The 250,039-nt window shown below is 42.0% G+C and overlaps 2 protein-coding genes and 1 long non-coding RNA gene across 6 annotated transcripts in view; 2 read left to right on the top strand and 1 right to left on the bottom strand.

Annotated features, from left to right (window-relative positions):
- Positions 1 to 53,458: 53,458 nt before the first annotated feature.
- Positions 53,459 to 176,565, top strand: LOC133274774 (uncharacterized). The gene is made up of 3 exons (XR_009745253.1): positions 53,459 to 54,345; positions 171,389 to 171,458; positions 176,489 to 176,565. It is a non-coding gene; the product is annotated as an uncharacterized LOC133274774 (long non-coding RNA).
- A 16,895-nt stretch (positions 176,566 to 193,460) lies between these two features.
- EGLN3 (egl-9 family hypoxia inducible factor 3) lies at positions 193,461 to 224,250 on the top strand. Its single transcript, XM_061463497.1, has 5 exons — positions 193,461 to 194,162; positions 215,696 to 215,815; positions 218,143 to 218,279; positions 218,991 to 219,064; positions 220,451 to 224,250. Exons 1-5 carry the CDS (start codon positions 193,806 to 193,808, stop codon positions 220,486 to 220,488), a joined length of 726 nt encoding a protein of 241 aa, XP_061319481.1. The 5' UTR covers positions 193,461 to 193,805; the 3' UTR covers positions 220,489 to 224,250.
- A 22,990-nt stretch (positions 224,251 to 247,240) lies between these two features.
- NPAS3 (neuronal PAS domain protein 3) overlaps positions 247,241 to 250,039 on the bottom strand; it is a 606,010-nt gene continuing 603,211 nt past the window's right edge. For all 4 annotated transcript variants that reach the window (XM_061463492.1, XM_061463493.1, XM_061463496.1 and 1 more), the window contains one exon: positions 247,241 to 250,039. This exon is cut by the window's right edge and continues 1,495 nt beyond it. The gene's annotated coding sequence lies outside the window, so the exon portion shown is untranslated.

Here is a 250,039-nt window from a genome sequence, read left to right as displayed (position 1 = left end):
TGAGCAAGTGACAGGGTGAGCTGAGGGATGAAAACTCTTTTACAAAGCCTCTGGTTTCTGTGAAACTTAAATATTTATAAAATTGGTTTTTCTAATGTTTTGAATAATGTAGGAGTTATTTTTTTAAACAGAAAGTGTAGCTTTGTTTTCAAATCTGAAGCTGATCCCTGTGCTAAGCCCCAAAACTTACTAGACAAAAGAAAGTATATCATATAAACATAATGGCTGCCAAGCTAAAAGAGTTGGTTTAAGAGTGGATAATACTACCCTGGTAATACAGCTGCATATTTAGGCTGTGTGGTTGGAATGTGTGTACCCATGGGTTTTTATCTAGGTTGGAGAACCTTTATGCCAAAAAGGCACCTGCTAGCTCTGGTAGGATGTGACAGTGATTTATATATTTATTTAGAGGTTTGGAGTGATGGTGTTTGGGATTAGGGACTAAGTAATCATCCTAAAGGCTTTACTGTTATATCTTGTGTTGCGTAAATGGATGTTTTGATGAAATAAACTGATGGAAAACCCTGCAGCCTTGACACCTGTCTTAAGCTAGACAGAGAATTGTGGAGCAGTAATCACTAAATTGGATATAGGACATGCCAGTTGCAGACAGATAATCATGGAGCAGAAATCACTAAATTGGATATAGGATTTGCCAGTTGCAGCTACACACTAAATGTAAGAATCTTAGAAAAGGCTGTGTGTCTCTGCAGGGAGCAGCCATCCTTCGTGTTGGTGATTTTCTGTTGCAGCCTATTACTGGCTGAAACGTACTTTTATAGGTTAAAGGAAAATCCTTTTTTTGTTTTTTTGTTCCTCTTTCTTTAAGGGTGTGTGCTGTGGACAGTATCAGTTTTGTCACAGCAGTTTCAGTAGGCTGTATTATGTTGAGGGTGTTTTAACAGTAGAAAGGTGACTGATTTCATAGATGGCTCCTCTAGTCTTTATTGCTTGAAATAAATAGCAATAAAGACTTCTAGTCTTTAATGCTTAGAAATGAAGCATATGATTAATAAGCAGCTTACTACTATCTTCCCACAAAAAAGAAAACAACCAAAAAACATAGTATTTTATTTAATCCTGCTAAACATTATCTGGATAACCTCTTTATTAAAGAAGCACAAGATTCACTTTATAGTTGTAGCTGGTTGCTTTTTCATTAAAACTGACAGTACATGGATGTAAATCTTCATAAGCCTACATGTTCCTGCTTGCTCTAAGAAATCTCATGGTTGGAACTAATAGATGATCACATTTCACTAATGTTCATACAATTGTTTTTTATTCATGCGCACATCTGCAGGTGGAATTGTCTTGTCATAGCTTGCATTTTATGCTTCCTGTAATCTGAGATGGACAGTGTATCTCAGGCCCATATTTCACAATGACAAGATGTACTATCCCAAAAGAATTCTTTGGGGAAAAAATCATCTTAGCAATGATTGATCTGTATTTGCCTTTTCTATGAAGTTTGTTTGCTACCTTGGGAGACAAAGTAAGTATGACCAGATAAGAATTTAAAGCAAAAATCCTCTGGTCTAAGTTTGTGTTCCTCTCCTGCTTAGCTGTTGTCTGCTCTTTGTTTTTCCTTCAAGCTGTTCTTGCTTCGTGTATTTCAAATAGCAGGAAATTGATGCCTCAGAATACATTTTACAGTGTTGCCATTTAATACATACCGGTAAGGTTACGAAATGCTGGAAGATGTCTTTGCATAATATTCTTGCTGGCATAACAGGATTGTGCTGTCAGATCATCTGCGGAGTTACCAAAGGCACGCTAGGTCTGATTTTGAGTACTGCCCTGGGTTCAGCTCCTCGAGAGATGGGGAGGAAGAAGGGAGGGAAGTGGGCGAGCGGCTGCATGGTTCTGAGTTACTGGCTAAGCTTAAACCACACAAGTACCTAGTTACAGGTGTCAGACTCGCATCAGCTTATTCTTTTGCTTATGTTACTGGCTCAAAACTAACATTTGGAGAGAAAGCCCCGAGTATAAGCAAAAGGCTTACTTATGTAAACAAGGTGCTTGTTAGTGAACTAGAAGGCTGAAGAAGAGCACACAAGAAGCGTGAAGAACTAAGGACAGGCTGTAGAGATGTGTAAAAGGATTGCTTAGACAACCAGGTGGCCTTATATGATTAAATGACAACTTATGTGGATGAGGGCAGTGGTGGATGTTCATGTACCTTGACTTTAGAATGGCTTTTGACACAATCTCCCAGAGTGTTTTCATTTGGACCAGAGGAGGTATGAGTAAAGTGAATGGACTGTTTGGTGGCTTGAACTGGCTGGACCACTGGGCTCAAATCAGTTGCTCATTGTTCATTTGTAAGGTAGCTAAAAGTGGAATACTCTGTAAGGTGATACTGGGTTTGAGGTTTAGTATCTTTACTAAACATCATCTCTACTAGTATCATGACCCTGATTATTACAGCATTCCTCTGTGAGGAAGAGAATGAATATGTTGAAAGATAGAGCTGGGATTCAAGATTCAGCTGATAGAAACCTCATGCAGTTTGATGAAGAGAAGTGCAGAACTCTCCACTTTGTTGAGAGAGATGCTGAGAGTTACAGTGGCATGTGCTGAATGTGAGTCAACAGTGAGTTTACAACACAAATACATCAGTCTGTTTGCGTAGGAAAACATGGCCACCAGATCGAGGGAGATTATTATCCTTTTTGTGCTTTTGAGGCTGTAGCTGCAGTACTCTGTCTGGTTTGGGGCTATTTTTTTCCAGAAGCATGGTGAGAAACTATCCAGAAGAGGCTACAAAGATGGTTAGGAGTCAGGAGCAAGTTTCTTAGAGCAGTTGTGAAACCTCTGTCCTTGAAGGTTTTCAAGACTTGGCTGGATAAAGCCATGACTAACCTGACTGGAACTACTGCTGGCAGCAGTCCTGCTTTCAGTGGGAGGTTGGACTAGGTGATCTCTAGAAATCAGTTTGAACCAGCTTTTCTATTGTTCCTTAAGGACTAATGAAGAAGTCAGGTGAAGGAGTGATACCAAAACATTTACATGGATCATAATTACAGACCAGTCAGTCTCACCTCTGTGCCTGGCAAAATCCTGGAGCAGATTCTCCTGGAAGGCATGCTAAGGCACATGAAAATCAACAAGGTACTTGGTGACAGCCAGCATGGCTTCACTAAGGGGAAATCCTGCCTGACCAATTTGGTGGCCTTCTATAATGGGGCTATGGAACTGATGGACGGGGTAGAGCAGCTGATGTCATCTACCTGGACTTGTGCAAAGCATTCGACACTGTCCCACACGACATCCTTGTCTCTAAATTGGAGAGACATCAATTTGATGGATGGACCACTCGGTGGATAAAGAACTGGCTGGATGGCCACACGCAAACAGTTGTGGTCAATGCCTCAATGTCCAGCTGGAGACCAGTAACGAATGGTGTCCCTCAGGGATCGGTGTTGGGACCGGTCTTGTTCAACATCTTTGTCGCTGACAAGGACAGTGGGATTGAGTGTGCCCTCAGCAAGTTTGCCGATGACACCAAGCTGTGTGGTTCGGTTGATACGCTGGAGGGAAGGAATGCCATCCAGAGGGACCTTGACATGCTTGTGAGGTGGGCTGATGCCAACCTCATGAAGTTTAACCATGCCAAGTGCAAGGTCCTACACTTGGGTCAAAGCAATCCCAGGCACAACTACAGGTTGGGCAGAGAAGAGATTCAGAGCAGCCCTGCGGAGAAGGACTTGGGGGTGTTGGTTGATGAGAAAATGAACATGAGCCAGCTTAAGTGTGCGCTTGCAGCCCAGAAAGCCAACCGTATCCTGGGCTGCATCAAAAGGAGGGTGACCAGCAGGTCAAAGGAGGTGATCCTGCTCCTCTACTCTGCTCTCGTGAGACCTCACCTGGAGTATTGTGTGCAGTTTTGGTGTCCTCAACATAAAAAGGACATGGAACTGTTGGAACAAGTCCAGAGGAGGGCCACAAGGATGATCAGGGGACTGGAGCACCTCCTGTATGAAGACAGGAAGTTGGGGCTGTTCAGCCTGGAGAAGAGAAGGCTGCGTGGAGACCTCATAGCAGCCTTCCAGTATCTGAAGGGGGCCTATAGGGATGCTGGAGAGGGACTCTTCATTAGAGACTGTAGTGACAGGACAAGGGGTAACGGGTTCAAACTTAAACAGGGGAAGTTTAGGTTGGATATAAGGAGGAAATTCTTTCCTGTTAGGGTGGTGAGGCACTGGAATGGGTTGCCCAGGGAGGTTGTGAATGCTCCATCCCTGGCAGTGTTTGAGGCCAGGTTGGACGAGGCCTTGGGTGATATGATTTAGCGTGAGGTGTCCCTGCCCATGGCAGGGGGGTTGGAACTAGATGATCTTAAGGTCTTTTCCAACCCTAACGATTCTATGATTCTATGATTCTATAATGACAACTGAAGCAGTAGGCATTAGGAGAATTATATAGAACTTGAAGTATTAGGATCTCTCAGGATGACGAAGTACAGGGAATGTGTGAGATGATGATGGTGACGTGGTCCCAAGATGGCCTTTATAGCAAGGTCAGCAAGACTGTATTTCCCTCAGTTCTACTATTAGCCAATAAGAAAGTTATAGTTAATGAGACTGAAAAAACTAAAGAGCACAGAGTGCTGTTTTCTGAGCTTGAAATGAGAAAAAAAGAATCAGGAGGAGCATGTGCTGCAATGTTTTGAAATCAGTTTCCTGTAAAACTGAACAGCTTATGAACTGAGCAGAATTATGTACCTTCTGATGAGCTGTATTTTCAGAATAGGTGTCTCATGGACTTGCCCCATGCCTTGTTGTTAGTACATTGTTAAAGTGATCCCGCCCACTGCCCCCCCCCCCCAGTGCATGTTCCAAGTTCTCTCTTGGGCTTAAACATTGATTTGTCCATATCCAGAGCTGGAGACTTATACTTGAAACTTAGCATGTCATAGTCATGAATGGCTGCTGTTAAGAAATCCAAAAGTCTCATCTCCATTTTCAGTAAAGTATTGGTTTTGGAAGAGAGCAAAGAGTAGAATCTAATTCCCACTAATTTAGTTTGAGGCTGTTCCCTGTAAATTTGAAGATAGCTTACTTATGGGAGGTGGTTGCTCTTATGAAAGGCCTGAAACTGTGAACCAGGGAAAACAAGCCTGGTTTTGCAGTTAGTTTTTGTGGAGTAATTTGTTTTCCTTCCTTTTGGTTATTACAGAATTGCTGTTGATGTTGTTTTGTGAATTCCCAAACAATGTGTGGTTAAGAAGAACTGTTAAAAAGGAATGCTTTGTTGTCTTCCAGTCCTGGATCTTCCTCAAGAAAACCCCCCACTTTGTAAAGAACTTTTTTCTTTGTAGGTGTCAGAACCCTAAAAAAGTGCCACTTATGTGCCTTCAGTCAGAGACTAGACCTTTATTTGGTGTCCTTTTGCAGTAGTTGAAAAGGGTGGGGAGGAGCTTTTGCTCTTGTCTAAAGTAATTTTTAGCTTCTTTGGACTATAAGGGCTGTGAGATACTGACAAAATGAGGATCTTAATTTCTCTTGTCAGTATGTCTGTCTTAACTGGTACAGGATATGGGTACCCTTGGTAGCTGAGGTTAACACCAACTTTACTTGGGTAGCTAAAATGCAGTAGTATGGTGACACGCCTGGGGGAACCTGGCTTCCAGTCCTTGCTTTCACATCCAAATGAATTTAGGAGAGCATCAGGAAGACTGTTACATCCTTATTAGAACATGTCCAGGCTAGGTATCCCTTGATCCACTGTATGTGTTTGGCCCCAAATGCTTCCAACTTTGCTTTACAACTGAAAGACCGATTATTTCACTCTGGGAATGAGACAGATTTCCCACTGGCAACTGATGTATCAGGGTAACTACCTGATCCCTGCAACCCCCCTGGCAATAACTCGAAACACAGTGACTTGTTTTGAGTGACAGCACACAAGGAATTAGAGCTTATCTCTATGGTATGGGTGAAGCTTGTGAAAATAGTCCCTGCTCTCCATTTAATTAGCCTGTTTGTCATACCAGCTTGATGTACTGGTATAACAAGCCAGAATGTCAAGTGGATTACAAACATCAAACAACTGCTATGCTTTTAAACAAGCTGTAAGTTTAAGGTTTGTAGTCAAATCAACCTTCCTGCAAAGCCATCAAGCAACAACCATCCCCCAAGAATCACCCTTTGCTGAGAGTGCTGTTAGTGAGCAGGGAGTTTGCACTAGTGAAAATTAAATGTCATCCATCTGTCTGGAAGTGGCTGATTCCCCAGCTGCTCCCAGCTCTGTGCTTTTGCAAAGCTCTGTTTGAATTACAGATTCATTTTGGTAACTGCTAGCCCAGCAAAAAGCAGTGCCTGGCCTTGAAAAGAAGGCAGTCTTTGTGATCAGTGGATCATCTCCAGTTTTGGGAGCCAAGAGATCTGGTTGTTCTTGTCCTTACATGTCTTTTCAAGATGCTTTTTGCATGCATCATATGCTTGTACAAATAAAGGAACAAACTAGGCAATCTGTTTGTGGGGTGGGGCTGTTACCCTTCCAATTATGAAGATTTTCCTCATTTCTAACCACAGTTCTGCTCCCATCTAAGCCTGTTGCTACCTGTCCTGTCCACTGTGTGCAAAGGTGACTGATTGTTCCTTTTCTCTTTGCAGCAGGCTTTTAGATATTTCAAGGCTGGAGGGATGAGGCAGGGAATTAACTATCTCCTATAAGCTAAGGTGCCTCAAATCTTTTCTGAAACTGGATGTTATCTCATCTGAGGCTTTATCAGTGCCAACTAAAATGGAAAAATTCTGAAAGACACATGAAATAGTCCTGTTCATACATCCCTGTCTGATGTTTGCCTGTTCACAGTGGAGTTATATTGACTTGCCTTCCACTTGATATCTATTGCTTTCCCATCCTCTTAGGCCTGTTACCTCACAATGTCCCAAAGTCATTCTGTTGGATGTTGCTATGAAAATGTAATGCTTGATGTAAGCTCCTGCTCCATTTGTCTCCTTTTCCCAAGTGCTTCTCCAGTTTTATTTTGAATTCTGTTTGCCGTCCAGTATACTTGCAGTTCTCCCTATTTTCTCATGTGCAGATTTAATAAGGTTTATTCCATTGTCCAAATTCTGAGTGAAAACACTAGATGTAGCTGGAAATGGTGCAGTTATCCAGTTCAATGCATCTTTCCTTTTTGACAGGGAGCTGTGGATAATTACCCTTAGGAACAGTGTCTGATGACTTTTGCAGCCATCCTATGGTGGTTTGATCTAATTTTTGTTTCTGCACCTTGCTTACAAAATTGTCATGTTAGGTGACATCAAAGGCCTTTACTGAAATTGAGTTTTGGCATTGATTGCTTCTTCCCTGTCCACAGGCCTGTTGCTCTGTTGTGAAAGGAAACCAGATTGGCTTGGTGTGATTCATTCCCTAGCATTCATCTGCTTTAGTACCTTTGGTGGGTTTGCAGATGGTGTGCTTGATTCTTGTAAATATTCTGGTAATTCGACATAGCAGGTTTTAAATTTCCAACTCCTCTTTTTCCTCCACTTGTTAGAGGTGCAGTAGATTTTCTGTCTGCCAGAAACTGTCTGTGAGTTCTCCAGGATGACCATCAACACTTCTGGGATTAATTCCTCTGGTTGTTGTTGGTTGATTGGTTGTTTTTTTTTTTAATTTTTCTAGAACAAAGAACATTATATGAACAAATATGCAAAAGATGGCCAAGTTATCACAACCTATTCTTCTTATTGGGGCTTTTGGGTTAAAAATTGTCTTGGACTTGTGCCATTTTGGGATATTTTTCTTTTCCGAATTCCTATTCTGGATTTCCTGTTCTTCCAGTTGCTGAAGAATTTGTGTTAATGTCCCTTTCTAGTTAACATCTCACTTTATCTTCCCATTCCTGATTTTGTCCCTAGGCACTCCTGCTATCCTCTGTCTTATACTCATCTTTAGTAATGTGACCTAGATTGTTTTCTGTACACATCCCTGTTTTTATCTGAGGTCGTTGAAGAGCTTTCTGTGATTAACTCCTGATGCGGTCCAGACCTCACAGCATTCTCAGAGTAAAAGGCAGAATCTTTTTATCTTACCTGTCCTTCCAGAAGAAATACTGCCTGTTCACATGTATGTGATAGGGCAAAGCCGATGGCCTGTGGATGAATACCTCCTTGCTCCTCTCCTGTATGCAGCATTGACCTGTACCAAGGGATGTGAGGAGGAGATGTAGAAGGGAAGAGGTGCAGATCAGTTGTTAAGGAAGTGAGGACATGTGTCATAAGGCCACTGAATATGTAGCAAAGAAGGTCATGTGGCCTAATCAATTACAAGTCTTGATCATTTCTGGCTGTCAGCACTGCAGCCCCTGGTTGGCTGATAGGCACCCTTCTTCCCATCCCAGGAATGCTTCTTAGGCATCTTAGCAAACAGCTTGTATGCAATGTCTGAAGAGGAATAAAGAGTGACTGTGAAGTATGTTTGGGAAGAGATAGTAATACCCACTCCACTTCCAGAAAATACTGTTCTTTCCCAAAATGTTGTCCTTCCTGGCAGCTGTAAAAAGCGTGCAGCATTTGTGGTTGGTGAAGCTGCGAGAGGGCAGAGCTGAGGTTGAAGGCTCCAGAGGCTGGATATGTTCTTTGTGGAGCAGGGGAGAGAGAACTGGAGATGGAAAGTGGTGGTGAAAGATAAGGAGGGCTGGCTGCAGGGAGGGCAGCAGGGCGTGCTGTTCGAAACCCTGAGCTAAACACATTCTCTGTAGGGCTCATCTCAGCCTGAATAAATGAGGCAGTTCAGTGTTATTTAATGCAAGCGTATCTATCCAAGGCTACCTGATACAGGTAATGAAGCTGAAGGGAGATGAGGGTCAAAGCATGTCAATAGGGCTGGTCTTTGAAGTGGAGAGCAGAGCTTTGGACACTGAGGCTGGGAAAATTGAATTTGAAAAAGCCAACAACTTGTACAGAAACCCTGGGTGGTTTTCTGATGCTCACTGGTGAAAGCCCCCTTCTTGGTGACTCAAGGGAAACAGTAATGAGAAAGGAACAGGAGTGTAGGATGTAAATATTCTAGCAGCAGATAATAATTTTGTGATGTTTCTTTGTCTTTAGAAGATTTTATTTGGATTCTCACTGGGGAAAATATAGCTTGTTTTGAAACTGTGCTGAAGCTGGCAGTGGTACAGCCTATCACTTCAGCTACTCCTAAGAAATGGTGAAGCCCATTGCCTTCACTTGGCTCCTTCCTTTTTCCACTTAGTGTGTGCTTGCAGCAGGTCCAGTGCCTTGGCTGCAGGCTCCGTGGTGCTGCGGTGAGGAGCACCCTGGTTTGGACCTCATGAGCCCCACGCCGTAATGGTGATAGCATAGCAACAAGTGGAGTGGAGGACAGGCCTCTGCTTGTCTTGAGCCAGTGCTCTTCCTTTCCTCCTCAGTTTCCCAGTTGTCTTCAGATAGATAGTGCAGGGATTAGGAATTAGCCTGGTCAAAATGTTGGGCAATCCCAGCCACATTCAAATCAGTGGGATTGGTGTCACTGATGTGCCAAGTGTTGTGATTTCAACTCAGTGTGTCTGAACTGTTAGGAGAGATCATGCTACCTTGCTGTATTGTGTGCTGAGTGTAGTGTATTTACCACTTATTTGTTCTCCCTCTGTTAAGTGGGTACTTAAAATTCAAACCTTAAACCAACTAAATCCAATGGAGTTGAATAGTTGCGAAAAACTTGTATTTCCTTTCGCTCAGAGTAAATGCTTCTGTAAAGTGAGCTTGGTGCTGGTGAAGTGTGGTGTCTGTTTGAAGGCTCTGAAGTGAGAGATCTCTATCCTCAAGGCAAATCAACAGGGAACTGCTGATGCAAAATCCTTGGCTGAACAGCTCCGTTCTGCACGGGATTGAGAACTGCAGATAGCCTGAGCTGACTACAGTATGGGGTATAGTTCAGTCTGTGGCAGCACAGAGCGGATCCATGTGAGATTTTTTTACTTCTTATTTAGGGCAGTTAGGTACATTGAACTACATTGAACTTCAGTGAAGAATAAAATCAAAATACATTTTCTGATGAAAGTCCATTTGCTGCACTTTGTAATGAGTGTATCTCTGGCAAACTGCCTAAAAACCCTCTCACGGTTTAGACTGCACTTTAGGCTGTGCTTAAGACATTTGGGTGGACAGGGCTCTTTGCCTTCCCTTGAGAGATGTTCAAATAGGACCTACTTGCATTAACTTTATGATACTGTTTCAGACCTCTCAAAGCCTTATGAAACCCTACCTCATCCTCGGGTTGCACGCTTATTGCACTACCAGCTCTATGCTACACCACTGGTGATGGTGTTATCATCACTCATCAGCACCAGAATGTGATGGATGAGACTGGAGAGTGCCCTGAACAATTAGGGAGAAAAGTTTCCATTGCTTACCGTCTTCTGCAGATCCATTCCCGCTAACTTTAATGGCGAGCCTGGCAACAGCTGAGGAAGCGGAAGGTAACAAGGGATAACAGAAGGAAAAACATCAGAGATTTTCAATTCCTGCAGACATATACCGGTGCTAAATGCAGTCTCTTGGCATAATGAAGGGTTGAAAAGGGGGTAATCCAGTAATAAAATCACAGAATGGTTTGGGTTGGAAAAGACCTTAAGATCACATGATTCCAACTCCCCTGCCATGGCAGGGATGCCTCCCGCTAGCTCATGTCACGCAAGGCCCTGTCCAGCCTGGCTTTTAGCACTGCCAGGGATGAATTTCATGCCTCCTTTCTGTCTGCTGATACTAACTGTGTTCTAGGTTGGGTTAAAGCTGGAACCTCAAGCTGAAGAGTATTCAAAACTTTACTCCAAGGAACAGGCATTTCTAAAGGATGGAATAAATGTGGATACTTCGTGTGAACTTATCTGTCGTATGTACTTCTTGGCTCTTATTGGCCCATGGAAATCCAAGCATTTCTTAAAAAAAGAGGAGAAAAAATAAAAGGCATTTTCCTAATGCATTATATTTTGGTGATAGAAACAAAATTTTAAAAATCATCAAAATAAAATTAAAAGGTTAATTTCAGAATTAACCTTTTTTATCATAATTGGTGAGTGATTGGCAGTGGTAAACATCCATACATCTTAATTTAACCTGCTTTTGGTAGGATGATAGGATGATTCAGTCCTGACTTGAAGCAAGGACCATTTTATATGATAGTGTCTTGAAAAACTGGTAATAACCCGAGAGATGGGATTGCCTGGTATTGGGTGTTCATGTGTTGCTCAGTGGAAGCTCATAATTACACCAGTAATGTTGATTATTAATTATTATTTTTATTAGAAGCCACTAGATAGATAATTGCAATGGCCATCTGTGGCTGAAGACAACAAGAAACTGGATTAAACCAAATTCTGGCTCACAAAGTGTTTCTGAAGGGAGATGGAGCCGTGCATGAGGCATTACTGACTCCTTCTTCCCAGAATCTGCTTCTGAAGGCTGTGGCCTGGCTGGAAAATGGGCAGCTGAGGAGGTGGGTTAACTGGATGTACTGGGTAAGAGCCAGGCCTTTTCCTATCAGTCTGTGTGCTAGAGGGTGTGTAGGTGTCCACAGCATCATGCTTTGCTTTGGGAACTGGGGCACTGACTTTTTGATTTGCACTGGCTTATCACACACACAGAGTGTGTGTGTATTTTGTTGTTGTTTGTGCTGTTGATAAGTAATTTTTGCACTCTGTGAGCATACTACTATGATATATCCTACCAGACGCCTGTGGAAGAAAGCAACTTTGCTGTGTTCTTGGTATCTGAAGTCTCTTCTTATACTCAAGAAGCTGAAATAATTCTTTGTCTTTAGGGCATTACTTCTTATCTGAGTCATTGCCATCACCACCTTGCTTGCTGTCCCTCATCAGCCTCATCTCCCATTTATTTTCCAGAACTGGCTCCAACTAATCTTTGGAGACTGGGAAGCATGGTTCAGTGTCTGTACTAGCCTCTGCAGCTCCCAAACCTTGGCCTCAGAGCCAGACCTGTAGTGATGTTTTCCTGATGTTTGTGAAGGGTGAGAGGTATGCTGCATACCAGGGTGGCGGGTTAGACATCTTTTTATTATGGATGTAAGTACTTGTGGTCAAACTTGGGTTAAGTAAGCACTAATGGGAGCCTAGGTAACAAAACAACAGCATAGAAGTACATAGCATTGCTTGGTAAGGAGTAGTACTGAGATGAAGAGTAAAAATCCTCACTTCTGGACTGTGAATTCAGGCACAGAGGTTTTATATGCTGTCCTTAATTGTGCTTTTATCTCTGCCTCTGAAAACCTCAGCAGGCAAATATGGAGTCAAATAAAGCTCTGTGCTCTGAGGGCGGTGGAGCTGAGTGGGGATAGCTTGTGCCCACAAATGTACTCTGCTTCCCCACAATGGAGGAATGTGGTCCCTGTGCGCTTTCTTCTTGTGATGCACAGAGACTGGAAAGGTTATGATTGTTTTCCAGCTTGTGGGTTTAATGAAAGCTTTGAAAACATAGTGTTGTTTATCTTTACTTAAAGCTGACTTCCAGACACTTACTTTTTGTTTTGAAAAGCTTATATGCATGGAAAAAACTTACTATGTTACAGTGGCACAAACCCATACTTTAGGTGGCTTATATTTCAAGTCAAATCTGGACATAGCTGCAATGCTTAAAGGGTAGGCCTGAAGGTAAGTTAAACACAGTATTCCTTTACGTCTCTCCCCTCTTCTTGATCTACCATAGCTCTTGCAGTTAAAAAGGAGGCACAAGGATGACTGCCTGGGCACAATGCAGAAGGAAATACTCTGATCTCATCACCACTTCCATTTTGCAAATATATCCAGAGCACAGCAGTGACAAACTCTTATTTATCCAGTTCCTAATTCCCCTCAGAAATGTGTTACATGCCAAAGTTTATCTGGAGCCTCCCATGCCTCATTTTAGGACCAGGCATTAGAGACATTAAGCTCCCCACTGCTCCTAGACCTTCCGTGCATCACAGCTGGAGTTTGTTTATATTGCAATTCATTGCCAAACAAGGCACACCCAAGCCCATGCTCTGCATACAGTCAAAATCTTTAATAAACAAAATGAGTTTAGGAAGATAACAAGACTGTTCTTTTTCTGTTGTCCTCCTGCTTTTCTTCTGCTGTTGTCCCTCTTTGCTCTGTCTTTTCCCTTTCAGTTCATGTGCTGTTTCAAATTTATGTCCTTTCTGGTTGTACTACAAGTCTGTTTCCAGGTTCATCCCATTTTCTTAGCTTTTGTCTGGTTATCTTTTCCTTAAGGCTTTTTAGGCAAGGACATCTGCATTTTAGATTATGGATAACATAGTTTCTGTATTTATTACCCTACTGTTCTGGTTTTATTTGGTTTGATTTTTAACATAACCTGTGCAATAACAACTCTTCCTGTTTGCTTACCCAGCTCTCTTTGAGCTTTCTCTACACCTAGATTTACACTTGTGTTGTACTTACTTGCTGAGGTTGTTTTCATGCAGCAGCTGTAGATAGATTGGTTTGAAAAGAAATGTGGAGTGCTAGTTATAGATTACCTAGGAGCTCTGCCGGTGAGCCACAGTCCAGTACATTGCTCTGACTTTGTCTGCCATAAAATTACTCCTGATTATGACCTACTGCTTACTCCAGCCCGCAGGTTTTATATGCTAATGGAAGTTTCCCCTCATTGTCAGGGAAGGCTTGTTACTTCTTGTTACCAGAAGCATTTGGTATGGGGAAGGAACAAATACCTGCTTTTGTAGATTTCAAAAGCACGTGTAAATCATGGCTCTCTGGTGAAACCTGGTAGAAGTATGTGTTTTTGCTTTTTTGTTTGCCACCAACAGTGGTTGCCTTTGAAATACAAGGACCAAATGACTTGTACAGCTGAGATGCATCCCATTCCATATGGGAAGGCTCTTGTAGGTTCAGCTTTTGCTGTCATACCTGGTATGCAGAGCACAATGACAGCAGTGCCCAGGCGATGCCGTGCTAGTGTCTGTTTTCTTTGGTCTTAACAGCCCAACTGTGCAGTGATCTTGGCTTCTCTGGGCCCATCTTTAAAGCAAAGTTTTACCAGCTGTGGCTTCCTGATCCTTTGAGATTACTGTAGTCAGACTGGTGCTTGGTGTTTCACAGGGCTCCCACCTGGGGGCTTCCTGGCAGTGTATGTGGAGGGACCTGGCTGTGGACAGGCTGTCCAGGACCAGTGGCCCCCAGCACCTCTGCTCCTGTCCCCGTAGGTGAGGAAGCCTCAGGCTCGGGTATGCTCCTACCACACCTCTAATTGCACTGCAGCTTTATGTCTAATCTAGTAGGTATTTTACCTGTCTTCTTGATCTTAACTGTTCCAGGTACTCTTGGGCAATCCATCCACATATTTGGACAGAGCAGACTGGTATGTGATACTGTTCCATGCTGTGGTGAGTGCTTTTGGTGGTGAGGTGATTTTTGAGCACACTGGCCAGTGCAGTGCCCCTTTTCTGTTTCCCTCTGCTCACAAGTGTGGCAATTTACTTATGTTTTCTGAAACAGTCTAATGATCAGTGTACTAATGGTCAAAACCAGTTAGACCGCTGTGAAGGGGATGCAGCACTCAATTCTTTGCACATTTGTGAGTTTTTAAGTAAACAAGATGTTTGTTTTCATGAATAGGGAAGGGGGAAAGTCAAGTCAATGCTAGGATAGCAAAATCTGAGATCCATAGAGACAATGAGGCTGGACATTGCCTTACTCATCTTCCACTCAAGTGCCGGACCAGCTGTGTAGATCAGCAAGCATCATCTGCTGAACTGAAGTCTGTCTAACCTGAAAGGTCCCCAGTGATGGTGATTTCATAACATCCCTGTGCACCTCCTGGATTTTGTGATGGTCATGGAGAAGGGAAGCAGATGTGGGTGAACTGTGCTGGAGAGTGCCCACCTTTTGTAGGTCTGTTCTGCGATCCTTGGGGATGGGTGCTGATGCTGCACATGGGTGGCCTGGATGCAGTGCTTGTGTCATGCACCATACAGTTAGCTCTCAGCACTGCGAGGAGAAGGTTGACTCTGCACTGGCCAAATTCTGTGGTTTTAGGTGTTTGCTGTTTTCTGAACTTAATATTGAGGGACAGCTCAGTAATGGTGAACCTTACAGCCTATCATAAAGCTGATGTTCCGGAGGCCAACAGAAAACACATGCAAACTTGTTCCTTGTCAGCATAATAACAATAATGAAAATACAATGTCAGCAGTGTTAATTGAAATTGCAACAAAGCCAGGTATATAAAATACAATGCAGTAATTTACAGCCAATTAAGACACATTGAAAAGTGACAATGAACTGAGCTACAAATGATTACAAAGCTGCAAACTGTGTGACAGCAAGATTAGTTAATTTGTGTTAGTACATCACTGTGTTTATCAGGCTGGCATGAATGGACCATATTTGTCTGAAAAAAACAGGCAAGGCTTTCCTCAATTTGGCTTTGGTTATTGATTTGTATCTCCTGAATAAGACCCACTCTTTTCTCAGGTGATGGAAAAATATCTATAATATTTCTTGCAGTTTCTCCCATGTTTATTTTGCTAAGATTGTTTGTATTCAGAGTAATCCCCATCCCTAGGTCGTACAGGACGTACAAGAAAACACAAAAGGAGACAGTAACCCACAACCTTTAAATTAGATTTATCTCATATAATTCTTGAGATGCAAAATATATTGCTTAGGTGAGGTTCTAAATTTCTGATAGTTCTTGTTCTTTCCCATATATATATATATAAATTGTCTCCTTTCTGGTCCAGGAGATAATTCAGTCATCTGAATCAGTGCTACAGGACAGAGCCATCTAAATGATTGTGGAAATGGTTAATTCCAGTGTTTCAAGGTTAGCAGCATCATGCTTCTGTCTCGATCCCACTAACAGTTCATAAGGATACAAATCTTTTAAAATGGAGCATGACGGCTGTGACTTGTAGCTGGTATATCTTGGCATTTACCCCGATGAGGAGATTTTTGTGACTCATTTGGGAGCAGGCTGAGTTGCCCAATGTTCAGTTGCTGTACCTCTGAGACTAATCCTGATTGGTCAGCTTCTTTGTGAAATCGGTTCCTATACGAATTGTTCCTGTGCAAAGTCACTCGGCACTTGGGTGACTTAATGAAAATAGCAATGAGGTACTAAGCCCTCTCAGTGGTAGGTGCCATAAAGACTGAGCTCCTCTCTGTTGATGTTCTGCCTCATGTGTTATTGCTAGGAAAGAGTTCCCTTGATAAAACTCCAGGAGACACCAAAACTATTACTTGTCAAAAATATATGAGTCAGTTGCTCATCAATAAATTCATCTAGACTGCAATACCTGTCATTTCTCCAGAGGATTGACACACCACAGTGAGCAAAATGAGAACAAATTCATCTTTCCCAAGATAAGCCAGGAACAGAAGAGCTCACCATTAAATGGGCACCTTGGATGGTAGGTTAGCCTCATTGCTTAGTCATTCAAGAGGTGAAAAAGAGCTCTTCCTTGTATTGACATGGGCCATTTTTTGTCATTGCAACAAAACTGAATCCGTTATGGAGAAGCAGTGTTGATGCTAGGCAGTTGTTCAGGCTGTGTGTGGTCATTAGAACCATCTAATGCCGGTTTTTCTTCATTTGAATCCTGCAGCTCTTTATTTTCCACCTCTTTCCCCAAAAGTAAAAGTATGTGACTTGACCTCAGGCTTCTGCTTATTGCAGCCTTCTAGGCTTTTGTCTCTTTGCTTATGAATCAAACTCCATCACAAATACCTGCAGTTTTAATGCTATGGCAGTAGCACTCTTGGCATGTTGTTATAGCAACGGTGCCTACTGTATATCTTAGAATATCCCATGTTAAATCACTGAAATAAAATATTTTGTGCCTTATCAGGTACACAGTATCTGTGTTTTTTTAAAGGGTATATTGAAGCACCCATCTTCTTTCTTAGATAACAGCCTGTTTCATTGTGCTGCCTCTATACTTTTCCTGGGTTTCTAATGATCCATAACATTTGTCCCAGAAACACTCCCTTTGCTGATGCATCCCTTTTGTGATGGAGCAAGCAGAACTGCAATATATTTCTCCGGCAAAGAATGAACAATTGATTTATACATAGCAGCAAAGCAACCACTCTTTCCTGGAATAAATGTGTGTAGCAAAATAAATTAATGTTTAAAATTAAATCTGATCAAGACCAAAGGAGAGAGAAGCTTGTTTGGGGGAAGATGGGTTGTGTGGCCAGAAGATCCCATTATACTGCGAGTCACTGAGATGGAGCAGAAATGACGGCAGCACCTCTGGCACGATGAGGAGATCATACTGGTCCTTCCTGACTCTTCTCAATCCTACAGTGACCACGGGATTTGTTTCTGCTCGGGCTTGGGTTTTGTTTTTTGCAGTAAGTCTCCTGACTGTCAGTCCTGGCTCTGTTCAGCACAACGCAGCCCTCTGCTGTGTGTGAGTGGAAAGTCTCAGAGCCTGGCCTCACCCCCTCTGTACCAGCCCGTTTTTCAGATGCAGCTTACACTGATGTGCCCACCTCTCTCCTTTTTTACTGCAGACTGATACGGTGTTTGCATGTCAGTTTAATGTGGTTTTGCTTGGCTGGAAAAGAAAAATATCCACCGGTTGTCTCCAAAACTTCACAGATGAGCGCTCTCCTTTCTTCACCCTACCAAATACCCCCACAGCAGAGAGCCTCAGCTCACACTTGTGCGAGCAGATGTAAAGGACATCTCTTAGGTGAGGACTGGTTTTACAGGCTGTATCAAAGCACCCTAAAGGAAGGAGGGGGAGCTGCAAATGGCGTGTTTCCATTTACAGAAAAAGTTACTTAAAACGTGGCAGTTTTGGGAATGACACCTAGTGGAAATACAGCCTTTTCGACGGTTTTACCATTGACAATAGACTGTGCTAATAGATATTTGAATTTACTAACACTTCATTTGCATCCGCCTTTGCAAGAAGTGCAATCCCTACCTGGTGGTTTTGGGAATTTTCCGCAATGGCACCTTCCCTGTTTCTCATAGTACCCCACAAGGATGCTGCTTTTTTTTTTTTGTCTGGTGGGAAAAATAAAAAGGACAATCTAGGGAAAAATTAATGGGATAGAAAGGCTTTTGAGTCCTTTGAGAGTGCATGGGTGAATGTCTCATGCCCATGTTCTGCTTTTGCATGCTTGTAACATAGAGATTAGAAGCCTGCAGAAGAGCAGGGGGTGGGCTACATCACCTGCAAAGGGTCCCTGTCAACCTCAGCATCTCTTTGTTTAAGAGGCATCATGCTAAGAGGCGTAATGCTAAAATTGGTTTAGGCAATAGAAGGAAGAAATCTCACATGTACGCAGAAGGCTGTGGGGGGAAAAGGGCAAAACCAAAGAAAAAGTGAAAGTTCCCTTTTTTTGTTTGCTGCTTACACTGAAGTTATCAAACAAACCAATGTATACTCCTTGCAGAAATGTGCACAGAATAGGAGACCCTGTTGTTAGAGAGAAATGAAGGGCTGGTTTCCAGCAAGGCACATATATAACAGCGCTTTACTCTCTCCTGAACAACACACACGGCTGGGCTTTCTTCCTAGTGCCTGTCTGAGGCATACTGAACTATTCTGTAATTCACTTCAACTCTCAGATCTTTGAAAGGTCACATCAACAGCAGGCAGTTGTATAAAACTGGAAGTTTTTGCATAGGATCAGCAGGGGTATTTCAGGCTGGAGTGAAGGAGTATTTGTAGGAATCTGCTTACAGGTTATGTGGAGTTTGTTTGTGTCGCTGATGCTGGTGCTTTTACTTTCACAAGCATTGCAATTTAAAAAAGAATAGAATATGTTGGGGGAAAAGAAAAGAGACTAACACAATGTGAAGATGTCCTCAGAAGAGGAGAATATCAAACCCACAAGTTATTTACTACCTGCGTAGTAAGTATGAGTAACTGTTTGCTTGTACTTTCCACATCACGGGCTTTGTTGCAGAAAAGGCTTTAATAACATGCGGTGTCTTCTCTCTGAATTATGCATGACAGTGTGGTCTGAGCAGCAATCTACAGACTGCATGGGGTCCACACATGCTTCTGCCTATTCTGTTGCTCAAACATTGCCCAGAAAGCCAGACTCTTCCTCTGGCACGCACCCACACAAGAGCTTGATCTGACGTCTGTCCCAGTAATTGGTGGACAGGAGGTAGGTCCTTCGAGATCATCTGCAAGCCTACTGTTGCTGCTTTTCCTGATGGTGGGGTGAATGCTGGAGCATCTCAGCAGGTGCTATGCAGGCTGTGTCTGAGGGAGGGAGAAGATGAAGTATTTAGGTGGTGCTTGTGACTGTAGGTGTGCATGAGTCACAAAGACGTGTGCATGCCTGAGGAAGGAGTTGTGGTTACAAGACCTGTGCAGGGAGAGTCTGGAGCCATGTCTGCAGCAAGAAAAACCCAGCAGAGATGGGCTCCTGAGTACTCCAGCAGCGCAGCAGAGCTCTCTGACTAGAATAGACCTGGGTAGTCACAGGGCTGCAAAGACAGTGAAAGGTAAGCCGTCAAGCTTAGGTTGCCTGAGATCAGTTCATTAGCACTAACATGTCACTGATGACACCTCTGAATTTACCTTGCAGGCAGATGCTGGATTTAAGTCCTGCTGTGCACTTAAGTCCCTTTTTCTTTCCAGCCTGACCTCTGTTTATGCCTTCTATTGTCTGCAATGGTTGGATTAGTTCCTTGAGGTCTTCAGGCCTGCTCACTGATCTCAGTGGCAATGTATACACATTGTTTAGGTACTATTAGAATGATTCATAAACAGACCCTTAAGCTCATGAGCTAAAGATTAATTCCAGTTAAAGATGGGTCTAAATTAGAACTTGAGCTCTCATTCCCTCCAAATTTGGAGGAAGTCTGAATTTGCGTCTGAACTGTGGTGAATTGGTCTCCTGTCCAATCCTGTGATTTAGTGGGCTGGAAGTCCCAGTTCTGTATTTCTCAAAACATTAATTTCCTTCTGTGCACCAGGCACCAGCAGACTATCACTGAATTCATTTTTTTCACAGTCATTTGAGATGGCCATTAATAGATGCTTTGGGTGAGATGGAAGAAGCTCTGCAATGGAATTACTGGCTGAGGCTCTTTTTTATCTTTGTTTTCAAATTTTGGATGTGGAGACCACATAGTTTCTCTGCATTATTTTTACTGCACAGCCCTTGCTGCTTGGCATTTTCTTCATTGGATTCAGTGGGATCCTGAAGGGACTGTGGCTCTGCTTGCTGAACGGTCCATCCCCAGGAAGTGCTTTGTTTATTCTGCGCCTAAATTACTTCTGCAGCCTGCTGTTAAACATCTAGCGTCAGTTTGCATCAGAACGATACAGAAAAAATGTCTGAAAGGGAGTTTAGAGAGAATGAATCTCAGGCATTGTTATGTGGTGTAAGTCTCTATGTGCAGAACCCCCAGGGCTCTTGCCCAAATAATTGGACAGAGTTGTCTTCTGCATAACAAGAAGACTAAAGACAGTAATGATTTATTAGTTGCCCTACCACAAATTCATTTTATTATAATGATAATAGGAAATGTCTTGGTTCTCTAAAATTAAATGAAAACTGAGAGCAGGTTTAGAACACATCAGACATGCAGCTGAAGCATGTAACTGTTACTGCTTTCCCCCCAAAAAAGTGCAGTTCAGCCTCATGCACATTGCAACGGGACAACAGCTTACATTAATAGAGTAGACTAATAGCTGAACAATTTCTGGAAAGATTTAGCAAGTAAGATAAACACAAACCAGTGGTTTTAATTATCTGAATAGCCTTAACCTAAGATCTGAATGATTTATATTGCTGTTGTATTATTTTATTTAGCTGAGACCCACTTTTAATGCATTGGTTAGAGAGTATCTTGTCATAAATTCTACTTACTCTTAATAAATACATGAAAAAAAATAGTTTTCAACAAAAAGCAGATTAAGCCCAATTTCATGGGAAATGCTATTAAGTCTTGTCAACAACTGCTGGCTGTTCATGCGAGATAATAGGTACCCTCCCTGGATTATTTTTGCTTTGCTTTGAATGTACGTTTTGTGAATTAGATGGAATTTCAGCTTGTGGCTGTAGGACATTATCTTGGTCTTTTTCAGCTCCTGTTTGTATCAGTTATAATAATTTCTGTTGCGTTTATTAGGAGAAGGATCAGACCCCTGGTTAAAACTAGACACGTGTTCCTGATTACCTGCTTACAGCTTGAGGGGAAACTAACAGTGGTTTTGACAAGAAAAACCATGATTCATCATGCCTCATTTAGCAGGCATCAAATTTTACATTTTCCCTCTGCCAGCTATTCACTCTCCCGCCCCTTCTCATCAGTCAAATACAATTAATATCACCTTAGCTGACTGTTGACTTTGATTATCCAGTCTAGTACTATTACTAGTTTGCTTTCTTGACATTAGCAAACCATGAATAATGATTTATAACCCAGGTAAAATAATATTGCTGGCATGTCCATATACCTGAGTTTCTATTCTCTTTTTTTACCCTAAATACTTTCCAGACTAATTAAATGTTACTATGTTGTTTCCTTATGCTTTGACTCCCTACCAGCCTTAGTATTCCTGACCATCTTTCACTAAGAATTTCTTTCTGCCATCAGCTCTTCTGCACAAACTTTTACTGAGCACTCTTTAGAGAAAATTCTGTTTTTTTTTGCAGTTTCTGTGTCCTTGTTGCTGGTGTACCTTCATTGGAAGTTTCTGAAGTAGTCTTTGACCTCTAAAATAGCATCTTCTTTGACATTTAGTCAGCAGGTTGCACTATCTCAGTTCAACAGAGTCCTGCAGCTGGTGTTCCCCACTGCTCAAGAACCAAGGAAGGAGACCTGTCAGTCTGGAGTAGATGGTTGCTGAGATGAAGTTGTCCAATTTGCTGGACCACCTGCTCGTAGCTGTTGCTTTGTTTCTTCAAATACACATTTTTGCTATGCGTAGCCTGAATGCTGCAAAAGCTGCTGAGGTATTTGAATAGCTGTTCAGCACAGATCAGCTCTGAAACATCATCCAAGGAATCAAAGAAACCAGACATGGGAAAGGCCTGAAGGAGTCTGGGTGCCTTTATGTTTCTCATCCTGCAGCTGGAGAAGGGTTGGTCACGGCAGTGTGCGCTGCCTGGTTCTCTGTCCCGCCAGTCTTTCAGTGAACTACAACACCCTCCTTTCTGTGAGTTATCTGTGTTTTAGAAGCAATGATTCTTGCTGTAAAATGTAAACAGTCAACACATGTATCCAAACCTCTTATTGCAAATCTAGGAAGAGCATTTCAGTATCTCTGTTGGAATCAGGATGTTAGTGCAAAAGCCTCTCCCGAGTAATTAATCATCCTGCCCTCCTGGAAGGAGTTTGTGTAGTTGTCATGGAGGACTGTCAGGCAGTCAGGGGCGCTAGAATCGTGTATTGTTTTCTTTGGCTGATACCTTCTTAATCTGGAGTCTGCTTTTGCCAGTTTGCTTGCTTGCTTGCTTTCTGCTGGCCTGTAGGGTTTCATTTTCCACTGTAGCCCTGATGGGAGCACAACACGTAAGAGTACTCTGTGGTCAATGTCTACTGGCTCTCATCTTTCTGCCTCCCAGAGTTTTTGTGGCAGACTGAGTGGCATAATAATAAAATTATTATGATTATTTGATATTTTTATTATTACTTTTAATTCTGTTAATTCGTTCTATCGGGTGTCTTCTTGTAACCTCATACTAATGTGTGAAAAAGGCAAATTTAAATTCCTGTGTGAGAGTGGTGTGTTTGATAGCTGAATGAGCTGGTGTGCTCATAAAACAGGAGCGGCAATATCTTGCCCTTAGAGAAAGGCAACATGTTCTAGAGAGTTAAATAGCAAACTGTGCTCCTGTGTCTGGTTTAAAAACAGCTTAAACTCTGAATGTACAATGCATGTTGAAAACAGCTTGCACCATATGACTGTTCATTCATTCTCTAATCAGTTTCTTAAACTTTCCTAGAATGTAAACTGAAAAGACAGATTATTTTGTCATGGCCTTATATCTGTATATTCTCAGCTTGTCTATCCTTTTGAAGGCTACCAAAGTTCTTATCACAGTAGGTTATGCTTATATGGGAAATTAATATTTAGGAAGGCTTTAATGATCTTGTAGTTGGCTTTAAACACAATGATTAATATTCATGAATCTTTACAGTTAAAATCTAAGTATTTATTGGAAGAGGAATTTGTTTCTCTCTTTCAAGTTGAGGTTTTAAGTGTGTAGATGGAAATTTTCCCTTTTCTAGTCCAAGGAATAGCTAAGTGTTCCTTAAAAACCTGGTGGTATTGACAACATCCTGACCCTAAATGCTACACACCTGTGATGGGAGGCATGCATGTCTGAACTCTTGAGGGGTGTGGAGGAAGCTGTACCCAAATCTCTCGGCTGCAGGTGAGGATGGTGGCCACAGAGGTACATCAGAAAGGGCTTGGTTAGCTACTTAACTGGGGAGAGAGCGGTCAGACAATATGCTTCTCTGAAGATTCTGCTTCACTTAGGTGAAGTACAGCAGTCAGCTGGCAATACTTAAGCCATGTATGAAAGGGAGTCAATTTTCTTCCTATGTTCTGCTCTCTAAGGCTGCCTATAGCTCCAATAGGTTTAATTAGTTGGTACACCTGTGAATTTAGTGAAGTGCAATATGTAGGATGGGAGGCTTTGGATAAGTTCAGCATCTGGCACTTGCCATAATGGGATGTAGGAAGAACGAAAAAATCATAGTCCCATTGAAATCAGTGATAACGTTCACTGCGCTCCAGTGAGGAGGACAGGATTTCAGGCCACGTGTACTGGTAAGGGCATGTCCCTGGCTTCTCTTAAACAGTTCCACCTACAGAAATTTTCTCTTATGTCCTATGTGGAAAGGATCTTAAACATAATTTTGGTTTATCATTGCTTAGTGGTCTGCCTGGGAGCAAGTCTAACAAATGATTTATATAGCAGTGAGGTGCCAAACTCCAAAGAGCACCACCTTTGAAAAATCTAAGTTTTCCTTCAAAAACAGAGTGTCCTGAAGATTCAGTGATACGAGTCTTTCTCCTGAGATAAGTTTCATACAGCCTCATCACAACTTTTGCCCTTTACTTTTTAAAAGAGCTGTAAATAGCCCCATGTTTTCTTCTGTTCCTCTTGTCACAGCCCCATCCTCCAGTTCCTCGGCCAGGACTTTCCTTGGCCCGTCTGTTTGTCATGAAGTCGCGTGTTTAAAATGGTCTGAAGGCAGGGTCTGGCTTACAGGAGCACAGCTCTCTCAGGAAATGCCTGTTTCTCCTCTCTGCTTTCCGCAGCTGGCACTAGATGGTGCTACGTTACTGAGCTTTGCTTCAGAAAGCATCATCGGTTTTAGCCGGCTGTTCTCTCCAACGCATGGGAAAGAGTAGAGTTTCTGTATACATATTGGAAACATGGTTGCAGTAAAAAGACCTTTTTCTAACCCTGACCCTGAGCTTTTGTCAGGGGAAGGCCGGTTCCAAATCTGAACATCGTTCCAGCCCAGTCTGCTTTTCCCCTTTGTTTTACAAATGGTGCTGCCATTCCTCTATTTCCTTGGCCTGTGTGGAGTACTTGACATTGATCGGAGACCTGAGGTTACTGGTAATCACAATATCCCATCTATCTCTTTAATCTGTTCCTGTAATTCCCTGTTTCTCCCCCTCCTCCTTACATGCTCCTGTTTCTTCTCCAATTATTGATTAAGGATATGACAAAAAAATCCCAACAGATCTGTTTAAAGCAATTTGCAGGTTTTTTTAACAATAAAATATAAATTAATAAATAGAGTTGTTAGGTTCAAAAGAAAAACATAAATATCGTCTACCCCAAAAGGCAGTACAGGCATGCGTCTCAATATAATGCACACAGGGCTGTACAAGGGCTGTGCAGACAAGTTTTTCAAGCTTCTCCCATTTTGTTGCCTAAGTAATTGAGCTTTGTCTTGAAAAGCTTCTGCATTTCCCTTCCTGAGCTTGCCTGGAGCCAGTTCTGCTGATTGCATCAATGAGGGTGGAGGGCTTTAACTGGACTTGGCCTATCTCCTGCTTCCCCTGTACGATTCCTGGTGGTTTGAAATTCCAGGTTTTGCTCCTGTAGTGAGATGATGTTGGAGGAGAGATGCTGATTTGGGTTTGGCTCAGACCAATGTGAGCACAGAGGCTTTCCTTGAGCAGGCAGATGTGTCCCTGCACCCAACTGATGAAGGAGGAGGGGGAGATGAATGGCTTAACTGATGTTGTCTTGAGCCTTCCAATGGGAGCATGGCCAAAACTCTCCCCAGTGATGTCTGGTTCCTGGACCACCTGTGGGGAGGGGGCAAGGAGTAGCCTGGGAAGTCCATCCTCCTCCAGGAGGAAATAGTGGGAACCTGTGGGTTGAGCACAGAGGTAAATGCAGAGGAGAGCTTACCAGCTGGGTGGAAAGGCCTGTCTAAGGTTTGTCAGGATCTTTCCAAGTCTATTGAGATGTCTTCTGTATCTCAATAGACTTACTGCAGTTATGGGAGAAGTAAAGGGCAATGTTGCAGAACAGAGATAGAGAAGACCATTCACTGATCCCATTCAATCTGGGAATGAGATTAAGCCTTGAAGAAGGGACTGAAAAAAACAGTATGCATAAGAATCTAAAACTCTGGGTGAACAAGCTTGATCTCCAACTGTCCACTTGGGTTTCTTCAAGGTTTTGCTTTTGTGTGTAATCCAAACTGGCTATATCTCCAGCAAGCAAGCACATAGAATGAGATACAGGTCCCAGTAGAGTCTGGAGGGCTTGAAACTGTCTCTACTTCAGAGACAGAGGATATATGAAAGCTCAGCTCATTAGAGGATACGGGACAGGCCTCTGGGACAGATTCATATTTGCTTCCTTGGTCTTTCTTCAAATTCGTACCTCCATTTCAGGTGAATCTTTGCAAAACATGGTGTAAGTGACTGTTCCTCGAGTTACACCGAAGATCTAAAATATCAATCAAAATGAGAGTATGTTATCATTACTGCTGACTGAGGTTTCACACAATCTTAGTTAAAATGGGTGGAAAAAAGCCACTGAAATGGTCTCAGTGCAGAAGTTTGGTTAAATGTATTGCAATATGACCATTATATTGAGGAGGAAGAAAAAGATGGGAAATTTTATGTGACAGAGGCTTTGTGTGATCTTGAGGTGCCCTCAGAATTACCCAGGCAAAATTCAGCTGAACTGTGTATTTCAAAACCTGAGACAGGAGAAAGAACAGCACATATTAGTCTCTCATCTGCAGGAAAATAGTTAAAATGACAACAAAGACAAGGAAACCTACATTTCAATTTCAATACATCTGTTTGAATTATGGCTATTTGGTACTTTTGAGAATAAATTGCATTTGAAATGGAATCTTTCTAATGACTTATCTTTCAGGCAGGTATTGTGCACACCTTTTTAATGCATTTTACATGTTTGGAGGGGGGAAGAAAAAAGATGAATTATGAAGAAGTTAAGAGGAAAATAATTTCAGAAGGTAATGGATGAGCTCTGTCTGGAAGATTAATCAAGGCAGTTGCAAGAGAGTGCCAAAAGCATAACTGAAGTAGAACTAAATATCTGATTGTAATTAAAACTTTAGCCTTCTAATGGCTCCATGAAAGATATTTTAATAAACGTGAAATGCACTTTCTAAATGGCACGCTAACTTTTAATGACTTGGGTGTTTTGTTTGATTAGTAACCTGGACTGTTAAATTAAAGCCAACTGCAAATGCATGATAAAATATTGATGGTTTCAGGCAAATGAATTGGGGGAGTTATGCTTGACAGATTTTTGGTATCATTAAGGATTTTAACTGGTGGAAAATATGTATTGCTGGTGCTTAAAGATAGTTAAAGAGGATCTCGTCATTTATATGCCCTAGTTTTAATTTTGCAGTAATAATGGGGAAAAAAAAATCTGAATTATTCACAGATGGTTGGTCAAGAGAGGTCACTTAATTTAAAAAGTGTTATTTTAATTACACCTGTTTCTCATTTCCAGCATAGAAAATTAAATATTTGGTGGTATTTGGTTATTTCTATTCTTAGAATGCCTGGAGCTTTCTTGAGGCTTGTGTGTGTTTTGTATGTGTGTTAAAGAAAGAAGAGTGACATGGTAGAAAGAGTTTTATTGTTTCCAGTATAAGCAGCTTTATTGGAAGTTAATTAAATTAAAAAAAAACATAATGGTGTCTGCGGGTTCAGAAATAACACATGGGATTTCCAAAGGAAATGGGGATGGTCCCAGAACTCAGCCTCTTTTTAAGACAGATTTATTGTATTATCAAAATTCAGCAGCCTTTCTAATGTCTTCTCATGACTGAAATAGAGAGAGTCAAAGGACTGTGAGGAAACCAGTAAAAGTTTAGCTGGCTCCTGTTAGTTCCCATCAGCTCAGAACCAGTTCTTACACCTGAGGTGGGCTCTGGTTTTATTATAATGCCTTAGACTTGACACACACTTCTCTTCTTCATGCAAAGAACAGAGATCAAAATAAGGCACAGCACCTGGAGCAGGGTTAATAGAGCAGTGCTTCAGAGTAGTTATGATAGATGAGATTTCATTAGAGAGGAAGGGAACACAGCATTTTTTTGCATGCATGTGCTGGTGTGACAATCGGCGTGAACTCATGCTTGCACTGAACTCAAAGGGTGCCTTGTCATGGGTTTACATAGGAGGAGGTGTTTCCTAAAGCTGCTGCACCACCTTTGCATCTTTCTGTCTCCTTTCAGCATTTTGGTTTCTGCTCCCTGTGCCCAGGCAGCTGCTGACTGCCATTAGAGAAACCTCCAGACTGTGTAACTGCGATGGTAGTTCTTGTGTATTTCGCATTATGTTCCACTTGCTTTGTTTCTCCATGGACATAAGATACCACCCCCTCCACCAGACACCCCCACTTTGTGCAAGTGGATATTTCAACCAGAGCATTTGCAAAATCCGGTGCATTGGATCACAAACTCTTCAGGGCCGTCTTCTCATTGAGTCTTGTGCAATACTGAACATGTTGCTGGTGCACAACTGATAAATTATAACTCCCTGGAGACGCCCATTTGTCAGAGAAAAATGCATCCATGTTCAATAAAAGATTCTGTCACTCTACGGCTGTCTGCAGCTCTCTCAGATTTATATATTCAGCTGATGATGAGCCATTTAGTATGGTGTGTGTGATGTGTCTTTCCAGTTGGACAGGATGACCAAAAATGTTATTAAATTCCACTAGTCTGCTGATGGAAGACAAAATCTGTTCCCACACAATATCAGTAGTACCAGTTTAGGAGATAATGCAATATTATTTATGTACAGGAGGCTGTAGATGAATTTCCCATATTGTGAGCCTTGTGGAATGCTGAATGCTCATAAATGATGTACCAACTTTATCCTGGCAGGACTGGCAGATATAAACACGATGATATTCCTGACTGGCTCAGTTTTACTGTCATCCAAATGGCTTAGTATATAGTGTAAAAGCACGTCTGAGTCAGTGAATGCCCATTTTTGAGTGTAGCCAGATGGATTTCTACTGTGCAGGCCCTTGTTTGATGTCTAAATTTGCCTCCCACGTGCTCTCAGTATCAGCATGCTTGGAAGAAAACCTTGATTTAAGCTGTTTATGGAGGTTCCATGCTTGCATTCACAAATCTTCTGACGTTCAGCCAAAGACTGGCTTTATTCCTCACCAGGCAAAGAGAAACACGCTTCTAAAATGAATTCACTAAAAAACACAGACTAAGTGAGGAGTGGAGTTCCCAGTTGTTAGTTTCAGCTGGGGTGCTGAGGCAGCATGGCCTTCTCTTATTTCTTCACAGGGGAGGTGGGTTTCTCCAGCTTTTCCCTTTGAAAATGGCTCATATGGACTTGTATAGAAGTCCTGCTTTTCCTTTTAACCCCATTCTATTTTTGTTATCTTTTCCTATGTTGTGCTCAGTCCATTTGTTCCAAATAAGAACAAGACAGTTATAAGTCTTGCAAGTCCTGGCTTATTCTTTTCTGCCTGGTCAGGGGTATCTGTGCAAGCCATCATGTACTGTTCGCAGTTTCTGGGAAAAAAAGTAAAAGGAAAGAGGCCCTCACCTAGTTATGACATAAACGCAGCCTAAAATGGTTGTAGCAAATGGTGCCAGTCTTGTTAATATTTTGCTTGTTGAGCTCTTAATTCAGTCTCTCACTTTGCAGCATAATTTGTATCAAATTCTAATTGTGACCTGTTATGCTATTTTCATATTTCCCCCACCTGTTCCTAGCATATGTTTATTTCCAGCTTGATTCCTCATAATTTTCAAACTGCAGAATATTTTCCCTTTTCACTCTAAATGTATTTTTCCTCTTCTCATTCTTAGGTTTCTCTCTTTCTCTTCCTTGTGTCCCGACCGCTGTTTGCCAATGTATTTCATCAGCTTGCCCTTGCTTGTTATCACATGGACGCTGCAGTGTACTCTTCCTGTTCTTCAAAGTCCTTCGATATTTAGCTTGCTGCTAAATACCGCCATTTGATTAGGCTGTCCCTCTGCATTCTTAACATAAAAGGATTTGATCAGGTCCTGCAGCCTTCATCTCAAAGATTAAAAAAAGGCAGGGGTGGGGAGGAAGGAGGGTGGTGCATCCAAGGTCCCATCTGAACCTGGAAGAGGTTTGGGGAGTGCCAGTCTCTGGGAAGAGACCCATAAGGAGTGATGCCAGGCTTTACTGCACAGGTATGATCTGGAGAGCTGCATTCGCTGTCTTTCTTTAGCTCTTGCTGTTTAGGGATGCCCAAGTGTGAAAAAATGGGGCATGGGCTCTGTGGTTGAATGTAATGTGAGTAGTGGTAATGTGACAAACGCCATGTCTCGTCATTTTGTGCTACCTAACCTAGAAATCCTGCCAAGACTTAGAGCCAGAGACCAAAGCTGCATGATCGCATGGTCTTTGCTGTTTGTGCTTTTTAAACAGTGTAGTTTGAGTGTGGTAGCACAAATGGTCATTGTCTGTCCCTGGTTGTATTGATGTATCAATCCACCCCATATTAACTGCCAGGCTTCTCAGCACCCAAGGTAATATAAATATGGTAGGCACTGGAAAGGAGGCATACTGTATCTTACAAACCATGTTTTGAAGTCTGAGGCTACTCTTTTGCTTTCATTTGGTGGGAGTATGAAACACCAAATGGCAGCAGTTGTTCCCGTGTTTCTTCCAGAATCCTTTCCCATTACCCTAGTTGAAGGCAAATTCATGAAACACATGAACAAAAGGTGTTATATAGCAGTTATTCTCATGGTTAAGAGTATTCTTAGGAGACAAAATCAAGCAAGTGGATATGTTTCCAAAATAGCCACCAAATTTTTACATATTCTACTGAGTGCATGAAGATCTGAATTAGAGTGTGCTCTCTGGGGAGACCTCAGTTACCCACCTTGCACACTGGCAACCGCTTACCTATAGAAATTGAAGGTTGTTTTTGCCAGAGCAAACATCTGGAGACAGAGCGAGAGGGCAATATCTGAGGCCAGGGAAGAGCCTATAATGACAACTAATGAAGCCAGAAAGAGACTTTTGCAATGAGACACAGCTATAACCTCCTGTCACCCCGGTCCATGCTACATGACTGAAACCAGGAAATACACTTTGGTATCTTGTCAGAACTCCTCTGTAACACTCTGACTAAAGGTGCTTTGAAAGTTTCATCCTTAGTGGGGTTTATTTATTTTTTTTTTAAGTAGAATGAAAAATGGTCTGTAACGTTCCAGGTTACAAACTGTAGCTGGAGTAATAAAAGGTCACTTTGCCATTCAGCATCCATTTCCTATTCCTTTGAAGCCCAGCGTTTACTAGCAAGTAAACCAAGATACTTCAAAAGTTTTACAGCAGTGTGGTGAGGCAGAGACATAAGTACATGAGTAAAATAACTGATTATTTGGTACTGTCTTTGCTGCTAAACAAAATGGGGACCACCCTTGTTCTGTCTGTATCTGTGCTCTGCATGCTCTTCAGAGTTGTCTCTGTCTGGCCTTCTGCGCTGCATCTTTTATACAAGGGTACATCTCTTTGAAGTGTGGGGACAGGGAAGAAAAGCCTTTTCTTGACATCTCCTTTACTATGCTGCTTTCCTTTGCTTAGAAGGATTAGAAAATATTTCATCACTGATTCTCTGTCCCCTTTCTCTCTCCCCCTCTCCTCAGTTTGTCATATCGTGGAGAGAGAGGAAATACCTAGAAACAGATTGCCATCCACAAGCAGAAGGAAAGAATGCAGGAGGCTGCAGTGTTTCTTAACAGGTAATTTCTTTTGCCAACCTCCCCTTGCAATCAGATGGAACCACCTGGAAGCAAACAAGCAAACCAGCTTTCTCTGGCTGGGAAGGCAAATGTTACTAAAATCATAGCAGTCTTTTCTCGGGGATCGGAGCTTGCAAGTGCTCTGATGCTATGCGCCGCGGCCAGACCTGCGCTGGGGACAATGCGACCTTTCGGCTGCAGGGGGCAATCCAGCACAACTCAAGCTGGTTTGCCAGCGCTCGACATCATCAAACTGTTTCTGACAACAAAGGCCAAAATTGTGCTCCCGGTTTGGAGACAGCAAGGCTGTGTTCTAGCGCAAGGATAAGTGTCCTTTGTGCTGTGATTATGTATTGTGTAAAAACCCTTCATCAGCCGCTGCCGTGTGTCCACTGGATGTGATGGAGCTGGAGTTTCCCATTTTCTTGCCAACGAGTTGGTTTATTCGGGTGGAGAACTTGTGCTGATGCTGAAGTGCTGCTCTAAGGACAGCTGCCCTGCCGGGCTCCCTGAGGGTGTTCCCATGCGGTGCCATCAATAGTAGGTGCTAGCAAAAAAGGAAGGCTCGGGAATCTGGTGTTTTGTTTGTCTCCTTCAAGCGTCAGTCCTGTCACAGCCAGAATGAAAGATATCGGCAAACAAGCTAATAGTAAGCAAGATTGCTGGAAACAGGCACGTTAGGTCACAAAAAGCTGTCAAAGTCTATGGGTACAGTGGGACACTGATGCAGGGGCAGCGGTATGAGAGCTGGTGAGGGGGAGAAGGGAGAAAGTGGAGAACATGGCTCGGACAGCATTTGCTTTCTCCACTTAGCCCCTGACATGCTTGATCCAACACAGGTATCTTTACCTGCTCCAGGTTTGTGGTGGGATGATTAGTGGTGCTCAGGGACAAAGTGGCTCTGTCGGAGGCAGGGCGGCCATCCCAGAATTCTCTGGAGCTGGACAAGGGAATTGCAGCAGGAGGCTTGTTAAGAGTCTTCTCAGGCATTTAATTTTTCACATCTGTATAAGAGGTACAGGCAGCACTTTCCTGGGCCACTGCCTGCCTGCTGCCTCCTGCTCTGGGCCACCCTGCCTCTGATATCCAATGGTCCCATCCTTGCTGTCAGAGCAGGTTTTTTGTTGCAGGCCCTGGTTTACCCACTGGTGGCTGGTTAACACACCGTGCTGTGGCTTTGTCTCTCCTGCCTGAAGCAGAGTGCAGCCAGTTAGCAGGTTCAGTGCTCAGCAGGACACATAGGAAGGTCATAAGTGGCTCTGGGAGGGAGGGGAAGCTAATGGTGGGACTTTGGACATGGGGGGGTTGGGAGCATAGCACTGCTGTGAGCTGATGGATTAGCCACAGGTTCACATCCATAGAGTAAAGGCTCTCAGAGAGGCTTCCATCAGCTAGCCACTTCTGGCTCCTTGACCCAGGGTGGCTCACGCTGCGGAGAGCCTGGCTCAGCTCTGGCCCTGAGCCACTGTCTGCCTCCTGTGGAGGGACCACCACAGTCAGCCACGCTGACCTGCTAGGAGCCTGTGTGATTTCCCCCAGCAGCATGGTGCTTGGGTAATTCTTCTGGCTTGCCTTTGTTCCTGAGTGCTCCAGATGTTTCTTACACATGCCATGAGAGCGAGTGCTGGGCACCTAGCTCACCACTGCTCCTGCTTGGTGAGCAAGACATGAGCTGAAGTGGTCAAATTTTAGTGTCCATATAAATCCCTGTCCAGTCTTCATCTTTCATAACGGTGATGTTTGCAAAGTCCTGCCTGAGACTGAAGATCCTTTCTGATGGCAGTGGGGAGATTGTTGATAAGAAAGGTCTCATGCACCTGGGCATTTGGATAGTATAAATGAGGAGGACTTGGTGCCTCCTGGGCACTTCCCCTCTTCACAGGGAGAGTGGGACTCTCCATAGCAGCTCTTGTGCTGTTTGTTGAGTGAGGAGTGGAGTTTATTGAACTTAATTTGCTATAGATTTGCATCTTGTGGTGAAGTTCTCTCTTGTTAAACAAAATGCAAAGATTGATCAAAGCTTGTCCTGTGATTACAACACATATGAGGTAGATTTTCTGGCATCTAATGATATGGTTTTCCCAGTTCCCACTAGAAACTCATTTTAGCAGAAGCAGTGTACTTATGTCAGATTTGGTTAAAACTGGGCAAGTGGTTCGATACTACTGTCAGGAAGCAGAACTGGTAGATACAGGCAGCACTGTCATATCAACTGCATCACCTCAGAAAGCTGGATTAAAAAATAATAACTGATGTTCTTATTAAGATTCTTAACATGCAAACCAACCCAAATATTAACAAAGATTAAATCCAATGTTCGAGGAGGTAGGAGACCAGCAGGGTTTTTTCTGGGTATTTGCAATAATTGAGTGATGTAGAAAAGTTAAGATTCGGGGAGCTTTTTATGATGCAGAGCTTGTCTAATGCATAACAAAGAGCCAATGTTTTATTTTTAAATATGAGGAAATGAGTTTATTTGTTTCTTGTGTATGTGGAAGGGAAAAGAAAAAAAACAAAAGAGATTGACTCTGGGTTTCCCATTGGGTTGTTTTGAACATCCATAGGTAAGCCAAGTTACACTGATAACATTTGTGAGGAATCCACTATTCTCACCTGAAGTACTCTCAAGTTTTTGGAAGTGTCTTTAAAGGAGAAAAGATTAAATTTCTGAAGTTAGATCCAGCAAAAGGCATTGATGTTACTGTAACCCTTCCAACTGCAACAGAAAAAAAAAAAAAAAAAAAAAAAAAGACTTTTGGAAAGGTTCTATAGTTTCAAGCTCCTTGTGTTGGGAAGCGTTTGGGACATCTTGCCCAACTAAGTCCTCTCCTCACCCACCACCACTCCTCTCCTCTCCCAGGACAGAGCCCCATGTGTGGCATGATGCTGGTGGTGCCTCCGCCTCCCCTTGCCACTGCACACCCCTGCTCCATCCTGGGAGGTGCAGCTTGCCCTGCCAGCGCGATTCCACCACCACGCTCCTCTTGGGAAGCAGTCACTTTGCCTCTGGTGGTATTTCTGCTTCAGGTTTTATAAATTACTACCGTCCCTGTGCAGGGCTGGCAAAGTGGAGCTTTTTGTTTGTATAGCTGCTCTAGATACAATTTTATTATTAATCACATCAAGGGAGGCTCAGAGGTTTTTAGGGCTGGAAGAGACCATTACTGTAATCTAGTTTGGAAATTTTCTTCTATGGTGTTTTTGGGGTTTGTCAAAAAGAAAAATGATATTTGTTTTCCTTTGCCCGTAGGCCTTAAGGTGTAATTTAACTTTTTCATAAACCAAAGAGAATCATAGAAGAGACATTACAGTAGAATTTAAAAAAAGTTTTTACATTTACTGGATAAATTTCTGAAAATTATTTTTTTATATTGAAACAAAAATTTACCCTGGTTTTAAATGAGGAAAACCCCCACCCTTTCTAGTAAAAATGCAGACAAACTCTTTAACCGTGATGCCACGGAAAGTCGAAGGACAGGGGCATGGATGTAGCATAGCAGGATCTGCCCAGAGAAGTTCAGAAGAGTTTTATCTGTATCTGAATAACAAGCTGAAATGGGTCATAGAGGAATTCTGCTCACATTTCTGACTGAAGCAAAACTTTCAGCTATTCTTGATGTTCAGCTCTCAGGACTTGCTTAATATTCAGCACTGGTTTCATCATCAAAGAAATTGAGGCAAAATTAAAAATTCTTTTCCTGGGTCTGTTATTTTCACAGCTTCTACTTCCTTTCAATTTTGATACTGCCATCCATTTTGATAAAAGAAAATGATATGTGAGGAACAAGGCAGGCAGGAAGGAGACAGAACGAGAAGTGCTTTTCAGCGCTGACTTCACCTCTGCAGAAGTTTATAATAAGGTGTCTGCAGATCACTCCCCGCTGAAAGCTCTCACAAATAATGCCCCTGCTCACAGAGAGTGAATTAAACCAGTCCTGCCGTGCACGGCTACTGGCGAGCACTGTGGTGTCCTCTGATCTCCGAACAGTTGGGCTCTCTTGTCTAGTGCTGCGCAATTTCTTTCTACTCTTTTCTACTGAGTATGTGTGACTTCTCTGTTGGTTTTGTGTGTGTCTGGTCTCTCCCCGCACTGAGAGCTTGTTGTTGAAAGGAAAGGCTTCCAAAAGCTTGTTAGACTTACTGATCTGGATAGACTCCTGGGGCTGGCTCTTGAAATCCAGAAGAAAGGTCTTTTCAAAGACCCTGGTTTGCAAAAGCATTCTCTCTGCCATTTGTTTCCCAAACAAATGGATGAAGGAGGAGCCCAGCCCATGTGGGCAGCTTGAAGGTGCTCTAGAGCTCTGGAGGGACTTGCTGAAGCTCTGAATTAGTCTATGTCACTGATTCCTATTGTGACCTTGGGCAAGTCACTTGGTCTGTTCCCATGTGCATTGGTTGGAAGCTGCACAAAAGATGTAATGCAACTCTAATTTATGCTCTGGACTGTATTTACACTGCTGTCACAGAGGGAACACCTGCATTGCACTAACCAGCAAACCCTGGTAGCAACCCAGCTGCAGCATGAGTAGATTTCCATTGTGGGACAAGCAGTGTAGAGGTGATGGCTGCAGGGGTGTAGCCGTTGGAAGGAGATGAAAATGGGAAATTTCCTGTGGTGAAAGGAAAATGGAATGAATTCATGCCAGTGCTCTAGACTTCAATAGGCTGCTAAGCACAGAAATCAATGTTAATGTAACATTACAGCTGAGCTTTTAAACCTGCTAGTTAACCTGTGGAACTCAGCCTGTAATCTCACAATCCCTTTTTGAACTGCATATAGGCCAGTATCTAAAACACTACTTACACAGAAAAACAGTGAGCTATTTTGCTTGTCCATAACTCTGCAAGAGTTTTGCAAAGCACAAAGTAAAATTTTCTTCAGAACAAATTAAATATATGGGAGATCTCACTTTAGAGGCTGGAATTTTGCCAACTCTCCTCTGTAAGTACTCATTTGTGCACTAGTATTTTTCAAACCCCTCCAGCAGAAAGAAGGTAGATCTCTGAATGTATGTTTGGACAAGATGCTGTTCAGATTAAGGGTGTCATTCTGTGGTCACACAGTAATTGGTAGGATGGGATGCCCATCCCTGCCAGACCTCAAGGCATCACTGTGTTTGCTGGTGTTGCTGTTGGAGTCACTCTTGCTGCTGGCAGTTAAAAGTTGGTCTCATAATTGTAATGCGTATTCATACTCCATATGACTATCAGCAGTTTTGCAAATACTGTTCTTTACGTGGTGCTGCTCTTTGCATAAGAAAAAAATGCTTTAATTTACATAGTGTCCCGGGGGGATGGCAAACAAAACCTGTATCCTGATTGTTTTTCCTGTCATTATCTGTTTTTCTGAGAACTTCTTGCATGTCACTTTGCTGGTATAACCTGATAACTTATTGCAATTAATAGACATGAATTTACTAGCAGCAGAACATAGGGGGCATTTGCTGTTGTAGTGACCCTTGTCTTCTCTTCCCTTAATAGCTCATGCTGAAGCTTTGGATCCTTCAAGGCTGCAGAGGAGATAAAAGTCTGTGCAGCAGCCTAGAAGGGTGTATTATATCCCCTTTCATGTGGCCCATTGTGGGGATGGGCCCAGACGCACTTGCCTGTGGTTAAAAAAAGGAAATATTTTTAAAGCTGCATTTTTAAGCATTATCATAGCTCATATGTATGGAAGGGTCAAGCTAAGGTTGTCATGGGAATTGCATCTGAAATCCTGGTGGCACTGAAGTCTGCCAGAGCTTTGACAGCCCCATTAATTGAGTTTCTGCGATTGGTAAACCTTCTCTCCTAATGTTACTTTTAATGCTGCACAGAGAAATCAGAATGCAATGGAATTCCTGGAAAGGGGCTAAAATGTCAGTGTCCCATGTCATTCAAACAGGCTGCAGTGGGGTGGGCGGAGAGGGTGAGGGCAGACCATTTGTCCCAGCTCTTTGCTAGTGTGGACTGGAAGGCTGCTGACATTGCTCTGGCCTGCATAGTGCTGTTTGGAATGCTGCTATGCAGGAGCTGGAGGCCTAGGCTGGAGGTCGTGGTCCCTTTCCTTCCCTCTCTGGGATGTGTGGGAAAGCTGAGCCATGGGGTTGGACCTGGTTCTCCCTCCCCCAGTGGCTATGTTTCAGGTCCTGTGGTTTGGACTTTGGCTTGTGGATGGGCTGTGCAGCCCTCACGGTTAAGAACCAGGTTAGCTGGCCAGGTACCCAGGGGGAGGCTCCAGCTCTGAAGGAGATGCTGTACAGTGGCTCTCTGTTTCTTTCTTCCTCAAATTTAAACTCCTTATAAACAAATCCCTTCGCTCCCCAAGTAAGCTCTTTACTTTTGCCTTTCAACCCTAAATAGCTTAGCATATAAGTAGCTTCTTTTGGAAAAAAAGTCAACACTGTCTGCGTTTCTGTGATCAGACGCTCAAAGTGAATTTCAGTCTAATCCTAGTTTTGAAATTGATTCAGCTCAATGACCTTGGGCAAGTTACTTAACCTCTTGGTGCCCTAGTTTTTCCATTTGTAAAATAGAGAACTGAATACCCTTGTGAGCTGGGTAAATATGTCCTGAAGCTTAATTCAGATACGCGTGTTTTACAGGGCTTTGAGCTCTGTGGTTGGAAGCATGATGGAAGAGCAAACGTGCTTCTTGTTAGGGAGCTTCATCTCCCAGCCCACTCCGTGGGTCTGGCGCACAGCCCAGCCCAGCCCAGCCTAGCCAGAGGTTTCCTGTAGCCATTGAACACACCAGCAGGTTCATACTTGCTTGGAATAGTGCTAGAGCATCTTGATCCCACCTCTGCTGAGAGATACAGTGGAGCAGGCTCATGTTGCCCCAGCTAGGGATTCCACTAAGGAGGAACAATGGAAGAGGAGATGTTAGCTGTACTTGATCCTCCTGATTTCCAGCCCTATTTGGTTTGAAACGTGACATGTGCAGGCTAGAGGAATTCTGGAAGCAAAGTGGAAGTGTTGGCATGCCCGTTTGCATACTAATACACCCCGAATGCCATTATTTTTCCAGCTTCCACAGCTGTGTTATGACTGTACTAGAGCTGAATTCTAACAACCAGCCAAAAGGTTTGTTTGCATGTATATGTGCACCAGGGTTTTGCAAGTAAAACTGGGAAGCTTTCTAGTTGTTGCAGTTGTTGTGTTGTGCTGTTTTTCTTTTAAAGCCAGCGTACTTTTGTGCTTATGTTAAAAATTATGGATCAGTTCTATTTTAAAAAATGTCTGTTCCCTGAATTTATGCAGTTGATGGCCTTGGAGCTCAGTTTGAAAGGTTTCCCCCTCTGTATTGCGACTGGGATTTCTTCTATGGATTTTTTTTTTTTCCTAATAGAAACAGTGTTTTATCTTTGTATCTTTGTCTTGTATAAAAGATAAAAATCTATAGTAATTCTTTCCTATGTAGACTGCTCTATTTTTCCCGTAAAACACTCTTGCAAATAAGTCTGCAGATCTTTCAACACAATGCCTGAAGCATCACACATGATAAATCCTTCCCTAGTCTCAGCTTTCTGTAACCTTCCCCATTCCTCACAATGACACACACTTTCTCTCATTCATCTTTTATTACAATTCAATATTGTGCTTGAATATAATTAGTTTGTATGCAGCGTTCTCCTCCCCCCCATCCTTGTTTTTTTGTTTTTTGGTTTTGTTTTGTTAGTTTTTCAGGGGGGTGTGTGTGTGTTGGTTTTTTGTGTGTTTTTTTTTTTTTTTTCTTGAAAAAGGACAAACTACTTGTTCCCATGCACATTTCATCTGGAAATTGACTTCAGTGCTATAGGTTCCAATATATTTACACAACAGTTAGGGGAAGGTATTGGGAAAAGAAGAAATATTTTTAACATCATAAACCTCTAGCAAAAATATGTATGTAATAGAATCTGGTACTGTGGTATTACACACATTACAACTGTCACTGTGACTTACAGCCTTAGTTTAGCTGAAAGAAAATCTATAACCCTAGAAATGCAACAATGTCCGAGTCACAGTTCAGAGTAATAAATGTTTTTCACAGAATACTGTAATCCATATTTCCAAAGCTGATACAACAAAGGCATTTCTACTAGAAATCTTTCAATTTCATGGGCGGAGGCTCAGAGAGGGAGAGAGAATGCTTGGGAGAAATGATACGCAATAAAATGCCTCTGTTCAGAAATATTAGCCCTTTGGCTTGTGCCTTTGGTTAAGTGTTCTTGTCCCCAAATTACATCTTAATAAAGTATCATCTGTTTTTTGATACCAGTGAGAAAAATCAACTTTTAAAGTCAGCGCTCTCATTGAGGATGGTGAGTGTATTGGGTTGCAGGCAGCTGTCCACAAGCACCTTGGCATTCCCCACATCATGGACATCCTATGTGGTGGACACCAGTCCCTCTGAGGCAGATGAGGTGAGGTGCTTTAGGGCTGATATGGGCTGTTTTGTCCTGTCAGGGCCCTTGAACATACTCTTCTGTGTCTTGGTGCTGGAAGATGCCAGCTACTGTGCCTTTTTGGGGTCTCAGGTATGCAGTCTCCTCATGTATCTGCTGCTGAGACCTTCACCATTGTGGTGGAATGAGCCCATGGCTTGATGGATGCATGCAAATTCTTGGCTTGAGAACCTGAGCCATGAAGGCTTCTCCAAAATATTCACTTTTGATTCACCTCAGCTACATTTTCACTAGAAAAGTGTCCTTAGACCAAAGGCAGTCAGAGCCCTGGGGTGTCCTTGTGTCCCTGGCTTTGGTTTGACTTTGTGTATAGGGAGAGGACTTGACCGCGTGCCAAAGCAGTGAGGCTATCCTGGCAGGCCTTCCTGGTGGTGACAGCAAACAAATATATCACACTACATATTTCCTTTCTCAGAAGGGTATAGTTTCAGTAGCTAAGTAGCTTGTGTTTGGGCTCCCAAGACCTTCATTTGTCTCTGCCTTCAAACTTCCTGGCAAGCTTGCTCATGTCTATTAATTTTCTAAAATCCATGAAAGCAAAAAAAAGAGCAAATTGCATTAAAGTAATCTGTAATCATTTGAGTTACAGTATGAGTGAAATACTCTCATAGCTGAGCAGTTAAAATGGAAATGCAGTGTTGAGAAGCTATATGTGCCATAGTTTATTGCCCACTATGAACATTGCAGAGTATCAGGTTTGTTCCAGTCAAGGTTAGTCAGATGTTTGGGTTTGGTTTTACATTTTTTAAAAAAAAGAAGAAAAAATAAGAGGAGGAAAACAAAAAAAGTAAGGAAAATGGAGACACTAAGCAATAGGGAAAACATTTGCCTTATTGGTCCCTTCAGTTGTTTCTTTTCTTTCCTGGTGGGGCAAGCAGCTGTGCTGCACCCAGAGCTACTGAGCAGGGTGCATTCCCCAGCAATTGTGCAGGTGGCATGGGAAGGCCAGTAGGTTGGTCTGTGCTGAAGAATAAAGCTTTTAATCAGAAATGCAGGAGGTCAGCATATCTAGTTGTATTATCATCTTGAAGCATTGCAAGTGCTTGGTATATATAGCACTAACATTGCCCCTACTATGCTGAGACATCATGCTTGCTTTAATGCACAGTACTAAAAATTTTAACTTCACATAAATTAACTTTATTAGCTACTTTACTTAGTCATCATTCCTATTACTGCTTCATTAGATATCTGATTCATAATCATTGACTTATGAAGAACAGATTGCAAAGAGTTTTCCTCCTCCCGTCTGCTCCTCACCTTCCTATGCTTTAGTGTGCATTTAGACTAATGCAATGGTACGGCGGATAACACAGATCCCTTTTGAATCTTGATGTGGGACAGCCTGAAATGCCCTGTCCTTGTAAGGCTGTGTTTCCCTCTCAGACCTACTGTAAGAGCCTCTATCATCTTGATTGGAGTGTCTGACTCACAAGGATGAGCTAATTTTGTTGGCGAGATCCTGCTTTCCTGAGCCAGGACAATCGTATTTTCCTGGTACTCGGGGGACTGTGATAGGACTCTGAAATATTGCATGTGTGTAAAATAGTCAAGGCATAAAAATATACTCACAAAGTGGTGAGGCTATGAGCAGTTTACTTGCCCTTGCTGCACAGGAGACCAGGCACTGGGAGGGCATTTTTCCATCTCACCAATGGGAAGCAGCAGTTCATCCTCCGACATTTGTGTCAGGAGACTACATGGCTCTAAGATCAATTTTTGCATCCGTTGAGGCGTGACTTTAAAGTTGGGTGCAGGATGTGGTCCTTCTGCTGAGACACAGTTATCAAATGATTGGGGTCTCAGAAAAGCCCAAGTGATGCCTGGGGTTATGATGATTGTTCCTTTGGGTGTTACCCTTGTTGTAGGCTTTGGGAGCACTCAAAGCATCTGTTGGATGGTTTAGAGGGAGAAAGTAGAAATGTCTTCTTGAAAGAAAACTGGCCTTTCTTTATATTATTTTTATTTGCTGCTATCCTTTGGCTTTTGGTTCACCTGGAAGCACTGTCTTCAAGCACTACAGAATTTCTCTAGTGACTCCTAACTCTGTGGCAGCGTAAATGTCACATCGGCAGTCCATGAGTTTCTTGCTTGGGAAGAGGTGGCTCTTACCAGTGCTTACACAAAAAACTGTGCTTTTCCTTCAGATTTTCCAAAAGGAAATCCGCCATCATCAGGCTATTCTTTCACAGGACAACAGGAAAGTTTTGCTAAAAGACTCTCTTATGTGGCAGAAAGAGATTCTGCTGCAGGGATGTGTGTATCACACTGCTAGTGCTTGCAACTCATCATGCTTCAGATGAGAGGCTCTGGCCTTCTGGAAGGGTTCATGCTGGTTTTCCTTGCTGCAATGAAGAGAAAATTCAAAAATCCCAAATGCCTTGTAGAATTCCTATGACCTTTTGGTAACTTTTTAGACACATGCACTTGCTAAGCTCTGATACGCATGTGGTCACTGAAATGGCACTCTTCAAAATTAAATAGACCTAATGCAAATTACTAATAATCTGAGAAAGCTTTGCAGTAAAGAGGCTGTAGTAAAATTTCACAGGAGAATCTTCTTCTGCAGGCTATGTTAAATGGCCTTGTTAGACATTTGAGTATTGAGTGTCATTATGTAGTGATTTGAGAAGGACAGAAAAAAATCGTAAAACTGCTAGTAAGATTCTCACAGCAGATCTATTATGGCTAGTCTCTCTAGTAATAATTTAGAGTTTTAATTTTCTCAAGTGTCCCACAGGTTTACTATATCCAGCCAAACGGTTCATGGACAAGTTAGCGGAATGGAAGATTTTTATGACTTATCCCCACTGGTGGCTTTTTATGCCTTCCCCTCAGTCCTCCCCCCCAGTGTGTGTGTGCTACACGCATGCATACATATGTGCACATCCATGCAGACACACCAGCAGTCTCAGGGAGCCATAGAAGTTTGTCAAGTTTTGCACAGCTCAGCTTAATTTATATCCTTCAGAACCCAACACCATCTTGATGCAGGGTCTTGGTTTTTTTTCCTTGTTTTAAATATATATGAAAAACCAAAACCAAAGGCAGATTGATTGATACAGAAGCTCAAAGAGTGATAGCAGGTTCCCGATTTGAATAGCCTTCCCGAAAAGACATACCTCTGTCTCTGGGTTTTTCACATCAATCAATATCCATCTGTTTGAAAAGCGAAGCGCCTGCTGAGAAGCTGGTAAGACCTCTGGCACAGGGTGTAAATACCAAGAACCTTGGGACTCATATCAGCAGGCATGGGGAAAAATATATTTTCTACCTAATCGGCACAATGCAGACAAAGTTATCTACGCTGGGTGCTGGTCTCATGATTGAGAGCCATCCGGTCCTGACAAACAGGGGCAGGAAGGTAGGTGCCTTGGTGTCTCTGCTGCAGGGACATGGTCAGCTGGCACTATCAGGGTGCAGAGTGGTGACAGGGCTTTCCTGACTCTGTGGGCAGAGCCGGCTGCAGGTGCAGTGTGGTAGGACACCTGAGCTGGGGATTTTAAACCAGAAGCACTGAAATTAGCTTTAACATCTGCAGAAACTCTTTGACAGGGCCTCTCGCAGCAAAGTCCCCAGAACATGCATTTTCACAAGGAAAGAACCCATTATTATCAGTGATGTTTCAACCATTATTTTATGAATATATTCAATGACAAGAACTAGCTTGTTTCCAAGACAACAAAATTCAAACCCCATCCATGATTGCTCTAAAGGAGGCCTCCTGTCATTTCATTCCTTTGAAGAAACTCACAATTTGATGGGCAAAATGCCAGAAATAATTAAACAGAATAGCACCATAAACCCCAATGGAAGCAAAATATCCACGATAAGAATTTCCCACCAGAAACCCTGAAAATCAAATCAAAGCCTGGATAAAATCTTTTCTGTTGAGTATATAAACCAAGGGGAAAAAAAAAAAGACTAAAAAGCAAGAAAAGAAAAGTGGGTGGGAGAAGACTATCCAGTTTTCTACCTCATCAAAGAGAATACTAAAAGCTGTCTTTGTGACTTGCTTGTGTCTCCTCGTGAAATAGTAAGTGGGCAGGGCAATCAAATTTAAAGCAGTATTCCCCAAAGCAAGGTCAAAACTGCTAGAAATGTTCATTTCATTTTTATTTGCTTTTCCTGCGAGGTACCCACTGTGGCTATAATTTCCCATTCTTTATGGGGAGATCAAAAGATTTGTGCTGTGCAGTGTAGGAATCAATTCAGTCATCCTGGCAGCATGCCAATCTTTATTACGTTATTTGTTAACCCGAGTTATTGCAGAATAGAATAACTGTTCCATGGGATAAATGAGGGAGTTTTTCTTGCCTCCTTGACCTTGATTTCCACGCTCGTGCCTTGTCCTCTCAGTACCCACATGCAGATAATGATTGTCTGTGTTAGAGTGAATGAAATATCACTGCAGATCCCATGCCGAAGCAAATCATTGATTTGGTGGTGTGTGAGCTAACCAGTAGCCTGCATTGTTTGCTTTTGCTTTTGCAGCATACAGAGTCTCAGGTATTTCTTACAGCGCGTGGGAGTCTCCTCGCTTTACTAGCAGTAAAATCAGCCCTGGTGACAAGAGCTGTATTTGCTCTTTTCTTCCTACTAGTCCATTTCTGTAATGCTTTAAAGCTAAACACGTCAGTCAAGTGAACCTCCTTGGAGTATTTCTGTGGGGTTTTTTTTAAGGAATCTTTCTCACTGAGTTTGTGAGCAGTGATATATTTTGGTAGTTTGGGGGATGTGCATTAGGGGTAAGTTAAAACCAGCTTGAAGTTTTGACTAAGTAAGGATCACAGTTTCAAGTTTACCGGCTCTGCACTGGGAATTTTTCACTTACATTTTCTCAACAGAAAAAAAAAGCAGGCTTTGCACAGTCATTGTTTTCCATAGAGAAAATGGAGGGTACGTGTTTCACATTGAACTGATCTAATTCAAAATATGCTTGATGCTGATCGAATCAGGTAACTTTTGGATTGAATCAGCATTCGTCTGCGCCCCAGTGAGCAGCTGCAGTGACCTCTGCTAGTGGAAATATGTGAGCACTGTGCCCCACCAAACCTAGACTCCATGTCCGGTTGCATTTCCCATACTGCACAGAGCTCCAGGATGGAAAGAGCTGTGCTGAAAATCATCATGGGGGACGGAGTGTGGGAGGGGAGAAGGGGCAGCCTGAGTGAGGTGCTTGGAAGCCTAAGACAGACCTGAGGTTTAATTTCAGTGAGACAGGGTAGCAGTATGTCGATATGTACCCTGCACTATGATATGTCAAACTGGGTTGAAGCCCTCCTCAGCTGATTTAATTCAGTATAACAAAATCAGAGATTTCAGAAAGGAAGTATTAGGAAGAGAGAGAAAAGAACAACAAAACTTGCAGATTCTTTCAAAATTTTCTCCACTGCTGAAAAAGCAGATTTAAAAAAAAAAACCCAAACCCAACCCATTTTGAAATAGAAACAATTGCTGAAATTTGAGGATTTTTCATGGGACAAGTAGCCTTCCTGACAACAAATCCTAGTCACTAAGCTGCAGACCAAGGTTAGTGGCATTAGTTGATGTAAAAAAAAGAAAGTGCAAAACACCAAAAAAATAAAAACAATGGAGAGCATGGAGAGAACCAGGCTCTGAAATGGGAGATGGTGCATGCTCGGAAACAAAGAAGAGGGAATATCTGCCTTTTGTTGTCCCTCCAGTAAGAGCCCCGTTGTGACAAGAGAAGTCCAGGGGATAGTTGCAGGGACAGACAGTGAAGGCTGGGCTGCAGCTGCCCAAGTGTGGCAAATCTGAGCTGGGAAGGGTGAATGCTATGGCAGCATATAGGAGAAGAGCAGGGGAAGGGCTCTAGGGACCTTCCAGGTTTTCTTCTTTTGAGACTTCTCTCTGAAGCTCTGTGCTGTGGCTGCATACTGAAGTCAAAAGAGTGTTTTCTGCCTGCCATGTCAAGTGGATGTTTTAAGTCACCAGAGAGTTGCTTAGCAGTGCTACCAGCTTGTCCTCTTGGCCAGATCCTGCAAGCCTGCAACAGGAGTTGGACCAGAACTTGGATGTGGTTTTCCATCATGACAGTCTCAGATCCTTCCTGAGAAAGTCTGAGTTGTGCTGGTCACACTGTGTGGAGCAGGGAAATCCACGAAACAGTCGTTAGCCAGGCTTTGCACCGTGCAGTGAAGGGCTGGGCAGAAAACCGTTCTCTGCCTTCCGAAAGGCCCAATGAACACATTTCAGAGTGCTTTTTCCAATTCTGCTCTTCCATATTCTGATGATATAATCTCAAAATACCTCTGCCCCACAGTAGATTGAGACAAAGTTGTTTACAAAAGCAGTAAGCCTGAGAACCCAGCCACCCAGCATCAAAATGGGAAACTTAAATTCATAAGCTTCCTTCTCTAAACTGATGGAAATGGATCCAAACAAAACAAGCAAAACAAAAGCAGTAAGTAAACATGTTGGAATGTACAATGGATAATGGATATTGAGGGATGATCTGGTCATGCATGCTAAACAGATACATTTATGAGTATAAATTTAATTAGCATCTGGAAATTAACTAGGCTAGAAAGAAGGGCAATGTGTTTTTAAGTGAAGGCGATGAATAGGTACTGTTTGGTGCATATAGATAAATGAGGATATAATTTGTAAGATGTAATGAGCCAGGTGCCTATGAAATAATTTGTAGGTCTTTTTTCTGCTAGATATCACAGAAGATAATGGTGTAACACTTCAAGGTCAATCTGGCTCTACTTGCTCATCTCTTTTTTTGGGAAAATATTTAAAAAAATAACTAACTAACTAAAACTAATTCCCTTTGTAGGGAACTGCTGTGCTGGGTTTTTTTTACTGGTTTTGCTATTAATTTTTTATTTATTTTATTAAAGAAATTGTATATCTTTTCTGATTTTACATTCAAAAACCAGCCAGTCTTTGTCAAAGAGCGATTTAGTTGCTGCCCTGATTTTCAGTCTTCTGTATGTTGTCTGCGGCAAGGTCCTGTGGAGAAATACTAGTCCAACACTACGGCCCCTATGTGTACCCATGTGGGAGTAGGGACGCATTTCATAATGCTTGAATCTGCAAACATTGCTTTAAAACCAGAGCATTGGTTTAAAGTCAGAACACTGGTTTAAAAACAGAACTTTCTGGAGAACTTTTAGGAGAAAGATGGGTTTCTCTTTAGAAAAAGTTAAACTACGTTTTGTATGATGCTATGAATTGCCTTTCCCCTGTTACTCTATAGGACTTTCATCCATCTCCTTAAGCATTTCAGCAGAGACTGCTACCACTTGGACTGAAAAATTAATGGTAGTAAGAGATCCTGTTATCCCAGTGATGGATAGGACTGTGAAGGTCACATGTTGAGTCTTGGTGATGTTCAGCAGAGCGAGGAAGGATTAGAGCAGTCTTTTTTTTTTTCTGTTTTCCCGTATTTCTGGGAATGCTTCTGCTGGTGTTGCTGTAGTCAGCACAGGTCTTGTAGCTGGGTAGCAGAGTGAGCTTCTGCCTCCATACTGCTTTTCCAAGTGCTGCAGCACTTGAATTCTCAGCAAAAATTGGGGTGATTGCTTGTCTGTTTATTACAGAAAGTGGAAGCCTGATGAGACAGAAGGTTTCTCTTAGCTGCTAGCCAAGCAAACCACAAGCAAAATTTTATGAGAGAAAGTAAAGGCATTTTTCTTCAAGCCAAATGTCACAGGGCTACTGTGAGTAATAGCTGCATGCAAATTTATACAGCAAGAAAGATTTTTCTCTCTTTCTTTCTCTCTCTTTTATGAGAAAAGGTGTTAAGTACGCTACATAGGCATTGCTCCCAGTGCCTCATGCAATCAGCAACTAACTTTACCTTGTACCGGAATGAAAGGGATTCCACTGGAAGTGCAAAGAACTTGAGGAAGATGAGTATGTTGATCAATTTTGAACATATAATTTTGGATTAATGCACCAGTGATGAACATATCTGCTTTAAATGGCCTTGTGGTGATGGGGGGAAGACTGAATACCCTCTTACTGACAGTTCTTTGCATTGTGATAAATTTAACGTGATAGTAAAGGAGGGTTTATGTTTGTACAAACGTCTTTTACGAACAACAGTTTCCATCCACTTAATAATGACCCCCGCTTTCCTCATGAGAATAGCACCATTACCAATCTGTTGGTATGGCTTCTGCAGCGCGAGACAGCACTTCCTGCAGTACTTAATCGTCTCGCCCATCTGCAGGGCGTGAGGCTCGCCGGAAGACACCTGCTTTCTCAAATGTTGTTTTTAAGGATCAGATCCATTGTGGTTGATTACACGAGGCCTGTTACATTGGTTGTGTTTTAGGAGAAAGATGGGTAAAAGCCAGGCTTGCTATTAGCCCTGCGATTTAGCAGAAACAGCTTCTAATTAAAAAACTGAGAGGCACGCACACAGAAACCTCACTTGCAAACAGCTCTCTCTTTGCTGAAAGTATTAAAGATCAATAAAGGATTTGTCTTAAATTAAAGCTAATGGTTAATTTAATATTGCTTCATACTCTTCAGATATAGAGAGCATCACCTAGATTTGCTAGGGTTAACGTAAGCAGGGAGGGATTGAGACATTGTGGTTTAGCCCATGAAGGCTTTGCTTTATTTCAGATTTTCTTTTTTTCTTTCCCCCTTTTGTCTGGGAAAGCCCCAGAAGTTCAAAGTGGACTCAGGACTGGCAGGCAAGTCTTTGGGTTTGGAAACGTTCCATGATTCAGGGCTTAAACTCTGCAGAGTTATTGTTGTTCGTCCAGACCCTGTGTGTTGGGGAAGCCCATACCTGCCTCTTCCTGAGCACATCTTGGCACTGCTGGTTTATCCAAAGGCACCACAGAGCTGCCAGGAACCCTGGAGGTGCTCTGACATATCTGTCCTCAAATCTCCTGGCAAGTGACTTTTACAAGGCCACTTAACTCCTCCTCACAGCTAATGAGCTACTTGCTGCTTTAGGATAAGATTGGCTCCAAAGAAATGCCTAGGGAAGAGATTGCCAGAAGGCCTTCATAGATGGGCCAGCCTATTAAAAAAATGGATTCTAGGAAAAGTGAAAAAGACCCTGAGAGCATCAGTGTGCAGCAGGCCCCAGGGTTCTTTGTGTTTGCTAAGCAAGGCAGCGACAGCCAATCTGTTCAAGGACTTGACCCAGGAAAAGGGTTTGTGGCCAAGAACTGGGAGTGGCTGTGGTGTTCTTGTGCTGGTGAGCAGCATCTGCCATACCACCAGCATCTGCCATACCACCAGCATTGACAGCAGCTGCACTGTCAATGGCAGGCTGCAGACCCTGGTGGGAGAGGAGAGGCTAAGGACCAAGTTGTGGGAGCACGGCACCCAGAGAAAGCATTTTGTTAAGGTCTGCATCAGCCATGTTGCTTTCCTGCAAGTGTGCCCTATTGCTTTATAGACCAGGAGAGGACAGGTATGGTACTGGCATCTAATTTGCATTTTCTTTACCCACCTGAGAAATGTGTTTTAAAGCCAGAACTTTGCAAATTATCTCTTCTGGTTTCCCCTCTTGCTGGGCTTTACCTTTGAACATCTGTCTGCCACCCGAAAAGGCTGTAAGAACATAAATGAGCCGCACATGCAACTGTCTGGTTAGCTACACTGAAGAAAGGTTTAGGGTTGACTTGCTCACAGTTAGCAAGATAAACCTGAAGGCAGCCAAATTAAAACCAAGGTTGTAGTGGATTTCCCATCAGAGGAAATTCTTAAAACACAGAGTGTATATTTCTAAAAAACTGTTATTTAGTTCAAATGGAATCCCAATAAAACCTATGAGAGATTTGTGTTATTTTGGGAAATCACAGAAAGAGGCCGTGTCTATAATTTTTAGCATCTGTGATCTCAGATGAGTTTGTTGCTAGCTTGTCTTTGGCAAGTGGGAGGGATAAGAACGTGCTGGGTTTTGTCACTGCAGGAGAATACTGAATGAATTACAATATTTAATAGCTCTGTAGGGAGGCAGAAAGGCGTAAATGGACATGAAGGAAACTAACGTTATCTTAGTCTATGAAAGAAGCGCTATAGTAACAGGAAATAATAGGCTAGTAAATTTTACTTTAGTTGCAGGCAAGTTCCTGGAGATTTTAAGAGCAGAGACCACAAAATATATGGGGAAGTGTGTTCTGATAAAAGTTACCAATGTGTCTTCAGAGGGAATATGCTTTATATAAGGCTAGGAAAGCTTTGTGAAGCTCATTGAGAGGTAAACATGTGAAGGAAAGGAGAACGAAACAAGTGAAACCACTTGGATTTTTGCATTAGGTCAAATAATAGTGGGTAGAATTGAGAAAAGGAAGCCATTTCTAAAGGTATGAGACCCGTGTTATGACCATAGAGAAGCAGAAGAGTAAAAGTGCATGAAGAAGGTATCAAAGAAAATAGAAGGATGATACTTAAAGAAGTTCTTTTCTATGTAGTTTGCTAAGGGTGGGTTCAAAAGTGCTTGGTACCCTATCCACACTGGTTACAAGTGAAAGTTAATTTTTAAAGGAAATGCTGCCAGATCAACTTTGAGCACCTTTGGGAATTCCATAAAAGGTATCTGAATCCATTGAACCGAAAATACAGCTCATGGCAAGAAACATGACTGTAACCTAGGAAAATGACAAGTGAAGAGGGTTTAGATTAGCTTCCCTCTCTGTGGTCATACTGAATTTGCAGCATGTGTAATTTACCTTAAAAAAGAAAAAATCCATTCAACCCCCCCCCCAAAAAAAAAAAAAAAGAAAAAGAAAGAACCTTTCAACCAGAACTGTAGGGAAGAAGGAAATGGGTAGGCCAAAAAGGAGGGAAATTATGGATTCATAAGACACTTGTCAGATGCCTGATGAAACAGACCCTTTTTTTCTGCTCAAGACTCAAGACTCTTGTTTTCTGCTCAAGGTTTACAAATAAACTGTAAAAAGTATGACCGCATAATATTATACTAATGACAAATCAGGGTTTTTATGCCTTTCATTAGAGCTGATCCATAGAAAGCAAAAGAATTCACATGAATCCCTCTCCAAAATTATGTGTCCTAGTACTATGTCCATCAAGTCGATTCCAATAATTATGATAGTCTAGTTTTCCAGACCAGAAACTGTTTAAAACCAGGCATATTACTGCAGCCATTAGTGACCACAATTGCAAGCTGAATCAAATTACTGATGGACTTCAGATCTTATTTCTACCCGTTCTATTTCTTTGTTTGTATCTCCATCCGCAGATTGTATTCACAGTTTTTATTCAACAAATTAAAATTCAGACAGGCATGACAAGTAATTCTATCATGTGTTTTTCTTTAATCTGGTGCTTTTTCCATGTGAAAGAAACACCAAGAGGAACACGAAATGGATTATTGTAAGTGAGGTTAGTTCTTGGTGCCATTTTCTCCTCCTAGTGAGGCTTACCATGAAGCTGAACCACTAAGACCTGTTAGAAAACATTGCAGAAGAAAGAGGCAACTGGAGATGAGATTGACTTGTAAATTAAGTGCAGTTCTCGACTATGCATGACAGATTAAATGTGTGGTGCCTGCAAAAAACCTTCTTATCACCCTTCGCATTCTTGTTCCTACCAGACCATTTCTGTGGAGAGGGAAACCTCCCACCCCAATGGTCGCCAGCAAATACTTCCCTCTCCCTGGCTTTATGAGGTTATTGATAGACATTTTATCTTGGGTCTGGCAGCATGATCAATGCAGGAGTGGTGGTAGGGAGACATTAATTTAAACCAAATCACCACTCTGATTTAGTGCACTGAAATGGTTGTATAGTACACACAATCCCTGGAGCAATTATTCAGGATCCTCGTCATCTGCTGTGGGTATGTTAAACCTTTTGGAGTTTTTTTTTGGCCATGTTTTACCGGTGGAAGTTCTCCATCACAGCTTTGATTGCCTGTGCCTTACAGTGGCCATGAATCGCACGTCAGTCCTCTGTGCTCTCTGAAACTGTGGCGGTGTTTTCAAAGCACACCTGTACTGTGCTTGCATCTGTGTGAACAGGAGACTGGTGTGAAGTATTACCTATCTACATTCTCAAGTCACTAAAACAAAATAAGTACAGTCTTAGCCATAACATAAAAAACCTGACCAGAAAAGAGAGGATTAGTGGTGACATAGCACTTATTATTGCTCTGCAACCAAATGAATGGTATAGGAGCACAATGTATATGACTTACACTGTTGTGGCTATATATCTTGTATCTGTGGAGCAACGTCCAACAAAATCATAGCTGAGACCCAGCAGAATATAATGTTTGGTAAAGCTACCCAGCTGGGGAAAAGCAATGAGTAATACAGACTCTGTATTGGCATGAATGCCTCTGCCTGTTCCAAACTTAAGCAGTATTTTGACCTTCTCATTGCAGGAGCTTCAGTTTCTGATTTCCTTTTCAGCTTTTTCTCTTATGTTTTTTTTTTTTTTTTTTCCACTTGAGTTGGGTCTGTTGCAGGAAGATCAGAGCAGAACTCATGATAATGATGTGAACTGGAAATTAAAGGTTTTGACTGATAAACATTTAAGTTGAATATGGAAATTGATTTTGCAACCTGGGACATTCATACCCCTGTAATTTTTTAGATCAGAAAACCAGTGTAATTTCATAGTTATATTTATTGCTATGTAGGGGGTTACACACTTTCTTAATATGTCTAAAACATCATTATACTAGTGAATATTTCTGTAGAGCTGAGAAACGTGAATGAGAATCAATGCTGCAAATGGTGTAAAGTTAGGTTCTGCTGCTTCACCCAATGTTACTGATAATTCCATCAAAGAAAACTGTTGCTCAGTTCTCTTGTACTTGGTAATTGGTTCATACAAATGCTTTTCAAAACCAACTTTATATTAAATTGCTATGGATATGTGTTGGAAATTTACCTGAGAGTTTTGTTGGGGGGGCAAGGAGAGAAGGAAAGAGAAGTGCTGGACAAAGCCATAGAGAATAGTTTGTGGCATAGAATATCTAATAAAATGGAAGATACTTTCTGGAGTTTGTTGTCTGAGAAGAGTTGAAAATTGAGTAAGCACCCAATGCATTTACATTCAGCCAGAGTAGCTTCGATAATATGCTACTCTGTAGCAAAGTACATGCAGCCACTTCATACAGTGTTCAGTTCATTTTGAATGCTGTCCAGCAAAACGCACACTCTGCCCACCAGACACTTGCTCCACAGTACAGAAAAGTGGGGTTTCAGTGGCACCCGAGATGGTTTTAAGCTGCCAGTTAGTTTACAGGCACACAGGGTTAGAGTAACCCAGCCGCCCTGATTTTAAAAAGCTGTGGAACTTCAACAGGACGTGCAGGACCAGGGCAGTCCTACCCCAAAGGAGTCAAGTTTAGAGCGGTACAGTTGTGTCTCAGCCATCTCATGCTTGCACATGGCAGCCTGTTAGTGCATGTTCCTGTCCTCTGAAAGATGCAGTCTGCTCATGGGTGCACAGCTTCCATGGCGCAATTTTCTCCAAGTTTCTGCCTCAAGCTTTACTTCCTCGGTTCATATGTCCATGGGCTTTGGAAACCAAACCTGTTGCTTCAGAAGCCAGCTGACCCTTTTCTTGTAGCAGCAGGCTCTGTTCCCTCTCCTGGGAACTCTTCTGGCTGCAAACTCAGCCAATTTGAGTCTGCCTTACAGCAGGGATGTTTTCTAACTCTATGGGGGCTTGTTTGTCTTTAGCTTTTTGCTTTCTCCAGCACTCAAAAATAATTAAGAAGTAATGAACAGAAAATAAAAAGCCCTTGAACAGCACAACAGACAGGGTAGGATACAACATTTTTGTTACTGGTTCTTTCTTTATTGTGTGATCTTGGCGAGTTCCGCTGTCTCTTTCCCTCCCTGCCGTTATCTGCCTTATTTGTTCAGAAGTTGAATATTCTGGGTAAGAACCTGTCTCTAATGTATCTGTGCAGTGCCTAGATCAAATGAGCTCCAATTTTTGTTGTAGCTTCCAGGCTCTGCTGATGAATATACTGGATTCACAAACTGCACCTGCGCTATCCTGAAAGAGTGATCTTGATGGAAGATGATCCTGGCAGAAGCTGGCCGAGCTGATGGCCATGTTTCTGGCATGCTAGTTCATGCAGAGGAGATATCTGGCTTTCTGGTTTGCTTAATAGCTGACCAACTATCCCCTGCACCACCTCTGAAAATCAGTTGGTGACCAAGAGCCAAACACTCGTATCTTTCTATGGATCTTCTTGTTCAGGAGAGGGTAACTACTGTAGGATACTGTTAAAGGTGGATGATCAACTGGTTGATTATAACATGGGTGCATCTATCTGAAAGCTACTGATATTGCTGAGAACATCCTGAAAGGCTGTTTCAAATACAACATTTAACTATTTTTGTAGCAGAGTGAGCTGCTGAGCATCACAATGGGCATTAGATCTGCAAGAAGTGAAGCTGGTTTTAGTCACACTTAGCTTTAACTCAGGGGACAAGCCAAAAGCAAGTATTTTAACTGCATTTACCAACACAAGTGGAAGCACCTGTGCATGCAAGTCACTCTGCCCTCTGTTACTTGAACTCCTCTCTTGAGGGCTTAATCCTGCAACCCTTCCTAACACAAATAACTTTCTCTTCTGTGGGTTTATCACATGCAGAGGATTTGCAGATGAAGGGTTTCTGTTTGCACTTGCAGCACTTTTGATTCCACTGGTAACAAGAAGATTCTACCAGATTTTTGATTCCACTGGTAACAAGAAGATTGCTTTGATTCACCTATCTTCAGGTATGAGGTAGGCTAAACTACCTTGTTCCACAGGGGGTAGTACTTCCATGAGCTTTCTGCTTACCATGCCTAATTTTTTCACATTACCTCTTTTTTAATCTGGTTGCTTCATTCTCTTACCATTGGCTGGAAAGATTTTTCCTTTACAGTTTATTGAGCTGCATGCAGTATATTTTTAATAAGAGAAACATGTACTGAAAGCACTTATAAATGTTCTCTGTGTATTTTGTGAAATACTGCTATCCCTTGCACCCTTTTTGCTTGCAGAGTTACAGTGTGCTGTGTAGTAGCAATAAATGTTAAATAACCTGCCTGCCACCCAACTTCACTTTGTGGTACTTGTATAATTGCAGAGGCATTCAGAAATCTCACTGTGAGGCTCTGATTTGATGGCAACATGTGAGCGTTTCACTGTAAACACTCTTTGATTACACGAGATTTCATTACTAGAGGTTTCTGCTCTAATATCCTCTTTCCTTTGAGGATCAGGACCAACATTACAGTAACCACATTGTTAGCAGGAGCAACATGAGATTAAGAATGTGGACTCCATTGATCTGAGAGCTTCAGAGTGAGGGTGCTAAATATTCCTTAATAAGTGGGGCCTCAACTTGGCTCTGCATACTGACTGCACAGGAGCATTTGAATTATGTTGCCTTGAGCATGGTTTGAAAAAAAAAAAGGAAAAAAGAGCAGAGTAAGATTGATATCAGATTATTCGCTGTTTATTTATCCCTTTATATGTGGGTAAGATACTAATCTCACATGGGAGTATTCCTTACAGAGGCACTGTATGCTTGCTGCTGCTTTTCCCGTGCAACTCCCCAGCATGTTAGTGGGCCGATTTTTACACTTAGAGCAAGTACTTGGACTGGAAAACAAACACTCGTTATGGCTTGAAACAGGCAAATCGGTGTCAAAGACCAGGTGCGTGACCACTGAGTGTATGAAACACTGCGGACCCCTGCAGCTCCCGTGCGCTGCACAGGCAGTTTTACCAGCTGTGCCGTGTGGAAAGTGCTGAGTGCTGACATTGGAGCCCAGTAGGCTTTGGCAAAACGCTGTTTGCACCAGCACACTGCTGGGCCCACTGGGCTCTGGCTCTGTTACAAAGATATTGAAAACAGTTCTCTTGTCTCCTAATAAAACTCTATTAACATCCTTGTCACTCCAACATGTGCACCTTTGTAATTAACAGCTCACAGATGTTGTATTTTCTTCCTTCATGTTTCCCTCCCCTCTATTTTTGCCTTGTTTCTTTTTGTGAGTTGCCGAGGCAGTGCTGAGCTTGGTACTAGCTTCCCTTGATGCTAAGCATTAAGCTGTTGCAAGTGTCTCCCTTAGACTGCTAATTATCTTGGAAGAATTCATTAGTGAATGTGTTTGCTTTATGCCAGCTCTATTTCACTGGTGAAATCAAGGCTGAACTTGTGTGGTCCCTTCCAGCCCTGGTCCCTGCCCATGGCACCAACCATTCTATTTGGTGGAAGAGACTGTTTCAGAGTTCATGCTCTGTAGAAAGGCTCAGTGCTATTAGTGCAGGGTAGAGAGTGCTGCTGCGACACTGAGTGGTTTGGTGCTGGCTGGAGTGATGTTTTGTAGGTAGGCTAGGAAATGTTGGGTTTCTCTGTGGTCGTACTTCCGAGGCATGCTATACTGTGAGTCACATAGCCACTGCCATCTGTGTTTCTGTGCTTCAGCTGCTTTAATAAGTTTACATATTTGGCTTGTCAACTTTTAATGCAACACAAATTTTTGGGTAGGGTTGAGTGAAACTACTGCTGACTCTGGGTCAAGACAGACTGGAGTGCAGATTCTCCTGAGACTGCATCCCACTCTTCAGGGCTGACCTCCTGGGTTTTGATCAAAAGTATCATCTATAGCCTTTACACCCATTTAATAGTTTCCCACCTCTTTTTTAGCTTGAGGTCCTGATTTTACTTCTCTAGAAGCCACTACACAGGCAGGGCCTTGAGTTAATTTCAGATCTGTCACATGGGAGCCACTCTGGGGACTTGCTTGAGTCACTTAGAGCAGTAAAAGCCATGGCAGGTGGCCTTGTATAAAGAAATTGGGATAAAAAGTCAAGAGAGTTCCAAGATTGCAACTCAGCCCCCGCAGACAGCCTCTTTGTGTGAGGCTGTGGGGTGCAGCATTCCTGTCTCCTCCTCTTTGTCTTTCCAGGACACTGCCACTAACACCCTGATTCCTTCAGCAGAGCCACTTCCCTGGATGTCAGAGGTGGGCACACAATCTGTTTCACTGATGCTGTGTTGGCTTTTAAGGGAACCTTTCTTTTCATCAGACTCCTCGTGACCAGATGTAGTAGATTCAAAAGCCCTTTGTGATGCCTTGGGACCTCTCCCTTTCCTTCACCTTGGAGCCATCCAATCTTTCTGCAGCCTTGTATCAAACTGTGACATTACAAAGCAGAGGGTGGGATGTATTGTGCTTACAACAATTGCAGCTCAGCTTTTATCTCAAATATGCTTATATTGTTTTCAAGTCCGTGCGAAGGAGGAAGTCCAAATGAAACCTAAAAATACAGGGACTGTTGACCTTCAGGAGATGTTTCCTATACCCACAACTCAACTCAGTCTGCAGTTGTGTCTGCTTTTCCTGGCTGCAGACACAGAGAGGCTGAAATAAGCAATCAGCTTGTTTATGGCAGGTTTTAGTGCTTCACTAGTATAATAAAACAGGCTTTTGCAGAAGGGATTTGGTTCTCATGTACTTCAGTGTTTTTTACTCCATTTTGCTCCATAAAACCCAGGATCTTGTTTACAAGAATTAGCAGCTTCCCAAGGTCTCTGCTGATTTTGAGGAATCAACCCCTTGCAGCTATGTGACACCACCATGCAGCTCCCGCTCCAGCCGGTGCTTGCAGAATGACTGTTCCCTACGTGCGGTCGAGCACTTGGATTAAACACCTGCACAAAACAATTGGCACAACCCAAAGGGCTGTTAGAGGCTCCATATCCTGTTTGGGAATCACTTCAAGTGAAATTAATGATTCTTCCCTGCACGCAGACTTTTTAAAAAGAAATCTGTTTTTATATGTGCAATTAATCCAAAGCGGTTGGTGTGCACTCTGTCCTGTTACACATTGGAAAGACAGCAACTTTATGGCTTTTAATTCCATAGCACATGTGGCATTTGAGACAGCAGCATTTAAGACAAAAAAATCCTCACATAGGTGGTAAATGTGACACATGCATATTCCCCCTGTCCACTTACCCTTTCTCTGTTTTGAAGTGAAGGCGAGAATGTCTTATTTGAAAGGCATTTATGTATGTGGTCCTTGTATTACATAGATATTGTACAGAGCTATATTATGTTCATGGCAGAGATTCAAATAAAGAAAAGTTACAGTTGACTTTGTGTGCTGATTCACACAGTGCTGCTAGCACTTGTGATGTTATCACAAGTCTTGTGATATTTAATATTCTGTCTTAAAGCTCCAGGCTTTCTCATCACATGCTTGTTTGAATCTCAACTCTCCTTTAAAATATGAAAGGACCTGTCTCTCTCCTAGCTGCAGAGAACAGCTTGAAATAACATTTTATCCCCTAAGAGCCAAAACATCAGGAGGCAGGTAAAGTTTTCCCAAAGACTTCCCCTGCTCTCCCCCAAATCTCTCTAGAGTCCCATTTAACCCTTATTTGTTTGGAGTTTGATGCTGGATTTTGAGTGACTGTGTTTAATGTCAGCAGTGGTCAGCCTGTGTTCTGTTTGTGGCTTGATGCTTCAGATGAAGGCAGAATCGCCTTATTGCAGCAGGTAAATATGGCATGCAGGGATGCTATTTTAATACAATTAATTCTATCCTGTAGGTTGCTTCACCACAGCCCTCTTTACCCTGAATCAGTGCTTATGTTAGGATCTGCTAAATGTGTAGGAGCAATTGAATTTCTTTTGGTCTGTCAAGTAATTTAGCAAATAGTAGTTTCCAGGCAGAGATGACCCTGGTTTTGTGTTGTAGAGTTCACATATCTGAGTCAAACAGGATTAGTATAATGAATCCTGGTAGACCAACAGTTCTTAATGCTTCTGCATATGTGGTCCAATGTGGACAGTAGTGTTTTAAGCCTATACTACCACAATAAAAATCTACTGTTCCATTTTTAGCTGAAATCTAATTTCTGCATTTTTATTTTTCTCTCTTGTAGTTCTGGTTCAACTGTGCTAAACAGATCTGTATAACAGACATGCAATTTTAGTTGAATATTTAAAATAAAACTGAATTGAAGGACCCCCTAACACTGTGTTTTAGAGTCAAGCTATTAAAATCTCAGGGCATTCACAAATTTGCCACTTCTTGTGAAGAAGCAAACCTGTCTGTAATGTGTACCAAAGTATTTTCTAAGCCCAGTGTAAAGGCATTTTTCCCTGTTTACACTAAGCTGGACTGTTCAGTCTGTGACTGCGCTAGACATGCCACTGAAGCCATAAAATATATATACAGGTAGTGGAACAACTTGCCTGATGCGAGTTTTAAATCAGGAAAGGCCTGTAGATGGTGCTGTAATCTAACTGAAAAAAAAAAGGTTTACTGTGAGGCTGGGTGGAATTTTCTTGGACCTTCTCAGAAGTTGAACTCGGATCTGTTTTGCCTAATTTCACACCTGCATGATTTTGAGTTTTAAGTAAGCATGGCAAACTCGGTTCGCTGAGATGAATAGTTACAGACACCTGCAGATGGACTCCAGTACCCTGTCACCATACCTTCACCATCTTCCCCATACTCTGTACAGCTTAAGCCCCACCTCACCAGGCTGGCACCATGCAATATTTCAGAGAAAACTGTGTCATTGACTCGTCTGCATACTTCAGTCTCAGAAAGCTCTGAATGTCCTAAAAGGTCAGGGGGCTTGCATAAGGATAAACTTTCTCCGGGAGAAGGGAACGGGCAAAAGGAAACAGATAAAATGATTTGGGTTTTCCACCAGCCTCATTTTTCACTGCCTTGGCCCTCTCAAGAAGCCCTCTAGCAATAACCTACAGCTTACATCACAGCGGGCTCAGCTGTGGGTGTCCTGCCTGCAGGAGCTGTGGAGTGCCAACTTTACCAGTTAAGCAGATTTTAGGAGAAATAATTTTGCCAAAGAGTTGACTGTCTAATTACGAGCCTCCCTCAGTAACTGCAGGCTTGGTGTCTCCCTCCCCGACTGTGAGTTATTATTGGATTCTTTACTCTCTTTCATAAACTGCTGATTGGTGGCAGATTGTTTAGCAGCTGCCACCTGCTATAGTGCTTGTTGAATAAATTTCCCTTTTTAGTTCTAGAATAGCCTTGGTCTGCTAACAGCTCTGGAGGTATTTAAGGGGGAAAGGGACAGAGAGAATGTGGGGTTTTTTTTTGGTAGGGTTCAGTACTGGTCCAGTGCAATTCTTCTGTGAGTCTTGGGCCCCAAAACAGTACAGTATGTAAATATGCATTTTAAGTGTGAATAATCTCCTCTCTATTCAGGAAGGATTTAGACATAACCTAAGTTCTACCCATTTTTCAGGATGTAAGTACTCTCCTGACCTGTTTTGGTCGTCTGGAGCCAGGCTTGAGTGCTCCACTGAAACAGGGCTTTTGTGAATCCTAAATGGCCATTAAAGGTTGTTCTGTGATTGAGATGATACTTCAATCCCAGAGAGACTATGTAATGCCTAGTAATTTAGGGAGAAACTGCAGGGAGAACACTTGTCTTTTGAGGGTATTTGTTTTGGGATAGCAAAGTGGTGGAAGATGCTGATGCAGGAGAAGAACAGTTGCTCTGCAGTCACATCTCGTCAGAGTGAGCGCTCCTGTGAGCTCTAGTCTTCATGCTAATCTCAGTGGGTGCAGGGCTATTTACCATCTGTATCTGCAAAATCCCTTCCTTGGGAAAGATTCTGGTGACTCTGAGTGCAAAGGGAAATGATGGAGATATAGCAGAACACGTCTTAAAAATGCTTTGCATACAGGAGGGTGGCAGGGTGTAAGGGATGATTGAGGATGCAACTGTTTTTCCCCCTGCATCTCTCAGTGTGTCTTGGCCAACAGGGTAAATCCTCCCAGCAGCTTCACCCCACTCAAAACCACTCTGAGTCCACTTCTTCCAGGAAAAATTAAAACATCTGTTTGAGTAGGAAATTTGATTTTTTTTTCCAGCAGGAAATCCAAGAAGAGGAAAATTAGCATGCAGCCTTCTGTGTGTAGGTGACTGACCAGTCTCTTCTTTTTTTGCCGCCTGTCTGTGGTAGGAGTCAAGGCTGTTTAAATCAAGTAGGTGGGTGTTGTGAGCAACTGATGGATTCCTCTCTTGTAACAGCTGCCATCGCTTTTGTCAGGGAACTTCTTTAAAAAGAAGAATAGGGGGGGTAGTGCCCGTTGTTCTGGCCAGAATCCAATTTGGATAATTGCATTCTGTCTACCTAAAATTGCAATGGCATGTTTATGTAGTGATAGGACAAGGGGTAACGGGTTAAAACTTAAACAGGGGAAGTTTAGATTGGATATAAGAAGGAAATTCTTTTCTGTTAGGGTGATGAGGCACTGGAATGGGTTGCCCAGGGAGGTTGTGAATGCTCCATCCCTGGCAGTGTTCAAGACCAGGTTGGACGAGGCCTTGGGTGATTTGATTTAGCGTGAGGTGTCCCTGCCCATGGCAGGGGGGTTGGAACTAGATGATCTTAAGGTCCTTTCCAACCCTATTTATTCTAGGATTCTATGATTCTACGCTTCCTGTCTCTGTAATGCCTGAGGATCCTTTGCTTTGAAACTCACTATTTAAATATGAAGTTATTAGTTAAGTCATCAACATCAATGTTATTCTGCAATTCAATCAATAAATAATGGTTCTTATTCAGATAGTACAGACCCTTTATAAAATATTATTTTAGTGAATCCATATTACTAATATATATTAATATATTAATAATATATTATTAATATTATTTCAATGAAAATGTCTCTTATGGCCTGGGTTTCAAATCAGTAAACACCCACTGATTTAACTTGCAGCTATTACTGCACAGTAATCTGAAAATCAGGCCATTCACATCTAGTAGGTAAAAAATATCATGGACTATCGGGTTAGTATGTTACAACTGTCCCGCATTTTCAGTTAAGCTGCTTTTTAAGACATATATTTCAGTTTAATGCAAAAGCAGCACTTTAACAAAGATCTAAATTGAATTTAATCAATTATTTAGAGTCTTGATGAAGACTGCTGATTTTAAATCTCTCTGGACTTTCAGGAAGGTATATGGAACTGAGATCTGACTCAACAGGTGATTGTTAGTTTGTATCTGATTAAAAAAAAGAGGTTGCACTGAGCGTATCTTAATTTTCTTGCAGGTATATAGTGGGAAGTGTAAATGCAGATTTAGAGTTTGCAGGTAGATTTTATACTGGTTTAAAACTTAGATCCAAACAACCCCAAGTTGCAGACCAATACATGGATCTTAGTTTTAACGTGTCTCTCCAGTGCATCCCACTGGGGAACTTGTTGGATGAACCAAGCCTGGACTTGTCCTCAAGTAGATTCAGGTTGAGAGCCTCAATGAAACATGATCTTCCAAACAGTTTCTGCTGGAAGACCATTCTCGCACCCACTGAAGTCTCCACCAATCTGGAAGTCCCTGCTGGTCCCTGGTAGACTTTATGCCATTTCCTGCTCCTGGAGGTGAAGCTTGGCTAGCACATGGCTTGGAGTATGGCTCTGAGCCCTCCCTCTCTTGGCAGCCAAAGAGCCTCTCTTTGCATATCCTGCCACGTGGTGTCAATGCTAGGCAGAGTTCACACCCCCCTCAGAGGGTGGGTAAGTTGTAGGGTATGCACTGCTCTTCCTGCTCCCTTTCCAGACTTTCAGCCTCCTCATGTTGGCTGAGTTTCAGGCAGTCAGAAAAGCAATCTGCATAAAAGAGTGAGGAAGCCTTTTTAAACCTGTCACCCTCATTCATCGATCAAAGATTATGATCCTACTTTCTCATTGTTTTATGGAGAGCATTTGTTTGTTTACTACTTTGGCAGCTATCTGTACATAAGCAATGCATATACTATAAATATACCCATTATCCAAAGGCCCAGCTCTGCAAGCACTGCCAGGCACCGTGCTTGCTTCCATCAAGTCGATAGAAGTACTCCAAGCAATAAGCACTGAGCTTGACAGGGTATTCATATTTCCATCTTTCCTCAGCGTGAAGGACAAAAAGATGAAATCTGGTCTATGCAGACACTAAAAGAGAGGCCGCTCATCCACGCTGAAACATGCTGGTGAAGGGCAAGTACATAGAAGGCAGCATCAAGTAAGGGCATAGAGATGCTGCTCAGGTGTGCACGTTGGTACAGTGAGGTGGCAGCAATGGCGGGTAGCATAGGAAGGGGCCATGGCAAATGTCAGTGTCCTGCATCAGAAAACAGGTTATGAGAAACATGCAAACAGCTGAAACAAAGCTCAGAAAGAAGGCAAGGAAGAGAGAAAAGAGATTGGCAGGGAGATGCCTGCAGACTTGGGTGAGAAAGAGTATTAGGGCTGGGTGAAGGAGGGGGGCATTGTGGTGAGCAAGAGAGGAGGTGATGGGAGAGTGAAATGAATGTCCAGGTCTTTCACCTTTGAAGTGTTGTGCTCCATCCTGAGAAGCGTGGAGTTAGGAGCCATCACTAATCAGTGGGCACAGTAGTGATATCCCTTTCGTGATCCCCTCCATTGCCAAGCCCAATGCTGAATTCTTTGAAACAATTAAAAACTCAGAATAACTTAGTTCTTTTTCATGCTTTGTGTACTTTGTCAGAGGGGTTTTTCAGATGGAGATTTTGTTGTTGCATGAAGGAATAAAGCCATGCATTGTGGCCACAAAGATTAGTAGTTAGACCTGTTTATGCACACTGCCATCCAACTGCTGTTATTTGCATCCATATAAACAGCTATGCTAAGGTCTGGCTGGAAATCAAACCCATTGTGAACTGCCTAGAAGGCTTCAGCAGATGGGAGCCGTATAAATAAAATGTGGTGTCATTATTAACTGGCCTAGCAGTTCAGTGCTTTTCTAACAATGATTATTTGGAATGCCATGGTGACTGTCCTACCTTGAAGGATGAGTTTCTCTTATCTACTGGACTAAGGCACATGAAAGCAAAATGCACAGTTCTTCCTCTTCAGGGGCAATGATTCTTTGAACCCCATTGTTTCCAGCAATGTATGAAAAAGGGAACTACTGCAGAGGTCAGATTAACTTTGGTGCCAATTATGTTAACAAATTCATGTTACAGCTATGTAGAGTTGCTTTAATTTAGCTCCATCCTACTTCAGCACCTACTGTCTCACTCCTAGCCCCAAAAATGATAGATTATGCTTTGCTATTTTGAGATAAAGATGTAGCTAATTGCAAACAAAGGGAACTTTAGTTGATCTGTCTGACTCTTACAGCAACTCAGTGTCCTACACCAGAGCAAAATCAGGACTTTTACACAGAGTGCACCAACACTTTGGTTGTGGAAGAACCAGGCTGCTCATATATATGTGAACCCAGTGAGCAGAGATAAATAATTCAGTTTCCTCAGCATGATCTGTGTTTTCTGGCTAGCTCTAAAATCCCCAGTTAGGAAATACCTCAGAGCCTTCTTCCTGGAGTGGTGACCATCCCTCTAACCTGGGGAAAGAAGCATCCATGCCTCCCAAATGGCTGTTTTCAGTTCTGTCATGTATCACAACTCCCTTTTCTTCAGTTCAGCCCTAACATGTTTTCCCCAGGCTTTCTTTTTCTTATTCATAAGGTGGTTGTTCTTCACATTCCCTTTCCTGTGCCACTAGAAGGAATGCAAGTGGTTGTCTAGATTTTTAACCCATTTTATTGCACAGGCACAGTTGCTCTCTGTGCTATTTCCATTTTTTACCACAGGCAATGCTTCCCAGTGCTGATGAGATCCTGTTCGTACCAGGTGGCTGACACCCAGCTCTACCATTTCAGCAGCTGAAATGCCTTTCTGGAAGATTTCACAGTTCACTTTTGTGGAGAGAATCGCCTTGTCAATATACGGATTGGGAAAGTGAGATGTAAAGTCTAACAGCAGCAGCAGGCTGCAGAAGGGTGCCAGGGTTGGACCAGAGTTACTCTTACCTTGGTGCTGTTGGTTTTCCAGGTGGCTGTTGCTATGGTTAGAAGTATGGCACCTCCACATTTACAAAGACCTCATTTTGATGGGTGAAGTTTGGAAACAGCTGAGTTAACATAGATGTGTTCCCCTATGATGACTATGAAGAAAAGGATGACAGCGCCTGAGCTCAGGGAGAAGACACTGCTGGATGTGGGCAAAGAAGGCCTTTGGGAGAGCCACCTTGGGCTCTCTGCTCTCGCGTCTTCTGGAGTGAGTATCAGCTGGATGGAAAAAACCTACCAGCTCTTGAACCACTGCCCTGTCAGTCAAATACTGAACTCCTTGTCTTTACACATCCTTTTCTCATGAAGCATAATGTATGAAGATCAAACGCTGGGGCATGTGGTGTGAAGGGAGTGCAGAGCAGGACCCAACCTTGGCCAAAGCTATGTATTGCTTAAATTGTCACATCCTTTAGCCTGCAGCTTGATTGAGTTTTATCTTTTTTCCAACAGTGCCTCAGAAATATAATCAAAAAGACTAGTGCTTCACTGCTAATAAGAAAGCGGAGATGACTCACTACTACTAAAGGTGAGTTATATAGAGTAATTAGATTTTAGTGGATCTGTTTATGAGTTACTTTCCCAGACACAGAGATGTTAAAGCTTATTCTCATAGCCCTGCCTGCCTGCCATCTCCTCCAAGGCTGCAGAAGTCCAGCCTGCCACACTGTTAGCACTGCCACTGGCTTTGGCACACTCATAGCATCCTGTGCATGGGTACACATAAGCATGCATGCACACACACACACACGGATTACAAAGGTGAAAAATATTTTTATGACATTATTTTTATGATAATCTATTTCAATGGTTAATTTAGGTTAGAGCACTGATTTATAACAAGTTTATAGATCTTTTTTACTATTCTTTGTTGAATTATAGAGGTGGCATGTGTGAAATGGAAGTACTTGGCCTATTGTTCTGCTTCTCACGCAACCAGTATAGTCGAGACAATAAAAAGATCTATAAAATTAATATATACAGAGAGAAAGGGACAGAGACAGAGAGAATATGTAATGCTCTAGAGTCTGATATCACATTTATCTCTCCCAGAGAAGTTAAGACTCAGAATTTACATGAGGAAATACCAAAAAGATCTTACCCTTTTGTGCTGAGAGAAATGACTTCAAAGCATCCAGGCTATCATCAACTTTATTTCTAAAACCAATTTTCATGGTGCCATTTTTTTTGTATGTTTGTTTTAGGCTAAAACCATATTGCTTTGCAAGCACTTTGGAGCCAAGCCATCTATTGCTGAGGGCTTGTAGGCCTGGGGTTTCTAGGCAGGCTTTTATGGAGACATAACTGCACAGAGATTTCAACTCCAACTTTTTTTTATACCTGCATGTGAACACACATGCATTGTGATAGGCAGATATTTATACACCTCTCAACAAACCCATTATACACTTATACATATTGAATGTGATAATAGCATTTTTATCTCACCTGTACTAAACTGTGTTCAGTGTATAGTACTAACTACAAGGATGCATTCACCTTCCTATTCTGTCTGCACTGACACTTCTTCTGCTATTTCAGACTGTTGAGAAGTGATGTATTTAAGGTCTGGTATCTCAGGCTACTTTAAGACTTACTGGTTTTCCCTTCATATTTATAATAAAGCAGTATTTGCTAGTATCCTTTCTTCTACCTGTAACCAGAATAGGAAAATTTTAACCAAATTCTTCTTTAGATTTTTTTTTAGCTATTAGCTTGTATGAGATGCTAATAAGATGGAAGCAGGTATAAAGCCAACACAAACCAGTACACAAACCCCATGTTTTGTGTCATTAATGCAGTTTCTTTGAATGACTGTTGGTTTGCTGTTGTACCAACAGCAAGAGCAGTGCTTTTTCTCCCTTGGTCAGAAGTATACTAAGAAAATTTTTAATCAAAGGTTTAACAGAACCTTTCAATGAAATATGAGCAAGGCAACCAATCCATATTAAAATGGTGGAGTCACTTCAGAGCCATGGTATATTGTCCAAGATGTACAAATCTCTCAGCTCTCCAGTGATGCATTTGCAAACCACTGCTACTTTAAACTCTGCTCTTTTCCCAGTCTCTCCTCTTTGATTAGTTCTCTGTATGTTAAACTGGGTAAACAAATAGGTAGTGGGTAGATAATTGTGAAGCTGGATGATGCCTTACCCTCTCATGTGCATAAAGGACAGCAACCTTCTTTAATATACCTATTCATGTACCATCATTTCTTCTGCAGAGTATAAATACATGGTAATACGAGGTCTGTCCTCTTGTCACAACGCGTCACCACTTCTATTTGTACAAAACAGAATAAAACCACCAAGTATAATATTGCAGTCAAATGGAAAGCAAATTCCTGGCTTCTACTGTCAGACAGAAAAGCAGAAGAATTACTTGAATTGCAGTTTATCTCACTAAATGTTAAAGAAATGAAATTTATTTCATTAACTGCAAATCATTTAAAGGTTTCAACAGTTTTAATGAAGTTTAACAATCCTGTGTAGGATGGATATTGTCTACTTCATTTGGCATATTCTTCATCTTGTGCTACAGAAACCAGGGTTGTCCACACAAAAGAGTAGTCTAGGTTGAAGATTGCAGACACTGACAAATTATTAAAGTGCTGATTTTCTTTTTCTTTTTAATAAACAGTCTTCTGGAGTTTTTTCTCTCCAGAAACATAAATTATAAACCTGCAAGGCCTGGCAAAGCCAAATAGCTGCAGAGAAAGACCAAATAACAGAATCTGACTTAGTGCCCAGCAAATTATTGAAGATTATTTGATAATGAAAAAGGGAATACACTTGGGCTCTACATCATTCAAAGATACAGATGAGAACAGCCAAGTGTAGCTTTTGGTGCGGGAGGGTGGTTTTGTGAAAAGAACTATCAGTTCTGCAAAGATATTCACCATAGTGAGTACTGATGCAGAAAAGTGGAGCTAATGGTGGTACATCAGTACTTCCTAATACTTGTTTAGTCAAAGTCATCTTTTTATTTGCATCAGACATTGAATTTCAAATATTTGTAGCAGTAATGCCATAGACTACAGACATAAGTAAGGCAATATGCAGGTATGCAAAGCTTTGTCCGAGGGTAAATGCCTGCAATGGGACAAAAAGGCTTAGATTGGCTTTGCCAGGGTAATTTAATTTGATCTGCCAACAGAACGGCTGTGGGTTGTTTTCTGAACGTGTTGTGTCCCACCTGCTCAAGAAAAAGGTTTGGTTTGTTTTTTTTTTTTAGAAGTGTTTTTTTTTTTTTATTATTTTATTTTTTTGAAAGGAAAAACCAAGAAAAATAGCTGCACTCACATCACCTAAGGATATAGTTGTAGTCCTGCAATTGCTTTATAGCCAACTCCTATCAAATGACAACATTTTGTAAGGTTTGTAATGCTTGCCAGCTGATACTTAGAAATTAAAGGTACAGAACTAATTAGTTAAGTGTCCCATCCAGTGATTAGGTTTGCTGACCTTGCATCAGGGCACTATAGTGGTTCAGATGGCAGAAAGCTTGGCAGGATCACTCCACTATCAGGAGGCTGGAGAGTCTCTCTGCCCAAGGGCCTGTAGTAAGTAACACAAGGGCCTTCTGATCAAAAAAAAGCTAGACTCTGAGCTTTCTGCATCCTGGATGAAGTTGAAATGGGCTCCTACAAATTTGTGAAGTATTGGCATAACCTTAACAGGTGTGCCTTCAGTGCAATGAGTTTGTATAAGGGATATGTACCTTGGCAGCTGGGTTGTTTGTGTGTCAAATGAACCCACTCACCACAGGAATGAAACTCTAAACTGTAACTTGAATCAGCTGTTGGAAGGAGTCCTCACGGAAGATGGATAGGCTTGCTGTCAGCTGAGATCTTCAAGCCAAGGTCAATCTTTCCAAATGATATATATTTGTCTTTCCTCTCTTGCCTGTGTATCTTTTTGCTTCTGAAAGTGATAGAAGCTGTTATTGTTATCCCTGTAGCAAAAGCTTTTCTATCTGCAATAGAAAGATAGTTAAAAAAAAAAAAAAAAGCCCCCAAAAGAATCTATTTCCCTTTGTTAAGGAAAATTGATTTAAAATACCTGTTAAATGTAAGATGAGCACTTATCTGAGCCCCTTTTTAACCAGGTCATCTTGCAAAGAGCTTGATCTGCAGGGAAGCAGAAAAATTTATTCAACTGTCTTCTACAAACCTATTACAGAGGAACATGCAAAGGTTGTAGTTATTTTCATTTTGCTTCTAGCATCTGACCTGTACTGCCTTTGGTGTGGTGTCCAAGGTAGATGCTTATCTCACCTGGGCCCTACCCAGCCATGATAAAATCTGCCGAAAGTCTTCCCTCTGGCTAGGTCAGGAGCTTATTTAGAGTCTGTTAACTACATGATGCCTAATTGTGTAGTATGATAATGACCACTGAGCAAATCACTGTCCACTTAGGTAGAAAACCACATATTGTTCATACCTATCTGGATTACATTGGAGGTTTCATGTTTTCACCAATTGCGACTTTTCTTTCTGGTAACACATACAAAATGTATCTCAGGTTGGATAAATGGTGTCTACAGCACGTTTCTTCTGCACAGACAGTCTTTGCAAATGAAATTCATGCCTGTCGTTTGAAATTTCTGCACACTTTTCTTTGTAGAATTCTTTGCAGGAGTCTTTTGACAACAACTTGGGGTCCGTAAGGGGCAAATAACGTGAAACGTGTTTCTAATGAGCAATAATTACAGGTTTAAATAGTTGGCACAATCAGTGTTCAGTGATTTCATTATTAGATGGCACTGTAATTTATGCTAATCCTGATAACGGTTCCGGATGAGAGAGGTCCAGACATAGGCGATTGCACTGCAATTATTTACACCCTGTATTTCTGAAACAATAGATATGGTAATTTGGAAATCAGATGACTGTGATTTCATTTATTCTGGTAGGAAACACATGTAACAAGTTGTGTCAACAACTATAAAATTAAATAGGATTATTTGATTTCCAATTCTAGGTTTATTCCTTGTTAGCTTTCTCTGCCCTAAAAGACCCATGAATCGAAGGAAGTTCCAAGAGGGAGAAAGGGAGATATTTTTTTAGTGGAAAGCTGAAATATTTCCTTCTTTTTTTACCCTTTTGTGGGTAAAAAGCTTGTGTTTGGTTGCAGGTTCTCAGTGCAAGCAAAAGTGTGTGTGGCGTTGAACTTCATGAGTCTGCTTTCATTTGGCTACCAGCTTTGCAATTACTGCAAGCAAAGCCAAACCTCTCAACCTTCTCCGCCATTCCTAAGTGGCTGGGGTTCTCACTTGTGCCTTTCAGCTCCACTGGGCTCGTGTGCAAGTAAACAGTGGTAAACTGTGAATTTTCAAATTAAAACATGCCAGTCTGGCGGGTGTCAGGGCGTCCCACCAGCTCTGTTCTAGGAGGTGGTTGTGGCAGACTGCAGTGCCTGGGAGGGGAAACATTCAAAGATGGCCCTCTCAGCAATGGTTGGTCTTTCCTGGGGACTTTCAGGTGGGGCCTTGTGTTCCGTGAGCTGCATTATTCCCATCTGGAGGTGACACTTGTGATGAGGCATAAGCCTGAGTGCAAAGTCACATCCCTCCATCCAGACTGTAGACCTGAAAAGATAAGTCAGTGCTGGACAGCCAAGATATCAATAATCTTAGATTGTGAAATGTATTAACAAATCCCAGGCAGTCTCCCAGAACTAAAGTGCTGGGGCTCATCTCCATAACCTGCTCTTTCCTCTTACAAGCTGCTGCCAACGGGAGCTGCCTCCCTCTTCTTCAGGTTAACTGTGATACTAATCATTTCCACAATCCCATAGTTCTGATAAACCCACAGTAGCAAGTGCAACATAGAGGTTTAGCGGGGGAGAAATGGTGCCCGGAGTGTTTTCAGTATGCAGAACACTGGGAAAACCTTTAGCAGAAGAACCTGCACTTGAGTCTCAGATTCATTCCTCAGCACTTCAGTAATGCCAAACAAGTCAATTAGGCTGTTCATGTGTTATAAATTAAGCCCATCCTACGTGCTTCATCGGACTGGAAGATCAGGTCTCTGGTGTGACTAAGTGAGGTAATAGTCTGTTGATTGTTAGAAGTTCCTGGAAAAATCAGCACTGTAGTCACTCTGCCAAAATATTATTCACTGTAATTAGGACAATGAACATTGCTAAAATCCCATTCACTCCACCTCTCATCTGTTCCTCCTCTGGTGAACTTGTGCAGTCGTTCATTATTAAACATTTAGATTTTGGAAATAGCTATTAGTGGAATAGATGTGCATGTTCTAGGAAGGAATTTTTTTCCAAAACATGGTCAGGACATTGAAGACCACTGTGTATACATTGTATTATCTTTCTTTGATTGCTGGGATTTTCCTGCAGCATCCACACTAGAGAAGGTGAAAGAAGTTATGCAAATACTGTAGTTATTCATGAAAGGGAAGCAATGAGTGCTCAAGAGCTCATCAATTTGCAATGTTTGTATCCTGGTGCATCCTAAACAGTCTCTACCATCAAGTCTGTTTTATGATGTGACAGGAGAAGGTCTGGGTAGCCCTTGTCATGGGTTTTTGACAGTGCTGCAAGCATAGGGGAGTTTCAGGGCAGCTTTGCCAACACCTCAGCAGTGGGTGGGCTCTCGGGACTCTTGCACATTACTGTCAATCTGTTTGGTGTGCTCCCTGGTGCTCTTGCTTGGTTTCTTTTGCCCAGACCCAGGGTTCTTCAGGCCTCCTGCCACTGCCCTCCCAAAACTCCTTAGGCAAGGAGCAATGTGGGGCTGGCTTGGGTCCCAGATTTAGGAGCCATCGTTACTCCTGGAAAGCTGAGAGTTGGCTTTAGACTAGAATGTCTATGTAACTGCCAACTCCAGCAGAAAGGATGGGAAATGACTCTGAACAAGCCAGTCTAATGCATGTATTTGATGGTGGACAGCCATAGAGGCTTGAAAAAATCATATCCAGAGGCTTTGATAAACCTTATCTGAACTGCTTAAGGTGTTTAAGCTGAGACAGCTCACAAGAGAGGTGCTGTGGTTTTGGTACTTGCTACTTTCAGGATAACTGGGATTTCTGAGAATAGCCATTCTTTGTGGTATTTCATTTTCTATTTCTGACCATAGCCTGATCTGGAAGGGTACAAGCAGAGAAACTGCAAAGCAAACGAACGAACAAACAGGTGAAGCTATAGAACCCTCTAACCCTAGCTTTAGAGATCTATATTATTTCAAAAGTTTTGGACAGGTGAATTTCCTCTTTATACAAAGAAATTTGCCAATGTGTTTAGTAGAAATATAAATTACTGGAGGAGGAAGCATGACTGCAATGTACAGTATGTTGTCAGTATTAGGATGTGAAAAGCAGACTTCAATGTAATCAGCTTTTCTTTAGCTTCGTATACAACCTGTTAATATACCAGCTTTGACTTGCACAGTATCTCACTATGTTTAGAGAAGGAACACTCCAGTGTCAATCTCTTCCAGGAAAATTGCTTCATTTACAAGCTTAATTTATAAATACAGCAGTTAATTCCACAGAGCTGCATCTTCATAGGAAAATATTTAGTGTTTATCTCCTGAAACCAGCGGACATAGAACATTCCATGTTGGAAACTTACAGCATGCAACTTTTGAATAAAGGGGTCTGCTTTCTTCATGGTTAAGATAAACAAAGATCTAACTGGAGGAAATATCTCCATTCTGGAGTTGTTTTCTGTGGAAGTTACAAATGGCTTTGTTATTGTGTAATATAAACAGTTTTTCAAAATGCTGGTGTTGAGCTATTGATATTTAAGATCACCTCATTAATCATCTTGGGGAGTAACAAAGTTATCTAAGTTCATGGGCTGGCTTCCTAAAGTGGGTAATAATAAATAGCAGAGAAGAAATAACATTTAAAAATACAATGTTGGTGAAACTTTGAACGGGAGTAAAGATTGGTTTGAAAGGACTAGGTACATCACAAAAAGGCTTCATAAAGTTGGGGAAATGATCTGGTCAAGGGTCAGGTGTACAGTGTGGGGAACAGAAAGGAAACTGAATGCAAGTGGTGGCGAGTGTCTTGCAGAAATATACTTTGGGCTAAAATAATTGTTGGGGGTTTTCATGCACTTGGAAAACCACAATGAAAAGCAGGATTAGGTTGGCTTCTTGCAGTTGTGAGTAAAAAAAAATAAAAATATGTGAAAAGCAAACCCTTTTCTTAAAAGAAAAGGAACAAATCTGACCTTTGCTACCCCTGTGATTTAGGAGAACTCTGGCAGGAAAGAGCTGCAAAAGAAAAGCAGCTCAAGGAGATCTAAGCTTGCTCAAGCTGAAGGAAGCAATGCAGTTGCCAGGACTAGAAAAAGGAGTGGATCTTGCCCCCAGGAAAGCACAGGAGATAGTCAAGGGGCTGTGGAAGCAAACAGAGATGTGGTAGGGAGGAGCAGTTATTTTCAATATTTGCCTTTGTTCTTTTTGTCACATAAAGATGCCAAAGTGATCATATTCTCCAATCACCATGGTCGAATTTTCTACCTGCATCACTTCTACTTGGTGTAAGTGTAAACAGCTATGAAATGCCAACTGAGGAACTGGGAGAAATGTAGACATTTAAGGATGTTCAAGAGCTTATGGGAAAGAGAAAAATTAGGACTACACTGAGAACAGACTAAGTTGTTTGTTTGCTTTTGACCCTGGATACCTGTGCAATCCAGGAAGTTGGTAATATTGCATGATAATCTCATTTATGAGGTTTCCTCAAAGATAAAATAATGTAGGTTCCCAAGAGTAATGCCTTCAGAACGAATGGCATTCACCTGAATGTAAAATGCTTTCTTAAACCACCAAGGCAGTGCTGTGTAGTGCATTTCTGGCTCTTCTGAGTGATTGGAAGAATCCCTCTTTGATCTCACAGTGTTTGGAGATGACTCGGTACAATGCATAATATGAACATTTAAATGAGTGCTCATGCTTACCTTTTTTTTACAGTGAACTTTCCCTGTTAAGAAGAAAGGCAAAGACCTGTTTGCTTAGGTGCCATCTAAAATGACTGTGATGGAAGTAAAAAAGTGAAAATAAATGTGTTGTCTCCCTTTTCTCTGATTATTTTCCAAGACAAGAACTGATATTTATGAAAGGGTGTCTTACTCTCACATCTAAGATGCACATTGGGATCTACCCTACTCTGGCTATGGGCAACCTGGGGACTACTTCAATTTATCTCTGTTGGGTCTCTAGTACTCAGATGCCAGGTCTGGTACTGAAATCCATTGCACAGGATGATTTCAGGAAGGTCTGGCAAAAAAGCTCTCCAATAAAATACATGAGTCTGCTTTTGGTATCATTTAACTTGGCACTGCTTCAGTGTACTTCCACTGGTATCAGCTGCCTGTGATTCTCCTCATACATGACTTTGCAAGAACACATTTGAGCTTTATGTTCAAATTTGCTTTGTTGAAATGGAGATTGAACTATTGGAAGGGGGTTGGGAAAAACCCGCTCTGCTGCTTTGACCTTCCTGTGGACAGCATTTTCAGGACAAGAAACTGAAATAAAAGTACTGCTATAAATTCAGAGCAGGACTCTTTCATTCTCTTTTGCAGTGGACTTTAAAAAATTTATAAGTGGCAGAAATTGTTTGTTGAGTAGATCTGTTTCCTCTGACTTTTTCAACTCTTTACAGTATTGCATGTTGTACTTTTTTCTTTGAAGGCAACTCTGTTGTGGATTCTGGCTTCTTTAAACCTAACTCTTACGCCCATCACAATCTTTGCTTGGACTGCAGGCTTTTTAAGTAAGGAACATCTTTTCGTCATGTGTCCTCAATGTGCCACGATAGCATGCTTCCACCTGACTGAGGTATCTGGAAACTACCGCAATGCAAATGTGGAGCAGGAGCAGCAATACCCATTTACCCACCATTGCTACCTGAAGGAACACTTAAAAAACATGGGAGGATGTACCAAATCCTAGCCTTGGGCAACCCCAAGATACCATCATTGGTGCCAGAAGTGTTGCGCAGTGCATAGGAAAGCTTAATACAAAGGGCGTCTGTCAGAGGGGAAGAAATGGAAAATCTGTTGCCAGAGAATAAGATGAAATGTTTATGAATGTTCTGCAAATACAAAGGAAAAAAAAAAAAAGCTGTGATATAGGATTAGAATAAGAAAATATAATCCTTATCTGTAATTTAATAAAAAAATAAAAAAAGTTAGCAATTGATTCTATTTGGAGAGTTTATGTCATTTTAAAGAGAGAATTATCACATCTTTCTTGTTGTTTTAATAATTGATTTAGTCCAATTCAACAGGCACTCCTTAAGTGCATTTTTCTTTTTTTTTTTTTATTTTGAAGAATGTATTTCTCTCACAATTTTTTCCTCTCATGATTTTTTCCAGCCTGTCTGTAAGAATTCTGCCAGAAGCTCTAAGGCGTAGGTTGGCTCAGAAGCATGAGATCACTGCTGCTTTAAAAACAATTTAATTTTAATACAACTTATTTTAGTTGCAAGGTGTTCTGAATGGCTCAGAGAATTAGTGAAAAAAAAATCTTGAGTCTTTAATTTCTTTATTTCAGCATTTAATAGGGCCCAGTTTTATACAGAAGGAGGCTTGTGTACTTCATCTAAGAAAATCAAACCCTGTAATTAACATTAATTTTCCTTTCTGGAGAGGTCTTTGGAAAAAAGCTGAGGAATAACTGAAAAGAGGGACTGAGGTGCCTTCTCCTCAGGGTTTGCCTGAGGTCAAAAGGGAATGATTCTGCTGTGTGTTGTGGGACCATTACACTGGGCAGCCCCTGGTGTAGCTGCTTCACTGGAAGTTCTAACTCCATGTTAACATCTGGGCTTTTGGTTTGCTGTTTTTTTCCCTTACAATCAGCTGGCCTGGAGGCTCTTCTGTTGGAGAATAGGCCTTACTAACTTGCTCCTGTCAAGTCTTTCTTCTTCTCCATTGAGATGGCTATCTATGAAATTCCCTGTATGAGCCTTGAAGTATTTACTTACAATTATCTTTCATGTATATACTGCTGTCACAAGTCACACAAGGTGACTGATGTAATTTTAAGGAAATAAATATTTAGAATGGTCTGCCTCTTGGAAATGTGTTTAACTAGATTTGTTTCCCCTTAAAATACTTTAAAATTCACTTTTTAAAGTGTTATTTAAACTTACACTGCACGCTTTTTATATAGTTGTGGAGGTACTGTACATTGGATATACATGAGAAAACAAATCATCTGGGGCTGTGAAGAAAAGGGCCCAAAGCAGAGCTTAGGCAAAAGCACTGAAACAGTCTCCTTAAGGAATTCTCCATAAAAAGTGATTTTGGGATAATTTATGGGATTCTTAAATTTCAAAAGAAGGAAATGTATTGTATGAACTCCTTTTAATGAAGAAAGGATTCCTTCTTGCTCTGTAATAGTAGCTCCGTTCTAGAAACCTGGTGGCATTCTCTCTGCAGGGCAGCATGTGCTCAGGAGAGTTTTAAGGCATGAAAAGTAAAACTTCTAAATGCCTGTGTGTGTGTATCACCTGTGCTTAAGGACTTGCACTCTTGCACCTCCTGTGTTTCTTAGCAAATAAATCACTTTGAGTGATTGCACACAGCCAAAGTACTTGTTTACATGGCGTCTGTACCATGTCCCCTCCAAGCTCTGTTCTCACTGGGGAAGGGGGGGGACTGCCCTATCCCCTCACGCTGTCCATGGCCAAGAATGAATTCCTTTTACTGCTTTTGCTCACATCTCTTAATCAACCTTTGTAGCATAAGCAATTATCTAGATAATAAGTGCTCATTACCTTTTTTCCTTATCCCTGAAGAGGTATTTTGTTTTTGTTGTTATTTGGGGTCTCTAAAAGCTCTATATCAGCTTTTACAGTGCAGAAATGTTGAAACAGGGCTTCAAGCATTGTCATTCATGAAAATTGTCATGGCCATTAGTAAACCTACCCACACTGTCTGTGTTGCCTCAATAAAATGCCTTAATTTCTTAAGTAATGCTTATTTAGTAGCAAAGAAAATGAAGGAAACCTAATTGTTTAAATGGTGTCTGTGCCTGTGAATTTGCCAAAGGGGGAGAGATAAAAGAAGCATAAGGGTGTGAAAACTAGTACATGCCTTCAGGCAAATTTTGAGTCTAACTGCATAGGTTTCAGACTTAGTTGGTTTTCATCTTACTGTTTTCAGTCCTTCCAGTATATGAAAATTGTTCTGTTTTGCTTCTAGAGAAGTGAAGGTACTAGTTGTGCTAGATGCCTTTCACTTCCCTGTGCTGAGTACAGCTGGAAATAGGAATTATTCATGCTGTTAGTCCCAGCTTTACTTGATAAAGCTGGCTCTGAAACTGGTACGATGCCGTAAATGATTCTGTGTGTTCTGCCACTCAAAGCTGTCAGGAATGTTGTTCTGCCATACTAAGTCTGCTTCTTAAATTCATCCTTTGGTTTTTGAAGGTGCCTCATCCACATCTTCTGAGCGGAGAGTTGTGTGGTGAAAGGCGATGTGGTTGACACTAAGCCGAAGTCAGTCAGAGTGGATGGTCTTCTGGAACAGAATCGCAGAATCGTTAAGGTTGGAAGGGACCTCTGGAGGTCATCTAGTCCAACCCCCCTGCCAAGGCAGGGCCACCTAGTGTCAGGTGAACTCAGCGTCAGGTGAAGCTGGATGTAGCTACACTGTGGATGTGAATGTGGATGTGATGGATGACAGAGTACTGCCAAGATGAATACAGTCTCTCTTTGTGTAATATGCTAGTTGTTATACCCTCTTCACCTCACTCAATCTGCCTTTGAAATTCCTCCAGCTGAATGCCTGGATGGGTCTTCTGCTTAGGTCTTTCATACCGGTCTGTCTCTTAAGAGTGCCTGTGAGTCCTCACCGAGACTCAGTTCTTTTGTTCCTGCCTGCACCAAAATGCAAAACTTTCCTGCAGTGGTTTAATAAATAGGTATTTACCTAAGGATTACTGCAAGGTCCTGCAGTGGCACTGCTGGAAACTGGTGCATTTGTCTATAGTGTGAATGGTGTCAGTACCAACTTCACTTGCTTTCTCTGCAGGAATGCCCTTGTTTTAGAGGTCCTAACAAATTCAGCTCTCTAGATGGATCAGTCATCAGTCTGTGGGCGAAGTTTCTGTTTATATATGGAGATTGCTAACTGGAATTGTCACATCTGTGTTTTTATCAGGGCCTTCATAACAAGTGACTGTGTTGGACATGAATCATTCACTTTCCTACTTTATGCCCCACAGAATAGCTTAGGCATGTTTTCCTTCAAATAGGTGTTTATCTTACTTGCATAGAAGAAGGAAGTTTCTTAAAGATTGGTCTTGTGTCATGGCATGAAAGTTGAGTTTGTACATATTTCAAGAGACACTTATCTCCTTTGATGCTGTGTTGGTAGCTGTTGCAAAGTTGGTCTGTGGTTGCCATTTGTGAAGCCTTAAGGAAGAAACCTTGTTTCTCAGGAAGGGTGAGAAATCAGATAAGGTGTGACTTTAGGTGAATGGAATAGCTTTTAGTAAGGGGAACGCTAGTATAAAATGCTCATCTAGGTTAAGTCCAGGCACATAGGAAAAGCAATGACATCATTAAGGTGGTTTATTGAGGAGTTCTGTATAAGCGCACATGAACCAAATTATATACAGAGTATCACCTTGTCAGTTGCTTGCTGGCTATCCTGGATGCAATTTATATACGTAAATATGCCAAAGTACTAAATCCTGTGGTAGCAGGAAGGATGATATAGTTCAGTTTCTGAAGCAACTACAAAGGGCACTATTTGGTCTAAAAGCCAATTTGTGATATCTGTCAGGATCCAGAATGCATTTTGGTTTCTTTTGATTTCTAGCCATTATATTTGAAAAATCATAGTCAGGTGAAGTCCCCAATGACTGGAAAAAGGGAAATATAACCCCCATTTTCAAGGAGGGGAAAATGGATGACCCAGGGAATTACAGACCAGTCAGTCTCACCTCTGTGCCTGGCAAAATCCTGGAGCAGATTCTCCTGGAAGGCATGCTAAGGCACATGAAAATCAACAAGGTGCTTGGTGACAGCCAGCATGGCTTCACTAAAGGGAAATCCTGCCTGACCAATTTGGTGGCCTTCTATGATGGGGCTACAGAACCGATGGACAGGGGTAAAGCAGTTGATGTCATGTACTTGGACTTGTTTGACATGTACTTGGACAGCGTTCGACACTGTCCCACACAACATCCTTATCTCTAAATTGGAGAGACATCAATTTGATGGATGGACCACTCGGTGGATAAAGAACTGGCTGGATGGCTGCATGCAAACAGCTGTGGTCAATGCCTCAATGTCCAGCTGGAGACCAGTAATGAGTGGTGTCCCTCAGGGATCGGTGCTGGGACCAGTCTTGTTCAACATCTTTGTCGCTGACATGGACAGTGGGATTGAGTGCGCCTTCAGCAAGTTTGCCAATGACACCAAGCTGTGTGGTTCGGTTGATACGCTGGAGGGAAGGAATGCCATCCAGAGGGACCTTGACATGCCTGTGAGGTGGGCTGATGCCAACCTCATGAAGTTTAACCATGCCAAGTGCAAGGTCCTACACCTGGGTCAGAGCAATCCCAGGCACAACTACAGGTTGGGCAAAGAACAGAGTCAGAGCAGTCCTGCGGAGGACTTGGGGGTGTTGGTCGATGAGAAAATGAACATGAGGCGGCTTCAGTGTTCACTTGCAGCCCAGAAAGCCAACCGTACCCTGGGCTGCATCAAAAGAAGGGTGACCAGCAGGTCGAAGGAGGTGATCCTGCCCCTCTACTCTGCTCTCGTGAGACCTCACCTGGAGTATTGTGTGCAGTTCTGGTGTCCTCAACATAAAAAGGACATGGAACTGTTGGAACAAGTCCAGAGGAGGGCCACGAGGATGATCAGGGGACTGGAGCACCTCTCGTATGGAGGTAGGCTGAGAAAGTTGAGGCTGTTCAGCCTGGAGAAGAGAAGGCTGCATGGAGACCTCATAGCAGCCTTCCAGTATCTGAAGGGGGCCTATAGGGATGCGGGGGAAGGACTCTTCATTAGGGACTGTAGTGACAGGACAAGGGGTAACGGGTTCAAACTTAAACAGGGGAAGTTTAGATTGGATATAAGGAGGAAGTTCTTTCCTGTTAGGGTGGTGAGGCACTGGAATGGGTTGCCCAGGGAGGCTGTGAATGCTCCATCCCTGGTGGTGTTCAAGGCCAGGTTGGACGAAGCCTTGGGTGAGATGGTTCGGTGTAAGGTGTCCCTGTCCATGGCAGGGGGGTTGGAACTGGATGATCTTAAGGTCCTTTCCAACCCTAACGATTCTATGATTCTATGATTCTTTGATTCTATGATTCTTTTTCCCTCCATTGTTGCTCCTGAAGGTCCTGCCAGTCCATATTTTGCCAGTCCCATGTGTAGACCAGAATGCCAAAGTGTAAATCTCTAAGTGGAGATATTGCCCATCTCAAGGGACAGAACAGCCTTTCACAGTTGTTGAAATAACTGGCTTTCAGAGCTATGCATCCTAGGTAACTCTCTGGCCAAGCCATGAAATAATATTATCAAAATACTGAGTTCTACTTCTATGGCTTCTTTGGAGTATAAACTGGGAAGTTTAAGAGGGGCCTTTTAGGCCTGGAATTGCATACAAGCACTGTAATGAAATGGTTGTCTGTAGTGGATGCTATCTGCATGCCTAAAAGGCAGCAAATTATGGCCTGAAGGTGGTGCTTGTTTTTGTTTTTAAAGCTCCTGTTTTGGTCGTCCTCCCATATCCTGTGAGACTCTATTCTCAAGATGCTTCAGAAGTCAAGAACTCGCCAATAGAACAGGTTCTACTTTTCCTCCTTTGTGACACAGCATCAAAAATTTCTGATTATTTCATTTCAATATTTGTGTCTTGGCCTCTGAATAAATAAGCAGTGGTGCAAGAGTCCAGTTGCTGAAATTAGTTCATTAATTTTCATCTAAAGATTAAGTGGAAGTGAATGTCTGTGTTTCCCAAGAGTATAAGATTATCTGGTTGATGGCTAGAGGGTTTGGTTAATAACTGAGCTTGTGGTAAACAGAAATAAACTACCGCAGGATGCCTTAGAGCTATGGAAGCTATTAAATCAAAATTTCTGATAGATATTCCTGCTGGATCATCAAATCCCTCTGAAATAAAACCTCTGTCTTTTGAGGCCTGCAAGGAGAAATGTGTTTACTGCATGGCTCTAATGTTGTATCTTGGGAAATGGAAAGTAATAGTATTTATGTATTGCTACAACAGAAAAATGGTGAAAACGTTCAGATGAAGTAACACATGGAAAAAAAACACAGGAGAAACTTGGTCTTGGGCATGGGGTTTCATGAGTTAGTCATGGATGGTAATAAATTCTTCAGCATATCAAACTGAATACTTGACAGTTGTTGGTCTTGTGCAATTCTGAATTTTCCAATAGTGCTGAAGATACATCTGAGACCAGCACTTCCTTTGAAGAGTCTCGCCTTCCTACAGCTGTTGGAAAAAACAAATATTTGGTTTCAGTAGCTTTAGTACTTTTTCTTTGGTGTGGGCCAAAGTCCTGAGTCCCTGAGCTGTAATTTGCTGGCAGTAAAACCTTGATGTTTCTTCAGAAGAGGTAGGAAAAGTCTGCCTGAAACTCAGTTTTGTTCCTGGCAGACATCAATGCAAGTCTCTTTGGGTATTTTATTTTCTGTTAAAAAGTGTGGACTGAATTGTCATCCCCTTGGAATAAATTAGGTCTGTATATGGTCTCATAAAAAGAGCTGCAGGATTTTTTCTTTTTTCTTGGCATAAAGCCATGCAAAATGTGCTTAGGTCTTTCTTTTAGTTTAACTATGCTCATTCCAGAGCACTTTCCTAAGATAAACTCCCCATTTTTTTGCTATTGGCCAAAAGAGTACAATTTGGTTTTCAAACATGTTTTGTTGCAAAGCTCCTCTATCTTTCAGTCTTATTTTCCTCAGCTATACAGTAAACACTCATTACAACTGGCACTGAAAGTTTGGATCTTCGCTTTTGTCCTGAGTATCTGAGGAAAAATCTTAGACAAATATTTCATGTAGTGTCTAACACCTGATGCATTATCCCGTGTTGTGTGCTGGGATTTACTCATCCCAAACTGCCTACCTCTTCATCTGACTGAAACTCAAGTTTTCTAATACACATTTTCATTTCAGTGTACAAATCCTTCGTTTCCCAAGTATGCAGTTTCTTTGGCTTATCTTCTCAGATTGTCTGTTGTCAGAACCTGGCTGTTACCTAGACTACTTATTTTCTTGGTTGTAAATGTAATTCTCCCAATTTCATTGGATATCTCTAGTATGTTTTAGATTGTATCAGTGTGGACCCCAATATATTAACTATAATGAAGTCCAAATCTAATGTACTGTAGAAAAATATTTCAATTATATTTATCTAAGTTTTCATCCATCAGTTCCACACTTACCTCCTGGGGTTTTCAGATAACTAACTTGCTTTTCTTTCCCTCCCTTTCCTCCAATGTATCTTGATTCAGAGATAAATATTTTTTGGCTTTGTTTTGTAAAATTTTCCCTATCCATTATCTAAATATGCCTTTTCCCCCCTTTTAAGATAATGTTCTAAAACATAACTACTTTTAAAAAAGAATTAACTTATGTCTTGAGTTTTATACCTGTCACCACTGATTACATCAACTCTAGCTTCACTCTGTACATGCACCTGTATGTGCATCTGTCCCCATCTGCACAAGTTTGCTGCAATGTATTTTGCACGATTTGTGCTGTAAATCAGCACACCTACATTTTTGCGTCTGGGAGACAGGAGTGTCATTATGTTAGAAAATCCATTCCTACAGCCTATATGATGTAATCATTTCCAGAAATCTGTTGAAAATAATACTACAACTGTTTCCTCTATAATTTATTCTCTTCTCCCAAGATATTGACCTTAATATTGCAAAATGAACATTGTTCTGACAAAGGAAGTACTGTCAGCAGTGTAGATAAATAAGCCATTTGATGGTTGGATGTGGGCTACTGGTCAGTTGACTTTGCAAGTTGCAATATTTTGTTTACATTTATTGGAATAACCTAGACCTAGGATACTGTATAATTTTCCTATCAAAGCTTGATGTTATGAAGCTTCAGGGTATTTCTGTGTGATATATATTTCCATAGGCACAGAGCAGGAATTTTTTTATGTTGTGTCCCTTTATTTTCAGGAGGTGAGACAATAGAAATAGTAATAATGTGTGGAAGAAGGCCAGGCGAAAATAATAAAAGCCAGGGTCATGACAGAGTCCACCAGTTCAAAATGGGAGCTAAACATGACATTTGGGAGTAAACTACCCTCCTAATGCTCCAGTAAGGAACAATGAACCCAATGAGAAAAGGAGGTACTTTCTGAGCCCCTCACTCCCAGCTGGCTCTTACCTGAGTTACACAGATCATCTGCTTCAGAAAACGCATATTAGCCTGATGTCAGTGCCTGTTTTTCAGGCTCCAAACTGAACTGGAGAGAGATTACATGTGGGACCCTGAGGAGGCAGCCAGGCACAGAAAAACTTGTGCTCCTGTGAGGATGTTTCCAAAGGCTGTTTAAAAAACAACAAAACCCTAACAATAACAAAAACCCAGATGACAAAAAACATCAAAACACCAAAAAAACAACCAACCAACAAAAAACCAATGACACCATCACCCCCTTCCAGAACCAAATAACCCTCAGTCATTGACTGCATCCACACTTAGACTTTCCTTAACTGTGTTTTGAGAAAGTAAAGCAGTGGTGGGTGTTGTGCTCAAAACTATGGTGCTGGTGTGATCTGTTCATAACTTCCAATCATTTAAAGTTCTCCCATTGAATGTGTTTGCCTATGGTTTAAAGTTATTGAGCTGGTAATTTTCCTATACATGTATCCTTCTGAGCTTTTGCCCCTGCATTCATTCTGATAGTGGTTTTGGCTAATTAAATCAGACCTATTCAAACTCTGAAATAGAAGAGCAAAGGTCAAAAAATGTCAGACACCCTTAATAACCTCTATTAAGTCTTGTTAAACTGAAAGTGCTCTTGCTTCCAGTCCACAAATGGCGTACTAGACTACAATAATTGATTTGACCTCCAAATAGCTGCATACTACCAAGAACTCCTCTGAGCAAAAGGAGAACAGTATAAACGAGCTTAGCTGATGTTCAGCCCAAGCCCCTGTACAGCACTGGGAAAAGGATTGGTTATTTTATCATACTGTGGAGACTGGAATGTAGAGTGGTGTCCCTCAGGGATCGGTGTTGGGACCGGTCTTGTTCAACATCTTTGTCGCTGACATGGACAGTGGGATTGAGTGCGCCCTCAGCAAGTTTGACAATGACACCAAGCTGTGTGGTTCGGTTGATACGCTGGAGGGAAGGAATGCCATCCAGAGGGACCTTGACATGCCTGTGAGGTGGGCTGATGCCAACCTCATGAGGTTTAACCAAGCCAAGTGCAAGGTCCTACACCTGGGTCGGAGCAATCCCAGGCACAGCTACAGGTTGGGCAGAGAAGAGATTCAGAGCAGTCCTGCGGAGAAGGACTTGGGGGTGTTGGTCGATGAGAAAATGAACATGAGGCGGCTTCAGTGTGTGCTCACAGCCCAGAAAGCCAACCGTATCCTGAGCTGCATCAAAAGGAGCGTGACCAGCAGGTCGAAGGAGGTGATCCTGCTCCTCTACTCTGCTCTCGTGAGACCTCACCTGGAGTATTGTGTGCAGTTCTGGTGTCCTCAACATAAAAAGGACATGGAACTGTTGGAACAAGTCCAGAGGAGGGCCACGAGGATGATCAGGGGACTGGAGCACCTCTCGTATGGAGGTAGGCTGAGAAAGTTGAGGCTGTTCAGCCTGGAGAAGAGAAGGCTGCATGGAGACCTCATAGCAGCCTTCCAGTATCTGAAGGGGTGGTTATAAGGATGATGGGGAGGGACTTTTGGTGGAGAGGGACTCTTCATTAGGGACTGTAGTGACAGGACAAGGGGTAATGGGTTCAAACTTAAACAGGGGAAGTTTAGGTTGGATATAAGGAGGAAGTTCTTTCCTGTTAGGGTGGTGAGGCACTGGAATGGGTTGCCCAGGGAAGTTGTGAATGCTCCATCCCTGGCAGTGTTCAAGGCCAGGTTGGACAGACCCTTGGGTGACATGGTTTAGTGTGAGGTGTCCCTGCCCATGGTGGGGGGGTGGAACTAGATGGTCTTAAGGTCTTTTCCAACCCTAACCATTCTATGATTCTATGATTCTGTAAATTAAGCTGACCAAACTCACTGCGTCTTATATATATCTTATTTTTAAGCTGGGGAGAGAAAGCAAACAGCACTGTGCTGTGTTCAGTCAACATACCAAAATTGTCCTCTTTATGTATGGAGTGTATGATACTGTGTCAGAGGAGCCAGGCTGTTTGAACCTGAAAAACAGCTAATTGTATATTCTGTATGACCTCATTTATTTTTAATTGGCACAGGCTGTGTGTGGAAAATAGCAAGTTAAGCAAATTGAAGGCTCCTGCACCACCATTTGATATGGATGCTTTCCTGAAAAGTCAGGGTTCAAGTTTCATTAGACTCTTGTAGTGAGAGGAGAAATTCTGTATCTGGAAATGAAGCTTATGCCCATGAACGACACAGGAGAAAAGTGGATAGAGATCTTCTGATAGCTGGAACTTGAGGATGGGTTTCAGTCAGTAGTGGAGTAGATAACCTGATTCTCTTCCTATCCGCCCTCATTTTCCCAAGGTATTTAGTTAGTTGGGGTAGAATAGCCTTTACTAATGGTGCTCTGTAACTGGGAGCATTCCCAGCTTCCCTGGCAAAACTCCCATTGCCGGATGTCACTAGAAGTGGGGTCAGAACAGGTCTCCAAAACCAAGTAAGGTGATTGGTATGTATGCATGAGCAGAGGCTCCAAGGCCTGGCCAGCAGCTGAATGAAATGAGAGCCAGAGAACTCCTTCCTTTGAGAGAATAAGGGCTTATTTTTCTGTTTCCATAACACAGCAGTAACAAACCCATTTTTCGTCTTTGTTTAAAACCTTAATGAATATGATGAGAACATGCGAATAGCATGAGCAACACTGTTTGGCAAACTTAAGTCTGCAGAATGAAAATCAAACACAAGTTATGGGTTGAAGTTGATAGGAGGTTTAGAAGTAGAGAAGCCTGGGACTTCTTAGTCCTGTTGGGGCAGGGAAGAACAAGGTGTGTACCTGTATGACACAAAAGGTAGCTTGAGTTGCGTGGCAAATTTTCATCCTAAAAGAGTCAGACTTGCTCCTACACCTTAGAAAATGCTGCAACACCATTCTGATTACTTAAGAATTTTTGTGAGTTTTGTTTAAGTTAGATATAAACCAATAGAGGTCAAAATGTTTAGTTAAAAAATCGTACTGAATAAGATGTGGGGTTAGAAGTAGATCTGGACCTTCAAAACTGGTTTGATTTTTTTTTTCCCTTGAATTTGATTACTAGACACTTTTGTGGCATTAGAATTACATTCAGTGACATGAATAATGAAAAGCCTGAACTTAGATCATTTAAACTTCAGAAAACGGGAACACATTTTTCTGAAACACGAAGTTGCTTTTCAGATGCTTGTAGCTGCAACACAGCATTGAGGCAATAAATTCTCTGTGGTTCTCAAGACCAGTAGGAATGGGAAAAACATTGCTAGTGAATCAAGAGGAGGGATGATAAATTCTGAAGATCTGTGGTGCTTGTATTACCACCCTCCTTGGTGTTTTTACTAGGTGGCGGTGGGCCGGAGAATGTGCTAAATTAACCAGACACTGGAATCTTTTTCCACTTGGGATAGTGGCAGCAGAGAAAGCAAAGACTGAATACATCTAAGAAAATCATTTTTAGCCAAAGCAGCCAGTGAGGTGTGAGAATGACTGGAGTAAAATAGAAATGTTTTCTGACAAGAAGGAAACGTATTGGTTATGTGCAGAAGTAAATCAACTGCATAGAAGTTGAGTATATGGTGAGAATCATCTACGTGGAAAGCAGTGCCCCCTAAATGACCTTTAGCTATGAGAATCTAAAGGTTTATCAGTTTAAAATTACTATTTTGGATGTGAAAATGGCAAACCTAGCATGCACTTCTGAAAATATAAGAGAGTATTTAAAAGTAGCTTTCTGAGCACTCGGATGGAGGGGTGTTTGCAAAGAGGAAACCATCTTGATAAATGAGAAATGAAGCTGCCTCATCCAAGCATGTATAATAGCTATTGCCATTCAATACGGCTGAAAGGTTTTTCCTGCAGCTAATGGAAAATGCAGCTTCTAGGATGTCACTAATTTTGACAGAGACTTCAATGTCTTCAGTTAAGTCTCAAATGGGATGTGCAAATATCCTTTCATAGTCTCTTTTGTTTTCTTGGGTGTTAAATCCAAAATTACTGGCCCTTGGTGCTAAGACCATACTACTGATAGTTGCTTGAAAGGTTGCCTGTGATTAACCTAGTTTCTGTCTTGCCTTTAAACAATCCCTTCATCTAATCTAATGTCTTTTCTTCCTATCCACATCCTTGGCAAAAATAATCTTCATTGTGAGAACCTAGACTTTTTTATTTATTTAAAAACAAACAAACAAACAAAAAGCCCAAACAAACACCACAGAACTTATTTCCTTTTCTATTCTTCTCATCCTGCATCATATACAACACTTCCTTATTTGACCATAAATGAAATTGTAGGTGCCATAGTAGTGACTGTCTAAGGCTCTAGTTTATGTGTGATTTCCACCTTTGTGTCTAAGGGTCCACTGGAATGAGTGAAATTTCAGTAGTTAGGAGACTTAATACTTTTAATCTGGCCCTAAGTGTCCATGTGTTATGAAGGACAATAAAGTCCAAAAATTTATTACAAGGGATCAGAACACGAATCCTGTGGGATGCTTTGGATCAGTGTAAGCTCTTTGAAGCCACTGGGGTGATGCTAACTTTCATGGGGTGTATTTGGGTTATCACCTGATACTTTTGCAAAGAGAGGGTCATGACAACCAAATTCAGACCTCCTTAAATCCCGATAGTCAAACTCTGGAGAAATATGTTTATTTTTGACTCTATTATCTATTGTTTGTGCAGTTCAGATATACTGTCATGAATACAACATTATAATGAAATGTTTGTTACTTCATGCATGCTGAGCACACAATGTTAAATTATTGCATGCATTGTAAAGTGACAAGTTCAGTATTATTGAGAGGCTCTGCTCTACTTTTTTTACTTTAATCAAAAAGCAGAGTTATCTCAATCAAACCATGTTTCTTAAATTTAAAAATACAATGTACAAGATTCATTTGCCTTTCTGTGAAGCCTAGGGTGGGATTCTTGGAAGTGTTAGACCAGTCATTTCTAAGTGACTTAAGAAAAGGAGCCACATGCAGCAGGGTTTAGCTGTTAGTCTTTTCCATTCAGAAGTTTTATGCAGGGCCTCAGCTAAGAGAGTGAGCGTAGAGAACCAGCACAGCTTAGGTATGTTCTGGAGCACAATGATTAAAGCTTTAGTTAAGCATGTAGTCACTAAGAGTAGGAACAAGGTAGATGTTTTGCTTGCTGCTAAGTAGAAGGGCTTTGCACAGCGCAGCTAAGGGGGAACCACAGAAGCTCAGAAAAATCAGAAGTGTCCCATGCATCAGAATATCTTACCATGACCCTTCCTGCAAAGCAAATCTCTCTATGATTCTGTCAGTCCCTGCTACAGAGTGGTTTGAGAAGTTTCAGAGTGTGACTTCATTGCCCCTGTTGTTAATGTTTATTGCTTGCTTTCAAAAAAGGTCTAGCTACTTTTCTGGATTTTCCTCTGCCTCTGGTTTTCTTTACCTGCCTTTCTAGAGCAAGATACAAACTGGTTTTCTGTTTTACACACTGTAGGGGACAGTGTTGCCACTACCAGTCATTGGTGTGTTGTCCGTAATTCTTTTGCTGACAGTTTTCTTTGTTAGGGGTCTGAATGGGAGGTAAACATTTAGAAGATGAATGTAAACTCTCCTTGTGATGTAGCAAGGATGTGATATCCCTCTCACCTGCAAGGATTATAAATTCACCAAGGAATGCTGTTTTCCCTGCTTCAACCTTGTGGTTGAAGGGACCTTGTGTTAAAGCAAAGTAGGTACTGCTGTGTGCATGAGTTGCATTCACGCACGAGTTATTAAATATGCACTTAATCTGCACATTAAATATTAAAGTGCCTCATAACAACTGTGTTACTGGGTTTTAAAATGCACATGTCTCAACAGCACAAACTGGTTCTTTCAGTGACTGCACTTTTATTGGCTTGTTATGCAAAGAAAAAGATAGCAAGCTTTGTTACAGCCCCTGACTATCTAGGAAATAGGTGAGCTGGTAGGTTTGATATCCCGGGTTTGTTCAGACAGTGCTCTTGCAATTCAAATAATTGCATTGCCCAATAAAACCAGAGAGAAAAACAATTTTCAGAAACAACAATCTGAGTTGGCCAGAGGGTAACTACTTTTATTATACACACAGGAAACATGAAACCTGCTTGTATTCCAGGAAAAGAAAGGGATCAGAGTATTCTGTCATATAGATGTAAGACTAAGAAAACAAACTTGGCCTCAGTTTTCTCAGAAGTCAGCATAGATTCTTTTTTTTCCTCCATAAACGTAATGGATGAAGCTCTACACAGTCACAAAACAAGGATTTAGTATTTGTCAGTATGTTCTAGAAGCAAACAGGGAAAAATTCTTAGAATTGAGACTAGTAAAATATTGTTTCAGGGTTAAGCCTGTTCATCCTGTGTTGTAACGGGATGAGTGCAATACAGTCATGGCAAGGGAATTTGAGAACTTACAGCTTTGGCAATAGAGTAAGACCTCTGTCTTCTGTAGTCTAGAGCCAAAGTCACCTGCGTCTAGTTTGTTCAGAGTCTTAACCCACTCTACCTCTTAAAATGGGCTTCTCAAAAGTTTTAATTTATTGTATTGAAAGGATGGCCTTTTTGTGCAAAGGAACAGCTGAAAAGAATGCCAAACTTCTTCACAGGAGTTCTAAAAGCTGTGTATTCTTAAACAGGTTATTTGTCAATGGTAAACTTAAGAAATTGGGAGCAATTGTCATTTGTTATCAAAGTGATCATCATTGTGTCAGTGATCATTCCTGCAAATATCCAGCAGGGCTCAACCCTGGCTACTGTACATAGTGGTGGCTCAACTCTTGCTTCAAAGAGGTTACAGGTCTGATTAATGACATTGAAGCACATGTTTGGGGAGGGAGAAAGTTGTGTGATTATATGAGCATGTTTTCCTCTGTGATAACTGTAAGCATAAAGTAGCTACCATCTTCCTGGCTGCTTTGAGTAGAAATATGTTGTGCCCTGACAGAAATAAATAGGGCCAGGGACATCAAGGGCGTCAAGAAAAGCTTCTATAAGTATGTCAGTGGTAAAAGGAGGATGAAGGAAAATTGGGACTCCCTGACAGTAAACCGGAGACATGATTACTGAGGATATGAAGAATGACTCTTTTTGCCTCAGTCTTCATTGCCAAGTGCTTCAGCCACACTGCCCAAGTTGCAGAAGGCAAAGGCAGGGACTGGGAGAATGAAGAGCTGCCCACTAAAGGAAATCAGGTTCAAGAGCATCTGAGGAACCTGAAGGTGCACAAGTCCATGGGACCTGATAAGATGCATCCATGGGTCCTGAGGGAACTGGAGGATGAAGTTTGCAAGCCATTATCCTTAACAAGACAAGGGGCAATGGCTTTAAACTGAAAGAGGGTAGATTTTTATTACATATACGAAAGAAACTGCTGTGAGGGCAGTGAGGCATTGGAGCAGATTGCCCACAGAAACTGTGGCTGCCCCATCCCTGAGATTGTTCAAGGCCAAATTGGATGAAGCTTTAACCAGCCTGGTCTAGTGGAAAGTGTCTTTGCCCATGACAAGGGGGTTGGAACCAGATGATCTTTAAGGTGCCTTCCAACCCAAACCATTCTACATTTCTATGTTCACAGCTGAAGATTCAATAAGGAAGAGAACCAACAGAATGACTTAAAGAAATGAGGTTGGGGATGACATAATTGATAGCGTGATGAAGGTAAATGATTTTGGTAGCTGGTGTTTCCAGCAGTGACAATGACGATGTGGTTTAACATCTTGGCACCTGCTCTGGTAGCTGAAAAAGGACATACAGAAAAGAGTTACTCAAAGTGCAAAAAATATTTGCTGTTTGACTAGAAGAATCCTTCCAATTTAAGCTGTCCCTGGACATCCATGTAGATATGTTGGAAAGGACTGATGAAGAAGTGGAAACATAAGGAGAGAGATAAATAGCTCTGTAGAAGTGAGGTAAATTTGCAATTCATTGGTATGCAGGGCAGAACAGCAGCAGACGAACTTGGAAATAGACTTAGGGGGAGGTATTTTGAAGAGGGGAAGAAGCTGAAAGCTGATGGCATACCCAGAGGAAGCAGTCTGGACAACCTAGATTTCGATTATCTGAACCACAAAAAGAGCCAAATATTCCAGTGTTGCAGGTTCTCTCCTTAATTTATTTATTTATTTAATGAAATTTCAGGCGTTGAGTCCAGCAGCTGAAAAGCTGCTGAATGAATTTCTCTGTAGATAGAAGGGGAAATCTGTAGTCTGAGAAAAGCGTATGTGACACCTTTGACAAAAAGCTCATGAAATCACACAGAACATGGACAGAATATAGCACATGGGTTATCCTGTCTGCTCATTCTTAGCTGTCAGTACTCAGAATCACAAGAAAACCTCCCTAAAAAACTCTATAAATATTTTCTGCTAGGTGAACTTTGTATAGAAAAGCCCAGAAATATCACACCTGATTACTTGATTAGCTTATGTTGCAGGTATCTTAAGAGAGAGGCTGTCATCTTGCAGAGTGTGGTTGAGGGTAGGATTAGATCTGCTGTGGATAAGCAGCTGGGAAGCTGACCATAGTTTTGTAGTATGCGGGTGTTATAACGGCGTGCTGCCACATGCTTGGCGCTGCTGGATGGTGATAATAGATCCACCTGGAATACAGCCCTGTTGTGGTTAGATTGGTTTCCTCAGAAGGAAACCAAATAGAGGGTGAGAGTAACAGAAAGCTGCCTTTAAAATAACATCTGACAGTCTGCAGGTTTCTGTGACATCTTAATGTTAACATTGTACAATAAAGGGAGTAGATTATAGCTGTTAATGTGGGCGGATCTATTGTTAAAGGTTTTGACTCTTGCTCCTTGATGCAGCAGATGCTTAAGCTGCAGGTACCTGTTTGTTCCTGCTTCTCTGTCGTGGGGAAGTGCTGCTAATGTGCTCCTGCGGAGAACTGGGCCCAGGGGACATGAACAGTGGAGGAACAGGAACTCTCAAGTATGGCAGAAGCCCAACTGGAATCCCTCACTTGGAGAATGTCCAGCACATGTGCAAGGCACAGCTTCCAGGTGGTGATTCTGACTGGTGTATTCACAGGACTCTCCTCTGAAGAATTTTGCCTGTATCAGGGATCTTTAGTATTTCTGCAAGGTGTCTTAGGTGGCAGAGGAATGCTTCTTGCTTCAGGCTTTTCTGCCCAGATGAGGTGATGAAAGAATGACATGCACAAGACACTGCCATCCTTCTTTTAAATGTAAATCAAGGTGGTTAATGTATTTACATAAAAGATGTCCACCTAGCAAATCAGGCATCAAGGTGTTGTTTAAGCAAAGCATTTTCTAACAGTCTGACTTTGAGATGAAATGGATAGTTGTAGCTAGACCTGTGTGCAGAAGAAAAAAAGGCAATATTCTTCAGGTCAGTGGCAGGAATTGGTCTCCTTTTACGGATCAAGAAGGAAGCTCGAGTTATTACAAAGATGATGGACCTGACTAACAATTGTTCAATGCATTCCTTCAATTAGTAATCTGAAAGACTTTGAGGAAGCATTGGCAATTTGCTACTATTTGCTATGACTTCTACTTTGTGCAACCTAATAGTAATCTCACCAGTTCTCCTTTGGCTCCCCACTAGATATGTATGTAGGAGTCATAGGCTGTCCGCTCTCGGATAGATAGCTTATAATGGTGGTATACCAGATCAGATGTAGTGATGGTAATGCCCATTACTGAATTTCTTCCACTAATTCATGCATATGCTTTTGCATGGGAAATCCCAGCAGAAGAAAGCCATTGGTGCAGAAAAATGATTTGCACAGAGTCACTCTCAGGTTTTATTTGAATTCAGAAATTGAACTTCCCATGAAATTCTGGTGCCAGCAACTGGTTGGAAATACATCAGTGATGCTTCTGAAGCATACGGTAGCTTTGAACCTGCTAAGGGAACAGAGTCAAGTCATAAGAGATAACGCTAATTTCAAGTCAATACTGGATTCAGTGTTTCCTTACTAGGCTCACTCATTTAGGAGAATAAGCATTGAATTCAGACGCTATTGACATGAAGCACCTCTAGCATTTTAATAACAGCAGTTGTAGACAATATAAGAAAGCCTAGTTTAATGTTTTTTTAAATATTAGTCTCTACTTAGAAGCATATCTCATATCTAAAATATTTTCTTAACCAAGTAATATGCATAATTTTGACTGGAAGAAAAATCCAGTACAGTAAATCCCTGTATGTGAGACTTAGTGAATGATCTCACAGAGGAGAAAACCCACTTGTTTTTACCTCTGCCCTGCATGCATTTTCAAAAGATATTTACGTTCAAGTCAGCCAAATTCAACTGAATATATCTGTCAGTATTTGGTCTTCTCTTATTTCATTACCTCCTAGGCTCAATAAACCACAATCTCTAAAGAAAAAGCTAGCGAAAAGGGCAGTTAGAGATGTCTGGTAAGTTATGAAGAGCAAGAGGCTATTAGATGATCTGCCAAATATAATACCTGGTTAATTCTTTTTTTTTCCCTCTGAAACAGGGGGACAGCTACATTGGAGCTTACACGTCTCACTTAATAAGTCATCCAATGAAAACAAAGCTTTCCTCATGAGGCTAGAAATAGTTGTACCTAGTGGTCCAGATACTCCAGATATAGAAAGATTCCCAGCACCCACTGTGTCGTTATGTGTAGGTGTGCTAAAAGGATGACTATACTATAAAAAGTCCACTTTTGTGGAACCATGCAAAATATTCTTCTTTAAGTCAAAATTCAGAGAAATCTGACAGGCTGTAAAGTACAATTAAAACTAAGCACATCAGTAATAAGAATCCACAAAGCATGCATAATCATGAGATAAATGACCTCAATGGACAGATAATGATGAGCCAAGGAGAAGCCAAGGTCAATTATCAGAACTTCTAATTTTAATGCTATGATTAATAATGAATATTTCAAGAAAGAATGTTTAAAGAATAATTGTATTCTGGTATTAAGACCTGTTAAACGTTAAACTTATGCAATTTATGCAAATTAATCTGATAAGAAGAGACAATTAAGGTTTATAATTAACAGATAAATACAAATGATCCAGTGATGAAGGTCTTGGTTTCTCCTCTGTCTTATGAGACAATATAATTGATTTTTATAAATGCTAATTTATATGCACTGCTAACCATTTATACATTGAAGAGATCATTTATTAAATTAAAGATGAATAATGGTGTATGCAAAGATAGTACCTGAGTTTTCAACATCTTAAATATGAAAAGGAAGCAGGAAGAAACCAAAGCTTTGAATACAATTTTGCTTTGTTTTGTTAGGTTTTTTTTTTCCCCAACAACCTTTGACATGCTGAGTACAACGTATAGGAAAAATGTTCAGTGGAGACAAAGTCTTTGTTCAATACGTGACAGTAAGAGGGATTTTTGGCACAATCCCTTCCTTTTAACATTTGTTCTCATGGACTAGGAGTAATGTGCATTCTTATTTTGCTTTGCTGTGCTGGCTTTTTCTTTGTGTTCTTGTACGAGAAGATGGCACGTTCACCCTGGAATGAAGCTGGTTGCAACAGGGAAGGGGGAGTTTTTCAGGATGAGTGTGCTAACTTGGCATTCTCATACAAATAGTCACCTCCTTTACTTTCTGAGGTATTATGTTGACTCTGTGCTTTTTCAAGAGTTACTGACTTCTTTCTGAAATGTATGATGGCATTTTGCCAGCTCCTGTACTTGGGAGTAAATATAGTAAGACTCTCCCCTTTCTTGTGTTTAAAGCTCAGTATTAGCTTGAGTTTTGAACCAGCTATAAAAAAGGATGCATTCCACATTACTTTTTGTACCCAGAACTGTAATACTATCTAGCTTTGCAAATGCAGCTGCAAACAGTAGTTACGATTAATTATGTGGAGCTATTTCTTTTTCATCTCCTTCCCTCTCTTCCTTTATATTCCAAGGGTGAGCTTGTTGGCTGAACTGCAGCAAAGCAGGCGCTTGCAAGGCAGCTCCAAGAAAGTGGTTCCCAATGGCCCAAAGAAAGCCCTAATGGTCAAGGAAGGGGCAGTGAAGCAACAATGCTATATCAGATTTGATTACTTCTAAGATTCAAGCTTTTCTTTGAAATTTAGAGATCTTTGCAACATCTAAATATAATTGCAGTCAATTTTCAAAGGATACTTGGTCATATGTTTTCCTCCCATTTTTCTGTGGGCTTCTGTCCTTGGTGTCTGTGCTGCTGCACTGAGTTGTACTCTGTGGATCTAACTTGGGAGGTCAGCACTACAGGAGCTTCAAAAAGTACAGAGACTTGCAGGCATAGGAAAAATTTGCAGCTATTGGTGTAATCAGTGGAAAATCCATGGTCTTCTACCAAAGAGTGATGTGGTCTGCTGACTTCAGTGAGGCTTCTTGATCTAAATCCATGAAGAATTTGACTGAAGAAGACACACATTCATTTTTTTTTGCCCCAGCAGTTATGATACAACCCAGTGTATTCTTTTGAACGCATTTCCTGTGCTTCCACAGCCACACCTATCTTCTGTGAACAGCACACCTATCTTCTTGCCTTCTCATACAGATAATCTTCTAACACAGATTAGCTGGAGATATTCACCATAAATCAAAATTATGGCCCTCTGCTTCTAGATGTCAGTATGATATGTTTTTCCCAGTTCCCAATTTCTTTGAATGGAAAGCACTGTTGCTAATTTGTGATAATTCCACAGTATCTAGTAAACTACTGATGTAGGCATTATAAAATAAGTGCATTCACATTCAGGGGTACATTGAAGAAGTGCCTGTTCCCTCATTTTTGGACAACAAGCCCAAGTGGTAAAGTAGGGTTTGTTCAGTCAGGTGCAGATTTGCCCTTTCCTGGGAGTTTCACATTTTAGTCAGGTATCTTCTGCAAAGTGGAGCGATGGAAAAAGCAGTCTCACATGCCTGTTGCCTGCTTATCAAGTACATCAATGCTCAGAATAAGAGAACAGTAAGCTACTTCTAATGTGTTTTTTTTCAGAGGCTTTTTGCATTGCCTTTTAATCCTAAGTAGCCAAATGTGTGGGTAGAAAGCATGATTAGAAGGAGGAGATGTTAGAGTTGGAGTCACTTGAGGCTCACATGTCTTCCTAACCCCCCAGCGTAGCCAGAACCAGGTGGAGCAAGAGTGTGAAAAGGTGGAGGTCTCTGTGCTCAGAGTGGGGTTGGGCACTGGAGCAGGCTGGCTGACGATTTGCTGCAGCCTTTCAGGTTCGGTCAGGGTTTCAGCATGACTTTTATTGCTGTTGCAGTGATCATCGTTTTGCAGTGTTTTCCCCCTTTCTAGTGATAAGTCTCTGTAAACAATTCTCTTGGGAATTTTGAGTGTAAAGCCTTTTTTGTTTCAAGTCTTTAATAAGCCTTAACTTAATTAACAGATTTTCAGTAAAAAAAAAAAACAAAACATTACTTTTGATTACAGAGATGAAAGTCCAGATATTACCAAAATGTTAGCCTCTAGAGCATGTAACCTCTTCTGGAGACTCAGTACTTACTGCAAACAATCAATCAAAGACCAAGCTGTGGCCCCATCCTGTCCTAACAAGACAGATCGCAGCCACCCTGAAGACGTCTTTTCCATTTCTACTCTTATGGAAATCACACAGTAAGGATTACTTTTAAAAACTATTCTTCCTGGAAAAAAAACCTGCTGCAATATAAAGTCCCTGACAAAAATACAGCCTGTTGAGTTCAGAGTGGTTCTTGGCTACTCCAGAAGCCTGGAAAGGTTTGTCCTTTGCTGCCTGGAATTGGCTGAGTGAAATGATAATGCAGGATGCAGTTCAGTGTAAGCATGAATGTAGGGGTCTGCTAGAAAGGAATAAAACCTCTGGAGACATCCTTGCTTATACTCAAACCTCTTCTTTATAAAGTGTGAGAGGTCCTATACAGTGTAATGGTGTTTTGTGTTTTCTGTTTGTTTATTTTTTTTTTTGTTGTTGTTTCATTTTTTTTTTCCTGTAGCAACTTTTTGCATTGATATCTCCTAACAGAGATTACTTGGTAGAGTCTGTAGATGAGAGAGGCTACGCCAAAACCTCCCAGTCTTTTGTGTGTGCCAGAAAGGATTTTAGGGCAGTTGATTGTATGGAATATTGACTTAAGGGGAGAACTGTAAGACATTTTTATGGAAATAAGACCAAAACCAAGTCACAGTGATGAGTTATAAACAGGAGGGAATGGTTTTGGTGACAAAAAAGGCTGTTTAACTTTGTGACAATAGCACAACTTAATGAGGTGTGGTGGGACAGTCTGTTGTCATATGTGGGAGAATTCAGAGGTTTGAAGCTGGGTTGCCCCAGCTGAGCCTGTCTCTGAAGGACAACCTGCAAGTTGGGAAGAGGCAGTGAGTTAGTCTGAGCATGGGCAAAACACAGCAAATTCGAATTGGGTATCTCCTAGGAGTGAGGAAGAGTATGTCTGCAAGCTACTTAAAGTAATTTTTGATATGTAATACCTGAAGTATAGTTAGACAATAAATAGATAAGGATTTTTTTCACTGATTAAGTGCTAATGTTCTTCATTTCTCTGAATTATTATGCAACTATATATGATTATATGACAGGAGTCATAATGAAAATATTGTAATAATTAGAAAGTTGTTTTCTGAACCTGTTATTTCTTCTGTATATTGCACCTCATCAGTCCTTTACATGCTTTGTCATAGTTTTTAGTTGCATGATGGGGATTAAAATTATGTTGAAATTTGGAAAGCATTTATGTTTTAGGATTTATTGTTATGTTATGTAAAACCAGTATTTCAGAAGCTTCCTATTAAATTTTAAATCTATTTAAATGTTACCAGAGAACTTTTGTTTGAAATTTAATGAAGACACAGGTGATTTTTCATGTCATTTCAGTTTTATAGTTTACATAATCCAGTTTTAGAAAACATCAGCCTTTTTCATTTCAGCCACCAGGAGACACTTGCTGTACAGAAGTGATAAGGTGCTTTAGCTAATATAAAGCTGCCCAGAATGGTTTTGAAGAATAAAGTACAACTGACAGCATTTAAATTGTTCTAACGGGCCATATTTTAGCCACAGAGTAAGCTGGAGGTAACTAGTGCAGGTCATTTAAGCCTGACAAGCTGTCCAAAGCAGGGCTAACACCATGAGCTCAGGTTGCTCAGACTGCCCCAAGCAAGCATGAACACCTCTGCAAAATGAGATCACATAGCCTATCCAGACAGCCTTTTACAGTGTGTTACTACTCCTATTGATGTTTTTTCTGCCCTTGTAGCCAACTGGCATTTCTCCTGTTGCAGCTTGTGACCTTTGCCTGAGGTCTGTAGCTGTGCACCTCTGTGGAGTGCCCAGCTCTGGCTTCTTGAGCTGCTGTATACAGGTGATGGAAGCAGCTGGAGCACTGCTTTAACAAGACAGGAAGAAATGTCAACTGGTACACTTTAAGTGCAACAAAGAGGAGGGCTTCCATAGGGTAACATTTTTGAATGAGATTTTCACCTTCCAAAACAACTTCTAATTTAAAATTCTATTTTGAAATAATTTTAAAATTAATTTTAATTAAAATTGGATTAAAACCAAGAATATCAATATTTTTTGAAACTTCTCATTTATACGTCCAAAAAAGAAAGTATTTTTTCAGTTTAGGTGCACCCTGTTTTTCTGCCAAGTGTCATAGACAAGTGCAGAGCATCTTATTTGTTGTTGTTTGTCCTTACCAAGGACATCTGTAGCTAAGCCAGAGCTAGACCAGCAGTAGCCCTGGGACCAGAGCAGGATGGCTGTGCCCAAACAGAACAGTGCTTGGCCAAAGTACTCCTCCTTTGAGGCAAGGCTAATGATTCCAGTTATCAGTCAGGACTAATTAGCTGGATCCAACCCCATGTCAACGTAAGTGTAGTATTTCTGGCAGCAGGGACAGTATTGGGAGTGCGTGTGGCCTGCTCATAGGAAGCAGAGGTGTTTGTGAAATGGGGATGAGCGAAGCTCTGTTAAAAGCTATGAGTACCTGCACCAGGGATTCAGCTTACTGGGGGAAGAGTCTGCTGCTCCTGCAAAGCACAGCAGGGCTGAGGCTGGCTGGCAGTGCTGTAGGAGAAGTTGATTTCCCTCTCAAATCCCTGTTCCAGAGTCAGGAATTGCCTTTTCTTCCCATCTGTTGGCTGGGCCTCATTCCTCTTCTCATTTCTCCACCAGCAGGAGACATGCTGCTCCTCTGCTTCTCATACCGGAGACTTGCATGAGGAAACATGCTGAGATGACAGCACTGGGGTGCTGCAAGAGGGCCATCAGGGCTGTGCAAGCAGCTGGCACCGAAGTAAAGAGGTTGGGGAGGGTGTCCAAGCTCTGACCAGAAGCTGTATGGGAAAAACAGAGAGGGAGGGAAATGTAAAATCTTTACCCAATAGATCACTCTTGCTCAGACAGACATTGCTGCAAGTTTTAGTGGTGTTTTCAGTGAGCTTCGGAAAGGTCTTTTGGCTTTGTGGATAAACAGCTGACCGTTCATTGTAAACTACTGATTTGAAAGTTATATTGAGGTACATTCTCTATGTGAGAAAGAAAAGTGGAAATATGTCCACTTTCAACACAGCAACTCTTATTTCTGCACTGAACGCTTAGCTCTGGTTAGGGGAGGATCTTCAGAGAGCTTTCACATTTGTGTTTCTGTCTAAGCATTGTGGTTTTGCCTGCAATGAGATTTTGTTCTCTTCTTGGCATCAATGTGCCAGTTTATTCAGCTTCAAGCAATTCCTTTGAGCTGCAGTGCAGGTTCGACTGACTCTTTGCTCCTACAGCATGGCTGTAAATCACCACGAGATGCTACTAAAGGCATGTCAGCCATGTGGAGAGCAAGTTCTGTGCAGAGAGGGGGAGAGGAGTTCCCTTTGATCAGCCTGGCCCCGAAATCTGAAGACAGCTTCAGCTGGGAGACCACAGCCATGTGAGGGTGGAAGTTCAATTCCCTCCTTCCAGGGGATTGCTCATGTAGTTGCTTCACAAATGTTTGATGTTCACTTGTCAAAGATTTTACCTGCTGCTGTGCTACATAATTTGGTATTCCACCAGAGATCCTAAATGTCCTGTTAATTTATGTAAGAGTGAGCTTGGTGCTGTTACGTTAACTTTGGAATGAAAACATGAATGGAAACATGAAGCCTTGAGACCAGCCTGAGTTAGATGGGCAGTAAAAAAAGTATTTAACTTGTTCCAAGAGATTGTGAATTGGACTACATCTGGCACTGATGATGTGATCCAAGACCTTATTAGTTTTGCCAGTGAATTAAATAGCCAGTTTTAAAGAAGTGAGTGTCTAAAGAGGAAAAATTGCTGGATAAGCGATTGATACCTGAGTGAGCTAATTAGTAACTTTTAGTAGTGGTTTGACATGTTATCTTCTTGCATTTAGCAGGGGAAAGAATTAAGGCCGAATTCTCATATTGTCTTCAACTCAGTTACAACACTTTCTCGCTTAAGATTACAGGCAGTACTTTCATGTGCTGGTTGTTTACTTTTTTTTTTTCAGCTAGTCAAAACTCAGGTGTTTTTATTGTATTTTAGCAGGCAAGAAAGATCACAGTTATGAGGCAGAACTCTTGACAAATATTTGAAAGAGATACCTTTTAAGTTTCTAAATGTAACACATTGAAAAAGCTAGTTTTCCTTCTCCGCAATTAGACAACCAGCAGAGCTGCAGAAATATCCACCAGGAAGATTGTAGCTTCAGTCACATCCCACTGTTACCTTGCCTGTTGTCTTTCAAACAACCGGACTTTGCAATGGACCAGGGAAGGTGATAAGGACAGGAAATATGAAAGTGCAAATTTTGAGTTGTGTGAGGAAATTGGGAAACGTCAAATGAATTTAACATTCAAATATAGTTGTCTGTCAAACAAGTCTGACTCGTTTGTGTATAGAGGCAGGTACCTTCTCTTTTGTTCCAGCCCCACCTTCCCCCTTTGATATGTGGCTCTCTGAATCTGCAATATTGTGCCATATGCTTTTGCAGTCAGTGTCTAAACCCTATCACTTAATACCTTAAAATGATCAACCTATGCATATTCTGTTCTGGTTTCTACAAGATGTGCATTCCTTAGTGATGTATTCCTTGATATGCAAACTATTGACTTTCTTCCAGGTAGATTTTAATTAGGCTGTTTGAAAGCCAGCACTATTTAGCTTCAAGTACATTAAGTAGATGATTGGATTCTTTAAACTTTAAAGAATCCTGTTTATTCTCCTCAACAACAGATCTAAATTTTTACTCTTCTTTATATAACCAAGGGATGTTTTTTTCTAAAAAGCAGTCTGTGTACAGCATTATTAATACTCACCCAGTGTGGAGCATGTGGTAAGGGCTTGGTTCTTTTGGATATCTGCAGACAGTTACATGATTTATATCACAAATTAAAACATCAGTGTTGTTTAAGTCTTCAGCCTGTCATTTTTAGAATGCCTAAAACAAATAAAAACAAGACAAGGAAAGCTCTAACTGGGAGGTTAGAGTTAGTCACCTATCTTATTTCTGTCTCAGCAGTTGCAAAGACTTGTTTTCAACCAAGGAATTAACTGCTTGCTTTAAGGTCCCCGACATTTCTTCTTGAGCTTTTCACAAGGAGAGATATTGTGCTTAAGTGTTTTGTTAGGCTTGACGCTGATATCTGTGGCAGCACGTATTTTTGCATTTTCTGCAGCATCTTGACAGTGTGCTGAGCTTGTGAAGGAATCCAACATGCCCCTTCTGTGCTTGTCTGAAGGAGCTCAGAAAGAAAGCAAGTATTTGGGAGCTGGAACAAGCATCCGAAGCTCATCAGTCAGTCAGGTCTAGATATTCTAATATATGGGAAAAAAATTGAATTAGAAATTGGGGGAAAAGATTGGTTTATAGCAAAATATTTCTACCCCTTTAGAACAAAAGGAGTGGCTGTTTATTTCGCAGTTCTGTTTCTTTTTTTCTGGAAGAGAAGTACTTTGTGCATAGGGCTTACACATGAGGGGAATCTTTGTCATGATCACTCATTAGTTCTTATCTAAAATCAACCTACAGTACTTGATTTTATGTGTGTAATGCCCTGCTCTTAATATTGTAATGTAAGGTTTCATTGGCCCAAAGAACCAGAGCATAGGAGTGAGGAGGTGGTAAGAACATAGCTGTAAGAGTGCCTCTGTGCATGTGTAGCATGCACTCTGAGCCGGGAGCTCAGACAGAATTGGGGTGCTGTCTTATTGCCCATGGGATGTATGGATCTGCTCCAGAGCTTGCTGGGATTGTTTATTTATTTATGAAGGAACATCTTGGAAGACAAAACTCCACCCACTCCACAGGGCTGGGAATGGCCTGGAGCCAGGCTTGGTATGGGGAAAGGTTTTGAAAACCAAATCTGACTTTGCTACTAATTTATGCAGAACTGAGATATGCTTCCTACAGCCCAGTGCTGGCACCACTGTATGTAGGTACAGACTGCAGGTCTGTCATTTTAGTCACTGGGAACTGCCATTTGCCTTCCCAGGGACTTTCATGTTGGAGAGCTTTTGCTGGAAAAGTTTGCAAATAGGTTGAAATGGCTGAAATGCCATCTTCCTCAGGTGCAGAGCAGCACAATGGCATGGTTTACGTATTGGATCATGACTCAAAAGAGAGACATCTCTCATTAATGACCTTGTAACAGTAGTACATTTCTATTTTAGCACAGAAAAGAATGTGTAAGGGTATAGAACTGAGAAAAGAATCAATATAAAGAATTCCTTTTGACAAAAAAAAAATCAGTTTAAAAGCTGTCCATAGTATTTCAAATACTACTCACTGTGTTATACAATGTTTAGTAAGAAGCAAGGGACTTCAAAGTGTACAGAGAAGCAGAAACACTGCCTTATCTGTGTGTTACTTGTGCAATAGTTTTGAATTGCAGGTTGAGGGAAAACATCCCAAGTGGTTCTGGAAAGCCAGAACTTAGGTGCACTGACAACTGGGAGGCACATGGAGAAGTGGTAATATTTACACAGAATATTATTCAATATCCAGTTATGCAAAGTCAACTAATCAACTCTCAGATCCTCCTCTGCTGTTTCTGAACTGACCTGAACCCCGCTGTAGTCTATGCCTACTGAGAGTTGTTTGGTTCCCTTCCTTGTCTCTAGATTTCTAGACATCCCTATTCTGCTGAGCATTCTGTTTATGGAGCATTGTTCATGCTGAGGAGGTCTGGGAAGGATTTCTACAGTTCGCGTTGTAAGTGCTGCTTCTAGATAAAGCTTATGCTTGTAAGTGATACCATCCTCATGCTGTGGCAGTAGCTGCAGTAGTCCTACGTGTGTCTGTAGGACTGTGCCTTGCAGGAAGCTAGAGGTGCAGAATGAGAACAGCACCCCAAGGAAGAGGTGGACACAGCTGCTATGTCTTTGATTCTGGAAGAAATATGCTTGAGGTGCTCAAAACTGTCACGAATTCCTGAGGCAGGAAAAATGGTAAGTTGAAAACTGAGATGCGTAGGAGCTGAGTGGCACCTGAGGGTGGGAGTTAGGGATGCCAAAGTCCCATTGTGGGTCTGGGACTGAAAAGTCATTTTCCTGCATCCTGTTTACAAAGCCTGGGAAGCACTGTGGTGCATGAAACATCAAATCTGTTGGAAGACATATAGTAGACAAATCTTTTAGTATTCTTGCATATTCTGTAGGGGTATTAGTGTTGTTTGCCACGAACTGTTCATCCAGCCAGCACTGCCATTTTGTCTGTTTTCTTCTGGTAAGTTGCTGAAAGAGTCTCAGAACAACTAGCTGCTGTGTGGAGAGCAGCACAATGGATAGGGGAAACAAATCTGTTTAGCCATTCCTGTAAATGCTAATGAGTTCATCTAGATAATACCTTAGTTTCTAATTCACATGTACTGTTATACTCTGGTTCCCTGAGCACTACTCGCACAAATTTTATCTGTCTTGGTAATAAAACAGACACTAAAATAGGCGTTCTACTTGCTGAATTGCTGCAACTGCTGCTGTAACAACTGAACTGCAGCAGGTACAAACAATGGTGTGTGCTGGCATGGCTACCGAAGCTTTATAACTCAGACGCAGAGGCCAGGTGCCAGAAAGCCAGTGTTTGCACCTAGTTCTACAGACTGTACATAAAATTCCAGGTACCCTCTTGTTACCTAAAATATAAGTACAATTAAAAGGATTATTAAAATTTGTCATGAAAACATCCAGGTAGGAACACCTTTATTCATCCCTCTATATGCATAATTTTAAATGGAATCTGGATTGTGCCATGTTTCTCACGTGAATCTCAGAAATGTTATGTTCCCCCTTTGCGCTACAAAACCTCAACATTAGAGACAAATCAAGGTAAAGGGGACCAGGACACAATTCCCAAGTCTGTATTAATATACGTGAATTGTTTAACTCAGTGTTCCTGCTAGCTGCAGATATTTCGAAACTTAATCATCCAGACAGAGATGTCTGCAGTCTTGCTGACAGGGTAGGGTTGTAGAACAGGCAGCACTTTGTGAGATTCTCTTTTTCCCTCTCTGCAAAATAAAAATGAAGGTGACTTAAATAAACTGATTGTTCTTTTCGTGAAAATTTATTTTCTGAAAGATAATGTCTTGGCCATTACAGATCCAGGCTGAAGTTGCCAAATTTTAATTCCAATATAATTAAATTTTTCTGGACGGGGAAGATGCGAGGTGGGAGGAATGAGTTTTCACTTGCAGTTCAACAGTTTCAGCCTTTGGGTGGGAAGGGAAGCCCCAGGCTCCGTTCCTGGCCCAACCACTAGATCTCTGTTTTTGCTTGGGAGCGATGGGAAGAGGATGCATGCTGGTGGGGCTCTCCCACAAGGTGGGCATGAGGCCTGCTTTCCAGCAGAAAAAGCTGGTAGATGTCAAGGCTGGCAGCATTTTGGCAGGGCCTTCACGAAGGAGTAGCCCTGGCCCTGTGCGCCACTGTTCTATTGTGTTATTTCAAGTGTATCTGGTATTCTCCATTTTGAACTGAGTGAAAAGTTAGAGAGGGAGTACTTTTGTGTTTATTTTTGTGGCTTGATACATAGCAATTTCTCCCCTGCTCTTCCTCTTTCACACACTTACTTGATGAACTTAGAAAGTAATTCTCTGTAATAAATACGAAGCTTCCACAGCTCCACTAGCTTTTAGCTGGAGTGGTCTGCACTGCTGGAGTACTGGTATGTAGGTATCCCAAGATGTAGTGATTCTCAAATGAACCTTCAGAGTGGTTCCTCAGTTTCCCTACCCCTAAAATGAAGATAAAGTATCATAAAGATGGAAAGACATTTTTTGACAGCTTTGGATAGAAAGCACTAATAAATGGCAGTGTTTTCTACCTTTATTATTTTTTCTGCTAACTAAAGGAGAGGGACTTGTTTTCAAACTTACTGTTACATAGCTTTTCTTCAGCCTTTTTGCTACTTATCAGCCATTTTCTGAGTGTGGAAGAAGCAGGTATAATATCTTCTTTAAAGTACTTACATAACCATATGAGAAATAATGCTGAAAGTTATTAAAATGAAGGACACACATTGTATACCCAACCGCCAGGTCAAGGCCAGAGCTACTGGAAACTTTAACATAAATATTAATATAGCAGGCACTTTAATTAGCTGTGCCCTTCAATCACTAGTTGTTTGGCCCCTTGGTCTCCCATCTTGAGCCTTCATAGAATAGGATGACCCCTGCTTGTCACGTCAGATTTCATTCAATTTATCTAATTACTTTTGGGACCATTTTAATACATGCTCAACAGACTGCAAAGACTACCCAGCTCTGGCTCCATTCCTGGACTCAAATCTGTAATACAGGATGCAAAATGCACATCAGAACTTCATCTTAACACATGCACAGCCCACTTTAAGCTGCAGCTCTTATTAGTGTTTCTTCGCTTCCAGTCAATGGAAATAGCTGGGAGCGATGGGACTTCATTTTTCTCCTGTTAATGCTTTGCCTTTTTATTCCTCTCTGCCTGCCTCCAAGACTGATTTTGCTCCAGAGTTAATGGAGCAAGCACTGAAAAAGCTGTCTGAGAGTGTATCACTGAAGTGTAATCTTTAAGCAGTTGCTGGTGCTGGTGCAAAAACTTTTGTGGATCTGCTCATCACATGGCAGTGATTCCCCAGTGGGTCAGCTGTAACCATGGTGTGGACACCTCCCTGTTCTCTAGTAGCACAGTGTGCATTTCAACTTATAAGAAAAACAAGTTTGTTTTTTCTGTCCCGCAAATTTCTTCGTAGTAGTCCACAGATCTCAAGCTCTCTGAAAATCATGTGTCAAGAGTCTGATCTCCTATGAAGTTAAACACTGAGACCTTACACAACCTTCAGAAAACACCATTGTCTGATTTAGTCTTGGATGAAAAATGATCTAATATGCTGAGTTGTAACAGTACGATCAAACACTCCTGAGTTTTATACAGTTGACAGACCCACCTTTGTCTGTTTTCTAATCTTCCTCTTTACACAAGGTTAGAGATGTTTTCAGGGTAGGCCTAGTGTGACAGAAGTAGTGGTGGGAGGTGAAAAGGTGAAGATGGTAGAAAGGTAAATGAGTTAGATTCACCAGAGGGGTTAAAAACCATAAACCTTGAGAGCAAATGTTGTGATATGCAATATTTCTTTTTTAATCTAAAAGCTCTTGCTTCTAAAAATAACTAGTATTGGAAGGAAAGCAATTTGCTTGCTATGAGGGGAAACAGAGCAGCTGCTTAACAGGACATGGCCATTCTAAACAGTCCTAATCAGGAGGGGAAACAGAACACGCTACTCAGCTGAAGTTCAAGGGCAATTTAGAGACACAGAAAATAATATCTATTAGTCCAAACAGAAATCGGCTAAATTATAAGGGATTATACCTTCAGCATGAGAATTAGAGTTACTAGGACCTGGCTATAAATAGCTGACAGCTCAGCTTTTGTTCTGGATCCTTTTGTTTCATGTTTTAAATGGTTTGTGTGAAATTTGAGGCTTTCAGCTGCACTGGGCAGTATCCACTGGGATTCTGGGGCTTGCTTGGAACAATGAAATAACCAAAGTCACTTCCTGCAGAGGTTTCTGCAACCTGTTACAAGTGTGTGTAACTAATGAGATCTGTTCCACTGTGATGCTGTGATTTTTATACTGTCATATTTAGGTTGGTCTTGTAAGTATGAGTATTTTTGTATGCATTTACTGAATACAGTGCACAGAGCATAATTGAATGTGTGTGTATTTTTGCATGAACTTCGTATTTATTAAGACATGTCAACACTTGCTGAAGTAGTTCTGATACTACATTCTGCATCCAGACAGTCCCACAAGCCTTCCTAAGGGCAGAAAGGTGCGGTCTTATAGAGAAATTATTGGATAGATGGATCATCTTTTCGTCAGCTGAAATTTCTTAAGGTATATAATAACTGAATAAAGTTGGTCAAATGTTATTTTTAAATTATAAAAAAAAAAAAGTTTTCCAAAAGGTCTGGTTATAAAAAACAAACCAAAACTCATCTGTGGCAAAGTGTTGGCTTTCTTAAAATTCAACAAATGGAGAGCTGCTTTTTTTATCCCCTCCAGAAAGCTAGAAATGTTGCTGCATTGTTGTATAAAGTACTTGAATTTCTCTGTTGTCCTCCTGTGTAAGTCTGTGCCTCCTCTCTTGTCTGCAGCTCTTGATGTACTATGGTGTGAGTCTCCAAGAGGAAGGTGCTGTCAGCTCAGTTAACATGGAAGACCACAGGAAACAGACTTGTCAGGGACTTCAGCACATGAAAGATGAAGGGTACACGGAAGTATTTGATTGATCACTGAGACAATGTTTCCATGTCAACTCTTTTAAGTTTGCAAGTGTTTCTGTTCTTTCTACCACTGAGAATATTTTCTGGAAGATGGAAATTGAATGTCCAAATGCACAATGGTAGACTCATTTATGCTTCTACTATAGCTATGGTGAAACTGTTGGACCTTACTGAGAAGCAGGTTGGGTAGGGTCTGATTCAGTTTATTTAGCAGGAGCTAGATCAGGCTCTTAATTAAAAGCTTTGAGCCTTTTCAGTGCTAAGGGAGACCAGTCACCTGCAAAGGGCTTGCAATTACGTCACGAATGCATCCTGCACAAAAGCAAGTTTTGCCTTTACTTCAAAGTTGCAAGTGAAACCCTCAAATTTCGGGCTCAAAAAGTTTAAAAAGTATCCATCCGCCTTTGCTGTTTTATGGAGTGCTGCTAATACGATGGAACGGGCACAGGGAGACTTCCCTGTGCCAACTTGAACAAAAAGGTTTTGGCTGCCTTTCAGGCTGAAAATAGTAGGTGCTTACATTTTTAATCACAGAATGAGCAAGAGCTCACGTACACACATATACACATGCACACAAAACACTCTGACGTGTGAATGTGGGTCTGGAGGTTTGTTGTTGACAGCAGGAGCACATTCAACAGTGGCTGTCTAATTAAACAAAAGTAGGCTACAGCATGGCAAACAAATTGTGCTCTGAGTTTCTGATCTATCAGCAGCCTTGCCAAAGTGCCAGTTAGCTGAAAAGGAGATTTCATTGTTTCTAATGAAACATGCTGTGCTTGCTTGTCTAGTGCGTGCTTTAGGAAACAAATGCAACTGGACCTCTTTCATTTGCACTGTTCCCTCTACGCTGCCTCCTCCTCACATATTAAACAACTGCATTAGATGCTTTCCCAGCAGCTTTATGTATAGTTTAATCTGTAAATGTGGGGAGGTAACTTTCTATCCTACAGATAAGATGTGTTGATTTCTGTGTAGTTTGTCGTTATAGAAATGCTAATTTCTTGGGAAGGGAGAAATCTAAACATAAACATTGTGTCCTCCTAAGTAGCTTTATCTTAAAAACAATTCTTTGCACACATAGACCTAAATCTATGTGTATGAGCTTAATGTCTTAAGATTCCTGACTAGTACAGGATGAGTACAGCAGATTATTGTTGGAATTTTTTGTTGCCTAAATGCAAATGAGATGGTGGCACTTTGTACTACCATAATGTACAGCTCCCTGCAAAGAAACCTGTTGTAGACCAAGATTCTTATGCTTTATAAAGTAGATGAGAATCTTGTTAATTGAAGTGATTCTTATTTAGCTGTGGAGTATATCAGGTATCACAGAAAAGGCATGATCAAATCTCCCTGTGGCCTCAAGGCTCAGACAACTCATTTCTAAAGCCTGAAAATTCTAGATGGGGAAGTAGATAAGGAGCAAGCATGCATGAACAGTAGATGATGCCAAAAGATCTTGCAGGCAAAGTATGTCTCTATGTGCTGAAGAACTGACATTTGGGGGATGGAAGAATGGTCAACTGTGACTAGAGAAGGATAGCAAGAACTTTTAGAGTTCTAGGAACCACAATCTGTGTGGAAAGCCTGGAAGAACTGAATCTGTCTAATTTAGAGGAATGAGTAATAGCCTTCAGGTAGGTTTAACATGGTACAAGTGCAGCATGGAAAAGACCAGCATGTGTCAGTGTCTGCTGCAGCAGTGTGGCTAAAGAACAGCTAGGGGTTCTTGTTCTAGACATTAAAGATATTTTTCAAGTCAAGTATTGGAATGGATTCTGTGCAGTCCGGGTGTCGTGGTTTAAACCCAGTTAGGCAACTCGTTCACTCACTCCCCCCCTCCCCCCCCCCCTTTCCCTCCCCCTACTCCTGGAGGGACAGAGAGGAGAATCGAAAAGAATGCAACTCCCACGGGTTGAGATAAGAACAGTTTAGTAACTAAGGTATAACACAAATCACTACTGCTTCCACCAATAATAACAAAGGAAATAACAAGGGAAGAGAATATGACATCTCACCACCAGCTGACCGATAACTCGGCCCCCCCAGCCCAACCAAGAACTGACCAATACCTCCTCCAACCCTGTAGTCTCCCAGCCCTTCCAGTTAACTCCCAGTTACATCCCGGGCATGACGTGCTGTGGTATGGAATACCTCTTTGGCTAGCTTGGGTCAGGCGTCCTGTCTCTGCTTCCTCCTGGCTTCCCCTCCTCCCTGGCAGAGCATGAGGCTCACAAAGTCCTTGGCCAAACCAAAACATCATTGTTATCAGCTCTGTTCCTGAGCTGAAAGTCAAAACACTGCACTGCACCAGCTACCAAGAAGGAGAAAAATGACTGCTACTGCTGAACCCAGGACACCCTGTCACTAGAGGTTTTATGAAAAGCTTTATAGAGTCACATAGATAAATCGACTGGTTGTGCTGGAATGGAGGAAAGGCTATGGACTAAAGGTCCTCTTAAGCAGCACCTGGTGGGGATGCAGTTGTGATTTATACCTGGTGTTTGTGTCATTGCCACAGCTGTTGCTACCACAGCAAAAAGATCAGAGTCAATTGGTTTTCCCAGTTGTACCATAGATGTCTTTCCAAGTCAAAGAGCATCAGCACTTTCCTTCAGAAGAATAACAAATGCTGATCAAAGTGACAGCCTGTGGCAGGTGGCTGGTTTCTAGAGGTGACTGCAGCAAAGATCAATCTTTGTCTTTTACTGAAAGGGCTTTAAGAATTGAAAAAAAAATCAATTGCTAGTAAATGTTAGTGACGTGGGAAATGTACATATTCAGGGGTCACCTTTTAGAATTGTTTTCCTCCAGCAGGTAGGCATCTTTTTAAAAAGCTTCCTGGTGCCTAGCTACAGTCAGTGACAGCAAAATACAGCACTTTTCTTAGCTATTCACTTTTGTGGCTGATTCTGGCTTCAGCTGATGCTGTTGAAGAGTCTTCCTGTGGTTTGCTGTATGACCAGGTAAACCTTATCAGGTTATTTTCAAAGCAGCATGCTAGTTTGTCAAATGCAGTATATTCTTCAGAAGTTTGTTATTGGTAATGAGGTTGGAGAGATGAAATCTTTTCCTTTTCTTTCTAGTGCTTTACAGTTGAGTAATGCAGTTACTGGCATGAGATGTGAGAGACCACTTACTGGGAATGAGCTGCTGAGAGACATGAACTTGCCTCAGCAACCTTACAAGCCAGTCTCCTAAACAAATATCTTTCTATGGAGTTTCCCTCTGGGAGAAAAAGGACATCAAAATCCCAGCACTGTAGAATGGTTTGGGTTGGAAAGGACCTTAAAGATCAACTAGTTCCAACCCCTGTGCCACAGGCAGGGATACCTTCCAGTAGACCAGGTTGCTCCAAGCCCCATCCAACCTGGCCTTGAACACTTCCAGGGACGGGGCATCCACAACTTCTCTGGGTACCTGTTCCAGTGCCTCACCACCCTCATAGTAAAGAATTTTTTCCTAATATCTAATCCAAATCTACCCTCTTTCAGCTTGAAGCCGTTCCCCCTTGTCCTGTCACTACATGTCCTTTTAAAAAGTTCCTCTCCAGCTTTCTTGTAGTCCCCCTTTACCTGCTCTACGGTCTTCCCAGAGCCTTCTCTTCTCCAGGCTGAGCAAACCCAGCTCTCTCATCCAGTCTCCATAGGAGACGTGTTTCAGCCCTCTGGTCATCTTTGCGTCACTCCTCTGGACTTGCTTCAACAATTCTCTGTACGTCTTATCTTGGGGGCCCCAGAGCTGGATGTAGTACTCCATGTGGGGGTCTCACAAGAGCGCAGTAGAAGGGGGAGAATTGCCCCCCTTGAAGTGCTGGTCATGCTTCTTTTGATGCAGCCCAGGATATATTTTACTTTCTGGGTTGCAAGCACACACTGCTGACTCATGTTGAGCTTTTCATCAGTCAATACTCAAGTCCTTCTCCCCAGGGCTTCTCTCAATTCATTCTCTGCCCAGCCTGTATTTGTGCTCAGGATTGCTCTGACCCGGGTGCAAGACCTTGCACTTGGCTCAGGAAGGGAAAAAATAAAGCTTGAAAATTACAGTGAAATAGAAGGAGGTTTTCTGATTAGCAATTTGTGGGGTACCTGAGGTGCTTGCTGCTTTCTCATGATGCTGTATTGCATCGTTCCCTATGCTTTGTCTGTGTGCTTTGTCCTTTTTCCTTTACCTAGGTGTGGCGAGAACCACTAAGTTGGGAAAGACCTTTAAGATAATCAAGTCCAACCTTTACCCCAGGACTGCCAAGTCCACCACTAAACCATGTCACTAAACTCTTCCAGGGTTGGTGATTCCATCACTTTCCTGGGCAGTGTGTTCCAATGCCTGAGCACCCTCTTGTTAAAGAAATTTTTCCTAATATTCAATCTAAACCTCCCCTGGAGCAGCTTGAGGCCGTTACCTCTTGTCCTATTACTGGTTACTTGGGAAAAGAGACCAGGCACTTCCTTTCTCCATCCTCCTTTCAGGTAACTGTAGAGAGCGATAAGTTCCCCCCGGAGCCTCCTCTTCTCCAGCCTAAACAGCCCCAGTTCTTTCAGCTGTTCCTCATCAGATTTGTGCTCCAGACTCTTCACCATCTTCATTGCCCTCCACTGAACCCATTCCAGCAACTCAATACTTTTCTTGTAATGAGGGGCCCAGAAAAGAAATGGTGTTTTAACCTTCAGGGCTGTGCAAGGCATGTAAAGCTACTGCTGCTCTTTTCATAGATTGTTAAGTTGGACAGACCTTTCTTTGGGAGGTAACTACATATAATGTAAATCAGCACTTTGCAGTAAGGAGAAGCTGATCACCCTTTTTATACCTTTAGTAACTCATATTAGACCATTGTCCTATCTTAAACCCAAATCTTAGCCCTTTCTAGAATCATAAATTGTCCAGACTCTCTCATTTCTACACTCTAGCCCCTGCTTTTCCATTACTGTTCTTGGATTATACTCTTTAAGGTTCTCTTGTTTATGTACTGGGGGTGATGACCCACTGGTTTGCAATGTGATTATATCAGCTTCCATACTGCAACTTGGCTCAGAGCTTGTGGGGTGGGAAGAAGGACAGGGCTCCCTGTGTGCCCTTGCATCCCATCCTGTGTGTGACTGGCATAACAAGCTGTCAGAGAACAGGTGTCTAATGTCCCTGCTACTGGACCAAACTGCAATCTGGACTAGGTACTCCATGACATACTTTTATTAACACATCATATATTCATGTGTAACTAGGATATATATTATATATGGTTTCTTCTTCTGTCTTTATCTAAGAGATACTCATGGCTGTAAGGTTGGGATGCCACTGTGACACCTGCCACAGTTCAGCAGTATAGCTGAAACTGGAGGTAAGAAGGAATAACAGTCATGCTACACTTTGGCACAAAGGGCTGTCTAAACCCCCTCCTAAACAGGAGTGTAAGGCCCTACCCTCCTGTCTATATCAAGCAGAAATGTGTCTCCTTCTTACCTTTATTCCCTACAGATTTTGCTTCTAAGCTGTGGCTATTTTGGAAAACAAAAACTTCTTTAAAATGTAGAATGCCCAGGCAATATATATCACACTTTTTTTTTTTTTTTTTAATAAAACTATTCAAATGTGTTGTATGTAATTTGGGATCTTCAATAATATTCCTTCATTTAGAGAACTGGTATTCAACACTATGTTGTAGTGTACTGTCACAGGAAGAGTTTTATGATTTATTGAATTTCTTACTTACTGAATAACCATTAAAATTCAACAAAAGAAATATTACTGTAGAGATAGGCAAGTGATGTTCACAATAAATGTATTGCCTTCAGGTGACTATTCAGGTCACCATTTTAATGTTATTTTTTTCATGACTTGAGGAATAAAAGATTATTTCAAGAAGCTTTTAAATTCATTTTCTTCATTTTTTTCTCTTGTCATGTAAGACTAGTTTACACGCAAGCTGATACTAAAAGCATTAAAAGTATTTTGATGTTAAGTCTACTTTACAGATTGGTCTTTCCTCTTTGAAGTCTTGCCTATACAAAGAAAATTACTGTTGATGGCCTGTGAGCAATGTATGTAGTTTAGCTGATAATGAACATAACTTGTCTGCAAGTGTGAACCAGGATAAATCATCTTCTACTCCTTACAGGAAGTGTGGCCAAAACACATTTTAAACCACAGATTTCTTAATAAGGACTTTACAAGCTTTTTTTCCTAAACACAGACATATGAGAATGGTCTGCTTTTCCCATCAGTGCTTGCCTTCTACTTCCTCTCATGCTGTTTAGGAAATTTAATGGTCTCCAAAGCCCTTGGGTCTTTCCAGTGCTGCAAACACCACTACGCAGACTGGAGTGGGAGGTGATGTTTCTGGCTCTGCAGGCAGATGTCCCACAGCTGATAAGAACCATGTCCCCTTGAGACTCCATGCGCATTGCTCAGGTGATCTATTTTCTTAGGTTCCTCTGGCAGCCCAGGTATGCATGAACAAAAAAATATGGTTTGTTCTTGTTATACGTATTTGGTTGCCTTGGTAACCAGAGAATAATTCATCTGAAATGCAACTGGATAGTATAATTGATGTATTTTGAGGAATGCCTACCGGCAATAATAGGCATCCGTCTGCCACCAACTGTTCCAGGCTTCAGAAAATATAAGGTTAAGCTCCGAAGCAGGAACAATGGTGTTTTCTACAAGTCTGTATGTGAAGGTAATGCTGTCCTTCCTCATGCCTGTGAAGGATCCTTGCTGGACTTCTCTGCAACTTCAGTATAGATCAAACTGCATCTATGATTTCTTTTGAATATTTATTTTAGACAATCCGAAGAGTTTAGAAAACCTCTGAAGTAATGAGTTCCCGCTGTTGTTTTGTTTCTTTGTTCTATGAATGAAATGCCTTGCAGCAATCTTGACGGCTCGTGTACAGGAAATTCACATTGACAGTGATGACCCTTTATTATAGATACTCAAAACTGACTATTGGGTATTAGGGCCTCTGGTTAATAAGCCAGCTCACTGTACTCCAGTCTCCATGGAGAGTTTATGAATCTTGATCATTCAGTACCTGACATTTACTTAACCACCTTGCGTTTTCAGTACCTCATTATCTTTCCTCCAACCCTGGCACAGGCGACAGCGAAAGAACTACTTCCCAGTGAATGAGAGGTTAAAATCTGATGCACTTTCCTCTCCTGTGCAGAGGCTGACCGGAAGGGGTACAAGAATGGCATGGGAAAATGGATGGGGAGAGTGCTTGTGGGAAGATTTAACAGATGACCCCTGGGTCCTGAGACATGCTGGTTACATACTGAACGCAGCTCTATCTGACTTCATAGCTAGCTAATTTTCTTCTTGAAACACTAACCTCTTGAGAGCAGTATTTTCCCTACTAAGCTCTTCTCCCAGTAGACTTTGTTCACTCACCTGTCTTGGAGTCTGTCTCTCCATGACTGGTAAGTGCCCTCTTGCTGGGCAGTGTAGGAATGTCTTGTGGCTTCTTCCAGTAGCTTCTTCTACTCTCAAACAAGAAATAAATCTGGCATCTAACTAAAACAAGAAACGTTCAGTCTGATTTTAAGTCTCTTTATGTGAATTCATCAGAAGCTTGACAGTTTAATAACATTTCTGGGATATAATATCAATTATGTCTGACATTTTATTTATTTCACCTTTTTCATTCTTCATACAGAATCTGATACCAAGAAAATTTTCCATTCATTTTAAACTAGATCTGGATCAGGTAGAGCTCAGAAAGATAGCTATATTCCTGGAAGAGAGAAAATATAACTTCTCAGTTTCCCAGGAATATAAATTCCAGTGGTGATAGATCACAAGGTCAATATGATTAGAAGAAGAAAATATTTACTTTATTATAGTAAAGCACCAAATGGTGTCTGCTTTCACCTTGAGGACCCAGAAGGAAAATCTTTCCAGAAAAAGAAAAGTTAGAGCCCTAATGAAAGCAGAAATAATTTTCATTCCCTCAAGACACTGTTTACTGTGTTAGTATACAATCCATCAACAACAGTAAATAGACTTAATAAATAAGGTAGTTGTCTAATACACTTGGAGATTTTGTGCTAAGGAAAGTAAGATTCTCTTTCTAGCACAAGACAAGATCTTTCTTTAGTCACAGAGGAGGACAGACTGAATGGATAATATCTGTCATAGATAGATGACATAAAATAGGGTTAGAAAGGACCTTAAGATCATCAAGTTCCAGCCCCCTTGCCATGAGCAGGGACACCTCACACGAAACCATCTCACCCAAGGCCTCACCCAGCCTGGCCTCGAACACTGCCAGGGATGCAGCATTCACAGCTTCCCTGGGCAATCCATTCCAGTGCCTCACCATCCTTACAGTAAATAGCTTCCTCCTTATATCCAGTCTAAACTTCCCCTGTTTAAGTTTGAACCCATCACCCCTTGTGCTACCACTACAGTCCCTAATGAAGAGTCCAGCATCCTTACAGGCCCCCTTCAGATACTGGGAGGCTGCCATGAGGTCTCCATGCAGCCTTCTCTTCTCCAGGTTGAACAGCCCCAACTTCCTCAGCCTGTCTTCATATAGGACGTGCTCCAGTCCCCTGATCATCCTCGTGGCCCTTCTCTGGACTTGTTCCAACAGTTCCATGTCCTTTTTATGTTGAGGACACCAAAACTGCACACAATACTCCAGGTGAGGTCTCACAAGAGCTGAGTAGAGGGGCAGGATCACCTCCTTCGACCTGCTGGTCACGCTCCTTTTGATGCAGCCCAGGATACGGTTGGCTTTCTGGGCTGTGAGTGCAGACTGAAGCCAGCTCATGTTCATTTTCTCATCGACCAACACCCCCAAGTCTTTCTCCGCAGGGCTGCTCTGAATCTCTTCTCTGCCCAACCTGTAGCTGTGCTTGGGATTGCTTCGACCCAAGTGTAGGACCTTGCACTTGGCATGGTTAAACCTCATCAGTCCACCTCACAAGCATGTCAAGGTCCCTCTGGATGGCATTCCTTCCCTCCAGCGTATCAACTGAACCACACAGCTTAGTGTCATCGGCAAACTTGCTGAGGGCACACTCAATCCCACTGTCCATGTCAGCAACGAAGATGTTGAACAAGACCGGTCCCAACACCGATCCCTGAGGGACACCACTCATTACTGGTCTCCAGCTGGACATTGAGGCATTGACCACAACTGTTTGCATGCAGCCATCCAGCCAGTTCTTTATCCACCGAGTGGTCCATCCATCAAATTGACGTCTCTCCAATTTAGAGATAAGGATGTCATGCACAACAGTGTTGAATGCTTTGCGTAAATCCAGGTAGATGACATCAGCTACTCTACCCCTGTCCATCAGTTCTGTAGCCCCGTTGTAGAAGGCCACCAAACTGGTCAGGCAGGATTTCCCTTTAGTGAAGCCATGCTGGCTGTCACCAAGCACCTTGTTGTTTTTCATGTGCCTTAGCATGCCTTCCAGGAGAATCTGCTCCAGGATTTTGCCAGGCACAGAGGTGAGACTGACTGGTCTGTAGTTCCCTGGGTCATCCATTTTCCCCTTCTTGAAAATGGGGGTTATATTTCCCTTTTTCCAGTCATCGGGAACTTCACCTGACTGCCATGATTTTTAAATATGACGGACAGTGGCTTCGCAACTTCATTTGCCAGCTCCTTCAGGACCCACAGATGGATTTCGTCAGGTCCCATGGACTTGTGCACATTCAGGTTCTTAAGATGGTCTTGAACCAGATCCTCTCCTATTTGTTATGAATCCTCATAACAAAATTTGCAACTGGTCAGCCATTAAAAATCCTCCTTCGTCTGTGCATGTATAACAAACTACATGAGCCTGAAAACTCATGACTTGTAGAACTCACAAGTAATTTTTCAAGCCATGCCAATAGGTTATATTCATTCCTTTATCAGGGAAAATGTTCACTTCACTTTGGTTGAACACTTATGAGTTTATCAGTAAACAGTAGTGATAAAAAAGTATATATGAGTTGAGGAATTCTAATACAAGAAGAATCTCTCAGATTAGTACAGAGGTACATTATCTAGTAGTCTGAAAACAGAAAGGCTTCTTGTGCAGCTGAATTTTTTAATTTGTTTATTGTTGTGCATGTTTTTTCTTCTGTATCAGTCATCCAACTTTCAAAATAGAGAGTAATAAGAGAAATAAGAGACAAGTAGAAGAGGAAATAATAATAAAAAATCAGGGTGGGATCTAGGCGCTATTAAAATAATCAAAAGGAAGGTAACTCAATGGTTGTATATATATATTTTTTTTGCTAGGAAAAGATGTCTGGAGCTTCTCAACCTTGCTAACTCAAATAACAATATCTGCTGGTTGGTAGTTGAAGTTAAACAGCATCAGACTTTAAATTAGATGTACTTCTTTAGCTGGGAAGGTAACGAAATAGCTGAAGTGCTCTCCAGAGGAAGTCTGGAGTCACAGGACTACACTATGTTTAAAATGTTCTACACAGGCTTTAATTCAGGTTCTAGTAGTCATCCTAAGCCTTAATGTACAGATGTGAGCTGAGTATCTGCTGTCCTGGGTTCAGCAGTAGCAGTCATTTTTCCCCTTCTTGGTAGCTGGTGCAGTGCAGTGTTTTGACTTTCGGCCTGGGAACAGAGCTGATAACAATGATCTTTTGGTTTGGCCAAGGAATTTGTGAGCCTCATGCTCTGCCAGGGGGGAGGGGAAGCCAGGAGGAAGCAGAGACAGGACACCTGACCCAAACTGACCAAAGAGGTATTCCATACCACAGCACGTCATGCCCAGGATGTAACTGGGAGTTAGCCGGAAGGGCTGTGGGACTGCAGGGTTGGAGGAAGTATCGGTCGGAGCTTGGTCGGGCTGGGGGGGGGCGAATTATCGGTCAGCTGGTGCTGAGGTGTTGTAGTCTCTTCCCTTGTTATTTCCTTTATCATTATTATCATTGGTGGTAGCAGTAGTGATCTGTGTTATACCTTAGTTACTAAACTGTTCTTATCTCAGCCCGTGGGAGTTGCATTCTTTTCGATTCTCCTCTCTGTCCCTCCGGGAGCAGGGGGAGGGAAAGAAAGGGGGGGAGTGAGCGAATGAATTACCTGACTGGGTTTAAACCACGACACCTGCATAGGCAAAATTGTCCACTCTAGGATTTAGTAAAGAGTACATGTGTGAAACATTAATCTGTGTGGTGGACAAGAGGCCGGATTAGGCAGCCTAATTGTTCTCTACAGACTTAGTCTTCAGTTAGCTGTAAACATGTACAACATGCTGGGCTGCCAGGCAGGCAGTCTATACAGCTCTTCTCAGACAGAGAAAGCACCTCTACAAATGGGATTTGCTCCGCTTTGAGCTGCTGTAACTGCTATAGATAAGTCACTCATGTGGATGTGACCTTCATTTATTCCTGTTGATTTTTCCCTTGAGATAAATAAAAGTGGCTGCCTCTTACTGCTGTTGGTTGGTTTCCTCCTGGAGAAAGCTGAGAGACTTGGGAACAGCAATACTTCTAGCAATTCTTCTAACAATTCCAGGTATTTTTCCAGAAGATGAAGTGATCTGGGAAGAGGGAAAGTGAATGCTGGAGGTAGTGACTGTGACCACAAGAAGGGACAGAAAAGAAAATGGCTGGGTTTTTTTTCAGGCCCCATATTTTTTTGCCAAAAACCTCTCTTGTGGTGATTGTCAATCACTGCTTACAGGCATTGCATGTTCTTAGCTTTGTAGACAAAGAGGAGACCTGTAACTGGGGCTATAATCAAAGATAATAGAAAGCAATATATATTTTCAAAGAGCTTCTGCCTATGTGGATTTCTGACTGGCTGCACAACAGCACATGAGAAAAAATGGTTTACTTCACCTTTTTAAAAATTTGCTCTCAACACAGGAGAGCTTTGTTCTTCTGGGTGCAGTGCACCATTATCTTAGACAATGTTGAATCTTGTAAATATAGACAAAGTTTGTTTTTTATATTTCTGCTGGAAGAATGTGTAAATAAAGGGACAATTTTAATTCCTGAAGTTATTTCATTTCACTATAAGCATAGGCACCATCACAATCTGCAGTATCCAAGCTTTTCCAGGCTTCACTTGTTATCAGTGGGGAATAGGCGCAGTACATTTGCTCTTCTTGAGAAATCTTCTTTAGGGTGATTTGTACACTAGAAACTTATGCATTTTACATTAGTCATAAGAGGAATTTACTTAAGAAGCTCAGATGTGTGTGTCTGTAATGTAAAGGGCTGCATTTGATCAAGTGAAATCCCTCCTTGGTGATACAGGTACAGGCTGGAGTGCAATGCAGAGACAGTAAGGAGGATTGTATTTCCACTTTCTATGCCCATAGTTTTGATATAGCAATGGAAAGAGTTGTATGTCTTTTGCCTCAATAAAAGTTACATACCTTCCTGTTAATAAAATTATGGTGGACCTGGCTGAATCTAGGATACAAAATGCCAGATGCCTGCTGAAAATACAGCAGTAGAGCGGACACTGTCTAGGTGGTTCCTGGAGTGTGTGGATGTTAACTTTCTGACACAGCTGGTGAGACAGCCATCTAGGGAAGGCATCCCACTGGGCCTGTTGTTTGCAGACAGAGGAAGATTTGTGTGTGATGTGATGGTTGGAGGCCGTCTTGGGCAGAGCAATCACAGAATGGTAGTTTTCGATTCCTGAAGTAAGGAGGGGTCAGAACTGCACCCTGGACTTCCAGAGGGCAGACTTTGGCCTGTTTAGGAGCCTGGTTGACACAGTCCCTTGGGAGGCAGACCTGAGGGGCAAAGGCTGGACCTTCTTCAAAGAAAAGGAGAGATTATGACTTTTGGAAGAAGTTGTAGCAGGTCACTAACCATTTCCCCGTAGATTATGGGAGCTTCGTACTGCTCCCCATCCCTGTCTTCCAGCTCAGGGAGCTTGGTACCCGGAGAACAACCGATCTTGCTATTAAAGACTGAGGCAAAGAAAGCACTAAGTACCTCAGTCTTTCCTCATCCTTTGTCACTATGTTTCTGCTGCAGCCAATGAAGGATGGAAATTCTCCTTGGCCTTCATTTTGTTGCTAATGTATTTATAGAAATGTTTTTTTTTATTATCGTCTTTTATGGCACTAAGCAGATTAAGTTTTAGTTGGGCTTTGACCCTCCTAAATTTCTCCCTGCATGACCTCATGACATCCTTGTAGTCCTCCTGCATTGCCTGCCCCTTCTTCCAAAGGTCATCAACTCTCCTTTTCCCCCTCCTGAGTTCCAGCCAAAGCTCTCTGTTCAGCCAGGCCCGTCATCTTCCCCGCAGGCTCGTCTTTCTGCACATGGGGACAGCCTGCCTCTGCACCTTTAAGATTTCCTTCTTGGAGAAGGTCCAGAATTCCTGGACCCCTCTACCCTTCAGGACTGCCTCCCAAGGGACTCTGTTTATAGAGCAAATCATCTTGGGGCCCATACAGGTCAAGCAGGGGATGAGGCTTAGTCAGCATGAGTTTATGAAAGGCAGGTCCTGCGTGACTAACCTGATCTCCTCCTATGAAAAGGTGATCCAACTAGTGGATAAGGTAAAGGCTGTGGATGCTGTCTACCTAGATTTTAGTAAAGCCCTTGACACCATTTGCCACAGCATTCTCCTGGAGAAGCTGACTGCTCATGGCTTGGAGGGTGAATGCTTTGCTGGGTAAAAAGCTGGCTGGATGGCCAAGGCCAGAGGGTGGTGGTGAATGGAGTGAAATCCAGTTGGCAGCTGGTCACAAGTGGTGTTTGCCAGGGCTCAGAACTGGGCCAGTTCTGTTTAATGTCTTTATCAATGATTTGGATGAGGGGATCGAGTGCTCACTCAGCAAGTCTGCAGTTAACATCAAGTTGGCTGGGAGTGTTGATCTACTAGACGGTAGGAAGGCTCTGCAGAGGGATCTGGACAGGCCAGAGCAATGGGCCAAGGCCAATTACATGAGTTTAATGAGGCAAAGTGCTGGGTCCTGCACTTGGGTCACAACCACTGCATGCAACACTACAGGCTGGGGGAAGAGTGGCTAGAAAATTGTCCAGTGGAAAAGGACCTGGGAGTGCTGATTAACAGCATCTGAAATGAGCCATTTTATGCCCAGGCAGCCAGGAAGGGCAACAGCAACCTGGCCTGTATCAGAAGTAGCTCAGTCAGTAGGACCAGGGCAGTGATCATCCCCTCGTACACAGCACTGGTGAGGGTGGACCTTGAATCCTGTGTTCAGTTCTGGACCCTTCACTACCAGAAAGGCTTTGAGGTACTGGAGCGGGTGCTGAGAAGGGCAACAAAGCTGGTGAAGAGTGAAGAGCACGAGTCCGATGAAGAGCAACTGAGGGAACTGGGGATGTTAAGCCTGGAGAAAAGGAGGAAGGAGGTTGAGGGGAGACCTTATCACTCTCTACAACTACCTGAAAGGAGGATTTAGTGAGGTGGGTGTTGGTCTCTTCTCCCAGCTAACAATCGATAGGATGAGAGGAAATGTTCTCAAGTTGCATCATGGTTCCCATGTTGCAGATAATACTCCTTTGACTCAAGGTTTTCCAAAAATTCAGGTAAGAATGGCACTTGGGTGATCTTCCTTCCTCGTCAAAGTGAAGTGCATTTAATCTACCACAGACAGACCCTGTTTCATTTAATCTGACATGACAGATGACTTCGCAGTCATCTTGCTCTCACTTGTGGTCAGAACTGCTCCTCAAGCTGACTTACCGTGCTTTCAATCATGTTGACTTTTCCTTTAGTTCTTTAAGTGGGAGAAACATCCCAAAATAATGAGAGAACAACTTACTAGTCACATACTTTGTCCTTTGTTAGCCCTTATTCTGAGGAGCCATCCTGTGGAATGGTGCCTGCAATTGCAGCTGAGAAAAAAGAAGGTGAGGCCACACCAGGAACACTTCAGCCATGATACTTTTATCTGGCACTGTGGTCAAAGGGGAAAATATTGTCTACAGTTGTATTGACGGTATAGGTAATTAAGAAATTAGCTGTGGTGTATTCCAGCATATATTAGTTATCTAAATTCATAATGAGACTGCAATTAAAGAAGCAAGGTGAATTAAGTTGGAATGAGACAATGAAACTTGATAGAGCAAGTCTTTTCTGAAGTCTGGGACAAGGCGGCTGGGGTATGGCAAATAGAGAACTAGGAAATTTACCTCTATAAATAGCCCAACAGTGCGGTCAGGAAAAGAAGAGTCTTGCATTATAGGTTCCTTCTTTCCTGAAATTTCTATTCTCTATTTTACTCCATTCACTAAATCTGTCTCATTTTGTTAGATATTTTGTAGCATTTATTCCACAAGGAAATCCTCACCTCTGTGTTCTGACAAGAACATTATGTGTGCCTGTGTGTAAGCCGTCACCTCTCTGCAAGGAAGTAACAATGGTCTGCTTGTCCAATGCAATTACTGAAGTGCACCTCAGTTATATCTGCTCCTCTCCCTGAGCTGTCTCTTGCTTTAGAAGCAGTAATGGAAACTCCCAGAGGCTCCCACACACCTGGGTAGCTTATACTCAAGTTTTTGTCTACTGTTCTTCCAAATGACAGAGGATTGAGGCGTCTTGTCATGTAGAAATATTACCCTGAGAAACTACATCTTGCTCTCCTGTAAAGCTGAACAGTACTGTTCTGCCTTCCTCCCTTGGCAATTTCAGAAGAATTCGTGACATCCGAACATCTGCCCACTGCCACAGGGCAGAATAATTTCAAGCTAACTTGAAGCAGGGCACCAAGTTACAGTTATCTCGGAAAATGTTTGACACATTGTCTCAGGCTATGTTATGATCTCCTTAAGTGCACATGTTCAACAAATATTCATTTGTTAATGGGCAGTTTTGCCACTATCAATTTATTTTTTCCTCTAAAGGAGCACATTATTGATAATTTTGGGACGTATGGTGTGCTAGGTTATAACACCATACATATTATTTTCTCATTGCCTTCCACTTCCAATACATTTGAAGCTGATTGCCAATTTCCATAACAACCTTTTAAACATTATAGAGTTTCCTGAGAAGTTAGAAGGTCTGAAGCTTATGGAAACTTACAGCTTCTTCAAAGATGAATAGTAAAGCAGTTAGTTAGAAATCCAGTTGTGCTTCTGCCTTGCTTATCTCTCACAGCAGAAAAAGCCCCTGACCCGCTATGGGGATCCTCTTCAAAGACAGTGGAACATGAACCACAAACAAAATTGTAGCCTTCATTGAATTATTAAAATAGTCTGCTTCTCTCTGACAGTGGGATCAGAAAACTTCATTCCTACTCCATATTTTATCTCTCCAGGCTTTCTGTCCCTTACTACAAAATACGTAGCTGAAAAAATTCAATATAGACTCTGAAAGAACTCCTGAGCATTGCTGCTATAGTTGTATTGTGTTCTTTGATTGCTTTGGAGATGATGTAAAAGGAGGAGTGGGGATAATATTTGAAAAATTACTAAAACAAAGTCAAAGGTTGCAATTTGAAATAAGAGTCTTTGACTCTTCCAATCTGTTTTCAGTGTTTCCATCTTCCCTTTATAGTTTCTCAATGTGCAGCAGATGTAATTTTCTTTAGGATCAAGACAATGGTCTCCTTTTTATTTCATGGGAAATATTATTTATGCACTAGAGGCAGAAGGAATTCACTTGCACTATAAGGATTTCTTCTGCAGCACTGCAGAGCAAGAGCTATGGAAAACATCCAGGCCATGGACTACCTACTTCTAGAAGTTCAGGTCTCTTTAAAAAGAATTTACAGTGTGATAAAATTAGACAAATACTAACCTTGTAATTAGGGATGTAGATCTGGATGGGAACTCCTGGGTCATTGGAAGCCCTATAGGCAGACAGCCAGATTACGTAACTTCCTCCAACAACTGATTGAGTTCTGTTTGAATCTAGCTTTTCTTTGTAGTTTTTATTTGTACTGCAAGGCTATGCCTGGGTCTTACTGCTTCCAAGGTTAGAGAGATGATCCTCTATCCTAGCTGCCCTCTTTTATGTGTTCTTTTGAAACCTATTGCTAATTTATGCAGTTGTTCTTATGCTGCTCTTGTCTTTTTCGATGGTTCCTTTATCTTTTCTCTTTTCCCACTGGTCACTGACTATGTTTTCATAGACAGCGTACCTCTCAGTCAACAAAATTACACAAAAAAGATCCTACCTGTTAAGCAGTATGTACACTGCTCTGTGGGATATGTGCTGTGTGTTTCCCTTCCTTGTTCAAATTGAGGAACCTATTGCACCACAATCCGAATTATATATTGGTAGTTCATCATCATCCATGAGTCTCCACCTCTCTCAGGCTTTCCCTATCTTTGATTATTCCCAATAGATATATTTATAGCAAGAACGCTTGACCTGCATGCATGTCGTTACAATTGATACAAATGACCTTCGTCTTGTATGTCTCACCCTGGTTTTCAAGGTGATTCAACTCTCTTTGAATAACAATATGATCTTCCTCAGTTTGATGCTTTTATGTTCTGAGACAACAACCAATTTTAATGGTGCAATCACATTTTTGCACCAGATGCATTAAAGAAAATATGAATCAAATTTATTCTATGATAGAGTCCTGGGCAACTGCCTATTAATTATCCTTTGTCTCCAGGCTTCTAATTTCCCTGTAATTTCCCCTTTAGGCCATTCTTCTTCTAATTTATAAACTTATATTAATCTCTAGTTTCTGACTTAACAATTCTTCTCTTATGCCACATCATAATAAGTATTGTACCACTGTCCAGGTAGATTGAATCAGCTGCTTCTCCTTAGCCTTAATAATTATTTACTTGTTTAGTCTTGCATGTTCCGTGTTTAGTAAACCTGTGCAGCATTTCTCTCTACTTCCGTCCATGTCTTTAATTATGCTTTCCATCAAAGTTTGTTCTAAAATGTTGTGTATAATTGTGGTCAGGCTAACAATCCTTTGTTTAACCACATTATGTTTCTTCCTCCTTTGCTGTCCTCTGGCTGTATGACCTCTTTGACAATTTGGCAATGAATTCTATGGAGTACATCTGTAACTTCAGAAGACATTTCTCTTTGGGGCTTGGAGGTAATCCAGACTCCTGGAAGCTGGAGTACAAGGAGGTGTTCAGCCTCTTCCCACTCTAATACAGTACTTTTGGTTCCTATTTTTGTTCTGTTTAGCCATTCTTCCTTTACATCCCCACTCCGTATTCCATCATACTTCATATAATTGACATGAAAGCACTTTTGGGCTAAATTGTTATCTTTAATCTGTATTGTACTCCACCATGACTACAAAACCTGCCCATACTTTATTTATATGCTTAAGCATTATGTTGCTACCTTTTAAAATGTCTATGCGCAGTCTAATTCTATTTGACTTCTAACAAAATTATTCCCATAAGGTTTTGACTTCTGTAACTTTCAAATTTTACCTTTTGAAATGCCTGGCAGAAGAAAGATTATGGTGTGAAAGCAGCTGTTGTTTCTGGTTGAAAAGATGCCACATCAGATTGCTGAGTTTTATCTGCTTGGATGTTGTTTTGGAAGTGGCCATCTGATGACAGTTTACCTTCCCTTCCCTGAGTTTTTTGAGGATTCTTTGCAGGGTTCATAGATATTCTGAGAGCATTCTTCAGCATTTTGCTTAAGGGATAGAGAGGAGGAGAGCATAATTAAAAGTTTGTTGTGTCTCCCCCCCCCCCAGTAAAAGTTGTAGCACCAAATCCTTAAACTCTTAAACAGTACAGAAAAAAAAAGATTTTTGCCTTAATCGACTTCCTTGATATATTTGTTACCATTTATATTCTCGTTCACCATACATTCAAATAACTTCCAGAGTAGCTGAATCCTGAATTTTAATACAAAACCAGACTAGTAAAGGATGAAAATTAAGGGCACAATATTTTGTTAAATCTCAGCTAAAGCAAGCTTAATGGACTACTCGTGGGGATGGAGAGAATAGGAGGAAGAAAGACAGGACAGTCCTAGGGCTACCTGATTAGGTTTGGGTGCAAAGATTTTAATTGACCTTTATCCATCTTGCTTCATTGTGGGACCTTGAAGGCTTTATGAAATGGTGAAGTTTTCCCAGGATAAGACAATTTCCTACTCAGTTCCAATTAGCTTATTTGCACTCCTGTCCAAGCCTCATAATTAGCAGCAAGTTAATTTTGAGGCTACAGTCCTTGTTTATTATGCCTATTGCCTAAGAGCAAGATGGGTGTTGTCATATTCCAACATGTGTGAACAAAAAAATAACAGCAATGTCTCCACCAACTAACAAAAAAGAAACAGAAGCTATCTTAGGTGTTGTGGGGTTTTGGAGACTGCATATTTCGGGTTCTAGTCTGATCGCAAACCTTCTCTATTAAGTGACCTGGAACAAGAACTACTTTGAATGGGGCCCTGAGGAGCAGCAAGCCTTTGGACAAATTCAATAGCAGATAGCTCGTGTAGTAGCACTTGGGACAGTCCAGGCAGGACAAGATGTGAAAACTGTGCTTTGTGCCTCAGCCAGGGATAACTGCCCCACCTGGAGCCTCTGGCAGAAAGTGCCGGAAGAGACCTTTAAGGTTTTGGAACTGGGGAGCTAGAGGGTCTGAAGCCCATTACGCTGTAACAGAAAAGAAATACCAGCAGCATATGAAGGAATTCAAGTCACTTCAGAAGTAGTTGGTACTGAAACACAGCTCCTTTTGGCAGTATGTGCTTGGCTGGATGTTCAAAGGGAGGGTCTCCTCTATGCACTGTGCAACTCATGCTACATAGAATAAGTGGATCGCATTGATAACACAATGGGTTTGAATGGGAAACCCCAACCACCCGGGAGTTCTGGATGTGATCATGGACTATCCAGAGGGCCGAAACTTGAGAGCGTTGCCAGAGTAAGTGACTTGTGCTGAAAAAGCCTCTCTATATAATAACTTACCAGAAGCCATATGTCCTGTTTACAGATGGATCCTATTGTATTGTGACAAAATATTGAAAGTGGAAAGCTGCTGTGTGCTGAAGGAGAAGGTAAACTGAGTCAATTTGCAGAGGTGAAAGCCATCCGGCTATCCTTAGACATTGCTAAATGAGAAAAATTGATAGTACTTTACACATAAAGGTGAGCTATTTATAGATAAGTGGGCCTGTGACACATCAGGACATTTAGGAAAAGATGCAACATATATATGGCTTCATGGTCAAGGGGTAGACTTGACCATCGACGCTATTGCACAAGCTATTCATGAATATGAAACGTATGCTGCAATTAAGCAGGCCAAGCATCTCTGGTATAGAGGATTGTGACTGAAATATCAATATGAGGAAGCCTAGCAGATTGATTATATCACACTATCATGAACCTGCCATGTCAAGCAGCCTGTGCTTACAATAGTGGAAGCAACTATTGGATGGCTGGACTCACTTCCAAAACAACCTCATGAACACCTGGGCTGCTGAGTATGACATTAACTTGGTGTATCACATTCTCTATCATGCACCAACCTCTGGGAAAGTTGAATGATACAATAGACTGTTAAAAACTACACTAAAGGCTGGGACCTTTAAGCATTGGGATACACATTTAAGAGAAACCACTTGGTTAGTTAACACTGGAAGATCTGCCAGTTGACCTGAACCTGCCCAATCAAAACCCCTGTGCACTATGGAAGGAGATAAGATCCCTATAGCGCTTAAAAGGAACTTTTTGGGAAAAAGAGTCTGGGTTATTCCTTCCTCAGGAAAGGGTAAACCTATTTGTGGGATTTTTTATCTTAAGGACCTGGATGCACTTGGTAGGTAATGCAGAAGGATGTGGCAGTCCAGTGTGTACCTCAAGGTGATTTAATCCTGGGTGAAAATAATCCATTACTTTAGTTGGATGTTATAGAAATTACTATAGCAGGAACCCCTTGGTGCTAGCCAGGCTGTGAGCAAAGGGAGTTGTTCTTTGCAAATGTTAAACTTGGCCCAGGGGAAACAGGGATGCGGATCGTACTGGATGTACCTTTAAATTGTTGTAAACCGTGATTTAAGTTGCATGCTATAGGAACTACTGTAGCAGGAACCACCTGAACCAGCGGAGGACAAGCCTTACAAGGAATGCAAGTACAGCAGTCCCAGCCTGAGCTGGCTTTCCAAATAGCTCCATGCAACGCACCTCCTCTCCTGTCTTGACTGACCACCATAACCGATGGAGCTCAAAGTGTGCGACTAAATGAACTCAGTGGACATTTTGTCTGCATTTGTGGACATTTATGGACATTTTACAGATATTTCACAGGGGTGGTCCATAGATTAAGGGAATGATATCAGTGTATTGTATGAAAGGATGGAAAGCAGGGTGGTGCTTAATGTGGATGTATTGTACAGTGTGGGACCTGAGCATGACATAAATGGTATGGAATAAAGGAGGTAGAATGTGCTGATTTTGGCTGGGGTAGAGGTAATTTTATTCATAGTAGCTAGTATGGGGTTATGTTTTGGATTTGTGCTGGAAAGAGTGTTGATAATATAAGGACAGGCTGGTTAGTGCCCTCAGGGCTGTGACAGCTGGGAGCCTGCTTGCATGGTCTTCCTAGGCACACTTACTTGAATACAGCATTTAGACAGATAGCGTATATTTGAAATATGAAATAACATTGGGCCAATTCAGTCCTATTAATGTGATCTCTGTAGTTTAGCCATCAGAATTTGGCGTATTTTCCTGAGCCCAGAGTGATACAGCAATAAGACTTATCCAGGTTCAGAAACTCACATGCAAAGACTCTGATCTGTAGTAAAAGCTATTAACAATTTAAATGAAATATAATCAGGATTTGGACACGTGGGAGTTGCACTCTTTCGATCCTCCTCCCCATCCCTCTGGGAGTGGGGAAGGGGAGAGCCCCGGGGGGGGGGGGGGGGGGGGCTGGATTGCTCTCAGCCTGGCACCACTCACTGGGAGTGAGTGAACAAGCTGTCTGGCTAGGGTTTAAACCACGACAGTTCTTTTGGCGACCACGACAGTTCTTTTGGCGCCCAACGTGGGGCACGAGGGGTTGAGATAATTACAGATCTGACTGTATTAATAGTCACTTGTCACAATGCTGATTTATTGGCTCTCAAGGTCGTTCCTCTTGATCTCACAGTTTCAGTATATCGTATCTTACTTTCATCAGGTATTTGCTGTATTAGTGTTTTTCAAGTGTGGGGCTTGGGCTAAGGTTTTTGTCTCATTGTACTTTATGGTAATGACTTGTAATACAATAGAATCATTGATCATGAAACTGATCTGGCTTATGTTCCCAGTGTGGTCACCACCTTTATACTTTGGGAGGTATATAGTAGAAGTGCTTAGCAATTACACATCTTTTTTCTCCTTCTCAGGTGCTCAACCTGTGAAGGAGACATTCTTTTACCCTCCCAGTCCTCCCCCCAGACCATTTACATTTGAGAGTTTTGAAGTTTTTGAATGGCCTTTTAATGCTGTTGAGACTTGTTTGCTGATCGTGATGAGGATCATCATGCTGGCACGCATACAGAGTGTGTTTTGCCCACGACTGATTTCAAGAGTTAAGCAGAGTCAGGTTTGGGTCTTGTCTGGGGTCAAACGACGATGTAGGAGGACCAAGAGATTTTCCCTGAGGCTGGACAGCCATGAGTGGCAGGGTGTGTGGGATAGTATGGGCAAGTATCTAGGTCAGTGGGCCCCTCCAGTACTTTGGAATTTCACCACTGAACAACTGCAAAGTCCAGAAGAATTATTAAAACACTTAAATGAGGCGTGTGGTCATTCTGGCCATACCAGAGATGGACAAATCATGGCAACATGCTGGGGCTTGGCCTATGCTTACAGGGCCTTGTTCAACACTATCCAGCACCTTCAAAAGGAAAAGAACGTTGGTGGATCTGAGGGCAAAGCAACAGTCAGCGCAGCTACTCCAGCTCCTAGCACAGCAGCTTCACCACCCCCAGCGACAAGTACAGTCGCTACTCAAACTTTGGCTGCAATGAACAGCGCAGCTACCCCAGCGGCAAGTCAGTATCTGCTCAAACTTCGACTGCAACAGACAGCGCGGTTACCCCAGCTCCAAGCACAGCAGCTGCACCACCCCCAGCAACAAGTACAGTTGCTACTCAAACCACAGTGATAATCACTGCAGCCAAACCAGAGGACCAATTCGTACCAATATCGGTTGCCCCTGTACGCAAGAGAACAAGCAAATAGGAGGCAAGAAGGGTGAAGCGAGATGAAGAAACAATGAATTCATCACCCGGTCCAGAATCTGATCAGGAGTCATCATCACATGACGAAGAAGAAGAAGAGGTAACTTCTCGACCTTGGACCTCAACCAAGCTATGGAATATGCGAAAAGATTTTACCCATCAACCAGGGGAGCACATCATCACCTGGTTACTCTGATGCTGGGACAATGGGGCCGATGGTCATGAACTAGAAGGTACAGAAGCCAAGCAGCTGGGATCACTTGCTAGAGAAGGGGGAATTGACAAAGCAATTGCAAGAGAGAAAAAGTCCCTCAGTCTTTGGAGGTGGCTCTTGGCAGCTGTGAAAGAAAGGTTTCCATACAAGGACGATGTTACGAGTCGTTCGGCCAAGTGGACTACTATAGACAAAGGCACCCAGTCTCTGAGGGAATCAGCCATCGTAGAGATGATCTATCACATCAAGCCGAATAACAGGGATATACCCATAGACCCAGATGAACTTGAATGTACACGGCCCATGTGGCGAAAACTTACACGGAATGCACCGTCATCATATGCCCGTTCATTGGCAACAGTAACCTGGAATGACATAGTACCACTAACAGTGGATGAAATGGTTCGTAGACTCTGGGAGTTCGAAGACAATCTCACCCCTTCCATCATCTCAGCTGTGGAAAAACTGTCCCAGGATCTCAAACAATTGAGGGACGATGTATCTGATTTATCCAGCTCCTCACGTGTGCCAACACACATCTCAGCTATTAACAAAAGGCGTCCTATTGTTCGAGAGGGGAGATACAGGAGGTATACGCCACGGGCTACCCTATGGTTTTACCTGTGGGATCATGGAGAAGACATGACAAAGTGGGATGGAAAACCTACTTCAGTTTGGGAGGAACGGGTGAGTGAATTGAAGAGGGGAGCAAGGGCCAAGACTGATCATCCCATGAGAGCTACAGCTTCAGTCTCTGGTGAGCAGTTTCCCAGATGGAGTGGAAGAGCTGATTTTATTCCAGCTCCTGTGATAATGAAGAATAATCCCTTTTACCACAACTTAAGTGTCCAACGCTGTGACGACCATTAGAGGGGCCCTGCCTCCAGCCAGGTGGAGGTAGGGAACAATCGGATTTACTGGACTGTGTGGATCAGATGGCCTGGCACATCAGTCCCACAGAAGTATAAGGCTCTAGTAGATACCGGTGCACAGTGTACCCTGATGCCATCAAGCTGTCAAGGGGTGGAACCCATCTATATTTCTGGAGTAACAGGAGGATCCCAAGAGTTGACTGTGCTGGAGGCTGAAATCAGCCTGACTGGGAGGGAGTGGCAAAAGCACCCTATTGTGACTGGTCCAGAGGCTCCATGCATCCTCGGCATAGACTACCTCAAGAGAGGGTACTTCAAAGACCCGAAAGGGTACCGCTGGGCTTTTGGTATTGCTGCTTTGGAGACTGAGGAAATTGAGCAGCTGTCCACCTTGCCTGGTCTCTCAGAAGATCCCTCTGCTGTGGGGTTGCTGAAAGTCGAAGAACAACAAGGGCCATTTGCGATCACAACAGTGCACTGGCGGCAATATCGCACCAACCGAGACTCCCTGATTCCCATCCATCAGCTGATCCGTAGACTGGAGAGTCAGCGAGTGATCAGCAGGACCCGCTCGCCCTTTAATAGCCCCATATGGCCAGTGCGAAAGTCTAAAGGAGAATGGAGACTAACAGTAGACTATCGTGGCCTGAATGAAGTCACACCACCATTGAGTGCTGCCGTACCGGACATGCTGGAACTTCAGTATGAACTAGAGTCAAAGGCAGCCAAGTGGTATGCCACGATTGATATTGCCAATGCATTTTTCTCAATTCCTTTGGCAGCAGAGTGCAGGCCACAGTTTGTTTTTCCTTGGAGGGGTGTCCAGTTCACTTGGAACCGACTGCCCCAGGGGTGGAAACACAGCCCTACCATTTGCCATGGACTGATCCAGACTGCACTGGAACAGGGACAAGCTCCAGGACACCTGCAATACATTGATGACATTATTGTGTGGGGCAATACAGTGGAAGAAGTCTTTGAGAAAGGGAGGAAAATAATCCAAATCCTGCTGAAAGCTGGTTTTGCCATAAAACGGAGTATGGTCAAGGGACCTGCACAGGAGGTTCAATTTTTGGGAATAAAATGGCAAGATGGACGTAGACAGATCCCCACAGATGTGATCAACAAGATAACAGCAATGTCTCCACCAACTAATAAGAAAGAAACGCAAGCTTTCTTGAGTGCTGTGGGGTTCTGGAGAATGCACATCCCAAATTACAGCTCGATTGTAAGCCCTCTCTATCATGTGACCCGGAAGAAGAATTATTTTAAGTGGGGCCCTGAGCAGCAACAAGCCTTTGAGCAAATTAAACACGAGATAGTTCATGCAGTAGCCCTTGGACCAGTCCGGACCGGGCCAGATGTAAAAAATGTGCTGTACACTGCAGCTGGGGAGAACGGTCCTACCTGGAGCCTCTGGCAGAAAGCTCCAGGGGAGACTCGAGGTCGACCCCTCTGCTTTTGGAGTCGGGGATACAAAGGATCTGAGGCCAGCTATACCCCCAACTGAGAAAGAGATACTGGCAGCTTATGAAGGGATTCGAGCTGCTTCGGAAGTGATTGGCACTGAAGCACAGCTCCTCCTGGCACCCCGGTTGCCTGTGCTGGGCTGGATGTTCAAAGGCAGGGTCTCCTCTACACATCATGCAACTGATGCTACATGGAGCAAATGGGCTGCACTAATTACACAACGAACTTGAATAGGAAACCTCAGTCATCCAGGCATTCTAGAAGTCATCATGGACTGGCCAGAGGGCAAAGATTTTGGAATGTCACCAAAGGAGGAGGCGGTGTGTGCTGAAGAGGCCCCACCATATAATAAACTGTCAGAAAGTGAAAAGCAGTATGCCTTGTTTACTGATGGCTCTTGCCGTACGTATTGTGGGAAAGCATCGGAGATGGAAGGCAGCTGTATGGAGTCCTGGACGACAAGTTGCAAAAACTGCTGAAGGAGAGGGTGAATCGAGTCAATTTGCCGAGATGAAAGCCATCCAGCTGGCCCTGGACATTGCTGAACGAGAAAAGTGGCCAGTACTTTATCTCTATACTGACTCATGGATGGTGGCAAATGCCCTGTGGGGGTGGTTGAAGCAATGGAAGCAGAGCAACTGGCAACGCAGAGGTAAACCCATCTGGGCTGCTGCACTGTGGAAAGATATTGCTGCCCGGGTGCAGAACCTGGTGGTGAAGGTACGTCATGTAGATGCCCATGTACCCAAGAGTCGGGCCACTGAGGAACACCAGAACAACCAACAAGTGGATAAAGCGGCTAAGATTGAAGTGGCTCAGATGGACTTAGATTGGCAACATAAAGGTGAATTATTTTTGGCCCGGTGGGCCCATGACACTTCAGGCCATCAGGGCAGAGATGCAACATATAGATGGGCCCGTGACCAAGGGGTGGACTTAACAATGGACACTATTGCCCAGGTTATTCATGAGTGTGAAACATGTGCTGCAATTAAACAAGCCAAGCGGTTAAAGCCTCTTTGGTATGGAGGACGATGGTTGAAGTATAAATATGGGGAGGCCTGGCAGATTGACTATATCACACTGCCACCAACCCGCCAAGGCAAGCGCCATGTGCTTACCATGGTGGAAGCAACCACCGGGTGGCTGGAAACATATGCTGTGCCCCACACCACTGCCTGGAACACTATCCTGGGACTTGAGAAACAGATTTTGTGGCGACACGGCACCCCAGAGAGAATTGAGTCAGACAATGGGACTCATTTCTGGAATAACCTTATAGATATTTGGGCCAAAGAGCATGGCATTGAGTGGGTATATCACATCCCCTACCACACACCAGCCTCTAGGAAAATTGAACGGTACAATGGGCTGTTAAAAACTACACTGAGAGCAATGGGTGGGGGAACTTTCAAGCATTGGGATACACACTTACCAAAGGCCACCTGGTTGGTCAACACCAGAGGATCTGCCAACAGGGCTGGCCCAGCCCAGTCAGAACTTTTACATATTGTAGAGAGGGACAAAGTTCCCGTGGTGCATATGAAGAATTTGCTGGGGAAGACAGTCTGGGTTATTCCTGCTTCAGGTAAAGGCAAACCCACTCGTGGGATTGCTTTTGCTCAGGGACCCAGATATACTTGGTGGGTAATGCGGGAAGATGGGGAAGTCCGATGTATACCCAAAGGGGGTTTGATTTTAGGGGAAAACAGCCAGTGAACTTAATTGTATGCTGTTGCCTGCTGTGTAATAAATACTTTTATAGCCCATCAACTAGATGTCTTCAGGTCACCAGCAACTAGCCCTGACTTCCCTCCAACCATCATCCCAACAGAGAATGAACTTTGATAGAACCGGATGAGTTCTGAAGTAAAGGAATGACCAGCATCAGCAGGCAACAATCCAACACTGCACACAGCCTTTCCTGCCCTGAAAGATTGTTACAAGAGATGGAACCTGACATCATGGACTGAATGGACTCAGCATTATAGGGATTGGTCCATGCACTAAGAAATGATCTCTTTCTCTCTGTCTGTGTGTGCATGTGGATGTATATATGTAAGAGCGATGGTATACTGAAAATGTGGGATCTGATGACGTGAATGGTATGGAATAAGGGGTGGATAATGTCCTGGGTTCAGCAGTAGCAGTCATGTTTCTCCTTTGTGGTAGCTGGTGCAGTGCTGTGTTTTGACTTCCAGCCTGGGAACAGTGCTGGTGATACCGATGTTTTCGGTTGTTGCTAAGTGATGTTTACCCTGACCAAGGACTTTGTGAGGCTCATGCTCTGCCAGGGAGGAGGGGAAGCCAGGAGGAAGCAGAGACAGGGTGCCTGACTCAGGCTAGCCAAAGAGGTATTCCATACCACAGCACGTCATGCCCGGGGTGGGGGGTAACTGGGAGTTACCCGGAAGGACACGGGCTGCTGGGTCGTACTTGTTTCTTGGCCGGTGGTATTGTATTCTCTTCCCTTGTTATTTTCTCTTATCATTGTTGTCGTTGGTGGTAGCAGTGGTGATTTGTGCTGTACATTGGTTGCTGGACTGTTCTTGTCTCAACCCGTGGGAGTTACGCTCTTTTGATTCTCCTCCTCATCCTTCCAGGAGCGGGGAAGGGGAGAGCCCTTGGGGGAGGGTGGGGGTGGTGGACCTCGATTGCTCTCAGCCCGGTACCACTCACTGGGAGTGAGTGAACAAGCTGTCTGGCTAGGGTTTAAACCACGACAACCATATCTTCAATTCATTATGAACTCATGCTTCTGACTCTTGCACATAAACAAAAGCGACTTTCACAAGTTTTCATCTTGCTTGCCAAAAGTACAGAACAGGCAGGGACCAAAAATACATATATGGGAAACAAGCTTGGTGGACTTCTGATTTTTAGAGTTTTCAGCAGTGGTCAAAAGCTTTAAAAAGCCCCTATTTCTTGTTTTGTTAAACAAACTATTCATAATTATCTTAACATACATAACCATGATTCACTGAGCAGCAATTAAACAGTAGTCTTCTACAGATGGGCTCAGTGATATAAAAGGACTCTTTAAGCCGTTCCTCAATGGCACTTGAATAACTCCAGCAAGAAAGGGCAATTATAGCTTAAGCTAAAGGGTTAAGACACTGTGATCAAAAGCTGTAACAGCTCATATCATTAATGGACTGGCATTGAAAGGGGATCATAATCTTTACCAGTGAGGTCAATTTTTTGCCTTCATTTTGCTTTACGGTTCTCACAGCAATAAGTTGTTTTAATAGTGGTTTGTATTCTGTTACTGCCTGGTTGTGATCAAAGCCTTAACACACAATGGAAATTTTCTGTAAAGATCCCTTCCATCTGCTTCTGAACACTTTCCATTTCCTATTTGACTGCCAAACTTTTCCAGGGCTTCTTCCTTCATGCAAGAGACACTTGATAGAAAAGCTGCTTCTAAAACTTGCAGAGGAAACATCCATTTGACACTTGTTCATTCTGAGATTACAGGTGCCTGTTTAACTCCCATCACATGTGGTTTTAGTTGATTTGTTTTAAGGGATGTGTCCAAGACATAATGTTCAAATCCACATCTTGGATCTTTCCAGAAAGTGCAACCCGAGGTTCTATTTTATTCCATTGCTGAAATTGAATTTTATTTTCCTGATCAACAAGCGAATAAGGACCCTAAGGACTAAGTGTCAAAACCATGGTTTCAGAAGTATGCAGTGAAATTAAGTGGTAGCTTCACTTTATAGTATTTTTTTTTGTTTGCTTTCATTTTTTATCTTGATACCACAAAGAATCGCATATGAACTGGCTCTCAAATGCAGATCTCTTCTAGCTGCTGTAGATGATCAAGTTTCAGGTAAAAATCATGACACTTCTCATGCTTTTCCTCAAAATCTGACATGTAATCTGGATATGCTTGAAATTGGAAATTCAGCCACTTCCAAATGTCCAGTTAGATGTCCTCAGTCTGTTGTGAGGTTGCAATCCTTTCACTTTAGCTAGATTACAACAGCTCTGCCCAGCTGGTGGCAAATATCACTTAGTGCTCAACTTTCACTAGCTGATATGCCCTCTGAATGTAAAAGAAATGAAGAAAACAGGCTTGAAAATGTGGCCCTTTCCTTTTCTGAAAGTACTGTATGAACATGTCCGTGTTACACTGGAGAGAACTGCCACTGATTTTCTCAAAACTCACTTAAAACATCTTAGCATGCTGTACTGCAGACAAAGCTTTTCAGTGTTCAGTTCTTCTCACTCAAGTGTTTTCCTTCCTTGGCTCTCAGCCACAGATTAATAGTCTGTAACCAAGCTCATTCTCAAAAATGTCAAATTTAATTGAAAAGTAAAATCAGAAAATAAAAAGTTATCTGGCATGACTCCTCTGGGTCCCACTCTTACAAGCTTTGCAGGTTCCTCTGCTTCATTAACTAACCCTGTGTTGGAAGGCTGTCTTAGCTGTCCTCACTGCAACTTCTGCCTGGGTTCCCTTGGGCATGATCCAGCCATGGTGGCATCAGAGGAACCCAGCTAGTTTCAGTTCTGGCTCACAGGCTGCACAGAGCAATAACAAAGGCCTTTTGTCCCTCCCCTCCCTGCTTTGCCAATAAACTGAAGAAAAGCAATAGCATGAGCTGTCAGATGGCTAAGGACATAGGCTGCTGTTTGCACCCTGTTATAGCAAGGTCCCAATACTGGACAACAATCCCAAGAGGAGCTGGAATGGAAGGTGCAAAGTACAGAGGTACAAGCAGCAGAGCTCTTAGAGAAGACTGTGGATAGAGTGGGTCAAATGTTTTCCCAAGAAATAAAGGATTGAACAGGAAGCATTTGGTTTAGAGACTGCTGGTTTGGGTGAATCAAAGGAAGAGTTGTGTGAAAGCTGGATTTCTGTCATGGTGAGCTGGGAATCCAAGAAAATACTGACCCTGGCTCACCATGTAACTGAGAACTGGGAGCTGCCAGTCCCCACTGTACAGAGCTGCCTGCCTGGTCAATTTTATTACGTGCACAGCCTCTGGCACTGGTAGGAATGTCTAAACCACAATCCCATTCTTGTGTGAATTTACTGAAGAGCAGAACACTGAGTTTTTTGGCTCAAGTTCATGCTGGGAAAAACTGTCAAAGCACAGAAATCTATCTAGGAAGCAGCTGTTTATAGCTGTTGTGAATGTGCACTAGTCCCAAGTTCTGTTTGATGGATAACACATGCCCTCAGATACCAAAGCTTTCCAATGCTTTCCTTTGATTTTGAGTCCATCCAAATTAAGAAGCCTTGTATCTTACAGCAAGGAAATTTGTTGTTATAAGAACTTGGTGTTATGGTAATAGTGCCTTGACAGGAGAGAGTCTCAGTATATTACAGAGTGCCTCCTGCCCTGGGAGAGCCTTTTCTGGTGGGCATTCATCTGGCTGTTGTATGTGGATGCCAGCAGAATCCAAATGATCCCCATTTCTGGCCTGCAGGTAGAAAGTAGCATAGCGTTGATTATCCATTCAGCGGGAGCACACACGCAGGGCATTACATTGTTGGTTTTTTTAAGTTGTTATTTGCCTGTGACATCTGCAAGAATTCTTTCCATTCCTCTTCTGTGTTTTATCTTGGAGGGAGGTAAAATACAGCAGAGAAACAACTGAAGCCAAGTTAAAAAATGAAGTCCTCAGTCCAATGCAGGTGTGCAGTGAGTCCTCAGTATTCATGCATGTCATAGACTTTTTCCTGCCTTCACACAGTGCTACAAAATTGCGGAAGATAAATTTATAGCAGGAGCCATTATTAGAACTTATTACTTGCTAGTTTACTGTTGAGTATGTTGCGCAGCACCGATAAAATTTTAAGGCACTAAGACTTGTGCATGCACAGAATTCATAGAGGAAAGTGTTAATTTCCACAGAATCCTCCTCTTATTTTTTCAGTATATATTTTGTTGCTTCATACTCTGATAGCTGTTCTCCATAAAGAGATGAGAACACTTGATACAGACACAGGAGGTCACTCTTAGGTAATACATTCATGAATGTAGCTTGCATTTTTCCAGTGATTTCCATTATTTGGCACTGCCGTTCCAGCTGGACTCTTCCCCAGATAGTCTTGTAGGAGAGTGGAAGACTGCATTTTTGTTGGGATCCAACACGGGAGAGGTAGAGAAGGCCCTCATTAAGGAGCCTTAGGATTTTCTCCAGTGCAACCTAAAGCAAAGCAGACCTGCCTTGGTAGGAACAAGGGCTTGTAGGACATTTTTAGCAGATTGAGGAGTGCCAGAATAGAGATAAGGCCTTCACCCATGTTCTGTATTCTGCGTCTGTACGAGGGAATACTAGGATGTCACTGCTAAAATACCCTCTTCCTCTAGTACTGGAGGCTGTGCTGATTAGTGGTTACAGTAAGAGTGGTGTAATAAAATCTCTTCACAACTCTGTCACCAATTTGCCTTTGGGTCAATTGCCTCAGTTTCCTTATTCCTGAATTTCCTAAGCTTTAAACTGAATAACCATACCTCTGTCTTCACAAAGTTCTTTCAATAAGTTAAGCAATGGAAACTGAATATTGTCCAAGAGACCAGTCTTGGACTGCCTTCCTGTAGGCAGACAGGATTTTTTTCCCAGCTCACCAAAGAGCTGCAGCCTGTAATGATTGCTTTTTCATTTATTTCCGTGTGTTACGTCTCTTCTTCAAGAAGAATTAGGAATGCAGTGTTTGCTTTTGCTTAGCTCTAAATGTTTTAGCCACTGTAGGTGTTACTTGGCCTCCTCTCTTACTAGAAGGTGGGAAGGCTGAATGTTGCTAGTAAAATCAAGCTTCCACTTTTTATCTTTGCTGCAACAGTTTAAGGCAGTTGATCTCCAGGTTTCTTTTGTAAGAACTGAATAGAAAACAGCCTGCATTGGCAATAGCTGTGATGCAACGCTTTTTCATTGCTGCAGAGAACGTGCTGCAGACTTCCAGGCAGTCCTCATATTCATAGAAAGCTTTGCATTTTCAACCAATTCTAAGAAATGCTGTATTCCCAGAAAAGCAAACGATTCAACCAGCACTCAGTCTGAGTCTTCTCATATTGGGGGGGGGGGGGCAGCTTGAGTTTACATTAACAAAATTAGGATCACTTTTACAGAGGTTTGTTGGAAAAGGTGGGTAAACTATTTTCAGTAAAATAATCTCCATTTTAAGGCAGCACTAGATAGAACCTTGAAAACAGCATACAAATACTACAAAAGACAAATAAAAGCCAGACTCCTGGAGAATATAATGCATTTTCAAAGTTACACTGAAGGGCATTTACTGCCTACGGACATTTTTCAATTTGAGCAACTTCATAAAGGCTACGAGAACAGTCTTCAGGCATTTATAGAGAAACACCAATACGCAACCTCTTCAAACACTGGGGGAATAGCTAAATAAAATTCATTTATATGACTGCCTACCTTCCAAACTCTTGAAATGTTAAGTACCCTAAAATTAATTTGCAGTCCAGATCAACACTATGTCTGTAAAGAATCTCTGATTGATCTAAACCTCAGAAGAGTTTGGAGGAAATGAAAGTAGTTACCTGAAACTAATAATGGTTTCCTAATGAATGAGGAATGCAGCTGTTTGAGACAAGGGGAGGATTTCCCTAGTGACAACCAAGTGACAGAAACCATAGAAACAGATGTATTTTCAAGGTATCTTTGTGGAACATAGTATGATTATGAGTCAAGGCAACAGCTTGTCGTCTGCAGGTGCACTGTTACATCTGTATATTTGGGGTTGTGGGACAATGTCAAATCCACCTCTGAAGAAGCAGGTCTGAGTCATTAGATGTTGCTGAGGATATGAGAGTTATAAGGAGCATCTTAGTTCAAGCACTCTCAATTATCCAAGCAATAATCTCTGAAGAGATTGGTGTTTCCTTCAAGTTGTAATTAATGTTGTTTTTTATCAGTGTGTTGGACACACATAAAGATTTGAAATCTCTCAAAATTACTGGTTACAGTAATAGCTACTTTATTAATTATTGGAGAAATAACTAATTCACTTCTCTTGCAGCTCTTTAATAAGGAAGTGCAAGCTGTCTTTGAAGTACTAGCAACCCGGTTATTCTGTGCTATTCTGACACAACATGCATTCATCTTCCTTCAAGGCTTTAAGCCTTTCTGTTTATCAAGCAAATCAGCAAATAAGTCAAAGCGCAACTCTAAAACTGAAGCAGCCTTATCTGCAATACAGGAAATAGAATTCAGCAGCTATTTTACTGCACAAGGGGCCATCAAACAGTCTTTATCCAAATCAGATAAGTTTACCAATAGATGAACTAATAGTAAATTATGGAGAAAGGTAAATATACATGAAGGTGGAGGCAAAAGTCCCAGATTTCAAATCTAACATGCCTCTGCTCTGACATGTCACAGTTTCAAGAAGAAATTTCCCAAAAGAGCTGAATAAAAACAAACCTACAACTTCCTATCTATAACATGGATGGAAACAGAGTTTATGAATCTTTGAGTATGCATAGGAGAGAAAGTATTCTTACTGAAGTGGAATAATGAAAGGAAAAGAGGATAAGAGATGCTCTTTGAGAAAACTCTGAAGCCTTGTCTACATGGAATTGTGTTGGGTTTGTGGTTTTTGGCTTTTTTTCTTTTGGTTGGTTGGTTTTTCTGGTGGGTTGTTGGTTGTTCCCTTTTTAATTTTACCCTATCTATTCCTGTGACGACACTAATAGATTTAAAGAGTCTGTCCATTCTGTTTACATTGGGTTAGTTCCCAATGACTAAGACAGATATCCATAGAGCTCTGGACTTTCTCAAAATAATTGCATACCACCCTGGGTGCAATGTCCATCAGAATTTGCATTCTTGGACTTTTTTCATTGTTGCTTTTCTGTTAGAACCTTCTCTTTTTATCAGTCTCATGGTCAAATTCAAAAGATCCTGTAATTCCCCTGATACTGTCTCATGGTTCATGTGTTTTAAACGATTTCACCATCTTCATGTTGTCCAAGGGCACAACTGACCACTGCAAATCAAATAGTTATTAGAAGCAGGGTGAAGAATGCATACTCTTGCAGCACGGATGATTCTGGATAAAACTGAAATTGCTTTTACAATAGTCAGTATTGTGCCATGTGAATACCATAACACATGAAGTGGGGAGGGGGGAGAAGTGACAGTGGGCCACATCAAAGGTCCTTCTAACAGAGTATCCTTTTCCCAGCAGTGATCTGATAGTTGTGCCAGGGGGAAAGTATAAGAACAGGTAACAAACACAATGACAGGTTTTCAGCATGTTCTTCCGGATTATTTTCTTCATTGTGAAGTATTTTCATACTAATGCATTCTGTCTTCTTTTGGTTAAGTAATACAGATCACAGGCAAAGGATTGCCTGGAATATGACAGTAACCAGCAGCGGCTGTGGAACAGCAGGATCTGGAAGGCCCTTTTGCTGAGTGCAGGTCACCTAAGAGTGCCGATGTCACAAGGTCAGCTCAGGTTCCCTTTCAACAGGGGCAGGTGTCTGTCATTTGCCTTTCTGATACTTTTTGTTCCTGAGAGCTACTTGCTGGTTATACACCAGTTTAATACTGGTTTTGGGTGTGTTAACGGCTGTAGTCACTGATGATAATGCTCTTTAAGAGTGCTCTGCCCTCATTTTTTCAGCACCAGGTACTACAAAAGAGATGAAGTAATAGATTTGCAGGATTGCGATTCCAATGAAACACAGAGGTCGCTGATGAGACTTGGCTATCAGAATACCCTCCAATGTATTCAAGCGCTTAACTTCCACTGAAGTTGCCCGCTTATCTGTTCGCATGAAATTCCAAAGCATAATCTAAAATTAAGCTTCTGATTTTGTCTGCAGGGGAAGTTAATTAGCACATCTCAACTTGCCCACCAATATCACTTTCATTTGGTGTTAAGAGCAAGTTTAGCACTCAAGTATCTTTTTTTTTTTCATAGCAAACAGCCTGTGCTTATTACCATATTAAAGGAATGCCACTGGTTAAATCAGGCAATGAATATAAATAGCTGCATTACTGCCATCAGGCATCAGTGTTTATTTAGTGGATGTGAATCATGCGTGCCTCTTTGATCTGGCTTTGACTAAGCCATTCCTGTTTTCATACAAAAGAGGTTATTTGCAAACACTGCAAGAGTATTGTATACATTAAACATGGAGCTAATCAATATGGAAGGCTCTCTGCTACTTTGACAACCCTGTGTGCTGCCACAGTGTCTTTAAGTGTTTTGAATTTCTCTGTGAGTACCTGGGTCCCTGGAGACACTCTTAGCATTTTCCTTTGGACCAGGGAAGATCAAGATTGAAATCTGGGCCCCACTGAAATCAGTGGTCATATCACTCTTGGGTCCCTGTGAAGGGTACATATCTGGCAGCAGAGAGGACAAAAACAATCAAGGACAACACTGATTTGTTTGTGGACTGGTTTGATTACAGTGCATGCAGGAGAGTATTTGAAAGAAATTTGTGCATAATCAGATAAGCAGCTAGACTCAGACCTACTTGTGCTCATTTTCCACACTGAACTTTTTATTACTTTTTGCTAAAACAAAGCTCCTGTGTTGAATTATAAAACTAAACCCACATGCCTTCCCTTTAACAAACTATATGCAAACTGCTGTGTGGATTAGAAAAGCAAGTTATAGCCATAGGTACTGCCAAAGTAATGTTATCACAGTCACCATGATAAACAACTTAGCATGGGACTCATTCTAGTGCCAAACATTAACCTGGGCAAAATAGCTGACAGGAGTGGCATTTGTTCAACCACGAGACATGACTGACCTCAAATGCTCTCCAGTGAGGCAAATGGGGATGGCAAAAAAGTAAAAAAATTGTATGAATACCCACACAATTAGATGATTTCTGAGTCCAAAGTGTGCATCCATCCCTCCCTCACTTTCCGTTACTTCTACTGTAATACATGGTCGTACAGAAGTTCTAGGATTCAAAGGAAAGCTGGACTTCAAGGTTTTGGGCAAATTTGGTCTTCACTCCTACACTTGTAGCAAAGTCAGACAAGCTTTGCATCATTTGGGGTTCCTTTGTTATCATTTAGTGTAATTTTAAATTTGAATCTCTCCTATGTTTATCTGCAGGTGTTGCAGAAAAGGAGATTTTAAATAATTTATAATGATAACTGTTCAAGAAAAGCACAGTGGACCAATGAACTACACTTTCAGTCTCTGATTTTTGCAATGGCCTGAATTACACTGTAACTTTGTCTAACCTAAGTAAAATGGCAATTATTGTTAGGATGGTGACAATTTTGAAAAGTGGAAAATGAGAATTTTGTTGTATTCTTTTGCGTAGACCATATGCTCTTCATGTTTATGTTCTGTTGTTCGCTTGCTTCGCTGCGTATTATTACATCAAAGATTTTGCCAAAGAAAACCAGCCAGAAATGCTAAACAATGACCAGAGAAGGGTCCTTGAGGGAGCAGCAGAGATGTGGTTATGGGGGAATACCTTCCATCTGGCTTTATTCCAGAATGGAATGATTTTCTCTTCACAGGGGCTAAATCTAGAACCACAGAGACGCCTGAGTCTTTGAGATCTGATAAATTATGTTATAGTTACTGTGAAGGGAATAGATTTTACAAATTTTCAGACCTTAAACCAGGAAATAAACCAAACTGCTTTTTTCTTCTAACTGAGAAATGAGAAACACTAAGACTGAGGGGAATAGATTGACCAGGTCTCACTTATTTTAAGGGATGTTCCTCATTTCATTCAGTGTTACATGAATAAAGGGAAGATGGGTCAATCAATCAACCCTTTGTTTTATTGATATAATCAAAGTGACGTAATTATTGATTGAAGCTGTTTTGTCTCTGCACAATTCAGCCTGAAGAAATGTAATCTTTTAACACAGTCTAAGCCAAAGCTTTAAGTGTATATGGAACTGCATACCTTAAAAGAGAATCATGTCTGTGACTTCACAGTGGGAAGTTAGCCTATCAAAACATGACATTACTTCAGGCTTCTGCTTCTTGCACCTTTTCTTGGGTAAGAACAGGCATGCAAGGAAGGACATTTCTGAAAGCAGTGATTAATAGTTATGTAGTTTGTTCTCCGTGTTACTGAATTGTTTCACTGGCTCTGTAGAGACGTCAGCGTCTCAAATTGTGTGACTACCTCTTCACCCTGATAGTACGCAAGTGCTGTGCCTTGCAATTGGGTGTGCAGTCAGACTTTGCTAATAACTCAGTTCCTTTCTCAAGACATTTTGACATCAAAATATGTATGTCCAGTTTATTCATTTAGTCAAAAGTTCTTTCTGATGGAGAAGAAATACAATTTTGAGTATTCGTTTCAATCCTCCTTATAGGAGATTCCTTCCAGAGCTTCCCACAGTGGTACTGAAGTTCAGATTACAGTCCTAATGAATGCTGCAACAAGTGAAGCTATTACAAAAGGTACCTTAAGAAACAGCCTTTTTCCTGCATAATTTTTTATGTAGAAACTGGTGATATTTCAAAAGATATCTTCACCTTTTACCCTTAGCATTGCTGCCAACCCTGCCATGTGCTTTGGCAGCAGCTTCAATGGGATCTTAACTCAAACGGAGGAGAACTGGGGGATATGTGATGCAATGAAAGCACGTTAGTGCGCAGGCAATGAGGCTGCTCACCTTGCCCCAGTTCAGGTGCAGAGCCAAGTATTCTATAACATCATAAAACAAACAGCAGAAACTGTTGGTCACAAAGATAAATATTTGCTACGTTACAGAATCTTATCAGAGGGAATGTGTTCTTGCTGTTTGTTGGTGGGACTTTCCAGGAACTGGAGATACATAGGGTCAGAAATTCCTGCCAGTTTGTGTGCAGCTGAGTTTCTACCCTCAGTGTCTACTATCTGAAAACACAGCTCAGGTTGCGTGCTTCTCTTGTGCTCTCTTTCTAGACCATTGTGTTTCACTTATCAACTCCAAGCTGTGGACAAGTAACATAACTTTCATTTCCACCCAGGCCTAACATTTCTGAGAGCAGGTTTTGTCAATGCTGTTTAAAAATCTATGTTACCTTGTCTCTGGTTGGTTGAAGCCACCCTGGTCCTGTTGAAAATTAGATCCTCTTTACAAAACATTTCTCAAGAAGACTGGATTATTTAGATGGGACTATAGAGAATATGGATTACCAGAGCCCTCACTCTACAATATATCATGTGTAAGGAAATAGCTACTTCTAGCAGTGCCTTAGAAACTACAGCTTAGTATGACAGTTTCTTAGAGTTAGCCTAGTTTTCTAACAGGAGGGTACTCACAGTAGGCTTTGAACTGGCTAAATTGTTTGAATGGAGGAGTGCAGAACTTTAAGATCATTAGAGCCCAAGTGAGTCTATTGCTAATCCTTCAGAAGGAAACATTGCAGTGTGAATTTAATGCTGTTATACACGAAAGAATTCATCTAAATGGAGGATCTGATGAGTGCTCAGCTTAAGGCCAAGGCTGTACAATATTAGACATGAGAAACTTTAGCCAGAAGTGTCTGCACTACAGGGAGTCAAATTCAACCTGTTGGGCTGCTTGTAGAGCTCATGTCATTACACATGTAGAAATGTGATAGGAAGCTTATGTATTACCTATGTGTTATGTCCCCTCATTACAAAGGCATTTCATTTCCTGATGAGTCATCTGCTTGGTTAAAGAGTGAAAAAACTGTTTTTCAAGCTGAAATACCCATGGCAATCATTAAATCATCACTCAGGTCCCATCCCATAAGGAATTTAATTGTATGAAGTTTTTCTGAAGCCTATGGGTCGCTCTACCCACATGCATAGCTCTGCCTTACCATGTTTTATTGAAGGATTACAATTTAACCATGTAAATAGGCTCTGTCCCAAGTGCCTATTGAGCCAGTAAGAGTTTCCAGATAATATGATGTCATACTGTATTTAGATAGCTGAATATGTGATCAGTCCATCAAGTATTGTACAGGGCAGTCCTGTAAGAAGGGTTACTATCACTAAACTGTTCCTGTTTAGGCTTGCCTCTGGCACTGAGTTAATTCTCTTTAAAATCCAATGTTTTTTGTGATTTAGTTCTAAGTGCTCTAAACACAGATCCCAAGAATAACTCTGATAGAAATGGCTTGTTGTAGGTATTTCATAAAAAAACAGAGAAACAAGATTTCTCATTTGATTTTGGTTGTTTTAGTTTGTTTATTTTGGGGGGGTTCTTTTTTTTTAACAAGTACATCTTTCCTTTTTTAGTCTGCTATTTCAAGTTCAGCTTTTTGTGCTTTCAGTTTGAAAGTGGATGTCTGATATGCATGTAATGTGTGCTTGCTCATGACTTCTTGGTCATCTGATTTTCTTGGCTCAACTCTCTGCCCCAGCTTTGGTCTGTTCCCAGAGTGAGGAACATTCAGAAATCTTATCATGCTTCATGCTAGTGGTTAAACTCCTGTGGTGAATATGGTTGCAGTATTGTTTCCGTATGGCTTCTGCTCTAGAAGAAGGCGGCAGACCAGTCTTTATTTCGAGAGACTATTCAGATGTTAAGTAGTTAGCCTAGTTTGTGGTTATTTAAACTTTTCTGGAGTGCTTTGCAAATGCCATATAGAAGTGTTGGGATGCTGCAGAGTGTGTAAGTAGTCTTGATGGTGCAGGTTTTATCACAATATTCTGATACAAAATCAGCCTTTCCTTTCCCTTAATACTCTCACCTGGATACTGCTCAAAACACATGCCCTGTTTTTATGAAATGTTCTTACTGCAGCTAAGCAGACATATCCCAAAAGCCTGGCCATGCTCCCTGTAGGAAAAAAGCAGAGATAGGCTCTGTCTTTGTAATTGTGAGGCTTTCTGTCCCCCACGGTCCTCCATCAATCTGGAGCTTTCCACAGTCTCCCCCACCAGTGCAGTCTCTAAGCTGAGGAAGGTAACAATATTAGAGTTTTGAAGTCACGGTTATCCACCTAAGCACAATTTACGTTTTAATCTAGCAGCTGGTTCTCACATTCACAAACCCAAAGCCCTGAGGCCCAACCCTTTGGCTGTCGTGTCTGAGTTTTTAGCAAGAGTTGGGTATGTTATATAGGTGCATCTGAGTTTTTAACATGGATCTGAATATATGGGTGGTGATGATAGGGTTGAAAATTATTCTGTCACAAGGTATGAGGGGGAGAGAGAAGCATGTATGATTGCCTCTTACCACCAACCACTTCCTGGTTTTGTAACACACCGTGTCTCCTGATGTTGGAATGATAAAAAACCACCACAAACTAATTTTCAGTTCTGTAGAATCATTATGAAAATCTACAAGGAATACTGGGAATGAATGAATTTGCTGTCTTTTTTGTTCTGAAGGGCTGAACTGTACTTTGTGGTTTGACATGCCTACAGGTGTAAACCTGTCTAGACCAGAGTTTGCATGGTAAATACTTAGTGGAAATTAGGGGTCACTTAGGGGGATAGGGGCTGGAGGTGAAGAGTAACATTTTGGTTCTGTACACAATAATTTCCCTTTTTTAAATAGCTGTTTTCTTTGGAAAATATAATTCCATTCTTTTCACCAGGGGATATTCTGGGAGACATAAAATCCAAAAAAACAAACCAAAACAGAAAGTAATGGATAAAATGCTTGATCTACTTTTCGTTCATTTTTTCTTCCTATTGCCTTCTTTCTGTTTCTTTCCCCCTCCCCTTATTTCTTTTTTGCCAGACCCAGTGTGTTTGTTTTCATGCATTAATTTTATAGAATCATAGAATCGTTAAGGTTGGAAAGGACCTTAAGATCATCTAGTTCCAACCCCCCTGCCGTGGGCAGGGACACCTTACACTAAATCAAATCACCCAAGGCCTCATCCAACCTGGTCTTGAACACTGCCAGGGATGGAGCATTCACAACTTCCCTGGGCAACCCATTCCAGTGCCTCACCACCCTAACAGGAAAGAATTTCCTTCTTAGATCCAACCTGAACTTCCCCTGTTTAAGTTTGAACTTGTTACCCCTTGTCCTGTCACTACAGTCTCTAATGAAGAGTCCCTCTCCAGCATCCCTACAGGCCCCCTTCAGATACTGGAAGGCTGCTATGAGGTCTCCATGCAGCCTTCTCTTCTCCAGGTTGAACAGCCCCAACTTCCTCAGCCTGTCTTCATACAGGAGGTGCTCCAGTCCCCTGATCATCCTCATGGCCCTTCTCTGGACTTGTTCCAACAGTTCCATGTCCTTTTTATGCTGAGGACACCAGAACTGCACACAATACTCCAGGTGAGATCTCACAAGAGCAGAGTAGAGGGGCAGCATCACCTCCTTCAACCTGCTGGTCACACTCCTTTCGATGCAGCCCAGGACACAGTTGGCTTTCTGGGCTGCGAGCGCACACTGAAGCCGCCTCATGTTCATTTTCTTATCAACCAACACCCCCAAGTCCTTCTCCACAGGGCTGCTCTGAATCTCTTCTCTGCCCAACCTGTAGCTGTGCCTGGGATTGCTCTGACCCAGGTGTAGGACCTTGCACTTGTCATGGTTAAACTTCATGAGGTTGGCATCAGCCCACCTCACAGGCATGTCAAGGTCCCTCTGGATGGCATTCCTTCCCTCCAGCGTATCAACCGAACCACACAGCTTGGTGTCATCGGCAAACTTGCTGAGGGCGCACTCAATCCCACTGTCCATGTCAGCGACAAAGATGTTGAACAAGACCGGTCCCAACACCGATCCCTGAGGGACGCCACTCGTTACTGGTCTCCATCTGGACATTGAGGCATTGACCACAACTGTTTGCATGCGGCCATCCAGCCAGTTCTTTATCCACCAATTTCACTGATTTTCTCACTGATATACTCCTCGATTCTCTCGCAGTACCTTTTCCAGGTGTTAGAAAAGAAGCTACTGCTAGGCCCTGAGCTCCCTTTCATTCCTTTCCCAAAGTCCATTTAATTTTACTTTCACTCTCTATCTTGCTCTCTCCTTTACTACTGCTTCATCTTTTGATTAAGTTTCCTGCTCTGACCAACACTCACCTTTCATGTCCTTACTCAAACACCCTTCCAGTGCTCTTCTCTCTGCTTCCTCCATTCTTTCTTTCAGCTCTGTTTTCTCCAGAGCAGGGTGTTCCTTTCCTCTTGCTTTTGCATCCGGATATTTTTTTATATGCACATGTCAATTGGCTTCTTGGCCATACAATTCTTCATACGCGCCCTGAGATTTCACACAAGGCTGAGAGACAGAGACTTAGGTGGTCCTCTGAGAGAAGCAGAAATGGGATTAGCCTATCCTACCTGTGGATCTCATATTCAAAACCAAAGTAATTTTAGGCTTCTTGAAATACGTTGCTCTTGTCAAGAACTTGCTTAGCTTTTTCATAAACCATTTGCTATGAAGTCAGCTGAGTTCTGTGTCTAGCATTACTCAGCTGGAACAGCAATTCAGAAACTCTGTAATGAACTTCCTTCCTGAGCAACTGCCTCAAATGGACTTTTAATAAGAGCTGTGTGATAACTTCTGGAGGTTTAGTTCTAAGTGGATAAATATGTCCCTGTGAAGGAGAGGAGGGAGATACTTATTTTCTCATGTCTCATGAAGGCACTGAAGGAGGTGAATATCTCATGATAACCACACCCCTTGTCATCCTCTGTTAGTCACATCACATGTTTCCTGAACACAACACTTCTTTATATTCCCCTGACATTTTGCACGTCGCACAAGAACAGTGACTAGTTATCATCCTCAGGGCTAACACCAGCTCAAAATACAGTTCAGTGAACCTTTACAGAAACCTCCAATTGTCTGTATTCAGTATGCTGGGATTCACAGAGTCTGTATTTACTCTGTCCAATAAAAAAAAAAAAAGCACCTGGATAGGACAGAATTGGTGTGTTTTGACCTTAAGCTTCTACTGTATCAGGCAAAAGGGAGCTGGAAACTTTCTGCCTTTTGCTACAAAAATTGATGGTCACATGCTATGGCTCTGCCAAGTGGTACTTAGAGCAAGTCTGCAGAGTAGTATCAAGGTGGCCTCCTGCTAACTGCTGCTCCTCTGATGCCTTGGGTCCATAGGACACTGGTCCAGGCGCACCCCAGGACAAGGACTTCCAGGTGGTGCATTCAGAGACTTTAAGGTGATAGGGGAGCAGTTGGCTAGAGGAAAATTCCAATAACGTATATCCTGTCTACAAATGATGATGGCAACCTCTACAACTTTGCAGTGACTTTGATAACAAGGAGCTACTTCGGCTAATTCATCCTGCCTCTTCTCCATTATAGACAGAGAAACAAAGAGAATTAGCACTGAAATCCCTTTGCTTTGTTGTGTGAGTCAGTGGGGATCAGTAACCATGATGCCTAACTGTTTCTTGTCTTTGGGATTCATATATTTGACATATGTGCATATAACAGTACTATATTGTGATGTTGCTGTATCAATCAGAATTAAAAAAAAAAAAAAAAGATATGACACAAACTACTTTCAGTGTGAGTAGAATGGTCTTCCCACTTCGTGCCTTGCCTGGAACATCAAATAGGTGAGTTTTTATTAGTTTTTATTTGCTGCCACATTATGGATGAAGACACACAGAGAAACTGGGCTCAGTTAGGTGCTCAGAGCACTATGGCTCCAGTCCTTCTTTCATACAAATGCAGATGAAGAACTGCAATCCTCCTCAAAAATTGCATTTCCTATTTTAATGGGCTTGAGTTAAAAATAGAAGTGAGAACTGGGCAATTGCTGCATATGAGAAAAACAGCCAAATGCAGTTGCAGTTCAAGACCTGAACAAAAACATTATGTCCATGCACAAGCCAAATACCTTTTCCTGGAATATAGGATGCTTCCTTTTGTGTGTCAGTCTCTGACCATTGAGTCACTTCCTGTGGGTTTGCATTGTGTAGATTAGCAGGTGCAATCCTAGGCACGTATAGAAACTTCCTTTCTTACTGCTCTCACAAGGTGTATCCTTGGCTTCCTCTGAAGTTCAAACTTCTCTACTTCCTTATGCACACTACATCGCCTCATTCTTGTCTGTGCCCCTGCCTGTCCCTGCTATCTGCCCAGGATTTCTTCTTGACAGCTTCTTCCATTTCTTTATTTTCTTTGGCCAGCAGTCTAAGTAAAAAACAGCCAAGTTACTATGTTGACTTGCAAAGCTAACTCTTTACAAGGATTTCTCTATTCTGTGTTTTAACAAATGTAGCCTTGGCCACAAAATCAGCAGCTCCTCTGGAATTACATGTGGTGGGTTTCTTTTTACAAAGGAAAGAATATGGGTGGAAGAGGTTGTTAAAGATAATTCAGAACAGCAATGGTTCAGGATTCTTGCTCATTCCACATCTCTTACTGAAGATATGGACTGCACATCTTAGTACCAGAGTAACTATTTCAGCTGAAGCATCGAGGCTTTCATCAAAACATCCAAGCCAGTAAAAGGGACTGTGTATTTACATGCCCTACACCACCCTTGTTTTGTTCAGCTGCTGCATAGGAGTAGCTACACTGGGATGTTTTTTTAACTATTGCGGAATAGGTAGCACAATTTAAGATTTGTGTGTAGATGACCTCTCTCTTATGTTTACTTAGCTTGTGAACAAGTATGGGTTTCCTTTATCTAGGTTGTTAGAAAAGAAAAATAAAAGTAAAGGAGAACATGTCATTCTTTGGACAGAAATCCATCCCTTCTTTGTTTCTTTTCCCTGGTAAATTATGCAGCTTAACCATGGGCAGCTCTTTTTAAATGCCTCTAGCACCTGTTTCCTTTCTGTCTCCTTCACATTAGTTTGGAGAGATGGCTCTACATTTAAAAAAATCAAGCATACAGTCAAAAAAGAAAGCTGGAGGGGGGGGGGAAAGAACTTTCCCTTTTGAGAAGACATATTATTTGTAAGGGCTGAATGTCTAATAGCATGCTAGATAAATATGAAAATATGGTGATAAGTCTGGTGAATGAAGGCATGCCAAAATGAGAGACAGGAGCCAATCGCAAGGAACGGTAGTGAGACTTTGCTGATATTCTGCAACTACAGTGTTTAAAAGTACAGTGGCAGAAGCAAATGGTTTCGAACTTTGCCAATATAATGAGCACAGGGTAGAAGCCGAGAACAGTTGTACCTGTGTTCATTTTTTTCTCCAGAGCTTGCCTCTGGCCAGGGATGGGTGAGGGATGGGAAAGAAGGAAGGACCTAGACTCAGAAGTGTGCTGAATGTTTGTTTGTTTTTTTTCGGAGGAAAAGGAGAAGTGATTGAGATGATGGTACTTCACATCCCAGAGGGAGTTTCATTTGACTGATAAGCACCCTGAGTCATGAGCTGAATATGTGCCTAAATGTTTCAGTAGTTGAAGGAAATCCTATCAAAGTTTGCTGTTGTGGTTGAACTTGCTGACTGAAATCACTTACGACGTGAGCTACCAGGGAGAAAATGTGGCTGGTGGTAAGTTGCACAGTGGGCCATGTGGAAATCAGGAGGCAAAAATTATTCTCTACATGAAGGAGAAGCAATCTTGGTATGTGAAAATGCAAGCTGTTTGTTTCAATGAAGAGGCTGGGTTTGGCTTTACTCCATATAGTTATTTGAAGGCTATTGAGAAATGCAAATCTTGATTTATTTTTACTGTGCCATGTGATGAGACTCATACTTTAGAGGCAGAGAGACAAGTTTCTGGACAGAGTCCAGAAACAAGCAAAACAAACAAAAAAGATCTCACAACTCATACAGTTAGTGTAAAATTATTACAAATACCCGAAAAAGAAACCCCCTGATTCACAAAGGACAAAAGCAGATAGTTGTCCAGGGGAATTGCTGCAGAGGGAGGTACGTTTTGGTCTGATGGCCAAATGACACGAGTCTTCTGTGGGCTTTAGACTGTATTTCATTACTTGAATTTGTCCCACCCTAAGGGTTTTCAGTTCTTCATTTTTGTGTTTTCTTATGTAGGTAGAACACGCTTAATGTCCATATATTTCCCTCTTAGTTGCCAGAGACCTCACATAGTTTTTTTGTATTCTAGCTTTGAAAAGGGTTGGCACAATTTTTGAGAGACGGCATGAAAAACTTTCACAGATTGCTTTTACAATGTAGGTTACTAACTATATCCTGGTCCATGGAGAAATTATTTTAATTTTCTAAGCCCTTTATTCTGATGAGGCAAAAAGAGTGAGACTTAGCTAATGAATCAAAATTCTCTTACTTAGTAGAAGAAGCTAAGACAAACATATTTACAGGATCATTCTGCAGTTTAATTTCCTTCCTTTTTACTCCAAAAAACTCAATGGTTGAGAGTAAACTTGAGAGAAACTGGTTCTAAAACAGGATTCTTAGAATCCCAGAAAATCTGGGTGAATCATCTGGTCTAATCTCTTGAAGCAGGTCAGCTTCCAATAGAAATATTTTAAACTTGCTGCCCTCTCATATAATGTCTTCCATATTGACCCACCTGCCTTTCCTTATGTGCAGTTTTAAAGACCTTTAGCACTAATGCTGATGAGACTGCTCATTAGAAAGTGATCGACAGAAATATTCTTGCTTGAGTGCAGCAGGAAATTGAAATGGTGTGATGCCAGAAGCTGGAGAAGGCACGTGCTTGCACAGCACTGGGAAATGCAGGGGCTTTGCTTGCAAACATTCCCTTTGGGATTCTCCCTCCTACTTTCTCTCAGCAAGGGCAGACACCCAGTTCTGAGTTTCAGTCCAACACTGCCTGTGAGAACAAACCACAGTTTTCAGAGAGCAAATACAGCTGGAGCTATCAGACCACCCGTGAATTGGCCTAGAAGCCTTCTCAACAGCACAGACCTGCAGCTACAAGGTTGGCTGCTTCTGGGACCTTGTCGTTACTTGCTTATAAGTGGATATGCCCACTTTTTCCAAGAAGAATAGACAGTTAGCAATATTCCATGCTTAGTGTTGGCATTAAACAATTGGTATAAGTCTGTGTAGGTCTGCTGCAAATAAACACTCCCTCTATACCAGTTTCATTAGTGATCCTGTTTTCCTAAAGCCTTTTTCCAAGTAAGATTCTATGGTGAAGGAGTGGAGTTGCAAAGAGATAGATAGCTCTGAAATTGCCATGAAAGTGGCGTGATCAGTATTGCTGGCCTTCTTCCAAAATTGTGAGTTCTTCATGCAAATTAGGAAGTGCCACTAATAAGCAAAGGAAGGTTTCTAAAGTCAAGGGAGAGAAGACAGAGGCTCAAACGGTTTATTGGTATGTGACCCTTCATCATATCCCAAGCACCTATATGTTCTCCTTAGGGGTGATCTATGAATGCTTAAAGAGATTAGCAAGATCATTTACTATTCACTAGTCAAGGTGTTCTGCTTTATTCTCTGTGAAAGCCAGTAATGAGCAGTTCAGACACTGTGTGGGGCAGCAGAGACTGTAGGCACATTCAGTTTAGCAGTGAGTTGGCAGCTGGCTGGTGCACACAGCAAAATATGCTATATTTCTTTATCAAATCAACAATAAGTGTTCATGTTTGTTCTGGTCTGTGTGCACGAGCTCACGTATGCCTGCATACCTCATAACTCTGCCTGAGCAATTACATCCCATACTTCCCTTTTCTGTGCTGCTATATTAAAAGTTACAACATTACATAGTTATACAGAGAATAAGCCTATCAATATACATACCAATATACAACATTTCCTTTCCTACTTACTGCTTTGAAGCTCCAGCATTTCTTCCTACTTCTCTTTTCTTTACTCCTTTTTTAAATCATCTTTACAGCATCTTCGTCTGTCTTTACAGCTATGGCTTTGCCCTGTCTGTTTGTTTCCTGGCTTTTGACTTTGAACTCTCTTCTGTCTTGTTGAGAGCTTAACAATTAATGGTGGAAAATTAAAAAGCCTCTTACAATAAAATAATAATAATAATAAAAAAAAAATAAGTCAAGAGAAAGGCGTGGACAGAGGCAAGAGGAAAAACTACTTGACAAACCTGGTAAGTGTGTTAGGGTTAATACTGGAGTGTCCAAAAGTCAGTCCTCATGGTTACTGTCATAGGACCTTGGAAAACAGGGCCAGAAATATTGTTTTTACTGGTTTTAATGACACCCTAATTCTAAACACGGACTAGAATTTGTTTAGTTCCATCTCATCATCCTTGCAATGCTACTGCAGATTTGTGTTCTTTTTGAGTCAGTTGACATGTCATTTCTGTTCTTGTCCTCCTTTCTCTTATTGCCCCAGCAGAGGTCTTCTCTCAGTAGTTGTCCTTGTTAGCAATATGACTTTTCAAATTTGTCTGCTACTCTGTGGGAAATTTCTGTAACCCTATAATTATCTCTGTTTACGTGATGGAAGTCTTTTTGCATGTCCTATTTAGCATTTGCTAACTGCTGTTTGTGCTTGCCTCTCCCTGCTAACAATGGACTTTGGATTCCTTTTTTTTTTTTTTTCCTCTGTATGATTAGGACTTTGTTTTTAACTCTTACATAGTTGGGCTGAACTACTTAGCAAGCACTGAATGTGATACTTGAACAGCAGTTCTTTGTAAGTCACCTCTTCAAGAGTCTTGCTTGAAACCATCAACTAAGATTAATCTTGAGATTAAAGGCAAGACTGAAATCTCAGACTAACTCTATGTGATATGAAACCACACTGTGCCAGACTTTTTTTTCCCTTTATATCCATGCAAATGGTAAATTGGTTGGCTATTCTTTGCCCAAATCGTGCCAAACTTGTTTGCAAATGGAGCTGCTGTTAAAGCAGCGCTGGATGCAGCTTCAGTATTGCTGTGCAGTGGTGTGTATTCTTCCCTGAAAACTGATATGGGTTTTTTTAACACCAGATAGGTCACTTGGAAGGTGAAGGTGACAGAAAAGGGAATTACATCTTGCTGAATTCTAGTGCTGGAGTATGGAGAAACCAAAGAGATGAAGTGCCCCAGAAAGATGGTTTTAAGCAGGGTAATAATAAAAAATCATCAGATCTGCATGATCCCAAACATGACAATTAAACTTAAATATATTCTGTAGCATGTTCAGGATTATTGTGATTAGCTAACTTTGAAAGGAACTGACTGAAATAGGGTTGGTGAAAAGCAGGCAGTTCACATGGTGAGAAATCAGTGTGATGTTTTTTCATATTTAGTCACTAAGAAGAATTGATCTAGGTGTGAATAGCCTAGAAAGTGCCTGCAAACTTAGTTCCAGGCAACCAGGAACTTCAGGTAAAGGCACTGAAGTGAGATTTGGGCTGTACTGGTCTGGCATAGTAACTGTGGACACCAGCTCTTCTGGACTGTTGAATTCACGTCTACCTGAGGCTGCTCTAGAGATATCTGCTGCCTTGGGACATAGTTTTCACTTTGGAAGGACAAGATTTGGGGAGATTTTAGCTGTCAGGAACAGCAGGGGTAGGGCTAAGTGGTGCTCTACCAGTGACAGTCTTCCACATTTACATTAAAACAGTGTGGTTGGCTGGAGCAAGTCTTACCTAAACAGTACTTAACAAGCACAGTTTAGAGCACTGTTCTGTGCTGCTGCAAGGCTTATAGAGCATAGTAGAAGGAATGGTTGTTAAAAAGACTATTTCTCAAAGAAATGTTCCCCAAGCTCTTTCTGAAATGGCATGGGAAATATTTTAGGTTTTCTTCTGCATCCTTGAGCCACTTTCAGTTCCTGTTTAAGAAAATATATTTTTAAATTCAGTTCCATTGCTTCCTGCAGACTACAAAGTGTATATACTTGGTTTTAGATCTCTAAATTAGATGGTGTAATGACTGAGCATGAAAACCAGTCAAAGGATGCAAACATTCTTCTTCTGAGATGAGTGTTTCTAATAATCAATCAAAATGAAATGACACAAGCAAAGAGAAGGAATGAATCAGCCCCTCACTCAAATAGTATGGCATTCTTCCTCCTTTAGTATTCACAGAATCATAGAATAGTTAGGGTTGGAAAGGACCTTAAGATCGTCCAGTTCCAACTCCCCTGCAATGGGCAGGGACACCTCACACTAGCCTATGTCACCCAAGACTCTGTCCAACCTGGCCTTGAGCACTGCCAGGGATGGAGCATTTACCACTTCCTTGGGCAACATTCTTGTTACTTTTCTTTTTCATGCAAGTAACCTGATAAATACAAGGAGGACATTAACTTTTTTCCCCCCCTCTGTATTGACAGGGTAGAAGACACTTTAAAGTTTTTCTAGGTTTTTTGTTGTTAGGCATTTCTTTCTTTCTTTCTTTCTTTCTTTCTTTCTTTCTTTCTTTCTTTCTTTCTTTCTTTCTTTCTTTCTTTCTTTCTTTCTTCTTTCTTTCTTTCTTTCTTTCTTTCTTTCTTTCTTTCTTTCTTTCTTTCTTTCTTTCTTTCTTTCTTTCTTTCTTTCTTTTCTTTCTTTCTCTTTCTTTCTTTCTTTCTTTCTTTCTTTCTTTCTTTCTTTCTTTCTTTCTTTCTTTCTTTCTTTCTTTCTTTCTTTCTTTCTTTCTTTCTTTCTTTCTTTCTTTCTTTCTTTCTTTCTTTCTTTCTTTCTTTCTTTCTTTCTTTCTTTCTTTCTTTCTTTCTTTCTTTCTTTCTTTCTTTCTTTCTTTCTTTCTTTCAATGAAGACAAATATTTTGTCTATCTTAAAAAGGCCACCCATGCAGACTCTTCAATATAAATCTTATCTTCTACTTCCAATGAACCATTAAGTAACTGAAATCTCTGTAGATGTATTGGGTTAGCTGGAAAAAGTTTCCTATAGCAACCCACCAAATAGTTCTTAATTATATCAATAGTCACAGATTTCTTTAAAAAAAAAAGCTAAACATTTGCAAATGAATAACCAGAGTTCTGAAGTTTGATTAAGGTTGAATTGCCTTGAATCACAGCAGAACATTAGAGAATATGGTGAGTATTGTATTTCAAAAACTGCATTCATGATTTTCCCACTATGTTGCTTTCATATTAAATAAGAGATGTGACCGTAATCCTGTGTCCCTATTTCTCATTTAAGTTAACATCCTTCTTTCATGTGCTAGTAAATGGAAAGCATTCAGATATATTCTGTTGAATACAATGCTGGGAGACCAACTGCAAATGTGATTTGGTTCAGCAATGGTATTCCTGCTACTTGTTACTGTGACAACAGAGCTGCAGTGCTCTCTGAACGGCTGTAAATCTCCTAATTTTAAGTATTTAGAAATTGGATACCCTCTTGGGTTTTTTGCTAATTGTATCAAATGTCCAGGTGAATGTTTTCTGTGTGCATCTTTTCCCAGTTGAATGTCATGGTCAAAAGGTGTCATTGTGGAACTATATGGAACCTTTCATCCCACTGAGCTGCAAGCGAAATCTTCAAACTGTAATGTCAGCCACTGAGTTCAGTATGTGTAGGACAGTATCCTTCAGGATTTGGGAAGGACAGTATTGCTTTTATTTCATGATAGGTGCTAGAAGGTAGTAAGGAACAGCATACATTGAAGTGTGGGTGTACAAAGTACGATGAAGTGAACAGGAAATTGCTCAGACTGCAAGGGCTAACACAGGCATGTTGACTGAGAAAGACACATGGGGCTTTGCACAGCCACATGGCCTTAAACTTACTTTCAGCAACAGAGATCCCATATCTTTAAATGGGACAATGGTTAGTTACTCAGACTGGTTTAGGGTGGAAGGAGCTGCTTATCTTTCTTGAAAATGATAATGCCAGTGATTAATCATCTTCTTTCTGATTTATGAAACATCTAATAGCTAAAGATAGACCTTCATATACACAGAAGTCACTCAGAAAGGGCAAAGTTTTTTATAGTTTATGTATATCTATCTCAGCCTTTTTCCTAGTAGTATGCATACAGATCAGCATACCTCTTTGGCATAAAGTGGAGTTTAAAATTTGGTAGCACAGCTTATTGAGAAGATGTGAATATCTAAAATTTCCCTGCCTTTTATGTGCTACTGTAATCACATCTTTGGAATGTGGGAATCATTTATCTCAAAATAGGGAACAGGTTAGTGCCATTGTTTATGACCGTCTCTGATGCCCACCCACTAATGCAAAAGAACTGTACAAGCTCCATGTACAGATAAGGAAGGAACCACCAAATTCAGCTTTTGAAACTGCAGCAAATGTTTCTAGGTTAATTGGTGACCCTATTTAAGCCAAAAGCAAAATACCGGTTAACCTCAGTCAATAGCTTTTAATCCAGGGGTCAATTTTTTCATGTAAATCTGCCAAGAGTAATTTCTTGTTTTATCATGGGAGGCAACAATATGGATTCTCTAGGTAGGAAATGTAAGACGGTATTAGACTTGGAGGCTTAAGAAAGAAGAGCGCTTCAGGCTGTCCTGAAAGCCAAACCAGGACCCAGTCAAACAGTGCTGATACATTCTTGTAGATTCAGTCAGAATTCAAAGTAAAAAGAAACATCTCACACATAATTTTCCTAAAGCCACTGGCACTGCTTTTACATGAGACTGCAGCTTTTAGCATTTGGAAACTTTATAACAAAAATGGTTAAATTACCTACATGTAATGTAAAATGTTCCCTAAACCCATACCCGTTTGTACTTGGCTGCAATGAAGGAGGCATATGAAGACTCCCGACTTCAGAGATGTTTTGACTTCGATGAACAAAATGTTGGTTAACATGGGTATTCCTCCAGATGTGAAGTGCATTAGGAGGAGCAGGTTATAGAAGGACTGCTTTTAAACTCAAATTTCCATCTGCTTGATATAGTTTCCTGCTGCTTCACTCATGGCAATCTAGAATATAAAATAAGTTTGATCAAAGCCATGCTCAAATACAATTTCTACTTCAGTCAGTGGGAATTTTTGCTTGAACAAGAACTACAGGATTTAGTTCACAGGATTTCATAGCAATTATTTATTTTACTGGGAAGTTTAATAGTAAGCATAATGACAAACAAGGGGAAATAAGTTGGGATAGAGGATTTGTAAGAAAGTTCCTGTGTTTGCACGAAAAATTATCCCAGTTACTTTTTTAGTTTTTTTTTCCTCTTGTAACACCTGTGTTGTAATAATCAAAAACGTTTCATTTTAAAGTTAGTCCCTTTGAATTTTTTCTTCTTCCCTTATTACTCACATTTCTTTTCCAGTTTTATTATCCTTCCCCAATGGGGATTTTCTTTTAACTTTGTTATAATTGTTAGTGTATGTACATGAAAAGACCACTGACCTTTTACTGACTTGTGAGTCACAGGATTAATAGCTCTGCATAAGACCTTCTGAAAATAGTGGAAAAATTTCCCTTGACCTGCTTTTCAGGTGAACAAGTGGTAAAAATCCTGTCTGGTATTTTTTTCCTCATTTATTACAATGGATTGCTTTTATAATTATCCCAGATTTTCAAGTTGTGTATTTTGATTACACATCTATAGAGTTATAAAGACAATAATATAGTTATGCGTCCTATATTTGTTTTAAAATGCAGACTTTTTTTGCATTTTAAAGGAAGTAGTCTCCATAAATGAAGTTATTTTGAGTGAGTCGGTTAAGGTCAGTCTCTAAACTCATGAATATCTTAATTCATGTGAATAGTTTCAGCAAAATACCATAGGAAATTCAAATCCAGTCATTCCAAGTGGTCATGGTGATGAGAGCAAGATAAAGTGAGGGAGAGGATCTTGAAATTATGGGCGCAGAATAAATAAATACATATGTAAGCATATATGGAAGAGCAAGGAGGTTTTTCTCTTTCCTGTGAAATCTAGCCAGCAACTGCCAAAACCAGCATTAGGACTTTGCATTTGCCTTCCACAGTGACCTTTGGGGTAAAGCAGATTAGTGAAAATTTTCAGAGTACCTAATTTTAGAAGTTACGACCACCAATAGCTTTCTCTGAACTTCATGGGAACTAAAAACTCCATCCCCAAGATGTCGCTAGTTTCAGACACCCCATATGGAGACAGCCAAAACTGGAAGTCACTTGGGTAAGTTCCACCCTTAACCTCCGTGTCCCTGAAACCATTCCATGTAACAAGTAGAGGTTATGAAAAGTGAGAGCCACAGGGAGATATCGTATGAGAAAGATACTTGGCAGTGGCATCTGCTGCAGAGAAAAAGAAAATAATTTAAAAAAGGACACAAATAGCAAGGAGCTGCTTGGGCTCAACAGAAGGGGAAATAGCGCAGTAAAAACATCACTTTCCAAATGGAACAACGTCCAATCTGTCTCAACAACCATTTTCCAGGTGTGTTATATAGCCTATAGAGAGCACTTGTATAGTAAATCCTACCTAGTGTGTGGAACTGGATGTATAAAGTAGTACTTCATTTGCTGGTTATTTGATAAGGTTTTGTTTTTAACCCTTCTTACATTGTTTTCAGCCTTGCAGGGCTTTCATTATTTACTGAAAGCCAGATTTCTTGTGAGTCAGACTTGCTGAGAACATGGGGTATACCAAGGAAGTGTATCCCTTAGCAACAGAAAGAAAGTTGGGGTTCTTCAAAACTTCTCCATTCATGTTTTCTCTCATTGTTAGTAGGTCTTTTACAGAGAAATTGGCTCACACTTCATTTGGAGTGCTTTAGACCCAATTGTTAGTCAGGATTAATGAAACAATTTTGTGAGTTTCATTTGACACCAGACAGTTACTGAAAATCATGTATAGGTTTATAGCAGTTGTGCCCAAGGTATATATTTCCTTGGAAAAGAGGTAGGGGGTGAGAGTTATGTCACTATTTTTGTAGATATAAGCTAATCTACTTACCACATAAACTGTAGATGGGGTACATTGTAATTTAACTTCTCTTCATATGCTTTGCATTAGTCAGGCTTTAGGTATTAAGAAACAGGTTGTGCTGTCAGATGTATCAGTTAAATTAATTTAGCCATGAAGTATTCTAACATTACAGCAGTTACTCTCACAGCCACTGGGCATATTACCTTTCTGTTTTAGCAACTCTTTGACTTCAAGCATAAATGACACACATATGGCAGTTAAAAGCAGACATGCCAGGGGCTCTTAGGTCTTGCATCCTGAGATACTGTGTGCCTTTCTTTAAATGACCCTCCTCATTTGGTTGCCCATGGTTGTTACCACCACTATTCCACCCTCCCTACAGCCTGCTCTGTACTTCTTGCCTGAGTTCTGACAAAGCCAATGGATCCAGACAGTACAGGATAAGAGACTTGATTTCCACGGGTGCACATCTCTCAGAAGGTGGCCCAAGGCAAGTCAATCTTAGAGGACTCCCATGTATTCCCCATGTTTCCTATGCAAGGCAGCAGTTGTCAGCATGAGATCTCATACCTCAGGCTTCTCAGATTTTGACACTGTGCATTTCCACACTGAAAATGGCTGATGAACTCCAGACCACTGCCCCTTATTTGTATTTGTTGCCTTCATAACCCAGGCTTTTAGGTACATGTTTAATGAAAAGAACCCAGGCAGTTAAAAGGTAATGATCAACTTAATTATCCCCTGTGTATAATATATCATGTAGCAAAATCACTAAAGGATAAACTGGCCAAGTAGCACTGATAAGAAAGAGAGAAATTAGAGAGGAAAATATTTCTCATAAATGGAATTGGATTATTTTGGGTGTCTTTTCTTGTTGGTGGCATAACTCATTGCACTATTTAATTGTTTTCATTCTAAATAAACCTGGTAAATTTTAAATGGTAAGAAGCAATCTCAGTAAGCTAAAGAAAAACAAGTCTTTATCTAACTATATTGCTTAGTTAAATGAAGCGTGTTACATATTCTGACTTCAGACTTTTCTTTAAAGTGTCTTTTCTGGGTTGTTGATTCAGTGAATACTTCATTTATTTCCTGGCAGTTTTCCTGAAAGGAAAGCCAAGGGACATCATCTGAATAAATAACTGTGGTTTATTTTGGCAATATCTTGTAACAGCTCAAGTGATCAGGTATTTTGTTTTTTTAACTCAAGCACCCTATCATCTTGGAGCTTGACCAACGGCTTTCTGCCACTTCACATAACTTAGTTGTTTCACTCTGCTACCTGACCAGGCTTTTGTAGTTCATGCAGAGGACTTTTAGCTAAATGTTGCTTGTTCCAGTTTAAGATGTTTATCCTAAAACACATAAATGTAGCATTAGAATAATAGAATCATAGAATGGTTTGAGTTGGAAGGGATCTTAAGGATCATCTAGTACCAACCCCCAATATTAGGAATAGTAATGTCTTTGTGGTCAGCTGAGGGATGTGGCTGATATACTCACAGGCATTATCTTTCTGGGAAATCTGTAAATGACTGCTGTGGAAAACCTTTCAAAAACAATAGGAAAAAGAAAGAAATAACAATGTTGTGTGTTCAGGTAGTTTTCTGCAAAACTGTCTTCCCAAAGAACCTCAGATGTTGGTAAGTTTGGAGCAAAAATACCAATTTGTAGATTTATTTCACTTAAATTTGGAAAAAACTATTTCTAGCAAAAATTGGAATGTTACAGATCAACAGATTTTTTTTTTTTTCACAAAGAAAGAAAGGAAAACACATTTTTGTTGCAATATCAATTTTTCATTGGAGAAACATTTTCATTTTAGAAAAGTAAGTAGCCTTTTTGGTTTATGCTTGTGTAGGTGGATTTGTAGAGGTAATTATGACAAGCAAGTGATTGCATATGAACAAATAAATATAGGTTGAAAATCTGTGTTGCTTCATCCCCGTGCTGAAGATACTCTTGGAGAAGATTGTTCTGAGTTGTTCTGTTGATCTGAGTTCCAGTTCTGGCTTCTGACACCTGGACCCTTGTTACGTAAAATGCATCAGCCATCTCTGGGACTGTGTGTGGGCTGGGGAAGAGGTTTCACACAGGATGTCTTGGCAATACCTGACCCAAGAAATGGGACCCTTGAGCTGAAGGGACACACAGTACTCTTGCTGCAATCTTGACTTAAATCTTGCCATAAACTAAGAATTGCACTAAGACTTCTTGGCAGAGCCAGTTCCTTAAAGGCAAAGTCTGAAGAAGCACCACTTCACTGTCGATGTCTTTCCTTTTGGGTAGCCTTGGCAGAAAAATCATAGCATAAGACAATTTAATGATTCCTTGGGCTGTATTTGTTTTCCCATTTTTGTTTTTATCTTTTCTAACAGTTATAAAATGTGAAACTGTACACTTTCAGAAATACATTAAGGAAATCAAACTTTAATCATTGGTGAGTTACATCCTGGCATAGCATGTAATGTGACTGCCTGCTTAATGCAGTACAGGTCTGTTTGGTTTTGCCGAGAAGAGAGTTCCTACTTAATAAGACCAGCCATTTTCATAAACAGGAGGAGTAAAGTAAATTGTAATGATATATGCTAAACTCAGTAGGTGAGACCAGGCTTGATCTTGGAAGTCAAAGGAGTTGAACTCCAGGTCTTTGGCCCTTTGCAGGCTGTTTTGCAGAATTATGCCTGTGTTGGCCGTGCTTGTACACAGAATGAACTTGGTTTGTGTTTGCTTCATTCTTTACCTAAGTGTAGTGGTGAGAGGCAGCAACTGTAAGTTGATGCAATGGTATTCAGGGGTGTAGGGGGTGATACTTGGCTACTAAGCATGCTGCTTCAACCTCCCCACCTCTGCCAATAAATGACTACAAGTTAGATGCAAACATCTGCAGGCAAGAGTTGGGCAGGGTAGTACTAGGTACGTTGTACTGATGCAGCTGACAGGGTACTGAAATGTGAGTCTTGGGCTCTGGTTCTAGATCAAGTAGAAACCTCCTGAGTGAATTCACACAAAACACTAAGGCTTTGTCCCTAAAATAGACATCACTGTCTGCTGGGTTTGTTGCTGGTATTGGGTGGAGTATTTTTGTTTTGGTTTTGTTTTTAATAAAAGCCTGGGGTGCATTTGGATGTAAAGGACGCTGTGAGAATAAAGAATATTTATTTTGGAGGCAGGGGTTGGGCTGCACTTTTTTATTTTTTTCTAGTCCCCTGAGTTGGGAAACTGAATCTTATTTTTCCTGGAAGACAGGGGGAGGGTGGCAACAAGAATCAATGTGTTAAGCCATTAGTCACCAGCTGCTGGAGTACAAATATTGACAAGTACAAAGGTTCGGTGGTCTTGCCTTTTTGAGCGAATATCAGCAATCTACCACAGGAAGCCTGCCTGTACTTTCAGGAGGCCTGTCCCTGGGTAACATGATTATTGGAGTGAAATAGGGAGGTAAATGGTTAGACGTGTAACACCGCTTCAACTGAACCTGCATTACCCAATGTCTGGTTATGCAGGGTTTTGCCTTGCAACACAAATATCATAAATGTTATGGTTCTAAATTCAGCAAACTACTTTCCTGCATCATACTTCCTCCTTAGGACAATCTTGTAAGTTCATATCTGATCGTTCAAGTGTGGTTCTCAGGTCTCCAGCTTGCTTTAAAACATCATATGCTCCTAGGGATGTTCCCCAGGAAGAATGCTGCAGCTATGCTGTTCACATGCTAGGAATAGTATCACTGTGGGAACTGAGGGTTTTCAAAACTGAAGCACCCTGCAGTGAGATATATGGAATGGATGGTCAGTGGGCTCTGAGCAGGGCTTTGTGAGCAGAGGGGTAGGTAACAGTCTTGAAATAAAAAAGGAAAAAAAACACTGAAAACTTTCCACTGCTGTTGAGTCTGGCTGAGCTCCATCAGCTTGCAACACTGAGCTATTATATAAGATGAATCACTGAATGCCCTGGGCAGTTTGAAATCCTTATTGATGAGACCTGTGTAGAGCAAAGCTAGAAGCCCTGGTGTTGGAGATGTCTGCAACCTGAGAGCCACGTACAGTCAAGGAAAGAGGTGTAATCCCCACACTGTATGCTCTCACCCAAATTGCATACTCATAGTCCCTTCTGCCCATATCATTCCACAACTGAGCATCCTCTGCAAATACTGTGCTGTCACCTCCCTTCTTTCTGAAAATCACAAATACCTTTCTGTATGAATGCCAGTTTTTACCAGATTCTGTAACACTTTGGCACTGCTGCTTTAGTCTCCCAAAGAGCAGTAGTGCTGTGACTGGCATATACATATTTGTACATAGATGGATAGCTGCAGAACAAGGAACAGCAGCATCAATTAAGACTTCCACTGGCAGCAGTTAAAATCACAGTTCCGTTCCCAACCTGACTGTTAAACATAGTTCCAGCAAGTTCTCATTCTCTTTTGGTGTTAGCCTCTTTCAGAAGCCACACTACATGTGCTTAGCTGGACAAACAGCTCCTTGGTGTCTTCATCTTCCTAAGCTTGAGACTTGGAAATCCATGACGTGGCCAGATTTCCTGGTTGCTTTTACTTTGACAGTATACATTTATATAGATGATTTATCTACCTGGTTTAAATACTCCTTCTTAGGATTGCTGTACATAACTCTTCTGGGTCCTTAAAACCTAAGAAGAGGTTTTTTGTTTCAGCTGAACTTTTTAAAATCATCTAAAGTTACCATTCTTAGAAGCAATCCCAATGAACTTAATCATCTTCTCTGAGTTATAATAAATTTAGCTTGTTCTTGTGCAGGTTTTACATTACATTCTTGTTAACAGAAGCATTCAATAATAAAAACATCCGTTCTTCAGTTGGCCTACTGTGCTTTATGGGGTTTTGATCCATAAAGCTAATTCACTCCACGTAATTTATTTTGCCAAAAGATGTCTTCTTCAATCACCAATGTTACATCATCTGTTACCTATCAGCTTTTTGATAAATGTGTACTTAAGGGCCATGACCTATCTTTAGGAGCAGTGCAATGACTCGTACACTTACAACCTCCCTTGTGAAAGTAGTCACATTAGTATAAACAGGAACTCTGCTTGAAAAGGAACTGAACAAGCTAAGTGAAGAGTCTAGTGGGATGATTTGTATGCACTGGGTCCTACGTGTGCATCCATTCCATCTGGATCACTGGAATTTAGGACATTGTCTCAATCACTTTTGAATGACGAAGAGCTGGAAACGTGCTCCTCTGCATGTCCTTATACTAACAGGCAGATACGTGTCTGCCATTTGTGAGTGTCTCTGGAAATATTTGCAGCATGACATAACTGTTTAAAGTTGGGGTGCTGCAAATCAACTGTTGCCAGTATATCACTGTTGTGGTTTAAGCCCAGCTGTCAACTAAGTACCAGTGCATTTTTGTCTTTGACACATCAGGTTTTAGACTTGGTACTGAAGACATGGAACAACTTTGCTCATAGGAGAAGATTTGCTGTTTATGTGAGTCAGTTATTTCAGTGACTGTTCTCAAGATCTCAAGATCAAGCCATAGATTTTTCAGACCCAGATGGGAATGAAACTGTTCTTCTCCAGTGAATCTAGTATGCTGTCCTCCCCTGAAACATATTACAATACAGCATATCATAGTGCATCATCCTAAAGTGGGAATGGACTATAGGTCTCAAAATTTTGCCTGAGACTTATGTCTGGAAATTAATACCTTGACCACTAAATCTGTCTAAGTTTCTGTTTCTACAGTGTAAATCAAAACTTCTCATTCTTAACCCCTGGCATTTGTTGTGAGGCAGGTTCTGTACAGACCAAGGTTGTACAAGTTAGCAGGCACTTGGGTACAAGTTCTGTCAAGGCTGCTGTGAGGCTATGCCCTTGCTGGTTATTCTAAATCTGTTCCATACTGTCAAGCTCTTCTTCCTGGCATTACCCTAGCTAGAGTTCACTGTGATGACACTGTGTAAGCACATTGCACTAGACAACTCCCACCCAGAGAGAAAGAAAAAAAAACCCAAACCAACATCCAAACCCACACAAGGCTTTAAAGTGTACAATTTGCTAATGCTGTCAGAAAAAGCATAAGGACAAGATTTCTAAGGCAATGAGCTGGAGTTTTACTAAGACACACTTAGCAACAGTGATAGAAAAGTTTGCTCATTGTCTGATGTTCTGCTTCTGAAGCAAAGCTAGTAATACTTTTGTACGTCATCTGTAACTCTGAAGAGAGGGATGGTCCCAAGGATAAAATCCCAGACTCTCTGGCAAAATTTCCATTGCACATTTTGCTGTGGGTAAATTCTATATAGTTGCACACAAGCTCCTACCATTACATGTAGGCCTCTCCATAGCAATTTTAACAGTGCCTGGCAGTATGAAGATGAAACAAATAAACAAAACAACACCTGGAAAGTGATGTATTGCTAGAACACAGACCACCAGCTTGGAGACCACTTCATTATCCCAGTGCAGTTCCCATTGTGCAAAAGGATTTTCAAGGAAAGCTCTGTGCAGCCTCTGCAAACTTCATCATTTTAGAAATTACACTTGTGTCTGAGTGCTTTGCACATGAAAGAAAGAGTGAAACAAAATCTCGGACTTTTTGCTTACCTGGTACATTATTTGCTCTTTTTCCTGCATTTTCTGTTGGGCAATCAGTTTCTTGGGAAGTTGGGTGGCTTTTTCAAGACACGGTATCATGTGTTGCTATTTATAACTTCTCAGGGTTGTGAAAGCAGAGGATTTATCAGAGAACACAGAAGCTGATGTAAAGTATTTGCAGATCATAGCATTGGGTAAAGGGACAGTGGAAATGCCTTCTTTCTGCTGCAATGTTTAGATTTTCAGACCTGCAGAGGACACGGAGCATTGTGAAGGGAGACAGTAAGAGCACAAAATGGAAAGAGCTATACATGCAATGCACAGTATGAATCACATTATCTATTAAAAATTGTGGCATATATAAATAGATCAGATCTTGAAGCTGAGGTGAACAGCTACCAACAACTGTCATATGGGCATATGTTAACAGCTAGAGAGAACTCAGATCTGTTTAGCTATGGTTTGGCTGTTTGTCCTGCAGCAGGGAGAGGCAATGGGTGACCTCCTGAGGTCCTTTCCTGCCTTTCTTTCTGTGATTCCAAAAGCTACATGTACAGTCCATGCTGAACTCAAAAAGCCATCAGGAGAAAGATAATGGCTGTGACAAGACCATTCATATCTCACATACTTGTTTTCGTTAGTGTAACTACAGCAAAGCTAAAATAAAATCAATGATGCAGAGCACTATTTGAAAGAAAATCTGTCTCAATTATTTCCTGTATTAGCGAATGATAATGGAGTAAACATGGAAATGGATGCACTTACATAAAGGAGTGAAAATAGAAAGATATGTCAATGGAATACTGCCATTTTGTCAGTTTAGCTACTTACTACACCAATATGAACACGAACTATAAAAGCAACACTACTAATCCTTCACTGCTTGAGTTCTCAGGCTCTAAAAAATAAACTTGTCATGGGGCAGTTATTACCTATTACTGCTTAATTGTGGAAAACAGGAGTCATATTGGACTAAAATGTGAGCAGAAGCAATGCCTACTGTAATGTCCACACAAGTAATGGTGTATGACATAACAAGCATTTCTCTTCATTCGGTAACCTTTATGAGTCAATAAACACAAAGATGACTGGTACCTAATGCTGTGCTCCATAGCATACTGAAAGTGGACAACAGAGAACATATGCCTGCAAAATAAGGTGTCTCATGATATAAGGCACACTTCTGATGCTGAAGAGGGCTTGACTTGACTAGTACCTGAGTGGAAAATCCATTAAAGCTCCTGCATATAGGAATATTTGACTGATCTGAATGACACTCCAAAGTGCACTGGTTGAGCATTTTTTATCTTCCTGCATGATATCCTACTCAGAATGAAAGCAGATTAATATAATTTCTTCTCTTAGGGCTAGATTTAAGCAGGGATTTAGGAGTGTATAGCTGCTAAATGAGGATTTCTTTCATTCGAAACTTAAGACTGAGAAGATTTGGACTTCTTATAATTTGTACTTGTTCAGGCTAAATTCCAAGTAGCAGTAAGAATGAACTTAAGGAAGAGGAGAAAGGGACTTGGAAGACGTTAAGGATGTCCACTTATGAAGACTGTAGATATTCTGAACTTCATACTCTGCTTAAACATAGCTTTCCTTTGTCACCTTGACACATAAGAGTTTCAATCTCCTTTCCTTGGAGTTTAAAGGAAAGAGAAGGATTGGTGACTAAGGATTGCAGAATAAGTGTATGTTCTAGAGAGCACTCCTAGGAAGGCATCTTCAAGAATGTCAGATTTCCAGAGGCTCTGTTGGGGAAAAAATAAGAAACTGAGAGAGCTGAGAGGCTGGGCTGTCTGAGAGACGGTAGTGCAGATATCACAGTGAGAGTGGAGAGAAAAAAATTACTAATGGAGCAGTTTGGCTACATAAGAATGTGGACAATATTAGGGATAGAAGTTGACAGGTGGCTGCTTGAGGACCTAAATGATATTAGAGTTCTTCAGTGGGTGTACTGGATCTGCCTCTTCCTCTGCCTTTTGTAGCTGTGGAACTAATTTTACAGATTAAATAAAGTACTTTGTCGACTCGGTGTGTCTGGCACTGAATTTTTAAATCCATCCTTTCTATTTCAGTCAGGCATGTCTGGGTGAACAACCTCTATAACTAAAGGAAGTGACATAAATAATTCTTCCTTGAAATAAGGTCAACATTATCCTCATGTGACTTGAGATGTGTGAGAAAAACAAAGACCTACATCAACCAGGTGCTATTAGCAACACTGGGTGCAGACACGTTTTGTCCTATGTCTCAGCTAATAATTAAAGAGTCATTATGAATATCTCAGTTTTCACAAGAACAACAGTATTCCTCATAGAAATGTATTCCAGCATCAAATTCACCTTGGGGTGAATGAAATTTTGTCAATACAAAGCAAGTTTTGTGTTATGCCTAAAGCTCTGCATTCAAATTGCACGTTTACTAAAAAAGTTGCTAGTATTCATATTCTGCTTGGTCTTTGTCATCATAAAGCCTGAACTTTTTTTGTCACATTAAAATGCAGTTTATGGAATTTTTGTTTGCTTGTTTTCTGCTCCTTTATGTACTTCTGACTTCCCATATCAGTAGATAACATAACTGATTTAAACTGCTATTGTCAGCTACCTTTACTATACATACAATATTTTAAATGTAAAAAAGTGGTAATAGTTGGTGCACCCTGCTGCTGGTTTTGGATAGCATCAGAAAGGTTTGTTTTTCATTTTGTATGCAATCTAAATCTACCTTAATTTAGTGTGGGAAGCTTATTTTGTCCTAACCACAAAAAAAAATTGGACAATTCTGTAGGTGATTTTTTTCTACAGAATGATGGAATAGCACCAGTGACCATAAAATAGCAAAATGCTGTATGTCTTGCTAGTAGAAAATGACAGTGTCTTTAGCAAAATGAACTAACTTAGATTATTCTTTGATTGTTAAAAGTATGCTGCATTGAACAGTCGGTAATCTCTTTAGAAATGCTGAAGTTCCCAGTTTCACTGCAATGTTATACTTCTGCTTATTCATCAATAGGGGATTCACATTCTGCACCAGGTCTTATCTTAGACTACTTAGTAAAAGGAATGGTAAGGCAGGTGTATTACATTGGAAGACCTACATTATTTTCTCCTCATTTGCCCTAACTGTAACCATTCTCAGCATAAATTAAACAGCATAGGTAGGAAAACTTGTCTTTCTCATATACTGATTTTTCAGTTCTATGTATAATATTAAATCCATGTACAACTTTTACAAACATGCAACCAGTTTAAAAAAAAACAAACAACATAGGACTTTAAAAAGAGCTTGTGAAAAGCTTATAATTTACTCTTGAATTATTGTGAAAATTCTCTCTCCTGTTCAGTCCCTTTTGTTTAGCAAGGATAACTTTTTTATCAACTGATGTTTTGCTTCAACTCTTTCAAAACCTGCAGTTATTAATGGCATCTCTTGACCCTAGCTGAGCGCTCACTGCAGGACTCCAGGTATGGGAGCAAATCCCATCTCTCTTTACTGCCTAGTCCAGATGGATGCTGAGTTGATCTGAATCCCAGCCCTGGGACCTGCAGAGGATGCCCTCAACTGCAGGGGCTATGGCAGATGCAGGTGCGTAAGGAGCACACTTTCCATTGTCCAAAATAATGTTGCAAAAGAAAAATCACAAGTAACCTATGGGAATCACAAAGTCTGCCTGAATTTTCATATTACAAAACATTTAGGACATGCACCTTTGAAAGTCCTGTGAACAGATTGATACTGGTTGTGAGCAGCAGCAGAAGGCCAGGTGCTGTGTGCACTGGAGCCTTGAGCTGCAGTTATCTCAAACCAGAGGATGTAGTCACTCCCTCCCTCCTCCTTTAAGGAGCTGGGGTAAAGCAAGAAGGCAAGATCTGCATTAATTGCAGTGGCTTCCATATTTAAATGTCTTGGCTGACACTGTTGATTTTTTTGTGCAGAAGAGACTATTGCCAGGTAACAGCCAGGAAAAGGGAAGAGGATGCATGGGTAGGAATCTCTCTGGAATTCAGAGGACACAATGCTATTTTTGAAAGTGCTACCCCCTTGCACCAATGCTCATTAGCATATGTAAAGGTTATGCTGAGTGCATATAAGGCATTGCTAGAGAGATCAAAACCAGTTTTCTGTACTACGGGTTTAGTGAACCTTTTCGGATTGCCCAAGAGAAGGCACCTAAAATATCAGCTGGTCAGGCAAAAGTGTGGTGCTGCTGTATTATGTGAACCACTTTCTATAACTCCAGATTACCTTCACATCATCATATTTGACCATTCTGGTGAGTTTACCAATGTTACATAAAAGACAGCAGATGGAGGTATGGGTTTCTATCTTTTGCTGATTTTGCAATATTTGTTGATAAACTGTTTTCATTACTGTAATCTGGCACAGGCCCCAGAAGACTCCATTTGAGAAATCTTTTGTCTTTATTATTAATTTAACTGTCTTTTACCCTGGTTGCATAAATCCAGCTAAAAATAATTAATGTTCGTTTCCTGTGATGGTCAGCTATTACCAGTGAGGAATGACTTTCTGGGTTTTTTTGGTAAGTCTAGCAGATTGCACAGCTCTGGTTTTACTTCACAGTCTTTCTAAGCATAGCTGTAGCCATTAACAGCAGATTACAGCTCTTGTATTCTAAAGGCACAAAATTCTGGCCAAACTCTTCAGTCACGTCAGTGATGTGGGAATATGACCAAAAGGCAATTTCTTACCCATTGAAAATGGGTCAGGAGATTTAAAAGGGTTGAACATAGGCAGAGAGCCATTAACATTGGTTAGAAAGTAAATTCTAGATATAACAATTTATGAAACTGAATTAAAGTGGGACATATTTTATGGAACTACAGTGATCTAGATCCTTTGCACCTTTCGATTTAAATAAGCCAGTTTACATAATCTGGCTCCTTTGAAGATGTGGGAATTAAATTTACGAGTAAGCTCTGTTTTTCTGAAGAATTCAGTGAATGTGCTTTTCCTTAAAGTCAGTGGTCCTTTTAACGCTGCTCCTTCTTCTGGTGACAGATAATGTTTTAGTGATTGGAGAATTAGAAATGAAAAACTAAGTTAACGCCTTTTCTTTACCCATGTTACTGCTCTTCTAAACAAAGTGTTCTACCTCCAAAGGTCCAATGCAGGGCAGTCAGAAATGGAGCTTCCACACCCTGATTGTATTTAGACTGGTTTTCCAGAAAAGGATCCGAGTTTGATCTCTGAATTTAACCTCACATCTAAACAATACAGCATACTGAAGCCATTAGCTCTTCAGTGCTAAACTTAGCGATGAGGAATTCCCTAGATGATTTTTGCATTCCATGGCTACTACCACACAAGATTCACGGGGATGTGAGGAATATTCAAGATGCTTAACAAACATAGATATACATATAAATTACATTATTCCCCACACTGCCTGGTGAACTAACATTCTTTTCTAACATCGCTAACTAGGTCCTCAAAAATTCTGTGCTGTCACAGATGTTTCTGCAGAGGAAACCACACTGGCAAGCAAGAAGGAAACAGTAATAGCACTTTTGTTCATTTCACAGAATAGAAGGCTTAACCCATTTAGTGTTAGAACAGGGTCTGTTGTTTTACATTGTGTTTTCATCCATTTCAAGGCGTTCGTACTTTTCCCCTAGAAACTTTTGGCAGAGACTGGCTGGACATTTCATATAGGCTCCATTTCATTCTGTTCCCAGGGCCAAATGCCACCATATCAAAAGGTAGATCTTTGATTAGAGGAAGGACCCCAGATCACAGGTTCTTTGGAGTGATCTGGCTTCAGACCCTACTGATAAAACCCAGGGCAAAATCTAGCTCCACAGACCAGAGGAAAAAACCATCTGCAAAACAAGTAAAAAAGATTCATGCCATATCATTGTCAGAAATACATGCAAGCAATGCTGGTGGCTACCACAATTTTGTTTCACCTTCACAACCCATTCAGTCTTTTCTGTTCTCAGAACCACAGAACCATGGAATGGTTGAGGTTGGAAGGGAACTCGGGATCATCTGGTCCAAACCCCTCCTCAAGCAGGGCCACATAGAGCCGGCTGCCCAGGACCACCTCCAGACAGCTTTTAAGTGTCTCCAAGGAGGGAGACTCCACAACCTCCACAACCTGTGCCAGTGCTTGGTCACCTTCACAGTAAAAAAGTGTTTCCTCGTGTTCAGATGGACTCTGCCATGTTTCAGTTTGTGCACATTGTTTCTGATCACGTCACTGGGCAACACCAACAACTGGCTCTGTCTGTCTTCACACCCTCCCTTCAGGTATTTGCATATATACATAGGTGAGATCCCCCTGATCCTTATTCTCTTCAGGCTAAAAAGCCCTAGGTCACTCAGCCTTTCCTCATAGGACATGCTCCTGTCTATCATCTTTGTGGCCCTTTGTTGGACTGTCTCCAGTATGTCCATGTCTCTTTTATACTGGGGAGCCCAAAAATGGATGTATTACTGCAAGTCTGGCCTCTCAATGCTGCGTAGAAGGGAAGGGCCACCTCCCATTGCCTTTCTCTTCAGTTTTCTTTCTTAAACTAGGACCAAGGAAATTGTACTTTCCAATATCTTTACCTCAATTTGGTAAAAGATATTTACCCAACAGGGGTAGTAGAAACCATTGAACTTTCACAGTGGTGTTTGTAATTTAATTCCTAGCTTGGGTCAAGATAGAGGACACTTGAAAATTTCTAATGCTCTTTTATGTAATTCAAATAGTGGAAAAATGGTTTTTGCATTTCTAAGTTATTCCCTTTGCTGTGCCCCTTATTGCTAATCTAGAATTGAAGCTTTGGCTTCTAGCTGTTGGATTGCTTTGTATGTTTGTATACCAAATTGAAGACTTTTCTTTCTGTAAAGTAATACAGTCTCCTCAAGCTCCCTGTGAAGCAGGTTTTCTGCTATTCATATAATTCTTTTTAGGAGCCTTTCAATTTCTTTTTTACATTTTCTTTGAAATATGGGCATTGGGTAGTACTATTCCAGTCATGATCTGTTGTATATGGTAGCATCAGATACACCTGTATTAGCACAAGCAACATAGTAATGCTTTTGTCTTTCCAAATTTACCCAGCAGCTCGCTAAAAATGCAGCTGCTGAGGCACAAGGTCATTGATTTTGCTCACCCAAAAAAATGTTGCTGGTGGCTAACTCTGATCCCCCTTGTCATGTCCTAGCTCTTCTCTCTGCATGGATAGTGTCGAAGTGCATGGATAACCAATGTCCAATGTCCTCAATCTTACTCACTGCAGCCGGCCTCTTTAGAAACCTCAGCAGTGTGACCAGCTGTGTATCAGGGTGCTGTGAGCAGTTGGGGCTCCCACCCGCTGAGCAGGCAAGGCATGGCCTCCCATCCAGGACCATCACACCCTCCCCAGCCAGGCACCAGGGCAGGCTGGTGAGCATTTGGGACAGGGATATGGCCAGGTTGAGATGTCAGCACGCAGACTGGGGCCAGGATCAGGCCTAGTGAGGGGAGCCAGGGTCAGACAGCCCTGAGGTGGCCAAACTTTGGTGGGAGACACATGGTAGAGGCTTGGCTCAAAACAGGCTTGAGCCTGCTATCTATCCCCACGGGAAGCGGGGTTCAGCCCTTGCTGAGGCTCACAGCAGCACTGCCTGGCAGCCTCTTCCCACAGCCGCCAAAAGGACCCTGAATCCTGCAGCCAGACCTGCAGGCGCAAGGATGCTCTTGGGGCCCTGTTATAGCAGCTTTTACCACATTAGTGGGAGCTGAGGTTCAGACACTGACTTTTGCTCTGTTTAATCTATTAACTTATTTGGCTGTCTCATTCTTGAGCCTTTCATCACCTGCATAGATGAGGACTGAATAACTAAGCCTTTTCCCTCTGTTAGATCAGGATATACCCTGCTTCAGTGGGAAGGATGCTGGAAAAACCTATGCCTAAGGGTGTAGGACATGTGTGAGAGGAAAGGAATTAAGCCTAACTGCTTGTGAGTGCTGTCTTTGCAGGACAGACATACAGTTTCCTGAATCTGGTTGTTATATTGGCCAGCAATGAAACAAACCATCATGTCCTTGGAGCTGTGAATTTTCAGCAAGAAAACATACAGGGAGACTATAGTCTCCATATACACTCATTCCAAGTTCCTAATTGTTTGTGGGTGCTATTTTTTGTTATCCTCACCCACCTGCCAGGCAGTTAACCAGGAGCTAATAACTCTCATGTCACTGTCTAGGTCACTGGGAATGCTTCAGTGCCATCAACCCTGGCTGGAAAAGAACATTAGGCAATCCAGGAAACATTTGGTTACTAAAAGCCTTTAGTAAGGACTTGTTCCTTCCCCAGTCACCTTGTTGATATTCAGGATACTAGATGTTCCTGCCTGTCTTGTCTTTTCCAGGCTGATGAAATGCAATACTCTCTTCCTGTTAAAAGAGCCAACAAGTGGCAAGTAATCACGGAGGGTGTGGAGTAGGTCTGTGGAAAGCCAACAGGCAAATGGAAGCATCTCATAAAATGGCTCAAGCTCAACAAGAAAACTACACTAGACTGCCCATCCTACTTGGGGTTTGGTACACAGGATTTGTGAAGTTCACATTGAGCATGGGGTGTACTGCTGTTTTGAGTGGGAACAGGAGAAGTAGTAGATGACTGTGATATAGTGATTGTAAGTCTGCTCACTGGTGCTTATCTCTACTGTATCTATTGTTAATCTCCTGTCTATTGTTATGGTTATCACTTACAATAAAAGGACACTGATTTACAAAACACTTGAACTTTATTAACAAGATATTGTTGTGGGATGATGAAGTCATTTGAGAGCTCCATAGGAGGAAGAGGGGACTTGATGGAGTGTGAAGTAGGTATTGGCAAGTGGCAATGGCTTGCATGCTTTCAGATCTCTAGCTCTAGGGTCATATTTCCTCTGGTTGCCAGTGTATTCCCTACTACTATTTCCAGTGTTGTTTCCAGTGTCTTATGTTTCATTGCCTGAATTGCATCCAGCTGCTTGTCTTCTTAGCTCTTCCCAGAAGAAAGGCCATACTAGGTTGGAGCAGAAGTCCAGTTACTTACTGTTCTCCTTGTGGCAGCAGTAGATGCTTCAGGAAAGTCCATAATAATAAGACACTTCTGGAGGGATACTTTCCCAGGTATACCATGCTAACTTGCCACAGTCAACACTGTAGGATTTCCTGCTTCTGTTGGTGTTTTGCTGGCCTCTGGACATAAGCTTACAAAATACATGCTCACCTCTTCCCACCCCCCCCTTAACACCCCCCCCCCCAGTTCAAACATTCAGAAGACATTTTGCAGAGGTGTAGAATGATATTGCAGAAATTTGCTCCTTGAGGTCCTGATCCTTTTATTTCCCCACTTTAAAACAGATATTTAAACCCTAATTAGAGTCTTGAAGCAAAAACTCCATTTAAGGCCTTGGGTGCTGAGTACTTTTTCCCCTACTGTGCAAGATCAACATCTTGTAAAAGTTCTCCTGGGAACACTGAAGTAAAGGGATAGGGAAGGGTAAGCAAAAGAAGTATTTAATGAAAGATGTTAAACTATTCCAGACAGGATCCTTAAGGGAATATCTTTCAAGAGGAATCCCTAGGTGGTAGGAGACAAGCTGGGAAAATATGCAGCCAATATCTTTTACAGCCTTCTGAGAAGGGCTGGCGGAATAATACGAGAAGCGTTTTCCTTTCTTTCTACATTCAGTTTCTTCCTGTGTGCTAGGCTGGCAAAGCGTTGAGCATCCATCCATCCAGGAGGCTCGGCAGCAGCTGTGAGCGGTTAAAAACCTGCCCAGGGAGCGCCGGCGACCAGGAGCGCGGCGACCAGAGCGGGCTGAAGCAGTTTGCGCAGCAGTTTGCGTGGGCAGGCGAGTGGGGTGACTGCCTGATCAAGAGGACTCGCCTGGAGCGCAGGAGGAGGAAGGACTGCTTGCTTGCGCAAAGAGACGTAGACGGACCGATCGACCAGACAGATCATGGTCACCACTCGATCAAAACCTGTAGTGAGGAATAACGTGGGTACCCAGACTGAGCCTTCCTGCAGACATGCGGCCGTGCAGGTATCTGGCTGCAGTGAATGCCTGAGCCTGGCACTTGTATCTGACAGAGCCAGTGACACCGCTTGTGTGAGGTGTGAGCAAGGAGATGACCTGCTAAAGCAGGTGGTTGAACTGAGCGAGGATGTAGAAAGGTTGAGAGCTATCAGAGAGTGTGAAAGTGAAATTGATTGGCGGAGCCACACCCTAAGGCAAGGGCAGAGGGAAGTGATTGAACAAGTGATGGATCCCCTTCCCTCCTACCATCAGACAGGAGGAGTAAACTTAAGGGACAAGGAAGTATGGAGGGAGGTCCCTCCTTGGAGAGGTAAGCGAAAACCCTCACAATCCCTTCCCTCCTCCCAGTTGCCCTTGAGTAACAGGTATGAGGTCTTGGAACTATAGGGCCAGGTAAATGGTGATGGAGGGGTAGATCCATCTAGTGAGTCACCTAGGGCTTGTCACTCACCCCCATGCCTTAGAACTTCCTCAACGAAGAAGAAAAGAAGAGTAATTGTGGTGGGTGACTCCTTTCTGAGGGGAACAGAAGGGCCCATTTGTCGACCTGATCCATCCCCCAGGGAAGTCTGCTGCCTACCTGGGGCTCGGATCGGAGATGTTAAAAGGAAACTCTCTGATATGGTGCAGCCCTCTGACTACTATCCACTGCTGGTTTTTCAGGTTGGCAGTGATGAAATTATTACAAGCAGGGCAAGGGCAATGAAGAGAGACTTCAGGGCCCTGGGACAGCTGGTTAGAGGGTCTGGAGTGCAAGTGGTGTTTGCCTCCATACCTGTTACAAGCAAAGGTGAAGAGATAAATAGGAAGAGACTGCAGATTAATGTATGGCTATGGGACTGGTGCCAAAGGCAGGGGTTTGGGTTTTTCAATCATAGGCTGCTATATGAGACACCTGGTTTGCTGGTGGCAGGTGGGATACACCAGCCCCAGAGGGGGAGAAGGTTTCTGGGGCAGGAGTTAGCAGGGCTCATCGACAGGGCTTTAAACTAGGTAGGAAGGGGGAAGGAGGAAGGGGAGATAACTGGGCTTGTTGGGGACAAGCCCAAGAGAAACATGCTAGGGCTTGAAGAATGGCAGACTAGGGAGAACTCTCAATCTATTGTTTCATTTGAGGGAAAGGGTAGCTGTTTAAACCCTGTCCTGCAGGGGAAAAAGGGTACCTGGGCAAGAGTTATAGAGCTCACTCACAGAGCTCTAGGCTGTATTCAAAGTGCGAGGGGGTTGTAGCTGGGTTTGAACTAGTGGGGCAATGTTCTAGTATGAACGAAGACCAGAAGGCCTCCCGCCTTCCAAGGGTGCCACTAGCGTGCTCTGCTCGCTCCCTGAAATGCCTGTACACCAATGCACGCAGTATGGGGAATAAACAGGAGGAGTTAGAAGTCTGTGTGCGGTCTAAAGGTTATGACCTGGTGGCAATTACAGAGACATGGTGGGACAGCTCACATGACTGGAATGTGGTCATGGATAACTATGTCCTTTTTAGGAAAGATAGGTCAGCAAAGCGGGGTGGTGGAGTCGCTCTTTATGTGAAAGAGTGACTAGAATGTATTGAGTTCTGTCCAGGGGCAGATGGGGAGCAAGTGGAAAGTCTGTGGGTGCGAATTAAGGGACAGGCTGATATGGGTGGCACAGCTGTGGGGGTCTATTATAGACCTCCTGATCAGGATGAAGGAGTTGACGAGGCTTTCTACAGGCAACTGAAAGCAGCCTCACGACTACATGCCTTGGTCCTTATGGGGGATTTTAACTACCCTGACATTTGCTGGAAGACTTACACAGCCAGTCATTCACAGTCTAGGAGGTTCCTCCAGTGCATTGATGATAACTTCTTAATGCAAATGGTGGACGAACCAACTAGGAGAGAAGCGCTGCTGCATCTGGTACTCGCCAACAAGGAGGGTCTGGTTGAAGTAGTGACGGTCAATGGCAGCCTGGGCTGCAGTGACCATGAGATGGTGGAGCTTAGGATCTTGTGTGGGAGGAATAGAATACCTAGCAAGGCCACATTTCTGGATTTCCGAAGGGCAAACTTTGGCCTCTTCAATCAATTGCTAAGGGAAGTATCATGGGAAAGGGTACTAGGTGGTAAAGGGGCTCAAGATAGTTGGTCAGCATTCAAGCTTCTTCAAAGCTCAGGATCAGAGTGTCCCAATGAGTAGGAAGTCAAGTAGGGGAGCCAGGAGACCAGCATGGTTAAACAAGAAACTGCTGGGCAAACTCATATGGAAAAAGAGAATCTATGGATTATGGAAGGAGGGGCTGGCCACTTGGGAGGAATATAGGACAGCTGTTAGAGGATGTAGGGAAGCAATTAGGACAGCTAAGGCCTCCTTGGAACTTAATCTGGAAAGTCGGGTCAAGGACAATAGAAAGGGCTTCTTCAAATACATAGCGGATAAAACTAACACAAGAAGCAGTATAGGCCCACTGCTCAATGAGGTGGGTGCCCTGGAGACCGAGGATATAAAGAAGGCAGAGGTGTTGAATGCCTTCTTTGCCTCTGTCTTTACTCCTGCAGACTCTCCCCGGGGGACCCAGATTCCTATAGCCCCTGAAGGAGTCAGGATAAAGGAGGAGTGTGCTTGGGTAGATGAGGATTGGGTTAGGGATCAGTTAAGTAATCTGGACATCTATAAATCCATGGGTCCGGATGGAATACACCCGCGGGTGCTGAGGGAGCTGGCGGAGGTCATTGCTGAGCCACTCTCCATCATCTTTGCTGAGTCGTGGGAAACAGGTGAGGTGCCTGAGGATTGGAGGATGGCAAATGTCACGCTGGTCTATAAGAAGGTCAAGAAGGAGGACCCGGGTAATTATAGACTGGTCAGCCTTACCTCCTTCCCTGGAAAGGCGATGGAACAACTTATTCTTGACACCATCTCTAGACATATCAAGGATGAGGGAGTCATTAAGAGCAGCCAACATGGCTTTACCAAGGGGAAGTCATGTTTGACCAACCTTATAGCCTTCTATGTAAGAGTAGGTAGAGTGGATACCACAAGTAACTAGGTGGATGGATGATGGTAGAGTGGTAGATGTGGTTTTTCTTAATTTCAGTAAGGCATTTGATACTGTCTCCCACAGCATCCTCATAGATAAGCTAAGGAAGTGTGGGCTCAATGATCAGGTAGTGAGGTGGATCAAGAACTGGTTGGAAGGAAGAAGGCAGAGAGTTGTGGTCAATGGGGCAGAATCTAGCTGGAGGTCTGTGACTAGTGGAGTCCCTCAGGGGTTGGTGCTGGGACCAGTGCTGTTTAATATTTTCATCAACGACCTGGATGAGGGAACTGAATGTACCCTCAGCAAGTTTGCCGATGATACTAAACTGGGAGGGGTGGCTGACACACCAGGGGGCTGTGTTGCCATTCAGCGAGACCTGGACAGGCTGGAGAGTTGGGCAGAGAGGAACTTGATGAAATTCAACAAGGGCAAGTGTAGAGTCTTGCATCTGGGGAAGAACAACCCCATGTACCAGAACAGGTTGGGGGCTGACCTGCTGGACAGTAGTGAAGGGGAAAGGGACCTGGGGGTCCTGGTGGATAGGAGGATGACCATGAGCCAGCAATGTGCCCTTGTGGCCAAGAAGGCCAATGGCATCCTAGGGTGCATTAAAAAGGGTGTGGTTAGTAGGTCAAGAGAGGTTCTCCTCCCCCTCTACTCTGCCTTGGTGAGGCTGCATCTGGAATATTGTGTTCAGTTCTGGGCCCCTCAGTTCAAGAAGGACAGGGAGCTGCTGAAGAGAGTCCAGCGCAGAGCTACAAAGATGATTAAGGGAATGGAACATCTCCCTTATGAGGAGAGGCTGAGGGAGCTGGGACTCTTCAGCTTGGAGAAGAGGAGACTGAGGGGTGACCTCATCAATGTTTACAGATATGTAAAGGGTGAGTGTCAGGATGATGGAGCTAGGTTTTTTTCAGTGATGTCCAGTGATAGGACAAGGGGCGATGGGTGTAAACTGGAGCATAGGAGGTTCCATGTGAACATCAGGAAAAATTTCTTTACTGTGAGAGTGACAGAGCACTGGAACAGGTTGCCCAGGGGGGTTGTGGAGTCTCCTACGTTGGAGATATTCAAGGCCCGCCTGGACAAGTTCCTGTGTGATGTACTCTAGGTTACCCTGCTCTTGCAGGAGGGTTGGACTAGATGATCTTTTGAGGTCCCTTCCAACCCTTAGGATTCTGTGATTGATTCTGTGATCCTGTAAAGTACTGTCTTTTAGTATGTGAATGCTAACAGGTTTCTATGACTATAAGCCACGTGACTGAGAGAGTTTACCTCCAGTGAGTTTTTACAGGCCTCTGGCAAGCGACCTCTCTGGCTCCCTCCCTTCCTCTCCCTCTCCAGTGCTGGCTCATCACTGTGTTTGCACTGGGAGATGAGAGCAGACCCTCAGTGGCCACAGCAAGCTCCTTAGAGCACAGTGTTAGATGTTGCCGCTGCGCCCTATCTCCTCAATAAATACTGCCCTTATATATTCTTCTTCTATCACAAGGCAAGATAGGTAAGCATAACCTGAAATCTGCATGGCACAATCCACTGCCCAAGTCCATGTCTGAACAAAAAAGTTGGGTTCTCAATTATACTCAAACAACTTGCTGCTGAAACAGCAGCTTACTCATAAGATGTTCTTTAAAATGTGAATTCATCTTTATTTCATGGAAAAGATGTAGTTTTTAACAGAGACATAAGAAAATCATGAACAATGAATCAATCCAATCAATGATCAATGTACTACAATCTGTTGAGTTTCTGGCCTCTAGAAAAGCAATAACTCTGCCAGAAGAAACATGCGTATTTTTCCTAAGACTTTACTGAGATCCCATGCAAGATTTCAATGGCAGTTCTTACATTTAAAAGGCAGAGTAGTTCCTGGGGTATAACGTGGCCTGAAGAATAGATTTCTGGGGCCCCTGGATAGACTAGTACCTGGAGCAAGCCTAAAAAAACCTGTGTAATCAGCCTCTAAAATTACAGGCAATGTGGCATAGATCTCTTCAGGTGATTCTTCACCCCCAAGCCAGAAGGCAGGATCACATCATAATTCCCAGTTAAGTGAGGGTGCGGTTACTTGCTAAAATCTTTGTTTCCAAAACATGAATAAGTTTTTTCTTCCTTAGGGAAGAGAGGAAAGGAACAGTTTTAAGGCTGGAGATTTTTTCTTGTTCTGGTCATAACAGACCATTCAGATCACATCAGCACAGATAAGAGCCCAGATGAAGTTTCCCTCACCACCACACAATGGGGAGACAAGCTTAGTCATGAGTGTTCTCAGGGTGTTTTTCTTATCCACTCACCCAGAAAAAAATAGATATTTTTCTCTGAAAGTTACTAAAGAATGAATCATGTAGAGGCTCACTTACCACAGTCATAAAGCCTTGAATATGTGTCTAGCTGCTCCAATTTCTGGATATGGCAATTACCTGGCATATGTTCAAATTATCTTAAATCAAGATAAGTCTTCACTGAAGATCTTAGCTGCTTCCTTCTGGTTTGGGCAACCCACAGTCCCATAAGTGGTGTTGCTCTGTAACCTCCAGATTTGACTTCCCTTGAGGTTGCTATTGAACCTCCATGGGATTTTTGGCAGTAAATAGCTATATACCCTCTGACTTGTAAATCCCCAGAAAGGCACTGAAGGAATTGCAAAGCAAGAATGATCTGTTTATTAAGTGATGACATTTTGAACTGAGTCTAATTACTATAATTTCTGTGCAGGAAAGACAGCTCAAAAAGTCCCTTATGGGAAAAAAAAAGGGTGTCAAAAATGTCCCTCTTCAAAAGCAGATTATGGTCACTGTGTCTAGGGGCTTTCTTTGGACATACCAGATATGGTTGGCATCCTGACATGCTAACATTTCATACTGAAACAGACAAAGAAATAATTTAACATCAGCCTCTATGGACAGATACTGAAAACCATGAATTAAGGTGAATTAATCCATTGTGACAATGAATTAGGATAACTGGAATCTTGCTTTGGCCAGAAGGTAAGTTGTAGGAGCATTGGGTTGTCTATCAAATGAATGCTTTAAATGTATATTAATTATTTTTATTTTTATATTTTAAGAAAGCATTTTAAATAAATGATGAACTCCTTTGGTTATAATATTTTTCACTTCTTATGCTTCTATAACTAATTAGGTAAGACAGTCATTCCACAAAGTCTTTCTCCATTAAGCACCCTTATCTAACAGTTAAGTCACCATATTGTGCCTGCACAAAACCACATAGATTTCTTTTCAGGGCTACAGGGCACTGTAAATCACAATTAAAAAAAAACACAAAATCACCACTTATGAGAAAAGATATCCACACCATCTTTTTGTCCACAATACTTAAAATTCCTTTAAGAATCTGCTTTTCCTACACACTACATGAAGTATTTGATTTTCTTTTCTGCATTGCCTCTGAAAGGTTCGCTGAGGAGAGACACTACTGGCTAGTTGGGAACAGCAAAGTATGTTTGAAAAGGCAGGTTTTAATTAGAAGTGGCAGGTTTTTTTACTGAGCTTCATGAGGTTTGTGAAAGGTGATGTCATTTGGTCATCAAAGAGGGTGGTAGCCCAGTGTCAGAGCTGGTAAAGCTATGTTCAGCCTATTCAAACACCAGGACAAGGAATTTTAGAGGAATAGTGTAGCGTGTATCCAACATGAGCTGGAAGCTCTGCAAGTGTGTTTGATACCTACTGTGAATTCTGCTGTTAACGTTTAACTTATGATAATCACTTAATAACATTGATTTTTGTTGCCACTGTGTGGCTGGATAGCTTGCTATCAGCTCTTGATGCAAAAAAAAAAAACCCTAAAAGAAGAAATGAATTGCTAATCAGAAAATCAAATGTATGAACAAGAGGTAGGAACCAACGAGATCCTCAGAAGTACATCAGTGTCAAGATCTTAATTAAACTTTATAAAAAAAAAAAAAAACTCAAATAATATTTTATACTGAGCAAAGTGTATGTCCTGACATGAGGGTGTTTGTGTACAGGAAAAACTGACTGCAGTTTTGTTTTGAGGCTGGCACTACAACTATTTATATGTGTAAATCATTAATTTTATAACTTGATATGAACACGTACTTTACATTTTATGCAGCCAAAATAATACTTAGGCAGTACTTGCTCAGAGTAACATCTGGCAAACATCCTACAAAATAGATGAGTTTTATTAGAAACACTAATTTAAGAGAGGAAAACAAATCATTGATATAAGTTTTATTAGCAAGCCATTTAGAACAGAATTTAGGGAACAGCACTTTCATGGGTCTGCATTAGGAAGAAAAATTGCTTTAATTAGATATGGTAAATGATCAATTCTGCATGCTATGATTAGGAGGACAGCTCTAGTAATTATACATACAATAAGATGTCCAAGACCATGAACATCTGCTCCTAATCATCAAACACAGAATATAGAAAAAGCTTACATTTGTATTCATTTTGTATCACAGAAACCCAGATCCAAACTATTTTATTGTGATCTTTATGCAAAAAGTCAACACTATTTTTAATAAAACAACTAAAAAAAAAAAGAGCAAAGTATATTTTCATTAACACAACTGAAAAAAAAAATTATGGTATAGATAGGCATTTCATTAGGCAGAGGTGTCACGTTATTTATGGCCTGGCTACACACAACATTTATAACCAGTATTTGTTAGATTTTTTTTGACAGAATGATTATATCGTTACAACTACTGGTGTGGATATAAATACAGCAATGTGAATGTGCCTTATATTCTATAGGATTTATTCTCCTCCTGATGCAAAAGAAGTCTATATCACAGTATGAAACACCTTTGTAGGTATATAAATGCACCAATAGTTGTAGCATAGAAAAGAAAGGACAGAAATACACTGCTTTAATTGTCTTAAAGTGGTTAACAGGAAGACTTTTGGGCTTCTCAGTCAGGTAGTTTAAAGAATCTTGTTTTCTCTTTGTTTAACTTGGACATACCATATTCCAAAGACAAGCAGAGGACCGTAATTCTTGAGAGATAAGTCATGAGAGTTAAAATGTATACTTTCTGAGCCTCTCAGATATTTTCCAGTAGTAGGTAGAGACTTTCTAAATAAAAGGGCAGGAAGATGAAATAAGATAAAGTGGTATCACCACTCACCCATACTGAAGACCATGTTTTTGTAGTGATTTCAATCAGAAAGATGTAAGAAGAACCAGAATTCTGTTTTTCTTCATGTATAAGGTCTTCTGCTGTTCTATGTTTCAGCAACACACACACACACACACAGACAAAACCAAACAGAAACCAAACAAATCAAAACCACAGCACCCTCTCCTCCAAAAAAAAAAAACAACAACAAAAAACAACAACCCAACAACAGCCCAGACAATTCTACTGTCTCACTTTCATGTCCCAGCATTTCAGGAGGACAGTAACTTCTCAAAGCCAACTGTAATTTTCATTGCCAGCTAGAGATTTCCCAGAAATGAAGTTTGCCTGTACTGCTGTACTGACAATTGCAAGCAGAGGCTTTAATTATGAAATCCAGATAATAAACTACTACTCATTCATTGACTAATAGGACTGGAAATGTGGAAAGTCTGATCCCTAAAACTGTCCATCCCTAAAGATCCTACTTTTTTTTGGTTGGGGGTGGAAAGGGGATTTCTGTTTACATCGTATACTTATCATATACATATTTCTTGTTTTCCTTGGAAGCTGTGAGTGAACTGGAAATCTGAAAACTCAGCAACTGCAAACCAGAAGGAAAAACATGTTAAGCAACTTTATTTCTGACCTTCTTCACCAGTATTGATGTTAAATGACTAGTTAATGTCTTTGAGAAACAAAAGACATACGAAAGATTTCAAAGCCTGGTCCTCTATAATGTTGAGAACTTTGATTTCTTGTCTTTCAAAATTTATATTTCTGAATTCACTCTGAGTTGAAATCCTTGGCAAGCTAAATCAGCTGTCGCTCCGGTCTTCTGATCGGTGGATTATTGCTTCCCTGGACAGATTCTCTATTTTATTACAATGCACCGTTTGGGGTAGATTTATTTCTCTGTTGTCAGGATTTACTGTTTAATCCTAGAAACACTGAGATACATTTGGTAGCAAAAGATATGGTTTCTGGAGAAGAATATCTATTTAAAAAAGAAATCAGTTTTAAGCTAATCATAATGTTACTTCTGATAATTTGCTATTTAATTTCAAATGTAAATACTTGCCCTAGAAGTAGCTCTTAATTTAGCATTCTAAATAAAAAGGTAACAGAAACCTCTCTAAGACATGGAAATATAAGAATGTCTGTAGAGTCAGATTCTTAAAAAGTTATTAATTTAAAAATCCTTGAATCTTTTACAAAAATACTACACTAGCAAAGCTTACTCCTTTCCCTTGTTTGCACTATTTACTTACCACATTGAACTTCTCTGCTTACATAATGAAAGCCTCAGCAGTTGCCTTTTTTTTTCCTCAGAGCCATACTTAGATCCAAGTTCTTGATAGTATGATAGTTGATAGCCATGAAATTAACTGCCAAATGCTATATTGTCAGACCATGCATTAATTGCATTTACTATGCAACTTTGCTCCACTTGCATTCTGCTCACTTGCTAACTCCCTACAGGACAGTTTTGAACACCCCACGCTCTTCAAACAGCTGACAGCGTGACACAAACATTCATTCCTCCAGAAGAGATGTAGGACAAGCCAGTAAAAGCTGCAAATTTAAGTCTCAGCATATCTCGGGGACTGCTGTAACAAGACAGGGGTACTTAATCCCATCAGGAAGCTGGAAATCTTGCTTCCCAGAGGGCCAGTTTTACACCTAGAAAGCTTTAGAAAAGCTTTGAGAAAACAGTTGTGGCTAATGGTAGCTGAGTTCCCCTAGTATTAACAACATTTATAGAGTTGTTTTTTTGCAAGACTAGGATTTGGAAGATACTGGTGCACCAGTTAACGCACGTTCACAGTCTACTACAAACGAGGCAATCTTCAGTAAATCTTAAGCTGAATCAAAGCCTACCCTGAAGTCTTATCACAAGTTAAGTAACTCTGAACCCTGATACAGGCCAGATGACTGTGGCAGTGGAGGAAAGACATTGGTGAGGGCTCAGCTATCAAATAAATCGTTCACCCCTGCCCAAAGGGGTCAGTCCTGATGGTTCCCATCTTTCCAGCAGATCTCACTGGACCTGACCCAAGACATTCAACTCCCTGACCTGGCAGACAGTGACTCTATTGTTTTTCTCAGGGTTGCTTTTCTGCCACCTTAGCAGATGGGATAGGCCGTGGAGGAGTCCAAAGTGTGCCAAAGCAAGTGCAAAGAGGGGTGTGGGGGAAAAGGCGCTGAAAGAGTTGCTAGATCAGCTCAAGCCATGACACGCACCTTTGCTCTCACACCTGCTTTCAGTATGACATAATATTAAGGGTGCTGACAAAGGAGCTCTAGTGAGTCTCACTGTTGTAGTCAGAGGAGACACCACACCAAAACATGCCAGGAGTTGCTACCTGCACAGATGACAGAGGAAAGGCACAGGTGCTGATGCCCCTGCTGCTTCTGTGTAAAGCTAAGCCCCCAGTGAAGGTGAGTTTAAGGCTCTGCACTTTGTGCTTTTGAAGTGGCTGAGGCAAACCCATCCATTCCCTTCTGTCAGCCCTGCAGAGGAGGGGATGAACCATGCTGCAGAGGAGTGGGAAGGACAGGTGTGTTAGTAATATTTCAGGCAGTCATGGCAAGGTGTTCTAGCGCTGGTATGTCACCCCTCCTACAAATGTTGCCTGCCCCTCTGTGAGAGCGGTTGTATAACCATACCCACATCATCAGAAAACTTCCTTCTGTAGGCAGGACTTCAGTTATTGTCTTACCAGACTGTGAGACATCAGCTCTACGAATCACATTCTGAGGTGTTAAAAATACTATTTCTCAGTTTCTCACTGATATAAAGAATAATCTTCTCCTCTTCCCTTTCTCTTGCTAGGTCCTTTGCAATTCAGTTCTTTGCACAGAAGGGGTCTGGCTTTCTGAACGGAAGAATCTGAAAAGAAGACTCAAAATGTCTAGAACTTGCTGCCCTAAACAGTGTGGAGCAGTTCATCTGTAAACACTGCTGTCAAAAAGAAATAAAAAAAAGCTTTAGTGTGTAAGGTATTCAGGTTTTACTGACACCAATCACCCTTGTCCTCTAAACCAAACCTCCTTAAAATCATTCTGCCAGCAGAATGTCCTGGTTTAGTCTACTGAACTCTATCGGTATGTACCATGGAGGCAGGTGTAAGCAGCAGATACGCAGGAATCAAAAGTTTTGGAGATGAGATTCTAGAGTGGGAAATGAGAAAATATAGAATTAATTTTAGAATGGAAAATAAAAGTTTCTACAGTATAAGGATAAATAGAACTTTACATGGCAGAGGGATAGCTCATATATAATTGAATGATGTAGGATTTTTAATTAAAATGTGGTGACGCCTTTCATGCCCGTGATACACAGCACTATAAACAAACTTTGTGGGTGTCCAAAGGTGTTGGTGACATTGTGAATTGCCTTATTTCACACCTTCATGCTTCTATTCATGACCTGTGCAATACTCATATTGTATGTGCTACACAATCGCTTTGTTTGGGGAGCTGTGGAGTGGTTGGCTGAGCAAAAGAAGTGCTCAGGAAGGTTCAGTATCTGGTCCTGCTTTATTTTCTTCTGTGGGTGGTCCTTGTGCAAGATAGTATGCACTAAGGATTACTTTGCCTTTTCATTGGCAAGTTCATGACTTAATTTGGGAGTTACTAGTTGTAGCCCAGCATCTCTCCACTCAGCTTTGGTACCCCTAAGGGGATTGAGAGAGCTCTTGCAGAGTGCCTGTGGGCTAGGCAGAAATTTGCCATTCTTGGTGTTGTTGGTGTGTGATAGAGATTGTGATTGCTTAGGTTAGAAACCTTTTTTCCATGCTTACATATTGCATCCAGTATTATTTCCCATATCGTTATCCAGAATGAGTTCGTGACCTAAGCAGTCAGAGTCTCTACTATGCACCTTCATCAACATCATGCTTCCCACAAAAGTCATGGGGGAGCAAACAGCTGAAGTAAAATAGCGCCACTAAATACCTGCAGATAAAATCACTGTTCTTGGGGCTTGTTTCTCCTGGTGTTTTGTCTTCACATGGCAACATAATGCATTTGACTGATACTGCAAATGCTAGGTGTGAAAAACACTGATGTGCTTCAAGGAAACAAGCACAATGTCCACCAGAAAACCTGCGTTGCTGAGTAGCAGAAGAAGCCCTCCTGAGGAAGACAACTTACCGATGCTCTTGGAATAAAAACATTCACAACTCTGTGAACATTATGCTGCAAGTGAGGCTGTGGACTCGACTTTCTAAGGCACAACTCTCTCTAAGGTGGCTTTTCCTGATGCAAAAAGACTATCAGAAGGAGAAAAAAAGAGCTGCAATGACCAGCTTCAGCTACAGCCAGAAGATAGCCCTCTCAGCCCTCGACTTGCCAAAGTGGCAGCATTACATTTGATAAAAAGGCTCGATGTTCAGAGTCTACAAATACTTGATTCTGGCACAGGGCTGTGTGCACACATGTACATGTAAACAAGAGGGTGGAAAAAAAACAAGAAAATCAAAGGATTTTAGGGCTTTTACATGACAAAAATGTGTGAACGGTAGAACAATGCAGCCGTAATCTTTCCTAATGTATCTAAATTTCATAACATTGACATTGTGCAGCTGAACTAATCTTGCATCTCTTGCTGATTATTACAGCTGCTCTTAGCTTACCATGCCTGACTGATTCTTCAGAGAAGCCTTAAGGGATTAATAAGATTCAGAATTGTATCTTATTAATTATAACCACACTTTAATGTGAAGTGTGTATCTAAATCGAATAAAGTCCTTTGACAATCTGTATCTCACCGCATATGAATTTATCTGATCGCTTGGCTCTCGATAGAGTTCTCAGGGCGTAATTTTGGAGGACCCCACCTGTGCTTGGTGTTGTGTGCTGGGGGGCACACGCAGCAGAGCCCGAGCAGAACAGACGTGGGATACGTGACCCGCTCCTGCGTGTGTCCGGGTCGGCAGTTCGCAGCTCAAGCAGCATCAGGGCTGCGTGCAATCCCGGCGGGATTCGTGGCTGGACGGGGAGAACACTCAGCGTGGATTCTGGACGGGGTGAAGTGTGCTGAGTTCCAGCTGAGACGCGTGTAACTCCCGCGCCGTGACAGGCCGCTCTGCCGGGACGTGACAGGCGCTCGACCCAGCCTGCGACACGGCTCCTCCGGGCACGTCCCCCCATGCCCTGTCCCGCTGGGTTTCCAGCCCCGCTTGCCGGCGGACACCGTCTCTCCGTAACGTGGCATTGCTGTAGTTTTGGTCTCTGTGGAGACTTGGTTGGTTGGTTTGTCTGTTTGCTTAGCAAATCCCGGGCGTGTCGGGTGCTGTGAGCGGAGCTGGGCAGTTCTTTTAACTTTTCGGAAAGCATTTTGAGCTGAGTGCAAGCCGTTCAGTCCGGGGCGGACTGAACAGCGGCAGCGGGATCGTGCTCTGCGGTCGGCTGGTGCAGGGACGGCGTTACCGAAAGCCGGTAACGCCGGGCAAAGACGCGTTTTCGCTTGGAAGCGCGGAATGAAGTTTGTCACGGCACGAAGTCACCGACAGCCCGGGAGGTGCCAGCAATAGGGGAAATAACTCAGGGAACCGTGACTTTATTACACACACGTCTCACAGAACAGCGCACTGCTGGCCCAGGAGACCTGTACCTGCCGCCTAACGAAATGCTTCCGCCAGGTGCTCAAACCGCCACCGCGGAGCGAGACGCGGTGGGAGAGCTCCGGGGCGCGCCGACAGACCCCGCCTGGCCCGGCCCAGGACCCCGAGGCGGGTGCGGGTGCCCCGGCGGGCTGCAGGGCCGACATGCGATGGTACAACTCCTCAATGGCGCTGGCCCCGCCCACCCCGGGGAGGCGGGGCTCGCGGGACCGCAGGCCCCGCCCCCCGAGCGCACGTGTGTAAAACCCCGCCGCATGTTCCCTCCCGCGGGATAGCCACGCCCCCAGGAGCAGCCGATTGGCTGTCCTGGCCGGCTGCGGGCGGGGAGGGGGCGGTGCGTGCTGCGCGGCGCTGTGCCGCTCTGTGCCGCTCTGTGCCGCGCGGGCGGGCTCCACCCACGTGCGGCGGAGCGAGCACACATCCCGCACGTAGCTGGCGTATTAATCAGCGCGGGGCCATCTGCCGACCCGGCTGTGTCGTGGGCGGGGGTCGTCGGCTCAGCTTCCCGCACCTTGTTCGAGCTCCTGCAGCACCGCCGGGACGGGCGCAGCTCAGCCCGCCGCGGCGGAGAAACTTTCCTCTCGCCTTACTTCGCCTGGCCCCGCACCGCGGCGGAGCTCCCGTCTGGCTCGGGCTGGAGTCCGCGGCGGCCCGGAGGGCATCGCCTCCCGACGCGGGCGCCGTCAGGGCAGCGGCGCGCCCGTCCGTCCCCGCCGCGCCATGCCGCTGGGGCACATCATGAGGCTCGACCTGGAGAGAATCGCCCTGGAGTATGTCGTGCCCTGCTTGCACGACATCGGCTTCTGCTACCTGGACAACTTCCTGGGGGAGGTGGTCGGGGACTGTGTGCTGGAGCGGGTGAAGCGGATGCATCGCGACGGGGAGCTCGCTGACGGGCAGCTGGCCGGCCCCAGCCGCGGCGTGGCCAAGCGGCACCTCCGCGGCGACCAGATCAAGTGGATCGGCGGCACGGAGGAGGGTTGCGAGGCCATCAACTTCCTCCTCACGCTGATAGACCGGCTGGTGATGTACTGCGGGAGCCGGCTCGGCAAGTACTACGTGAAGGAGCGATCCAAGGTAAGGGGCCGCGGGGCGCTAGCCCGCAGGCACCGGCGACCGGCCGGATCGACCCGCCTCGCAGCTGCTGGTGAGACCTGACAAAGTTTCCGCGGGCGCCCGTCAGTACGGTGTCCTGGCTGTCCGCGGGTGTCGGCTCAGGCAGCCCGGCTGGGCTGTCCCCGCAGCCCCGCTCCGGATGGCGGAGGCGCTGGCGCTGACCAGCGCGGGACGCCCGCGATAGGTAGCCGCTCGCCAGCCGTTGCCGGTGCGTCCGGGTGAGGAGGTCGAGCCGGGACTGCCTGCGCCGCTCCGGTGTAGCTCGCCGCCCTGCTTGGGTCTGCGCCGGGCTGTTTGGCTGACGGATCCCGGTCGGGCCCTTGGCTGTGACACCGGGATCGCTTCGCACCGTCCCCGTGGCTGCAAGCGGAGCTCCATTTCCCGGCTATGGGACCGGAGACCTGCTGCACCCCTCGCTGTCTGTCGCTCTCCCCAGCTGCGGAGAGAGCGGACCGGCAACACGGGGAGTACCCCACCAAAAAGGTCTAGCCTTGATCATGCCTTCACTCTGGAGCATTGTTTCAGGTGGTGGGAAGAGCTTCGGAAGCACCTGCCTGCTCCTTGCGCCGGCGTTTGCCTCGGATCCCATTATTTGGGTGGTTGTGCTCATGAGATACCCAAAGCAGTTTCGATGGTCTAACTCATGCCAGCGTCTTATAGTTCAAGAGGTTATCGTTGCTGCATTGGGTTTATGGTATAAAACAGGGGATGCTTAGTCTGAGCAGAGCAAACTTTTTTTTTGTTTTGCTTTGGTTTTTTTTTTTCTTATCAGAAATTGAGAGGACACGTGTACTGCAGGTTTACTTCCAGTGAAGTTTATTTGCACTTACGTTGTCTTAACTTCAGTTTGGGATAACTTGGCTTTTCTGTGATTCTGTGAAAACAGACAAGGAAAGAATCATAGAATGATTTGGGTTGACAGTTATCTTGAATATCGTCTAGTTCCAACTCCTGCCTTGGACAGGGCCACCTTCCACTAGGTTGCTCGAAGCCCCATCCAGCTTGGCCTTGAACACTTCCTGGGATGGGTAGTCCACAGCTTCCGTGGGCAACCTGTTCTAGTGCCTCACCACCTGCACAGTAACGAACTTCTTCCTAATGTCTAACATAACTCTACCCTCTTTAAGTTTGAAGCCATTCCCTCTTGTCCTGTTATCACTTGCCCTTGTGAAAAGCCCCCCTTCAGGTTTCTTTTAAGGCCCCCTTTAGGGACTGAAAGGCTGCTCTGAAGTTTCCGTGGAGTCGTCTCCAGGCTGAACAAGCCCAGCTTTGTCAGCCTGTCTCCATAGGAGAGGTGCCCCAGCCCTCTGATCATCTTTGGGGCTCTCCTCTGGCCTCCAACAGCTCCACAGCCACCTTATATTGGGGGACCCAGAGCTGAATGCAGGACTCCAGGTGGGCTCTCACAAGAGGGGAGTAAATGGGGGAGAAGACACCCACTTGACCTGCTGGTCAAACTTCTTTGTATGCAGCCCAGGATAGTTGGCTTTCTGGATATTGCTGTGTCACGCTGAGCTTCTCATCAGCCAACACCCCCAACTGTTTCTCCTCAGCAGTCCTCTCAGTTCTGCTGAGGCAGAAGTGTACTGGCTTGTAACTAAGTTTGCTTCATTTTCCCAAATGCTGAAAATGTCCCTGTTTCTTTGTTTCTGACTTGAACTCTAGAATTTATTGTACATTTTCAGAACACCTGTTTCTTTTAGTGATATGCCAGAAAGAGAAATAATGAAACTTTTAAAATACAGAAGTGAAAAGTCATCATTTCTTTTGGTCCTCATTTGCACTGAATAGGGGGATGCGTGAGTGCTACTGAGATTCTTTTTTTATTTTTTATTTTTTTTTTACAGAAAACAAAGCAGTATGGTGATATCTAGAAGTGCTTGGGAACACCTTAAAACCTGTGTGCGTGCCCTTGCACACTTGCACACAGTGGCGGGAATAATAAAAGGTTGAAACATTGCTCCTGTGCTTAGCTCCACTGAACTACTAATCATCAGTTCAGTTAAACCTTGTGTAGATTTGGTTTAGAATGTGACTAGAGTGAATTTCATTTACTCCTGGTACGAGCCTGGTGTTATGAGGTATAAATAACCATTCTGCTCTGGCATGCCTTTAAGGTCATCCTAGTTCTTTTTCTCTGGGTGACTTTTATTTCTCTGATTACTGCTGGAAGTGCATTGCTGCATTACATTGCTGATTACATGGGTGTGGGGGAAGCAGGGGCTTACATTAAAGTTGGACTGGAATGAAAGGAGGTTGTCCAGCATTTTCACAAGGTATTTGGAAAAAAAAGTCAACTGGATGCATGCAGGCCGTTGGCACTGGGTGGGGGGAAAGGTCTTTTGGGGTTGTAGAGATTATTTTAAACCTGAGTTGCAGTGTTCTTGCAGTCATTTTTGTTCAAATAGCAGTAACAGACAGGACAGAGTGTTTTATAAATAGCTCCTTTCTATAGAGACTTTAGGCCCTTGTGCTTTAGTGTGAAAGATGTCTTCTCTTCCAGTATATGGAAGTGCTACACAACAGTTCAGCTTTGAAAGGGACTCAGTATAATTTGTAAAACTATGAGGAATTTCTGTCAGAAATTAATAGTAACCATTCCCCTTATTATAATAATAAGTGCCATGGATATGTGTGGCCCTGGAATAGCAGCTGCCATCTGTAACTGAGATGTGGGATGCCTTCAGACAGAAGATATTCCTGTGACTAACCAACTGACTACTACAGTGCATGCAGATTCCCACGTCACCTACAGACATTTCCCTTCTACCTTTCAGTCATTCTGCTTGTCTTCTGGTTTTGTGAAAGCATACACAAAAATCCTACATTCAGTGTATTTTTATCTACTAGCTTATACGCATAAATGGATGCCCACAAAACTTCCACAGCTTAACATTTGGAAGGTTGTGGGGTGTTTCTGAGCAACTGGACCAGAACTTCTTAGCTGGACAAGTGCTATTAGAAATTACTGTTTTGAGATATAGGTATTAGATGGAAATAAGAGTCCAGAGCAACTAAACTAAAATTTAAGCCTTTGGCTACGTTTTAACTCCTCTTGTCTTGAAAATGAATCTGTGTAATATCAGCCTCATTATTTAGAGGTTTATGCTTTTAAACCAATAGTATGACTTTAATCTTCAGCTTAAGTGCTAGAAGAGGGGGATAAGTTTGCTTAGTAAATGAACTTTCGTCAGCTTACTATCTGCTTAGTGTGAAGTGCTTTATATTATTTTTGTAGCTACACAAATGTAAGAAGACAAGAAGGACTTTTGTCCAATAAAGGAAACTTTCCTTGTAGCTACATGACAGAAATGAGTCTGAATGAATTTCAACCGCATTACAAGAAAGTTAAGATTGCATCAAAGAGAATGGACAGAAGTAAAACTATGAGGGTACTGGATACTCTTTAAGAGCTGCTGGTTGACATTTGAGGGCTGATAATGAAATGTAACCTTTCATCTTTTCAGACCAGTGATCCAAATCTGTCTTTGGAGTAAGTCATATTTTAAAATATTAGCTAACATGGTTAAATGATCAAAATAACCAGACAACATTCTTCTAAAGCACTCTTTTGTTGACAGACCCAATGTACTGCTTGTTAGCTTTTGCATTCTCCTTGGCTAGAGTTTCTCTTTTATAAAAAATAATGCAGTGGTTCCCTTTTTCTAGTAGGTAAATGATTAAGGATAGCTCAGGCTTTTCTTCAGAGTGAAAAGGTTCATGTGACAGAGGTTGCTCTAGTTTTGAGGACCTGTCTCCATTCTGCTCGAGCTTTGATGCTTGGTAGAGCTTTGGAGCTGGTGGGTAGTTGGGGCCTGGAAGCAAAGCTGCAGCCTGATCTGTGAGGCCAGTCACCTGGAGCACACCTGCGTTAGGTGATGTGCTGGAAACGGCAGCGGAAAGGGTGATGTGCTGCAGCTTCTTGCTCCTCAGGTGCCAGTGCCTGTTCTTGGGGTTAACTGGCATGTGTGGGGGCTTGATGTGCTGCCCTGTAGAAAAGTCCCTGTTATAAAAATATAAATTAAAAGCAACAACATAAAAAGAATTTAGTGAAATATTCCAGAAGAAGCCATCTGAGAAATGTCTCCTTTGAGCCCATAGTTTTGGTGGGGTTTTTTGTTTGTTTTTTTTTTTTTTTTCTAGGAACCGAGTCAGATGGCTGGTGTGTGGAAATGTTTGTGGCAGGATGGATGGGTAGCTCGTTGCTGCTGAGAGGCTGTGGCTATTCCCCCTTTCACACTCTGCCTCTGTGGGAGAAGGGCAGCTCTCCTTGTGGTCAGGCAGTGTCCCGCAGTGATGCTGGCAGCACCTGCTTTCGTGGCCACTGTGGCTGAGTTGGCGCTTGATGTGCCGCCAGTGGGCTGCCTTGGCCCTCGTGGGCGAGGGGTGGAAGGTACTTTGAACTGGTGTGGCTGTGCCTTGCCTGGACTCTGCACCCTAGTCCTGATGGCAGCGTGTCCTGCTGTGAGTCATTGGTATCCTCTCGGGTGCCATCGTGGGTTGAAATCTATGTCAGGGCTGCCTTTGGGGACCTTGAACTTGTGTTGTCACTTGCTTGATGCTAGTAAGTCCTGCTGGTTAGAAAATAAGGCAGAAAGTCATAATTCTGAGAGCTGACCTGTATTGAAGGAAGCCCATGACTGATTTTATCTCGGAACCCAACGGCTTGCATTCAGTGCAAGTATATGGCCTGAAGAGAAAAAAAACAATGTGTTTTCAATGTAAGATTAGTTTATTTAGTCCCTGTGGGATGTGAACCTTATTGAGAACTTGCTTCAGAGTCTCTGTGTGGGCCTTTCACTTTTTTGTGGGATGTTTTCTGCATCTTCCACCTATAGCTATGACACCTCCCTGCTCACCCTGGTGGCCTCTCTGACTGCCACAGGAGAAGCAGGTCTTTTGTGGTGGTATTTCATGGCCAGTGAGTGCTGGAAACCAAAGCATTGGGTAGGGTTTTCTGGTAGGGTCCTTCTGCCTACCACACACGATGGGGTATTCTTAAGTAGTTTGTGAAACGTGGTCTGTTAAGCAGGTTGTTACCAAGATGTCTAGTCCTGAGGGCTGAAGAAATGCATGACATGTCATGGGCTTGGATTGAGTGGTTTTACCAAGTCCCTTGTAACTAAAGTAATGAGGTGAGAGTTTTTGCATGTATGTATGAAGAAAGAAAATTTTTCTCTTCTATAGCATTCAAATTGTATCCTTTGCAACTAAAACGGAGTGAAATGCTGAATTTTCTCATTTGAAGTACAGGAAAACAAAACTGGTGATAGAGCTGAAGAGCAATACTGCCTATAGAAAATATACTGGTTTATTATATGTTACGAAGTATTTTTGATACGTGTGTAAGCAGCGTGCCTTGCAATTAGTTTACAATGGGAGGTCTGATGAATACCATTATCCAGAAGAAATATGCATAATTTCTCTTTCTTCTAATCAAATGCACATGTTCTGGCGTAAAGGGTAAGTTCAAATCTGTTCTTCTGGCTGGCTGCCGGCAGAGTCCAGAGCCACTGGAACTGCAAATACAACAGACAAGTCATTTTATGATATCAGACTGAGGAATTCAGCACTGGCACAGATCCTAGAGTGGTTGCTTTGGCTCACTGTCAAAGCTGATGTTTATATCTGTGTTTGTCAAGCAAGATTAGTTAGCCTGGTTAATTATACACGGGAATGTATAATTTTTACTTGACAATCGAAACGTTAGATGAGTATAAACCTGGGCATATTGGCTCTTGTTTTTGTTCCTCATCAAATTATTCTTGATGATTTTTTGAAACTTTCAGAAGATACTTCTCTGAAAGTGGCACCCAGAGAATCTTTCAGATTGGTTCTTCACTCAGCAGGGACAGGGCATTGGAGAAACGGGTCAATATTTTACAGACACCGATGCATATACCTGTAACTTGGTTCAGAATCACGGGCAGCCTCTATGGAATAGTGTTTGAGCTCACAATTGGGTGTTGAAGTTACAATCAACTTGAGTTTGGTACTTGCTATATATTATTACTCTTAAGAAGCTGACTGCAGTGCACTGGTAGACTTACCCCGTGGCAGGCAGGGGGGAAAAAGTGCTGTCTTCAGCGTGTGTGCACTGGAGCCATTGGGAGCAGATGGCTGCTGTTGGGCCTCCTTTCCCTCTGTTGTGGAGAAGTCTGTAACCACTCAGCTACTTTTCTTGCTTTGCATTAGGAGCCTGTCCATGTGCTTTACAGATGTAGTAGTCATGGAGAAAGGCAGAAGGTGGCTAATCCTGCAAGAGAAACAAAATAAATTTGAGCTCTCAGGTGTCATTAATAGCAAAGTGGTTTGTTTATCCCGAGTTTGTCTATCTGTTTGTTGCATCAGGGCAGGTTACCTGACTTTTCTTATATATTGTGTGTAATTTTGCAGTCAAGCAGTGCTTAATGAGTTAGACAATGATGGAAAAGCAGTGAAATTTGTCTATTTTGGTAGTATATTTTCCTCAGTACCTTCTTATCCATTGTTGTGACTGTTCTTTCTCAGCACCACATGGGCTCTTAAAGCCAGAGACTTGCAGTGGTAGCCCTGTTGTTGTGTCTGCCAGTATGCCTGAAGTAAATACGTGCCTCTCAGTTTGTCTTTGTATGAGGGCTCATTGCTTATTAAATGTCAGTGTAAACCTTCCACAGCCGTGTGGGGAGGGACACGGTAATACGGGTGGCATAATGCCTCTGGGTACGGGGAGTGTTTGTCCTTTGGACTAGCAGGGGTGTGCACACCATTGCAAGGCACAGTATCCTTGGGAGAGCCACCAGGGAAAAGGCAAGATTCAGAGGTCAGTGCCCTCCTGCTGAGCTTGCATTTTGGAAGGGAGGGGGGCTGGTCCTGGTTATTAATATTTGTATGCAGCCTTTTCCCAAGGTAATTATTAATGAATAATTCAGTTCATTACAGCTCACTACAGCTCACTACCGCTAACAACAGCATATGTTTAAATGGAGGAGGATTTGTGCTCATAACACTGATGCAGGGCAGCCTGTACACAGTAAAAGTGAACTTCTTTCTTTGCATTAAGGATTCCAGCTGCCTATGTTAATACCAGTGTCTTTATTTGATTTCAGAGTAAACTCTTCTTTCTTTGAGTGTGTTGCAGACTTATTTGGATGGTGTCTCTGTAATACAGCCTTACCTTGCATGTTGCTTCCTGAGCAAGGTCTTTGATTTAATGTGTGGAAGTGTCTCCCCCTTTTTCTTATGTGCTAGACAGATTTTTTTTTTGTATTTTATTATTTTTATTTTTTTTCCCTGAGGTGGTGGGGGTTTTCAAGCATGTCTGTATTCCTTCAGCAATTCCATTCCATATGTGGAAAGGGTTGGATAGAGGGAGAAGATAAAACCACAATGACCCCAAAATGAATGCATTTTTAATCAGATGAAATCTTGATGCTTGCTGGACAGATTTGCCACACTTGGGAGAGATCAATACTTTTATCAAATTTTTCAAGATGATGCTTACAAAGTCAAAGTACTTTTGTGTTGGTTTTTTTTTTATTTATTCACTTTTTAAGAAGTTTTTTCCTGTTTCTGTTTCAATTGGATTGTCTTTTTCCATTGTGTCAGGGGCAAGTGGTCCTTTGGTACCAGCAGGCCACACAGTGCTCATCCATCTTGTGAGGCCTGGCTTGTGAGAATGAGAAGGTCAGCAAGGGAAGCCTGTGAGTAAGTGGTGCTGGTTTTAGATTTATGGAGACGCGGGATGTGTGCGTACCAGCTCGAGGGAATTTGAAGCCCTCTTTGGATTTATCATTACTGTAATCCTTCTGTCACAAAGCTGAAGACTGAAATAACATTGTTAGAAAGCTGCCAGCAACACAAGACTCCATAAGCTTCTGTGAAAAGGTTTTATTGGATTAGTAGAGGAGCTCTAAGGTAGAGGTGTTTTGGAAATTGCTGCTGGTACCTGTGCCTAGGGCAGCAGATGATCTCTGTGGTGGGGTCTGGGGTGAATAACATGCATTGGCACAGAATGTGGCAAAGGGGGGGGGGGTGTGTGTGTGTGTGTGGTAACATTACATAATAATTTGTTTCAGACATTTCATTGCTTTGAAAAGAGATGACGGGGAATTGGTCAGAAAAGCAAAAAAGTCTCTCTAGCTGTTTGGGTAGTGAGGTGGAGGAAGGAAACGGATGAAGGAGGCTCATGCCAAGTAGACTATCTATCTCCTACTGTTTAAACTATTCACAGGCATGTCATCCCGTCAGCGCACCACTCCTGACCGTTCCTGTGAATGATTTGGAGAGAGCTGTAAGCCCTATTTCCCTTCCATCACTCACTCTCACATATGCATCTACTATCTCTCAGTGACAGAAGGAGCTTTTCCCTACAGTCATTTTTCTCTTGTCATTGTGGTTTGATAATATTAGTAGACAAAGAAACTTACACCATACAAAGCACTTAGTAGAAAGCAGCTGATTAAACAAGCTACTTGTTGCTCTGATTTTTTGCAAATAAAAAAATCATGTGACCGTAGTAGTTCCATGGAGGCTTACTACACCATCATACCAAAAGCCACCCTGTTTAAAATGAATAGTGTAAATTGCAGGAGTACAGCATAACACAGTATCTACACAGGCTGGAAACAGTTTGTCCAAAGCCTTGTCAGCTGAAAATGTCAGGGTAGCCACAACTTTTGCCAAACATGAAGTCATTCCATCCTACTTCGAAGCAAAAAGGTAATCATTTTGAGTCTCGTATATATCTAGTTCATATGAATTCTTCGGTCACAGTAGACTCTTTCCTGTGCTTTCTTTTTAGACCTGAAAATCCAGACAAGAAATATGTTTGCATTTTTCTTGTCTGCAAGTCATAATAATAATTAATCATTGCTTATGTCTTCTTGCACTCTAATTTTTTTTAAACAGATTGATGAGGCAAATGTTTTTAAAGTATTGGCCTCAGTTCAGCAATTCACTTAATTAGTTTTTTCTAAAGGGTCTTTTAAATCAGTGGGCCTGAAGCACATACTTTGGTGCTCGGCTTAGGCTATGCTAGAATGTTTAGAAAACTTGAGGAAATACTGTAGTGATTTCTTGTGCTGTGCCCAGTCTTTGTCTACATTTTGTCTGAGATGTGAAATACAGGCCATCTTTTACATGGTGTCTTGTGAGGGAGCAAGGAGCCTTATATGATGGAAGTTATGGATGGCAGGTATGGTTTTTATCTGGCCATTCCAGTTGACTGTCTTGTGGCAAACCTGTTTTATACCATTAATAGTAGTAGTTATTGCTGTAATTCATACAGGGAGATAGGTGCTAGTCAGTGCAGGCTGGGGAACACCATCTTTAGTGGGAAAAGTCTAGGGGACAAGGTACGGTTTGCTGGACAGCAGGCTTCAAGGTGGTAGATGCCAGCATGGAGCTTCCTGACTGCTCTGAGGCTCCAGGGAGTGCTGAAAGTCTCCTACAGTCCCTCACTCACTGGACCATGTGAGTAGTACAAGAAGAAGGAAGGAAAAAAAACCACCCCAAAAGAGGCAGAACAAGAGGGATTTGTGAGAGGAGATATTGGGGGGGGGGGGGGGGAGAGAGGGGGAGGAGGGTAGGCAGAAGTGTCAATCCTCAACTTGCCTGTTCCTAGGCTGTTAACAGTCTTAGGGTGTTGTGCTTCCTGATGAAGACTATGTGTGCACTGCACCTTCCCCTTCTGATTCCCTGTAGGGAATCTGGTAGAAGTGGTTTGAGAAGTGCAAAAAGGAGAAGATTTACTGTAAATGCTGTAATATGTCCTGCTGTTAAGATATATAAACCATGGCACGTGACTAGATGTGCACAAAGAGAACAGTGTCCCCAGGGTGCATTGATAACTCTTTACACTGTTCACCAATGTTTCTGTTAAATTAACTTGTCTTCTCTCTTCCATTGTCTGTGGAGTATGTGTATGGTGCCTCTGAAGCAGGCCAACAGGAAGGGTCACTGCCTGGTTAACTGTTTTACAGACTTCCTCTTCACAGAGAAGCAATGAGAGGGTTTGCAAATGCCAGTCCTTATTGCCAAATTTACTGTAATTCAGCATTAGATGGTGGTCAAAGAATGAAGTGTCAAAGTTATGCATTTTACCATTCTAGGTACATAACCTGATGCCTCACTGGTGACCTGAAGGCTCAGTGCCAGTGTGACACTCACTGCGATAATTTCTTGGCAAGTATAAAAATGTAATTGACTTGTTTGGTCTTTGTTTCTTTACAGTTATCTAAGATGTCTGCAACTGAGATAAATACATATGGTTTATTTTTTTTCTTTTAGTTTACTCTGTCTTTTGCTGGCACATGGTAGAAGGCCTGTTTCCAGCTATAGAAGCTACTGCTACTAATTATGAGCTGTATTAGTACAGCGTCTTGGTTGCAGTTGGAAAAGGCACCAGTTGTGCCAACGATGACCATAGTTAAGGGCATAGATAGTACATACTTCACCCCCACTCCTAAATATGCATATACAGCCTATAGCTCTGATCTGCCACTACGTATCTGTCCTGCCTCCCCCTCTGTGTTTCCCACTGCAGAGCAGCACTTGCACCCCACACCTCTAGCAAAGCCAGCTGCAGGCCCTCACCAGGTTGTTTCTTGCCACAACTGTTACCACAGCCAGTCGTGCCTGTGCAGCTACCATCTCTCATCTCAATCCCAAGGAATAGAAGAGACAGGGATGAAGGTTGCTTTCTTTGGCTGCCCAACCAGCTGGCATCCCGGAAGAGCAGCTCCCATCCAACTGCCAGCTTGGCTCACCTGCAGCTGCCCCTGCGGTGGCTCCGAATACATGCTGCTCTCATCACACGGGCTGCCAGAGAGGAAAGGTTTTGGAGGGGAAAAGGAAAAAGGAGGGAACAGAGCCAGAAAGACTACTCTAGGCTTTCTGCATCCTCAGGAAACATCCTGAACCCATACCAGAGAGAACACTTCCCCTGTTCAACAGTTGCTGTGCTGCTTCCTGCAGAAACTACCTTGAATGCCCAAGAACATTGTTATTTTAAGACCCAATCCTGAAGTGTGTTTTGAGAAACCTCCCAAGGGCCCTTTCTTCAGTGAATTGCAGTGGGAGCGCCTGGGTGAGGTTCTAGAGGCGGAGCGGAGCAGCCGGCAGGAATGGGCTGGGGGGCAGCTGGGCAGGGAGCCCTTGAGGCATGGCTGTGTCCCATGGCTGTGCAGGGCCACTGTCTCGGCCAGCGGGTTGAAGCCTGTGGCAGTAGCCACAGCACAGTCAGCCTGGAGGGTTGGTCTCTTCTGTCAGGTGGTGGCAGCATAAATCCGTGGGAGAGGCTTGACCAGTGGAAAACTGGGAATTCGGCAGCCCGTGTTCAGATCTGGAGTCTGATGTTGCCTGCAGCTGAGTTTGAGACCAGGCTTCTTTGTCTATGAGTTGAGAGCTTTTGTGAATAACTTTAATATGTGCAAATGTAAGGCTGGAACTCTGTTGTGTGCATGCATGTCTGTGTTTATGCATGCTTTCTTTGCTCAGAGTTGCCTAGTTTCTGTCTACAGACATCTAACTGGGGCAAGTACCAACTGTGTAGATGGTGTGGAGGGAGCCATTACAACCCTTGGGATTTTTTTTTTTCCTCACTAACCAACCTTAAAACAGGTGTATAGTTATTACATTATATTATATTATTCGAAATTCCTTGAATCTGGAAAGCCTATTCCCCTTGTGTGGGGAAAAGTGCTGTCACTGTATACACATTCGCTCCTTTTAATTGCACACACACTAGAGAGATTGTGCTGTTGAAATGTACAGTGTAGTCAAAGCAGTACAACTTTATCTGCAGGCGAAGCCTTAGAGGTAGAGACTACACATGTTGTTCAAGCATAGCAGAAATTATCTGATGGTAATCTATTATATCTAATATAGATTGTAGACAAAATTCATTAAAATAATGTAAATATTCATTCACACAAAATCTTGTGCAGGAACAAATGTGCTTGTGCAGGCAAGGTCCTCTGACAACGTGGTGGGGAGGCAAAAATGGGTTGGGGGATGTGAGTGAGTCTGCCTCCTTCCAAAGTTAACATAGGAGATAACTGGTCTCATCAATTAGCCTTAATTTGGTGCAACTGCTGTGATAACAAACACTTGAGAACCATTCATCCCTCTGTGTTTATGTAATGCAATAATGTCATAGCAGCCTCAGAAGCCCAGACAGCTCTGACAGTTTTGGGAGGACCCTTGAGGCGTGATTGGGGTACCCGGCAAGTGTGACCGTGTTAGTCTGAACCTTGTCCTCCTCTGGCTGTGGAGAGAGACTTAACACTGAGCCAAAGGGGACAAAGAAAAAACCTCCCTGGTGTGGTGCTGCCTCCACTGCGGCAGGGGCATGTGAGGCCACGAGAGGTGTCCCGGGAAGTGGCCCGAAGGAGGGACTGTGCTGTGCAGCTGGGGCCTCCCTGTCCCCATGCACATCTGCTTCGAGGTGGTGGCTCGTCACCTCCTCTGCCTGCACCTTGGGTTGCCCTTGTGAGCCTCCAAAGCAAAACCTTCAGGGGAAGGTTTAGGGGTGCTGTGTCAGCTGGTAAGTCTCATGGGTAGCATTGCTCACTTGCCCTGGGCCCACAGGCTAAGAATAAATGAGTAAGAGCTAAAAAAGGGATGTTGTCCAGCTTGGGCAACTCTGACACCAACAAAACAGTTTGCCTGCGTTGTGGCCGTCTTTCCTGACCTTCATTAACTCGCAAGAGCTTCAAAATATATGCAGTTCTTTAAATGCTGGGGGGGGGGGAAGAAATGTGGTGTAATCCTGTGGGTGATTAGTAGCAGAACTGAAAAAGGATATAAGGGCTGACAAAGAATGAAAGGATGGAATATTTAAGGCACTATGAAAATATCTTTCTACCACACAGATGAGGGTATTCTGCAGAGGATGTCTGTGCTGGTTACCATGCCTTTACTCTCCACTGAGAACCTGAATGTACAGCGACGGTCCTTACAGATTTCCTTAATAAGCCTGCACTTACTTACAAATTTGCTTTTCTGCCGGGGTGGTGCTTGTCACCCGTCCCCTGGGACTCATTACAGGAGATGCTGTCTCTGTCTACATTGATTGCTTGAGATGCGTTTTCCTTAGTGCAGCTCATCCCGGTTTGGCTCCTGGGGGAGAGGAGGGGACTGAAGGGGTTTCCTGGGTGATGAAAGAGGGCTGCAAGAACAGGCAAAAATAATCTTAAAATTTGATTAAAGAGTATTATTTTTTTCTTTTCCCAAGTGTGGGAAATGAGCGTGGGTGCAGCAGGAGGGGGAGGGACACCAGTAAGAACCAGAGCAGAGGAGTCTGCGCTGCAAGCGTGGGTTTCCCCTCTTCCCTCCGCAGCGTGTCTGTGAAGTGTACTCTGGAGTAAAGTTTGTGTTTGATCGCGGATGGCCTCACGCTCTGCACGTAGCACTGTCGTTAAGCCATCATCCCGCTGGCCTCGAGCCAGAGCTCAGCGGCACGGGGGCAGGCGGGCTTTCTGCACTGAAACAGCCTTTATTGATACATTGATGCACTGCGCATGTTTACAGCTGCTAATTGGAGACTTAATCTGAATATCCCTGACTGAACTAATTCACTGGCAATAGCCTTTTAAATTTCAGGTCCCGCGGTGATGGTATGCCTGCTCTTCACAGCACGCTAATCTCTTCTGAGACTGTATTGTCTCTGTGTGCGTGCAAGGCACAACGACCACAACGAGCAGCGGTGCAGCCTGAAGTGTAGTTTTAGGTCAGAGGAGGATGTTAAGTAAAAATGTTACCTAGAATCATAGGCTGATTTGGGTTGGAAAGGACCTTAATTCTAACTCCTCTGCCGTGGGCAGGGATGCCTCACACTTGACCATGTCACCCAAGGCTCTGTCCAGCATGGTCTTGAACACTGCCAGTGATTTTGCCCTTGCAGAAGATGAGAGAACTGGGGAACAGAAGAAAAGTGTTAATTGCCATATCTGCAGAAATATGTATTTTAATTAAACAAACAAGGAGGTTAATCCTTTTAATTATTACAGGAAATAAAGATGCTCTCTGCAAGGACGGTTTGGATCCTATGGTGATTTTAGATTTGTTACCATAAGTTTCATTATTCTGTTTTCTCCTGGCCATGCCTGGGAATTTGGTGGTCTGAAAGCAAGACGTGTTCTTTTATTTTGCTTTTTTAAAGAGGGGAGAAGAAAAAAAAGGGGTAGGGGCAGTGTAGACACTGTGCACTGGAAGATGCCTGTGACTCTTTTGCCCAGCAAACCACAAGTCTGATTTCTCTCCTTGGAAGCCTGGAAAACTTCTCCCTTGGCTGTGTCCTTTCATAGTTTCCTGAACTGCCCCTTCACTTCAGGATCCCAGCTAATATCCAGCAGTGGGGACAGCCACTGTCTCCAAAACTCTGTTTGCAATTGCTCTCTATTCTCTTGACAGTCACAGACAGTTGCTGCTGACACGAAGTGTGGCTGTTCTGTGGCTTTCCACTTCACAGTAGCACTGCCCTGGCAGCCAGCTTGAACTTGAAGGGCATTCAGATTTATTTCTAAGTGGCGGCTCTGCTAAGAAAAGAAATAAAAATAGTCACAAGCTGAAGCTGTCCTTCACATTAATGGGTCATGAAGAACTAAATTTTGTTGTCAATCAGAAGAAAGGCCGCATAAGCCCCGTCACAGATTCATTTAACAGGGAGCTAATTTTTTTAAGCAGCATCAGTCTGTGATCTAGCTTCCTTAAAGACAGATTCTGTAAGATTTGAAAGCTTAGTGGGTGCTCCTTAAGCTACTACTAGATAACATGCCCAACATCAACAGCTGAGTGTCATGGAGATAATCCATGAACAGAGCTTTCATGGGTAGTTTTTTGTTTCTACACTTAGTTCTAGAAGAAGATTAATAAGTAGAAGCAGTCTTCCATTTTATGGTAATTAGAATAATGTCAGATAATAATAGCATTCTGGTTGGTAAGCAAAGATAAATCGGTATTTTTGCATGTCTTTCCTGCAGATGAGAGCAGTAGTTTTTCCGACAGTTCCCGCTCTCAGGCTGTTCCTCAGAAAATTCTCCAAAATGTGCCTCTGCACCTGGAAACAATAATCAACCTATAACAGTGCATATAAAAAGACCAAATAGAATAAAAAGTAAGAGGTGAGGTTTCCAGTTCTTGGAAGACTTAAAGTGAATGTATTCTCATTTGTGTGACTGCTTCCCTGGCCATAGAAATGTCTCCTCCTTTTCCCTAAAATTTTCAGGGTTGCTGATATACTACAGGATCAAGGAGCAAAAGTAGGTGTGATCATATCGATCTCTCTAAGATATAATGCTCCAGAGATGAGTCACCTGCTGGTACAAGGTCCTATCAGTCTTTCGTGTCTGTTTGCCATGGCTTGTTTGGCCCTTCAGTAGATACTTGTCACTTGCATCCAAGGTACCTTTGTTGTGTAGGACTCTGGCAAGCTAATGAAGGAGATATATTCAGGAAACTGTGCTTATAGCTGAGTTTGTAGTTCAATCTGCTTTGCATTTCATGAAAGAAGGTAACTGCCCTAGGGGTTTTATTGTTGTTTGTGTTGGCTTTTTGTGCTATTTAGATGTTATCCAAGTGGCCTTGGTTTAGGCCTCTGTATGAAGATGAAAGTTGAAGTGAAACATTGCAGGTGTGTTGGCCTGCCAAATTCTATCACTTTCCCCAGTGTTTCTCAATTTCTGAAAATAGGCTCCTTCCTCACACAGCTTTTTCTCTCTCTTGCTTCCACCTCTGAGCAAGAAGCTGATCAAAGAGGAGGTTTAGCTCCATAACAGTTGTTTGACTGAAGGCTGATACTCAAGGTATGGGTGAGGGAATGAGGTACTGGTTTCTCGTGTAATACTGTTAATGAAGCCCATTTCATGTTTTGACTGAAGCAAGCAGGGTTTCACAGTCACTCCCTGCTTGAAATTAGTGATTCGCCTTCTAATGAATCTAATGTCTCTGATTATTTTTTATTTTTAATGTTTTAATGTGATTTTCTTCTCTCTGTTCCCTCCCATCTCTAGAAAGTATTAAAATAGACCAATTTTGCTAGTTCATGTATAGCAGTTGATTGTGTTAACTTCCATAAATTCAAACAAACTAGTATTTAATAATTTTCGCAAATAATTCCATTATAAGCTACATAGTAGAAAACACTTGGGTGTAATTGAGTGCAACAAGAAAGTACTAAAGAAACACCTCATTGTGCCTGTGTGTCAGACAAGCCTCAATGGAGAATCTCTTGTCTTTGATCATGAAATGTCAGACTACTCATGTTCTTTTAATGTAGAACATGCTGTGTGCCTTTCCCTTTCTGGCTGCACAGACTGTGCGTGTCTACAGACTAAAATCAGGTGGAGTACAATATGCAGTCAGACCCAAGTCAATCAAGTGAATCCTGGTAGTCTTCATTTCCTAAAGTCTGATAGAGTAATTTTTGCTTGTGCTAAGGTTGGGACTGAAAACCACATATTGGACTGAAATTTGGGGAACTTGGAAGTGTGCAACCAAATAAAAATGCATCTGAAAGCTGCAGTGGCTATAGCATCATTAATTCTTATTAATACCTTGGTTTTCCAGATAACTATAATATTGGTATCGTAGGTCAGTATTGCTTTGTGTCTGTATAGTACCTGTCATCTAAGAGACTTTACAAGTAATTTCTGAATTTAACTATTTGATGTACAAGCTGTATGCAGAGATAATCTATACCAGGGATCAAAACTAGTACCTGTTCAGCACTATACAGGACAAATCTGGTACAGGAAATGGCAAAACATTATGGAGTCTTTAGCTTAGTCTGTAAGGGTGGTTGGTGTTGGTAGGATAGTTATGCGGGTCAGAATTTTCTCTGCTGGTTACAAAGGTCGTACTAGTTCTGAGAAGAAAATACAGGATCGGTATAGGTTACAATACCACCTATACAGTCTGCGCTAGGAGTGCATGGGGGCCCTTGCTTAGCGCTAGCAGGCGAAGGTAGCATCTCCTTCTGGCCTGTCATCACTGCTTCCTATTAAGCAGTGTTTGTTTCTACTTATGAGCCTCTTCTAGCTGAGGTATTCTCTGCGGCATTTTGTTCCAAGTATCAGTCCATTCCAGCTCTGCTTATTTTATGAAATGTAGCCGAATGGTGCCTCACAGCATGGTCCTGGCTATCAGCTAAGGGAACTTGTTTTTTTCCCCTTTCTAGAAGCACTGGGAGGCAGGGAAAGCCCTCTCTATGGAGCTGTTTTTTTTTATCTGCCTTCAAACTTTGCTGGTGTCTTGCCGTTTGACTTTCAGAGTTCTCTGGCTGACTTGAGTGTGAACTGAATGATGAATAACTTATTTTTGCAAGCTTCTGTGCAATGTGGAATTTACTGATGATTCCTGACTCCTTACTAAAGCTGGTAATTACTGCTTGTTTAACTGGTGGTTGATTTGCACCCTCTTGGGAAACCTAATATCTAAAAATGACAGTGCAGAAACTGCAGTCTTAGTGATTTGCTTTTCATTTTCCAAGTTTTGTAGGCTTTAATTTATAACAGTCAACTAGACCACCAGAGCACTGGACTTCAAGCTATGGCATGTGTGTGTGCAACAGCAAAGGCGTGCATCTGTGTGTCAATCTTAAACAACGGCTGAACAGTTAAAGACAAACTCATGTATTTTAACTTTAAGTATTGGGGGGTGAGGAGGGGCAGTGTTGCTGAAACTTGCTTTGAGTTGTCACACGGAGGATTTAAGCCAACTAACAGCCATTGTAATGGGTAATAATGGATTGTATTGGAAATAAAGAAGTAGGGTACATTCCTGGTTATCACTGCTGGCTATTGTTAGTTTAGGTTTGGAGATGGTTAATCAAGGGAGATTCTTCCAAAGCCAGAGTGTGCTCTTCTGGATACAATAGGAAACTATAGGAAATAATTTTTACTGACACTCCACTTTCTCACCTGGTAAATGGTTTGCTTATTATGATCCAGCCTCTGGCTTTTGTAGCTGGCCCGTGCACTAAGCTGGCAAATACCAGTGTTCACCAGTTAACTAAATTAAGTCCGGGTCACATATCCTGTCTCCTGTTTCTTGTTTGCTTTGAATGAATCCGAAAGTAGTGCTAACAGCTGGAATCCCTGCTGAGGCCAGTTTGATCTGCTGTGGAGCTGCTCCACCCAGTGCTCTGATAAAGCTTGATATCATTTCAACAGGCTCTAGGAGGACCAGAATGATTTCCCTTAATTGTTTAAGGTTTCATTCAAATATTCGCCATGCCAGGAAAAAGGATATTTCACTTCTGCTGTTCTCCCTTAGCTGCTGCTACTAGAAAACTTTTTTTTTCCCTTCTTTTCTTAAAGTTAATCTAGAGCATGGCCAGTGCTTTTGAATTCTGTGGGAATTGTTCTACTTCTTCATCCCCAGGGACTCTGTGCACTACAGATGCAAAAGGTACACACTGTAAATAAATAAATAAATAAATAAATAATGCATCAATGTCTCAGAGTCAAAGCACATGTTCTGCTAAGAGAACATATTACATGATGGAGGCTAGGGAAAACTCTGGCATTCTGCCCAGATTTCGATAGTAAGTAAAGCACCTAAATCCCTTTAAGGACCTGGCCTGCAGTCTGTTATTCTTCAGCAGCTTTTTGATTGTCACATTAAAAAATAGTAATATTGGACTGATTTTTAGGCAGCTCAGTGGTCTTGGAGTAATGTCTAACTTCACAGAGAGACTCCTCTAAGGCGTCCATGATTTTGTGTTGTACATCAACTTAAATGGAGGTATTGTCAGTTGACAAAGTTTTATTCCCACCATGCACCATCCCTCTGGTATGATTAGCAGAGCCTTGCTGAGCCAGGCCTTGTGCTGGTGGTGTAGGTGTGCAGCATCCTGGCAGCAGCTGTGCTTGCTGCAGAGAAGAGTGCCCCTATTCCCTGTCCCCTGTGCTGGTGTGCAGGGGGATGTAGCAGAAATTGGGAGTAAAGTTTAGTCTGGGAAGAGGGGAGGGGGAGGTGGTTTTAGGATTTCGTTTATTTCTCGTTACCATACTCTGGTATTATATTAATATTTTTCCCCAGGTTGAATCTGTTGTGCCATTCTGCATTGCAGGTGCAGTTGACTTGCAGTTTCCATCCAGTTTATGCCCCTAACAAACCTGTTTCAGCACTAGGCTGTAGGCTGGCCCTTACCGCTGTTATCAGGCTGATATTGAAATATAAATAAAGCTGCAGAACAGTTTGTAACAGAAGAATGACAGCAGAGCAGACAGGCCTATGACAAGGCACCTAGCCAACTGCCAGGCATGATTGAAGAGGGCTTATTACTTAGAATTAAAGGTATTTACTCTTGTTCAGCATAATCTCCTGCCCCTGCAGGCCACCAGCCCTCAAACAGCTGTGGCCTCAGGTGTTGGAGTGAGGAGCAGGCTCTTGTGACTTAGTGCTGCCTGCAGGTACTGTTCTGCTGGTGCTTGTGGGGAGGGCAGAAAGTCAATTCATGCATGACTTGAAATGTAGAGCAGTATTTTTGTAGCAGTACCGATACACCTGTCCTAACTGGCCAACTCCTGTGAATAGATTTTGGTTTTGGTAACAGAGAGTCGAAGGGATGCACTGCTGGCTGGCAGTAACTTCTGTGCTGGTGTTTGTTGGCACAGTAAAATTACCTCTGGGATTTAATCAATGTGTGCTATACTCTGGCTGGTCCAGTGTCCTGTGAGAGCAGCATGGCTTTAGCGTGTGCTTGAAAGCAAAAAACAAGACCTGGGGTCCCTAAATAAAAATATTAGTTGCTCTTGCCTATGCAGTCAGTCTTTGGTGTTATCAGCTGTGCTTGGCAGGTTGTGCCAAGGGAGGGCAGGTCATGCAAGTGCTGCACAGTTGCATCTTCATTCCTTGGAAAGGCACGTACAATACTCTCGTATCCAAAGTTAGGATGTGATGGTCTGGGTGGATGGCAAACTAGATGGGTAAAAAAAAATATGGTTGGATGGTTGGGCTTGGAGGGTGTTGGCTGATCAGTTGTGCTGTACCCAGAGGCTGGTAACAAATGGAGGGACACAGGGATTTCTCATGGGACCACTATTATCTGTGGATGGTAGTGTGCTCTCTTATCAAGTGGGGAGATGACACCAAACAGGTGGGACCAGTTGATGCACTGAAGGGCAGGGCTGCTACCAAAAGGACCAAGGTGGGCTGGGGAGAACAGGGCAACAGGTACCTTAGGAAATTCAAAGGCAAAGTCCTGCCCCTGGGAAGGAAATAGCCCCTTGCAGCAGTACAGGCTGCAGGGGGGGGGCTACCAGGCTGGGGAGCAGCTCTGCTTCCCAGGGGAGCTGGTGGTCTTGGTGGGCAGTGAGCTGAACATGAGCCTGCAGTGTGTCCCTGCAGAGCAGCTTCCAAGACAACAGGTACAGGAGCCAGACTGAGGGGAGTGATTATTGCCCTCAGCCCTGGGGAAACCACATCTGGATACTGGGTCCAGTTTTTCAACTGAACTTAGACAATATCTCATCACTCTTTCTGCTAATACTGGAAAGCAATCAAAGGAGATGTCAGAGGAGTGGGAACAAGATTTCTGTTATCACAGCTTTAGTAGAGTAAACTCCATGGCAGGTGACTTGTACCACTACTAAGTAGTTCCAGTAGTGAAGAAATGATTCTGAGACAAGGATCTGGATCCCTACCAGTTTCACCTGCTCTTGCATTGCATCCTGCTTAGGTTGCTAATGGTGTCAACTAGAGTTTAATATGTTTTTGCTGTAGAAACTCCCTTAAGACCTGTTGAGCATCATGTGGTTTGAAGTAATTAATGTTAGGCTTATCTCATTATTCAAGGTGAAATTTAAACAACCCGTGAATTAAGTGATTGTATCAGCAAGCCTGAAGATGATCAAAGAGAGAAGTATGTGTCTGAAAGCTGTTTGGTTAGTTCTGTGGCTCAGTCTGTGAAAGCAAACACGCACTGCCCTGTGCAAACATAGTTCAAAGGAGCTGCAGGTTTTTGCAGACTTTGCTCTATGGACTTTTACCCACACCTTCTGGGGACCCTCATTTTGTGTTGTACCATAGAGATGTATTAGATGGGGACTGAAAACATGTATAGAGAAGTATGGTGGTAGTAAGGCATGACATCTTGAGATTGCTTGCTATTTTCATTAAGACTTGCAAATCAGTTTTGCAATGACTGCTCATTGTTAGAAACCCAAGCAAACTTTAGCTGAGACTGCCTCAGTCACATAGTTCGTAAAGAATAAGCTTGTACCATACATACTAGTGTTTTAGTGCTTTTCTTTTTCTTTTCCTCCAACTTTAATGATACATATAGTGAAATATGAAGTATATTTATTTCCAGTTTGGAGTTTCACACTGGCTTACTCATCCAGTGAAAGAAGCTTGTGCAAAGATACTTTCTGGTGGTGTCTGCTGTAGGTTTTGGGTTCATTGTTGAAAAATACCAAACCAGATTGGTGGTGGAAGGATACTTGGCAAAGTGGAGGTAGGCATCTTGCAGAACTTATTTTTTTTTACAATCTGTATCTTTTATTCAGGCTATGGTTGCTTGCTATCCTGGAAATGGAACTGGGTATGTTCGTCATGTGGACAATCCAAATGGCGATGGTCGCTGCATCACCTGTATTTATTACCTGAATAAGAACTGGGACTCCAAGGTGAGTAAACCACAGGCAGAAGGAAAAACTGCAGAGCTTTGGTGCTGCCAGTTGCTTCTGTGAACTCTGAACTTTTGAATAGCTGGTCCATTCTCCATCTCTACATTTATTTTCTTGGTGTTTATGGCAACCCTTTGGAAGTAAGAATCTGAACTGTTGCCTTATCATTCTCTCTCCCATCCCACACAGTGTTGTTGCTATAGAATAAAGATTCTAAGCATTGGGCTGCTGGCTCTTTTGCTTTGTTTAGAGGAAAAAGCAATGAAGCACTGGAAAGAAAAACATAATTTGCTAAAGAATAAGTGGATAATGGGAGCAGAATAAAATGACAGCCTAAATTTGGGACTTCAGCATTTTTGGTACCATTCCTTCAGGTTGACCTGCAGAAGATCTTCAGGCAGTTGCCTTTGTGGTTTTCTTACTTAGAAGTGATGGAGCTTAGTAAAAGGAGCAAGCATATGGTTTGTCCTCTTCATCTTTGACTCCACCAGCGGGTCTCCTGACAGGGTGGTGCTCTTAATTCTACCTTAATTACTAAAAGCAGAAAAATCAGCCTTGAATTTACTATACCTTTATGTTAGAAGCAAAATACGGGTTTGTGGAATCACAGGATGTCTCTTTACGCTTCTGTTGTCATAATGTGGCACAAACCATTCACATGGGTTATCTATTGAAATTTGCCAAATGTTTTTTTTCTCTCTAACCTGTCTTGGCCACTTTAGCCTCCACATCAAGGCTCTTTAAGCATATGTAAATACTGTGAAACCCCAAAAGTGAGTTCAGATTCAGAGGCAATGCCACTAAAAATACATTGTTTGAAAAACACGTTCCTTTACTGAGAGTATGACAATTAAACATCTCAATGTAATAAAATGAAAAAGGAGATGTGGGAGGAAATGTAAATATCCAGTTTATTTTGTGTAGTGCTCTTATTCTAACATTGAGAAAGCACACAAGTGGATACTAAGAAGTCCAGACTGAAATCCAGGATGCTGGTGAAGAGTATTTTATGGGTATGAGGGCAATTTTATGCAAATGTATGCTGAAGGAGATGCATACTGGCCTTTGAAAGTAACCATGTTGCCTTATATAGAGAAGGGCAACAAAGACTATTGGTGGGCTGAAGCAGCTCTCCTATGAAGACAGGCTGAGAGAGTGGGCTTGATCAAATCATCCTGGAGAAGAGAAGACTCTAGAAGACCTTGTAGCAGCCTTCCAGTAGCTAAAGGGGGCCTACAAGAAATCAGAAGAGAGACTTTTTGGAGGGACATGTAGTGACAGGACAAGGAGTAATTAATGGCTTTAAGCTGATAGGGGGTAGATTTAGATTAGACATTAGGAAAAAAATCTTCACTGTGAGCGGGGTGAGACATTTGAAAGATTGCGCAGAGGAGTTGTGGATCCAATCCCTGTAAGTGTTCAAGGCCAGGTTGGATGGGGCTTTTGACAGCCTGTTCTAGTGAAAGGTGTCCCTGCCCATGACAGGGGGTTGGAACAAGATGATTTTTAAAGTCCCTTCCAACCCAAACCATTCTGTGATTCTATGAAACCTGATCTAATAGTTTCTTGCTGAGGTTTGCATGCCATATGGAGGTACGAAGTTAGTTTGGTACTGTGTGACAGCATCTTCCCTGCACTATGTGGTGCAGCATAAAAGCCTACAAAGAGCCCTCTCACAGCAGCAGGAAGAAGGCAGAGTTCATCTGCATCTTTTGAAGTTTCTGCAGAGTGTGCAAATCACCGGACTTCTCTGAAAACTCATGGCACATCGAAAAAGAAATTAGATGGTAGAGAAACTAGGCTATGTCACAAGTGGGGAAAACACTGTCTGGCAGATATAATACATTTATGAGAAATTTATTACAAATCCAGCAATAGAACAGACTTCACTCTTCCCAGGGTGTTAAAGTTAACTCCTACATGGTCAGATGCAGGCACTGAAATATCCTAAACAGTATCTAGCAGTAGCTGGGAGGAGAGTCTGATCTCAGTCTGGTCAGGTGGAGCAGCCTTACCTGCCTTGTGGTATTCACTGGTTCTGGAGATGTGACTTGGAGCTCCAAGGTTTCCCAGTGCTTGTTACAGAGCCAGTGTTGTCTTTTATCTTGGTTCATTTACTTTAGCCAGATGTTTCTGCTGAAACATTACAAACTGACTGGGAAAATCAAGGTGGCCAAGAGATTCAGTGTACGGTTTTCCAGTGTTGTCGCGTAGCTGTCTGGGTTATCATTAGATGTTTATTCCCCATTTGTTGGATGCTGATGAAGAAGAAGTAAGTCATTGTTCACATGAATATGTGTAAAAAGCAACCTTTCCTTTTCTTTCAGCTTCATGGTGGAATTCTCCGGATATTCCCAGAAGGAAAGTCCTATGTAGCAGATGTTGAGCCGATTTTTGACAGATTACTTTTTTTTTGGTCAGATCGAAGGAACCCACATGAAGTTCAGCCTTCTTATGCAACCAGGTAAGTAGTATATTTAGTATTGACATTTGGCCAGGGAAAAACAAAGCATCTGTTCTATCAGTATCTGTATCTAAAATTATGGCCAGGGTTGTGTTGTTTTGTTTTGTTTTGTTTTTTCCATGCATGTGTGTAAGAAATAGTTGGATAGATTTTGAGTGGATTTTCTGGTTTTGAGTCACTGGAAGTTCTCTCTTCAAATGAGGAAGAGCAAGCTTGAATGATAAGTTTCCTTGTGTGGTGGGAAAAAAAGCCGTTTTACTGTTGACAGGAGAAATCTTCCAAGCCAGGCATAGCTATTTAGCTGGGAGATGCTGGGTTATACTTTTGCCCTTGTAATGCTTATAGGGATTCTTAAGGCTACCCTCTGTCAACAGGCTATGAAAAGCCAATGTGATGCAGGGCAGCCCCCAAGTTGCTTACAGGCATCCCAGAACAGAAAACCAGGCAAAGGTCTGTAAGCTACTTTTGTCCTCTGTTACCAGGAGTTGTGCAATCTTTTGTGCCTCTAAGCAGAAATTCTCACCTATATTTCTATCTTACTTGATGATAAAATCCACATTTAAAATGCTTTCTGTATTTATCTATAAAGATGTGCTATTTGAATCCTATTTTTTATCTACTAATACAGGTTTGTTGTTTGCTTTCTCCATAAGCATAAAACTATTTTAATAGCAAAAGTTGAAACAAACACAAGATTTCTTTCTTTTATAGATATGCCATGACTGTGTGGTATTTTGATGCCGAAGAAAGAGCAGAAGCCAAAAAGAAGTTCAGGAACTTAACCGGTATGGTTGTTTTATAAGTGTTCACCAGCGAGAATTTAATGCATTTTGATATTTTTGAAGTCGGAGACAGACTAGGAATAACTCTGTAGTTAGATGGGTTATGACATTCGTTTTTAGAAAGCTTTTTCATCTCTAACCACTAGTCAGTTATTTTATGCAAACTGGAGAAGTTGTGACAGGAAGAGTCAGCCCTAACCTCAGTATTCCTCATGAGTGTGATGGGGGGAGAAAACAGGAGAGGCAGTTTCCAATTTGTGTTGCAAATGGCTGCTGAGCTTTCTCCCACCCTATGTGGCTCTTGCAGTCACTTGAGGAGACCTAAGCAAATCTTGTTGTTTGGGAAGCATATTTTGTCTCCTCCAAAATTAGTTTAGCAACAAAGTCATGAGACTTACACAAACAGTTTCAGCATCATGTTCTCAAAATATTCTGGCTGAGTAGGGCCTATTTGCAATATGCTTACTGAACGGCATTTGGGGCCTGCAGTAATGCGAAAGTGATTTGTCTTTAATTTACAAGTAGTTTTCTGAGTGGGGATATTCATAATGACCTGGGAATGTATAGATTATGAATTGGGAAGAAAATAAGTTTAGAAATAAATGCATCTTTTGGCAGGCAATTGCTAGAGTAGCTGTGATTATGTTGCACTTCAGAACGTACATACATTCAACTAGGTCTCACAGGTGACTGAAAGTCAGCCCAGAGGCACTTCTGCAGAAGCCCTGGAAAGAGGTGACCCCAGCTTTCCTGATGGCAGCCATACTGCCTGCTGTTGTAGTAATGGCATATGAGTAATGGACTAAGTTGTCCATATGTGTTTCAACACCCTAGTTGGGGCCATGCTCAAAGGTTTGATGTTTGAAGCAGACTAAGATCAGGGACTGCTTCAAGTAGTTCCAGAAATACAGTGTGGAGCGCACTGGTCTTTTTTAAGGTACGTGCTGTGCAGCTGGGGACCAGCAAAGTTGCGATTAGTCGTATGCTTTTCAGAGCTGGCTGTTGTCATCTCTGTAGCTGCTATGCAAAGCAAATACTGGCTTCACCCTTTTACAAGGGGATCATGAGCAAGGGGCCATGAGTGTGTGTGTGTGTGTAAATATAGCAGATCTGGAATCTGAATGTTTCTTAGTCTACTTAAATACTGCATGAATTGTCTTCAGTTTCAACAGGGCAAATATACAAAACTTTGATATATATGACTGTCTCCTTAACATGCTGTGGATTCATACAGCATTGCACTCCATGTAATGAATTTATATCATGAGTGTGAGATGGAGAGTGCTGTCCACTGAAAACAAGCTAACTTTATTCTGTTTCTGACTTTTCAGATGAATGCTGTCAGAACCCTTGGCTTAACAGCCTCTCCTTTTTGTCTTTTCAATGCAGATGCAAGGAAGAGAGAAGCACCTCTTAATGAAGACTAATAACTGTTCCTGAGCTCTTTGTGAGGAAATAAGATCCCAAAGATGACTTCCATTTCCAGCGAACAAGGGCAAATTCTTGTTATGCACGAGAACACACTGGTTGTGTCTAGCATGTGCATCTTACACTGATGGTACTTACGGCAGCCTTCTGTCATGTGTGTATCTGGCAGAAGGAGCACTTGTTTTCTATTTGCCTTTTGCTGGAAAAAGTAACCAGGGTTAAAGAGTAAGAAAAAAGAGTATCAATAAGTAGTGGCTCAGCCAACTGGCTTTTGATCGCTCTTGTAGCCAAGGTAACAATCTTTGGAACTAGTGATAAAATACTGAGTCTTATTTGCACTTTATGTTGGGGGGGAATCTAGCTCAATGGAAAGGAGCTTTACAAGTTTAAAATCTGTGGCAGACTGCTAATGGGCAAGGAAAGATAGTGGAAATCTGAAATTAAATTGGATCTTTGTAGAGTGTCATCTTATGGTCTGTTCCCTGTGGGCCTGTTCATGTACTGCTCATCACTTTGCTGTGCAGAGCATTGGCTCAGCTTTTTGATAGCATGACTTTCCAAACAAATTTTTGTCTGCACAGTCATTGCATTTCCTGGAATTTGTTTGCTTTTCAAGAGTCAAGTTCTAGCTGTGCAGTTGCACTGTCCTTTCTGTCCCAGGATGGAGGGGGACTTAGTTATGCATCTGTCCACAACTTTGTAAAACCATTTCCTTCCTGTTCTGAGTGGGATGGGTTGTATTTTCATGGTTTGGTAAAGGAGCTGTTTTCTCCCAAAAGTTTGGTGAACTTGGAAGACTGATGGCACACAACGTGTTAGCACTAAAGGCCAATGATAAATAGAGTTAAGTGTTATTTTCATGACTTCTCCATCTACTATGTTTTGTACGACACAGGCATGAACCTGAAAGGAAAAGTATGTCTGGCTGTCTGACAAGTGTATGATAAATAATGGGTAACTTAGACTTTATTTCTGTGCTGCTTATCCTTAGTTAACACACTTGTTTAACTTCGCATGTGTATGTAATTTACATGAAACAGCAATTCAGATCTGTCACACCAGATAACTACTTCTGCTGTGCCCAAGCTGTGAGATCAGTTATTCAAATGGCAAAGCACAGGTTTTGTTTTTTTTTTTGTCTCATTTTTTTTTAACTTACTAGACTCAAAGAGTAACTGGTGAGCTATCTTCAGTCTGCCTAAGCTTCTGTGACCAGCACTTACTATGCAGTTCAGAATAGCTGTTAATGAAGCTGGGAGCTGGCAGTGGATGTATTTATGACTCACATAATTGTTCTCAACCTAATGCACAAGACAAAAATGAATGCGAGTTGAGTGTGTGTCAGACCCTACTAAATGTTCCAGACAGACGCCCTCTTCAGTGCCCTGTGTTGCTGTGCCACCAGCCTGCAGTGGGAAAAGTGGTCTGTCTGAACCGCCAGCCCCTGCACCACTTCACCATACAAAGCCAGGCTGTTGTGGTAGTGATGGGTCTGCAGGCTAGCTCTGTTGCACTTGAGCTGGGGAATGAAAAGGTAGTGTGCAATGGCAGCTATTAAACATCAGTAACAGAAGGGTAATGGCTGCTTAGGACAGAAAAAAGACCCCAAAACTTTCATGACATAACAAATATTAATAGAAGTGGAGGTTTTTTTAGCAGTTCTCTCTCAGAGAGAGAGAGAGAAAAAAAAAAAAAAAAAAGAGCTGGGCATCCTTCAGCCTGTCCTTGAATTTTGAATGTAAGTACAGTAGTGCTAAGAAACCCCTCATTCTCTCTGGCTTCTCCCAGAGATCCAGCTATGGTCTTATGGGCTGGACTTCTACCTGACCATTATGCACCTTAAGAGAGCAATATGAGGGAACATGTGACATATATTCTTACAATTCAAGACTAGAAAAAGGTGAATAATCTGATAAATGTCCTTTAACGTTAGGAAAAATATTATTCTACTACAGTTGCTTCTAAGTAACACAACATAGACTTGAACAAAACTTGACAATAACTTGAAATTCTCATTCTGCAATGTTCATGTGGGAGGAGAAAGAGTTGAGGCTCTTCCCTGAGAGTGAGGTAACCCTCTGAAAGATGGGAGGTGTTGAAATGGGGGGCTCACAGGATTATTATTTAAAAAATGGGGTGCGTGGGGAAAGCTGACCTTTTCTATTGCTATGCAAAGTTGAAAATGGCATGTAAATTTAACTCTTCTACACGATTTTAAAAGGGGCAAAGACAGCTAAACCAGAGCAGAGCAAGGCTTGCTTTGCTGTTAGAAACTGTAACCTTAAAAACATGCACTAGAAAGAGATGCTGGTACACATCTCCCTGGAGCCTAGAACAGCAGAAGAGCAAAGCGGTGGGTTTGAAAGGTTGAAAAAGAAAGGTACTTCAGTTACCACTGGTGCTACCACCTGGCTTCAGCAGTGGTCAGCAACATGTGTGTGGTGGGTAAAGCATGGAGCAGTATAGATTCATTTATTGTAAATAAAGTACACATTTTCATTTTTAGCCAATATATGTCTGATCTAGGTAGAGCAGAAAGCAATTATTCTGTGGCAGAGAGCAGCCTTTCTTTATTAACACATATAATTAAGTAAAAAAAGTTGAGGGCACAGGAGTTTGCAAACAGTTCTCAGTTCTCTATTCTAGCCCTTTACCCTGTTTCCAGATCAGTGGGATGATCTCCTTGAAGATGCTGTAGTTTAATGGGGGTGAAGGGGTGTTGGTCATGTAGGAATCCACAAGCTTGATGTTTTCTACACAGGTTTCTCTTGTCTGTCTCTGGAATTGTTGCAAGCTGTTCTGCAAGAATGATTTTTTTCTGAAGAACTCTGGGAGAAGCAGGTTGCTGCTGTAGGGAGGGCATTTCAAGGAGACTTTCCCTTCCTTGTGTTTTGTCTTTGTGGCAAACTGTTTGAAACATCTGGCTAAACAGCACTTGTCACCAAGTTGTGAAGAAGAGTGGTTTCTCTAAGGCATTTTAGACCTCTGAAAGTTTTGCTGTTTGTTTTTTTTTCCCTCAACCTTTAGATAATGTGCCTTCATCATTCATATCTATGAAGATGTTACTTGCCACACGTGTGTGTCATTTAAGATTTTCATGGCTCTATGAGAAATATGGTTGCCTTTCCAAGTGTAATTGCATTGGAAAAATATGCAGAGCCACCAGGCCACAGTTTCTTACAGGTGGATTTTGTTGTGCAGGGAATAAAAGGCCAGGAGACAGTGCTGAAAATCTAGAGACTATTTTTATTCTTAAACTTATAACCACTGGCCTTTTGAGCAAAGTAGCCTCTAATAAATCTTCCTTTCTCTAGATTACTTCTGCTTCTATGAGGAATGGTCTCTGCAAAGTAGTATCTAAAATGACCCACTCTTTTTTTTTCCTTCTCTTTTTAAAAGTTTTAATCCTTTCCTATTTTTTAAAATGTTGGAATGTATTATATATATTTGTTGTTGTTGCAAAATAGCTGGCTCTAACACCACTTGCATATAGAAGAAAATGTATCTATTTGCAGGCAAATAACTAGTTTTACTTTGACTGTGATGTACTCCCAGCAGATATCTGAGAGTGAGTTATGACTACATCTTCTCTTGTCAGGTTGTATGCTGGTCAACAATGCTGGCACTTTGCATCAGATCGATATAGAACCCCCAGTAATATTTTACAATGCATCACATTTTGTGTTCCTGTTACTATTAAAATCAAACACAAAAACAAAACTGTGGCAGCAGTCAATAAACACTGGGTCGTGTTAAATGTCCTGTGCACCTCTATTCAGTCTTTTGTCATTCCGTGGCTAGGGCTGTGGTGGGTGGGAGCAGGACCACACAGTTGGGTGAAGGGTGGTGGCGCTGCACAGAGGTGACACTGAAATCTGCTGTTTGGGAGAGTTCTGTTTGCTGCCATCAGCCTGGTACATTTCTTTGGTCATTTCCTGCTATTTTGTAGTTATTTACCTTGCTAGCAATCCTCCTCTTGAAATGCCTATTTGTTTTCACACTCCTGTTGAACCAGATAACATTCTCATGATTCATTTGTTGTCCGATAAGTTTTATTTATAACAACGTTCACATCCTCCCTCTGCTACTTTTCCAGCCTGAATCCCACAGTTTTCTTTTGCAGCTGTGGGGGAGGGTTCTGCCCACTCCCATTAACATTGCAGCTGAATGAAAGCCAGGACATTTTCAGTTGTCTGTTAAAGTGCTGTGGACTTTCTTGATTCTTTTGCAATATTGTGAACAGTGGGAATTCTCCCCCCCCCCCCCCCCCCATGTAAAAGACGCTTTCTGTTATGGAGAGCTTGGATATGACTTTTTTGTTAAAGAGGGGAGAGAATTCTGGATTGTTTGCCACTTCTTTAAGCATTTCTTTTCCACTGAGGAGTGCTTAGAGCATGTGGTGAAGACCTAAGTAAAGCAGAAAAGTTTCTCTTCTAAGCAGGCTACTCCTCGAGTAAAGGTTTGTAGGGACAGCTCAAGAAGCAGTTGGCCATTGGCTATCCAGCTGCCAAGAGCTTGTCTTTTCTCTGAACTCTGACTAAACTTTCTCTAAGCAAATATGTTTGCAGTAATTGTTATCTTACAGCTATTTAGGGGTCTCTTTCCTCCCCCACCTACCCAAAGGGATATGGCTAAATATACTTGCCCTGACAATTCCCATGACTTTTGAGAATGCATCTGATATTAGAGGTTGCAGTGAAAATTACGAAGTAGCATGGCAGTGAAAGAGAAGTTAGTAAAAATTGATTCCCCTTTCCCACATAATTTTGTCTCTATGGAGTACTTCTGACATTTGGTGAAACTCCCATCCTCTTTCACAAAGCATAGAAATGTGTGTTTTTAAATGTGTCTTTTGGAAAGAGAGGATAATTTCATTTGCATGTGTGCTTATTTTAAATAATGCTGGACATGGTAAATAAACTACATTAGCCCAGCCACAGTCAACAGCAGTTCTCATGTGGTGGCAAACCCACTCAGTGTTAAGAGTGGAGGTCTGCTGCTTTGCTGGAGACTCACAGTGGTAAATAGTCCTACTAGAGGTGAGAGAGGAGGCAGTTTGCAGTCCCTGATTTTAGCCAACACCTTGGAGACTGATTTAGCAGGAGTGGAGTCAGTGTGGCTGCCTAGTCCCAAGGTTTGGGAAAGTTGTTAATCTGGCTGGCTCTTAAAAGTGTTGTATTGGGTGGCTGGTGAGAAACAGGGAAAGAAGGACCTTGTGGTCTAAGCTAATAAGGTCTCTGAAGATCACTTGTGATTACATACAGCTGTTCTTGGTTCCTGTAATTTTGACACTTTCTCAGCTCGTACCTGCTGAGTGTCTTGTGCTTAAATGCCTCAGAGTAGCAAAATCAGAATGGAGGTTTAAGCTACAGCACTTAGGGGGGAAAGAGATCTCTAAACAGTAGAGCCAGCACATTTAAACATGTTTCTATATCTTAATGTGTCCCTTTTTTTCTCAGCTGTGTCAGTCTGTTAATAAAAAATACTACCTCTCCTTACAAGCCTTGCCTCTCTCATACAGTTATTATTTCAGTGACTTCCAGAACTGTGGACTTAAAGCATTTTCCTCCTCCCTGTTGCCTCATGAGCTATGAAGCATTGTTGCTGCTTGATCTTTCAGACGCTATAATGCTGTGTGCAGTACAGAAGATTTCTCAATTGAGAAATTGTCCAGTTTAGCAAAGAAGCAATGGGAAGGGATGGCAGTACTCAGAAGAGATCTCCTTTGCCCTGTAGAGCTGGTGCTGTGGTAAGTGTCCTGTTAACAGGACATGACAGCAATAGCTGAGAGCTGACCTGGCTGGCACAAGAGCTGGCCACATGGCAGTGATAATGGGCTCCAAAGTGTGGTGGAAGAGTTTGTCCTGCACCCTGGGAACAGCAGCCCAGAACTGGTGCTAAGCTGACCTCTGCCAGTGTGTGCTGTGACCAGGCATGTCACCCTGCAGATGGGAGAAAGACCAGGAACTGGCTGGGGAGTCTGTTGCAGAAAGCTGAGAGTGGGAGCCCGAGCACTTATGCATTTAGGGATTACAACATGAACTCATGACCACGCAGGCCTTGCCTTTACTCCTGGATTGAATTCACACCTCCTGTTGGAGCAGAGGGAGCAGAGCAATCCTCCATCCAAGCTTCTCTTTCCGAGCAGAACATTGCACAGGTAGGTGTGAGAGCTGTGTGACGCAAGAGCCAGCAGCACAGCAGTAAAACCCCTGCCCTGGAAAGTAATAATCTCCGCTTTTAAGAAGCACCTGTCCAAGAACTGTGTATTGAGCTGGAATTGTGTAAAAATGGGACATTTCACCCCATATTCAGCATTAGTGGTGGTCCAGCTGAGGTGTTTGCATGCCTAGGCTGCTGGCCAATGTAGCAGTCAGAAGTGCCTGTGTCTCATTTGTGGGTGTTAGGGACAGAGCTTCTCTGGGAACTGGGCTTCCTTTCTGCAGACTGTCCCCTCAGGTCCACTGCCATGGAGGCTTTCATGCTACTTTTTTTTCAGCTACTTTTGAAGTCAAGCCCCAGTTATCCCTATAGGAGAGTTCCCAGAGCCAAGTACACTTGGAAGCCTTTGTAGAGGCTGGCTGTCCCTGCTCTTCAGGCTGGATTGTCCCTTCCCTGGCAGTGGACATCGAACTATTAAAGTTTATGAAAGATAACACATTACTGTTGCCATCTCCTCTCACTCCCTATGATACCAGTCCAAGAAACCAGCTACATCTCTGCAGCGCCATGGCAGAGACTGGGCAGCCGCTGCCTGTAAGAAGATAAAAGCATCTGAGGCTCTGCTGGTCTTGGCAGGCATGTGTGAGTGCATTTGTGTGTGTGTGTATGTCTGTTCCCCAGTGCAGCTAGAGGGAAGCCTAATTTCCCAGGGGAATTGAGAAAACTGTAAGTCGCTCCTCTGCTGCCAACTAATGTTGGTAATATAAACCAGTGCTTTTTCCTAAAATGGCTGCAAAATGAAACCACGCACTGCAGAATAATTTAGACAGCAGTAATTTTACCATCAAGCCTTTGTAAAGACTCGGCTAACCTCCAGGTTCTTTTGCTACTACTGTTACTGGAGAAAAGATATGTTGCATTTTCCAGTGTACAGAAGGGACTTATTCTCTTTGCCAGGATTGACATAAGAAAGGATCTATAGTTAAAATATTTATTCTTTCTGAAAGGTGCATCTTTGAAGTTGTCTTTTTTTTTTAGCTTTGTGCTCCTAAGTAAACTGGAGGAGAGACAATTAGAAAAACATAGAAGTATAGCATCCACTTGTGATATAACTAAAACCTGCTAGCGCTGGTCTCATGACGGAGCAGGCTTAGGCACTGTAGTAAATAAACCACAAACCACAGCAGTCACTAGCTCTCCTGCCTAATCCCCTGCGAGCTGTTTTGCAACATGGCATTGCTCCATGTCAGTCAGCAGAACGGAAAGTGGGAAATAAAACTGGTGCTATGGCATTATTGCTGTCTTTTGATTTGTTTAACTCAGCTGCGTCTTGTCTCTCATCAAATGCATCCGTAGGGTAAAGCTAAGCCCCTGTCTGGAGCACTAGGAGAAGCACAGATCCAGTGGCTGAAGTAAATATTGAGAAAATGAAGTTTCTCACAGTGTTAGGCTAGGGGACAATTGGACCGGGTATCCCCTATAGCACCCAGAGGTTGTCTCTGTCAGGGATAGAGTGCTGATACAGGCAGGCTAGGCAAGGTGGATGTGCCTGGTAAAGGTCTGGTCAGAACGTAACCTAGGAGTGACATGCAGCAACAGTGGGTTGTTTTTATTTACTAAATACTGTACTTCGTGACATCTCTGACACCTGTCCACCTTTATAGTGGTTCAGTGGATGCCCTGTGCTGATCACTGTGATGCATGTTAGCACACCACCCCATACTCCAAGCAAGGGAGAAAATGCCTGTTGTTAAGAGGTACCCGGGGCTTCTTTCACAACAACATAAAAGAAAGGAAGAAAAAAAATAAAGATGTCTGAACAGACATTTAATAGTTGAAGGAAGAGGCTTAACAGACTTAAGCTCAGCTGTCTTCAGAGAGTTTTCAGAAGCTCATTGCAAACACTTCTGTTTCGAAGCTTATGGTCCTTTATCTGAGAAGCTAAACACTGACTAATTCTTTAATTAGTTCCTAACAAGATGCTTTTCTCTGTAGTCAAGGCTTGCAACAGGGTAATTATGTCTTTAGTTTAAAAAGTGTCAATAGAGAAAGTTGTTTTCATTTCTCTTTTCTCAAATGTTTTATTTCCCCTTCTACTTAACTCCCACTCTGTTGGTCCTCACCTGCAATATCTTTCCTCAGTTTGGGAAAGATTGATTATTTTTAGCTCACTGTGCTGCAAACCCAATGCACGGACATGGCAGGACTAGAGCCAATCTGGTGCTGTTATCTGCTGTGCAATTGTACTAATGCAGTGCTTGGGGTGTGAATTCCTCCCAGGGCCAGGGATGTGGAGGACTCAGCCACCATCAGTTGAGCAGCTCAGCTTAGGAAACTGTAATAACTACTTGGTGTACACATGGTCTTGGGTGCTGAAGGGCTACACTGCATGCCAGACATTTGGAACTTCCCAACCTCCTCCCTGTCACCACAGTCATGTACATTTATTTTAGCAAAGTTCGTAGAGCACCAGCAGATCTCCTCGTTGGTCTAGAGCTGCCTCAGTCTTAACAGTGCCGAGCAGACATGAATCTTTGGGGTCTGAGTTCCATGTGGACCATAGCAGAAGGGAGAAGAGCTACTCCTTTGCCCTTGTCTCATACCCAGCTGACCAGAGTAGATGACATGTCTGGTGTCAGGGTAATGTAATTGTGATTTTGGAGCTAAAGTTATGGAGGTACGCAATGGAAAGAAAGAGATTTAGGGGTGTCCTATTCCAGTGAATAGTTGTGGGGACCACTAACCCTTACTGATGCAGGACTAGCCCAGGGCTGCCCTTACCAAGGAGTGAAATTCAGCCTGACACTGCTGTGAACAATTGTTCTCCCTTGCCCTCTTCTCTCTGGCCTGATGCACTTGTACGTTCCCGTGGTGTATGTACAGCAGGTCAGGCATGGTGAGTAGGAAGCTCAGGAGGACCCTGCAGCCTGGCACTGCTCTGTGCTGAGCATCATCTCTTATCTTTCTGCACAGCAAAGAGCTGAACCCAGGTTTTCCACAGCTGTGAAGTGTTGGTAGCAACTTGTGTACTGTTCCATATCAGTTCATGCTGGTTACACTTACCCTACCCATTTAATGCTCAAACCTTTTGATCTAGTGCGTAAGGCTGTGGATTCTCATCCTCTTTTTCCTGTCTCAAGTTTAGGAATCTAATTTCTAAGCCTGATGCCCCTTTGGATCTAGCTTTAAGGTACAGCAGAGAACTGATTAAGAGCAGGGAGCACATCCTGCTCTACCTCCCATCCAGAGCAGCTGTGCAGCTGGTTGGGCTCTCTGTTTTCTAGGAAATGTTGAGTTATAGGTCATCTGCAATCATTTATTAAAAATGGAAATAATTTAGAAGGTGAGCAAATGATGAAGAAATACACAGTGAGGTATCAGAAGTTAGCATTTGGGAGCATATAGGGTTTTGAAGTCAGGAACCTCTGCACCCTCCCCAGTTCATGTCCTGATTAAAGAGAATGTGCGTATGTCCATCCAAAAGTCAGCATTTGCTACCTCTGTTGAACAGTTTCCCCCCTTTACAAAGATGTGTTGATTTCCAAGTATATTGTAAGTAAATTCTCAGTTGAGTCATTAATTCTTTCAACACATCTGAAAGAACTTGGCTAATGTGATCATAAATTCAAACACTTGGAATATAAGTTCTTGAGCCTAGATGAATTTAATATTAATATTAAATACCCTTGGTAATAATTTTAAACTTTTCTTTCACTTTTAAAACTGGCATTCCATCAAAATTTTATATAAGGTTGAGACCTATAGTATTCTTGTTGCTATAAATATGTTAATATCAGAAGCCAAACATTTTCCCCTTATTGTTAGTGTATTTCCTTTGCTTAGTCTCTGTGTGTGTGCCCAGGAGCAGATGAAAATTGTTGCGAGTCTCAGCTTCCTTTCATTCCCCTTGTCAGCAAATCATGGTCAGATGTAGATGAGGCCATTTTGGAGGAGGTGGGGGTTTCCTCAGCCCATGCAGATGGCATGTCCTCTCCAAGATGGCTCAACACTTTGGAGGGGATAGACCCCACTGCCACCTCCTCTGGAGAGAGCACCTGTGACAACATCCTGGCCGGCATCACCCCATTCAGCAGTCATAAAGGGCATGGGAATGTCTAGAAGACTTCTTCCTTGTGGCCTTAAGACTCAAAAAATGTCTCCATTTGCTGTGTCAGCTGCTGCTCTTAAGGACTTTGTGTTATTATGTTTGTGCTCTGTCTCCTGAGAGGTGAGGAATAGGTAAATGCAGGTGCCTTTTGCATTGTCCCTTTTGCATTGTTCTGCCTAAAGCTACAGTGGTCAGGGCTATATAGCACTCCTGAAGGCTACTGCAGCACACGAACCTCATCTGGTTGTCTGTGGACAGTTTTGCTACCCAGAATTTGCCCATGCCAGTGAACAGAGATGCAGGAGTATCCCCATTGTCAGTATCACCCCTGGGCTGCTGTGAGACTTTGGGCTGTTTTTCCTAGAGATAGCCCCTTGATAGCTTTGGAGTGACATATGCCAAAGACAGGGCATCACAAACTGCAGGTATGGGCCCAATGCCAGTGAGTTTGCGCATCCTGCAATTCGGAAAATTGTTGACATTAATGACATTATTTGTCAGGTTTAGCAGGGGGCCCAGGCTGAGCAAGTGAAAACATTGAGTGATCTTTCCTTGAAGAATGAGTCTTGCAGCTCAAACTCAAACTGCAAGAAAGAGCCATGGCATGGCTGTTGTTTGGGCACTATGCAAGACTACAGCTTGAATGGCTTTCGGATGTGTACCTGCAGTCTTAAAACACTTGAAATGGAGAACCTTGCACAGTCATAGCCATCTACACTGTCTTTCCAGAGCACCTGGTGCTCTGCAGGCAGCTAGTCAATGCTTTCTTTTGTGGTTCTGGTTGGCCATTGGAAGAAATTGTTTTCTGACAGTATTTAAGATGAGATTGCTGTACAAGGCTGCTCAGTGATGTCTGTGGCATGTGAGTTTCCTGTTAGAAATGTCTCAGCACTTGAAGCAACATGTTCTTGTAAGCTATTTAGTTGGTTCCTGGACAGAAAGCAGCAGTAAAGCCATTCAAAACTTCAGTTTTTATTCTCTGCAGTAATTAATTGCACGTATCAGGGCCTACACTTGTCCTTTCAAGCATCAGAAGAAAGATTACAAGAAAGGTTCAATAAATCAAACATGGAAGTGTTGCCACCAAGTGGTACAAACTGTGTTAGGCAATGGCTCATAATTTATAGAACTCTTATGTATCTGAGGTGCCCTAATGTATTTATAAGAGGATTCTTTTCTGCTTTGTTTACCTATCTTTTTCTTTTTGTGATACATTTTACTTCCCATGGTGTTAAACGATCATACTAGCACCCATCTCCATGCAGCCACGGTGTGTATTCCGCACCCCTTTCATCTTCTTATGGAGCCTCAGGCAAGTGGACAGGCAAATATGAAGAGTCTTTTAGGTGTATGGGATTGTTCAGCCTGTCTTCAACTCAGTCTTCTGTCTTGTTGGGATGTGGCATATCCCTCCCTTGTAACCTCACATGTGAGCAGAGAGAGTGGCCCTGTAAGGGAATGTGCCCCCCAGGCCCCGACGACTGGCTGATGAATGTCCCAGCACACCTATGTCATTTCCAGCACAAGCCCTCCTGAGCGACTTGGAATCATCTTCAAATTTATAAGTTTTTTGATGGCACTTATGTGTGTGCTAAGTAAGGTGTTCTGTTTTTCAGCCAAAATGCTAAGTATGCTCCACTTTAGCCACAAGTTTTTCTTTAATGTGAAGGAGCTGAATAATGCCCTTTGCTTCCCTGTAGTTTAGAAAGCCTAGGTTAAACAAAACAAAACAAAAGGAGGACTTTTGTGTAGAGAAGACTGAGGAGCTTCTTTATTATTTATATTGTGAGGCACACAATATCACTCTTGAGAGATGCCTCTCACATGGGGACTGGGCCAGAGCAGCTTAGGGTATGAGGCAGCAGCAGGCAAAGTGAGGGATATAGAGACCTGTGCACATGGAATTATAGAATCACAGAATGCCAGGTTGGAAGGGACCTCAAGGATCATCTGGTCCAACCTTTCTCGGCAAAGCATGACCTGGACTAGATGTCCCAGTGCCCCAGCCAGCTGAATCTTAGAAATGTCCACCACTGGGGAGTCCACCACTTCCCTGGGGAGATTGTTCCAATGCACATGTGTGCACAAACACACACACAGATGCTACCTCTGATCATGCACGTTTGAATCCCATCACATGCCGGAGATGCAGAGGGTCCGCAGGTCTTGTATCCCTGTGTCTCCCATGTTGTGTGGCCGCGGCACTGTGAAACCCACCAGCTGAAGGGTCTTGTTCCTGTGGTGGGTGGGAAGGTGTAGATGCTGCAGGGGCCTAGAGAACTGAAAGTTACTGTGGGCCCTCCCATAGCAGTGGCAATGCAGTGCTGCCCTGGCCGCATGGGTGAGTTGAACACATGGAATAAGAGCTCAACAGGAAAGATTTAGGTCAAACAGCTGCTTATTCAAAGCTGACATCTTGTCTCAGCAGACACCACTTCTTAGCAATCTTTCAACAGCCTCTCCCTTTCTCTCCATCTTTAGATAATTGCCTTTTGTTTCTTGGGGTGAAAGCCTGAAGTACTCATTTCTTTTATTTCCTTTTTTTTTTTTTTAACATTGTCAGCGCTGCCACTATTATCTTCAGACCAAGCAAATGATGGCAAAAGGCAGAAGTGGTCACCAGGCTCCTTTTATCCCAGGTTTAGTCTCTGTTAACTACAAATCACAGTAGAGAAATGATCTCCTGAAAGGAACCACTAGGATGGAACTGGCAAATATATGCGTTAATGAAACCTGGTGGGAGAAAAGGTCTCCAAAAATCTCGCCATATAATTCTGAGGCTCTTACAAGTGTGAGCGTGAATACATTTCAATTTGGGGGGCTTTTCGGTTGTGGTTTTAGTTTTTTGTTTGTGGATTTTTGGTTTTGCTTTTTTTTTTTTCACATTATAAAAAGAAAGAAAATAAATGTAAAGTGAGATGTTAACCTGACTAGCACTTAACATTGTTACCCAGAGGGAAGAGATTACAATTAAGATATCAGATCTGTTTAAAATATGTCTTATCAGGAGCAAGGGAACTTGCCTGAAATGGCTTGTTTTAGTCTATTATGCAGAGCAAGTTTAACTTGACTGTTTATGAACAGCCAATTCTTTTCCAACAGTATGACTGCTCTTTAGAAATAACATTCCTCTTACTTCTTATTTTTACTACTACTCCTTTGAAAAATAATTAACACAGATAAATCAAGCAGATGATTTGATTTAATAAATTCACTAGCAGATGAAGTAATTATTTTGGAAATTATTATAGCAAAATTAGGCTTTCTTTATTTTCCGGTGAGATTTTGCAGGTGGAAGAGGCCAAATTTTTATGACGCAGTTGTTTGTACACAGCTATATTTGGTGCATATCTGTATATCTGTCACACCTACATTTGTAAGCAGAATGTATACTTTTTTCTTCTCTATTAAGCTCTTTCTCTTACTGAAGAGGTAGAAACATAAATAGAAAATGTCATATAAAACCGAATTAAAATGAAACACAAAGAAGTCACTGGACATCTTTCTATGACTTGAACTAAAACTTTGTCCATTGACAAAGAACAGCTTTAAGAAAGGTATTTGGCAGCTATGTAGAAACATATGTATTGAAACTTTACAAGGCCCAGGAAGCATTCAGTCCATTGGGGATGATGTGGTGGATTTGCCTCTGCTGACTTATGTGGTAACTGAATTAGCTAAATAGTCTTCCAGTCTGGAGATCGACACCTCTAGAGCACAACCCAGGTCTTGCCTGGCATGAATTACCTCTGGTGGTGCCAGCTAGGGAGGGTGCCCACCTACAGTGCTAACACGCAGCCCATAGCCCTATTCTATCACTGCCTGTGGTTTGCTTGTCTTACAGAACTGCAAGTTAGGATTAAACCCTGGTAATGACTTCTAGGGAGCAAAGAGAAACAGTTTCTGGCCCTTTCATTTCACTTTATTTACTTGTTTGCTTTGCAGCCTTTTTTGAAGGTAGGGGAAAAATTATCATGAGGCATTAAAGCTGAAATACCTAAATTCTCCTCTTTTTCTGTACGTTAGGAAGGGGTTAAACATTTAAATAATTGAGCTATATGGCTAATCTACTGCCAGCCCTGAACTTTAAATTAGTTAAAAATATATTAAAGGATTATAAAATAATTGTCATATCAGCATTACATGGCATGAACATCAGCACATAGAGACCTTTTCATATGCTACTCATGCACACTCAGTGGACATGTGCATTGGGGAACCTCCTTTCCACACACTCATTTTCACTGCTGTGGCACCTTCCTGTCTCATTCATGTCCCCAGGACAGCATGTATAAGGAAAGGACGCAGCCACACAGAGCAGCTGGTAGTTTTTGAAGCTATAAAATGCACTTGTATCTGGAGGAGGAAATGGCTGACATTCATACATTCCTGAGCTTTTTTCTTCCCCTGTATTAAATGCTTTAGGAAATGCCCTGGCTTGATGTCCTCTATCCAGAAATCTTTCTTACTTTCTCCGCTGTCTCTCTGTGTTGTGATCTAAGAAACACCTTCACGGTGTTTCTTAAGCTGTGGCAGTGTCCTGGTTAATGGTGTCACAGGGCTGCTTCTCCAGCAACAGCTGCTGGCATGAGCTGACCTTGTAATTTTCCAGATACATTTCCTTGGTTTGTTCAGAAAAAAACCAGGAAAACAAAACGGCACCGCAAAGAGCAGATGTAACTGCAGTGCACTGCAGCCTTTCCATACAGAGCTGCAAAACCCTTCCTAAACCATGTGTAACACTCCACTACAAACTTAGGCCTTTCTCTTGCCATTTGTCACTGCTGCCGTCACCATCTTTCACCCTCCCTGTACACCTTGCCTGTGCCAACACAGCCTGGGGCTGGTAGGCACCCAGGAAGGCCGGGGCTCTCATTTAAGCACATTTCAGCTGCTCATCTATCACAGGAAGAAGGGAGCTTGTAATGGACTCCAGGTGTATCCGCTGCAGCTGGGTCAGGCTTTGAAACACTTGTTCTGCAGTCCAGGGACTCGCTGGAGGATTGATTTCTGTGTGATTGCTTCTGGGAATAACTGCTCTGCAAGGAATAGAGGCATTTTGTATTCCTCCAGGACAATATGGGTCTTTTTCTAAACAAAAAAGAAAGGCTGGGTGCAGACCCACTTTGGTGTACTTGGGGAGCAGGGGATGGAGGTGGCAGGGCGTGACCGGGTGGTACTTTTTCCTCCTTGCCCCATCCCCAAGGAGCAACAAAATCTCACTGGCTTCAACCAGGCACTGTGGTCAAGGAGGCAGGAGAAGGACAATGGTTGTGCAGTGAAGATGCTGTTTCCCTGCACTTTCTGCCCAGCTTCTGGGGCAGTGAGGCCTGGTGCCTCTCATGGTTCATGTATCCAACCTTTCATTTTGTCTCTGGGACACAGCTCTAGGTTGTAACCAGGACACATAGGTTGTAACCAGGATACGGCACTCACCTGTACACAGGTGCAACATACGTGGCAGCCCAACAAGGAATGCAGTGGGAGACCAGGTCTATGCAACATGTGCAGAGAGACAAGAGCTGCAGTATGGGGATAAATTAGATGCAGATAAAATGATTAAATGTGGATTAAATGTAGACAAATCAGTATGTAAATAAATTAGAAGAAATGTTTCCTCTGTTTAAAGGACAAATGAGGTGCAAAGATGCTGGACTGGGCAATGGAACTGGACCATTTATGCTGCCTTATGTATATGAGTGAGTCTCTGGTTTTCCTCAGAGATAATTTTGATATTACAAAGACTATAAATAGAGCATCCAGATCAGAAAAGTACAGGAAGGAAGAGGGAAGCTCTAAATTATATATCTTAAGAGGGAGGAAAGATGTAGCTTCAACAACAGGAAAGTTTAAAAGAAGCTTGTACTGCATATTATAAATTCACAAGAGGAAAAAGGTTTTCACTTCTCTCAGCGTTGGAAGACACAAAGGTTTCAGTACTTTATGCTTAAGTGGGGAAAAGGTTGAGACTGCTTTTGCTGTATCATGATTAAAAAATCGTGCCGTTAAAATTGTATTAAATGGGACTCCTGCTTTCTTGCAGCCAGGGATTACAGAGCAATCGCTTCTCATTCAGCTTGCCAAAAGGTTTGTCTACCAAGAACCTGGCACTAAGCTAAACAAAAAATATTATTTAACTTGTAACAAAATGCAGAAGTCTTGTCCCCAGTGCCTACTGCTGTGAGTTGCAGACAAATCAGGGACAGCAGCTCCAATTTTGTATGTAGGAGGCTGGGGGATGTTTTAGCTATCAATCAGCATGATTTGGCTTGCGGTGAGTTGTTGTGGCAATTCAGATTACACACACACGATGCCAGATATGACAAATGCACCCCAAGAGAGCTAATTTCTTGGGCTGTCACTTGCCGGGACCAGGGGGTGCCCTGCATGGAGCTCCCACAGGGTCCTCCCCAGGCAGCCACTGTTGGAAAAGGGACCTGTGACTACCTAATGGCTTTGCACATGGGCTGTGAGAGAAAGCTGCTTGCCCTGTAGTTTTGCTGGTGGACTGTGGAGAAAGGGACCCAAATTTGAATGGAAGGTGCAGTAGCATGAAGACGAAGTTGAGTTTTCCAGCCTGAATTGCAGTGTTTCAGTATTCTCCTGCTTTCCTTTTTAGTAAACACAAAGAAAAAAAGACATGCAATATAAATTCACGTGCACACAGAGTGAAGGATCATGCAGTTTTTGCAGTCAAATTTGAAGATGAATTAGTCTTTGAGATACCGTCTGTTTAAGGATTATGTTGTTAATAACCCAAATTTGACACACATTTTTTCCCCCTTCAGTCACTACCTGCAAAGCCTCTCTGAAATTTATCTCTTATGAAGCTGTGTCATTAACGGCTTCCTGCGAGGTTTCTTTTGGAAGCGGCAGAAAGGTAAATAAAAATGAATTAATACAGCATTTTGGGTTTGTAGGCAAAATATGCAAATACCTTACTGACAAAGCCTTAGTAGCATTAAAGGCTTTCAGATCCTATCCTCAGAGGCTCTGCTTGTGGAATCAGAAGCCTTTAGGCAACCTGTAACTTATGTGTAATGTACATACACACATGCGTTTTCTCTCTCTCTCTCTTTCCCCCAGTGTCCTCTTGAACCAATTCCCTATGGTGCAGTTTTCAGCTTCACAGTTCATAAATTTTATTTTCAATCAATAAATAAACATATTATCAAGTTCTGTATTCTCATCATATATTGTCATTTCTCATAAACTATTTCACTATATGGGTCAGCTTCACTGAGCACATGCCCCTCACATTTATGTCTCAGCAGAGTGCTGTCAGGTATACAGGTGAGATATGTATGAAGACCTAATCAGATTTCAGTTCTAACTAATAATTGTGAAGAAGCCAGTGTAACTAGTATTATTATTATTCACATTTTGGCAGACTGTGAGTCCTTGTCTGTGACATCTTCTTATAGTATGAAGCAGAGGATTATTTCCAATGCCCCAGCCCCCTTCCATGTTGCTAAGGAAAATGTTATTTCTAACACATAACATCATATAGCATTTATCAGTCATTATAGATAACTAAAGAAAAGCTTCTTGCATGCCCCTTACAAAGATGTCAAGTTCCCCTGTGGCAAATTATAAAGGGAATAATTTTAAGAACTAGTGGCCCACCTTAATGAACCTCTCCTATTTGTTCGTGCAGATTACTTTAAGCAGTGTTACTTTGAGCATGACGTGGAAAGGCAGGCCACCTTCCTGGTGATCAGATCCTTAGACAGTTACTGATTTCTGCCTTGAATTTTATCTGCCAGCCCACACAGAGTATTAAATGCTGGTGTCATATGCAGTTGTGAAATGATAGTATTACAAGGTCAGCTGACAAATAATATTCCAAAACGAAGCCTCCAAATTGCCTACTTTGCTAACCTCTGACAGTGTCTAATCTTGTACACAAATGAAAAAATGAGTCTATCAATGACCAGAAAGGGCAGAAGCAAGCACACGGTCAAGGAAGCTGGAAGTAAACATTCCCAGTTAAGTACACTTCCATAAGCAGAGGAAAATCCTGCAGTACTTTGAATTTATCCTGATAATGCCTCAACTATTTGACCTTCACTACTATCATTGCTGTGGGACAGTAGATGTGATACTGGTGCTACAATACACCATTACTGATGGCAATACAACTACTTCTGCTAATAGTAGCAGTATAATTGCAAAGTAGTACTACTTAGTAGTATCACCACACACTTCTTGTTAATTAGAAATGATGGTTTTCTTTTAGATCCATTTACTTAGCACTCTTTGCATGGTTTTTAATTCTTTTGGACCTGGCCAAAAGAGTAGGGGGGAAGGTATTTTGAGCCAAAGCAAGAATCTCTCCAAGGAGGTATTTAGGATTTCCCACTTTTAAGGGGGACATGTGGACTTCAGGGAGATACCTCTTCCATCTGCAGCAGTGGCTTAGTTGCAGAGAATCCCTAAGAGGAAGAAAGGTTTGTGTTCATGGTCTAAGCAAGGATCTGGAACACTGTAGTGACTTAATTTATTTTGGGAAAGGACACTTGTGTGAATTGGAAGATGAATTTAAGTAACAGGAATAAACACATATCTAGGTGACAGAGCCCGCGTCTCGTTGAAGCACCTTAAAGCCAACTTGGAGCATGTTTGGGATGACATACACCTCAGCACCATGCCATTAAAGCAATGGAAGGGTTTATGAGCTTTGTATTTCTCAAGTCTTATACTAAGCCACTGGTGAAGTGAATATTTGTGGTTTGGGAAAATTGCTGTCACAGTTGATTTCCAGTCACATGAATTCTAATTTTCTAAGCAACTTGATTTTAACTTAGACAGCTCCTAGTATCTAGAAGTTCTATGCTGTGCCCACACCCACTTGAGCCAGTATGCCCCTGAAACTGTTGACCAGGAATGATGAACAGAAGGGACAATGAGCAGAGCTGATGGCTGTGAGGAAGGCAGGCCTGCGGTGGAGTGCTGCACCTCAAGATGCCCTACTGTGACTCTGCCACACAGTGCTCGAGCTGTCTGGCTGGTGTGAGTCCCTGCACACACTTAATGCTGAAAATAAAGGATATCTCCTATCATCTCAAATGTCAGTTCCATCCTTTCTCTGAAGTGTGCTGCTGAGTCCTGTCAGAACAACTCACCTGCTGCAGGAGAACATGGAGCCAACATAATAATAAGAAGATACTTTTGATCCTTCACAAAACTTCACCATTTGCTCACAAAAATAAGATGGAAATCAAAGGCAGAAACTTATAGTCATGATAAATAATTTTGCTGCTAGTTTTGTTTCACATTTTCTGTTCACTTTTTTTTCCTAATTTGTCTAATCCTTAACTCTACAAATTTCACACTTATAGAGTAGATTTCTTACTAGTATCAGCAAGGTCACTGTTTCAACAGGGTCTTATGGTGAGAAGGGATGTTTACCATCATGTGATCTGTCACCTATGATCAGATTTGTTCAGAAAACTACCTATACAGTTTCTGCTTGAAGGACACTGTATATAACTTGCTGTCTGATGGAACTTTCTAGCGTGGTGCCTATCCAATAGCTGATTCCTTAAAGATGTTTGGTAACTTGGATTGTATGTCTAGCTTTATATCATGCACATGATATTAAACCATGTTTGTAGAATCTTTGAATAGTTAGGGTAGGAAAGGACCTTAAGATCATCTAGTTCCAGCCCCTCTGCTTCTTTGACTGTGGGATTCTATACAGCTGTGATGTATCTTTACACCAATGAAAAGACTACATGCTTTAGCTGCAGATACTAGAGATGCAGTAATTGTAGTATCTTGTTTTGTTTTTTTGTTGTGGGTTTGTTTTTTTTTTTCTCCCTACTTTTCTGGTTTTTATTTACCTAAGAAATAAATGATGCCTTTACTTCCTTTTCAGAACTCTTTTATCATTAAGTATGTGAGCAATCTTTTAATCCAAACAGGGAAGACATACTTCAGCTATTTTTTAATACCCTTATAACCCTTATCTCTAAGTTATGCTTCTCTGTATTGACCTACTGTTTTTGCAAGTTATTTTTCTGAGCATGCCTGTACTGGCTGTTACAGGGTCAAGGCCTTGAAAGCAAGCCAAACTGATCTGGGGGGCCTATTTCCTTTGTTTTGGTGGATGTTTGCCGGAATATCAAGTCCTACAGCAGCACTGACTGTGCTGAACCCTCACAGAACAACATCACTCCCACCATACGTGGATTACAGCATTTCTGATTTGAAGGCACAAGGGAACCGTACATGCGTATATATATAGGATAGAAGCAATAAGCAGGATGTAGAAGGCTCCCCATGTGCACCTTAGATGTCCTATGAGGCAGGAGGCCAAAGGTTAGTTTTCCAAGGGATGTCTCTGAACTCCTCTGGATCTCAGCATACTTGCTGTGTGTGTTGTCAAAACAAATTCAAGACAGATTGTTGGGATCAGTTTTTGTACCCCACCCAAACTAAAGAGACCTTAGTTACGCTTATGGCATTGAGAGAGTTATTTCCAGTCATGGCGCTATAAAAGCTAGCAAAATATACCTTATACCTAGACTGCTGCCAGCTTTCACTGCTGAGAGGCTCGCTCTTCTCCCGACTTGTGAAGGCTGCCATCTTCATACGTGATTCACTCAGCTGTATCTTGCAGTCCCTGAGCCCACACAGCTCACTGTTGTTAATCTTCATGGAAAAAGTTGCTTTTCTGGCATCAGTCAGTCATGACACACACTCAGAGGAGGCACCTGCTTCAGGGAAGCAAGATCCCAAATGCCTTAATGGGATATTGGAAAAATTGTTGCAGTTGACATAGCACCCATTCTCTCCAGCACCTTGGCCAAGGTGGGAGACTTTCTTGGTTATTCTTTGGCTGTGCTTGTATAAGAAGCAAATGCCCGTGCTGCCTTTTGACATGCGCCTTAGGCAATGCAGATACAGATCTTCTCAGAAGCTGTGTGACAACGTTCTTTGAAAATTAGTTTTTTTGCAATGTCTTTGTGATTTTGACTTAAATGAATAAAAGCAGAACTTAGTTCTCATCATCAGTGATCACGTTCACTGCTGCAATAGAGACAAGCTAGGCAAATACAGATAAAAGCTTTTGTTTTCTCTTGGGGAGTTCTGGTTGCAACCCTGGGGAGGGATGTGGCTACTAAAAGGTTATTGGCAAACCATCAGAGCTGGTACTGTCAATTTCAGTGTATCGGCAATTCCCATCTCTCATCTCCATATGAAGCAACCTTAGGTTGCATTTATATAACAAGCCCCTTTTGAGTCTGTGTCCTGATTTAATATCAATCTAATATAGATTGGTTAGAGATAGTCAGCATGGATTTACAAAAGGGAGGTCATGCTTAACAATCTTGATTCATTTCTCTGAGGAAGTGGCAATGAGAGTGGACAGGGGTGAAGAAGGAGACATAATTTACTTGGACTTGAAAAGGCTCTCAATGCAGTGCCACATAGCAGATTAATTTATAAGGTTAGCAAGTATGGGACTGATGATAAAATACTCGATTGGATATAAAATTGGCTTGGTAACAAGGGCCAGGGAGTGGCAGTAATGGTTATAGAATGCCCTGGGGAAGTGCTATATACCCATGGGTGTGTGTTTGAAGACATTGTGAAGCGGAAAAGGACGGGCAAAGCCAAAACCAAAGGTGGTATTAAAAAAGAGTAAAAATATCATACAGAAAACATGAAGGGTATGGCCTCATGGGGAGCAAATGGTCCTGTCCACATGCAATTGGTAAATTCAGATAATGTTCAGTGAAGAAAATCATCTAGGAACTGAAGGGGGCCAGGCCCATCAGCTGCAGGTCTTGCAGCAGAGGTGGAATTATACAGAGCAGCAAGGACCTTTCCTTTTAAGTGGGAAAAAGAGCAAAAATCAGCACTTGTTCAAAATGCCAATGAGCAGTAAGTGGGAGGCATGTTCTCAGAAGCCTGAGAAGTCTAAGATCCGTGTGTCCTTGCTAGAGGGGTGAATCACAGCATTTAGGGTGTGTTTTCAGCTCAGAGTAAATCTTTGGAGAATCTTGAGGGATTTGCATTTGCTATAACCTAAGGGGACTGTACTTTCTGAGCCAAAATCAGCTTTTGTCACTACCCTGCAAGACATTATCTTACATGCTGTAATAAAGCAGATAACTGGCTAGAAGAAAGAAAGGAATTTTTAACTGAGATACAGGAGAGATCGCAGAGGATGCTAAGAGGCCTCAGAGATTCACAGTAAGGAAAAGAAACTGGAAACTGGTTTCAGTGAATACTCATCTCATTACAATGTGCTGAACTTTCCCATCTCCTGGATGGGATTCGAAGAGAATCTGGGAAAGATGTACTGGTGATATTGGTGCTGCTATCAGGTAGCACTGCTGGTAGTTCAAGAAAATACAAGCTTTGATGTCCACCAGAATTTCCACTTCAGAGTCCTTTGATTTCATATTAAAGACCCAGGCAGCCAAGCCGACTCCCAGGGAGCATGCGTGTGAAGGCAGAGTCCCCCCAGTCCTATCTGCGCCTCTGTCTTACACCCCACCTGTTTCAAAGGCAGGATTCTCTGGAAGGATGAGGCCATGCAGTTTGGTAAGACTGGGAAAGACCTTTTTAATTAAACAAAAAAGAGCTGCTCTCTTAGCGTGTGAGTGGTGTCGTACAGGACTAGAAAGGAAACTTGATGCACTGTACCAATTAGCCTGGCACCATGTGTCTGCAGTTCTTGCTATAGGCTGTTTTGTTATTCACCTGTAAGTATTGGCTTAAAACTTTGGTCCTATTCCTGAAGCTATTAAAGTCATTAGTCAAGCTCTCATTGATGTGAGCAGGACCAAGACTTGACCCTTTGTGGCTATTCAGAGGACACAGATAAACTTTTAAATCAATCAAGAGAGTAGACCCATTCTGCAGGGGTCATATGGTTAATACATCCTGTTCCTGTCATTTCTGCTATAAATCTGTGAATGCTTTTAAAGCAAGAGGAAAACCTGATTCCCTTCCTTTTGTAAGAAAATATTACATTCCTTTTTATTACAAACAAGACAGGGGTCCTTTTACTCGGGAAAACTTGTAATGGAAAAGGTAATCTCAATACTTTCCATGTCTCTAGAACCAGTGAAAGGTAATCTGAGACAAAGTACTCAGTAATAAAGTCTCCTATCTGCAAACCAATGTAAACCTTCTTCCACTGACTTCCCATAAGCCTTTATTGGATCCCGATGATTTTTTTTTGCCTGGGCTTTAAGTCAGTACTCCTTGTACTTTGGTGTCTGTTAAAAGATCCCTTATTTTTCTGCATTGCATAGTCTACACAACTCCTACAAGATGGGAAAGATTTTTAACTTCCTACAAAGATAATCAAACTCAGAATTATTTACTTCATTTGCATGGCTTTGGACCTGAGTCACTAAGCTCTCTGGTTTTACTTCTAGAGTAAAATGCTTCTAGAAATATGGTTATTTATATGAAGTAATTCTGAAGTACTCTGGGCTTTTGTTTTGCTCAAAGACCCAGCTAATGATAATTATGGAAATAAAAGCTGTTCTTTCACTCTCCCTTGCTGAACTTAGGATTCTGAACAAAACCCATCCTGATTTGGGTCAATTAAAAGCAGAACTCTGCATCCTTGGCTTATCTTATCTTGAATACTATTCTTTCAGGAAGATCCTGTTTGATTTGGTAAAAAGAAGTGTGGATGTAACTGGTTGTGTTTTACAGTTTCCAGTACTCACTCTTTCTGAAGAAAAGATGAAGGAATAGGTGGAAGAGGGGAAGAAAGGACCTTTATTAGGCATATTAGGCATATAGGTACTACCCTGCCCAGTCTGAAAGCCCAGCTGTCTTTCAGAGGTAGCAGACCTGTATCTCTGTATGCATGCATGTGTATGTTTTATAAATGGTTCGATCTTACCTGAGCATCTGTGGCTCTGGGGACATCCCATTTGTTCACATTTCTGGAGGCTCCTCAGTAAACTTGCTGGATAGGTGACAATTCATTAAATTAGTTGACAATGCACATACAAGCTTTCCACCCTCCTCCCCAGCCCTCAAATGAAAATAAGGAGATTACAATGGCAAGAAGGAAAAATACCATGCAAATAGCTCTTAAAGCATGGACACATTTAAACTAATGCAGTTCCTGGAATCATAACAATAAATGTCCTGTCAGAGGCACCACAGCTGCTCCTGTGACATGACCACCTTACAATATCACCAGTAAAGTGCAAGCTGCCAGAGCTGGTTATCTAAGCAATCACAAAGCATTTTTTATCACTGTAACTTTTCTGAGTCATGATGCTTCAAAAGAGCCCTTTTTTCCCTTGCAGCTCTTCAGGTGGCTTTTAGATACCTGCATATATGATCTTGCAAAACAAGTGGTCCTGGAACAAACTTTCCAGAGATGGCAGTTGCTGAGATCAGTTGTTTTAGGAAATGTTCTTTGATGAAATTACTTGACAAACTAGTTGCCCAACTTTTACATGGCAAACAATTTTCCCTCAAATATTATAATAGCAACTAGCTCAACCCCAAAGAACCCTTTTCAAAGGGTTCAAACTTTTCAAGCAGTTGTTTTTGTTTCCTAAAGTTATTACAAATAGTATTTAAGACATCCATTCCCAAGAGCTAAACCAGTGCAACAGCATAGCTATAACAAAAACCCCATGAAACAGCCTTTCCATCATTTTCTTTAGTACACAAACTTCCTTCTTCAACTGCGAGTCTTAGAGCAACCTATGCATTTTGACCATTACCTCTGTGCTCTGATGCACTGTACAGGTAGTACGGCTGAGATTGAAAAACCCTTTATAACAACTCAGAAATGCTCCCCCTTCAAGCTCCTTCTTGGAATTAGTGGCTTTAGTTAATATTGGTTAACACTTATTTGGAACAGGCATGTTATTCTTCCATTATGCTTTATTCTGGTCATTCTTCCAGTCTCCATTTGAATTCTGTTTTCCTCTCAGTTGGCATCCGTACCCTTAGCTACCTCATAAACAAGATGTATTGCCAACTGGAACATGCGAGCAGAGCTGAAAGCAGCACCGCTAACCTCTGCTCCTTTCTACCCCCTGCAAGTTGGAGATGTATCAAACTCAATGCTTGAAGCCTGGGAAGTGGGAATCCTGAACTGCTCGGAAACTCAGAGAGCCAGACTTCAGGCTATTAAGCTATTGGGCTGGCTCACTGAGCTACAACTATGCATACATTTTTAATGATTTTTTTTTTTGCTGTTTTATCAGTCCAGCAAGCCAGATGATTCACATGCTTCTACTTCAGCCAAGTGTCTCTTTCGCTGCAAAGAGAAGCGCTGAAAACTGTGCAACCGATTAGGCAGTTTTAATCAGTGTTAATAAGGCAACCAAAATCTGATCCAGAATTGACTAGCCCAGTAGTTTTAACTTCTAAGTCACCATAGAGGGGAAAAGATCTGGGCACTCAAAGTTGCTTACGGATTTTGGCTGTCGGGAGCCCTGTCTTGATTTTACATGCCCCAGATTTGTGTTCTTAGAGACTGCATGCTCAGCAATAACAAAATAAGGTATGTAATCTGGAAATCACTGCCACAGGTGGGAGAGGCACTGTACAGAACCAACGAACGAAGGAGAAACGCAGAGACCTTGTCAACGGCGGGTGAGAAAGATCCTATGACAGGACCCGTCCCCGCAGAGTCAGCACACCCTGGTGGGGTGTCACCTCCTTCAGTGTGGCTTCTCCCTGCTTTTCACAGCACAGACCAAGCTCTCTTGCTCTGGGCCTTTGTTCAGAACTTACACAGGTGTAACCACTGATGGCTGTTCCCTGTCAGGGTCAGCCACTGTGTGTGGATGTTTGTGTGATCAAAACTGTGTTTGACATATTTTTCCCCTTCAGTTGTGAGGTCAAGGCTTTCTACCTCTTCCTTCTTACATTGGTGAATGTTTCTGTCCTCAGTTTGTAAGTCTAACCACACAACACCAACAACTTGCATGTTGCCAGTCTGGGGAAAGAAAGTACACATTCAAGAGAATCAGCAGCTTAGGTAGGATATAACGTGACTGAAGAGTTTCGCTGTAACATTGTAGAGTACAAAAATGAAAAATATAAAGTGCATTTTAAATGATTAATGTACCAAAGCTGACCTCTTCCAGTGTGCATTAATCAAGAAAAAATGCACACTTTCTATAGTGGTTAATGTTGCATATCCATTATTCAGCTTTGATAATGTGCATAAAAATGCTCAATATGACAATGAGTTGGGGTAGCTGAAAATTTAGGATGGTGGCAAGTTTGTTGTAGTATTTGGATTAGCATTCTTAACCTACATCTTGACAGCTTCTTTTCTTCATTTTGCAATAAAATAATATCTAGCTTTATCCTCTTTGATTTTTGGTTATTTTTTCTTGGTTTTTTTTTTTCTTTTTTCTTTTTTTTTTTTTTTCAAACCAAAACAGTTAAAAAATACCTGCTCAAACAAATACTACCAGCACTCATTAGTCAGGATGGTTATATGTAAAAGAAATGATGCCAGATAGTAACAAATCCAAGAGAAGTTTATTATGAAAATGGCACCTGCAGGATGAAAAAAAATTAAGTTACATAAAGACAACCATGTATGACATGTATGAGAATCTACAAAAGTATAAAAAGAACCCTGTTGTAAATGAAGTATGTACATTTCTGATTTGCAGCATTATCAATGATCAATGAAAAAAATGTTTCAAATAAGCCAGGCACTCAAGAAGTTAGATTCGGTTAGCTTAACACAAAATAAATGTACCATAGCTGTCACTTTTTAACATTTTAATTTTTTTTTATATTGTATAGTTGGTAACACTGCTAAGATTTATACGAACAGAATCCCTTTCCCCGTTATTCAGCTACTTGGCACCAGTCTCCTCATAAAAGATTTCATATATTTGTACAAGAAATAGTTAAAAACACAGACACAGTCTTCACAGGTAATGAAATTTTTTTTTCATTTTGTAATTTTAAACACTATGGATTTAGACAGCAGCTGTGATTATCTGTTAGTTTAGATCACCAGAAATCATTTTGACACAACACAGAAACATTTATAAAAAAAACCCAAAACAACAACAGCTGTCTAGCTGTTCTTTGTAGCTGATAGGTGCACTCCTTTGATTGTTCCATAGCTAGAGTAGAGCTTCCAAAATTAAACTTTGAATTTCCCAATCAACTTTCTTGCCTTTTTTTGACCTACTTAAATCCTTCCAATGGAACCTTTAATAGTTCATTAATTAAATTTGTGGTGTCCAATTCCTTTTTCGCTATTACTCTGATGTGGCTTGGACCTGCTTTTCAGATTCAAAGCTATCGCAGGAATTGACTCAACACAGTGAGTGATCAAAAATTCAAAGGACAGCTGAGTTAATAGATTAGCATTGCACACACAAGCAAATATATATGACAGTTCTAAGCTCAGTTTCCTTTTTAAACAATGCTGGTCAACCTTTGAAAGCATTTCCTGTCTCACTGGTAATTGCTCTACATATTACTCTGCCAGCCCACCTGGGAGAAAACCAAAGAAATGCACCCTCTGCTTACAGTTCGAGCACAAGGGACTCTGGGAATGTTAACAACTGAGGCTATATGGCATCAATTTACTTAATATATCTGAGCATTACTCTGTAGTGCATTGTGGGGTACACTGGAAGAGTAAGTCATACCCAGAATTCCTCTGTGGGAAAAATGGCTCCATTAACCTTGAGCTAGTTAAGAGTCTTTTATCTCTGAGAGCGAAGAAGAGAGAACGAGAGAGCGAGAGAAAGAGATAGGGGAGAAGTGTGGAGGGTAGGGCAGAAAGGAAGGGGCAAGAGAGGTTTGAGAATACACAACAGCAAAGCAACAGCAGAAATGAAAAAGTATACAGACAGTGGAAGCAGCATAAGGTGACATTACAGAGGAAGGCCACCACACAAAAACCACTAACCCCCAAGAATCACTGGTTCACTAGGACTGCAGGAATGGGACTTTACCACTCCAGACTAGAGATAAAGCACAGAGAAGACAAAGGACAAAACAACTACATTAGCTTAGTATATACTGCATATAGTAACACACATTGAAACTGCAATGGGACTGACAGCCAAGGACACTTACACATTGTACACATTACAGTTCTCACATCTGTTATTAGATGCCTTAACAAACAGCTGCCAAAGATGGAGTGGAAGAAGAATTTATATTTGACAGTCATTTGGAGTGTTTGACACTACACTGTGATTTCTGGCAACAAAGACAAAATAGGAGATTTCTTTCCTTTTACTTAATGTGCAGTTTTCAGTTGTAGTTATCTATTTCAAGCTTATTAACCCATTCTTTAGTTTTAGAACATATTGGTTTCAATACTAGAAATAAGGAAAAAACAACAGAAAAAAATACCCAAATCACAGAACAAAAATAAATTTACAACCTTCCCTCTATAATATTAAATGAAAACCAAAACAAAACATGTTAAATAGGTCTTCTGGTTGGTTTTTTTTTTCCTTTTTACTCTGAAGTGTTACTTGATGTTGTAAAATTAGCCTCAGTTACACTGAGAAAAAAATAAAGCAAAACAATATGCACCTAAGAAACTGCTCCTCGCGTCAATTAAATTGAGTTTTTTGTTTTAAAGCACTTTTTGAAAAAGGCTTCCTGACCCATTTAAATTTGATGTGAGGCTATGTTTGTTAGTTTGGAGGTAAAAAATTTTAAGTCCTGCAGCAAATGTTAATGAGGGCTTTTGTCTTAACTAACCAAGGAGACTGCAGCACCCGACTATAAGCCAGTACGGAACACATTCTTTCCAAAAAACCCAGCCCACAAGCTGCATATTGTATGAAGACATTGCAGATTAATAAATGATAGCACCATGGTTTTAGAAATTAAGTTAAAGTTTCAGTAATTAACATTTAGTCCAACTTTTTAACATTCTAGTCACAGGCCAGAAATTAACTTTTTAAGAACCCAAATTATTTTATGTGCAAGTAAGAAAATCTTAACCATAAAAAGAGAATTAAACTCTGCATAAAATTCTAAAATACTATCCCCTATTTTTAAAGGAATTAGGAACAAAAACCCCCTTTCATTTGACTTAGTCAAACAGGGCACATTGTTTATGCTTGTCTCTTTTAATCTTGATCATATCAAGATCATTTTGAAGTAAAACCAATGGTTGTCACTTTAAAATCTCTTTACCACAACACTGAGTATTCTATGGCAGAGGCATACACATATTAAAGGCATCTTAATAAAGATGCAAAGGAAAAACACACACCTTAGAAGAAGACAAAATGGCAGGCAACTGGTACTTCGACTCTCTGAAGGCA

The sequence above is a fragment of the Pezoporus flaviventris genome, unplaced genomic scaffold (genome assembly GCF_033815535.1).
Source record: "Pezoporus flaviventris isolate CSIRO_AGI_PZ_B2104156 unplaced genomic scaffold, CSIRO_AGI_Pfla_v1 ptg000036l, whole genome shotgun sequence".
Lineage (NCBI taxonomy): Eukaryota > Metazoa > Chordata > Aves > Psittaciformes > Psittacidae > Pezoporus > Pezoporus flaviventris.
Note: the sequence above shows the minus strand (reverse complement) of the source record. Positions and strands in the feature narration are given on the sequence as shown.

Excerpts from the sequence above, each read along its gene's own strand:
- EGLN3 (XM_061463497.1), top strand. The coding sequence starts at position 193,806 with ATGCCGCTGGGGCACATCATGAGGCTCGACCTGGAGAGAATCGCCCTG. Across the intron at positions 194,163-215,695 it reads ACGTGAAGGAGCGATCCAAG|GCTATGGTTGCTTGCTATCC; the intron begins GTAAGGGGCCGC and ends TCTTTTATTCAG. Across the intron at positions 215,816-218,142 it reads ATAAGAACTGGGACTCCAAG|CTTCATGGTGGAATTCTCCG; the intron begins GTGAGTAAACCA and ends CTTTTCTTTCAG.